General features: G+C 38.6%; 14 protein-coding genes across 25 annotated transcripts in view; 10 read left to right on the top strand and 4 right to left on the bottom strand.

The window, feature by feature from the left end:
- urm1 (ubiquitin related modifier 1) overlaps positions 1 to 4,995 on the top strand; it is a 10,644-nt gene extending 5,649 nt beyond the window's left edge. Inside the window, exons 3-5 of one of the 2 annotated variants that reach the window (XM_057321936.1) lie at positions 1,381 to 1,462; positions 2,684 to 2,732; positions 3,126 to 4,994. In XM_057321936.1, the coding sequence (XP_057177919.1) occupies positions 1,381 to 1,462; positions 2,684 to 2,732; positions 3,126 to 3,194 (200 nt within the window). In that variant the 3' untranslated portion in view covers positions 3,195 to 4,994. Of the gene's footprint in view, positions 1 to 1,380; positions 1,463 to 2,683; positions 2,733 to 3,125 lie in introns of both variants that reach the window. The other variant, XM_057321935.1, reaches the window with a different exon arrangement.
- A 13,587-nt stretch (positions 4,996 to 18,582) lies between these two features.
- Positions 18,583 to 32,130, top strand: cercam (cerebral endothelial cell adhesion molecule). Its single transcript, XM_057321856.1, has 12 exons — positions 18,583 to 19,014; positions 19,462 to 19,572; positions 20,932 to 21,049; positions 21,261 to 21,395; positions 24,275 to 24,479; positions 24,642 to 24,761; positions 24,993 to 25,069; positions 25,180 to 25,286; positions 25,593 to 25,725; positions 27,757 to 27,884; positions 28,597 to 28,800; positions 30,779 to 32,130. Exons 1-12 carry the CDS (start codon positions 18,812 to 18,814, stop codon positions 31,011 to 31,013), a joined length of 1,776 nt encoding a protein of 591 aa, XP_057177839.1. The 5' UTR covers positions 18,583 to 18,811; the 3' UTR covers positions 31,014 to 32,130.
- A 3,318-nt stretch (positions 32,131 to 35,448) lies between these two features.
- On the top strand, positions 35,449 to 92,448 carry sardh (sarcosine dehydrogenase). Its single transcript, XM_057321666.1, has 21 exons — positions 35,449 to 35,596; positions 36,205 to 36,531; positions 36,897 to 37,075; positions 38,248 to 38,427; positions 39,219 to 39,342; positions 40,007 to 40,107; positions 43,171 to 43,275; positions 47,748 to 47,877; positions 54,923 to 55,009; positions 62,671 to 62,761; positions 63,407 to 63,548; positions 68,404 to 68,487; positions 68,617 to 68,730; positions 68,816 to 68,954; positions 69,992 to 70,105; positions 70,650 to 70,797; positions 79,368 to 79,461; positions 86,226 to 86,388; positions 86,588 to 86,756; positions 87,565 to 87,700; positions 91,149 to 92,448. The coding sequence occupies exons 2-21, from the start codon at positions 36,210 to 36,212 to the stop codon at positions 91,314 to 91,316; spliced, it is 2,790 nt and encodes a 929-aa protein (XP_057177649.1). The 5' UTR covers positions 35,449 to 35,596; positions 36,205 to 36,209; the 3' UTR covers positions 91,317 to 92,448.
- Positions 92,449 to 92,529: 81 nt separating this feature from the next.
- dbh (dopamine beta-hydroxylase (dopamine beta-monooxygenase)) lies at positions 92,530 to 108,939 on the bottom strand. Its single transcript, XM_057321701.1, has 12 exons — positions 108,613 to 108,939; positions 107,204 to 107,350; positions 106,808 to 107,065; positions 101,697 to 101,873; positions 100,120 to 100,222; positions 98,533 to 98,699; positions 98,136 to 98,279; positions 96,552 to 96,590; positions 96,234 to 96,293; positions 94,787 to 94,914; positions 94,156 to 94,315; positions 92,530 to 92,884 (listed from the first exon to the last, which is right to left on the bottom strand). Exons 1-12 carry the CDS (start codon positions 108,937 to 108,939, stop codon positions 92,750 to 92,752), a joined length of 1,845 nt encoding a protein of 614 aa, XP_057177684.1. The 3' UTR covers positions 92,530 to 92,749.
- A 6,977-nt stretch (positions 108,940 to 115,916) lies between these two features.
- fam163ba (family with sequence similarity 163 member B, genome duplicate a) lies at positions 115,917 to 135,553 on the top strand. Of its 2 annotated transcripts, none has more exons than XM_057321967.1 (3): positions 115,917 to 116,700; positions 132,218 to 132,333; positions 133,080 to 135,553. In XM_057321967.1, exons 2-3 carry the CDS (start codon positions 132,241 to 132,243, stop codon positions 133,542 to 133,544), a joined length of 558 nt encoding a protein of 185 aa, XP_057177950.1. In that variant the 5' UTR covers positions 115,917 to 116,700; positions 132,218 to 132,240; the 3' UTR covers positions 133,545 to 135,553. The 2 variants fall into 2 exon arrangements, with proteins under 2 accessions (XP_057177950.1, XP_057177951.1); XM_057321968.1 differs by having other exon boundaries at positions 115,917 to 116,324.
- A 2,916-nt stretch (positions 135,554 to 138,469) lies between these two features.
- On the top strand, positions 138,470 to 142,633 carry swi5 (SWI5 homologous recombination repair protein). 5 transcript variants are annotated; one of them, XM_057321307.1, is made up of 6 exons: positions 138,479 to 138,814; positions 138,906 to 138,960; positions 140,654 to 140,763; positions 141,048 to 141,142; positions 141,997 to 142,049; positions 142,126 to 142,633. In XM_057321307.1, exons 1-6 carry the CDS (start codon positions 138,708 to 138,710, stop codon positions 142,213 to 142,215), a joined length of 510 nt encoding a protein of 169 aa, XP_057177290.1. In that variant the 5' UTR covers positions 138,479 to 138,707; the 3' UTR covers positions 142,216 to 142,633. The 5 variants fall into 5 exon arrangements, 4 of the variants coding, with proteins under 4 accessions (XP_057177290.1, XP_057177292.1, XP_057177291.1 ...); XM_057321309.1 differs by having other exon boundaries at positions 138,481 to 138,814; positions 142,271 to 142,633; XM_057321308.1 differs by having other exon boundaries at positions 138,481 to 138,814; positions 141,997 to 142,633.
- Positions 142,634 to 143,527: 894 nt separating this feature from the next.
- On the top strand, positions 143,528 to 165,799 carry slc27a4 (solute carrier family 27 member 4). Of its 3 annotated transcripts, none has more exons than XM_057321301.1 (13): positions 143,528 to 143,633; positions 146,290 to 146,451; positions 149,342 to 149,736; positions 150,535 to 150,693; positions 154,431 to 154,500; positions 154,892 to 154,983; positions 155,262 to 155,371; positions 157,135 to 157,344; positions 157,608 to 157,734; positions 158,005 to 158,142; positions 159,127 to 159,291; positions 160,188 to 160,334; positions 161,959 to 165,799. In XM_057321301.1, the coding sequence occupies exons 2-13, from the start codon at positions 146,291 to 146,293 to the stop codon at positions 162,114 to 162,116; spliced, it is 1,932 nt and encodes a 643-aa protein (XP_057177284.1). In that variant the 5' UTR covers positions 143,528 to 143,633; position 146,290; the 3' UTR covers positions 162,117 to 165,799. The 3 variants fall into 3 exon arrangements, with proteins under 3 accessions (XP_057177284.1, XP_057177282.1, XP_057177283.1); XM_057321299.1 differs by lacking the exon at positions 143,528 to 143,633 and adding an exon at positions 143,645 to 143,979; XM_057321300.1 differs by lacking the exon at positions 143,528 to 143,633 and adding an exon at positions 143,645 to 143,869.
- Positions 165,800 to 166,280: 481 nt separating this feature from the next.
- ptgdsa (prostaglandin D2 synthase a) lies at positions 166,281 to 171,168 on the top strand. 2 transcript variants are annotated; one of them, XM_057321305.1, is made up of 7 exons: positions 166,281 to 166,387; positions 167,420 to 167,559; positions 169,482 to 169,558; positions 169,696 to 169,806; positions 169,891 to 169,992; positions 170,435 to 170,460; positions 170,747 to 171,168. In XM_057321305.1, exons 1-6 carry the CDS (start codon positions 166,292 to 166,294, stop codon positions 170,458 to 170,460), a joined length of 552 nt encoding a protein of 183 aa, XP_057177288.1. In that variant the 5' UTR covers positions 166,281 to 166,291; the 3' UTR covers positions 170,747 to 171,168. The 2 variants fall into 2 exon arrangements, with proteins under 2 accessions (XP_057177288.1, XP_057177289.1); XM_057321306.1 differs by lacking the exon at positions 169,891 to 169,992.
- A 637-nt stretch (positions 171,169 to 171,805) lies between these two features.
- On the top strand, positions 171,806 to 177,647 carry ambp (alpha-1-microglobulin/bikunin precursor). Its single transcript, XM_057321303.1, has 10 exons — positions 171,806 to 172,033; positions 172,506 to 172,648; positions 173,610 to 173,686; positions 173,763 to 173,879; positions 174,265 to 174,366; positions 174,447 to 174,493; positions 174,647 to 174,722; positions 175,428 to 175,595; positions 176,846 to 177,022; positions 177,462 to 177,647. The coding sequence occupies exons 1-10, from the start codon at positions 171,839 to 171,841 to the stop codon at positions 177,488 to 177,490; spliced, it is 1,131 nt and encodes a 376-aa protein (XP_057177286.1). The 5' UTR covers positions 171,806 to 171,838; the 3' UTR covers positions 177,491 to 177,647.
- Positions 177,648 to 189,151: 11,504 nt separating this feature from the next.
- Positions 189,152 to 192,288, bottom strand: nrarpa (NOTCH regulated ankyrin repeat protein a). The gene has a single exon (XM_057321311.1). It carries the CDS (start codon positions 191,924 to 191,926, stop codon positions 191,588 to 191,590), a length of 339 nt encoding a protein of 112 aa, XP_057177294.1. The 5' UTR covers positions 191,927 to 192,288; the 3' UTR covers positions 189,152 to 191,587.
- Positions 192,289 to 192,380: 92 nt separating this feature from the next.
- Positions 192,381 to 251,311, bottom strand: exd3 (exonuclease 3'-5' domain containing 3). Of its 2 annotated transcripts, XM_057321298.1 has the most exons (20): positions 251,230 to 251,311; positions 249,229 to 249,296; positions 246,903 to 246,967; positions 243,388 to 243,732; positions 241,550 to 241,603; positions 241,314 to 241,453; positions 241,105 to 241,211; positions 240,922 to 240,995; positions 240,503 to 240,541; positions 232,995 to 233,161; positions 232,764 to 232,914; positions 232,461 to 232,659; positions 232,248 to 232,357; positions 231,827 to 232,004; positions 229,899 to 230,062; positions 229,606 to 229,809; positions 227,766 to 227,819; positions 227,528 to 227,659; positions 198,052 to 198,118; positions 192,381 to 197,869 (listed from the first exon to the last, which is right to left on the bottom strand). In XM_057321298.1, exons 2-20 carry the CDS (start codon positions 249,251 to 249,253, stop codon positions 197,535 to 197,537), a joined length of 2,610 nt encoding a protein of 869 aa, XP_057177281.1. In that variant the 5' UTR covers positions 249,254 to 249,296; positions 251,230 to 251,311; the 3' UTR covers positions 192,381 to 197,534. The 2 variants fall into 2 exon arrangements, with proteins under 2 accessions (XP_057177281.1, XP_057177280.1); XM_057321297.1 differs by lacking the exons at positions 240,503 to 240,541; positions 240,922 to 240,995; positions 241,105 to 241,211; ... (4 more) ...; positions 249,229 to 249,296; positions 251,230 to 251,311 and adding exons at positions 234,330 to 234,368; positions 234,749 to 234,822; positions 234,932 to 235,038; ... (1 more) ...; positions 235,377 to 235,430; positions 237,215 to 237,555.
- Positions 251,312 to 251,835: 524 nt separating this feature from the next.
- Positions 251,836 to 259,884, top strand: cdc37l1 (cell division cycle 37-like 1). 2 transcript variants are annotated; one of them, XM_057321304.1, is made up of 8 exons: positions 251,836 to 252,043; positions 254,045 to 254,314; positions 254,478 to 254,574; positions 254,667 to 254,782; positions 254,882 to 255,004; positions 256,898 to 257,071; positions 257,265 to 257,336; positions 258,811 to 259,884. In XM_057321304.1, the coding sequence occupies exons 1-8, from the start codon at positions 251,987 to 251,989 to the stop codon at positions 258,922 to 258,924; spliced, it is 1,023 nt and encodes a 340-aa protein (XP_057177287.1). In that variant the 5' UTR covers positions 251,836 to 251,986; the 3' UTR covers positions 258,925 to 259,884. The 2 variants fall into 2 exon arrangements, 1 of the variants encoding a protein (XP_057177287.1); XR_008961748.1 differs by lacking the exons at positions 257,265 to 257,336; positions 258,811 to 259,884 and having other exon boundaries at positions 254,882 to 256,670; positions 256,898 to 257,007.
- Positions 259,885 to 261,209: 1,325 nt separating this feature from the next.
- On the bottom strand, positions 261,210 to 268,452 carry ak3 (adenylate kinase 3). The gene is made up of 5 exons (XM_057321231.1): positions 268,113 to 268,452; positions 265,327 to 265,446; positions 264,885 to 265,057; positions 263,380 to 263,498; positions 261,210 to 262,415 (listed from the first exon to the last, which is right to left on the bottom strand). Exons 1-5 carry the CDS (start codon positions 268,258 to 268,260, stop codon positions 262,298 to 262,300), a joined length of 678 nt encoding a protein of 225 aa, XP_057177214.1. The 5' UTR covers positions 268,261 to 268,452; the 3' UTR covers positions 261,210 to 262,297.
- A 5,542-nt stretch (positions 268,453 to 273,994) lies between these two features.
- Positions 273,995 to 288,358, top strand: part of ugcg (UDP-glucose ceramide glucosyltransferase) — a 47,457-nt gene continuing 33,093 nt past the window's right edge. The window contains exon 1 of the mRNA XM_057320567.1: positions 273,995 to 274,225. Coding sequence (XP_057176550.1) covers positions 274,128 to 274,225 — 98 coding nt within the window. The 5' untranslated portion in view covers positions 273,995 to 274,127. The remainder of the gene's footprint in view (positions 274,226 to 288,358) is intronic.

Consider the following 288,358-nt stretch of genomic DNA (forward strand, 5'->3'; position numbering starts at 1 on the left):
TCTCTGTTAACCTCTTATGGGATTTACAGATATAGATTATGCTGACACATATTAAAACGTACACCTACGCACACATGGCCAGCTATTCTGTAATGCCCCTTCAGATGTTATAGGTCAATGTTAAATGAACGAGACGAAGTTTATATTGTTTGTTAATTTAGATGTTGAGCTGTTGTGAATGCCCTTTAAACCCTTAACTATAATTATATTTCAATCAAATTCTAGATAACAGGAATTCACACATTTTGCCCCATTTTATAAATATGTGGGTGATTTATCTCACTTTTGGCATTTTTTCCTGTTACCTGAGCCTGGCACAGGATTGTATTCCAGAACTGTAACCAGCAGCCGAATGAATGTTTTTGTTTGAGCAGATGAGCCTACAAACGTGTTTGGATCGGGTGGGATATGTGTTAGCTTTCCCGATGCATTATAGAGCTCAGTCTGTTACAAATTTCCACCGAGTGTGATAGTTTTCCATACGGACAATCTATCGATCTTCCAGAATTCAAAATACGGAAATTCACCCAGATTTATTGGAACAATATTAACCGCAGCAAACTCGCAAACAAATTCCAACTCCCCCCCCCCACCTCAAACAATAAGCTAGCTGTTTCTCTCTCGTATCTCTCTCTCGTTGCGTATTTCTGTCTCTTTCTCACTATGTCTCAGTGTTTGACTCCACCACCCCTTCGAGACGAAAACTGGTATATTCCAGACATGGACGCTTGATGATACAATGTTGATGTTGAACCAGAGACATACAGACTTCTCCGCCATGTTGGGCTGTGCTCGCACAGATACACACATATCATCGTTCGTCATCACATGCTACATTTTGGGGAGAACTTGCATGTTAAAATCTTCATTTTATCTGTTCTTATGTGGAATAATGACGAATAGCTATGATACAATACACATTACTAAAACGTAAAGCATTGGAGATGTTTATATTTGTTGGTTTTCCGTACGATTGCGAAGGTCAGTTTTCCATCACATATCCCTGGGGGTTGGGGACGCAGACACCCTAGATTTCATTTGAATTTCAGCATGGGTGTCTTGGGTTTATATCCATCAATCATCATCACCGTCCCCCTTTAATAGATATCTATGCGGTTCTTTGATATCGTAAAGCCTACCTACTGCAGTCACATTCACCTTGGTCAGTGTTTCGTGCGGCTACACATCTCTGTTTGCGACTCTAAATTTGCAGAATTTTCAGTGGTGGTCTTTGAATTGATGGTGGGTATGTCTATTCTTGATATTCCTCTTATTAACCCCCCCATCTTTCATTGGAGGCTCTGTCGCGTCACATCGACCGTGGGGCTGTCTCACTGCACTCCGACCTGTAACCTTTGACCCTCTGCGCTACTCTTACAGGGGACATGAAGCAGCTGCTGGCGTGGATTCGAGGGAACATGCTGAAGGAGCGCCCGGAGCTCTTTATACAGGGCGATACTGTGTAAGTACATGCTCACAGACGGCCAGTAAATACGTGACTAGGGCAGGACGATGCTCAGACAAACATACACGCGCGCCGTAGACGTACACTAAATGCAAATAAATGTAGCTCTGTTGTAGATTCTCTGTTAGATCCAGGATGTGGAATCTCTCAGCATTGCCTTGTGCAACATTTAGGTTTTGTCCTGTGTATTTTACATCAAGATAAAATACTTGCGGCTTAATAAATGTGTGATTTCTTTTCATGCGTGGGTTTAAGAAATTTTGTAAATGTATGTGGTTTGTGCTCAGTATGTTTAGTTATTTTAATAGCAACATTTATCAAACTTGTAATTTTGCATTTGATAAGTGGTTTAATGGAGACAATCGTAATAGGCTCTGATTTCTGCTTTATGCCCAACCTAACTGTCACTGGGACTGAAGAAAATCCAACCGCACCCTGGACTATTTAGCCATGAGGGACCAACTATTCATCTACATTAGCATTTTGTAATTCAAATTCAATAAAACTTAAAACATTTGAATAAAATATTCATTATGATTATTCTAAAATATTCTTCGCATTTCGGATGACTAATCTGATTAGACAGATATTTATAGTTGAACACACAAGGCCAATTTATGTAGATTTATTGTGCTGTTATTTGATAAGTATTGGCTTTTGACATTTTTTGGGGCTTATCCCTGTGCGTATTCTTCGTGTTACACGTGTGTAGGCATGGGCTGGTTACCGGTTCCAAGGTATACCGAGGTTTGAAAGAGTCAAAGTTTCAAAACCACTAACATTTTCTGTGATACCGTTTCTAAGGTATGGGCTTTGTTTACACAAAATTAATTAAATCATAAAATCGTGTAATTTATTTTTATCTGAAAGACAATGTTCTATGTTGCTTAAAAATAAAGTGTAACGTCTCCAGTTTAAAAGTTGTTGTTTGTATATGCAGATAATTGAAAAGAACAAATATTAGTGTTGTAATTGCAATACCGTTCAGTTTTTTCTGCTCAAGGTTATCATACCATCAAAACATCAAACCGGTCCATGCATACGTGTGTATTTGTATGAGAGTGGCTCATTTATGGAATGAACTGCAGATGTAAGGCTCTTCGAGAAAAACGCAACACTGGCGATTTTCATTGCGTATAAACAGGTTGCATTATATTATCAGAGTGCTGCTTTACTGTCGTGTTCTTACATGAGCTCTTCTTCTTTTTTTACACACAGTAGACCTGGTATTCTTGTATTGATTAACGACGCAGACTGGGAACTGATGGTAAGTGTGTGTGCGTGTATATGTGTGTGTGTGTGTGTACATAACATAAACAGTGTCTAGTGTCAACACGCCATTTATTTAATGTGCATAAAGGTTGTGTTGGGTTGTTCTATCAGGAAAACGTGTGATGGCATCAATCCGTAATTTAAAGAAACACAATCAATGGAAAAAAGTCAATGTCTCCACAACTGTCAATGACACCGAAAGCCTGCAAATCAAGTGTTGATTTAAAGTCGAGTGTCTTTTCAAATCAGTCTAGTCTCTGTGTGTGCTTTCTACAATAAATGTTAAATCTATACGGTTCATCAGGTGTATATTTTAATTTTCAGCTTGGAAATGTATAAAAGGCATCGTTCATGAACAAGTGTGTGTGTGCATCTATGCTCCTTTCAGGGAGAACTGGAGTATCAGCTTCAGGACCAGGATAATGTTGTCTTCATCTCCACGCTTCATGGAGGTTAGCTGACTCTTAAAGATGCACGACACCCGTACAGGAGCCTTGCCACTCTCAAAAGGTCAACATTCAAATGGCCTGTCAACAATGCCATCATTTGCTGATTTCAATCCTAACCCTGGACTTGTGACCAACCCAATGAACAGACGCTCTTTTATTTAGTTTTTTGGTCCATTGAAACATCAGACTGCGGACTCTTCGTTGGTCCTTGTACCGTTCAGGAGGGTGTTGGGGGTTAGGATGGGAGCACGGGCTCATTAAGAAGGTCATTCTGTCTAGCCAGTGTCCAGATGGACTCTCTTGAGAAATGATAAACCGGTTACCCCAAGTCAAATGGCTCCGATAAAATTTTCCCCCAGTTTTTTTTGTCTGATGCCTTCATACCCATCATTTCAGGGTTTTTTTTTTTTGCATATTTTATGCAAACTGTTTTTTATTTGTTATAAATAAATATGAAATGTAAACACATTGTGTCGACAAAAAATATTTTTTAAAGCTAAAATGCATTGGTACAAAATAAAAATGTTTTGTAAAAGATTTAATAGATTCATGCAATTTAGCTTGCAGTAATGTGTTATGTCACAAATGCAGCATGTATTTTGATATTTGGTTTATATTAATTTAAATTAAGTATATTCATGTGGTAATATCTTGCAATTTCCACAAGTGAATATACGTTAAGCCTGCTATAAAACAGAATATTTCGTACATCTATAAATGTATAATTTGTGGTGTTTGTGTGGTCAGTTTAGCATCTTTGAGAAACAATGTCACTTCTATAGTGAAATGCTGTAATGCCTCTTATTATGGACATTGATTTGGTTCTACTTCCGTGTCCCAGGGTTCACCTATAGAATATTCGTTAGAATAAACTGAAGCATGTCTGCGGGAAGTCGAGCACAAATCTCTCCTGCCTGCAACGGAAACCCGTATGATAATAGTAACACTAATACACATGCTAATGATCTTGAGGGGGGAAAACGTGATGTCACGAGTGGTGTGTGTGTGTGTGTGTGTGTGTGGCACGAACTGGGCTTTTATGTGTGTGTTTGGGGGGGTAAACATGAGTGAGTGGTCTAATTATTAAAAGCACGTTCTACTTCGTTTATAGTTATTTTTCTATGCAAACACTATATAGCAACTATAGCTATATTTGGGCATAAATTGACGAAATGCTTGTATTTTTACAGTTAGTTGCGAGAATTGTCTCTATAATTTACCCATATTTATACAATTCTTTAGATCCATTTCTAATAACTAGGCCCTAGGCTATATGTAAAGGGTACAATATGTCACGGGATTTATAGATATTTATATATGAACTATTGCTGAATGGCTGCGTAGATGTTTTTAAAATATATGGCTTTTAATATTAAGTATAAATTTCTTGCAAATGTTTCTTGCTATTTTTTGTACAGATTGTTTAACCCACATGGTTTGCGTTCGTTTGTCTACATTTAGATCTTTAAGTCTAGATATTTATTTAGCCTGTCATCCATACCCCATCATATTCTAATAAGATGCATATACCCTAAAAAGCAGGTAATGGCATTTACCAATAAAATCTCACATCAGACACCTGCCAACCACGAAAACTTCGATTTGTAAAAAGAACTGCTTGGCCTAAACGCGATTAAATCCAACGCTAATAATACAAAACTGCCTTTTTATGTTGCATTTTCAAATAAAATGGTTTTGAATAATATTTTGTTTTACTATGTATAAAATGGTTTGGAAAGTCTTCTCTTATAGCTTTATAATGTAAGACGGGCAAATTTATGAAAATATTAGAAATGGTCATTTTGAAATGCCTTATGTCAACTCACTATACCCACTTGTCAATTTTCGTAATTATTTCTATTACATTGGCTTATAGTCTATATTCTTTACATAATGTCATTTAGCAGAATGTAATGTATTGTTTTCTCTATTGTTTTAATACTCCAAAAGTTCGCTTTTATGTGATGCTTACGTAGTCCTGAAACAACAAGCTCGAACTCGAAGATGCTACGAAAAAAGCTTAGGCTACTGTGACTAAATGTTAAAAAACTAATTTCTGATGTCTATGGCCAAGACATGGATTATGACAGGTTTCAAGTGGATTTGGCACATTAAACGGTTTCTATGTTGTTTATGAAATGTCGTGCATCCACTAGAACTCGTTTGGTCGTCTGTGGATAAACGTTAGGAGTGCGCCATCGACAGGAAAGGCAAAAGCATTTACAAGCTTGTCATTTAACAGCCGTCAACACAGGTGTCAGAAAATTATTTTAAAACTGACTTACCAGACGTGTGTTGAATTTTGTTTTATATTTTATTTATCGTCAAACTTCTATCTTTTAGCCTGGGTTAGGCTATTAGCCTGTGGGGCAATAAAAGTGACATTCTTGAACTTAACTTTGAATGCAGATTATGAATTTGACTTGAAGAAACCATTTTTATGACGTAATTTTATACTAAATCCTTCAAGGGCCGCTCATTTTAAAATCGGTTTACCGATTGAGGCCTAATAGTTCTTTAATACTTACATTTCGTAAATGTGCATTTAAACGTTATTTTTTATTTGTTTATTATTACCTTACCAGTGGACCGATGGAGGCCTAATCGTTTTTTAATACTTACATTTCGTAAATGTGCATTTAAACGTTATTTTTTTAGTTGTTTATTATTACCTTACCAGTCTGTGTCAACAATCAGTGCTGTAGCTGACATTTTCCGATGTATGAGCTAATCCGTATTCAAAGATTTATTGAGATCCCAATTAATTTAATCTCAACGTCAAACAGCATCGTAAATGACATGTTGGTAATTATAGTTCTAAATCGTATTTTAAATGATTTATTTATGTATTTCAGCCCCACGTGTGCAGGTGCAGATGTTTAGTAGGCTAAGTGCACCAAACGAAATTCCCTCCAAAATTGAGGTTCTCTCCACAATTTCGTCTGGTGCTTTTCGCTGTCAAAAACGTCACTGAAACTACTTTGTAGTGTAATTAGCAATTTATTGATTCAGCAAGAGGAGTCACCAATACAATCAATCGACAGTCTGAAATAGAATATCAAATCAAGGCAAAACAACTACATTTAGCCTACCGATATGATCCACTGTTATTGCATTTGGCAAAATCCAGGATCACCAATTAATTACTTTTGAATGTTTTATTGGTTTTGGTCTTTATGAAACAGACAGATGCCAACACGTGCACTTTTTTTCTTTTTGCCTGCAGTACAGGCCTACACTGTGCGTTAAGACACGCGCAGCCCAGTCCTCAAATGCGCAATAAAGGCAGTGACTCGACCAAAACATTTTCTGCAGTGATGCAAGTAATAAATCAGGCTGATAAAATGTATGTAATAAATGGGGTTTTAGTTCAATCAGTTTCATGTCGTAGTAAAGTCCTTCACTGTGCAGCTTTGGGCAAAAGATGGCAGTCTCACTGAATGAAAAACTCAAGCATGCTCCAAGCATTTTCCCACCATGCTTTTATAATCAGCGTGACTTTATATTCATCAGACAGTAGCCTATTGAAAGCATAAATACTAAAAGCACAACATTTTGCATTAGGTTCTGCAGTCAAGCAGTCAACAAAAGTCGTTTGGGAAATGTAACTAGTATTTAAATTGCAACTCATAAACAACGACGTTTTTTTAAATAAAGCTATAAAAACACAATAATATTTCCCAAACGAATATTAGTATAGATGCAACTAGCCACAAGTAAACAGTTGTTTTATTTCATTGCATTTTATTCGATTTTAAATGTATATCATTTAAAAGCTAATGAGCTATCCGTAAAACAACCATATAATATAAAAGACATTTTACCTTCAGTGAAAATTAATATTTAGTATACAATGCTTTAGTGAAGAATGTGAATCTCCAGCAACAGATGTCCAGGCACAATTCTTGGATTTGAATTACATTTGACAAGAATTGCGTTTGGACAATCAATCTCTGGGACTCATTGAAAACGACAAAGCTCGATTTAACACAAAAAGTGAAATCACACAGAATGCTCTTTAAAATGTATTGCACGTATAAAGCAAAGTAGCTAACTAATGCGGTTCTAAACTGTCTTTGTGGCTACTGGGGCCTAGCAGATAATGTCATTTCTTTTATAACGTCTGTTTTTGTTTCTCATTTTCCTCCCTCTCCTTCTCAATCTGCGTGTCTCTGTATTTTGCATTTTATTGTAAAGGTACAGTTTTGGCGTTGAACGTTATATTTAAATTGACGTTAGTTTGCGGATCTATGACGTGCATTTTACATTAGGATTAAAATCTTCGTATTTTCTTGATTTAAAAGTTGCAATGTGTCTCTCGCCTCAAGAAATATGTAGGCTATTAAACAAAAACGAAATTGCTCTAAACGTGCGCTAATGAACAAAACTGTTTGAGTTTACAATTAGAATCTTATGCAAATATAACATTCTCATTGCACGCTTTTCTTAACCGTAGGGTTAAAAGTTTGATCCAATTTCAACGTGCCTTAAAAGAAACTGAATGAACCACACCAGAAAAATGCAAAACCACAGCTCACCACATCAGAACATGAAACACTTTTGAAAAGAAAAAAAAATCAGAGCGATTTTCTTTAAAGTCCCGAGTGTAAAAGATGCCAGCTCTTCGCCATTTCTGCACCTGTAAGGGCGCGCATCCTTGTAGTTCTACCTCTCGTCATCAGGCGAAGGGATTTCATCTTCTGATATAAAGGCAAAAGAAAAAACTACAAAAAAGCCGTTTCCAGGAGACCCATTCGATACTTTCGTTGCCAATAGTGCGATGATGTTAGAGGAAAAGGCTCTTCTTACAACGGTACGGTGATGAAAATGAACGCAAGACTCCGTTCTGTGCGCGTGTTCGGGCGAGCGCTGTATCCTTACTAATGCAAGCGGAGAAAATGGTCAAACGCAAGAAGGAGGGATGCTTGAATAACCAGCACGCCCTCAGTAATGCCTTGATGGGACGGCCCTTATGGCATGGCACGAACTATCACGTTCCTATGAAGCCTTTTCTCAGGCTTCCGTAACAATACCGGTGTTGCCACGACGAACGGCGAGAGGGAGTGGGGATGATCTTCGCTTGGTACTGAATTTGAATAACACCATGGGGTGATAAATGTCCATTGTGCTGTAGAAGTAATGAATCTCCACTGTCTTCTATTGCGCGCAAGCCAGCAGCTGCGAGCGACGGACCAGCAGCCTCTTAAAGCCACAACAGCCCTATTTTCTCCTCAAAAGTGATCACAATACATACACTGTTTATTCTGTCAACACACGCTGCGTGACGTTTGTTTTCTGGACACCTTTTCTTGGGTGAGGAAAGCTAGTACAAGGCTGTAACCGGGCACTTACGTGAAATATCCATTCGATCTTTTTAAGACTATAATAAAAAAAATGAAACGAGAGACTAGTCAAACTTTTTCGAGTTCTTTCTCGTCATTATTATTTTTGTGTCACTAGTTTTATTATTATTTGACGGTATTTTTTATTAAATAATGCACGTATAGGTTAATGTAGCCTATTTAAGAAAACTAGGACACGTATAAAATAATCTACATTTATTTTAGCTTTTGCATTACATGTAACGCAATATAATGTATATAACAAATGTACATACTTATATTAGCTATATGTTTACTTGAAAGGCGGTATCACTCCATATGGAAATAAGTTTTTGTACGAAATACAATTTTAGCTTGTTTTTGTGAAGAATATCCTCCAGGATTTTGTCACAAAACTGTCTTTAATGAAATAGTTATGTAGCCTACTTTTTACTATAAATGTTCTTATAATCCGTAAGGTGTCTGAGTTATGCTTGACTTAACACCCTCACCCGACACGTTTTTATGTCCGTGCTTCTAGACCTATTTTAATATATATTATCAAGAGAGATCATTTCACCCTGCAGCGCGAGAGCTCGTGTTGTGTCGTTCTGATGAGCAGGTGTTCCTGAGTGATATTTAAAATAGAAATATTGAAATATCAGAAGATGTTTTACTCCCGTGGATCTACAACCTATAATAATAAAGAAAAATGTTTAGTAAACATGTCCAAACCCCTAGCATCTAATTTTAGCCGTATTGTATCTCCCACTTCAGCGCGCATCCCATCAGCGTCACGAGGTCGAACTGAAGGATGAAGGATCCCCTAGCTTTCCTTTTTCTCCTAATAAATCATTGACTAAATCCCGCCTCCTGGGCACAGCTCCTCCCTCTTAAAGTGAAACTATTTTCTCCTTTCATCTGTCTGTCTGAAGTAAGCGAATTAACCTCCTCTTCAATTCGGCGGGGTGTCTTGCCCGCGCGCAATCCATTGCTCATTTGGCGCTAAAAGATTCTTTCCCGCTGCCGCCTCACAGGACGAGCGTCAATCCTGAGTACCTAAAGGGGTTAACCGGTGCCCATAATAGTACTCATTTAATGGAAGTATTAAAGGAACCCTGCACACCACGTTTAGACATAATTTATGTCAGATCTGTTATTGTATTTTAAAGAGCCAGGGAAACTCTACTCTTATAAGCAGAATGCTCCTGAAATAGGCTATAGACTGCCTTTTATTGGTGTGTATTGAAATGTGCTTCATTCTTACTATGCTCCATTTTCGTGTCCTTGCATTACAGATGTCGTAGTTTTTCTACATTCTAAGGAATCTAAAATATTTTGGTTCCACTAGATATTTTTGCATCTGTATTCGTTAACATTTTCATTCAAACGAAAAATGGAAATTTAGAAATCTAGAAACTTTTGACTAGAGAAAATGTTTGCCTTTCTCCAATGCTAAAGTTTTAACAAAACATTTCTCTTGGTGATTTTCTCCTTCCATCTTTGAAATCTCTTTATTTAGCCCAGGCATGCCAATTTTCAGTGACATCATCTTCCAAAAAGTGACATGTTTTTGGTAAAAACCCCAAAAGGTTAATATTTCATAAACAAGTATAAGCGATTTTTTTTAAATCATTGATGTTTTTGGCATTTTGCTGTTTGATATGAAAAATCTCCACAAATATTGGAAAAAAATATATAAAAAAATAAGTCAATAATTCATCCTGGTTTTTTGCCATTGCGTCAGTAATTAAGTTATAATAAAATATAGAAATTCTAAAATACATTAAGGGACCAAGCTCACACTTCAGACATTGCATACCCTTTTATAGAAATAATGGTACACTCTTTAACTGACATAGAAAATCTAAATTAAAAACCAAAAGGTGCCGAATAACATGAATGACCAACCTGTTGCTTTTAAAGATCTGTATGTAAGAATATGTTAAGGAATGTTTAAAGTTGTTATCCACTTTGTCGTACACTGCAAATGTGAAACTCCGATACAACAAACTTCTAGCAGGGTGTAAAATACACAAAACTCAAGTTGCCCAGTGGGCCAGCAGAGCAGGATATTGTCAAGTCATGCACATCAGGACAGTGGGAAACATTGATTTGTTTTGGCACTGTGCTTTCCCTATTCACAGATAAATGTTTAACCCAGGAGCTGAAAGGAGCAGTGGGGGAGAGGAGCCCAGATCCACGGGGTAGGCAATGAAACTGCCCCTCTGAGGAAAGGAGGAGGGAGGTAGAACAATGGACCAGGGAGAAATCTAAAAGTAAACCTCACCAGATGAAGGCATCTCAAACCGGCTGTACACTTTAAGCAGGATAGGGTGGATCAGTGCACCTCTGACCATCTGTGAAGATGCATATGGGGGATTATTAGCTATCAAAGGTTTTAAACGTTTGTTTATGCATCATGACCAGCTGTATATTATCATAATGAAACACTGTTGTCTTACAGATTTATTTGCTATCAATTTGTGTTTGTCATATATTGACATTATTTACCATTTGAAGACCTGCAGTAATTCAGTCAACAGGAACATCCAGAAGGGTTTCATAATACGGCATAATTCAAATCCGATCGTCTGTATCTTGTTTGTTTTCTCAACATTAGTTCTGTGATGGAAATTACAATGATTGACTTTGTGTATCTGCGTGCTTGCACGTTTTATCTGGGTGACTGAAATCTGTGTTGTCAGATTTAAGTTATGTGTGTCTAAAATGACTCAATCTTGTTTTCAATAAAACAATATTCTTCGTGCCACGATTATCACAGTTTATATTTCACTGCTCGCCATTGGCTTTATTCCGTCTGAATTATTGATTTTCGTCACATAAACGCAATCTGTAAATAGTATGGAGTATCTGCCTGCGCTGGATGTATTATAGAACAAAATAGTACAAACAGCCCCAGGATATCTCCTTGGCCATCTTTATGACATCAATTCCACAATGTATTTGCAGTTTTAATGAAAAGTTTTATTTTTGTATGCTATAATATCAGATTAGAAGGACAGCATTTCACTTATTGTTGCTAATTTTTAGCTGAGAATTTGAGATTGTGTTATTGATTTTATTCTGCTTGTTAAGACAAGTATCACTGTAACTGTTTCTCATACAGCTTTAAAAGTTTTACATTAAACTTATTTTAATAAGCTCACAGAGAGACAATATTATTCGACTTGTAAATTTAGAATATATTGCAATCCTCCATATGGGGGACATATTGAAGCGTTGAATGTTTAATGACATCATTAAAGAAAATGTAACAGCAAAAAAGTGTGGCACTGGATGTGCTCTTGTGTCTGGACACTACTTGCTAACTTCCGGTGTCCTATAGTTAGTTGGCAAACTAGGGATTGGAGGGGGAGAGGATGTTTTACACAGTCTTTTGCACTCTCACTTTCTCCTCGACCCTGTAGGCTACTCCCCATACCCCCACCCCTCTGAAAGAACACGCGAATTCTTTCACTTGGCTGGCTGGTTGCCAAGCAACACGGACAGTAAGAGAAGCAGTGGTGACTTAGGTTAAAGAGACTATAGGGAAATTCATTGGCTGCTGTAGCCACAGGGCCTTAAATACACACATCCACTTCAACAGTACTCTTAACAAAGCCGCAACACATTACACTGAAACAACAAGAGACGTTGAGGCTTTTGAATTGTATACTGATTAGTTTGTAAGTTAAGAGGAGATCATTCATACAAAGCCAAGAAATTACACGGCAAATAGAACTTCAAAAGAAAAGTTCTCGCTGAAGTACTTTTATTTTGAAATGGCACCTTTTGGACAGTTTATTTAGAGAGAGTTGGTTGCAACTCTTAAGAGGACTTGAGTGGGTCATGATACAATTTAAGATAGAGAGCAATGAGAACACTGTAAAAAAATGGTTATCTTTTTGCTTTGACTCATTATTATTTACTTAATCTTCTAAGGATTTTCAACTTGAAAAGTTCAGTTGACATAATTAAAAAATTGGCACAACAATTTTTTTCAAGTAATCTGGGGCCAGTTGCATAAACATAGCCGCTAAATTGACTGTGTCTTAACAACTATTATCACAGACTAGCAATTAGTTAGGACTAATCTGTCTTACTTTTCATATTTCAATTAGACCAATCTACCTTTGTATGTAACTGACTTGGAAGAAGTTAAGGCCAGACTTGAAGAAAAAAAATAGATGACTTGCTTGTAAGACCAGTCTAAGCAGTTTATGCAACCGGCCCCAGGACAAAGTTTAGTTGAAATATCGTGAACTTACTTTTTCAAGTTATCTGTACTCAAATTTAAGTTCATTCAACTTAACGTAGCTTGTTTTACTAACTAGCAAACTAACTAGCAAATTTAGCTAATTTAGTAAAAATACGCTTTTCCAATAAAAGGACTCAAGTGTTTCCCTTAAAATAAAAAAATGTAAAGGACAAAAAACATCAGACATTTTGTTATATAGCAAAACAAAAAAGCAGAAATTTCTTTGTGCTCAATAAAATGACATTGATGCATGGAAATTGTGTTAAAGTGGAAAAAACTGTAACTGTAAATACACATAACACATTTGACACATTTACATTCATGCATTTGGCAGACGCTTTTATCCGAAAGTGACTTACAGTGCATTAATTCTATATGTCTTATCTGTGCTCCCTGCGTTGGAACCCACAACCTATAGAACAGCAACACATTGACACATTTAATTTCTTTTAGAAGACATGCATATCTGTAATTCAGCATCTCATTTTTTGTGTACTTTGGGACTGCAGTTATCAGCTCCAATGTTCATTAACAGCCTCTGGGTGAAATTAAAAGTGGTTTTCAGCTGGTAAGTGCATCAAGCTATCCCATCAAGTTGACAAATACATTTGGTCCAATCAGACTTTGTAGAATGATGACTTCTTTCTACAGGAGGCATATCCCTACAGTCACTAGAAATAGGGTCCATTCTTGATTAACTCTTCTTCAGAATCTGTGTGCTGTAAAAGAAAAACAAACTTATATGGGACTATTTGAAGTCCTCGGCTGCTCTTGGTTTCAGCATTTGGAAAATTGCACCAGTGTCTGCAAATATGTTTTCCTTAATCCGTTATGCATAATTCCGTAGAATAAAAGTTGCATTTTAAAGAATAAAGTGTACCAACCCTCATGTCATTCCAAACTTTCTCCCACAATTGTATTAGTATTATGTGTTCTATAGTATATAATAATGCATTTGAGTTTGGAAAGCCTATTGATTGTAGCAGCGTGTCTCAAAATATTCAGACCTTCGGTGAGACATTACAAACTATTTAGAAAAATGAGAGAGAACCTAATTATTTTAATTGCAGAAAAGGCATGAATTATAAGAGTGTGTAAAACAGATCTAGAATTCTAGTCTTCTGATGGAACAACAGAAGTACTACAACAGCTATAGATTTACAGAGGCAATTTCGTGTCATCCTGCTTTATAGGCCAAAGGGGAACATATGACCTGCCAATGGCTGGACTGCCGGTCAATTTATCCATTCTGACTATCAATACATTCCCAATAGCTTTCCATCTCTTAGATGTATGTGTCTATCTACATTACCCACAACAAAGACAGATGTAAGAAATGTACAGACCACAGAACCCACTTTGAAAGTGAAGGCAATGGGCATGTTTAAAATAATACTGTTATTTATGCTGTGAATAGCGTGCATGAAAAGGTGACCAACATTTGCCAAAATGCAGCAATATAGCAGGTTAAAACTATAACACTGTGTGTACGGTATCCCATGATGCAATGCACTTGACTTAGCCTTTTATTTTAAGAGTGATATCTGTATTAGAAAAGTTGCATATCAGTGGCTGAACCAAAACCAAACTTAAAGGGATAGTTCACCCAAGAATGAAAATTATGTCATCATTTATTCACCCTCATGTAATTTCATGCCTCTATAAAAAAAAATTCTGATGAACACAGAGAAAGATATTTGGAAGAATGTTAGTCATTTTCAGTTCCGGGACATCATTGAATACATAGTAGGAAACATAAGATGGTAGTTAAATGTACCCCAGAACTGTTTGTTTTCCTACATTCTTTAAAATATCTTATTTCTGTCAGGACCACTGTCGTCAAATATTTAACAATAGTATATATTTAAGGTTGGCGGAATGAAACTGTTCTGGGCAAACTCTCCGCCTGTCCATGCAGCCTTGCATGGTCATAGCGGGAATGCAGCAATACATGTCTCCCCACCTGGGGAACCAGAACAGTTCCTGATGCATAACAGAATTGAATTAAATGATCCGACAGATACAGGCAGATAAGGAGGAGATGGGGATGGAGGTGGATTTTGAGTGCTGCACGATTAAGCAGCTGATAAGGAGCAGAGAAATGCACCTTAAATAGGACGCAGTCTAGTGTGTGTTGTATGACTCTTGGTTAACATTGATAAGCTGCACCTGATGTGATTGGCTGATGCAAGCTAGACTCACTATGGTATAGTGGATGATGTCCCAGAACTGAAAATTGCTAAAATTATTTCAAATATCTTCTTCTGTGTTCATCGGTACAAAGAAATGTATTCAGGTTTAAAACACTCTGAGGGTAAGTAAATGATGACAGAATTTTCATTTTTTGGGTGAACTATACTATTAAGAATAACTCTTATAAAAACTGTTTTAAGATGCCCTAGAAGAACCATTTTTTCATAAGAAACATTTAACGTTCTGTTTCACAAAAGGTTCTTTAGACTATAAAAAGGAAAGAAAGAAATAGTTCTTATAACAACCTTTGAGTAAAGGGTTCTTCACACTTAAAAATAAAGGCTCTTAAAAGGTTCTTCACAGCGATGCCATAGAAGAACCATTTTTGTTCTGGAACATGGATGTTTATGGAACCTTTATGGGTCTTCTATGGCATCAAAGAACCTTTTGAAGCACCTTTTTTAAGAGTGTACTTTTGTTTAAAATCTTTCTTGTTGCGTGGTGGGGTGTCACAATACACCAGTTTTGACAAAAAACGTGATATGAATAACAGTAAGGTTTGAAATAGTGGTAACACATGCAATATGATAAATAATTCAGCACCAATATCTGCACTCTTGAAAATAAAGATGCTTAAAAAGGTTCTTGCAGCAATGCCATAGAAAAAACATTTTTGGTTCCACAAAGAGCCATTCAGGGAAAGGTTCTCTATACAGAACCATCTTTTTCTTACCTTTCTATAATCTGAAGAACCTTTTTTCACCACAAAGAACATTTCTTCGGATGTTTAAGGTTCTTTATGAAACCATTTAGACAAAAAAGGTTCTTCTATGGGATCGTGAAGCACCTTTTTTTATTAAGAGTGGGTAAAACTTTGAACATTTTGCAACAATAGTTACAAATTCTCTCTCCATACATGTATTTGGAGTTGAAATATAATGAATTTACCAAAAGACATGCAGAAAACTAATTTAAAAATGAATTTGACTAATAACATTATTATTATTATTTTTAATTACCGATACAAATAGATCATGGTGATTTTTTGGCCATGGTGAAAATCTGATATTGTGACAGGCCCACACCATACATACAGTATATTACATTACACAGTATTCTATATGCAGAAATATGATAGAAAAAGGTAACGCTGCTGTCCTTCAGAAACCTTATATCTCTATATTTCATCATTTTTGTGCCATAAATGATTATTATTATTAGCCACCCTTTATTAAATAGCTAACCAATGAAATGTGTTAAAAAGTGGTTGTTAACCTTGACAACACAGTATTTAATCATTTTAAAGTACAGTGTTTTTATATCTCCTGAAAAACAACGAATTTGGCAATCCAAGGAAATATAATATATATATTCACATATGGATACATGAATACAAAAAATATTTTAGAATAGCAAAAAAACAAAAACTGTCAATAATATATGTTTTTGGAATCTCCTATATCAGTTATTGATACACGTTTTAATAGATACATATATATTTTTTGTACTTAACTGCATATATGTACTATTAATTCCACAATTTGTATCTACATATATTGCAATAAATCTGATTTAGTATGTGAGTAGTCTTCCATTCCAAGCATATTCATTGTTTTTTCCTGAGCTAAACCTCCCAAAACCGGTTCAGTAAAGCTTCAAAAAACTGTCCAAAAGATCATTCATCTAGTGTTGGGCTGTCATGTCATGACTGCTGAGTAAGTTTGCACGACCGTGGGACTGCCGGTGACAGTTATTGAGCTGATGAGCCATGAGACGTCTGTATGAGAACATGGTTATTGCCACGCTGGATGAAGTTCGAAGCTTTCCCAGAGTGTTGCAGCTGCCCTTTGAGGGATTTTAACTGACCCAGTAAAGAGTCTGCGGTGGTGCTGGGACCAATGGACGTGCCGGCCCCCATTCACTCTGTATGCCACATGGCTTCATATATCCATAAGCTTATGGCAGACCCCCCACTAGGCATAGAATAAAGTGGCTTAATCAAAGTTGACAGGGGCGAAATGGCCCCCACCATCTTTGTATACATATTTGGGCCAGTTAGATGTCTTGTGTGCCCTCGACCCTTGGCCACACCCTGCTGCCCTGCTCTTCAGACCTTTGACCTAGCAGTGAAAAGTTAGTTTGGGCGTTGGTGAACTCTCTCAGGGTTGGCTGCGCTGAAGGTGCTGGGAACTTGCCCTCCGAGGGCCAGGGGTTGGAGGGGTAGGTGTGGGTACCATGAAACGACACTCCCTTTGACCCAAGTCTCCGGACCAGGCCAGAGAATACTGCTAATTTAATTGTTAATGAAATCGGCACTGGCCAATGATAGAGGGCCACTTGAAAGCCTCTAAATTTAGTTTTCACCTTCATCTCTTTGTTTTGTGTCTTGCTGGCCACGCTGTTTTCTTTACTGATTACACCCTCTAAAGTTTGCCCCACTTGTGATGAGTGTCTCTGCATTCATAAAGGCAAGAACTCAATAGAGTGGACAGCCAGTGATCAATTTTCCTTTCCTTTGTAAGGAAGCGACCAGTAAAGGATCTAAGATGGAATCAATGTGGTTTTATGGAGCTTTGGTTAAATTTAATTCACAGAAACATGAGACACTGAAAGAAAGTATAGAGATAACACTTCATCACAGAGCAATATTTTACCATAGGAGTGTATTCTACTGTACTATCAGGTTGTCCACCTGAGGCTGCGATTTTTTTACCCTTTCAAACTTTCAAACGTAAAATATATGTAGGCCTATTATAAAAAGGCCAACAGTAAACATACACATTTTAAAGGGATAGTTCACCCCAAAATGAAAATTCTGTCATGAATTACTCACCCTCAAGTTGTTCCAAACCTGTTTACATTTCTTTGTTTGGTTGAACACAAAGAAAGATATTTGGAAGAATGTTATTAACTGAGTTTTCTGGGGCACCATTGACAACCATAGTAGAAAAAAATATTGTATATTTTTCTTTGCTCTGTTAAACACAAAAGTAGATATTTTGAAGAATTTCGGAATACAAACAGTTCCGGGACACTTTTGACTACCCCAGAAATCTCAGTTGCTAACATTGTTCTGAATATCTTTGTGTTCAACAAAACAAAGAAATGTATATTGGTTAGGAACTACTTAGTCTTGAGTAATTCATGACAGAGTTTTCATTTTTGGGTGGACTATCTCTTTAAAACTCTTATGGGTGTGTTATTTGTGAATCAAGCTCAACACATCCCTCTTGTGGCTGTTAATTGAACCGACGTAAATAAAGCAAACTATGACGTGTTGGAAAAGAATCAAATAATGTAGGCTAAAGCAATGTAAAATAAAGCAATAAAGCAAGTAATAAACATCATTGCAATTAAATAAATAACTTTAGATTTTTCTTTAAGACACAAGATCTGATTAGGAATTTGGTTAACATGCAGAAAAGTGCGCGTTCATTAAAGTATCATCCGACAGTTTATAGCAAAAAAGACAACATTTCATCCTTTCTTTCGCTGGCGACGAAAGACCCCCAAAAGAGCGTCAAATGCTTTCATCCAACATTCCTTCTGAAATGCTTTACGTTCAAGAAATGTACAAATTCCACGAAACAACCCCGATATGCTTTCTTGAAACATGGTAACTTTTCTAAACGTCATGTTACATTGTTCCACTGTACATTTCAAAATGTTACAGTCAGATCTCCGCATACGGAAGTAGTTGGAGAACAGAACACGTTGACTCCTTCAGGGAGAACGGAGAGTTTGGGGGGAGTGTGTGAAGTAAAGTTTAGGGAAGGACCCTCTTTCCTTCATCTGCTGACGCGGATGGGACCGTTTGTGCAACGACGCCGCTGACCGTCGAAATCCAGCCATGTTTTCTTGGATTATATCTATCTGGACCATTCTTTCGGTGGCACAATGTTACTTTTCAGAGGAGAATTACACCGAGGAGTCAAATATGCAGCCGCCCACGGTTGTTATAGCTGTGATCGCCCGAAACGCCGCTCATTCTTTACCGTACTACCTCGGAGCTCTCGAGAGATTAAACTATCCCAAAGAGCGCATATCTATTTGGTAGGTGACTTCCTCCCTGCGCTTTAAGCTTATTGATAGACAATTCTTATTATTTGTGGATGTCAAAGAGTCAATCTTATTTGTATTCCATCAACTCCTCCCCTTGACTTCTTAAGACTTTCTCCTAAAAGCAGCAAACCCCCTTCCCCCAACTAATAGTTTTCTGGGTTTATGTCGTTTTCATGCACATTATTGATGATTTGATCGCTTCTGCAGATATTAGTATAGACCAGGCTAAAAATTCTATACTGAATGCATGATTCAACTGTTCACCATCAAAAGTGAACGGTAGGAAAACTTTTTTTATATAGCATATAAAACGCATTTGAAATACGACATAAATTCACATAATATAGAAGAGTGTAGTGTGAATGTTCAAAAAGCATTTCTTTTAGTTGATATATTTATTGTTTTGCTGCTTATTATTATGATCTTTTTTTCATTTAGGGCTGCGACAGACCACAACATTGACAACACTACTGCAGTCCTTCGAGAATGGCTAACAGTCATGCAGACACAGTATCACCATGTGGAATGGAGACCAATGGATAAACCAACGTGAGATCATGACCATTACAAAACATGCACAGATACATACTGCTACTGCACTGTACAATTTAAATGCTTTATAATTGCATAATTTAAAATGCTTTAATTGGCTTTATATAAAGAAGTGTATGAAATTGTCATGGTTATGACGATGCATTAATCAGAATAATCCAAAGGACCTCACAAGATACTTTTCTAAGCGATCCGACTTAGTTTTGGCTCAAGGATGTAAGAATAGGCATATTTACATCGAAGGAAAGAAGCGACATTTACTATAGGCACCGGAATATTATAGAGCAGTGGACTCCCAACTAGAACACCATGGCAACACACCCTAGCAACTGCATAACAACTCCCTGGCAACCACCCACAACACCCTAGAGTCACTATAGACCATTTTGCATGAACACTGGTCCAGAAGCACTTAGCAAGTTAGTACAAAAAACAACCAACAGAACACATAGAACTGAAATGAAATCTTAAAAGACATCTTTGACTTAAAGGTGCTGTGATTTTTTTGGAATATCTATTGAAATAAATGCAATATATTATACATAACTATGTCTTCAGAGGTGTATAAAGTCCTTACATAATGAAGTGTTATGTTTTTATTACCTTAGAATGAGCTACTATCTACATACACCGCGGGTCCCCTTACATGGAATGCGCCATGTTGTTTCTACGGTAGCCCTAAATGGACAAACTGCTCTACATAGCGCGTTTTGTAAATACGTTTTCTCCTTCGGCAAAGAAGCGAAAACGTGACGACATCTTATTCCTGTGTCAGCCTCTCTATTGCTACGAAAGAGAGGGTGTAGGGGTGGAGTTAGCCGCTGGTTGCAATTCGCAACCTCACTGCTAGATGCTGCTAAATTTCATACACTTTACCTTTAGTTATATATTTGAAATGAAAAACTGAAACAGGAAGTGATTCTGGTCTGGATGTGGTACTGATGCTGTGTACTGTTTTTGGGTACATAGCTAATAAGTATGCAAGATCTAAACATACTAACACGTAACCGAAGTGAACGATTTACCTAGGCAAACATTGTGTCTTTAACATCAGTAACATCAAAATACTACACTTTGCAGCTTTTTAGCTATATCTGTCTGTCTGTCTGTCTGTCTGTCTATCTGTCTATATATATAGGCCTACAGTATATACTGTATATTATATACAATATAATATGATTTTCTCTGTAGGGTCAGGAAACTCCCTCTCGCAAGGAATTGTGGGCAATGTCAGAACTTTGAATTACAGTAAAATTGTAAAAACTCTTAACAGGCCAGACCCAGTCCCATCATAGGTGTCAGTCAGGGAAGGTTTAAAGTTTAGTGAAGCTTGGTTCCATTGTTGTGTCACCACAGGTCTTATGCGGGTGAGCTGGGACCCAAGCACTGGAGTAATGGACGCTATGAGTATGTAATGAAGCTCAAACAGGCAGCTCTGAACTTTGCCAAGAAACACTGGGCCGACTATATTCTGGTAGGACCCGGATTTAACATATACACATCACACACATTTACATCTTACAAAAATACTCAAATGTGTGCTGTTGCATAAAGTTTAAACATATTTTACGCAAATTTACACTGACACACAAATCACAGAACTGCTCCTAAGAAAATCATATCAACCAAATTCGTATTTGTTTCTTTATGTGCTGCTGTTAACTTATTTTCTCATTCTCATGCAGTATTCAGACACAGATAACATCCTGACCAACCCTAACACACTTCATCTCCTGATGGCAGAGAATAAGTCTGTTATTGCCCCCATGCTGGACTCTCAGTCAGCGTATTCCAACTATTGGTGCGGTATCACTCCACAGGTAAAACTCTAAAGTTTAAAGGTGTGAGATTTGTCTAAATGGATGTTTCCCACCCAAAAGTAAAAATGATCACAACTTTATTTTGTTCCGAACATGTATAGCTTTGTTTTTTATGTGTGACACAAAAGGATGTATGCAGCGTTTTTTGTTGCCACCTGGCAAATGAAGCACCTTTACAGTAAAGTACTCTACAGTACATCTACTTTGCTCCAAGTCTTTTAAAGGTCCAGTGTGTCATTTTTTGGAGGATCTATTAAGAGAAATGCAATATAATATAACTATTTCTATTGTCAAGGGCTGGCTTACCAATGACAGGTTCTGTATAAAGGGTGAGCCCATACCAACGGTCACGGAAAAGCCCATCAAAAGCCTTGGACGGTGGTACACCGCAGACCTTAAAGACACCGAACAGGTGTAACAACTCAGGCAAGAGACAGCCAGTGGACTCAAGAAAATCAATAATACAACTCTTCCTGGGAAGCTGAAACTCTGGTGCTTCTAATTTGGCTTGTTGCCATGCCTGATGTGGCCAATTTCAATATATGAGCTCATGGTGTCTCACGCCAATAACCTGGAGAGATTGGTAAGTACACAAGTGAGGAAATGGCTTGGGCTACCAAGATGCCTTATCAACATAGGGCTGTATGGGAATGGAGCTCTGTCTCTTCCCATTTCAAGCCCTATGGATGAATATAAATTCACCAAATCAAGGTTAGAGATGACGCTCAAAGAATTCTGTGATCCCTGTGTAAGAGATGCTGCTCCAACAGTAGCGACAGGAAGGAAATGGAACCCAACAACAGCTGTAGGAGATGCAAAGGCAGCCCTCAGACATAAGGACATTGTGGGACAATGTCAATATGGCAGAGGGGAACTTGGTTTGGCATCAACCACACCCATGTGGCGAAAAGCGACACCAAATGAATAGCGTCACATGGTAGTGGAGGAGGTGGATTATGAAAACAAACAGGCTAAGTTTTATCATAAAAGCTACATATGATGTGCTGCCCTCACCAACAAATCTGCATGTTTGTTGTGGATAGGATCCAACCTGCCACCTATGTTCATCTCCAGCAAACCTTAAACATATTATTGTGGGTTGTAAGAAGAGCTTGACACAGGGTAGATACACATGGCACCACAATCAAGTACTAAAGTGCTTTGCTGCAGCAGTAGAGACCAAGAGAGTGGCAGAAAATGCCATCCCCCAAAACGCCAAGGTTAACTCGCTAAAAAGGTAACCCTTTATTCGGGAGGGGCAGAAACTGCGGGCCAAGCCCTTAACCCCAGATTCAGGTCTGCTGAGTATAGCCAGGGATTGGGAAATGCGAGTGTATTTAAACCACATGGTTCTGTGGTCCAGCTCCAGTAGGAAAGTCCTCATAGTTGAGTTCACTGTATCTTGGGAAGAGGCCATTAACTAAGCATTTGAAAGAAAGAATCTCCGGTATGCCAACTTGGCAGAGGAGGCTGAAGATCAGGGATGGACAGCGAAAATGTTCCCGGTGGAAGTGGGCTGTAGGGGCTTTGTTTCCAATTCCACTACAATGCTGCTTAATGAAGTGGGGATCAGAGGACAGGCCCAACGGACGGTAGTCTGGGCTGCCAAGTGACCACGTAATAAAATGGTGTTGTGTTGTATTGTTATGCCATACGGGACCGGGGGCACTGAGCTTGCATTAATGGAGCCAGTGGGTCTATAACAGCCTTAGCCAACGGGTTGGCGCTTATGGTTGCGTTGATTTTGGTAATGTGTTTTAATGGTATGCCATACGGACCGGGGGCACTGAGCGCGTATTAAAGGTGTTGGTAGTCGTGGCCTAAATAGTGGCCTAATGGTTAGAGAGTCAGACTCGTGACCAGAAGGTTGCCGGTTCGTATCTCAGGGCCGGCGGGTAACGACTGAGGTGCCTTTGAGCTGCAGTGATACTGCCCACTGCTTCTTACTACTCACTGGACGGGTTAAATGCAGAGGTCACCATAGCTGACTATCCAGTGGAGGATAATCACCAGTGGTGCAGAAAGAAGAAGCCAATGGCTGTGGTTTAGGCAGATGAACACAACACGGGCCAGATGACCTTGTAACAATGCGACACACACCCATGGCTTGAGGGTGTCTTGTGATAAAGGGCCGAAACTCCCAATGAGGCTGAGGTGCACAACTGATGATGTGCGCATTGATGGGAACAATACAAAGGGCATTATCAGCACCTCACCAAAAGGCATCTTTCACCCACGATAATGGATGTGATGAAAGTGGGACCGGACACACAACTCATGAGATGTCTCTCTGATAATGGCAAGGAAAGGTAAGTATGCTATGTATTTCTAAAATCATTTATCCCCCAAACACAGAGGATGCCTACCCGACGAACCCAGTGAAACCTCAGACCTCCTTTCCTCTATTCATTTCTTGACTGCTTCCCCCTGTTATGCATAAGGCATGGGAAATGTCCTATTGGGCAATTCAACTGTGCTGAAATAGTGGGATTATAACACCTAGTCCTATTAAGCGAATCTGTTTTGAGAGATTACATACTGAAGCGTTGTGTTTTTATTACCTTAGATAAGCTATTTCTATCTACATACACATCGGGTCCCCTACATTAGCTCTTAGCGGACAAACAAAGCGTGATTCGTAAATACGTTATCTCTTTCGTCAAAGAAGCGAAAACGTGAAGACATCTTAGTGCTGTGTCAGTCACTGTATAGCTTCGAAAGGAAGGGTGTAGAGAGCCGTTGGTTGCAATTCGCAACCTCACCCCTAGATGCCGCTAAATTTCATACACTGGACCTTTAAAGCTGTGCAAGGGACCAAAATGTAGGATGTTATTCTCTGAAACTTTTCTCTAAAATGTCTGCGTTTTTGTCTATTGCAGGGCTACTACCGTCGCACTGCTGAATATTTTCCCACAAAGCAGCGTCAGAGACTGGGCTGCTACCCTGTGCCGATGGTCCACTCCACCGTTCTGCTGGATCTGCGTAAAGAAGGCACCAGGAAACTAGCTTTCCACCCTCCTCACAAAGACTACTCCTGGCCGTTTGATGACATTATAGTTTTTGCCTTCTCATGCAGAATGTCTGGTACGGTGCCCCCTTCTGGATGGCTCCAAACTATCTCTGTAATTTATGCAAGATAATGAATTTAATTTAGCTTGCACCAGTTGACTGTAAAGGTTGTAAAGTTGTAAATCAGACAGTTTTGGAGCTGAACAAATATATAAACATTTTCATTTGCTTTAACAGATGTTCAGATGTATCTGTGCAACAAGGAGCGCTATGGGTATACAAACATACCTGCAAAGCCTCATCAGACGGTGGAGGACGATCAGATCAATTTTATCCACGTGTACCTGGAATCATTGAGTAAGTAACACTGGCAAACCTTAAATAATTCAATAAATAATTTTCAATAATTAAAAAAAGCCTGAAGTAAATTGATATGGAGAGATTCAATGTCTTACAATAGATCCAAAAGGATCCAAAAGCTTATTAAAGCTTTTTTATTTTAAACTGTTTTTCAGTGTTTAGATCTTAAATCAAATTGAATCATTGTTAATCGTTGTGTTGTCTTAAATGAGTGGATCTCTCCTGCAGTTTTTGGGCCGCCCATGTACGTCTCCCACTATGTCCATGTTCCACCCAAACAGTTAGAGCTCATGGGCTTTGATGAGGTAAAGACAAGCCGATTCTGATATCTCACTTGTTAATTCCATAATCAAATGATATAACTATTTAGGTTACAATGATTATTACTTTTAGATTTTGTGTGTGTGCTCCTCAGATTTACTTGATAAACCTGCGCAGGCGTACAGACCGAAGGGAGAGGACGTTGTGGTCCCTGTATGAGCTTGAGATCGATGCTAAAGTAGTGGATGCCGTAGATGGGGCGTAAGTTATGTTTACTGTAGTTTGTGCTCATGCGTACTAAAGAAATGTTTATATATGGATAAAAAACTGCTGAAAATGCCCAAAAAATGCTGTGTGTGTGTAATCTGGGTTTCAAAGCACTATTTGAGATTTGGGGTGTAGATTTAAGATCTATTTGCCTGAAGAGCCCAAAAGCGAGGTTGCATTTTGTGTGACGCTGTTGTAATGGTTGTTTTTTATAGAAATGTTGTACTATGATTTTAGTCTTTGTTCTAGTGATGTTAAAGTAAGGTCAACAACAATAACGTTATGTTTTTAATCGTGCAGAGCTCTGAACAGCAGCGAAATTAAGATTCTAGGCGTTGATCTCTTACCTGGTTATTATGACCCCTTCTCTGGTCGAACACTGACGAAGGGAGAGGTGGGCTGTTTCCTTAGTCACTACTACATCTGGAAAGAGGTCAGTGACACACACACACACACACGCACGCACACACGCACACACACACACGCACACGCAGGCTTTGGTTGACTATCCCCGTGGGGACAGTCCATAGGCGTAATGTTTTTATACTGTACAAACTGTATATTCTATCCCCTATCCCTAACCCTATCCCTAAACCTAAAGATCATAGAACACTTTTTGCATTTTTAGATTTGTAAAAAATATTTTTCTGTACAATTTATTAGCTGTTTTGCCCCTGGGGACCTCAATTTTGGTCCCCACGGTGACACGAGTCCCCATGTGTTGGTGTGTATTCAGGTTTAGGTCCCCACCGGGATATACAAACATGAACACACACACACACGCACACACACAAACAAACAGACATATACACAAACAAACACAGACACACAAAAAGTGTTGGGAAACTTTAGAAAAACCTAAAAATGTATTGTCAAACTAAAAAACATTTGTTTAAAACATGAGATGCGCAAGCACACATTTAAGTAAAGGATAATGTACAGGCAGCCGGCACATTATGCGCTTCGCGTCGGGACCTGATCACACTGTCGGGGCTTATTTCTGCGATAACAGCCGGCTGCTTTATCCCGCTTATTCCACGGCTGCTTGCCACATGAGAAAAAAACTGGACATGAAATGTGAATTTGAAATATTTTATTAGCTTATTTTTACCGACTGCAGACCTTCCGCAAGGAAAAGCCGTTTACTTTCGGTTTTAAGGTAAGAAACGACATTCAAATGTCACGAACAGGCAATTTGGTTGAATCATTTGTAAATATAATGTCATATATGTTATTAATAGATAAATGTATATTATTTGTAAAAAAAAACTGTCAAAATGATTTGCTGCATCCGGGTTACCGTGTGTTATTAGTTTTGAGAGGTTGTTATCTGGGAATAACGAACCTGCAAATGTCGCGACTAGCCAATCAGAATCAAGCATTCCAACGAGCCGTGTAATAAAGCAAAACATTTCACTTGCTGTCAAGAAATAATGAAAAAAATATTCTGGTTGCCAATCATTAGTAGAACAATATTCTACAACTTTAACTGTTTATTCTTTAAGCTTCTATAGGTTTAACCCAGACTGGGATAAACTGTGTTGACATTATTCACTATTAAAGGGGTCATATGGCTCGAAAACGTGTTTTTCTTTGTCTTTGGTGTGTTATAAGTTTCCCATGCATGTATTAGACACGTAAAATTGCAAAGATTAAAGTGTCGGAAAATAAGATGCATTCTATCTAAAAGCGAATGCTCACCCAGACCTGCCTGAAACGCCTCGTGTAACCACACCCCCACAAATCTACGTCAGTCCATGGTATGATTTGACTAAGACCGCCCAAATGTATACGCAAGTAAGGTGGGCGTACCTGTCAGTACAATTGCTTTGGAACCTGATGTTCCAAATATGGTAAGAGGCGTACGCTTGCAGTATTCGACCAATCACTACGCACTGGTTAACTGACCAATCATAACACACCTCGCTTTTCAGAGCGATGAGCTTTGTTAAAAATCTGCTCATTTCAGAGAGGCGGGGCAAAGAGGAGATACAAACATGCACGTATATGGAAAATACAGCGTTTTAGAACCTTAAATCGTGTATACACATTACATTACATCTAAAACAATCGATAATTTTAGCCGTGTCTTATGACTCCTTTAATAAAAAAACACACATTTGTCATTTTAAGCCTTTCTCTATAGAAATCAGACTAAACAAATATGAATGACTCATGTTGCACTAGACAGATTTTTGTCCACTCAAATGCCTCCCCTTAATACTGCAACCAAATAGCAAGTTGCAAATCATGATTTATGTCTGTGATGTAACTAAAAACCAAACACATACAACCTATAATATACATATTAATTTAATTAAATAAATTATAAGTAAAAATGGAAAACAAAAATAGGTAGAGCCTTGTCCTGCTTAAACTTTCAGTAGTTTAAAAAAGTACGATTTTTGGCATTGTGCTAGTTTAAATAATAATTCAATTGTAGTTTGTCGTCTTTCACCCATAGATGGTAGACATGCAGCTAGACAAGGCGCTGATTTTTGAGGATGACGTTCGTTTCCAAGCTAACTTCAAGCGACGTCTGATGAGACTGATGGAGGAGGTGGAGCAGGTGCAGCTGGACTGGGACATAATGTGAGTTACACCTGTCTATCACACGGTGACTCAGATGACTTACATTTACATTTAGTCATTTAGCAGACGCTTTTATCCAACGCGACTTACAAATGAGGTAGACAATGGAAGCAATTGGAGCAACATAAGGACAACAAAAAGCATAAGCGTGACAGTCTGAAGTTTAACCGATAACACAACTCACTGTCAGCAGTACCTGCTTCTTATCTTCATACAGAAACAGCGCGAATACGGTGACAACAACGACATTTTCATCATATTTCTGTATTTATCACAGTCCCGAATAACGAAACGCATCCGGAGGAAGGCATTTAGCATTTGACGTGAATATATCAAAACGATATCCAGTAACGTACCTACTGTACCCGAGAGCATCTTTTTTACTGGGTATTATAGCATATAATTAGAACAATTAAAACTGCATGCAAACGGGAGTGAGAGGTTAACTCGTGTCATGTAAACATGTTACTGCGATTAAGTCCTTACTCTGATTATTGGAAATAATCGCATTATTGGTGCACATGTAAACGCAGTCAATGATAGGTGTTGTAGAGTGAATTTTCACGGGCATATCTGAATTTATAGCGCCTTCAAATCTAGGAAATGATTCAACAAATTGTAAAAACGCATGTAATTTCAAGTTTGCATCACACCTGTAGCTCCTCTTTTAGACTAGTTTAACGTTTTGTGTTTTAATATTTCTTTTTCGCAGATACCTGGGTAGAAAGCAGGTGAACCCTGGAGAGGAAGTTGCAGTTGAGAACGTGAGGAACCTGGTGCACGCCGACTACTCTTACTGGACCTTGTCTTATGCCGTCAGCCTGCAGGGAGCTCAGAAGCTTCTCAATGCTGAACCGCTATCCAAGATGCTTCCAGTGGACGAGTTTCTTCCCATCATGTATGACAAGCATCCCAAGTGAGTATTGCACTCATGTTTTCAAGTGTTCTTGCCAGGTTTTTGACATACTGAAGGGAAAAGTGCAAAACGTGATATGGGTAAATGTGGAAGTTTATGTCCTGATTTGACAAGATTTCCGAATCTAATTTGTTTGTCCAAGTTAACGGACAAATCTGAGTTCAGTCCTGGCATTCATAGCTATTTATTTTTGCCTGTAATCCTGATAAAGAGTTAGAGAAGTTGTCATGATAAAGATTATGAATAGAGTTCACAGTTGAATAGGGATGTGCCCACATATGAATACGTTACTTGGAGAGCCATAGATAATGGCTTCAAAACTAATAATTAATAAATAACAGAATTATATTATATTCAGCGCAAACATTGACATTTACAGTTGAGCTTGACATGCATTAGATGATGAGAGACATGCAGCCAAAATCAGAGCAAATTGTAAAAAGAAGTAAGACAGTAGATGATGTCGGGTGGATTGTTTGTTATAATTATTGTCCTAATTGTTTTTATTTGTTTAAACCTTTAGTCTTGAGTCGCAAGATACATTTAAAATACATTTCTGTGATAACAATATGTGAAAATAATAGTTATTTTTTTCATATATGGGTAGTTGACAAATAAAACCGTAAATGTATCCTATGTGACAGCAGAAATGTTGAAAAAATTCTAACAATGAAGATAAATCTCTCTTACGGTATTTTTATTATAAATACAAATAGGAATAATATAAAATGTTATATTATTAACAGTTTCTTTTTGAATTTTTTGGACACATGTACAGTATATTTGTCAACTGCAAAATATTCATTCCCCATGCGTTATGGAACTACGGCTTGAATGAGGTTTTTTGTTTTGTTTTGATTTGTTTTTGTTTATTAAAGAATCAACAGCTTCTTGTGGTTTCTGCAGGAACTTAATTCTGAGAACAAATGTTCAAATTAAATTAATGTTTTATTTTTTTGTCAGATATTAAGTAGGTAAAGTGTGAGTAAAAAGCAAATAACAATTTAAATGTATTAGTAATTTATCATGTATTAAAACATTTGTGGGGTCAATATAACCCCACATCATTGCTAACAGGAGGGTTTTCTTTGGATAATATAAATCATTTGTATTGTAAATATAAATATTATAAATATTAAATGAGATTTTATTATAAATATACAAATAATTTATGGATTATACCAGGCATATTTGTTTAATAAAAAAGTACTGCACACCGTGAATATAGCAACACAAATAAAAATGTCCTTCTTATATCGGCCTACTTCCATTAGCCATTTGTTTTTATGCTTATCATATATTTAGTTAATACGTGTTTTAGGTCTGTTTTGTTTTGGAACTGCATACTGTATTATCTAAATATGTAGTTTCTTCTGTGTAATTGTACGAGACAGTTCTTTTATAGAGTCACAAGCCAAAGAAAGAAACAGCGTGTGTGCACTTCAGGCTGGCTCGATGCCAACCGCCTTCCATTTCCACTTCATCTCTGGAAAATCTCTTTTGCTTGGCACGTCCAGCCCGAAGCTCTTCATCCCCACAGAGACAGATCAGAGCCGTATTCTCTGCACCTTATTCACTTTTCCTGCAATCCGCGGCTCTCTGACAGAAACCGGTGTGCTGCTCTCGCCTCACACACGGGGAACCCTTTAAACGCTCTGCCCGTTCCGCATTCCTGCGAAATTAGTAGCTACTTGTGCATGTATTTGCTGCTTTACTTTCCTTGCATGTCTGACACAGCCAACGGCTCTCTGCCAGCTGGGCCACTAGACACACTTACCCTGATTTCTTGAAGCACCTCTACCGCTCTTTACTGAGAGTCATTTATATTTTATTCAGTAATTGGGCCGTGATCGAACAGCACAAATCCTAAAGTGATACAGCATCAGATTTTAAATCCAAAAGAGCCATTAAGTAGATAAGTGGATGTGACCTTTTCCTGTGCTTACTGTAGCCAATGTTTTTTCTTCTCATTCACCAGTGAAGACTACAAATCCCATTTTGCCAATCGGAATCTGTTGGCATACTCCACACACCCCCTTCTGGTGCAACCCTGCCATTACGCCGGGGACAAAGAGTGGGTGAGCGACACCGAAACGTCCACACTGTGGGACGATGACAACGTACGTACGGATTGGAGGGGGTCGCATAAAACTCTGAAGGGTTCCCAGACACCCGCAGGTCTGCAGAGCGCCACCTACAAGGATGAGTTGTGAGGTACAGTCTTGGAGCCAGAATGACTGAGCGGCTCTTTATTCGGGGCTTATGTGACTCAATGTGCAGAATTCCCACAGTCATGGACAACCTGGAAAATATCAAGGCATTTTAGAATTGGGATCTGCAGTCTGGAAAAGTCCTGGAAATTAAAAATATTGGAATCGGACATTTCTATAGAGACTATACATTTTTGGCAACACTTTAAAATAAGGTTTTATACTTTTACATTTATGGACCAGGTGTCAATAATATTTTTTACAGCATTATTAATTTGAGTAAGTAATAATTAATAAATATATACCACGAGATGATATACTTTAACTGAGATTAGTGAACAAAAGTTGTTATTGTACTGGTTGTTGTGTTTAATGTTTAATGTATACAGCCTTATTGTAAGTGTTACCAGTTTTTATTTTTTGTTATTGCCAACAATTTTATTAGCTAAAAAGTTCTTATTTAAGAACAAAAGGATGATTCTTCGTCTAGAAAGCCCAGTGCTCTATTGGGCCCCATTCAAATCTCGGTTTTTCTTTTTTATTAGAGATATTTGCACAGTAAAACTTTAGAGGAACTTTAAAAAAAAATATTTTTCTCTTTTTACTATGAAATAAAAAATATATATATATATATTTTACACTTCAGTCAATGATAGTGCATTGGGAGTTTCCTTATTGTTTTACTATCTGATCATGCTCAGACAATCAAACAGATTTCTGTATATTTGCAATGATGTGTGTGTGGCAGGTGTATTTTGGGGCAGTCTTGCTTTTCATGTTAAATCCTTTATTATCATTTTATTTGTTATTTATTTGTCTATGTCTCATTCGTTTTCTGTGCCCCTCTAAAGTGAACAGCAAGACCAAATGATGTGGCATGATATGAGTGTGTATAGCAGTTGAATGTGTTTTTTGAAAATAAAAGGAAATGTTTGAATCTTTTATTTCTTAGTATATATAGTTTAGCTTGGTTTATAAAAAAAAGATCATTATGATTAGGGATGATATATACAAAAAAAAAATATATATTTTGGATTATATTATAACATTACATCATTAAATGTTACATAAATAGTCTTTATGTTTTTGTTTCTCAAACCTTGGTTAATTTATCTCTACTCGTTTTTAATAATTTCATATTTATTTTATATTTTGGCACAGTTGTTGCTACAATAAATGATGTCGTGTGAGAACCCTTCCTTAATACTTTATTTCCAGCAGGAGCCTTAAAAGCCTCCGGCTGATAATTCTGATGGATCTCTATCTCCCTCTATTGGTTAAAGTACAAAATGCACAACAACCATTAGATCGGTTGTCATGTTTCAACTGATATACATGAATAAAATGAACACATAATACGTTTATACATTTACATGATAAGTTTGTCCATTGACATGATAAATATTTTAAATATAATAAATAAATATATATAAATATAATAACCTTTTTTCAAGAAATTAGCACTATGAATAGAACAGTCTGACAATAAACATTATTTACATTATTAGTTTCTACAATGTAGACCACTTCGGAAAACGTAAACAAAGCTGGTCCAATGCTGGTGCAGAAGAACTTTCTGTTTCAGTTTTATAACACTACACAAGTGTTTAAACAAAATACAACCAACAGAACATTATAACAGAATCAATTTATTTATATACCACAGATTTAAAAACAACCTAATAAAAATGAAACAAAAGTGTTGCTGGACCAGTGTTTAACATCTTGCGAAATGGTCTCTACATATACCTTGTGTTCTAATGTCATGTATTAATGTTTTCTTTATTTTTCATAATCACATCTCTTTGCTTCTGTTACTACCATCAATATGTACAGTAGCTTGCTTTAATTGCAACAATGCAAAATTACAGAAAGTGCTATAAATTTGAATTTAATTTAATAAATCAAACAGTTACAAAATATGTGTACACATGTCAAACAAATTTCAAGATTTCAAGTTGCATTTCGTCGGTGTTGGACTGAAAGCTTGAATCTTCAATACTGCCACTTTATAGCAAATGCATTTTTTCAGTAACTAAACACTGTGTTGACAAACTTGACTGCTCTTTTCAGTACTTTTTATTGGTTAAATATGTATTTGCAAGACAAAAATGAAGGGTGACCTACTGTAATGATTTATAAAAAAAAAAAATGTAAATGTAGGTCAGGTACTATCTTTACTTATCAACCTTTACTCCTTAGGAAAAGGGTTTGGTCTCTGTCCAATCCTATAAAAAGCATCTTGTCCTGCCTGAAGGTTTATTCATGCAAGTGTGACACCTTTGACCCCTGTTTCTGCTAAAAATACTAATAAGCCTAGACGTGCATGTGAGGAGTCAACTCCTCAATTACACAGAATCAATAGCTGTGATTATTGCAAGCAAACAGCACTTTTCAGCACCTAATCAAATGTATTTGGTTTTTGGTCTGTGTGTATCTGATGTCACTGTTCACTTGTTGTGCAACAACTTTGCATTCACATAGATTTTCACATTCATATTTTTTTGTGAATGTATTGAATATATAAATATGTTTGCAAATATTGTGGCTGTTGTCATAGACGTCTTTGCTTGCTTCACTCAGTGGTTACATTTCTCATACTGGGGGTGAGGCACTCAAGTCCTTTTCTGATTGGCTGTTGCAGATAGGAAAGGTTCTGTAAGGTCAGCGACATTATGTTTGTGTGGGGCTTGGAGCAGAGTATTCCAAGTGTTTGTGTTATTTTTGTATCAGGGAAAAACAAACTAACCAATAATGGTCAAAGTACACTGTTTCTTTTCTTTCAAAAGCTGATATGATACAAGAACACATAATTGTCTGTGATATGGACACCTTGTAAACAAACCTGAAATCTAAACTGTATTAAACAATAAGGATTGATAAAAGCTGTGTTAGCTATATATGACCTTGCATTTTTTGTTGTTATGGTAACTAGAACCTTGTGCATTTAATCTTTCAGTGTATTTCCCCTCGATATTCCATGTTTTCGATATAATCTTGTAGCAAATAAGCCCATGGATAGCCATGTTAAACCGAGAGCAGATGTTTTTTTCTGCTCCAGTTATTCTCAGCATTGAGGGATCTTGACAATCTTCATGTGCTATTAACTACGTTAAAGTGTTAGTTCACCCCCCCCCCAAAATACAAATTCTGTCATCATTTACTCACCCTCTTGTCATTTCAAACCTGTGTGACTTTCATTCTTCCACAGAACACTAAAGAAGATATTTTGAAAAATGTAACTGGACCCCATTCATTTGCATTGGTTTTGTGTCCGTACAATAGAAGTGAATGGGGTCCAGTGCTGTTTTGGTTACCAACATTCTTTAAAATGTCTTCTTTGTGTTCTGCGGAAGAAAGAACGTCTTTTTGGGTGAACGATCACTTTAACTTACACTAGGAAATCGATTTTGTATTTGCATGTAAACAAATAAATAATAAAAAAAACATTAATATTTATTTAATTTTCACAGCATAGAATGGGTCCACCCTTAGTCTGATCTGTGCTCTTAGTGGGTGGAGAATTTACACTAGAGTTTGTCATCTTACAAGCATTGACTCTGCAGTGTGCACTAAACTGCACACAAGGTCCTGAAAAGCAGTGTGTATTTTCTTTCTAGGTGGATTTATTAATTTTACAGGTAAGCAACGCATGCGTTATTTAGAACGCTTTTGATTGTGTTTTAAACTTGATTTTTTGGGGCATATTTTTTTGCTGTCTGGACAAAAATGTATATGTATATTGCACTATTTACGCACCAAATGCGTAAATGTAAATGTAGACAGTACACATTGATTTGCAACACAGCTAATTTGACAGTTGTCAAATTATTGTTGACAATGTAAAGCCACTTAGAAGTTTCTTACTCATAAAATGTAATGTAATAGTTTTGAATTATGTTGCAGTGACGAATTTACAGTGCAACGTAACAAAAAGCGCGAATTGTTTACTAACTATAAGCCAATCATGAACCGCCGAAAGTTCTTACCTCATTAAATATTAATGACCTGTGTACTGCAGTTCACTTTCATTCAGTTTTTCAGAGTTTGTGTGACTCAAGCGTTGACGGCAAACTTTTTGGAAGTTTCATTGTAATCTAATACGTTTTAGAAAACTAAAAGCATAAAAACAACAACAAACAGACAAGCATAGCGATTACATGGGCGGCGAAAATGTCGTAGACGTCAGCAGTTATCATATGCTGTAGGATACTTAAACGATGAACGATTTAACGTTACCTGTGGCTATAATGCAAAAAAAAAAAAACGTTAACTTTAGATGGTTTAATATACAGTGAAATGTAATTCCTGATCCTGAGCTATAAAAAAGTAACACACATTGACAGTACAAAACGTGAAAGCACTTGTTTTGTTATATTTGCTCCTCGGTTACGTTGCAGCGCTCGTCTGTGTTCATTGAACGTGTGCACGCATCTGCAGTTCTGACGTTCACCGCAGCTGTTCGTCCACATGCTCACTCAGCAAACAGCTATATTCGAGCACGAATGCTTCATTTTTAATCACATTTCTCACTCTCGAGGAAGCGTTTAGTAAACTTATAGGACGTGCACACTCTCTCTCTCTCAGTAAGTAGGCTACTTTACTTGTACTATAACGTGAAAGTTTATTACTGAACCGCTGACCTACTTAACACCGCTTCACGGATTTGTTTGTTTGATGTTATGTAATGTTTTTTTAAGTGTTGCCAGCTGTTGCAAGATGCAAAATGCACATAATTGAATTATTGCTTGTTTTGCAGGTTTACTGTTCTTCACGTGGTTTAAAGTGCTTGATGTATTTTTGTTTGCATTGAATGTATATATTCCCACCCTTAGCAAAAGTAACAGCATAATGTTCTAGGTTAAAAGTAGATTAATATGAAATTTATCTTGGTTAATGTTATTGTCTACATATTTTAACATGCCAAATTCTATATATTGGGTAACTGAGAACTAACAATAACAACAGTATGTTTATAAACTGGCAAATGCTGCTAAAATAATTGTCAATTGCAGATTATGATTCCTCATGGGTTATTTTATATTGTTGAAGTGAATCTTATTGTAAAGCTTTACAAAAACAATAAACACCTCAACTTTAGTTTCAGCGTTATCGTCAAAATCTGCATTCTCAAAGGAAAGTACATTTTTTTGTTAGTGTTTATTGTAAACATTTTTTGAATGCTGTTTTTTAGGGGCCATGTCCTTTTTGGGAACTGCAGTGAGGAGGGCGATGGCATGCCGGTGGCCCGTCTCACCCCTCTGCCGTGTCACTGCCTGTTGCTATAGCACCCAGTCTACACACACCACAGAGAAGAGCGTCCCCTATGAGAAGACCCTCAAACAAGAGGACGACCTTAATGGGCCAACCAAACCCCTGCCAAAGTCTGCAGATGTTGTGGTGATCGGAGGCGGAAGCCTGGGTTGCCAGACCCTTTACCACCTGTGTAAAATGGGCATGACCAATGTGGTTCTGCTGGAGAGAGACCGATTGACCGCTGGCACCACCTGGCACACGGCAGGTATTCAGAAAAGACAAAAAATGATTTTGAATGTAGAGTTGGTCTGTACTTTGTTTACTTTGTGGTTAGAGTTAATATTCTTCCTGCGCTCAAACCATTTTTTCGTCAAGGCAAGACAAAAAGTGCTCTGAAAGCACAGAGAAGCTCTGAATCAGGATTTATATCCTACAATACTTGCAACCTTAGTTTAAGAGTTTACTGAAAAAATACTTTCAGAGCTGATTGTGAAGTCCTGAGTCAAAGTCCTTTGGGCTTAGCAGAAACACAAATGAGCTTCAACTAGTCTTAGCTTGTATATATGTTTTACATTTGTCCCAACCTGCATTTCATTCTTTTGAATAAGATACTCTTTCACCCTTTCACAGGACTTTTGTGGCAGTTAAGACCAAGCGATACTGAAGTCGAGCTGTTGGCTCACACTCGCAACGTGGTTAGCTCAGAGTTGGAGCTGGAGACGGGCCTTCAGACTGGCTGGATCCAAAATGGAGGACTGTTCATTGCTTCCAACAAGCAGCGTTTGGATGAATACAAGCGGCTCATGTCGGTATGACACAAACCCTCAAAAAACACACAATAAATATAACAAATTGTTTTTGTTTCCTACCTATAAAGTGCTTCTAAAAAAATAACATGCCATATTTATAGCATGCATTGTTGCGTTTGCTGTGGCTTCAATGTCTGATGGAAAGGCAGCAAGTGCAAAACCAAACTACAAAAGCTTGGCCATTGCATTGGCTTGCGTTAAAACTGAACCAAAATGTATTGCACTGTGCACTTGCACTCTGGTATACTTGATTCTGATTGGCCAGTCGCAACGTTGCAAAATATGTTATTCTCAAATTCTGCCATAAACTGGTAACATAGATCACCTTAAAAGTAATTTACTTACAATAAGATTAGATATAAATTATCAACATAAATGAGATTATATTATTTAATGAAAAAAACAAATTGAGTGTTCGTCTTGGTTGAATTTTAGTCATGTTTAAAGCCAAATGGAAGCGTTTTTTTCCTCGTGGAAGATTTGTTATAAATGAGCTAATAAAATATTTCAGATCAAGCCGTGTAATAAGCGGGATAATGTACATCCAGCAGGTTGTTATCGCAAAATAAATCCCGTCTAGGTTTATACTGTGATAATAACTCTCTAGCTGTGCATTTATCACTTATTAAATCTTGAAAGTCAGGGAATCAGGACCAGAACACACACAGAGGGGGTTACTTTGGAATAATGTCTGGGTGACTAGACGTTATCCTGCTTATTGGTGTACAGTCTTGCTACGTTCAAAATAATGAAAAATTGATTAGAATGTTATTTGGTGAGAAGAAAAACAACCATAGAGTAGCACAGTTGACAACTGTCAATTCATACAGTTTAGTGGGCTTTATAAAATAAATACTTGACTGCAGAATTTAGAGTCGACCAATCAGAAACAAGTATTCCTAAGGGCTTTGTTTTGATGAATGACATGCGACTCACCAGAAAACCCGGCAGATTTTCGTAGAATTCACAGAGCACCCATTGTTCAAAAAATATTTAGGATGTTATTACATATATAGAGAGTTGCATTGAAGGAATTTCCTTCAGTTTAAATCTGTTCTGAAGATTACTCCCCTAAAATCAATACGAAAACTAAAAAATAAGTCTTGAATTCAGTCTGATGTTAGGTCATCTATATTTATGTCTGGCGTGTACTCATAAGGTTTGTATTTCAGCTGGGTAAAGCATACGGCATCGAGTCATACGTTCTGTCACCAGCTGAGACCAAAGATCTGTATCCACTGATGAATGTCAAGGATCTTTATGGCACACTCTACGTACCTAAAGATGGCACCATGGACCCAGCGGGCACCTGCACAACCCTCTCCAGAGCGTCAACTGCACGGGGGGCCACTGTACGTCTCCATTCCTCTCTTTTTAATCACTGATTATTGAATTATTATTAAACTTCTTTTGTATAAAAATAAAAATTCCCAATGGTAAGCATAACGATGATTTTTAAATTGAGCTGTTGGCTCAGATTTTGTGGAAACGTCAGCTGTCACTCAACATTTAAAGAGAAGTACGCAAAGTAACCTGCAATTTTATGTTTCAAACAAATATGACGATACAGAGGCAAAGGTTACGGATTATAGTTTTTTAAACTATTTATTTTTTGCCTTTATCAATGCAGTAGGTGAGAGAGGACAGGAAGCAAAGTGAGTGAGAGTGGGGGTGGGGGTGGGTTCGGGAAAGGACCACAAGCCGGGACTCGAACTCTGGTCGTAACAGCGCATATGTCGAAGCACTAACCATAAGGCTATCGGCTCCGACATGGATTATACGTTTAATATGAGTTGTTATGAACATTTTACCATTTACAGCTGATTTCTTTAATTAAATTTAGGCAAAGTATTTGATTACCTAAAACATGAAGAGACCGATCTGAAAATAATCTCCCTCCTGTACATGCACAGTGTTACTTGCATTGCTTTTATTGTGCGTCATACACAATGCTTTAAAATGCTGTGTAGCCCTTTTGACAGTTTTCATTGCAACTGTTCTGAATATATTTTTGAATGCATTACTTTTAAAATCAGTTTGGGCTAAAAGTTCATACTGTATCTTTAAATTACTGGAGGTTGGTGGCGTGGTTTAAGTTCCAATTTTATTAAGTAAGATCTATGAATAACTCTATCATTTACAGGTGATTGAAAACTGTCCAGTGACTGGTATTCAAGTAAGAACTGATCATATGGGTGTTAAGAGAGTAAAGGCTGTAGAAACCGCTCACGGGACCATTCAAACCCCATGTGTGGTCAACTGTGCAGGTGAGAAACTGAGCTGTTTTCACCAGAAGGGGGCAGTCAATGATAGGAAAATTCCAATGGTTAAAGGGCTAGTTCACCCAAAAATTCTGTCATCATTTACTCACCTTCAGATTGTTCCAAACCTGCATAAATTTCTTTGTTCTGCTGAACACAAAGGGAGATATTTGGAAAAATGACAGTAACCAAACAGATCTCACCCCCCATTGACTCCCATAGTATTTATTTTCCCTACTATGGCAGTAAATGGGGATGAGATATATGAAGTATATGCTGCTATACAGGCAACGTAAAACTTATGTCATTATTTCTTTACCATCATGTCAACCTGTATGACCGTCTGTGGAAATGTCTCAGTGGTTTTGTGCCCATTCAATGGAAGGCAATGCGGGGGTCAATGTTGTTTGGTTACCGTTCCTCAATAGACGAGTAAAATACCAATGTGCTTCTTAATGTATTAAAATGTCTGATACACACTGGTAGGTAATATTGCTTTTTAATCATACATCTCATAGACCTTTACAGAGATGGTGATATCATTTGATATTTGCTGTATCTTTTAATAAAACTCGGAACAGTTAAACTGTTGCAGAGACCGTCACTGAGTTCGTGTTAATAATGTAAAAAACAACATGAAATGATCTTGAAATCTGTGTTTGTTTTTTAGGTGTATGGGCCACTAAACTGGGTAAAATGGCTGGCGTCAATGTTCCTTTGGTTGCTATGCACCACGCTTACGTTGTCACGGAAAGAATCGAGGGGATTCAGGTAACCATTCATTTCAAAATAGCACAAAACCACATGCATTCATAAGCTCTTTCAGGCATCTTTTAATGTGTAAAATAATACACTTAAATTGTCCCTACCATATGACAGACATCACTAAAATAGTTGTTGTGAGAAATCACACCTGTGCCCTTGACAGTCATAGTAAACAGTAAAAAATAGAGCGAGGGGAGTAATGCTCTCTTTTTTAGCCAATCAGAAATGCTCTCTGGTCTTAAATCATTCACCAGCTTTGCACTTTGTGCACCAGAGTTCAAGTTTACTGACAAAACCTGTGTTTTATTCACTTACCATACACATCTACTTTAACCAGGCTCTTATGCTCTCAAATAGTAGGCTACTGTGTTGTATTAAAATATAGTTACTGTCAGTGTTTTCAGCACACTCCTCCTCTATATTAAAGACAACCTTTGAAAGCTTTTTAAAGCAAAAAATACATTTTAATATAATTTTAAAGATGTTAGTATACTAGCATAGTATGCTGGATTGTGATATTCTGCTACACAACTGCAACTACAAAACTAGTGAAGCACCGAAATTTCAGCTGCCGAAAATGACATTATCGATTTCAGCCAAAAGAAAAAAATAGGCCGAAAAAAAAGCCGACATATCTGCCACCCACGCCTCTCCCTTCAGCGCTCGCGCTCACTCTAGCTGTTATCAAAGGAAGATCATGTAAGCGTGCCAAAGGCTGAAACTAATAAATGTAACGATTTTGTGGTTTTAGTGTGTTTAATTAAAACATTTTAATAAAAACTATTTCAATTTTTTAAAATAATTTTCCGTATCGTTTTTTTGGCCGAGTGCATCCTAACCTTTCGGTATCGGTTTCGGCCCACAATTTTCATTTCGGTGCATCACTACTCAAAACCCACCTGCGGGGGAAACTGTGCCGTGCTAATCGCATTTAGTGCTAATTTTGTGACTGCATTTGTGTTACCTGTTTTGCATAATCCTGTCGTTGTTTTAGTAAATTCTCGCTGCGTTGTGTCTGTCGTTCTTTTAGATTTTGTCTCTCTGCTCTTGGTTTGGTCTGTATTTGAACATTTTAAAGTCCCAGTGAAATTAAAAATATATATTTCTATTTTTTCAGGAAATATTGCAGCGTTTATTGTAAATGGCTTACCAATGTGGGTCATTTTCTTCTTAAAATTCGTGTGCCCTCATAATCTTCAGTTAAAATTCGAAAATGCACGTCCGTCCTGAAGTGATTATCCATCTTAAATGACGTAAGTTAGACGACTTGGCCGGAGCATCATTTAAGTCCTCCCCTTCAACTGTCAGTCTGCTCCCAGTTTCATTTCAAAATGCAACGGCTGTTTTTTACATACAATCAAATCTCAGTGAAAAAAACAAGCCACGCCCAACATTTTTTCTCATTTGAAATTCCGTTTCACTCAGAAATGCGTCAGAATACGGAAGTAAACACGATCGCAACTTCCGGTTGACGGGGACTTTAAAAGGAGCTTATTACACGGCTCATTTGAATGCTTGATTCTGATTGGCCAGTCGCGGCATTCCAAGGGTTGTTATTTTCAAATAACAACCGCTCAAAACTAATAACACCCTGTTATCCGGATGCTGCAAATCATTTTGAGAGGGGAAGTTTAATATTACACACAAATTAATTATAAATATGTCTTTTAATAATATATATGACATTATATTTACAAATGATTAAACCATTTTGCCTGTTTGTGACGTTTGAACGCCGTTTCTTACTTTAAAACCGAAACTAAACTGCTTTTCCTCGCGGAAGGTCTGCATTCGGTAAAAATGAGCTAAAAAAATATTTCAAATTCACATTTTATGTCCAGTTTTTTTTCTCATGTGGCAAGTAGCCGTGTAATAAGTATCCCTTTAACCTTGCTTTATAAGAACCCCACTGCTGTGAAATAAGCCCCTTCCGCTCAAAACTAATAACAAGATCTGCAAGTCGGGGCTTATTTCTGTGATAACAACCGGCTGCCTGTATATTATCCCTTACGTATTCTATCACAGCAGTGGCGTTCTTATAAAGCAAGGTTAAAGGGATAGTTCACCCAAACATGAAAATTCTGTCATCATTTACTCACCTTCAAGTTGTTCCAAATCTGTAAAATGTCTTTGTTCTGAGGAACACAGAGAGAGATATTTGGAAGAATGCTTATAACCAAACAGATTTCCCCCCCATTGACTCCCATAGTAGGAAAAAATACAATGGTAGTCAAAAGTGCCCAAACTGTTTGCTGTCCTACATTATAAATTTTTTGTTCTGTTGAACACAAAAGAAGACATTTTGAAGAATGTAGGACAGCAAACAGTTCTGGGGCACTTTTGACTACCATTGTTTTTTTTCCTACTGTGGGAGTCAATGGGCGGCAAAATCTGTTTAGTTATACATTCTTCCAAATATCTCTCTCTGTGTTCATTAGAACAAAAAATGTATACAGGTTTGGAAAAACTCGAAGGTGAGTAAATGATGACAGAATTTTCATTTTGGGGTGAAGTATCCCTTTAAGAAGCATGTCTCCCCGCTCTCTTACGCTTTCCTGTCTACATTACTGTCCTACGATTAAAACAGGAAGAGTGTGCTTCAAAATAATGCTATGAAGCTGGAAAGGGCACTTGTTTTATTGAATCACCCAGAGAATTTTTATACTGTATTAGCAAAACACAACAGTAGTTGTGAAATAACTTCACTTGTGGATTACGCAACAGTGTGTATGTGTGTAAGCTTTGGGTTGATGGAAGACTTCTTACTCCTCACAGAGACCAATGTGTCATCATTTAAACTGAAATTATGAAATATTTGTCAGGCAGTGAAACTGATGAACTGATTCATACCTGAGGGGATTTTTACAGCCCAATGCACTGAGATGATCACATTTTAAGCCCACAAACCAGAGTTAAACTACACCATATCACTACACTCGGTTATTATATCAGCAAGCAGTAAAACCTAAAAGCGGCTAGTTTATCTGTTCTTTTAATGTCATACATTAACATAATGAGAGATGATAATATGAATCAATCATGTTATTAAACAAGTTTTTTCCACGCTAGAATATGCCCAACGTCAGGGACCATGATGCATCAGTCTACCTCCGTCTCCAAGGTGACGCTCTTTCTGTGGGAGGCTACGAACACAACCCAATTTTCTGGGATGATGTAAGTAATAACAGATTTAATGTTTGACAGATAAATTATAGTTCTGTGTTTTGAAAGTTTTGCTAAAGTTGTTTGTGTGGTGCATGTTTGTTTGAATTTCAGTCCGTGTGTGCTTGTGTGTGCGTGTGTGTGTGCGTGTGTGTGCGTGCGTGCGTGTGTGTGTGCGTGCGTGTGCGTGTGTGTGTGCGTGTGTGTGTTGTCATGAGGTCCCTTTAGTTTTAGTTGATCATGGCAGCTCTTGATGTGTGTTTTGCAGTGCGTGTTGTACACCCAGAGTATCAGTTTCACCAGTCTCTTAATTAACTGTCATGGTCCTTGTGTGTTTGTGTGTATGTGTGTGCGTATTTAGGTGTTATCTCCTACGGTTCACTGAGTTCTGTTTTAATACATTCAAAGTTAAAGTGGGTGCAAGTCCCTTAATAATGTTTCTTAGTATTTGTGTATATGTGATATTTGTGTGCTTGTCATGTTTATTTTATATGTTTTTGCCCCGGAGACAATTTTCTACCCTTTCTTTAAACTTTAGAAAATTTTGCAAGTGCATCTTCAATACCTTCATACAGTATGTCATTTATCTTTGTGGAAGTTACAGTATGTCACCCTGGTGCTTATCCGGGCGATAAGGTTACGGTATAAATGCAGGTGGTCTTGTGTTAATGTGCTCATAGGTCATCAGTCTCATGATAATTACTGAAAGTTTCACAGCAACTAGATTTTTACATCTATGGCTATGATGCTTGGGTGATGAGTGGTTGCCAGGGCACTGTTGTGTGGTTGCCCGAGCCATTGAGAGAGAGAGTTGCGTCAACTCCGTTGACTCCAATGGAACAGTTTTTTCACAGCAATGGCGGTTCATGGAGGCTCTCGATAGTTTCTGGATGTTACTAGTAACGCGTGGAGCTGTGGCTAAACAGACCGATTGTGATGCGTCTTTAAACTGGTTAAAAGTTCAAGTCATTTAATGAATAAAAAAATGAAAGAATTAAAGCATTTAAAGTGAAAACATAACTTCCTGGAACTATCTGAAGGCTCCATGAATCATGTGACACGCGGAAATTTTGAACTTCTGTTGTCGCAACTCTTTCTCTCAACCGCTCTGGTGGTCGCTAAAGCATTAGGGTGTTTTTTTAGTTGCTAGGGCTGCACAATATTGAAGTATTGAAGAATGCGGGGCAATTCCATGCAAATGTCAACCTTAAAATGAAAAAGGTTTTACCAAATGTTTTTGCCATACTGATAAGTCAGATGTCAATATTTGGCGGTTTAAATACCCATGTGAAGTCTCTCTTAAAGATTTTTTTGTTTTGTTTTAGCGTAGTTTCCCAAAGTTGGGTTGGTGAATTGTCACATCCATAACAGAACTGTCACATTATTAACGGTCATGTTCATCATAAATGGACACATGAAAATAAAAATGTTTCTATTTTGTGGTCTGTGATGAGGCATCCGTCTCCATTTGTTGGGTATTATTGCTTTCGGTTTGCACATTTTATTTTACAGAAATCCTACAAAGTATGTATTTTTTTGTCACATCCCTAACGCACAAATTTCCCCTCTTTTAAAACAGAAAACTTGTGCATAAATGAATATTTTTCTAACATCTGGACTCTGTCATCAGAGGTTTAGTACAATATCAACAGATGATTCAATATATTGGCGTTAAAGGAGTAGTTCACTATAAAATTTTAATTTCATGATAATTCACTCACCCACATGTCAAACTGAAATTTGGACCTTAAAGGGGTCATATGGCGCGAACACATGTTTTTCTGTGTCTGTTGCCCATGCATGTATTAGACACGTAAAATTGCAAAAATGTAAGTGTCGGAACAAAAGATGCATTCTATCTAAAAGCGAATGCTCACCCAGACCTGCCTGAAATGCCTCGTGTAACCACACCCCCACAAATCTACGTCAGTTCGTGGTATGATTTGACTAAGAACGCCCAAATGTATAATCAAGTAAGGTGGGCGTACCTGTCAGTTCAATTGCTTTGGAACCTGATGTTCCAAATATGGTAAGAGGCGTTACATTTCCATCACACGTTGCAGTATTCGACCAATCACTACGCACTGGTTAACTGGCCAATCATAGCACACCTCGCTTCCAGAGCGATGAGCTTTGTAAAAAATCTGCGCGTTTCAGAGAGGCGGGGCAAAGAGGAGATACAAACATGCACGGTATGTGGAAAATACAGCGTTTTTGAACCTTAAATCGTGTATACACATTGCATTACATCTAAGACAAACGATAATATTCGTTTTAGCTGTGTCATATGACCCCTTTAACCAACAGCCCCCCGTTTAAGTGCATTATACGGACCCTGGAAAAGCTTTCTTGAAACGCCTCAATTTATTTTTGACAAAAGAAAAAAACACATGGACAGCTTTTTAATTTTACAGTGAACTACTCCTTTAAATAATTTCTCTGAGAATTTATCTTTCATGTTTTGACTGAAAATTTCACATCCATAACGCTGGAATTTCCCATATATGATAACTTGCTAAACAATGAAATATACAGTATGCGATATGATAATGCTTTAGGTCTTAAATCAATTTAAACTATATTCAAATATATTTAAACATATTCTAGGAGCTTATTGCTCTAAGTTGAAAGAGCCCACCCCCTCTGTGATATTCAGGGCATTACATATGGCTTGGGTCAATCTTTCAATATACGCCTGACAATAAATACAATAAAAGAGGAATATTTTTTCCATAATTCCCATGTTCAACTGTGAGAAACTCGACATAGTAAAGTTTCAGTGGATTCACATCGCCAGCAGTTTTGTCTTTGCCATCTCTGCACTTTGTGCACCCGACTGGAAATCGGGTCCAGAGCGAATGTGAGCTTGTTACCTTTTCCTCCCTCCCATATGACCAAATTTACATTCTGAACTTTCCTTACAATTATCTGTAGCCAGCAGTGCTGTATATGTGTGTGTGTGTGTGTCCTGCACACTCTCTGGAGCCGAACAAAACTTTCTCTCATTAAATTTTACTTCTGTCAGCTCTGGGATTCAGTACACAAAGGAGCAGTCACTAGGAAACAGCCAATCAATAACTTAGGAAAGTGTGAACATTTTGAGGAATGTGTTCTCAAGCTTGTAATGAGACAGCGTGACGGTTCGCCTGTCCGGCCTCTATGCTTTTTATTTTTAAACTGCGATCTAGTCCGCGCCGGCCACATATTCTCTCGCTTTCTGTGATCATCATGTCATTAGCTGTCAGATTGCTCACACCGTCTGCTGCTTCTTTCCAGCCCACCCTCATTCATTCACGGTCCCCTGTGGCGACGTGTGTGGACTGTGACAGGCCGAGTGGTCTTTAGTCCAACACAATTACAAATCTAACACTCTGATGATACTACAGTATCTGTTCAGATCTGACAGACATCTCAGCCTTAGTCTCAGCCTCAGACGTCACGCCCACGACCGTTGGCTAAACGTGTGATGCATAAGGTCGTGTTCACACTTAACTTCTTTTTTTAAAAGAAAAAGTTGACAATGGCGCTTTTTTAGTAAAAAAGAACCCTCGCAGCGTTGTGGTTACAAATAGCAGCCGGCAATGTTCAGAGATAGCATTTGTGCACGAAGGTAGCTTAGAGAGACAGGCTTCATAGGCAGCGTAACGGAAGTCCATTTGAATTACAAACAGAGAGCGTCTTTGCAATAACTAATCACATATTTAAAAGCTACAATACTAATTTCTCGCTACAAATGCCATCAAAAGTTGTTGAAAGTGAAAATTAAACTTACATTTATACAAAACTATGCTCCAACGGGCGTTTCGGCCGCCATTTTATTTTTTCGAGCTTGAGCCTTCTCGACCAATCACGTTCCTTGCACGTTGTCATGGAAACTACAGGTCTCTGTCATTGGTTAGCTGTGAAAAAGGTGCTTGACTTTTTTCAACCTCAAAATATACAGAAAAAGACACTGGCGCTGGTGTTAAAAAAGCACTTGGGTCTTTTTTTGAAAACACGGTTTACTCCATAGGATTATAATGTAAAACAGATGCTAGCAGCTTCAAAAAAGAAGTCAAGTGTGAACACGGCCTAAGGCATTCTTTTTTGGAAACACTTCAGCACGTTCTAAGTCATAATCTGATTGGTTGAATTTCACAGGATTTCCGCCCAGCAGTACATAACATCACTAGAATCACTAATATTAACCCCATCCGGGTCAGTCAGGGATTGGTGGTGTTCCTTTTCTTACGCAAAGCGCTTTTAAAGGGATAGTTCAACCAAAAATAATAATTCTGTCATCGTTTATTCACTCTAATGTGGGTCAAAACCTGTATAGGACTCTTTCTTCTGTGGAATAACACACTGCAGATGAGTTACATGTTTGTGGGTGGACCTTCATCAATGTGTGTTACAGAAGCTGCAGTAGATAACAAGTAAACCAATACTATAGAAATGTGCACTTGTTGGCAGAATGACACCTCTTTTTTGTTCTGTCCCCACAGGTGTCTGATAAATTTGCCTTCAGCTTGTTTGACCTGGACTGGGACGTCTTCATGCAGCACATTGAGGGCGCCGTTAACAGGGTACCTGCTCTGGAACAAACTGGGATCAAATCCACCGTCTGTGGACCAGGTACTAAGAGAGAGAAATGCATCAAACTTCCCATTTCATAACATCGATTAGACATGTAGCTGGACTTTTAACTTGGGCATGAAGTGTGGTCCACTTCTGTCCAAAAACAACCAATTTATCAGAACATCGTTTTAGTATGTATGTCCCATTTTGACATAAATAACTTTTCATAAATAATACATTTTAACTTATAGCAAAATACAGAAAAATTGCAGCAGCATTATTCAGCGACTATCTATACAGAAAACAAAGGAACAATTAATGAAATATGTTTAAATAAACATTCACATTTTTTTTCCACAAATATAAGCCAAAAAACGATTTACATTTTAACATGCAGCCTGATATTTCAGTTTAGCCATCATGCAGATTAAAAAAATTCTGTAAATAAAGAAATAATAATTTAATATTATTTGTAAATAATTCATAAACATTTTTTTGAACATACCGCTAATATACTCGTCTTCTTTAAAGACTGTGTTAAGTTCTCTGTGCTCTGCCAGTCAACCGATTAGTTATGATATTTCACTCTTACTGGCTGTTCTTTCTGTGCTCCGGCTCTTCCGAGAGATTCCGAGACAAAATTTCTACGAAATGCTATTGTTTAAGGCAGTTCAATATAATTTAAATTCATGTGACTTGTAAAGGCAAATTGATTTATTTTAAAGGGGTCATATGGCGCGAATACGTGTTTTTCTGTGTCTTTGGTGTGTAATAAGTTGCTCATGCATGTATTAGACATGTAAAATTGCAAAAATTAAAGTGTTGGAGCAAAAGATGCATTCTATCTAAAAGCGAACGCTCACCCAGACCTGCCTGAAACACCTCCTGTAACCACACCCCCACAAATCTACGTCAGTTCGTGGTATGACTTGACTAAGACCGCCCAATTCAGAATCCGAATCAGAAAGAGCTTTATTGCCAAGTGTGCTTGGACACACAAGGAATTTGTCTTAGTCACAGAAGCTTCCAGTGCACATACAGGTTAAAAAAAGTGACAAGGCACAGGTAACAAAACGTAAAAAATAAATATGTGAGAGACAATACACATTTGACAAAAGGACAATAGACAGTATATTGTATGTACAGATGTGCTATAAATTATACAGTGTTATATACAAGTTATGCAGGGGAATGTGGATAGTTGAATATTTTATCAACAACATATAAGTATAATAAATATAAGTATATAGTTGTGTATTGCACGTGTTTTTATTGCACAGTAGAACATTTAACTGTTCATGAGGTAGATGGCCCGAGGGAAGAAACTTTTCCTATGTCTGGCTGTTTTGGTGCTCAGTGCTCTGTAGCGCCGACCAGACGGCAGCAGTTCAAAGAGAAAGTGTGCGGGGTGTGAGTGGTCCAGAGTGATTTTGTGAGTTCTTTACTCGCTCTGGATGAGTACAGTTCTTGTAGATTGGGGAGGGTTGTGGCAGTGATTCGCTCTGCAGTCCGGACTATCCGTTGAAGTCTTTGGAGGTCAGTTTTTGCAGCTGAGCCGAACCAGACAGTTATGGAAGTGCAGAGGACGGATTCAATGACAGCTGAGTAGAACTGTAAGAGCAGCTCCTGTGACAGGTTGAACTTCCTCAGCTGGCAAAGGAAGTACATCCTTTGCTGGGCCTTTTTGACAATAGAGTCAATGTGAATGTCCCACTTTAGGTCCTGTGAGATGGACCTAAAAATCTATATGCAAGTAAGGTGGGCGTACTTGTAAATCTCATTGTATCGTTGCCGCCGCAGCCATCTCGTGGATACGCTGTGTGTTTCATTGCGAAAAGAAAGCCTCTTTGTTTGCCCTTCCAAAAGATGAGACAACTAAAAACGAATGGTTACATTTTATTTGCAATACTGTTCCAGAACAGTACAATCCAAATATTCAAGTGTGTGCAGCGCATTTCACAGATGATTACTTCATGAACCTGAGAGAGATCAAGGCCGGCTGTGCACGAAAGCTTTTGTTTAAAAGTGGGGCAATTCCAACCATTACAACTTCGCAAGGACAGTCTGGCGCTTCGCAGCCTGTAAGTATATTTTCATTGTAAAAGACTTTGTTACAGATAGGGATGCACCGATACCATTTTTTAAAGACCGAGTACGAGTACCGATACTTTTTTTCTGGTACTCGCCGATACCTATAACCGATGCCTTTTACTAGCACATTTACTTCAGTTTACTAAAGTAAACAATATACTCTGTGGTCAAATGATAAAAAATTTAAAGGGGGTGGTGTGGTAAAATGTGAGTGTATTATAACTTGTTCAAGTCAACCGGACTTTTATTTTGACGGGACGGCGCAAAGAGCATTTGTTTAAGTTAACTAGACTTTTATTTTGACGGATTGCCGCAAATGGTGTTTGTTTATGTGTTCGTGTCCTCGTGCAGTGAAACGCTGGCGCTGAAAGCTCCACAAGCATTATGAATTCAGTACACGCAACCGCACCACCTTTCACACACAGTCACGCAAAACAAGCAGAATACATATTTAAACAGCATCTGAATATTTCGTTAGCTGTTACGTTAGCTGTTAGCGGTTCAGCGCTAATTTCTTGTTAGGAAATAATACATTTGCCAGATTCCGTGTCGTACAGCAAATTCTGTTTTTATGCCTGGATTCCTCTATTCTGTTTGCGTTTTCCGCATTGCGGAAATCATAGGGCTCTATGTATGTCACGTGAGGTATCAGTCTTTGGTATCGGTGTGTCATTACGAGTATGAGTACATGAGCTTGGTATCGGGCCGATACCCGATACTGGTATCGGTGCATCCCTAGTTACGGACTAACGCAAGTTGAGTTTGTTGTGTGTTTGTGATCTGCAAATGCAGACACGCGCACAGCGTGAAAAAAGACAACATAAATCCTAATAATCTGTAATTATGTTCCAACTAGAGGCAACAAATGTCGTGTTTATAATGGGGATTATTGTCTTTGTTGAGTCGCGACGAGACATGGCGTAACACTGATTGATCACTAACAGCAAATCTTTATAACGTTGTATATAAAAGGTAAAACAGTTAGCTATAATTTTTAACTATTTAACATATCTTTTTTAAAAACATTACCAATCCTTTATATCTTGCTCAACCTGATGTGGTAAGAGGCGTTACATTTCCATCACACGCTTGCAGTATTCGACCAATCACTACGCACTGGTAAACTGGCCAATCATAGCACACCTCACTTTTCAGAGCCATGAGCTTTGTAAAAAATCTGCGCGTTTCAGAGAGGCGGGGCAAAGAAGAGATACAAACATGCACGGTATGTGGAAAATACAGCGTTTTTGAACCTTAAATTGTGTATACGCACATTACATCTAAAACTATCCATAATATTCGTTTTAGTCGTGTCATTTGACCCCTTTAATTTAAATTAAAACGGAATATGTGGATTTTTTTTACTTTTTTTTAAGAACGTTTTGCTAGCTTCAGGGCTCTAGAGTGCGACCAATTTGTTTGCGACCAATTGTTGCGACCTTATTTCTCAATGGTGCGACTAAGAAAAATCTGAGGTTGCACCGGTGCGACCAGCCGTTCGAGGGAGAAAAAAAGTCTCCGCGACTCTGAAAGTCTCCCTGTGATTCAACAACAGACACACATTAGGCCCATATCGTGGTCTAAACCAATCAGAGATAGTGAAGGGCGGACCCCCTCTGATTGGCCGTGGTCCAGATTTTCCTGTACGTGTGTGTACCAGAGGTCGCGTTAAATGAAAATTCTCTGTCATTGACAGATTTTTTTTACCAGTGACGGAAAAATCTGAAGGCCGTCCGTCCGTCCGTCATTTTGACGGATTACAATGAGGGCAATTTGTAACTCCCCATTTCCCTTCATTAGAGCGTGATATGCTCGCGAAGGGACGTGCGTGTTTTCACCCGTCATTGTTACCGACTAGACATATGTGATGCAATCTGGGAAAACCCGTCGGATGTCGCGCTGGGACACGGGAAAGACAGTTCACCTATCAAAGTAAACCACATAACATGAAGAATGAAGGAGTATCAATTCACATTTCCCGCCAGTCCTGTGTAAACTACGGCATGCAAAGTTTTTTATACAATGTTTTCGTGAGATGACAGAGCTCCCCGTCTGCAGCACCGGGAGTTATCCGATCGCAAAACATACAAGGGATGATCAAAAGTCCAGACACTATGCACATGATAAACAACGTAAAACTTGTTTCACTGCTTATTAGTTGTTATCCGTAATGTTTGCTAGTTTCCTTGTGTAGTGATAATGGCAGAGCTCTCGTTGTTTAAGTGTGCCCTGCACTATTTTCCTTACTTTCATTTTATTCAAACGGTTTTGTACAGTATTTTTATAGACTTCTACACTGGGAAATGTTTTTTTATTAAATTGTTATTAGAGTAAGTCTCTTACTCAGTTAAACAGTTAAACAGAGTGGATATAGCCGCAGATGATGAGAGAAGATGAAAAGAACGATTGACAACTTTTTCGTGAATAATGGCCTGATCCGTCCGAAAATCATAAGCAATGCTCTGACACGGAGCCATCAACCTCCCAGGTTATGTCAAGCCCTGGTCCATTTATCTTGAGATGTTTTAAGTTTAAGTTTAAGTTCAGTGAAGCACTTTAAGCACCAACACTTTTTCAGTAAGTTACCTTTCTTGTAGAATTGTGCTTCAAATAAAGAACTTTATGTTGACCAGATTGTTAGTTAATCATTTACAAGTTAATTTTGCCTATATGGACAGCGATTTAAAAAAAAAAAGTGAACTGGTAAAACTGCGGTGTTAAATGCGATGCGGTCGAAAATTTGGGTGCACCTAACTTTTGAGCTGGTGCACCTAAGAAAAAACGTTAGGCGCACCAGTGCAACCAGTGCAAAAAGTTAGTCTAGAACCCTGAGTTTACCCACGAACTTAAGAAAATTATATTCCTTAATTTTAAATGTTCCACTAATAATGTAAGAACGTTTTTACAATGCTTTCAGAACATATAATGTTGATAAAATGTGAATTTAAAAGCTGCTTTAAATTAATTTGTCTTTACAAGCAATTTTATAGTAAAATGTGGACATTTTTTACAGATTTTTTTTACAAAAATTGTTTTAAGAACGTTTTGCTAACTTACCCATGATGTTATAAAAGTTATATTTCAGAATTTTGTAATGTTCCACTAACAAAGTAAGAATAACGTTTTATATTAACGTTTTAATAATAATGCTTTCAGAACATATAATGTTGATAAAATGCTTTTTTGACGTTACTGCAAAAATGTTTAGATAACGTTGAGCGATTATTTATTAAAGTCTGACAATGGTCTGTGTTAGCCGGGATGAGGGCAAATAAATGCTATCTTTCGTTTTGGGTCAAGTATAAATTATTTGAACCTAATCCTGTATCTGGGATACAGCTCTAAAGGCTTTGATTTGCCTTTGGGTCCTCTGTTGAGTCATGTTGAGACTGAGGTTGACAAAACAAGGTGACCGGGCGTGCGGGCGTGTTCTGCTGAGGATGGCAGTCAGAGAGGTTTGGTCATTTGCTGTGAGGGAACAGCTGTCTGTGTGGAGTAACGTATGAATAAGGGCGATGAGGAGAGGAAGATGATAAATAAAACATAACTGCAGCCTCACCCTTTGCTTTTACTCTCTCTCCTTTCCACTCAGAAGCAAATCCAGAAAACACTTTCTCACATGCAGTAATGGAAAACGACTGTCTCTCGTCTTCGTTTGGCCTTCATTTATCTTTTCGTTTTATGCATTTCTTTTCCCCTTTTCCTGCCTTTCACACTCATTCATCTTTTCATTTATGTCTGACTTTGATGCTGTTGTGGCTCATCCTGAGCTATCTTACGACTGAAAGCTCTGACCATTACTGTAAGAACAGGCCATTAAGTGAGCACTCAGTTCTCTGATACATTTTTAAAGACACTTTCTGAAAGATCTGATCTGACCTACTGGATGCACAATAGGTCATTGCAGTCTCACCCTTTTATACCTTTTGCTCTTTAAAGGGGCCATTTTCTGCACGTTGGCAGCGATTTCTAAAAGTGCACTTACATTGTTTATTTTTGTAATATATTTATCTATGATCATTTTCACACTCTTGAGAGTCAACTTTGAAAATGAAGATCAGATTTTAGTGATCGCACAGAATCGCATGAGTGTGTGTAATTTTTTGGAGGATCTCTTGACAGAAATGCAATGTAATATACATAACTATGTCTTCAGAGGTGTATAAAGACCTTACATAATAAAGCGTTATGTTTTATTACCTTAGAATGAGCTATTTTTATCTACATACACCGCAGGTCCCCTTACATGGAATTCACCATGTTGTTTCAACAGTAGCCCTAAATGGACAAACTGCTCTAGCGTGTTTCGTGCAGACGTTATCTCCTTCGCCATAAAAGCGAAAACGTGATGACATCTTATTCCTGTGTGAGCCACCGTAGCGTTTCGAAAGGGAGGGGGGAGTGGTGTAGCGAGCAGTTTATTGCAATTCACAACCTCACCACTAGATGCCGCTAGATTTTACACACTGGTCCTTTAATGTTAGGGATGCACCGAATGTTCGGCAACCGGGATTATTTAGCCGATAATACCAAATAAGCATTTAGATCATTTCACTTCTTCGACAGAAAACGCGTTTTTGCTATTTTTGGCCGAATAAATGAAAAATGTTTGTTTTTGATGATGCAATCAAGTAGCCACCAGCGTAGAGTTAGAGGCGTGCTTGCTTTATAAATTCAGCAAACATTATTTATAATACATAAATAATTTATATACATATAAATTGACATTATTTTTATTTTGCTAGTTTACCTATTTTACGTTATACTGTGCTTTGTTGGTGTAATGTCTGCTAGAGTGTTAAATGTTCGGTTTTAAATCTTTCATGTTAATGTTTCGTGAAAAGTAAAACAAAATGTTAAAAAGCACATTTTGATTCAAAATAATTGTGAAAGAATGTGTTCGGTATTCTGTATTGGGCCTTCGGCCAAGTGTTTCACTACATTTGGTTTTGGCCAAGAATTTTCATCTTGGTTCATCCCTAGTTAATGTATGACTGTTTTTCAATCCTAGAATCCTTTACTGCAGACCATAAGCCCCTGATGGGTGAAGCCCCAGAAGTGAGAGGATTTTTCCTTGGTTGTGGTTTCAACAGTGCTGGTAAGTCGTGGCGCTCACACACACAAACACATTTTGGGTTTCCATGTTTTATGGTGACTTTCTGTAGACATAGTGATTTTTATACTGTACAGCAATATATTGTATGCCCTATTCATCACATTTCCCCTAAACCTGACCCTCATACAAACCTTACTGCGTTTTTACATTTTCATATCAACAAATGAACATAATTGATGAGACAAGTCCCCACATGGTCAAAAATCACACAAATATCTTCCAAAACTATAGGGTTTACCAGGAACACACATTACGCACTCAAAAATCACACAAATATCTTCCAAAACTATAGGGTTTACCAGGAACACACATTACGCACACACACACGCACACACACGCGCACACACACACACACACACACACACACACACAGCGTTTACATCTAAAGGTTCACCCCCACCCACTCTTCATATTGAAGGCACCTATTCTTGAACCAACTTGAACTCTGACCTCTGCATGTCTAGTACTAAAGAGATGCAGTGTAGACGCATTCCTTCCGCAAGATAAGCTCAGTTTATACAAAGATTTTTGAAAAAACATGTTTTAGGTTTTGGATTCTATCTAAACATGAGATAAAGATGAGAGGTCATATTTTTGGACATAGACATGATGTGATTTTGAAGGTCGGATGAAACTCAGTCCCGCTCTAGAGTTTCGCTGACTACACTCAGTTTGGGGCGGGTCACCTTGCAGGCTTCAGACATGCTGACGGATCACAGGTCGCGATCGCGCATACGGATCAGAATACATAGCTGTAGGAATCAAAATCAAATATTATATGCACGCATGCCCTTTTTTTACGACAACGATATTTGACCTCAGCATGCAAAACATATTTCCTGGAACTAAGAACAGTGTGAGAGGATGTGATGCATAGTGTTGTAGTCGAGACCACCGAGACCAAGACAAGACCGAGACCAAGACAAGACCAAGACTTTGAGGGGCCGAGACCAAGACCAGCACTCCCAAAATTCATTCAAAAGATCCACAAAACACTAAAAAGTCATAATAAAATAATAATAGAAGTAACTTAGGTGATTTATTGTGCAGAAATTGTTGTGTAGGATGTTTTATGTTTATGTTGTTTTATGTAACTTGTGTTTAATTGTGTCTAAAACTTAGGTCGCTTATTAAATCAAGGTTTATTGAATAATTATACAAAATCAATATCACATCAAATGTTATAAAATAAACAAGATCTCATACAAGTACCTTTTTTGCAATCACATATCGGATATTGTGGGCCTTTGTGTGCCCCCATTCTTCTCTTACCAGCAGTAAGAGTAACAAAAGTAACAGAAGAATCAAATAAGAAACAAGTGGTGAATGCTTTTAAAAGTTTTACATCCAATCACATGAGTGATGTTAACACACAAATCAGACAATGCACCAGCAATTTTTTGTAATTCCCACAGTTGTGGTCTTGACCGGTCTTGAAATAAAATCCCGAGACCACTAAGTCTAAGAAAACCAAGACAAGACCGAGACCAAAGACAGTCGAGACCGAGACATCAAAAGATGGTCTCGAGACCAAGACCGGTCTCGAGTACCACAACACTAGTGATGCAGTTATGTTATTTGATATACAGTGCGAGTTAAATACGAGTAAGATGTTGTCATGTTGTTGTCAATGTCATGTTGGCAGTGAGATTTGAATGTCAAAATGTGTCTTTGTTAGTGTGTTGTTGTGATTTTTTTTTTCAAATTTTATCGGCATGCAAAAACCCACTATAGTGATTGATGCATGTTAGTGATGAAATCAAAGACCCTCCGCTCGAAGTCTGATCCCAAGTGGTCACAGAATGTCAATGTGAATGTCAGATCCTCAATGAGAAGTGCTTGGAGTGGCTCTTATGTCATACGTGCGACACCAGATGTTAATCAGGGATTCTCCTTGTGTCTGTGGGATGGGTTCGCGTGTGTCCAACCAAAGGATTCCATCAGTATGCATGACCACGAAGAGAACGTCTTTCCCGCCATCCCCCCGTTTGTCGTCTGTTCATTTTTTCTCTCTCCTTGTCATGGTCTTCATTAGTACAACCATCACGCTGTGAGACAAGGCCATGAGAATAGAGATGTCGACATTGTCTGGAGAAGAGTTTGAGGAAGACTGGTTAAATGGGTCAAGTCTTGGTTGTGTGCGTGTCTGCGTTGGGAAACACTGCATGTTTACTTAAAGGAACAATTCAACCAAAAATATAAATTCTGTCATCATTTACTCAGCCTCGAGTTGTTCCAACTCTGTGTACATTTTTTTGTTCTGATGAACACAGAGAGAGATATTTGAAAGAATGCTTGTAACCAAACAGTTCTTGGACATTATTGACTACCATAATAGGAAACATTACAATGGTAGTCAAAAGTGCCCCAGAACTGTTTGCTTTGCTACATTCTTCAAAATATCTTCTTTTGTGTTCAACAGAACAAAGGAATTTATAAAGCAATTTTTCCTATATGGTAGTCAATGGTGGCCAAGAACTATTTGGTTATAAGCATTCTTCCAAATATCTTTCTCTGTGTTCGTCAGAACAAAGAAATTTTTACAGGTTTGGAACAACTCGAAGGTGAGTAGATTATTATTTTGGGATGAACTGTTCCTTTAATGAAAAATGCAATCCTAAAATGCATTTCAAGTGCTTAGCAAACACCATTATACAGCAACGGTTATGGGCCTGTCACACTAGGACGATATCTATATTATTGTCCACACCAACTGAAAGTAATTTTGGCCAGACCTAAATCATACCTTAGGCTTAGAGGTTTACATTTACATTTAGTTATTTAGTCATTTAGCAGACGCTTTTATCCAAAGTGACTTACAGATGAGGGAAACAATGGAAGCAATTGGAACAACATAAGGACATCAAAAAGCATAAGTGCAATAAAAGAAAACTAGTCTCATATAGCCTACCACAGTATACAGAGCTAAGTTTTTTTTTTTTTTTTGAAAGAGTAGAAAAGAGATATAAGTCAGAACTTCTCAGTCCTGTGTTGACGGAAGAGATGTGTTTTCAGACGGTTTTTAAAGATGGCTACAGAATCTGCTGATCTTGTAGCAGCGGGCAGATCGTTCCATAAATGTGGAACCAATCCCGAGAAGGTACGTGAGAGAGATTTTTTTTAACTTTTTGTGATGGCACCACAACACGTCTTTCGTTTGCAGAGCGTAGGGATCTGGCGGCTATATAAGTCTGCATTAGCGAGTGAAGATAAGGGGGTGCCAAATCAGTGGTGGTCTTGTAGGCCAGGAGCAGAGTCTTGAATTTGATTTGAGCGACTATAGGGAGCCAATGTAACTTAGTGAAGAGAGGAGTGACGTGCGCTTTCTTCGGTTCACTGAAGACCACTCTTGACGCTACATTCTGGATCATCTGTAGAGGTTTGGTTGTGCAAGCTGGAAGTCCAGCCAGTAGCGCATTGCAGTAGTCCAGTCTGGACAGAACAAGAGCCTGGACTAGGACATGTGTAGCATGCTCGGATAGGAAAGGTCTAATTTTCCTAATATTGTACAGGATGAATCTACAGGACCGGGTGGTGCTGGCAACCTGATCAGTGAAGTTAAGCTGATCATCGATCACCACTCCCAGGTTTCTGGCCGTTCTGGAAGATGTGAAGGTTGATGAGCCCAGTTGAATGGAGAAGTTGTAATGAATCTTTGTGTCGGCCGGGATTACAAGCAGTTCTGTTTTAGCAAGGTTCAGCTTCAGGTGATGGTCGTTCATCCAGAGCGAGATGTCGGCTAGGCATGCTGAAATGCGTGCAGAAACAGTCGGATCGTCATGTTGAAATGACAGGCGGAGTTGTGTATCATCCACACAGCAGTGATAGGAAAAGCCATGTTTCCGAATGACAGAGCCTAGGGATGTCATGTATATAGAAAATAGCAACGGACCAAGCACTGAGCCCTGAGGCACCCCTGTGTCGAGATGTTGGGACTCAGAGACCTCTCCTCTCCAGGATACTCTAAATGACCTACCTGTGAGGTAAGACCTGAACCTTTGTAGCACCACTCCAGAGAAACCCATAGCCTTGAGGGTCGACAGGTATGTGGTGGTTAACAGTGTCAAAGGCAGCAGACAGATCCAGTAGGATAAGTACAGATGACTTAGAGGTGGCTCTTGCCAGTCTCAGGGCTTCAGTGACAGAGAGCAGCGCAGTCTCAGTGGAATGACCGCTCTTGAATCCAGACTGGTTGCTGTCCAGGAGGTTGTTCTGGGTGAGAAAGGATGAGAGCTGGTTACATACCACACGTTCAAGAGTTTTAGCAATGAAGGGGAGAAGTGACACCGGTCTGTAGTTCTCTAACAGTGCAGGATTAAGAGTGGGTTTCTTCAGTAGCGGGGTAATACGGGCCTCTTTGAAGACTGTGGGAAATGTACCAGTGGTGAGAGACGAGTTGATAATGTGGGTCAGAGCGGGAACAACCGATGGAGAGATGGCCTGGAGGAGATGAGTGGGGATGGGATCTAGCGGGCAGGTAGTTGGGTGGTTAGAAGACATGACCTTGGAGACATCATCTTGAGATAGGAGAGAGAAAGAGGGGAACGAGCATGTGTCGGGGGTTTGGGCGTGATCAAGAGGCAGCGGCACAGAGAACTGACTGCTGATGGTGGTTGTTTTCTTTACGAAGAAAGACGCAAAATCATCAGCTGTTAAGTTGGATGGAGGTGAGGGGGCAGGCGGGCAAAAAGCAGAGAAGGTTTGTGTTTAGGATGTTTCCTTAACGGTACTACTTGAAAGTTTCTTTCTCAGCCTTATTTTTCTTATTTTTATAATATTGTATTTCCTCCCGTTATCTTTCTCATCGCCCCTGACATTTACACAAATACAGCTGCTGCTCTGCTGAAGGAACAGAATTGAGAGGAAAAGATTGAAGGGGGAAGTCTGTCCACATGACAGTATTCAGTCATGCAGCGTTTAACTCTCATTCAGGCCAGACCGCAACAGTTCACAGCAGCTGTAGCACAACACAGACCAAAGGCTGAAATGAATGAAAGCAGGTTCCTGTAGCACAGCTGGTAGATGTTACACTGACAAATATGAGGTCAAGGGTTCAAATTCCAGGGAACACAAAGTGATACATGCACTGTACGTTGCTTTGAATAAATTCTTATGCCCATAAATAAATGTATTAGCTTTAAACTACTGCAGTCTGCACCAATAACAGACTTATGAGATTCTTGCAGATTCCCCACAAGGTAACTTGTGGTTGAGGAACACCGTGGAGTCAGACAAGGGCCACTTGTATTTGGTCTTGAGAGACTAAAGAAACTGCTGACTGATTAAAATATCAACAGGTTAGAGTTAGTTAACCCTACACCTGCACATTGGAAAAAATACAGTAAAATAACCATTTTTGTCTTGTAAAATTACATGTTTCTAATGTGTTTCTTGAAAATGTGCCCTTTTTGCTTGTAATATGTCAGGTTTTAAATTGTAAAAAAAACTGTACAATTCTGTAAAATTACAGTTTTTACTGTAAATCTGTTTAAAAATTACAGTAAATTTTCGTAAATATACGGGTTGTTTATACTGTGGACATTACACTTTGTTTTCAGAGATCTGTCAATTTTCAGATTTACCTGCTTTAAAATGTCATACAGAAATCCAGAATGAGGTTGGTCACCTTACATACAATATATATTCGCTTCCTCTCCAAATGTGCCAGAATAAGCTGCAGTGTGGACCAGACTTGATCCCAACACTCTGGAACCTGGTTACGGGAGAGTAGGAGATCAGTTACAGTGCAATGTTCATGTGTAGTGAGGCACTTATGAATTAAATATAACTTGAAGCTTTGTGCATTTACCAGATCTATGATATAACACATTGTGGAAGCCGGATACAACTTAAAGAATGTATTATCCGGGTGACTGGTTTCCCGCCAGTGTAATGCAGTGATGATGATGAAGAAGAATGGATGGTGGAACATGAGGCATTGCCTATAATAATAACAGTTGCAGTTTGGGGGTGATGATTGGGTGTCATCGGAAATCATGAAGAATAGGTTTCTTAAGGAAATGTGAGTGACATTGCACAAAGAGTATAGTAATATCTGGGACAATAAGATCTGACACAGGACTAAGATGTCGTCACGTTTTCGCTTCTTTGCCGATGGAGATAACGTATTTACGAAACGCGTCGCTCACTAGAGCAGTTTGTCCGTTTAGGGCTACTGTAGAAACAACATGGTAGATAGAAATAGCTCATTCTAAAGCCGCATTCAGACATCTAGAAACTAGCAGTGGCAGAGCGACGCAATCTCATTCATTTCAATGGAGAGCTGGCGACACGAGCAACTGACCGTTGGCGACAGAAAGTGGGCGTGTCCAGCAACGGGAGTGAAGTGACAAAAGTTGAGAAAATGTCAACTTTATGCAAATGATGAGCGACTTTCGTGCGCGACTACCAATAGGAGTAAAGCAGTGGAGCTCACGTCATCCATCTCTCGTCAGTTACTGGAGGGTTTGTTAAAACTTTACTAGGATAAACAGAGCTAGGAACGCCTTCAAACAATCTCATAGCAAGAGACAAGCGACACACAGCGACAAAGTCTCTGGCTGTCTAAATGGGGTGTAAGGTAATAAAAACATAACGCTTCGTTATGTAAGGTCTTTATACACCTCTGAAGACATAGTTATGTATTGTATTGCGTTTCTGTCGAGAGATACTGCAAAAATTACATACTGGAACTTCATGTAGATCATAAATCTTAAAATAGGTTAGGAAACCAAATGTTGTTACTTTTAATCCAGAAAAACGCTGCTCCCAGTTCACTTAAATTTAGTTCACCCAAAAATGGTCCCCACTGACTTGACCATAGTCATTTTTATTCCTACTAGGGAAAGTCAATGGGGACCATTTTTGGATGAACTATTCCTTTAAATGTGTTTATTGTCCCAAATATGGAGGATTTGTTGATGTAACGCAGCAAAGAGCAAACACTGTCAATGTCAATATGGCTTCTTTGGATGTATGTTTATATGGTGTGTAAAGCGTTAGAAGCCGTATGATTCGATCATGTCTGGGATTATCCTAAAATTTCAATTTCCGTTCCTGAATTTTCCTGTTTCTGACTGTAATGTACGTATATATGCTCAGATAAATAAAAACAAAGGACTTGTTTTGTGGATTTTTACCTTAGTTTATCTCTGTGGTATTGTGGTAGACGTGTCAGCTAGGTGGAGTAGTGTGTAAAGCACTGTGCTTGTGTTAAAGGGATAGTTCACCCAAAAATGAAAATTCTGTCATGAGTTACTCACTCTCTAGTTGTTCCAAATCTGAAAGAATTTCTTTGTTTGGTTGAACACAGAGAAAATTATTTGGTGGAATGCTTGTAACCAAACAGTTGTTGGACCCCATTGACTACCATAGTAGAAAAAATGACCCTACTATGATTCCTACTATGGTAGACAATGGGGTCTAAAGACTATTTGGTTATAAGCATTCTACCAACCATATTTCTCTGTGTTCATCAGAACAAACAAATTTATACAGATTATATAGAACTCGAAGGTGAGTAAATTATCACAGAATTTTTATTTTTGGGTGAACTGTCCCTTTAAGAAACATCTTTTGGATGGATCTTTCCACTGTTCACAGTTCAATGATGTGATGGGTGTACTCTGTGGTTTGATTGGCAGGTATGATGCTGGGGGGAGGATGTGGCAGGGAGCTGGCTCATTGGATCATCCACGGACGTCCTGAGAAAGACATGTATGGATATGATATCAGGTACATTTATGTGTGCACCACATTTAACCCTTCGTGGATCTATATAGCAAATAACCACTGATTTGACCACAATTGATTTGATCTGTCTTCACAATCTGTATGATTGTTCCCAATAAATCAATAAGGGCAATGCAAAGGTTACTGACCTTTCTTATAAATGCATCTAATGCAAATTTCTAATCATGTTTTTTAATCTTGGATGAACTGCAAGTATCAGTTTTCACAGAGAATCGTAAAGATTTTGTGATTTTTTTTTAAAAAGGGGTGATTGTTGTAAATCATATTTTTTCTTTGGAGCTCCAGAACTGCTTTCTTCCGACTGCTTTTTTTCCACAATAACAACATCTTAAAATAAACTTAACTCTCGTGGGTTTTTGAAATAAAAGAAGCCGTTCTTGATTCCCAATCCTACCAACATCTAATCCCTTAGGGTGTTACAAACGCATCAGTTTTAATTTCTATCCCGGTAATGATTTTACCCAAAGCACATGTTTGTCAATGAAACAAAGAAAGTGATCGGTGGAACTGTCAAGGTCAGCCACACTCACAAAGCACAGAACACTCTGAACCCGCTGTCAACCTTCACCCTCAGCTTTCCATTAGTGCTGCCTGTGTGCTTATCATCTTCCTTTATCTCCATCTCAGGAGGTTCCACCATTCCCTGACCGCCAATAACCGCTGGATCAGAGAGAGAAGCCATGAGTCATACGCCAAAAACTATTCGGTCGTGTTCCCCTACGATGAACCTCTGGCCAGCCGCAACATGAGGAAAGACCCACTTCATCAGGTTCTTTTCTTCGCTTCCTCCTCCACCTGCAATGCAAACTTTAAAATATTTAATCACAATTTAACTGATAATTGCACTTTTAAAAACAAAGGTGCTTAAAAAGTTCTTCACAGCAATGCCATTGAATAACCATTTTTGGTTCCACAAAGAACCATTCAGTCAAGGAACCATCTCTTGCTTACCATTTTCTAATCTGAAGAACCTTTTTTCACCACAGAAAGCACTTTTATTTTTAAAAGTGTATTTGTAGTTAAAGAGGTCGTATGACACGGCTAAAACGAATATCATCGTTTGTTTTATAGATGTAATGCAATGTGTATACACGATTTAAAGGCAGAGTAGATCATTTGGAAAATGCTAACGTTTGCCTGTTAGCAGTGCAATCATACGATCCCTCCCTCTCGCGAATCAAAAATCCAATCCAAAGCCACGCCTCCTCCAAAATACATGAGCGCGTTTACAGACCAGAAGCTGTTGGATCGGTTCCAGTGAAGTCATGTCACATTCACCGGTGAGAAAACATTACAGTACAAAGTGAATTACATTACTACAATAACGAACGTCTCCAGGTACCTGCTCTCTGTCCGCCATTGTCCCGCTGCCTGCACATCACACATGAGCGCGCTGATGATGTATGATGTCTGCGTGAACAGGGTGCTCAGTGGGATGCAAAATACGCTGACTGAATATGTACACGACGTATCATTGCCCTCAGACCGAGGGCAGAAATTGGTCTAACGTTTTATGACCCTATGCCTTTCACAGACTATATATAATTATAAAAATACCAATGTTGTAGAAAATACAGCGTTTTTGAACCTTAAAGGCAGAGTAGGCAATCGTTTCCAGAAACGTTTTTTGTCATGCTGGTTGGAAGTCTCTTAACATCCTGATAGCAATCAATAAGTAAAGCAATTTTTCGCAACTTATTGATTGCTATCAGGATGTTAAGAGACTTCCAACCAGCATGACAAAAAATGTTTCTGGTAAGGATTGCCTACTCTGCCTTTAAGGTTCAAAAACGCTGTATTTTCTACATACGGTGCATGTTTGTATCTCCTCTTTGCCCCGCCTCTCTGAAACACTCAGATTTTAACAAAGCTCATCGCTCTGAAAAGCGAGGTGTGCTATGATTGGCCAGTTAACCAGTGCGTAGTGATTGGTCGAATACTGCAAGCGTGTGACGGAAATGTAACGCCTCTTACCGTATTTGGAACATCAGGTTCCAAAGCAATTGTACTGACAGGTACGCCCACCTTACTTGCGTATACATTTGGGCGGTCTTAGTCAAATCATACCACGAACTGACGTAGATTTGTGGGGGTGTGGTTACACGAGGCGTTTCAGGCAGGTCTGGGTGAGCATTCGCTTTTAGATAGAATGCATCTTTTGTTCCGACACTTTAATCTTTGCAATTTTACGTGTCTAATACATGCATGGGCAACTTATAACACACCAAAGACACAGAAAAACACGTGTTCGCGCCATATGACCCCTTTAACATATTTTTTTATTGTTTATGTTTGTTTTTATTCATATACTTTTTTTTATATTAATAATATTTATTATATTTTTCATCTGTTAATGAATTGCAAAATATATATGTTTTTACATTAAGCAAAATGTTTTATGAATTTCACACCACATCATCGCATTATTTTCGCATGTGAGACTTTCGTAAAGGTGTAAAGTGCATTTTTCCTAGTGAATTATATTATATTGCGCAATATTCCAAGTCTTCATTTTTTTTAAATTTCACATTTTTCTTTGTGTGATGACATTATGCTTTTTAAATGTTTACATACTTTTGTTGACTGTGCACAAGATTGCTTTATCAAGTAAATAATGCCGCTTAACTTGGTGTTTTTTACTCTTCTCTGTTCTCTTACTATCTTATATCCCACTTCACACCTTTCTTCCTGTGTGTTAAAAATGGCTTGTTTAGAGGCCGAAAGCGTTGCATAAGCCTGTTGTGAGAACAAATTGTGTTAATTACATCAAAAAAAGCTTTTGGTTTAAGTGCAAATCATTATTTTAGTCGGCAAACTTCGCAACTTGCCAATTTGTGTGAATCACGTGTGAATCCATTATGCAGTGTTTGCCTGCCAGCATCTGAACGAGCATGTGGCTGCTTTAAAAGACTTGTTGCTAAGCTACTGCTAAAAAGATGATGTTTAAGTGTTTCCAAAAATACCACTTTGTTCTGGCTGGCCTCCAGGCGTGAAGCCACACAAGAAGGCTTCATCTTAGTGAATAATAGCCTGCTGAAATATGGATAGCTAGCAATAATAACACTCTGCGTTCATTTAGCCTCACTAAGAAGACTATAAATTAGACATTCTGCTTGAATATTTCATTCCTTTCCAACTTGGAAATCTTCCTGAGTTAATCCTGCTAAGAGCTAGCAAGGGATGCACTACTGATATAGTCTCGCGTAGCCAGAACTTATCGCCGCTTTCTTTGGCCAAGACCCGCCCAAGAAGGCCATATGACTGACAGGTAAAGCAACTAATCACCTTTCGTTTTGTGCCGCGTCATGTTTAGATACATGGAAATGTCCCCACAGTAACAGACCGGTGTATATTCACTAACGTGTCAAAAGTTTACAGCAACAAAATGATTATAAGTTTATGCCGTGGACCTCGCATACTTTTAAGAATTAAGTGTTTAGTCGATCGTGATGAATTCTTATAGCAACCGTTTTAAACGTCTCCCGGAAATCCTGTGAAATTCAACCAATCAGATGATGACTTCGAACTTGCTGAATTGTTTCCAGAAAAGTGTGCCTTATGCATCAGACGTTTAGCCAACGGTCCGTGGGCGTGACGTCTGAGGCTGAGACTGATATAACGGGAATAAAAACACTTGCGTATAAAGTTATCTTAAAAGTTAACTTTGGTGTTTATAGTTAAGTGAATTGTTTTGAGTCAAACAATGAAACAAAGATGTCAGTTTGTCAAGAAACAGAATACGTATGTACATGATCCATGATGTCTCTGTTTTCACACATTTTCATTTTTGGAGTTCCAAAACGATAACAGCATTGTGCACTTGTCGTCAAACACTGTCGTCGTTTGCTTTACTAAAATTAAAACTTTGAACATTTGTCTGTTTATTGAAATCCATTAAATTATTGTCCTAAACATATTAGAAAAACTTAAACTAAATGAAAAATTGAATTGTTGCCTCAAAAATCAACGGAAATAAGTTTGAGGTGCTAAAATTATAATAATAAACAAAAACTAAATGAAATAAAAATAAATTGATCTTAGATACTGTAGGAACATAAAAAAACAAACAAATAAATAAAATGTCAAGGGCATATAACAAAATTGCTTAACGTTGAACTAAAATCAACCAAAAATCTAAAAAGCTAATTTAAAATATGAACAAAACTACAATAAAACTAAAAACAAAACTATTAAAACTCTGGAAAGAACAGCTAAGACTTGTAATAAGTTTTCAATTTTTAGTTGAAACCAGTGTTATGTAAAATGGCCCCTAAGACCTATTTTTAGAATCCTAAAAGATTTTTATGATCAAAATCGGAAGCTTTGAAGCGCAGTCCTGCATTGTTTTCACATTTGTATGTTTTTAGCAAACAGCCTAAGTACAGGCTGTTAAGCAACTATCTTAAGCAACTATTACAAATTGTACAGTGTGCAACCAGTTTAAAAGGAATTGATCTGCGGTAGCCAACCAATCACATCTCTTTTTTCATACTTTGGCAAAGCAAAGATGCGACTAAAGTGATCGTTCACCAAAAAATACAAATTCTGTCATCATTTACTCACCCTCGTGTCATTTTACACCTGTATGACTTTATTTTTTTTGGAATACAAAAGAAGATATTTTGAAGAATGTTGTTAACTGGCCCCGATTCACTTGCATTGGTTTTGTGTCAGCGCTGTTCGTTTACCAACTTTCTTCAAAATATCTTCTTTTGTGTTCTGCGGAAGACATAAAGTCTGAATTGTTGTCTGATTCGTTTTTTGCTTCTACAGTAGAAACTTTTGCCTCTCCTTTTCTTTTCAGTGCCCATCACCGCCCAAGTGTATATTTTGACACATGCATCTATAAATTCCTCTGTTAAGTAAGCATGGACCAAAAGTACCCTGGTGGCTTATTGGCATGGCAACAGCAGCCAAATTAATCATAGCAAATATTTTTAGCCCCGGAAAATTACAGAACGCTTCCATTATCATTATACCAAACAATAAATAATAGGATTTCATGCTGGATAAGACCAGCTGCTGCGTGACTCATGTTTCATACTTCAATCCTGGACACAAACGTATGGACTTCAGAAACCCAGAAGGCAAATTGCCTAGCAACCGGCTGTTTCTCAGGCCTGAGCAAGAGCACAAAAATCTGATGGTGTGCGGGGGATCGAGAAAGAGGGTGGACCCATTCCTCCTTTTTGTTTGGAACTCAGAAATAGTCAGAGAAATCGTGACAGGCTATTTTTTGAAGTGAGGAAACAGTGCTCCCAAATAAAAAGGGTGTTGCATTCATAAGTCCCTATTGTAAGAAATAAATTTAACTCATAACTTGTCGCATCTTTTAGACATGGACAATGATAATAGTTTCTGCAAGTTCTTGAATAAAGATGTACTGTTCTTTTTTATGTCATTTTATGAAAAAAAGAAATTTAGAAATGTATAAAATATTAAATTTCTAAAATGGAAAGGAAAGGAGATTTTCACCTGGCTGACAATAATGTGTAGAAATGTCATTTGTCAAATACTAATTTTTCATTTGAACTATCGTGGTTGTCAATGACAGAGAGTTTAGCATTAATTGTATAATTTTGGTTGCGATACCGTGTTTACTTGATGGTTTTGTTGTGTAACAGGTACTGCAGGATCAGAGTTGTGTGTTTCAAGAGAGGCACGGCTGGGAGAGACCAGGCTGGTTTAATCGAGACGGTTCTGCACCAGTAAGAAACACAACAACGCAAGCGCACGTACAAAAAGACACGCTGTTACATAAGCGGGACAGAAATAACTGTGCATTTATTGTAGCAGAAATAACCACTGAGGTCTGTTAATTTCTTCTATTATTTTAGGTTTTGGATTATGATTACTACGGTGCCTACGATGTGCCCAAAAACACTGCTTACAAATACAACAAGCTGCTCGGCAATGAGTACACCTTTGACTTTCCTCCACATCATGATGTGGTGAGCGAATAATTCTGTGTATGTGTGTAACTAGTTAAAGTTCTCATGCTGTATGTCTGAAGAGAGTGTTTGTGTTTCTTTTCAGATTCGGGCCGAGTGTGTCACCTGCCGGAATGCTGTGGCTGTCTTTGACATGTCTTATTTTGGGAAATTTTACCTGACTGGTCCGGATGCGAAGAAAGCAGCTGATTGGCTGTTTACAGCTGTTGTCAACAAAGCACCAGGTGAGAGTGGCCATGATAAATTGTAGAGATGCACTGATGCATTTCAATTTAGCCAATTATTCGCAATGATATCTGCCGATACAGATTCTGAAGATTAAATTAATATTTCTTAACTTTTTTAATGTTACTAATTCATATAATAACTATTCATATTGAACATAAAATGATGTTTCTTAACATTTTCTAGGTACAGGGCACAAATTTATTGTATTTTCCTGTCCTCTTTTAAATGGATATATCAGCCCTGATCATCAGCTGTTTTTTTAAAGGGGTCATATGACACGTTTAAAATTAATATTATCGTTTGTTTTAGATGTAATACAATGTTTATACACGATTTAAGGTTCAAAACGCTGTATTTTCCACATACCGTGCATGTTTGTATCTCCTCTTTGCCCCGCCTCTCTGAAACGCACAGATTTGTATCAAAGCTCATCGCTCTGAAAAGCGAGGTGTGCTATGATTGGCCAGTTAACCAGTGCGTAGTGATTGGTCGAATACTGCAAGCGTGTGACAGAAATGTAACGCCTCTTACCATATTTGGAACATCCCAAAGCAATTGTACTGACAGGTACACCCACCTTACTTGAGTATACATTTGGGCAATCTTAGTCAAATCATACTACGAACTGACGTAGATTTGTGGGGGTGTGGTTACACGAGGCGTTTCAGGCAGGTCTGGGTGAGCATTCACTTTTAGATAGAATGCATCTTTTGTTTAATTTTTGCAATTTTACGTGCACGGGCAACTTATAACACACCAAAGACACAGAAAAACACTTATTCGCATCATATGACCCCTTTAAACCATCGACCGATACCGATTATTGGCAGATATATATCAGTGCATCTCTATAAAGTAGCTGTCTGTCTGTGTTTTTTTTTTTGTCGGACAGAAAGTTTGTATCTGTATTTTGTATTTTGACTGGCTGTGTAATAGTTTAGTGGTTGTTGATGTATTATACAGTAGTCTCGTATTATTTTTTAAATCTCATTCTGATAGTCTAAGTTCATGAAGCTCATGTTTTGTCCTTCAGGCTCTACAGTGTACACCTGCATGTTAAACAAGAAAGGCGGAGTCGAATCTGACCTTACAGTCAGTCGTTTGGAGCCCGGAGCCGCCCACCTTCCTCTGACACCCGAATCTACCGGTAAACAGAACGGATAGGCTTTTATTCAGGATTATAGCGGAGGTAACACATGTTTCTGCCAATCTCATATTAATCTTGAGTACCTGTAGAGTAGTACTGCATACTATATCTTTGAAGAGTATTTAGCTTGATCGCATTTATAAAAACAGATACAGATACTGCTGTACGATTATTTCCGAAAACAGACGAGGTCCTGGAGGCGTGCAGGGTGGAACTAAAGCACGAGCACACAATACATCATCGCATTATCCCTGCATAACTGTTAATTCACTTTAAGTTTGTGTGGTGTACCTTATGCACGTATGCACCGATTGCCAACAAAACACAGACATATGATTCAGTTTCACTAACTACGTCATACGTCCATCTCGTTTTTTGACAAGTTGACCATGTTAAGCATGAGAAGCCAGCACGTTTAACAGTGTAAAGAAGTCAGAATGCATGAAATAGCATGTTAACCCCGCTTTAAAGAAACAGGACAGTACAATGTGTTATGAGGTATCTTAGGTTTATATTCACTTCATTGTGTATATGTGTCTTCAAGGTGATGCGTACTACCTGGCCATAGGAGGTGGTGTGGCCCAGCATAACTGGAGTCACATTCAGACAGCGCTGCAGGACCAGGGCTTCCGCTGCACACTGATAGACCACACTGAAGACATGGGCATGATCAGCATACAGGGACCCAAGAGGTTGGAAAGACATTCAATTCAGATTTATTTATAGACCCTTTCATCGGACGTGTGCGCGCCTGACCCCCACTTAACTTCTGGTTTGTGTTTGGCTAGTGACTAATAATATAACTATTTATATTTTATCTAATTTATGTTAATATTAATTTGTATTTAATAATTTTATTAAATAAACTATTTGTTGAAAACAAACTGTATGGTACATTGACATCTCGCGGTTGAGCTTGGTATCGGAGTCTAAATTCAAAATATTGGAGAGACGAGTTTAGCCAAGCAACTGTTCTTCTCGGTTTCTTTTGATTGTTATCAGAAATAATCTACAGGCATTTGGGAATGTGTACCTGAAGTTAAGTTGGGGTCACAAAAGTGCGCATGCGCAGTAATGTTTGTTTATGTTGTTAAGATGATGTTGTTGTTAATGTTTGTTTATGTTGTTTACGTCTATAAAGCACTCTTTCAGTGCACATGGAAGCAACATTACAATTGTGTCTGCAGAGTGAGCAAACTAAAGGAAGCTGTCAAAGAATTAAAAACTTATTTAAAAACGTTTATGTTTAGTACAAAAACTGCCATGATCAGATGTGACTAGTACTAGTTCTGTTGGAAACAAAACACACCAATATTAACTTAAAAGCGATTCACTTACTGTAATTAAAATAATAGTACCGTATATAAGGCAAGTTTTATTAAGCGGTTTATGCATTGAAGTAGGTGAACACTGAAGACGAATCTTTATTCTAGACTTGGTTCTAGACCTAAATAAGACAAAACATTTGTCTTTTTGGCCAACTTCTAGACATCCAAAAAAGGTAGAAAGTCAGATGTTTTTTTAGGAGATGAATTTAAATTGACTTTCGTTGTTATTAACATGTTACATTGTAATTACGTATGTATAAGCAGGTTGAATTTAATGCCTGTTGCGGATGTTTAGACCAAACCGTTTTTATAGCAATAATGACAGACCCCTGTCTTCAGCAGGGGGTCTATCATCCCTAGGGTGTCCATGGTGGTACTGCTGGGGGGTCCTCCGATTGTTGTTTGATATTAAAAATGTTATTCTGAAAAATGTTTGGAAATAAACAAAATTACAATAACAAGTTAACTAAAATAAAAGAATATTTAAATGAAAATGTACTGTGATGTAAACATCTTAACAAGGGATCCCTTCTGCATGTCCATCCGGGGGTCCTTGAAAAAAGGTCGAAACCCTCTGATATATTCAATAAATATGGAGACCCTTTAGGGACATGGTGGTGGAATAAATATAAAGAGAATAAAGGGAAGAGAAAATTATTTGTAAAGATTTTGCGTTATCTCGCAAATTTTTTGCGTTCTCTCGTAAAACTTTTGTGTTCTCTAGCAAAGATATTCGCGTTATCGAGAAACATTGCGTTTCCTCGCAAAACTTTTGTGATATCTCGCAAAACATTCTGGGAGTTCCGACAAACACTTTATGTTAAAAGTTTGAGACTAGCTCCGTACATAAACATTGGTCTATAGTCGCAGATTCCCGGACCAATGACTCGAGAGCTAAACGTTGTTATAACACAAATGACACTCATTCTATTTAATGTAAACCATGAGCTACAACTTCATTTTCCACAAATCGAGCCTTGTATTGATCTCAGGCGACAGCCGGCTGAGACAAAACCGGAGGTATCGCCTGCAAAGTGAAAAACCCAAAGATCATTAGGCTACTAAAAATAGTAATTAACTTCAGTGCTACATGCTGTAGTATAACTAAAACCAGTTTAAATTCAGCAAGAGAGCATCTATGTGTAAACTGAATTTGGTGACACTACAGTGTGTGACACTGAAGTTATAATGACGTGTAGTAATGTTTTTTGGGTTTACAGTCACTTTGCAGATGGTCCTTTCGGACTTGTCCATGTCGCCTGCTCATATAGAGATCAGTTTATATTATAAGACTCGTTTTCATGTAGACTAGGTTGTAGATCCTTGTCTAAGGAGTTATGTGTTATTTGTGTTATAACAACGTTTAGCTCATGAGTTATTGGTCTGGGAATCTACTATGAACCGCATTGTTAATGTACGGAGCGGGACAACAAGACGTGTTTGTCCGAAATCACAGAATGTTTTGCGAGAGAATGCAGATCACAACAGTAGAAAACAGCAGTGCTTCAAATGAGCAGTAGTTACTAACAGAGATCTGCATGTGTTGATCCAGCTCAGTGTGAAATGCTTGGGAATGATTCATGATAAATAAAGATGGAATGTCAGACTACTGTAAGTTTTATATCTGGCCTTTTCCACATGAGAGGCCTTTTTAAAGCAGTATATAGAAGGTTAATTTTGACTACATTTTGGCAAACTCTATCCATTTTGAAACGTAATAAGCATATTTATTATTGTTTCGTGATGTATTTACCAGTTGTATATTGATTGTTTTCATTTGTCAAGACAATTATTTCTGTCAACCAAAAAAGCTACCTATAATGTTAATAGAAGGACAGCGATTGGCCGATAAGAATGTTTTTTCCAGATTTACGAAGGATGTTAATCCAGGAACACATTCTGCTTGCGTAAATCACATTCAGCATATTCTGCCAGGTCATGTTAGTTTGTGCATGTGGAAACATTATTTGGGGTTTATGACTGTTCTGGGGTTTCATAAGATGCTGTGTATTGGGCTAAAATGTTATGAGCTGTAGGCTTGTGTGCATATTGAAATGATCCCAGTCGGGGCGGAAGTGAGATTTATGAGTTATGAGAGTAAATGACAGCTTGCTTACGTCAAAAATATTCCCACACTGATTATTAACGATAAACCATTACAACCATTTAAAGGTTGTGATTCAAATTCTCCTAAAAATGAAAATGTTGTCATCATTTACTCTCGCCCTCTTGTCATTTCTAACCTGCAGAACACAAAAGAATGCTGGTAACCAAACAACGGTGGTTGTCCCATTGACTTGCATTTGTTTTGTCTCCATACAATAGAAGTGAATGGGTACCACCGTTGTTCGATCACCAACATTCTTCTAAATATCTTCTTTTGTGTTCTGCGGGAGAAAGAAGGTCATAGAGGTTTGAAATGACAAGAGGGTGAAGAAATGATGACAGAATTTTCATTTTTGGGTGAACTATCTCTTCAAGTACATTTTCATGTGTATTCTCTTAGTGACAGTTCAAAGGTTAATCTGCATTTCTCGGGTTGTGACATTTTACTGTTATTACCGAAATTACTGTTGGTGTTTGCTTCAGTCATTTGTGTAGATCAGTGGTTCTCAAACTTTTTCGTTGTAAGGCCCCCTTTGTGTAGGGTGCATCGTTTTGCGGCCCCCAAATAAACATATAATCTCAAAATATACCTAAATAGATTTATAATCTTAAATTTAGAATTTTAATTAAACCAAAAACATATGCCGGTATACAGTGCTGGAAACTTAATTATTTTGTTTGGTGGTCTAATTTTTCTAATGTTTGATTCCATAAAATGAATGATACATTTCTATATTTAAATAAAATGCCACAAAATCTGTGGCCCCCCATGATCCATCTTGGGGCCCCCCCAGGAGGCTTCGGCCCCCAGTTTGAGAACCACTGGTATGGATAACACATTTCTAGAAATCCGTAGAAATAAGCCATGCAGTGGTGTTGGCAGCTCTTTACTTGTCTCCCTCAAATAGAAACCACATAAATACTAGTCAATGTAATTAGTGCGCAAAATGACATTTTTTAAATCAAACATTGTTTAGTCGACCCTATGACTACTCTGTTGAAAATACATTGTTTTGCACGGCCCTAAAAAATCAGAGAAAGCGTACAGTGTGCAAAAGGATCTATGCTTGGGATTCATGGGACGTATAATGATTCTTGTTCAGAGTCCTCCTGTCACTATCAGACTCAGTCAGGCTGCTGAACTCTCTCGCTTGGGTAAATAAGACTAATGGTGTTTGTCTGGTGTTCATTACTGATGCCGTAGCTGGTGTGGCCATTTAATCTCTTCCCGTCGTCTTCCTCTCACTGATAAAATATGAATAAAACGCTGACTGCATTTGCGGGAAGGCAATACACTTTAAACTCAACAGAAAAATGAGGAATGAGACTGAGGGTTAGATGACGAGTCCTCTAAACGTAACGCTACAGTCGTAAGTGGACAGAGTTTCTGCATGTGTGAGGGTTCCCGGTCATGTATGCATTAGAAGGCAGCTGTCTATGTAGGCAGCTCACTGGTCACTTAAGTGCATGTCTTATTTCTACGTATTTCTTTCAAAGAATATCAAGCAATGTTGAGTAAACGTTATGTGTGTGTTGGTTGAGCGCTTCGCTTGTGTTCAGATTGCTCATGGTAAACGGTGATTTCATTAGGACTTTATCTGATCCTCGTTTAGACTGACACCTCTAAAGGAAACGTAGAGCGGCTAATTAGATTCACACACACACGCGCACACGCGCACACACACACACACACACACACACACTCACACACACACACACACACACACACACACACACTGTATAATTACAATGGCTGTTTGTCTCTGAGGTTTCAGTGGGTGGAGAGCTGTAAACTTTTTTCTTTATTACCTCAAGTCCGTCCACACACACACACAGACACACAAATGATGCATGCTTTCAGAAACGTGTCATTCCACCTTCATCATTTCCCTCCTCTTCCATTACATTTCTCTACTATTACCTTTCCAATTTTTGTACCTGTCTTTCTCTCTTCGTCTGCTCTACCCACACGGACGTGTTTTTTCTGTGTGGCTGTTGCTGTAAGATAACTGTACTCTGTGTTACTCGTAAGCATGAGGCAGAACACACGTTTGTTCCTGAGCAAACATTCGTCAGGCCTACAGCTGCCTTTGGTCGCATCTTACACACACACACACACACACACACACACACACACACACACAAAACACACACACACACACACACACACACACACACACGGTAGTGCAAAACAGGGCAAGCTGTTCCTGTCATACTAAATGATGCTGATAGTGCATGTCCATCACACACACCTAGGAAGACAGGCGGTCAGGTGAGGGCTGCAGGTTTCCAAAAAAGATCTTGCATCAGAGTAAAAACATTACATTTACAATAGAAAAATATAGCATTTTTACATTGACATTAAGATATTGTGATTATAGTCACAGCTGAAGAGTATGCAAAGTGACTATGTTCACAATATAGCAGAGTCTCGTGTGCTTTAAAGGTCCACTGTATTAAATCTAGCGACATCTAGAGGTGAGGTTGCGAATTGCAACCAGCGGCTCACTCCCCCTCCCTTTTGAAGCACTACGGTGGCTGACACAGGGCTAAGATGTCATCACTTTTTCACTTCTTTGCCGAAGGAGATAACGTATTTACGAAACATGCTCTGTAGAGCAGTTTGTCCGTTTAGGGCTACTGTAGAAACAACATTGTGAACTTCATGTAAGGGGACCCGCTGTGTATGTAGATAGAAATAGCTCATTCTAAGGTAATAAAAACACAACGCATCATCATGTAAGGTCTTTATACACCTCTGAAGACATACAGTAGGTATGTATATTATATTGCATTTCTGTCAACACACTTGACCTTAAACGCTTTATTGGTGGGTTAACACATTAACATAGTGAGAACAAAAGCTACTATTAGAGGTTTTAATTATTCGGTTTATTATTCGTTCAGCACTACTCTTCTGGTGGAAGATTTATTTCCTGACACACTGTAAAAAAATCCCCAATTTCAGCTGCCTTAAATTTTGTAGTTAAATCAAATTAGCTTTATGAGTCAATTCAACTTAATTATACTGAACTGACTTAAAAATATAGTTGTATTTTAATTTTTTTAAGTCTGTTCAATATTATTTGTTTCATTGACTCAGAAAAATTTAATGAAGCTGTTTACATTTTTAAAGAGTAAATCATTTGTGATTTTGAAAGTCCTACTTTGGTTTATGGAGTGTCCAACAACAAGTTTACGTACATACACGGTGTAAAAACACTTGAATTTTCTAATAATAGGCAGTTATTGTTACCTTACTACTTGACTGACTCTCAAATGATTCGTTCGTTGATTCATCTGTCTAACACCCTCTTTTGTGTCAGCCTACTCTGATCTCTGGTCTACCCCGTGCAGTGTCGCAAACGGAATGTAGGCGGGCATTACACCGAGTGACGCAAATCTGACCCGGAACTGAAATTAAAACGACAGACGACTCATTCGCGTGATTCAGAGTCGACTCCTTGTTTCCCTCACCAATAACTTTGTTATTCGTTCACTTTCGGCTTTACAACTTGGCAGACTGCTAACATTCACACAAGGACATTGTAATATGTACTCTTTAAGTTGTTTTTTTACAGTGCATATAAACTGTAGAAAATAGAAAGAACTAGCGTAAAGGAACTGTGACGTAAAAACACAAAATTGTTGTCACAAAAAACTGTTGTCAGGGCTGTTGTGGCCTAATGGTTAGAGAGTCGGACTCGTGACAGGGCCGGCGGGTAACAACTGAGGTGCCCTTGAGCAAGGCACCTTACCCCTACTTGCTCCCCGGGCGCTGCAGTGATAGCTGCCCACTGCTCCGGGGGTACGTGTGTTCACTACTCTCTGGATGGGTTAAATGCAGAGGTCACATTTCGTTGCCTTGTACCTTCGTACATGTGCAATGACAATAAATTGAATCTAAAATCTAAATCTAAAAAAATCTAAAATGTACAACAAAAAATATGCAAAATCTACATATACATTTTTTTATAGATATTGTGAATATAGTCACAGCTGATGGGTGTGCAAAGTGACTATATTCACAGTATAGCACAGTCTCATGTGCCTTATTAATAGGTTGCCACATTAACATGTTGAGAACAGAGGTTATTATTGTTTTGAACAGTTTATTTATTCTTGTTTATTTAAACTGTATCAATCTGTTTGTTTGTTTATTTTATTTAATTGAAAATCTTTGTTCAGTTCTGTTCTTCTGCTGGAAGGTTTAGTCCCCTGACATGTAATGTTAAAATGCTACAGTAGGTGAAGATGTGCAATATTGTGTAAATAGTGTAGTACTACTAGTGTTGCTTTCGTCAACGAAAATTATGACGAAATATGGTCGTCAACGAACCTTTATCACGTGACGAAAACGAGATGAGACGCAACGTAAATGCTGGTCATGTGACGATGACTATAATTAAATGTATAATGCAATATTGTTGATGAATAAAAACGAGACTAAATGTGGTTTACAAAATAAAAACTAATGCGACTAAACGAAATGTTATAACGTTATTTCGTCTGATGCTTTAACCTAGATGCGGAGTGGAATCCTGTTATTTAAATGTCATCTGGCTGTTCTGCGTGTCTGAGTGAATTATGTGCACAGTTTAAAATACAACACGAGTGATGGTCGAGGATTTATCTGCGTCTGCTCTGTATGAGGACATGAACACATGAACTTCATCTCCAGAGTTTCTCTGAGGGTTTATTTTACGAGCGTTTACTGTTTGAGTGAAGCTATCGGCAAACACAAAAACTCAAGCGTCTTCCCAAAGACCCGTCAAAATAAAAGTCCCGTTAAATTGAACACTCCGACAAAAATACTTTAGTTAACTATAATAACTTTAAACCTCTCTAGCTCCAGTGCTATGTGCAAAATAGTCTGCATTAATTTACTGCATTCTGTATGCTACTACAGGGCACTGAGGGCAGTCACTCTTTTCCTGTTGGTTCTTTGCAATGCTGGCAAATGCAACCTTCCAGTTGACTTGCGAAATCACTTCCATTTGTTTTATTAATAAAGGATATTGGAAGTAAAATCGGTCTGGGTTATGACAAATACTTTGATTTTAATAGTCACACAGCAAGAAAAAGAAAATTTGTATAGGAAAAAAGATGCATCGAGAATCGTTTTATCGTCGCATCGCAGCCCTCTAAATCGTAATCGAATCGCATTGTAATGTGCCTAGAGATTCCCACCCCTACCGATGGCCTTAAATTCAAATCAGACGTCTTCCGTGCCTGGAATGGATGTATTCTGAGTCTATAAGGTAACAATAATATAATAAGATAACCTTGTTTGAAATAGGTTTGGCTAAAAGAAAATTTTTGGGTTAAATAGAATTGCATTACTAAAATAAGACTAAAATACATATTTCATTGACTAAAACTAGACTAAAATGTCATCAGTTTTCATCGACTAAAACTAGACGAAAATAGTCATGGATAATTCTGACTAAAATAAGACTAAAATGCTCAGACTTTTAGTCGACTGAAACTTGACTAGACTAAAAAGAGTATGAACGTGACTAAAACTATTAAAAACTAAAATGACAGCTTGACACAAAGACTAGACTAAAACTAAAATTAAAACAGGCCGCCAAAAACAACACTAAGTACTACCGACCAATCAGCATTCAGGACCAGAACTATCCATTTCATAATTATTTATAAATGTATTTATAAATATAATGATATTTTAATATATGAAGTATACTAAGGGAAATATGCCATTTTAGGTAGTTATGTTGTTATTCTTGTATGTGTAAATAATAATGAGAGACGAGACCGAATGCAACACTGGCAGTGAAGTCTAAATGTGCTTTGTGTGTTCACAGTCGAGAGCTCTTACATGAAGTGTTGGACACCGACCTCAGCAATGATGCGTTTCCCTTCTCTACACACAAGATCGTGAATGCTGCTGGACACAAGGTAAGGTCTCTCTCGCCTTTTCGTTCTGTGCCTAAAGGTTTTTCACTTGTGCTAAGGTTTAACAATGCTGCATGGAGTGAAGCATCATGTTGACATAACCCCTGACATTGTTTTCCATGCAGGTCAAATACGAAGTTTAAACGATTTTAACTTTGCTGTTGACTTTTGAAAGCATGCCAATAAATGCTGCACAGAATTGCAGGATGTACATTGTGCATTAAATGCTTTAATGCTTGGGTCGTCAAAGGATATGGCACGTGTAGAAAACGTTGTCTGTAGTGCATCATATTGTGCTACTGGAATACTTGATTCTGATTGGTCGATTCCTCTCATCCAGTAACTCAGGCTCAGAGCCATTGAGAGAGAGAGTTCTGCCAACGGAAGTCCAAAACGCTGGAGCGTCACGTGATTCATGTAGGCCTCAGATAGTTCCAGGAAGTTATGTTTTCTCTTTACACTGCGTTCCAAATTATTATGCAAATGATATCTTTGTCTGGTTTTCCTAATTTGTCGATGCAAATGACAGTCAGTATAATTTTCAAGTAATCAACAGTTAGGGTACATTTGGAATTTTATTGAACAAACCTCCCACTGACAACAGTATTTATTTAAAAAATGAAAAACTCAAAATGCACTGTTCCAAATTATTATGCACAACAGAGTTTGAAAACATTTCATAGGTTGTAAAAAACTGAAAATGGTCATTTGTTGAATTTGCAGCATTAGGAGGTCATATTTACTGAAATCAAAAGCTATTTCAATCAAAAACATCCTAACAGGGCAAGTTACATGTTAACATAGGACCCCTTCTTTGATATCACCTTCACAATTCTTGCATCCATTGAACTTGTGAGTTTTTGGATAGTTTCTGATTGAATTTCTTTGCAGGATGTCAGAATAGCCTCCCAGAGCTGCTGTTTTGATGCTAACTGCCTCCCACCATCATAGATCTTTCGCTTGAGGATGCTCCAAAGGTTCTCAATAGGGTTGAGGTCAGGGGAGGATGGTGGCCACACCATGAGTTTCTCTCCTTTTATGCCCATAGCAGCCAATGACACAGAGGTATTCTTTGCAGCATGAGATGGTGCATTGTCATGCATGAAGATGATTTTGCTACGGAAGGCATGGTTCTTCTTTTTGTACCATGGAAGAAAGTGCTCAGTCAGAAACTCTACATACCTTGCAGAGTTCATTTTCACACCTTCAGGGACCCTAAAGGGGCCCACCAGCTGTCTCCCCATGATTCCAGCCCAAAACATGACTCCGCCACCTCCTTGCTGACGTCGCAGCCTTGTTGGGACATGGTGGCCATCCACCAACCATCCACTACTCCATCCATCTGGACCATCCAGGGTTGCACGGCACTCATCAGTAAACAAGACTGTTTGAAAATTAGTCTTCATGTATGTGTGGGCCCACTGCAACCGTTTCTGCTTGTGAGCATTGGTTAGGGGTGGCCGAATAGTAGGTTTATGCACAACTGCAAGCATCTGGAGGATCCTACACCTTGAGGTTTTCGGGACTCCCGAGGCACCAGCAGCTTCAAATACCTGTTTGCTGCTTTGCAATGGCATTTTTGCAGCTGCTCTCTTAATCCGATGAATTTGTCTGGAAGAAACCTTCCTCATTCTGCCTTTATCTGCACGAACCCTTCTGTGCTCTGAATCAGCCACAAATCTCTTCACAGTACGATGATCTCGCTTAAGTTTTCGTGAAATATCTAATGTTTTCATACCTTGTCCAAGACATTGCACTATTTGACGCTTTTCGGCAGCAGACAGATCCTTTTTCTTTCCCATATTGCTTGAAACCTGTGGCCTGCTTAATAATGTGGAACGTCCTTCTTAAGTAGTTTTCCTTTAATTGGGCTCACCTGGCAAACTACTTATCACAGGTGTCTGAGATTGATTTCAGTGATCCAAAGAGCACTGAGACACAATACCATCCATAAGTTTAATTGAACAATATAAAATTAAATGTTTACGACATTAAAAACCAATTTGCATAATAATTTGGAACGCAGTGTATATGCTTTATTTCTTTCATTTTTTTATTCATTAAATTACTTTCGTCTTTAAATGGGTTAGAAGTTTACCTCAGTTGGTCTGTTTAGTCGCAGCTCCATGCGTTACTAGTAACTTCCGGGAACTATTGAGAGCCTCTATTGTATGGGATTACTTTTGTGTCAATAAAAATGAACGCAAACTTTAAAAAAACGATAAAAAAATATACAATGAGAAAGAAAAAAAACTCTTTGATAATGAAAACAATAAACTCAATTGCAAGAATGTGACATGATTTTGAAAATAAACTGCTATTTTTCTTAGTTTCGTTTTTGAAAATAATAGTTTTGAATTAGCTGCTAGAGTTTTCATTTACGCTTCTCACGTTTTCGTTCGCCTTTCTGGCACAAATCTCACATGTGGGCGGGACTTATGGCCACTTTACTCTCATTGGTTAGTGAGATTTGGATTGACAGCTCCCTGACCAGGAAGTCGATACTGAAGAGCAATCTGCTTGGGGTTTTCAGTATTGTATTGTTTTAGTGTTTGTACTTAATTACTTTCTTATTTTGTTAGTATATTAGCAGGGTTGCCAACTTTCACGCACTTAAAAGTAGGACACGCTTCCAGGCTCTATCACGCCATAACAACAAGCCAACGTCGAGCAAATACAGGATAGCTAGCCATATTCTTTACGTGGGTTTAGAGGCTGTCAAGACAGAAGTCTATAATTTATAATTACAATGATATCAGGAAAACAAGATGCCTAGTGAGTTTTGAGGAGATATACAATAATGTGTTATGTACATTCACCATGAGTTTAAAAAGAAAGATACAGTACTTCACTTATAAGTGGACTTAAAACTGTATGCAAAAGCGACATCGTCATCCTCCTCCTCAGCTGGACACAAGTCACCATCAGGTACATTTATGTAACCAAGATAATAAAATCGCTAAACGTTTCTCTGTACAGTAACTATGCAGCAATGTTTTCATTTAGCACATTCATTTCTCACAACCCAATAATCTGTAACTGACAAAAAAATATAAAGCACACAATGAACGCGCTTAGTAAAGACAGAATTGCTACTGTACAGGAATACAACTTTAAGCGATTTTCTTTATTATCTGAATTACATTAATTTACCTGAGGCTGAGGAGGACAATGATGAGGAAGATGCTTGGATCCACACCGCGCATGATTTACCAACTTCAAATATCAATTACTAATATACTAACTAAATAAGAAAGTAGTTTTAAGTACAAACAATAAAGATAACAGCATGCAGATCGTTCTCTAAAATTCGTTGCACTGTACTGTCTTCAGTATCGACTTCCTTGGCAGGGAGCTATCAATCAAAAACTCACTAGCCAATCAGCGTAAAGCCGCCATAAGTCCTGCCTACACGTGAGATTTGTGCCAGAAAAGCGAACGAAAACTTGAGAAGCGTAAACGAAAACTTGGAAAGCGCAAATGAAAAATCTAGCAGCGAATTCAAAACTATTATTTGCAAAAACGAAACTTAGAATATTGTTAAGAAAAATAGCAGTTTATTTGAAAATCATGTCACATTCTTGCAATTGAGTTTATTGTTTTCTATATCAAAGTGTTTATTTTCTTTCTCATTGTATGTTTTTGTTCGTTTTTCAAAGTTTGCGTTCATTTTTATTGACACAAAAGGAATCCCATACCATTGCTGTGAAAAAAACTGTTCCATTGGAGTCAACGGAGTTGACGCCACTCTCTCTCTCAATGGCTCTGCTCAGGCTCAAGTTACATCAGACTTCTCATCCAGACTAATTTATCAGTTACACAAAAATAAATCAACTAATTAAATATTTAATCTCCCATCGGTATTTTGTCAAATGACTTGGGTGGCAAGTAAATGTGTAATAAGAGGGATAATGTACAGTCAGCTGTGTGTTATCGACCAGCTAACTGTGCAATTATTCCTGATGTAATGGTTTTTGTTTTTTGTTAAGTCAAACAAAGCAAACAATAGAGTGATTTTCCATGTATTGATTTTTTTATCTCACAATCTGGCAAAAATGTATTACACACTTATTTAGCCTTTGTACAGTAAAAGTACTGATACTGTAGATACGCTGTTTCTCTCACTCACCCACTCACTCCTTATAATTTATAGCTTGAGCAACTGCATATCAAATGGATATACAGGACAATGGTTTAAATAGTTAATCACGCACCATTATACCTTTATTATTTATGCATAATGTTTGAGGTTACGTAAGGGATAATGTAAACCCAGCTGTTCATTATGACAAAATAAACCCTTAAAGGGACATTAGATCCTCAACCCAAGTTAGCAAACTGTGTGACATTGACTATGTCGTGAATAGCGAAAGCGAGAGCCAGCGGTTTTTGCAAGTTATATTAAAGGGATAGTTCACCCAAAAATGAAAATTCAGTCCTCATTTACTCACCCTCGGGTTGTTCCAAACCTGTATACATTTCTTTGTTCTGCAGAACACAGAGGAAGACATTTGAAAGAATGCTTTTAACCAGACAGATCTCATCCCCCATTTATTGCCATGGTAGGAAAATAAATACTATGGGAGTCAATGGGGGATGAGATCTGTTTGGTTACTGACATTCTTCCAAATATCTTCCTTTGTGTTCATCAGAAAAAAATTAATGTATACAGGTATGTAACAATCAGAGGGTGACTAAATGAAGATAGAATTGTCATTTTTGGGTGAACTAAACCTTTAATGAATCTGTTTTTGTAGCAGTCTCGTATCTTTGTTTCCCAGTGGAGTGAGTCTTGGCTGAAGTAAATTACATAAAGCCGGCCGATCGGGCTGTTGTTGGTATAGTACGCATTAAACGATACATGTTTGGTAGACAATCTAAGGATAACAAAAGAGCATTGTGGGTTGTAGAGTCTAATGAACACTGTGAGCTACACATAGCATACACTCACTGTATGTCCCTGTAGGTTACATTTGAGGTTGCAGTGTTTGTTTCTGGCTGATAATGATGTCCTTCACATGCTCTCAGCGCTGGCAGATTTATTTGGGTTCAAGCCCTCAGGCCTGGCATGATTAAACGCTTCTGCGCTCCACACACTTGCGCTAGTATACACACACTCGGGTGCGTCTGATATCGCCGCAGGTTCTGGACAGCAGCCAGGCTTTTATCTAAACAAACTGTTGTGTTGTTTAGGGCTCTTGATTCTTCTTGTTTGGCTGGCTGGCTGGCTGTTCTCGGGGTGGTGGTTGGAGAACTTTTAAAGGCACAGTTCAACCCAAAACTGAAAATTGTTTCATCATTTACTCTCCCTCATTCATTTCATGCCTGTATGACTTTTTTTCTGCAGAACACAAAAGAAGATATTGTTAAGAATCTTGTTAACTTTTAAAGGGGTAGTTCGTCCCCCAAAATAAAATTCTGTTATCGTTCATTTTTCCTCATGTTGTTCAAAGCCTGTGTGACTTTCTTTTGTGGAACAAAAGTATTTTAGTTACCAACGTTCTTTCAAAATATGATAATATATACACTGCCAGTCAAAAGTTTTAGTACACTTGAGTATAAAATGTTTCTCATTATTTTGAAGTTTTTCATGATTGTATATGCTTAAATGTATTTAATTAATTTTATAGACAAATGTATAATTTTTCAAAATGTCACCTTGGAATTATACGGTTCGATCTGCATTCTGAGCATTTTTAAGGTATTGAGCACCTATTTGACCCTTTTTGTTTTCTAAAAAAAAAAAGTTCCAAATATACACAACAAAGAAAAAAAATCATATATTGTAAATAACTTTATTCCATAAAAATGTCTTGATGTTCTGAAATTAGTAACATAGACAAAAACATAATTTGCAAAATAAATGTTTTTTCAGTACAAACTAAAACTTTTTTGAAATAGATGTCTTTAACTGAATAAAAAAAGGAAAAATAAGTAGCTAATATAAGAACAGAATAAATAGGAGCTCCTTAAATTAAAAAAAATAATAACTCTTAATTTTTTTAAATATTAAAAAAATATTAAAAGCATCTCAGGGTCCGACCACAAGAAGTTGCTTGATAAAATGGCAAAAGAACATTTCTGTAAATTCTAGGAAAAGGTGACACTGAAGATGCTAAAATATAACTAGTTTAGATTTTTTTAGTTGCAGTGTAATTCTCATAATGGCCTTTGTGTTATAATTTGACTATTTTTCTAAAATGTGGAAAAAATGAATGAATAAGTGTTCATAAAACAAAACATTATTTGGTTAAAAAAATTCCAAGAACTCGGTTGCCCTATTTGTCAAAGTTTCACCTCTTGTGTGCAACGGCTGAAACCGTCATACAGATTTGGAGACTTTTTGGCTTGAACTGCCCTTTTAATGTGTTTATAATGAGCTGAAGTAGTTGAGCCGAGTTTAATGAACCGATTCCTGCCGAGCTTCCTTAAGCGTGGAGGCAGCTGGACTTCGACATGACTGGACAGATGGTACTCCAGGACAAAAACATTTCTTAAAACTTGCTCATTTGTCACTTTATTTTTAAGCATGTGTGAGGTTCATGGCTTTGTGCCTTAATGAGATTTTTGCAAGAAGCACAAATGTCCTGCTTCGTGGCTTAAAATTTGCCAACGAATTTCCCAAGTAGTGTACAGTCTAACTTTTCAGAATTTCTGAAATATCCAATGCGTACTACATGAAGGAAAACTGAGCCAGGGGTCATTCTTTAAAACATTCAGAACATGGTGCTACCCGTGGTCAAGCTATCAATTCTTTCTTTTTGCAGGTGAGGGCCATGCGTCTGTCATTCGTGGGCGAGATGGGCTGGGAGCTTCACGTTCCTAAAGAGTCCTGTGTGCCCGTGTACCACGCCGTCATGGCCGCTGGTGCTAAACACGGTGTTTGTAATGCAGGCTACAGAGCCATTGACTCCCTGAGCATTGAGAAAGGTGAATATTCGGTAATGGGGTTTTTTGTTAGACAATTTTCGAAAACTGTAAAATATGAATCTAATGGATGTGCATCAATGTGGGTTGCCTTACATCAGAGGTTCAGAATGCTCCCAAGAATAAAGTTATAAACTTATAGTAATTTTCTATAGAAATGTTCCCACTTTAATCTGTTTTTACGATTGAAATTTTCCTATAGGTTACAGGCACTGGCACGCAGATCTGCGGCCTGATGACACTCCTCTAGAAGCGGGTCTTGCATTTACCTGTAAAATGAAGAGCTCCATTCCCTTCCTGGGTCGAGAGGTGCTGGAGGCACAAAAGGCGGAGGGCCTGCGCAGACGAATCGTATGCTTCACAATTGATGAGTGAGTAGCAGCACGCTAAACAACCATGTCATTGGTTGAACAATCGTTCCTTAACTTAAAGTGATAGTTCACCCAAAAATGAAAATTCTGTCATCATTTATTCATTATTTATAGGTAACTAAAGCTGATTGATGAAACTTGATGAACCTTTATTCATTAATCATTAACTTGATGATGAATGTTTATTCCTTGTGTTTATTTAGTGAGGAAAACATGTCTTGGTTGTTTTAAACTCAGTTTTTAACAACAAACAGTTGAGTCTACTCCGCATCAGTGGCTGTTTGGTTGAAATAGGGGTGCCTCAAGGGTTTGTAATGAGCCCTTGACTGAGTTTTAGCAAACTTGAATAATTTGTAACCATTTTATAGCTTGAGGGTTATGAGCTTGGCATTTACACATTTTTTACACCGTTATGCCGAGTGTCATGCTTGAATGAATTATTGCTGTATTGCTGAACTAATGCTATAATAATTCACCTTACGTTTGGCTAGTAGGGTTCATAAAGGCTCATGTACACTATAAAATATCTGAGTTTGCCCACCACTAATCATGATTGTCCCCTCAATACACAGTTTTATTCTGGGCTGTCATGAGCCTTAGTTAATAAAATGTCAGCAGTTAGTAATGCTTTACATATCACGCAAACAACTTTTTTTCACACCCTGTTGAATATGAATGCTTACTGGCATTAATGGAGTCCGGGTTTGGTTTTGGTGTTTAAGACTAAATATTATCTTAATAGACAAAAGTAAAATCGAAATATGTGGCCTGCAGGTGCTCAAATAAATGCTGTCTGTCTCTTCTGTAGAAAAGTGCCAATGTTTGGTCTGGAGGCTGTTTTCCGCAATGGCGTTCCTGTGGGCCACCTGCGACGCTCCGAGTTCGGATTTGCTATCGACAAGACCATTGGCTATGGTTATATTCGCAACCCAGATGGTGGAGTGGTAAGTAGCGTATAATACCTCTTTTGCAAAACCTACTTTCGTGGGCTGTGTTTTTAGACAACGTTTGAAGGAAAGGCTTATTTTCGACATGAAGGTAGAAAGATGGGTTACAACGTTATTGTGATGAATATTTTACTGTGCTATGTATTTATATTGCTTGTGCACTTTGTCGGTCCCTATGTAGTTTGTTCCAAATCATTCACTTATAGGGGGTTCATTTCAGGTAGAGTGCCTCCTTACAAGGCAGTAGACAGCAAGTAAGCTCACTAGATTGTGGAATATAGCTAAATAGTAGGTTTACCAGATATACCCCCAATCAGGTCAGATGTAAAATTGTGACAGTGTGTCAGTTCTTATCATATACAGTATATTTGAACTTGAGTGATTAGTTTTAGACTCTTAAGAGATAAGTGTTAAGCCCCCTATAGTTAGGCTATTAAGAGACGCGTCTCTGTTGCACATCCTCTCTTTCTCGATTATGATCCGGTGTGAGTCATGCGAGTTGGCCCTTGTATGGGATAATTTAACAGCTCTGTATGGAGTGATGATTAGATCAAGGATGCTTGCTCACGTACTGTTCTCAGCAGAACACCTACTTCCATTATTGTCGAGGGCTCATTTGCATTTCTTTAGTTTCCATACTTGTTGTTATGAAGGGGAAGATTGAGTAGGGGTGAGCAGTGTGATATCATGGTATCAGTATTTCTTATCAGATTATATAACAATTATAGTTAGAAATTCTACCATAACAAAACTGTTAAATAGGAAGCCTTCGCCCGGGGCCCAATTTTACACATTTTTGCACACGTCTCTTTTGTTTTTATTCGTTCTTATAGTTTTATTATGTATTATAAAATATTTTTCTGTTTATTTATTGTATTTTATAATGTCATTGTTATGCACCAGTACACCAAGACATATTCCTTATACATGTAAACCTGTAATACTTGCAAATAATTGTAATTTTGATTGAGAAATATCCATGTGGCAATGCAAATATTTTTATAGTCCAGTGAATACTTCACAAATAAAGGTATTTCATCTCATTTAATAATTTCTATCAGTACCAAAGCAGACAAAATTTTTGTAATAGTGAATAGTGATGGTGTCCCATTGACTTCCATTCACACGCATGCAAATGCGTCAGACCAGAAACACAAGCTAATGTGAAAAAATGTCACTCCATTTCCAAAAGTCAAGTTTGGTCATTTCGAAACTGCAAATTTGTATCACGTGATGACGTATGGTCAATACATGATCAATTCATGACAAATTCAGTTTTTCTGAATGTAATATTTATAGGAACTTGTTTGGGTAAAATTATTATTTTTGTTTCTTTTTGTGAACTACTAACAATATTTCTATAAAAATATACTTGCATTTATTTGCAGAAAATAAAAACTGGAGAAACAGGTCAAAATAACAAAAGATGCTCTGGATTTTTTCAGACCTCAAATTCTGCAAAGCAGAATACAACAGTAATATTTGTACATGTGTATAGGAAAGGTTAAACTATTTTTTAAGTGATAACCTCACATTTTGTCTTGTCTTGTGTCAGTCTTTCAAATTGCTGTTGGATGACTTTGTGACTCCTCAGGTTTGATTTTGTCGAAATTCAACAGACCGGAATGGCCACAATACATCTAGAAATGCTGATTCAATGAAAATTTGGAATGTTTTTTTTTCACTGATCTATGTGTTTAAAAAACTAAACTAGCATTATAAAATGGTTCTTGTTGAACGGTGGCTTATCCAGTCGGATTTTAAAAAGATTACAAATGTTTCCCCTAACCCTACCAGTTAAGGATGTGTTCATTTCATCCAAAAGTCAATATTTGTCAAATATTTCTCATTGATAATTCAAAATCAAGACAAAAAAAATAAGAGTTATTAATATTATAAAAAAAAGAGTGTATTGCACAGTTTTATAAAGAAAGTGTGTGTTAGAATGCTTGGACACAGTGGAGACTCTGAAGCCTATGTACCGCAAGTATGACATGATACAGCAGGATGTGTACTTAATGCTAACTGACAGAGAACTATATGAGGAAGGACAGAGAGCGAGTAAGAACTGATACTCTTTCATTCCACCGCAGCCTGCAGTAGTGTTGAAGAGAGATGGAGAGTGATCTGATCAGACCTGTATTCTGCTCACTGCATTACACACACTCACACACACACACACGAGATGCAAGAAAAGAGGAGGACAGACACAACATTGGACTAAGGGGCTTGATAAAGAAAATAAAAAGCTGGAGAAGCATTAGTCTTGGTAGTTGAACTTGGGGACATACTGTACATACTGTAAAACTCTTTGGATTTTCTATTTTCTGGTCATATATAACATGATGTATAAGAAGCTTTGGAACATTAAAGGGATAGTTCACCCAAAAACTAAAAAAAATCTGTCATTATTTATTCACCTTCATGTTGTTTAAAACCTGTATGTGATTCTTTGTGGAACACAAAGTTGAGATAGTTTGAGAAATGTCTTAGTGGGTTTGTGACCATACAATGGAAGTCAATGGGGGGTCAGTGTTGTTTGATTGCAACATTCTTCAAAATATCTTCTTTTGTGTTCTGCAGAAGAAAGAAAGTCAAACAGGTTTGGAATGACATCAGGGCGAATAAATGATGAAAGCATTTTCACTTTTGGGTGAACTGCCCCTTAAAAAGACATTAAAGACAGTATATAAGGCTTGATGCCAATTATCATTGTAAAATGATATATAGTACTTCTCTATTAAATACATGACATACTTTGTAATCCATACATACAATAGCAGAGTCATTGGTTTTTGATTTAGATATTGCAGCCACAGTCTCCTGCTCATTTCTTCATTCTCGGTATCAATTCAGTGGTTATCCATGAGTGTAGCCATTATATCTGCAATGTTCCCACTTAAAGAGGTCAGGCCAGCTTTCCAGTGACTGCGTCTTGATGTGTACTCCGCAGCATAATGCCTGCAGTCTGTTCAGATTTCATTAAAACAAGATGCAACCCCTGACAGAGAGAGCATGATGTGCAAAGACAGAAGAGGTGGTGAAGGGCAATGCTCATTTGAATAACCCCAAGATTCTGCAGTTGGTGTCATTATTTGCAACCGAGTAACAGAATTTGGGGCAGATGTGGATACATTTTGACCGTCGTTATGACAATTGGTGCATGTTTTGTCTTGGCATCGTAGCACAATATGCTCATATTCATGAAACGCGTGCAGAACTCATTTGTGTTTTTATGTAAATCATTCACGATAAAAATATGCGAGTTAAATGGAATACAGCGATTTACATTAGAACGGTTTTAGAAATGTAAATGCACAAATTACTATTTATTGTGCCATTTCCCATTTGTCCAACACTATTTTCTCAGTTTTTAGCGTTCTCCGTCTGAAGTAAAAATATGTTCAAAATAGCTAGTTTAAACAACTGTTTCTATTTTTCCCAGGTGAGTCCTGATTTTATCCGCAGCGGAGAATTCACGCTGGAGAGGATGGGCGTCACATATAAGGCTACAGCCCACTTGAAATCTCCCTTCGACCCGGAGAACAAGCGTGTTAAAGGATTTTACAGTTCTTTGCAGGATAAGACTGGACTGCACACAGCCAGAATGTAATAGATCTAGAATAAGTTCTGGAAAAATGTTTACAGGCCTTTATCCAACACATACTGTAATGACCATCAGCATTCCAGGTATTATTATGTCTTTTCTGTATTTATATTCAGTGTCTTAAATCAGTCATCTGCTGTATTGGATTGTAGAAGAATACAGAACTGTGAATATTAGAAATAACCTGGTGGCAGTGTTATAACAATCTGTGCCTTGAAGGAAAAGTTCAGCTACAAAGTTAAACAGTCATTATTTACATGCTCTTATGCCGTTTCAAAAAAACATGTTTAGCACAATGTCCATGCTAGACTTTCTATACAATAAAAGTGAATGGATGTCACTTTTTAGCACTGACATTGTGCATGTTGTGTTTCTAAGAAAAGCACGATATTTAAATGATGCAATTGATGACATTTCATAAGTGAACAATTCCTTTCGTTTTTACAGTATTTTTCACATTTTTTCCCCATCACATTTTATTTCATCGTGCACCTCTTGGATAGGTCTTAACCTCTTTGTAAATTTTGTGTAACTGCCAATTACTTTTTTGTGAGTGTTTTCATAGAATAGCTTTATATTAAAGATGTGAATCAAAGGTTGAAAAAGTTAAAATATAAAATAATATAGTGATGTAATAGACGATCATCTCTGTTCAATAAACTATCAGATACACATATATATGTAACAAATATGTAAATGCTTAATATAAAAGTCTGTTTACTTGTTAAATATGATCTTGTGTGATGTATTTTCTAGAATTTTATTCTAGACAGAAGCTTAAAATGAATTATGCATGTTGGGCTGTGAACTCATTCTCTCCCTCATGTACTGCGACTGTGAAATTACCATTTTACAGAATTTTAAACTTGCTTGCTCATTGGCCATTATAGTATTTTTTCTGAAGTTCGGCTCTAAGCTGTCGGCTGTTGAATTCCATCTGTTGTTCAAATGGACGGTGAATTTGCTTCTGTGTAAATAAATGACTGTCTTGTTCTGGTAGAAAACTCTGTGTGTAAAATTACTAATAAATAACATATTTAAATAACATACACATGCATATTGCATATATTTCTGCAGTACAAAACTGTAGTATGCATGTTGTGCATGTTACAACCAGGTCAACCACAGTTGGACAAAATTGAATAAAAAAGGCTAAATAACCAAAAAGCGATAACGTGCATTTAATTAAACATGAAATCATGATTTGTTATTTTTAAATATACACATTAACTCCTCCATCCAAAAATTAGCCATGCTCATATTTAGTACAAGAGCGCTGTTGGCTGTAGTCTAAACGCTAAGGAATACTTTAGTCATTTATTTGCATTTGATAGTTACAGCACATACAGTATCCTTCATATTGTACCGGCTGCAATGTAAATGTGTTGCTAAGCCACTAAAGGTTGAGGTCAGCGGGAGGCAGACACATGTCTGGGGCATCAGCCGCTGCTGTTAGGTTTGACCTCTGTAGGGTTGTCTTTCTGAGAGGATGACCTGTGGTTTAGTTCACATGGGTAAGGGGCTCTCTCGAGCTCTGTCTTGACCACTGGGATTTCCTGCTTCTCCCATTCTCCCTAAATCAAAAATAGAATAGACAGTTATTGAGTGTAACAAATAAGACATTTACAAATATTTTAAAAAAAATTTGTTCTGTTTTAGTAACTTCTGACAGATATGTCATCGTTCGGCTCTTAAATGAATTGACGTTCAGTCCAGTTCTAACATCTGTTCACTGTTTCCACAGAATTGCACGTATTACAAAAAATAAGTATACTTCATTCTATTAAGTATGCTTAAGTTGAAGTGTATTTTGAAAATAATATCAGTGCACTAGTAGTATACTAGTGTCCTTTTAGTGTCCTATTTCAATACTATTTGTTACGAAATTGGCCCATATTTTAGGTTTATACAGTAATTGTATAGCTTTAAGTATAACAATACATTTTGAGTACACACAACTGATTGTGTACTCGGTTCAATACTTGTAGCATATCTTCAGTTCATGAAAGTACACTTAATAAACTAGGTTCTTAGTGTTTATACTGCAAGTAGACTGTAAGTGAACTTAAAACAATAACATAAATAGTAAACAACAAGTGTCATGTTGTTTCTACAGTATATATTCTTGAACATGTTATATTGTAAGACACAACTAAAGCCAAGTGTACTACTTAGAATACTTCATTATACTTTTTAAAAGTGTATCTTTATCGAAATATTAGAAATGCTAGAATATGCAAACTCTACTTAGTCATCATTTACTCACCCCCAAGTTGTTCCAGATCTGAATAAATGTATTTGTTCTGATAAACACAGAGAAAGATATTGGGACGAATGCTTGTAACCAAACAGTTTTTGGCCACCATGAGTAGGAAAAATTACAATGGTGGTCAAAAGTGCCCCAGAACTGTTTGCTTTCCTTTATTCTTCAAAATATCTTATTTTGTGTTCAACAGAACAGAGAAATTGTTCCTAGTCAATGGTGGCCAAGAACGGTTTGGTTACAAGCATTCTTCCAAATATCTTTCTCCGTGTTCATCAGAACAAAGACATTTATACACATTTGGAACAACTCGAGGGCAGGATTTTCATTTTTAGGCGAACTGTTCCTTTAAGTTCTTAACACTTTGACTAAAAGTTTATTGTTCTTGTTTTTAGTTTACAAGATGTATACTAATAGCACGCTTGAATAGACTTCATTTGTGAGAAACACCACCTTAAATGTTGACTATAAGTACAGTCATTGATTTTTTTTTATTTTTAATATTTCCTCTATCTTTCAAAATAAGCTGTAGGTGAGGTATAGTGACTGAATATAAGGTCTTGGATATGCAGATGTACCCACAGGGAAGAGCTCAGCTGTGGATTGGTTGCAGTGCATGGAGATGGGGGAGGAGGTGTAGAGAGAGTTCAGCACCTCCCCGCTGAAGGAGTCCCAGGTTATTGAGGAGAACTGGTCTTCCACACTCGTCTGGGGACAGCTACAGCTCTCGCGGGCCTGAAACCTACATATGGGACAATAAGCCACAATAAATTCGCCATGATTGAGAACGACTTTCCGCTGTCATGATTCTTTTGATTCCGCAGCAGTGTTTGCTTTATTAGGCACGGAAACGCAATTTGCAAGTACAAAGTACAAAATGGATGAAAAATGGATGCATTGTTGAGTAAAAGCCTGTTTTTTTTTTCATTCCTTGATTTCATATACCGGAATTGAATGCGTTCTATGTCCCGGCCTCAGGCAGTTAGTCTCAAAGTCCAGACATCAGTTTCATAAACCCTGTTTATTGTAGCCTGGGTCAAGATACAATATGACTTTTTCCTCTGTAATGTTGTTATTTTTAGGGTTTTCATTCAAATGCCTGCCAGAGAGGTGAGTGTGATATCATTTCATGGTAAATGGGTTACAGAGTGTCATATCTAATGTTTTGGTGTCAAATTAGTCTCGCCAAAGGTTCCTTGAACGTCTAGTGTACCTGTTAATGAGGCTGAAGTATTTCTGCAGGTAATCTAAGTCCACGTGACTCTTGCACAGCTCCAGCTGTGTGCGCGGGTAATAATGCACATAATTGACACACATCTCTTCCATGATCCCAAAGCCGCCCTGCAGAAGGAAGCAGAACCTTGTTTGGATAATACTGTACCTTTAGTTTGGGTCTTAAAATGACAATACCTGTAATACACCTGTACTCTTTTATGTAATATTTTATATTACTGTGTTAGGTTGCTTGGAAACAGTGAACATCCTAGACTAATGTACTACTAGTTTATTTTTTCTTTCTATTTTTAACTATTTATTGAACATTGGTCTTTGCTAGCGTAAGTCCAGGTTAAATGCTGCTGAATGTTCTTTGGCACGATAAAAGCAGAGTGCTTGAAAACTATTTTTCACTCATAATGTGCCAAAGAACAGCACTTAGCCGTGGTAAAGAAACTGCAGCACCTTTGGTCAGATGTCTTTTTTTTTTAGAAGTGACAGATTTTTCTTTTAGGGAAGGAATTTCCAAAAATGAAAATTCTGTTATCATTTGCTCACCCTCGAGTTGTTGCAAATCTGTATATATTTCGAAAGGTATTTGGACGAATGCTTATATATAGCATTCTTGGAAAAATAGCATTTTTGAAGAATGTATAAAAGCTCTGGGGCACTTTTGACTACCATTGTCATTGTTCCTACTATGGTAGTCAATGGGGTCCAAGAACTGTTTGGTTACAAGCATTCGTCCAAATATCTTTCTCTGCGTTGATCAGAACAAAGAAATTGAAACAGATTTGGAACAACTCGAGGGTGAATAAATGATGACAGAATTTGACATTTTGAGTAAACTATCCCTTTAAGCATGACACACAAGACCAAAAATCCAACACAATGTCAATCTCATGGGAATTTGCAACAATTTTACAAGGTGGCTAATGTGTATGAATTTGTGCGGTCTTATTCGTATGTGTTAGTACGATTATCTTTCAGTGTTGCTTTTTGTCAAATAATCATTCATTTTTGTACGATTCACATCTTCATACAAATTAGGCACCTTGTAAAAAAGTTACAAATTCCAACAAGATCAGGTTGAAATATGTTTATCTATGTTTGTGGTTCCTTTTTGCCTGCATTTGTGTGTGAATGCAAGTGAATGAGAGACGGAACGTAGCGTAACCACCTCTTCAGCCTCCACGGGCTGTTTTATTTGTTTTTGTTGACGTTCACTGCATCCTTGACCTTGTTCCCATTTTTATAGCAAAAAATCATTTTTTTATAAAGTCAGTGCAGACTTTGTGTTTTTATATATCATAGCACATAGAAACAGTTGAGAGACGGTTGAGTTTTTTTTTTTTTTTACAATCGATCAAGGTTCAATATCGAATGCAGTGGTCATGATTTCTTCAACTCAGTGTTGTACTGATTCATTGTCTGCTTTCACTTACCACAGTAACTTTGTTCCTATCTTCGGTATCGTATGTACACTTGGTTATGAGAACATCGCCCTATGGGACAGACACAGGCACACATGTTCAGATCAGGTTTAGCACTCGGTTATTTGTGGAACATGTTCGAAAATTTTCAGTTTCAGACACTTGGCAGATTAGCATTAAATTGGCAGCTGCAGCAGTGTGTGGGTGCGCCGGTATTGACAGTCTAAATGCAGGAGATCTGCGCTTTTGTTGGTCACACGCTGGCTCCAGGCGTTTCCTGTCTCTCTTTCTCTCATCTGAATGTCTCAGTTTTCAAACATATGAACTTACTGGCAATACAGTCACCATCTTCTTCAGTACACGGATGATCTGTTAGGTTACAAAAGATTACAAATGTTACATTAATACTTATCATTTAGAATGTTTTAATGAAATCTGAAAACTATTTTTTACAGAATAGTTGGGCACACACATGAGGTCCCTTAAAGGGGTCATATGGCGCGAACACGTGTTTTTCTGTGTCTTTGGTGTGTTATAAGTTGCCCATTCATGTATTAGACACGTAAAATTGCAACAATGAAAGTGTCGTAACAAAAGATGCCTTCTGTCTAAAAGCGAACGCTCACCCAGACCTGCCTGAAACACCTCGTGTAACCACACCCCCACAAATCTACGTCAGTTCGTGGTATGATTTGACTAAGACCACCCAAATGTAAACGCAAGTAAGGTGGGTGTACCTGTCAGTACAATTGCTTTGGAACCTGATGTTCCAAATAGGGTAATTCGTATTCGACCAATCACTGCGCACTGGTGAACTGGCCAATCATAGCACACCTCGCTTTTCAGAGCGATGAGCTTTGTTAAAAATCTGCGCGTTTCAGAGAGGCGAGGCAAAGAGGAGATACAAACATGCACGGTAAATTAAATCGTGTATACACATTGCATTACATCTAAAACAGTCGATAATATTCGGTTTAGCCGTGTCATATCACCCCTTTAAAGGTACCTTTAAAGGTAATATTGCTACTGTGCATTTTTCTTTTATTTAAATATGCTTATTGTCGCTGTCCTTCTGAAACCTCAGATGTCCAAATTCACTGTTGTTCGGGACTGTACTTTTTAAACAATTAATTTAAAAGTCAACAAGCGCTTTTTAATAATTTATACTGGTTACATATTTTCAAAACCCAGTGCCAAACATAAAGGGTGACTAATAATAATGATTTACGAAATATGGAGATACAAGGTTTCAGAAGGACAACAGCGATATGTAAACCAGTTTTAAATTCTACAGCGTAAATTTGCAAAATCAATAAACATGCCTACCATTAAATCATGATGTCATATGGTATTACTATAGTATTCGATACTCGTCATTCTAAATAGTTACCATATTTCCACATAAACACAACAGTATTATCATGATAAATTGTCGTAAGCGTTTGTCAGTGATTTTAAGTTAGAAAATATTTCTGTGTGACTGCATAAATTAGACGCCCAAATACAAACTGCATAGGACTGTACTGCAGCAAGCAGAAAGTGTGGGCAGCTGACATGACATGGCAATCAGATTATAATAATTAAAAATTACTAATAGAAATATATAATTGTAGACATTTTGTGTTTAATTATAAATGCCAATTATTTGTTCATTTAAAGTGGATATGAAGCAATATTGGCCTCCCGTTCTACTACTGTAATGTATTTCCCAGTACTATCTCATCAATCCGGAGTCGATTGGATAATAAAATTAGATGTTTTTAGCAGAAAAGTTGCACCTGGCTGGGTGTGGTCACTACAGGTGGTTGGAAGGGAAAACACAAAAGGGTCTATGTGATGTCAACCATAAGAAGTTGTTTTTGTTAACCTGAAATGATCTTCATGTTGAAATGATGTGGTCTACAATGAACACACCTGATAATGTGTGCTGAAGTGTTTGTCCTCCTGTACCACCGCAACCTCTTTGTCTCCTCGTACCAGGACAGTTCTCACCCCGAGTCCGGCCAGGTGTGTGTGCAATTGGGATGCAAAGATGCGTATACCCCCTGCAGGAAGAGCCTGATGGAGATAAACATATTCATTTTTATTCAGCCTGTGTTTTAATGAAAGCATTAATACTGCAACATGTAAATATGCATAAATAAGTTTTATGCTTGATGATTGACTAGATCTCTTAAATGATATCAGTGTTCCATCATGAATCTGCCTTGAACTGTCTCACATTTGCACACGTCAGGTGCGTCTCATGTGTAATTCACTGAAGTCAGTATTTAGGAATGTTTGTTCTTATGGCAAGTGAAAAGGTTCGAACCGTCCGTGTGCACTTGGCAGTACAGTAGCCACTCAGCTGGAAAAAGTGCTGGTGGGGGGGAATGGCCATGACGGGGGTGTAGACAAGCCCGAGCTCCATGATGCCCGCGTCAAACCTCCTCAGAGACGGAGTGTACCATAAACGAATGCCTGAGGAGTCTCTCCGTCCTGTCACAATGTGGCAAGATGAAATCAGAAAGGATAGAGAAAATTATAATGAAATAAAATTAATAAATAATTAAGTACACTGTACCAGCGTTGGGTGTATTTAGTTTCTGTAGTTTAATTACTTTTCCCTTGAAAAAGTAAAGTAAGGGATTACTCAGTTACTTCTGATGTAATTAAACTAAATACTGTGTGTACGTTTGTGTCCAATAGTGGAATTGACATCAAAATTTCAAGTCTAACTTTAAAATCTGTGCTTTAATGTATAATTCTCACATTTGTAATACTTTGGTCAGTTAATATTACTACTTTATGTAGTTTTACATTATTTGAATGAATTAAAAGAGCCGTTTCATGTCTATCCTTGAATCACTTAACTAATCAAGGTCGATGTAGGATATAGAAAGTAATTAGTAATAAGTAATTAAATAATTTTTGGAGAGAGTAATTTGTACAGTAATCTAATTGCACTATTGAATATGTAATTAGTAACTAGTTATGAATTACTTTTTCAGAGTAACTTACCCAACACTGCACTGTACATATTAAGTATATATAGTAAAGTTCAAGTAAATGTTAACTGTAAAAAAAATACTGTAAGTATTTATTCTAATATCAATGTTTAATTAAAAAGAAGCTCAATTGGCCCTCTTATTAGTTTATAAACGTGTAATTTTAAGTATAGGCTACTTTATGTGTAACAGTTGTAAACTAGTTGTGTACTCAAAGTTAAACACTATGTTTTTCGTTGGTACTGCAACCACTTACAGTATGTGTATACTGGTACTAGTTCGTAATTATACTCGTTTACTAGTTGTACAATACAATACAATACAGTAGTTGTAGTACATTTTTAGTTTAGATTATTTTTCAGTATACACTAAGTGTACTCTTATGCCCGGTTTCACAGACAAGGCGTAAAGCTAAAATTAATGTTTGAGCAGTCTTAACTGAAAATAACTCAACTTCAAGTATGTCAGCGCCATTGCTTTGTCTCAAGATGCACACCAGATATGTTTTTTACTAGGGCATTTTTACAGAAGTAGTTTAAATATCCTAATTTCACTAAGGGTTAGTCCGGGCTTAAGCTAAACCCTGTCTGTGAAACCGGGCCTTAGTAAACTACTTTTTAGTAGTTTTTATATACTGCAAGTATACGTGCAAGTGAACAGTACTGTATGCCAATAGAATAGTATTACAGTGTTTTAGTGTAATTTTATATATATCTGAGAAATACATACAGACAAAGTATACTTTCATATAGTTTAAAAGGGGTATACTAACAGCACACTTGAATAAACGTCTTTTTAGTTTAAACAATATCAATAAGGATACTTTCCTATAGTAAACAGCTCTAAGCTTTTGGGCTCAAGTACCTACAACATGTCTATCATGGAGTGATTTTGTGTCTTTGTGTGTATACCTGATATAAGGAGAGGATTATGGTAATGAACTTCAAGACGAAGAAATCTAGAGGATCCATCTCCTCCCAGAGGCAAGCCAGCATCAGGAGGGTAGTAAAATGGCTGTGCATACAATATACACCAACATAAACACATGGCTTTTTATTAACTTTGTAACACTTTGAGCTCAACCCTGTTACCACAGACACATAGGTGACATCATTTTAATACTTTAATCCATCATAGAAATAATAATTTATGAATTTTAAATATGAATTGTAGTTGTAATTACATTCATTAAGCTCAACACGTCAACCCTGTTACGCAAGTTATTTTTAAAAAGTTAAGTTTTTAAAGCCCGAGCACCCTTGTTTCCCATGTTGAAGAAGAAAAAACAATATAAATCTTAATATAAATCCATATTTTCAAGCATGTCCATGGAAAGTGCCTGCAGTAGCTTCTAATATATCCACTGCCGGCTAACAAAGACGTCTGAGCCAATGACAATGCACGATTCTGCCAAATCTGATTTAGTCTAAGCCAGAAAAGTCCTGCAGATCCATGACAAAGCGTGTCTATTAATTCAGACTTATGAAACATGTATACAGCAAATGCGAAACTCAAACCCTTATGTGTTTACTTTAAAAAGATCGCTTTACATAACCATCCTCCTGCCACCTTCAGTTTCTCACCCCATCCCCACATCCTTCTATCACACCCTCTAGGTCTCTCGCTCACTCCCCCTCTTCCCCACACCAGGCATTAACGGCTTTAAAAAATGAAATGATGAAAAAATAAAATAGAAAACTGGAATCAACTGAAGAAAAACCTCTATATTTTCCTGCATAATCTCATCTCTTCAGCTTGACATTGGCAGCTAGCAGAACACGTGATTTGTGTTTGTTTAACTCCCGCGTAATCTCTTTGGAGACCTCGCTCTCTTTCTCTCTATCTCGCGAGTGCGGCATCAGTCCTTGGCTCCAGAGCTGATTTATCAAGACGCCTCTGCTTTCAGATTGGCTCACAGCTCACCTCCAAATCATGACTGGCACCTACCTGGAGTGGGTGGACTGGCGCTGATCTGTATGTTTGCTACCAAAAATGGACTTCTAAAGATGTTCCTAATCATATGATCTATTTTTAGCTTGCTCAATTTAGAGACGGAACTGATTTGAAAAGTGACTTCTATGGATTTGTTTCATTGGGAAACAATAAAAGCATACAGTTAAGTCTGTACAACCCATGCATTTTAAATGGATGGATGGATGGATAGACGGATAGACAGCTAGATATAGATGGATGGATGGATGGATGGATGGACGGACGGACGGACGGACGGACAGACAGACAGACAGACAGACAGACAGACAGACAGACAGACAGACAGACAGTGAGATAGATGGATGGATGGACGGACGGACGGACGATAGATAGATAGATAGATAGATAGATAGATAGATAGATAGATAGATAGATAGATAGATAGATAGATAGATAGATAGATAGATAGATAGATAGATAGATAGATAGATAGATAGACATGCATCATTCAACTATACATGTTAGGAATGTGTCCGCTCAACAGTAGATTTCGTACCTCGGCTCCCATGGCCCAGGCAGCCAGAACGTGGCGACAGTAATTGAGTTTACGAGGTTTCATCTTAGAATCGCAGGAACCGCTGAATTGAGGCACTGTGTCCATTTGCGGGGAGCATTCAAACACTTCCATATGATGAACAATGGCTTCATTTCCAGGAGTAATGACAGACTCGTACTAAAAACAAAACAGGAAGTTAGCAAACAAAAAAGTCAAGACACACAGGTGTTGTATTAACAAAATGTGGTTCACTTCAAAATTAAATCTGGTTTACTTTACAGATTTTTTGATAATAGACAAAAACAGACTATACATTTGCATGTTTAATGTACAAATAACTTAAAAAATATGCAACTGTAAATAACCATGAAATTACCCTTTTTTTTAAAGAATTTCTTCAAAAAAATACTGTTGAACACAAAAAATTATGACAAATTAATATCATTTTAAATATTTATAATGAATAATTGACTTTTTATAGTAGGGTTGTCACAGTACAATAAACATATCTTACAATACTATACTAACTGAAGTATCACGATACCATCATGATGCTGTGCGATGTTCATAATTTAAATCTACAAAATAAACTAAATTTCTTTGTAAATTTGTAATGTAAACATTTTGTATTTACTATAGTAAACTGTATTATACTGTACACAACAATATTTTGTAGTATTAACTATGGTAATTGGATAACTTGTAGCAAATACTGTAGTTCCCCTTCAGTCGGTCTCTCAACGTTGTGTTGAGAGACAGACTGGGGATTGATCTTGATAACCTATCATCTCTGAGAGGAATTTTAAAATGCCAATGGGGTTAACGAATGGCACGCGCACACCAGTCCCTGCCCCGTGCATACGGGTATAAAAGGGAAATGGCAGCGGTCATTCACTCATCCTTTGTTCTTCGGAACCTGCGTGGCATAGGATTATCTCTTCGAGACTCTTCACTGCTGGATTTACGACGCAGAGCAGCGGACTTCTCTCTCCTGATAGCGGACTTCCCCTGGGCGTCTCGGCAGCAAGCTACAGACCTAAAAGAGCAAAATTCCCACAGTTGTGAGCATGTCTCCTTGGGTGTGTCCCAGCTGTGTCCTTGGGTGTGACAGACTCATCCCTGAGTCAGACGGGCAAGACACCTGCGTCACATGCTTGGGGCTCAAGCATGCTGAGGCAGGATTTGTCGATCCGGCATGTTCTGTTTGTGAGAACATGGCGATAAAGGTGTTCACGGCTGGTTACGTTCTTCATGAGTGTTGCCGCCACCCCGTCTGCTTCCCAGGCAAGTTTGACTGCCGCTTCAGCGAAGTCGACCACTTCGGCGAGCAGCGGGGGTGATTTGGGGGTTCCTATGGATGTCGCTCTGTCAGCATCGGCTTCGTGGACCACCCATACCCCAGCACGCTCACCTGGCTCGTCCCCGATGAGCGGCAGTGGATCGTCCCATAGCAGGCAGACTAAACAGAGGGATGAGGACAAACTCTCTGTCACAGCATCGGACAGCTACCTCCTGACATCGGATGAGGTCGACGCTGAGATGTCAGCCATGCTTGCCCGGGCAGCCATTCATGGTTTCTCAGGGCGGAGCGGGGTCAAAAGCCACGCGCTGCCCCGGTGCCATTCTTCCCGGAAATACATAAGGAGCTCAATAAGTCCTGGAATGCGCTGTTCTCGGGTGCTGTTACTTCCCTGGATGGTGGGGCAGCCAAAGGCTATGTCGACATCCCCCAGGTGGAGCATACAGTCGCGGTGCACCTGTGCCCGCAGACAGCTGCGACCTGGAGGGGTCGGCCTAGACTTCCTTCGAAAGCTTGTAAGCTCTCTTCGACACTAGTGCGATCGAACCCGTCCCTATAACTGCGATGTCTTCCAGGTTTTACAGCCCGTACTTCATAGTGCCCAAACAAGGTGGGGGGCTGCGCCTCCTGAACAGGCACCTACACAAGCTGCCATTCAGGATGCTGACGTAGAGACGCATCTTGGGTTCAGTTTGTCACCAAGATTGGTTCGTGGCAATCGACCTGAAGGACACGTACTTTCACGTTTCCATCCTCCCTCGACACCGGCCGTTCCTGCGGTTCCGTAGAGCATATCAGTACAAGGTCCTGCCCTTCGGTCTGGCCCTGTCTCCTCAGGTTTTTACCAAACTCGTAGAGGCTGCCATAGCTCCCCTCAGGGAGCAAGGCGTGCGGATACTCAACTATCTCGATGACTGGCTTATCTTGGCACACTCGCGAGATGTGTTGTGTATGCACAGGGACCTCGTGCTCCGGCACCTAGACCATCTGGGCCTTCAACCGAGAGAAGAGCAAGCTCTCCCCAGCACAGAGCTCCTCTTATCTCGGTATGGAACTAGACTCTGTCCATATGTCAGCGCGTCTCACCAACGAGCGTGCGCAGTCGGTAATGAACTGTCGGAAACTTGTCAGGCGGTCTCCAGCAGTCCCGCTGAAACATTTTCAGAGGCTCCTGGGGCACATGGCATCCTCGACAGGGGTAATCCCTCTCGGGTTGATGCACATGCGACCGCTTCAGCACTGGCTTCAGAGTCGTGTTCCTTGGACGGCGTGGCACACCGGCACCAGGTGCATTATGGTAAAGCCTCAGTGCCTTTGCACCCTCACCCCTTGGTCAGACCTGGCCTTTCTCCAACTGGGGGTTCCACTCGGACAGGTTTCGAGGCGCGTCGTGGTCACGACAGACGCCTCCCTGCAGGGGAGTGCCGTGTGCAACGGGCATGCAGTATCGGGGTGGTGGACGGGTTCCCAGCTGCGGTAACACATCAACTGCCTAGAGTTGTTGGCTGTCCTTATGGCACCGAGGAGGTTCCAACTCCTCGTGCAGGACAAACACGTGCTGGTCCAGTCGGACAGCACGGCTGCCGCTCACCTCATCCCGGGCGACCTGAACAAGACTGCCGATGCGCTCCCTTGTCAAGGGATGCTCCACGGAGAATGGCGACTCCATCCCCGCGCAGTCCGGCTCATATGGGAGTGGTTCGGCCAGGCGCAGGTGGACCTGTTTGCCTCCCCGGACTCCCCATTGCCCCCATACCCATTGCCCGCTTTGGTACTCCCTGACCGAGGGTCCCCTCGGCACGGATGCCTTAACACACAGCTGGCCGCAGGACAAGCGGAAGTGCGCCTTCCCCCCAGTGAGCCTCCTTGCACAGGTCCTGTGTAAGGTCAGGGAAGAGGGACATCAAGTACTGCTAGTTGCGCCTTACTGGCCCAACCAGACTTGGTTCTCAGACCTGGTGGCTCTGAGGACAGTTCCCCCCTGGCCGATTCCTCTGACGAAGGACTTTCTGTCGCAGGGGAAGGGCACGGTGTGGCACCCCAAGCCAGGCCTCTGGAATCTCCATGTCTGGCCCCTGGACGGGACGAGGAGACCTTGAGTGGCTTGCCTCCGGCGGTCAGAGAGACCGTCCTGCAGGCTAGAGCCCCCGCCACTAGGCATTTATATGCTTATAAGTGGCGTCTCTTCTCGTCTTGGTGTTCTTCCCATGGGAGAACCCACGGAGTTGCCCGATCGGGTCAGCGTTGTCCTTCCTACAAGAGAGACTCGAAAGCAACTTCTCCCCATCAACGTTGAAAGTGTATGTAGCTGCTATTGCAGCTCATCACAATCTCGTGGAGGGTAAGTCTCTCGGCCAACATGACCTGGTCACCAGGTTCCTTAGGGGCATGAGAAGGGTGAATCCACCTTGACTGCGCTCCGTACCCCCTTGGGACCTTAACGTGGTCTTACAGGGCCTTGGTACGGCCCCTTTCGAGCCCCTCAGAGACGCCAGTCTTTCTCATCTAACAATGAAGATGGCACTCTTGCTGGCACTCGCTTCTATCAAGAGGGTGGGGGACCTCCAGGCATTCTCTGTGTCCCATGGGTGCCTAGAATTCGGGCCTGGTGGTTCTCACGTTATCCTGAAGGGGAATGTCTCAGTTACGACTGTAACCTCCGTTCCCTGATGGAGGGAACGAGACGTTGTGTCTTCATGCCACAACGCTTCGCCGACCCGCTGCAGCAACCGGGAGATGTCTCTCAGGTTCCTCAGCCCAAAGGGTGAGTGAATGACCGCCGCCATTTCCCTTTTATACCCGTATGCACAGGGCGGGGACTGGCGTGTGAGTGCCATTCGCCAACCCTAAAATTCCTCTCGGAGATGATAGGTTCTCAAGAACAAACCCCAGTCTGTTTCTTGAATATTTACTGTGGTAAGACTCAAAAACACTAGTGTCTAGGAATTTTAGTAAAGTTTACTTTAGTAAATACTACACCGCAAAAAGGCAGATTTAGATGTTCAAATGAACGTTAATGCCCATATGCAACATTACTTACGGTACTACAATACTACTGATTAAAATTTTTTAGAGCGGTATCGGCAGTATTTTGAAGCTTTAGCATCGCAATGCTATACCGTAGCACCTTGCAATATAGCCCTTTGTACGGGGGTACTTTAAAATATCAAATGCATAATGATATGGGACCTTCGTAAGATCTACTGTTTTCAAAAATGTTTTATGCAATTTAAAGGTTCAATGTGGTTTAGGTTCAAATCCAAAAGATATGAGCAATAGTTATTATTGTCTTCTAACATCTTAGATAGTTTTATGTAAGTGCCACATTCGACGGATCTTAGATTGGTCAACATTTCAGTTGATGTCGTCACTCTTAGTAAAAATCAAAGAGTTTCCCAAGAAGCCAACACTGCGCAGCATCTGGTTGTTAAAAACGCAGATATTTCAATTCTCAAAGAAAATGGATTACACAGGCGAGAATGTGTTGTTTTTGGGGTTTTACATGAAATCAATTAAATCAAAATATTGCATAAATATTACAGATCGTCTAACTAAAAAAAATGTATGTTAATGTCTTTGTTATATTGTGTTTGGCAGTCAGAGATGAGCAAGTATAATCTAGCATATAGAGGTGCCGGCCCATAGAAACTAATGAGGCATCTTTGTACAGTTAAATTTCCTTTTGATTTAGTTTACATTGCAAAACTGCAAATAATGAGCTAAAACAATATGCTTCCATTATTGATTGTGATTCTGAAAGTTCATCTAGAAAGGTCAACGTTTATGGCATAATTTGTGAGTTTTATGTTACCATGACAATGTGGTTCTTGGGCATATTGGGGGGAAGCTGAAAGATGTGACACCAATAGGTGGTCTCCTGGGTGGGGATGATGACATCAGGGGCCAGGACCTCTAGGGTGCGCACATCTCTCGGTAGAGGAGGAGATGGAGTGTCTGGACGTAGGAGGAGGACTCGCTGGACACCAGGCTGGAGGCGGGACACGTTGAGCTCGTGCAAAGACAGGACTGGATGCTCCAGAACGGCATAAATTATATGAACGGTGCCTTCCTGAAAACCAGATTACATCAATCCTTGTGTACAAATACTAATTTTATATAAAAAATATTTACAGACACAACTCTAACCCTAAGACTCAGACCTCTATCTTCTTTTTCTGTTTTTACTTTGATGTATGTTGTAATGTACCTCTATGATGTAGTCGTGAGGGTCACAGGTGCTGAAGGGTCTTTTGAAGAGCAGGTAAAAACCTTCAGGGGAGTGATGGGTCTCCAGCAGCTGATAGTCCTGCTGCGTGTCCAACATCACCCGACCTTCACCGTCACTCCAGGCATCCTATAAATATTAAATACATCCACAAAAAATGCAAAAAACGTATATTTGCATGTACACATTCACACACAGACACTTAAATAAAACTAAATATTTTTCTTTTATTTATTTATTTTACTCTTCTACTAAAACAAAATATTTTTATTTTATTTATTCATTTTACTCTTCTACTCAGATTATTCCTCAACAAACAACTGGAAATCACTAGACTTTTGTCTCCAAATACATTATATGTGTCAGGGAATCTTGTTAGCTATATCAGGCTGCAAATTAAAACTTGTACATTTGTCTCAAACACACACACAGATTGTAATACTGAACTGTAACCTGTGATTCAAGTGTCAGTCTTTCTTGTGCAAAGCGCCAGTGTTCTGAATTGACCTAAATGTAAATCTGCTGTTTGACAGATGCTGAAGGAAGATTGTACCTGTCTGTCTGAATGAATTCATATAACAGACGTTTTTAAGACAGTGGAATGAGGGTGTAGCACATGAAGAATATACACAGAGGACAACCCATTTGTCTTAAAGAGAAGATTCACCCAAATATGATTTTTTTTATCATTTTCTTCATTTCGAACCTGTATGACCATTTCTCAAAATATCTTCTTTGGTGTAACACAGAAGGAAGAGTCATAACATTTAATTTACGGTATTCACTGTATCAAGTCTGACTTATTTATGTTCTACATTTAATTGACATTATTATTTATATCAAAGAAGCAACTATTTATAACGGTAGGCTCAAAGTTTTCCAAATAATTGAGCAAAAATCATAACAGTTATCCACTGTAAAAATTGAGGGATAAATTTACCAGTTCATTTTTGAGATTTTGAGATACTGATTTAAAGATTAAACGCACTGTAAGTCCCTTTGGATAGAAGTGTCTGTCAAATGCATAAATAAAATAAAATATAAAGTAAAATATAAAAGAATAAGTAAAAATGTATATTAAATGTTTTTTTTTTTTCATTTTTAACTGTGCCCCTCTTTTTTATTAGACTACAAATAAAGTGTGTGGGTGTGTACAATAGCTGAATAATCATAACAAAATCCATAAGAACTTCCAAAAAAGCACTGAAACCTTCAATACAGTCTCACAAGGTTATAGAAATAACAAGGACTCCTAAGATTTAACATTACATTGCTTTGCTTATCTATAGACAAATACAAACATAATCCTGCACCATCTCTAGATCTAACAAACATCACAACACTAACCATGTATAAATAACTATAAGAAGGTGATCCTAAGCTGTTCTTACCCCAAAATACGATTTCTGTCCATCATCCCACAGAAGAACCAGGTCGGTATTTGTGGGCTCGCCTCGATCAGACATGCCCAGCAGAACGCCATGGTGAAGCTCCTTCACTCTCAGCTGTAGATACACCTCCTGAGTGGGATAACTGATGTTCCAGGACAGCTCCAGATCACCAGATGGATCTAAGAGGATATGATAGGCCAGGGAAGGTCTGGAGTAAGCCGAAGGAGCTTGGTAAGATGCCACCAGGAGCACCACCACGGTGGCCATGACGGTGAGGTACATGAGAGTCACGTCTTGTAATCGCAGGTCTTTGTTGAGAAGACGCATTTCTTTTGTCTTCTGTTTCTTAACTTGTTCGGATTTACAGTTGTATGATCAGGTTCATTCAAACCGTTCAAGTATTCCTTCAAGGAATGTTTTGTACAGCAAACAATTTTGACGAGCCTTGTAGATGTCCACTTCTTGTTTTTTTCAAGGTTTTTTCACTCTTTGGGTTGTTTTGAAGATTTCGTCCACCCTGTGTGCTCAAATCAAGACTTGTTGAAGATCAAACTTCGTATCTCTGGTCTTCGATTTGCATTCCGTCTCTTGATTACGCTCTTGTCAATGTTTCTCCCAAAAAAATTTAATCTTCTCAGATCCTGTTTCTTGTTTTATTTCTCAGATCTCACTTCAGTCTTCAGTGTGTTGACCAATGTGTTGGGTGACTCCTGTTAGCTGTGGTTTTGGTCCGTTCAGACACTCACTGGCTTTTAAGAGCACGACCCTTAGACAGCCTCTACTTTATCCTGCCTAATTGTATTAGCTTGGTTAGCAAAATTCAATTGTTTATTTTGCCCTCTGGACAAACTTTTCTCTTCCAACATCTGCTTGTCGTAAACAAGAGGGGTGCACCAATGGCGGATTTATGCCATGGTAATGCTTCTATCTTGTTTAAATCTTGCATTGCAATAAGAGTTTGGGATATTGATTGTACAATGAGAAACATATTTTAATTTGTTAGAGAATCTGGTAATCTTCTGATAATTGATTGTAGACAACATTTCAACTTGTTAACAAATGTCCTCTTTGAATACGAAAAGAAATAAATCAAATCTGGCCGCATATAACAAAGTTTGAACAATCTGTGTAAAGAATATAAACAATGTGCCAATGTGTTTTGACAGGTTCAAACTGACCCCAAGCAAAAACAGTATGTGAGTGGACACATGCTTTGGAATTGTAAGGTTCTATCTTGTCAAAACTGAGTTATTCACATAATAAAGGGAATAACAGAATTGTTATTCCCTTTATTCTGTGACAACATATTTACATTTTGTGGTGTTTTTCTTTACGTTGTGTACATTTTGGGACTGTTTTAAAAAACAAAAAGTCAAAATAAATGCCAAAACTTTGAAGCTCAATATCTCAAAACTGTTCAGAATGCAGATGAAACCTTATAATTCCAAAGAAGGTGGCAAGATTTTATCATTTAGTCATATTTTTCACATATAGCATATATGCAACATTGTAAAAAGCGCTATATGAATAAAATTGAATTGAATTGATCAATATTAGGTTAATAGGTTAAATAATAGCCATAATTCATCTGTTCAAGGTCATAAATAAGCAGTAGGCCTTTTGTATTAAAAAAATAAAACTCTGCACATTACAGAGCATCACAAATTAAATTAATTATTTAAATAATAGTAAATATGTCTTATATCAGTCATCTTCTTTGGCCTGAATTGGTCAAATATTTGTACTTTGTGTAGTAGCCAAATTAAGCCCACAAATTAAGGTTTGGATCTTCTCAAAAGAAAAATTACAGGTTAACAAATTAAAGCACTCACATTTCAGCAGGCGCAAAGTTTCATTACCAGTTAGAATGCACTAAATACTGTAGAACAAAAGATGCATTCGCTTGACGAGGTAACCATAGCAACTTTAAGATTCTTGATAATTTCCTATTAGGATTATCCGATGGTCTATAAGGCATATATAAAGTCATTATGTATTACTAATTGTCAGATGGGAAACATACCAAATATCAAACAATTAGCCAACTGTGCAAGAAGTACAACTAAACTTTGTTTCATCTTCAACCAGTTGTGTCCCAAAGTTTTGCATTCTATGCATAATTTAGTTCACATACAGTACATTGTGTGTGTGTGTGTGTGTGTGTGTGTGTGCGTGCGTGTGTGCGTGCGTGCGTGCGTGCGTGCGTGCGTGCGTGCGTGCGTGTGTGTGTGTGTGTGTGTGTGTGTGTGTTGCTGTTTACTTGTGGAACAATTACTTCAGTAGTAGTAGGCAGTACATCTGGAGAGGAACACCTTTTACCGGCTATCAAAAAATTAAAAGACATTGAGATGAAACACTTGCACAGTGGTCAATGCCCAGAAGCCACATGGAAACAGACCAGTTGCTGCCAATTGTGTTGCCCCAATCATGAAACATGGATACTGCATTTGAGGAATAAAATGTTATTTCGGTCCCCGTGGCAACGGCAAGATGGTAAGAGAGGAACAGATGCTGATCTGTGCCGTTAATGAAATGATGTTTTAGGGCCAGAGGGGTTTTTGGTGCTCCGGAGACGTGACTGTTCTGTGGGCTGAGAAACAGACCACCGGGCCTATGACACACTAAACCTGGCCTGTTGTTTGACTTACTGTATGTGTCACAACAACAGATGTAACCAGGTTTTTGAATTTTATGATGAAAACGGGAGTTATGTTCATCCATGCAAAATTCACAGTGTTGTTTTGTTACAGTGTATGTTTTGTAAGGAGTTCTGGGTGGTTGTTCACTAGCCACATTTTAAGAAACAAAGCAAGACTCAAGACTTTCATGCATATAGAGTTATACAGCAAGGTTTTCACAGATTTGGAAGTCTGAGTGATAGTAATAAAGGAGCATGAAAGAAGTAAACACAAAACAAATGCTGGAGAAGAGAAAGGAAATTGTCTGGAGAACAAACAAATGGTAGTGAAGATAAATTAAAACAGACAAGAGAAAACAAATTTCCCCAACAGGGATTAGGTTAAACCTGAACTAGGCCTAAATTAAAATGGGATGTTTAAGTCGTTTTTGAAAAAACAAACTTCACAAAAAAAAAACATTACTGTGTGCAGACAAAACAATCGCACTGACATGTTTATGATATGTCAGTGCAAGTTGTTTTCGGTAAACCTAAATGGCTAAAATGTGTTTACCTTGAGTTAAAACATTTCTCAGAATGGCTAAAAAGCAGAAAATAAGGAGAATTAAAATAAGACGATACAAGATTTTACACGTAAACATTTACAATCTATATGTCAATTGTTTGTTGTTAGTAGATCTGCACTCCACTGTTACTGTTTTGAGTGTGTGTTGGTGTTCCTAAATGTTCCTAAATAAAAGAAAAAAATGTTCCTAAATAAAAGTAAAATGTTCCTAAATAAATATTATATTAAGTTTATATATGTTTTATGTATTTATTTATATTTTATATATGTGTCGTATATTTTAAATATATATACTTTTTGGTGGAAATGACCATAGACCGATGAGGAACCATAAGGTAACTTCATTGACCTTGATTTTCAACATGGAAATGTTTTTTTTTCTTTTCAGTCACAAAAGTTCAAAAGTCTTGTAAGAACCTCCAATAACACTCCAGGGTTTAAATTTTGAATTTCAGGTATTTCAATGAGTGCCCTATAAAGGGTTAAACCCATGTCATACAATCTACCAGTGGTGTAAAGTATTGGAGTAAATGTACTTAGTTACTTTACTTAAGTATCTTTTTGGCTACTTTGTAGTTGTACTGAGTATTAAAGATATTAGCAACTTTTACTCTCTACTTAACTACATTTTTGAACAAGTATATGTACTCTTTACTCCACTACATTTGTAATGACTAATGCAATTACGCATTACATTTTGCATGGCACCTATCTTTTTTTTGCAGCAGTTTATTTTTTGCTACAGAATCATTCATATAAGGGCATTGAAGGTACTTCTTGTTAATTTTGCCCTTACTTCTTTATGTGAATACGAGTGCATTATCAGGTAGTTGACAATCGCTGGCATTGACTTTTTAATTTTACCTAACATTATTTTATTTATCCGTTATATTGAAGAGACCTTTTTGAAGAATGTTGGCTTACTTATGAGCACTTGAGCTTAAATGAGACTTGGGTGTTTGTAATAGATGTAGGTTATGGTGTCGACCATGATTTGTTGCAATTTTGAGGTGTTCAGTCTTATTATGATTTAAGAAAATAAATGCGATTGCTCTCCTCACGAATCGACTGTTTCTTGTTTTTCACTGACGTGTCTCTTAAGTGTTGAGGACTAGTGCTGCTTTGAGCCTACATTCAGTATGAGTAAAATACTCAAATACTGTTAAAATCAGATACTCGAAGACTTTTACTGAAGTCGTTTTGGAATTGGTGACTTGTAACTTGTAATGGAGTAATTTTCACTGCAAGGTATCTGTACTTTTACTTAAGTATGGTTTTCAGGTACTCTTTACACCTCTGCAATCTACCCATGTTTTTGTCAAGCTATCTTCTATGAAGTCACAGATGAATTTGTGCCAAAATATTTTACTGTTAGATTTTTTCATACTGTCCGCCATAAAACTTTGATCCAGTTGCACACAAATTCAAAACTGCCGCCGGACAGCATTCGATTGAGAAATGGCTTTGGCTCATGTGTGTATTGTGACTGGTTGCGTCATTACGTCATCACTTATAAACCTTCATTGGCTGTCCTGCTCCGATTGCGTCACACACTAACCTTGAGCTATACGCTCAACGTGCGCTCAAACTTGACTGCGTGCATAACTGGAGCGCGATCGTCAGTGATTTAAACATACAACGATACCGTACGGCTTTAGAAAACTCGAAACGCAACGCAACCTGTTTGTTATGCTTTTAAACTGATTTTGGTCAGCGTTTGCAATAAATACCCATGTCTGACTATTTTCTTGTTGTGTGTTTATGTGGTTGGAGAGTTGGTAGGTTTAGGTTTAGGGTAGGGGTGGGGTTAGGTGCTCTAAAATATTCATTTTGTAAATAATAAACATTTATAAAATCGTTTCAGAGGAAAATCGTGACACTGACACGCATCAAAACTGTTGCAATATGTACCTGACATATTTTGTAGCGCTCCAAAAAGTCTACAGAGGTACGTACTGTATTTCCAGGCTCAATAAAAGATATATACAAAGCAAAGTTGACAAGCATATTTATTGCACCGTCCTAACTGTACAATGCTTAGTTGCCTTTATTTTTTCAATAAAAGACACACACACGCAGAGCTGTCTGTCCACATCACAAGAGAGATGTATTAGACACAAGGTGAAGAAGGGGTAAAATACCAAAACCACCCCAGGTTTTGTATAATACACAGGCTTTTCATAACACATATAGCTCAATTCTCACCATAGGATCAATAATGAATTTTAAAAACTTTCCATTTATCATTTCATAAAGAAAAAGAGACAAAAAGAAAGTGACATGCTGTGGAAATATATTTTTATTAGATACAGCAGAATGTAATTGTGGCTGGTTTAGGGGGAATTATTCATTTTCAGACTGTAAATGAAACATGTCTTTCATTGGGGAGAAATTAATGTTCTTAATTTTCTTCGATTCAATTACACTGAATTACAATCAAGACGCCGTCTAAGCAGAATACATTAACCACCATTAGACCGCAGTCAATGCACCATCTTTTCTGTGGCCATAGAGATGGAGAACAGGAGCACATTATAGACGGGCACTCGCTGTGTGTATCCTACCAGTCATTATCATGTTGGCCAAAATCAATGAGCAAGACTTACAGAAGGGCTCCTGCTTATCTTGGCCTTTATCTTTTTTTTTTTCATCAACACAACAATTTCAGTCCCAGATATCAACAGATAATGACTTGACTGAAATGTCTGAAGCTGACATGATCATCTGCGGAAGAACCTCAACCTACATCAACATTTTGTGTGTGAGAGAGAGGGAGACTGTAAGGGTGGGAGGAATTCTCAACGCTCATCGCTCCAAAGAAGAATTATATGTCCTGTTGACCGTAAACAGCTGCTGGTTCCATCAAATTGCAAATCGGGAAACAGCAATCAATGAAGAATAGAAATATGGCTTACATACTTGTTTTATCGCATTTCACAAACAGCCTACTGGATTTCTTTGAAGTGCCTGAGAAAACGGTTGATGTGAAATACTTTGGCACCTGTAAATGTGGCTAATATTACAGTAATAGATGTAAGTGTTCTGTAAAATAGGATATTTATGATCGTCAAAACAGTTTCTGAGCTTTAATAAGAAATTACATTTAGGATAACTAGGCTTATATTGACTTTGAAGCTTTAAATAGATCGCTGGAATTGTGGAGTACAATAAAACAAGAGGTTTTACATCAGTATAAGAAAGAAAACATGATTTGAAATTGTTGGAAATATATACATACATGTCACATATTGAAAAAATATAATATAATATATAATAATAAGGGATACTACTTTATGTAGTTTTGTATTATTTATTTGAATGTATTAAAAGAGCCGTTTCATGTCTATCCTTGAATCACTTAACTAATCAAGGTTGATGTAGGATATAGAAAGTAATTAGTAATAAGTAATTAAATACTTTTCGGAGAGAGTAATTTGTACAGTAATCTAATTACACTGTTGAATATGTAATTAGTATCTAGTTAATTACTTTTTCAGAGTAACTTGCCCAACACTGATAATAATATAATATACATAAATATTTGGCAAATATATTAAATCCCAAAGCGTACTTAGATGTACTAAGTAGGCCTATAAAGTGTTTTGTCTGTAGTAATACAGTAAAACTATGGTAATTAAAATCTACAAACAATAAAAATTATGGTTATTCCAGTTTTACTATAATAAAACCATGGTTAATTTGGTGGTTCAATGTTTAATCACACTTCGCAAACTGTGCTTTTATGTTTTGTGCTCTTTAAAGTTATTCACGAGTTCGGTCTGTGACGTGTAGATGTTTGATTGGTTTAAAGCGAATTGGCATGATTTTCAGTCAGAATGTATTTTATGAAGTTTTACACTACAGTTCCCATGTATACGTTGTACATTATTATTATTTGGGTTAATATTATTCATGTGTAAAATTTAGATATGCATTTGGCAGATTAATAAGTATGCTTCAGTTATACTCAGTATCTATTCCTGTAGCTAAACCCACAGCAACGTGAACACTGTTGTAAAGTTCAACCCACACATTTATACAAATATTTTAGCGACTTAATAAATCTATCCTAACGTCCTCAGAAAGCTGTGATGAATTTACGATGCTTCTCTGGATTCGTTGAAATCACATCACAGTTCCTGATAGCCGCATATCGTCAGTCAGTGCCGGAACTGTAAAAACGTCTCATCCCACTCCGTGTGCGCTGGCAGATTTACGTCGGACTTCAGCTGCACGAGACAAACAGCGGCAATTATCTGGAGGAAAAGATCGCGCGACACCAAACACATGAGAGCTCGGGGAACACGAGCGGAGATTGTCACGGTCCACAGTCATTTCTCGCACGAGGAGACGAAGGATATCGAGAAAGCACTCACATCTCTAGTATACATGAAGCCTGAGGCGCATTGTGATATGGAGCTGCGAAGGTTTTCGCGTTGCAGTTGAGGACGTTTAAAGACCTCACGGGAGGAATACGGCACGGTTACCGACCACTTCTTCGTATCGCAGGTAACGCAAATTAACGACGGTGTTTCGTGTAAAGGACCACCTGTACAATTCGGTTACCGCTGCAAGTTTTTCTACCCAAAATTAATGTGTATGCAGAACTCAGGATATTGACAATGTTGAAAACTCCACAAAAACGGAAATGAAATACGGAACATTTTGAAGAAATATTTACATCTTAATCGCCTGCGACTGGCAGTACGACTAATTTATTGCCTTTTCTATCCCGTTTTGGACACCAAAAGTGAACGAAAGGCGTCAATCACGTGGATTCCTTTACAGTTCAACTGGTTAAAACTACAATTAATAGATGCTATTTCTCGTCCGAGCCTCGTCACTTGTGCAAATGTGCTCTGGTTCATTTCTAACCTTTCTGTAGGTAAGTTACTGCCTTGCTGGCTACCACACGACACAGTTACAATTTTACGCGATTTATGTGTTTATAATACTGGTTTGGTACTACAAATGTTATTTTACCCCTCTTTTAGTCCGTGAATAGAAATCGTTGCCACGTACGTTACGTTTAATGCGTTCACGTGCTATATTAGGAAACTGTTCTCTGTCCATGGTGCTGAAGTTATGGAAAGTTGAACTGCTAATTTAACTGGACGTAAAATCTGTAGATGCTACACACAATGAATGTATCGTACATAGGTGACTGCTTCATGCTAGAATGCGAGTTAAGTTGAACTTAACTTTGTAATTTTACACAATTTACTGTACATAAAACCTTTGGCAGAAGTAAATAACACTTTATCAAGTTCAGTGAAGTGCAATCTCCTCATTAACGTAACATTAACGTTAAACTTCCATTTGGTCATACTTAGACACATCCAAAAAGACAACCCTTGGTTGCTTTGGTGGGTTCTTAAAACAAAAGTTTACGCTTGATATGAGATTTTGCTGACATTTATTTAATGTACCCATCTTTGCATACACCTCAACTCATGCTCATTTTAAAGCATGGAAAATCATGTCACAAACATCAAAAGCCCTTGAACCCGTATGTCCCGACTCACGTGTGTGTCCAATACTGTAGCTCCACAATCTACCCTCCTTCTGATTGGTTGATGTGATTTCCCATAACCTCTTGAAAGGTGAAAGGGGACTCAGTGATGAAATGAAACATATAGGGGGATGGGCATTTTCTCAATAATAATGTTAAAGAATTCTCTCCACCCCCAGCCATGACCGTTTCTCCATCCTTTACCCCCTCCCCCGTGACATCTCTTTCTTCCTGTCACACACATTAATTGCAAGATGCCCCATTGCAATGAATAACGGAGACAAAGCATGTCTATTTCACAGTGTCAGCTTCAGAGGAACTTTATGTCCGTGTCGGACACTGTATGCGGTTTTTTGTCTGAAGGCAACCACCCATTTCTCCAAGACTATAAACTGCTTTATACACTGTAAAATGTGCAACTGCGCCCGTAAGGAGTTATTTTTGACTGTAAATAACTTTTGTTCGTGTAACCAAATATAGCCAGGATGATTCGATCATTTTTAACTTGAATTAAACATAATGTTACACTTGAAGCAAACTTTTAGAGTACAAGCATTTCATTTAGACTGTAAGGATTTTATTTTGCTCGCAGGCTGATTTATGAATAATTATAGGCAGTCTGTAATAATGACTTCCTATTGCATCATGTGTAAGATTTGTAATATCTTAAAGTCATGCTTTTTAAATTATAGCAGTGTTGTAAAGTGTTTGCAATGGACTACACTTTATTTCAACCATATGGCCTCTCTCTTTTTCTAAGCGTAGGTCTGTTCTCGGAACCACAGCGTCATGCTTTTCCAAGGAACTCAATGTCTTATCTGTCTTTCATAAGTCTGGTCGTACCTCAACACTCCAGAACTGATCTACCTCCCACAACATCTCTCTACGTTCATTTATGTCTTATACTGTTCACCCTCCCCCAAACCCCCTCCCCCACACTGTCTCCTGCCACAAGTCCGTGTCACTTCCTGTGACCGCAGACACAAGCATGAGGTTTCGTTGCACCTGCTGCCCTGAGGATAAACACAATAACCAAAGCATTTTAAAATATAAACATTCTAGATATTGCGTTCTCTATGGCAATACGAAGCAAAGACTCTTTTCAACCAACACGGTCTCACGGGAATTCGTGACATGGTCACGAACTGTAATCTATTCATTCGTGTTCGCGGACACAAATTTCCCCCTTTTTTCGTGTCAGTCAGCACGACTTTCAGTCTAATGTGTTTTAATACGTGGTTTTTTTTTATGTATAAATATATATATCAAGGCAATCTGATGGGAATTCATACCTATTTTACAAGGTGGCTCATTCGTGTGAATTACTATTTCCTACGATCTTATTCATACGTTTTGTAATGATTTCACTTTGCCCCTGTGACGTTAGGTTTAGGGGCGGGGTTAGGGTAGCCATTTATCGTTGCTTTGCCACCTCGTGAAACTTGCGTTTTTAGCAAAATTAGCCTTTGCGGCTGTGATTTTAGGGTTTGGGGTGAGGGTGTTGGTTAGCCACCTCCTAAAATGTGTACGACTTCTTTTGATATCAGGTTATAAATATATTATTGTACATACACACGCGGTCTGTGTATTAAAAATCGTGCTGAGTGACACGAAAAAAGGTCGTGCTGACTGACACGAAAAAAATGGGACATTCGTGTCAATGAACACGAATCAATAGATTCCAAATTTCGTGCCTACGCCACGAACTGCCTTGAGACTGGGTTGTTTCAACATTACGGCTGATGTTATCACCTCCCCCAAACTGTTTAAACAGAATTGGGAAACAATAAAGGTGGTCCCAGAGCAATAACAAAATGGATTATTTCTCACAGCTTTTGGTGTGGAGGAGGTTTCAAAGCAGGAAACACATCTTCTCCACAGAGGAGACTAGACTCCACAGACGCTAGACGTAAATATGTACTGATGGTAGAGTAGATGAGAAACAGCAGCAGAATCCCTTCCGAAACACCGGAATGATTCTGGATGGGAAGTGGCCGCTTTCCATCCGAACAGGCAGAGATATAAAAAGATAGGGGAGGAAAGAAGATATGCTCAGCTGCTCTACAGGATTCAGTCTAAACACACAGACTGTGTTATCTCACAAAAGAGTGTTTTTATGTAACTCCTGTAAACACTTTTATCCATTTCATGGTGATGGAGGAAGGCTGGAGGTTACGTACATGGCAGCAGCAAAAATGGTTTTGCCTTATAGTATATCGACTAGGGATGGGCGATATGGCCCTAAAACTCTATCACGATACTTCCTGGTATTTGTTGCGATAACGATAAAAATGACGATATATCCATAACGCCATCCACCGCTGTTTTTTGCGTCAAGTGATAGTAGCTGCATGTAGTCTAGACCCTCAGAAAAACAAATATTATCAAAAAGTAAAACTTACCCCAAATCAAACAGCTCCTAAAATATACCTACAGTATTTTTGTAAATATAAAATATAATAGTGAGATTCGACTTCAAAAGGTTGTAGTAAAGAAAAGTTAAATGAACTAAAGCTCAATAAACACATCATGTCATACCTAAAACTGTATATATTCTATTGTTGGGTGGAAACGATCGATCGCATCACGCTGTCAATCACTCTCTCTTGAACTGTGTGAACCTTCTCTTCTCACAGCAACATACACTGAATCTGTCTATGACTCGGGCTACAGAAAGAGAACAGAAAAATGTGGATAAAAGAAATCTAATTAGATAATCCATGCTTTTATACGCTCATAAACGTATTTAAAATAACGTAATACAAACTCGCATTGTACTGTATGTAAACAGGCAGCAGTGCTGTGTCGCTATGAAAGCACATGTGGGCGCGAGCTGCGCACGAGACGCTCCGTTCATCCTGTATGTAACAGGCAAGAAATCAGATTAAACCATTTGCGCACGCGCGCATAACATCTAACGAATGTTTAAATAAATACTTTTAGCCAAACTAAATGTTGTGGTGTAACGTATTATGGCTATCAACGAATACTTAACAAACGAATTAAATAAAACGAAAGTGAAACTAAACATTAACTCGGATTCATCTACAGTGCCAACCTAAACGAAATGTAGAGCTTTTAGTGCAAACTCTTTCTCAGCTTCACGTCCGCCCTCCGCTATACCCGTTTTCGCTTCACATAATGAGCTGTGAATGGGTCTCACAAAGAAATACGTCATCAACTAGAATTTATCGTTTATATCGCGGGAAGACTAATTCCTATCGTGTGGGGAATTTCTACCGGTATATCGCAAACGATATAATATCGCCCATCCCTAATATCCACCTCAATCTTTCTCTCTCAAGCACACAGAGACGGCACAAAATCAAGCTTACAACAAAGAGTTGAAACAATCGCCTACAGTACAGTTTCAGGCAAATCCTTCAGAAATGTGGTGTGCAGAAATTTATTCGGAAGCATGTTCTGCATAAATGAATACATGGCAATTTGGTAACACTTATTAACCTTAGTTAATGTTAGTTTCATTATTTACTAAAACATTTTTAACATTAAAAGTTGTACCTGTTAACATCAGTTAATGCACCATGAACTAGCATAAACAACTGTATTGAAATCAACTAACATTAACAAGGATCAATTCATGCTGAAAAACGATACACATACAACATACGATACACATACACGATGGCACACACAACATTTATTTGGGATGTTACAGGAATTAGAATCCATTCTTTTGCATTCATAGAGTGTCAATGAGAAGTAGTTCACACATTATCTTGTTGTTCTTGTATTTACTGTACCAAACGTCACAGGTAGAATACATTTTGAATTGAATATACAAAGTATTTGCAAACATTCAATTCACAGCAGGACAACAATTTAACAACAACAAAAACAGTAAGCGCTTTTCCACCGTTCTAAGCACGGTCTGAAACGGTTACAGTTTGACACAGCACGATGACAAACTGTTCTCGGCTCTGAAAAATCGTGCTAATAGAATGCATGCAGAGACGTTATAGCTCAGTCTCTTGTGTTACCAAGACACCGTGTGACGCATTTGTGTTTACATTCTAAAGATTTCCGTTATCAGCCCTGCGGTGGAAGATAAAACCATTTACGTACCGGCTGACATGGATCGTGCCGTGGAACGATTAAGCGGCGCGATAAGTCATGTGAAATAATTAAACATGACAAAAACTGTATCATAACTTTGGTTTGCTAAGATTAAATTGCGCTAAAAATCTGTGCATGCGCACAGGCTGGCAAGCGCCTCACGAGAGCCCGCCCCAGAGAATCGCCAGTCTTTCTTGATTGACGATTGGCTCGTTTTACTGGAAGGCGGCACTTCCTTCGCTAGAGCGGCCATATTGAGCATTGCATTCCTTGCCATTCATTGTAACGGCAGTGCCACATCTTGTTAATATTAATATCTTTGATATCTTATATATGGACAAAGATTGAACTAACTAAACTAAATTAAAACAACTTGAGGCAACTTAAATAAAAAATCTCAAAATATCTTTAAAAAATCTCAACCAACTCAAAAGATACGTAAATCACATAACATAAATCACATAACAGACTATAGACAGACGAAAACATTGGTCAAGCAATCTTTTTAATAAAGTTAATTTTAATTAACCTCTAAATTGAACATGCATGCTAGGAACTTTGGCAGGTTGGGAAAACTTTTTGACATATTTTGTGCAAACACTCAGATATCTATTGTGTATATCAGGTAGGCCTATCTTATTGTGTATACACAAAACAATATATTGTTGAATCTTTACAGTGTATGGATTTGCTTCTGTGTGGTCAAAATAACATTCAGATTCAAAATAAAGTGACATCACATGGGTGTTCAACGTGCACATTTAAAGTCATGCCCTACACCCTTCAGAGTACTCACTTTAAGTGCTCTGCCCTTTAGAGTGTTCAAGGCACAGTCTTTCTAGTAATATATAGTAGTTATAAATAGACAGTTATACATTTGGGATGGTAAGCGCTGTTCAGCAAATGCAGAAAAGACAAGATGACTCAGGCACCCAGAGGTACACAGTATAACAAGGTTGGAGTGTTGGCAGGTAAATCATGCAGTCCACATTTAGCTTATAAAAATTGGTTGGTGGTTGCTAAAAAGTTGAGAAAAGAGCCCACGCTAATGATATTTTGGTCAGCAGACATGATCGTTTGTCAGGTAAACGTCCAGTTGCTTGGAAAAGTAACAACATACCTCCACGACAAGCTACAGGATTTGAGGTGTGCTTGTCCAGTGTGTGAAGAAACGTGAACCAAAGTTGAATACTTCGGGTTAGGGGTTTGTTTAAATCCATAGCAGGCCAATTCAGTGATGTTTCTTATTAAAAACACTTTAACAAGGGTGTAATCTTGTTTAACAAGGGTGTAATCTCATAACAGTTTGTAGTATTGGGACTAACCTTTAGTTCATGAGCCAGGCTAAACTTGAAACATGAAAATAAGAAAGGTTCTGGACTGGTTGAATTTAGTAAAGACAGATGATGTGTTTGTGTAAAAAGAGTTTCATACTTTAAATCTAATACAAAAGTTTGTTTTTGTGGTGTAGGGAATTAGTAGTGTCTAATTAATCTACGCCGCACATACTTTAATGATACGACACAATAATTAAGCACTAAATGGATAAAACGCTAGAACACCTGTAATTTACAGCCATTTTTAAGCATTATGGAGATTGACTGTGTGTGGGTGGGAAGCACTTAGACAGCATACCTGTTTGCCGTTTCCATGGTGATAAGATGCCACTTTAAGAGTCCTCGCAGGATTTCGCTTTTTATAGAAAGAGGGCGTAAAGACTAGAACCAACAGACTATTTGTGCCAAAGTGATGTTATGTAACACTATTCTAATGTCATTTATCAAATCTGATTGAACAGGAGTTCCAAAAGCGTTGATTTAGGATCAGATGAGTATCTAAATTAGATCTTGAAAAATTATTTTTACATTTTCTGAAGAAAAGTGTTTTTGCAAAACTCTTTGTCATAGGATGTTGTGGGTGGTTGCCAGGGCATTGCTGTTTGATGCTAAGGTTTTATTATTGCTTTTAATGTATTGTACTGTTGTTTTTATGGTGTGCTGGTTGTTAAAGCGATAGTTTACTCAAAAATAAAAATGATTTTATCATTTATTTACTCTCATGTCGTTCCAAGCCTGTATGACTTTCTTTCTTATGAAGAACACAAAAGACATTATTTTGAAGAACTTTGGCAACCAACCTTTGGCCCCATTGACCTCCATTGTATGGTGCAAAACCACTGAGACATTCCTCAAAATAATCTCATATGGTTTTGATTGACACAAGGGTGAATAAATGATGACAGAATTTTCATGTATTAATTATTGACCTACTGTAAGTAAAAATAAATCCATGCAGTGTCTATGATATTATGGCCCCATACAGTCATGTATGGATCCGGTCCCACCGTCAGCGTAAGTCTATGGGATTTTTTATCCCATTTAATATATCATAAATCTATATAAAATCATATATTACCACTTAGCAAAATTAAGCACACCCCTTCAACAAACCTCACGATTTAAGGTATTATTCAGTCAGTCATATCACAAAGGTGCGGAACTAGTTACGCCTGTGTGTTATTCCACGTCTCCTCAGTTCGTTTCCTTAACTTTGTTATACTGTGTCCAATTGCATGAGCAAACCAATATATAAAACATTGCATCAGTACACAGAGGCATTGAATCGTGCTTTGGTTTATTTACATGAGATATGCATTACTGCACATTTTGTGTAATCCACTCTTTCCGCTGTTGTGTGGATGTGTTTGTGATATTATTCCTTACATTAGGAAAAATCTGCGTTGGTTATGGGAATACAAGTCCCTGCTGCCATACGTTTGGATCGATGATGGTTTAACATCAGGTCGTTATAGACTCAAGAGAAGGCGTGAGGAGATATGTATGTCTTTATTAGTGTGGGAATGTATTATATAATGGCATACCTGCAGGCCCCATCCTTCAGCGCACATGCACTCACGACGGACTCGTCAAATAGGCCTGTGCAGTAGCCGTGGGGTTGCCAAGGGTAACGCTTTATTTCTCACGAACCACAAATAGAAAGATTATGTATGGAGCATATGGCACTACAGTTATTCATGGCAGTGTGCTTTTACTGAGTTTGAGGCATGAGTCAGAAATGAAAATAGATTTCTTGTATAAAGTCATGGATTTGTTTTGTAATTAATGTGGTAACGTCTCTTCAGCATGATTATGTATGTTAGACCAGCACTTACTAGCATGAAAACTACGCAAGGTGGCACATACATATTTAAACCTCATTGTGCATGCAAGGTGCATTACGCTTTTTAGTGCATTGCTCTCTTGAAGTGTACTTGATTCTGTGTTGAGTCACAATGGATTGAATCACAGTCTTATCGCTTATGCAGACACGAACGACCTTTGTTACAGGTTTATGTTTCCGTATTCATGTCTCCTGTCAGATTGTGGTATTATTTTGTAACGTGAATGGACTTGCCATACATTATGGAAATGCCTTCTCATTTCTTTACACAGCAAAGCACACACAGGGAAATGTGACATGCTCTATTAGAGTGCTGGAAGGCGCAATGGGCTATTTAAAAAAAAAGCATTTTAGGAGGACAAATAAATATGTAGAAAATCATAACACAATTTACAACAAAACAAACCTGTGGTCTCATTAAACGTACACATAGGGTCTAAAAAAATCTAAACATAAAAAATAAACATAAAAAGCTTAAAAAATGGCAGATGTGCTTTTCTGTTGCTAGGAGGTTCTTTCATTTTTACAGTTGAGTTAGTTACCTTACATTATTATGTTTGTCAGGTATGCACAGGTGCTGTACAATATGGCTATTTAAAGGGATAGTTCATCCAAAAAATCATCACTTCCTCACCTCATTCAGAACCTGTATATGACTCATAAAGGTGCACAAAAGAAGATATTTTGCGAAATGTCTAAGTGATTTTGTGTCCATATAGGCTACCTGCCACAGGTGACTTTTAACCGCTTCTGTCAGGTTGGCGGGTTGGAATTTCAATCCCTTGGGGATATATACATCTACCCAGTTGTCATAAAATAATCCACAACAGCGTGATCAGGAATAACTGACTTGAGAATGACCGATCAGAATAAAGCGATTCAGAGAGCATTTTAATAAATTTCATGATAAAATGTGTGCATATATTACATGTAAAGGAGCAATGTTGAGATTTTAGAGGCATCTAGTGGTGAGGTTGCGAATTGCAAGCAACGGCTCACTCAACCGCTCCCCCCTCCCTTTCGAAGCACTACTGCAGTTCTCACAGGCAGGGGCGTAGCTACATGGTGGCCATGGGTGGCCATGGCTACCCCTGAATGATGGATGGCCACCTATCTGGCCACCTCTGTTGTGCGAAGCAGTTTTGAGATGCGTGTAGGAGTTTACAGAGTGCTGCGCAGATCATTTAGCGAATGCACTGAAAGTAACGCGAGAACATTACTCTCGCGTTAATATGATGTCATACGCTGACGCACTGACGCAAACAGTCTGAGTGCTATTAGCTGAACAGCTGCTAACCTCTTCGCTTCGTGACAGTGTACTGTCTGTGTACCATGGAAGTTCATCGCGAGCAGAAGGATCAGGGTAGGGTTGCACCAGCCATTCCTAAGATCTTTCTTAAACATGAACGTATAGTCCACACTAGAGGCTTAGTAACTACTACTAGCTAGTTTGTAACTAAATCTGTATGTTATTCGGTTGCACCATTTGGTCTTAAGGCAGAACGTAGCTAGTTCGTAAGCTCTCCGTAAAGTAATGCGTAGTCGCATAATATGACGTTTACCTTCAACAGTCCAATAGATTAAATTCGTGAGAAAAAGTTGTGTTGAAATGTTGTGAATTTCAAAACATTCTTGATTTAAACTTATTTTACCTCACATAATAACGGTAAAAACGGTATATATGTAACGGAGGCCAGCTAGTGAAGAGCTGTGCAGTGTGTAAAACCTCACTCTCCGACCAACAGTGACGCTCTAGCGACAGACGCTAGAGACTGCGGTCTTTAGCCTCCTCGTTAGAGCGCCCGTCTCCCATTCGGACCGACGCCGGTTCGAGGCCCGCGCAGAGCGGGGCGAGTACGACCGGTTACATATAGAATACTACCTTTCATGAATAACATATTTAAAAGTAGATTAATAAACAAATGCTGTTTAAAACAATACAGCCTACTTAATGCAATAATAAATGACATGCAATATGGGTGATTTCATTTTACTGCCAACCGCCAATTAAATAAAAAGATTATTTCATTTTGACGTGCACAACACAGGCAGATATACACACACGGAGGCGCGCTAGGACGGTTTCAAGCCGATTCCAAGCCGATCTTCTGTTGCCCGTGAGGCGGGCAAGAACGTCACAGCCGTCAGTACACTCAAAGCCGCAAGTAAACATGTAAACGTGCGCGCGCACAGCTTGTCTTTCACGGCTCGTTTATACTCGCATGTGGGTCCACCGGACCGCGAGTCTCTGCTGACTGACACGCATCTCTCATGTCCGCTGACTGCACGCGCGTGCACACGCTTCATGTACTGTACAGACAAAAAGGTGCACTGTAGTTCATCTCGCTGCTCCGTCTACATGGGGTATGTATGCTAACAGTGATGCTATTAGCATCATGCTAAACTCTGACACATGCTAAACTCATGTTGAAGTCGTTCACTCTGTGTAAAACAAACGTAAATTCCATTCAACCTGATTGCTTGTCTTATGTTAAAACTGTGGTTATTTCACTTAGGTAAAACGACATTCAACACGACTTCTGCTTGTTTTTAAAAATCCAAAATATAAAAAAATGAATAAATCAACCAATATATGTGATATATATCTGATTGAGTTCTTTACTAACACAAAAAACTGCAAATACATATACATCTTTAGAGTAGAATTCACTCATAAGATTTTTAACTTTTTTATTGAAGTTGCAGCAAAAATCAACCCACTTCTTTTAATACTACAGACACAAGATAAAGACAATTTATTTTACATTTCAGAAAAAATGAAATAAAGCAATGTTAGTTTCATAAACAGAAACAGACGAGAATAAAGTTGAAGTATTTTATTGTTATCTTAGACTTTTGTGAGAGGAGTACAAAAATGAAAAAGGTAAATTAAGTGACATGTTTAGTTATATTTTATTATTTGTACTTCTTTTCAGTCACAGAGTTCTTCAATTTAAGAGTTTAGTGTTTAAGAGAAGATTCTGTAATTTAATGCAGCTTGGAGAACTGCATTTGGGGAAATTAGGGGAAATTGTAATGTTTAATCATTTATTCAATGAAAAAAAAAAAGTGTATTGAAGAAAAGTTAATATGGTTTTATATACAGTATACTGTCAATTATAGTTTGTGGATAGAAAATCGGAATCGGCAAAAATCGGAATCGGCAGGTTTCACTTGTAATAAAATCGGAAATCGGAATCGGCAAAGAAAATTGCAATAGGTGCATCTCTAGTATTTACAAAACGCGCTCTGTATGCAGTTTGTCCGTTTAGGGCTACTGTAAATTCCATGTAAGGGGACCTGCGGTGTATGTAGATAAAAATAGCTCATTCTAAGGTAATAAAAACATAACGCTTCATTATGTAAGGTTTTTATACACCTCTGAAGGCATAGTTATGTATATTATATTGCATTTCTGTCAATAGATCTTCCAAAAAATTACGAATTGGACCTTTACAGTACATGCATGGGCAATTTATAACACACCAAAGACACAGAAAAACAAGTATTTACGCCATACGACCCCTTTAAAGCCGAATAAGAGCGTGTGTGAACAAGCCATTCGACTTTGTTTAAAAACAGTTGCAAAGAAAAGAGCAATACAACTCGTAACTTAAAAAGGCTTCTAAAACATAACCATCCCACACAAGTTTGCTTTTGGTACTTTTGTATTATGACGTCATATTTTTGCTTTGTGCTTGTATGCTGCACAGTTCACCGTACAGCAAAGCTGTGTTGTGTTTTTACATGAATATTTCAATTTAAAGACCTTTTTCCTTACATAGTTCACTCAAAAATTTCATAATTTATGTTAATTCAAATATAATTTATTCGACCATCATTTATTTACCCTTATGTTGTCGTAAACCTGCATGACTCTTTCTCTGCTGTGAACACAAAAGACGATATTTTGAGAAATATGGTTTTGTGTCCATACAATGGAAGTCAATAGTGTTTAACATTGTTTGGTTACCAGCGTTGTTATAAATATCTTTCTCTAAGTCTCTAAGCAGAAGTAAGAAAGTCATACAGGTTTAAAATGACATGAGGGTGAATAAATGATTTTGATGAATTTGATGAGCGAATCTTTACAAATCTATTGTTTCCATTAATAATATCAACAATCAATCTTCACTGTGTGTGCGTAAGCATGTGTGTTGTAAATAATTAAAGCTACATGTGATATGGCAGCATATTCTTCATGCGGTTATCAAATTAAGCCGCTCCCCTGAGAGGTGTATGAGACAGACTGCACCGCACTAATGCATAACCTGTTTGCCTTCATTGAATTACGGCTACATGTGTTCATGTGAGCTCTGTCTGTAAATACAGCATTGTTCATAGTGTTTACACCTCACTCTTTGCCTATTAAAAAATCTAAGAATTCATTCGTCCCTTTTCAATCCCGGACTCACATTATTACAGATCTTTACAGGTCAGCGGTCATAAACAAGGCCGTCAATGGTGCGCCAACGTCATTAGCGACTGATTTCTAGCTTCTGTTAAGCCCAGTATCAAACATTAGCCCCGACGTGCGATTGATGCGTCTCCTGACTGCCTTTTTCGCAAATCAAATGAAAACCACCAGTCCTGTTTCATTTCCTACCCGGATCGATCGATTGCGTTCGGCCACTGGTGGAATCAGATTAGAAAGGCCTAATTCGATTTTTGAGAGCAGGTACAAACTACTTGAGGACAGCTCTGCTGATTGGCTGAGACAGATGCCTGTCAAGGCAGTCAGATATTCGTTTAAATGAGGCCGAGAGTTAAAGAGCAAATGCGACCGGTGTGCATCCATGTGCTCAAATCCCAGTGGACTCCAGAGATTTATACCCCGTTATTAGTGAAAAGTACAGGAATTAGCGTTTTGTGTGTCCACCCCTCAGGACTCCCGCATGCACGTGCATTACGCTTCCTGGTTTATTCTCAACGGGGTTCAATTCATCTAGGAGCTTGATGGAGGTTCGTGTCTAAAGAGCAACCAATAGAGGGAATAAGATAGATGAAGCTCATTACGCTTTTATTGCCATTACATGAGATTACTTGGCTTGTGCTTCTCGCAACCTGAACAAGGCTGACTTAAGGTTGTTTCACTTGGAGCGTGGCGGGCTTCAAAATCGGCCCACGGCTCGAATTTGGTTAGCAAGGATGTTTTTGGCTTTTTATTTTGGTACACTACCTGGTAAACTTCTGAGGGATCATTTTGTTAAATGTATGACACAAGCATTTTTTAATATAGATTTCTTTATATTCTTTACAGCTCGTGTGAAATGACAAAATTGGTCTACCATGAGCTCTGGCTGCTTCGTTACATACAGCTAAACCTTTTAACTCTTTTCTACATCCCTCTTTAAGATTATTTCAACATGTGAATGTGTTCAACTTGTGTCATTTCACATGGTTCAGTAGGTAAATGTGTTCATTTCTCAAAGGACGGTGACATTTGAATAAGGCTTAAGGGTCAGTTGACCTTGCTTTGTCTCACTGAGGGTTGTTAGGTATTAATACTCATTTTACCTCACTACCTTCTACCATTTATTTCATAATCTGTCAACTCCAGCGGCGGTTTCTTTTCTTTCATGTCTAATCCCAGTGTGCAGTTGTAAGAGCACTGTAATTAAACAGAGACCGTTGACCAGCAGCACAATGTCGCTTGTTCTGGTACTTTGGCAGGAAGGGTACTGCACATGTGACGTTGATAAAACCACAGTTTGTTTACTTCAGGTGATATTTAGAGGCAGATGGATATGAAATCATTGAGGCTACAATGTATCGTTTCAGGTGGTACATCATGCAAATAGCATACATTCTAAAAATAACCACCTACACTCTAAAAAATGCTGTTTCAACTAGGGATGCACGATAAATTATCGTCCATATCGGTATCGGCCGATAAATGGTCATTTTTAATGTTATCGGTATCGTCTGATAATAAAATTTAGGCCGATATATTATAGCCGATAAATTATATATCATTTCCTCTGGTTGAACCACTTCAGCTGCACGCAGCAGTTAACAGTTAAAATCCAGTACAGTACTGTCTTTCTGACGTGATCATTCACTTACTGTTATTAGCAAAACATTGTTGATGTAGTATGTAGATATTTATGAATGTGTAAGGAACAAAAGCATAATGTTTGAAGCTGACTGCTGTCTGAATGCTTTCTGTCTTGAGACCTGTTAGACTTGTGGCTAATGAGAACACCTTTCTGGGTTGCTCTGGAAGAACATCTTTAATTAGTTTATGAAATAAACATTATACCAGAAAAGTTTAAAAGTTAAAGAATCTTTAATTAGTGTAAAGTGGGCTTGGTACATTATTTTCAGGGGGGAAAAATAATTTTCAGTCTCGGAAAATGCTATATTAATATTTAGATACTGTATATCGGGAAATATATCGGATATCGGCTTACAATGTTCAAGAATGATCGGTTATCGTTATCGGCCAAAATTTGCATGTCGGTGCATCCCTAGTTTCAACTCAAGGTTGGGTAATCCATTTTTTAATTCTAGATGACGGTTTCATCGGACGTACGTGCCTGGCCCGAAGTTAACTTCGGGTGTTTGGTTATAAACCTATATTTAGTTCATATTAATATTAGTTAATATTAGTGAAAAACTAATATATTAAATATTAAATAACTAAATATTTCTAGTAACAAAGCAGAATGAAGATCTTGTAAATATTTCGTACATTTTCTAATTAGTTTATCAAAGATTTCATTAGACGTCATTACAGAATGGTGCATTTATCCCAAGCGTTCCACAAAAGTATCTGCTCAATGTCAATAAGATCTTTAATTAAAAATGATTTAGTTCTCTTTTCATCATCCACATTTTGACTGACTGACCTTCTTTGATAGTATCTATGTCCTCATTTATATCAGTCATCTTGGTCAGTGGGGATCTTTGACCTTATCGCCACATTTGTTCTGTTTCTCTCTCTCTCTTTTACCATTTGTTCTGCCCATTCACATTCATCACACCGTCTATGAGGATTTTAAACACAGGTGCAGGGAAACATTTATCACGCCAAAATGACCATAACAATCTTCTGAAACATTTATTTGAACCTATTGGAATTCAATAGCACACATAGTGATATTGAGGGTTACCTTTGATCAAGACAAAAATGACCTCATCTGTCATTCCAAATCTGCATGATTTTCCTCCTGGAAAACACAAAAAGGATGTTTTCTACACAATTGAAGTGAATGGGTTGTCAAACTTCAAAAATAACAACAACCAAATAAATAAATAAGTTTGAGAGTAGTTTATATGCTGTATTCAGTCTTCAGAAATCATATCTTCAAGTCATATCTCCCCCCTTCTAACTCTAAAATCTCTGCATTTAGAAAAGGAAATATGGCACAACAGGAATGCAATCACATGAGAAGCAAAATGCAATATTAGCAATATTTGCGTCACTCCTTCTGTGAGACCCCTTTCATTTCAATAATACATGGGAGCTTTGCTATAGGGGTGTGGTCTTTCACTGAATGTAAAAAAGCACCTTGATGTATTTTCACTAGAACTAAGAAAAGCAAATGTTTTTTTGGGGGGGGGTGAACTGTCCTTTTAAATCTGCCCCAATGTCTAACTCTATAATACATTGTATTTTTCTCTTTCACAGGGTGTTGATGGAGAGCCTTTCGAATGACAGCCGGGACAGTGGTAATCACAGGTGGAATTCTAGCTACAGTAATCTTACTGTGCATTATTGCTGTACTGTGCTACTGTAGACTGCAGGTGAGACCTCGAGGGCAGCACAACACTGCTCACAGATATCATTTCTTGCCATTGTTTTGCTCTTTTGTATGTTTTTCTCATCTGCAGCACTGCCACTCTCGCTTTTGTAGGTGTAATGCTGCGATTTGCTGCCTTTTCTTTTCTTAGAAAGGAGTGACATGGCCTCTTTCTTTAGCTCTCAAAGGGTTTCACCATGTACCCTTTGAAGCCAATAGCTGCACAAACACTAACACTAAAGTTACATCTAGTAATATGAGAAATACATTTTTTTTAATTCAGTTCACCTTTTGGTAGGAGACTAAAATGTGACAAACACAAATACACCTGTAATGATTTGTGCATATCTGTAACATCACGTACGGTATATCATGGTATAAAATGTCATCTTTTATATCTAAGGGGCTGGGAAAGCATTGGCGTTTTGTTGCCAATTAAACGAATAATTTGTTACAATAATGTCGCTGCTGTTCTTCTGAAACCTCGTATCTCCATTATTTGTGATTTTTTTTGCAATAAATCGTTATTATTAGTCACCCTTTGTGTTTGTCACTGGGTTTTGCAAATATCTAACCGATAAAAAGTGTTCAAAAGTGCTTGTCAACTTCGACAACACGGTATTTAAACATTTTAAAAGTTTTTTCCATCTCCTGTAAAACAGCAAATTTGGACATCCGAGGTTTTGAAACGACAGTGACCATATATTAAATCATCTTTAAACCAACACTTTCCCAAACTCCATGTTTTAGTACTATTGCTGTAAGAAGGAGGAGTCGGAGTCAGAGGAGGAGGAGCCTGACTTCGCGGTTACGTCTCGCTTGCCGCCGGTCCACTCCAACCACAACATCCTGGCGGCGACCGTCCCCGTGGCAACCGCCCTCAATGGGCCCGCCCTCTTCACCCCTCCACCGGCTCGAAAACTGACACGCTCGCAGACCTTCTGCCCATCCTGCACGCATTACGAGCTGCCGTTTTACCTGCAGCAGCCGGAGGGTCTGAGGAATGGCGGCGAACGCATTAGCTACCGCAGCGTGCATCAACAAGATTTGGGGCTACCCGCTCGGATACCCACCCCCCTGCCCACACAGTTTCCCACTCAGTTACCCACCCAGCTGCCGACACCCCTAGCCAGTTACCACAAACTAAACCTCAGCCGCTCGGTTACCATGAGGGAAATGTTCACCCGGAGCTGCAGCATTAGCACGGACGTGTAGCCACTTTTGTGACGTCCAAATGGTTTATGCTTGCAGAGGCAACAGAAAGTCAAACATTGTTAATCAATGATTTGTAAAGCTCTACTTTTTGCCTGCGTAAAGACAATGGCGTCTGGCAAGTTAGTGTCGAGTATTTAGGATGAAATCTCAGTGCATTTGTTTGTAACGGGCAGCTGATGCCCATGCTGCTAAAGAACTAGAGGACGATGGGGTGAGACCAGCAATGCTGGCGTCCTCGCCCTTCCTCAAACCTTATACTTCAGTTCTCGTTCCTTTGTGTTGTGGTTTTGATCGTCGACACGAAGTCAAGCAGATGATCATTTTTATGCTCACAATTTTCAAAGGAGATGCAGCAGTACAATGAAAATGCTGACGTGTCATTTTTGAATATAGAGTCTTGATCGAAACTTTTCTAATGTTCATGTAGCGTACGTATTGAATGGAATTTTAGCAGAATTATAGTTCGAAATAAACGACAGACTTGATTTTAACAAACCAAACGATTGCAATAAATCTGCTGAATTAAAACACGATCTCAGTAGACATGCCGTGTTTCGATTATACAGTAACATGATGGGATGAGAGGCATTATTTTTTACAGACTCTGCTCTGCGTGCTGTTATAAATATTAATAGATGTTTAAATCGCAAACGATTTGTTTTTGGATGTTTTCTGCTTTGGTCACATTTGATACCTGAATGGGTCAAAATGTTGCTTCACTTGCATTTATACGACATAACTATAGGTGATTTACACGTTTCTTAATTATTTTACAAATCCGGATGTGAAATCAATGCACGGGCCGGGGAGCTGGAATCTGAATTTCAAGGGCTGCATTTGATCATTCTAAACGCTGCTTGTTGGACTATGAACAGAACATCTTCTGCCAGAAGGCTTTCTTTCCTCTAATGTTCATGCGTACAGAGGCTTTCATTAGCCTATTTCCTGCCTTGATGTGCAGATCAGTGGGACGAAAAACAACTTTCCACTTTTAAATAACGACAGTGATTATTATTGGTTTTATTCTTCTGTTGTTTCTGGAATCCTTTGGTTTGACAGTGATGTTTTATGGCAGTGTGGAGCTCCACACTACAGTCCTACAGGTGATTTTTGACTTCTGTGGTCACCGTGTGATTGTGTTGTGATTTCTAGCCTTGTTCTTCTCTATCACGCATCATGCGTGGCTTTCCTCCACGCTCTCTCATGTGCACACACGTTACAGTGCCTGTATTATTATGATTTGTTGCATTGCTAGTTTATCACAGTATTTTTGTTTCAGCCACCAGTAGATAATATTGTTTTCATGTTCTATAGTGATGCCGAAATGTTACTGTATTGGATAAATACAATTAAGAACACAATGTGGATAATAAATTGGATGAAATGAATAATAATGAACAGTGGCTTATGGGATTTAAATTCAATTGCTTACTGGACAAGCTTTGCTGGTTCTTATCTTGGATATTTGTCAATACGTTTTGCAGACACGTCAATGATTAAAAGCTTCAGGAGAAGTTTAGTGTCCACCCAAAAATGGAAATTCTGTCTTCATTTACTCACCCTCAAGTTGTTCCAATTGCAAATCTGTATAGATTTCTTTGTTCTGATGAAGATATTTGGAAGAATGCTTGAAACCAAACCATTCTTGGCCACCATTGACTACCATAGTATAGGAAAAATTGCTTTATACATTTCGTTTTCTGTTGAACACAAAAGAAGATATTTTGAAGAGTGTAGGACAGCAAACAGTACTGGGGCACTTTTGACTACCATTGTCATTTTTCCTACTATGGTAGTCAATGGTGGCCAAGAACTGTTTCGTTACAAGCATTCTTCCAGAAATCTGTCTTTGTGTTCGTCAGAACAAAGAAATGTTTACAGATTCGGAACAACTCGGGGGTGAGTAAAAAATGACAGAATTTATATTTTTGGGTGAACTGTCCATTGTCTGAAAACTTCACAAAATTCTGTAACCTTTTGTGGGTCAATGACAATAAAGTCTTCTTAATAATAAATTATCTTCTTTTCTGTCTCGTGATGTATATCCAAGTGCAGCGGCTTCTGAAATGAGGGAAAAAATAGGGCGGGACTTGATTTTGTTGCAGTGAAATTAAAAATGTATCAACCACATGACACAACAAAACTGAAACAAAAATGTTTAGAGGTTTTGTTAACCACAGACCTTATTTCAGGCATTTAACCAAAAAATCATTAAAAATGGCCATTGACTTTGGGGCGATGGAACTGGATGTGCTAAAATGCTAACCCGCTTCTGGGTGTTGCATACAAAAATAAGTCATCCCTGGGGCACTAGAGGCATGAATACTGAAGACAACCGCAACTTAATATTTTACATTTATTTCTTAATACTTATTTAGCGACAAGAAATTGGGACAGATGCATCAATTTTACGTATAAAAATATTAAATAAATAAATATTGCATTTAAGATTATTTTTAAATGATTAACAGTCACTTAGCAATGAATAATAACACATGTTAAAACACACACAAAACAAAAAAATAAACAGGTCTAAATAACAGTAAGTCACTGGAGGCTATATTAATTAAAAAGAAATATATATAAACTGTTTTTTTATTTATTTTCACTAAAATAAATTTTCTCCCTGTGCTAAACTATATGACACCATAATATACTCCATCATTTGGCTGGCATGGCCGGGCCACAGGAGGAGAAGTGATGTTTCATGACATGCCTGGAATTATCCATCCTGAGACGAATCTCTTTCTCCCTGTCAATGATCTCTCGCCCTGTCTGCATTCGCTCACCGTCTGTACCGAGGCTGTGCTAAAAGAGTGCGTGTCGGCTTGTGTGTTGACAGTGACAGGTGTTAGGTTCGCTGCCATATGAATTACAAACATGATGAAATGCAAATAAGATGCGGTTTGCACTGTGCACACAGCTATACACTGTCCTGTAAGACTGGGCACTGGATTCTGTACTACAGCGCTGTTGGCGTACGCTGTTCTTAGATCAGCACTTTGGTCTAAGATTGTGGCAGACCCTTTCAAAGATAAAGGAAATGGAGGTCAGTTTCTCTGCATTAGCTTGCTTTCCTTTCCAGCCATGCCTCAGACACAGCCAACTAAATACCACTTAGGTCTTCCGGTGACTACAGCAAGAGATGGAGATTAAAATATGACACAACAGGATCTCACAATGTCTACTTTTGAGAGAGAGCCCACCACAGGTATGTACTGTGTAGGCTGAACCCAGAAGAAGATAAGGGAGCGACTCAAGAGAATAAATGAAAGGGTCTGGCCAAATAAACTAATTTGTTTTTTCCTTTTGTTTATTTTTTCTCTGAGCCAAAACCCTTTGACACTGCCCAGTCAAGCCAAACAGCTCTCTATACATTTACTGCAGAAATTGCCACAAAGCAGAAGGGTAGGACTGTGGCCTTGAACAGATATCACATACAGGAAATACTGAGTCAGCGTGTCTTAATGTCTACAGTAAGATTAATCTGCAGCAAAGGGAGGTATTTTGCTTTGTTACCTATGGTTACATCAGAAACCAAACGTCATAGGTGCATTGTTGTGAAAAATCACCTCATATGTCATTAAATAACATCATTAACTTATACTTCTTTAACAATAACTAAATCTATGACCTTTAAAGGAGAGATGTGGCAGAGAAAAGAGGAATTGCTCTTTTTTTTTCTTTGAAACCCAGACTTTATTGAATAGTCCGTTGTTGTTTCATTAATAGATTTTGAGGTCAGTTTATTATCATTTAAACTCAAGTAATGTGTGAAGCCAATTTGATTGAACTAAAACCAACGTTTTTAAGTTGAATGGGCTCGTCTCAAAGAACCATGTGAAACCCCAAGACAAACAGTTTCATCAAGGAATACCTAATGATCGTATGGGCTCTTTTGAAACAATCATCCACAAAAAATAATAGCAATTTAATTGATCAATTCAATAGCATCTTTGATATTAGTTGTCAATCTCGGTACATTTTTTAAAAGGTTCCACCTCTACACTTTGATTTAATCAAATGAAATGACATTTTAATTGTGTAGTGCAGCCAATGCCAGTTTTATTAGGGGTGTGGAGATCGTGGCCTCAGCAGTATCTAAGCATTGTTAAACTGACTGCACTATTAATTTTATATACTTATAAACATGTAGATGTAGCTGGTAAATTGAATTTCCAAGACCAGACATCTACACACATACAAGCAAAAAAATGCAGTTAAATTTTACATGTAGTTTCACTGTCCTGAAAACTACAAGTCATATTTGTAGCAACGGTAAAGTTTGCATATGGGATGAAATATTGATCAAACTGATAAAACACTAAATGTCCAAGTTTCCAATGTCTTGTAAATGTCCTGTGTTGTGACACGATTGATAAATCCTAAAGCAGATGGTGCTTTAAAAAGCTTTTACAAATGGTTTTTAATGTATAGACGTGGCATTTTCCATGCACATTTCATGTCATCTGCTGTGAAATGCTGCCATCTATCGAACGTAAACTGTAACTGCCCCTTGCTCTGGTGCGGTCATATTTTCACCGCTTCTGAACAACATATGTAAAAAAATTAAACCTTAGATCAGATGTTAAATTGTGTTTAGTGAGCTGGCTTCGCTCTAAAGGACACCTTTATCCATGCTGCTATAGCTACTGCGCAAACATCGTCCAACCCTCCGCACAGGAAGCCCCTCCTCCCTTACGGAGTCGTTAGCCTTTACGAATGACGATTGGCTCTTTTTTCTAGAAGGCGGGACTTCCTTCGCTAGAGCAGCGCATTTTCCCACCCAGTTATAGCAATACCGTTCCAGCGTCTTGTTAGTATCGATATATGTTAATGTTTTTGGCGAATAATAATCTACCATATCTGAACGTTCAATATTATTGACCTATTTTTACGTTGCACTAACCTGTAAGTGTAAAATGTCCACTGATTTATGCCGGAAGTGCAGCGATGCACCAATCAGAGCGGGCTTATCAGAGCGTGAGAACCAATGAGATCGCTCATTTGTGTTGAGGCAACAAGGCGGGAATTTATATTCCACTCGACAGCTCAAGAGTAAGCCACGGGAACAGTATAGAAAGCCTATTATTAAAGTATTCCAGCTGTTCACATATTCAAATTGCCTCAGGTGTAGTCGATGAACAAAGCGATTACAATTAAATGGAAGCGTCCGCAGAACTTGACATGAACGCTGACGTTACGCCTCCAGTTGATGACTGCCGCTTCAAACGTACGCCACAACAAAGGGGCGTGTCTTCCAGAAGAAGGTAAACAAGATACTGAGCGCTCGTGCAGACTTTTCAGACTCAATGTTGGTCTATTTAAACATGTTTAACAATGTTTGCTTATTCCACAAAGACTCTCAGATTCTGGATGTAGATCCACGAGGTTAAATTCGGGTTTCAAATCTCCAGTAAGTAAACTTGATTCATATAATTAAAATGATTTGAGATCTGTTGTATTTATATAGGTAAGTGTCAGAATTGGTTGATTGGGGGAATCAAACAGGCTCTTTCAGCTTAATATACAGGTGCTGGTCATATAATTAGAATATCATCAAAAAGTTGATTTATTTCACTAATTCCATTCAAAAAGTGAAACTTGTATATTATATTCATTCATTACACACAGACTGATATATTTCAAATGTTTATTTCTTTTAATTTGATGATTATAACTGACAACTAATGAAAATCCCAAATTCAGTATCTCTGAAAATTAGAATATTACTTAAGACCAATACAAAGAAAGGATTTTTAGAAATCTTGGCCAACTGAAAAGTATGAACATGAAAAGTATGAGCATGTACAGCACTCAATACTTGGTTGGGGCTCCTTTTGCCTGAATTACTGCAGCAATGCGGCGTGGCATGGAGTGGATCAGTCTGTGGCACTGCTCAGGTGTTATGAGAGCCCAGGTTGCTCTGATAGTGGCCTTCAGCTCTTCTGCATTGTTGGGTCTGGCATATCGCATCTTCCTCTTCACAATACCCCATAGATTTTCTATGGGGTTAAGGTCAGGCGAGTTTGCTGGCCAATTAAGAACAGGGATACCATGGTCCTTAAACCAGGTACTGGTAGCTTTGGCACTGTGTGCAGGTGCCAAGTCCTGTTGGAAAATGAAATCTGCATCTCCATAAAGTTGGTCAGCAGCAGGAAGCATGAACTGCTCTAAAACTTCCTGGTATACGGCTGCGTTGACCTTGGACCTCAGAAAACACAGTGGACCAACACCAGCAGATGACATGGCACCCCAAACCATCACTGACTGTGGAAACTTTACACTGGACCTCAAGCAACGTGGATTCTGTGCCTCTCCTCTCTTCCTCCAGACTCTGGGACCCTGATTTCCAAAGGAAATGCAAAATTTACTTTCATCAGTGAACATAACTTTGGACCGCTCAGCAGCAGTCCAGTCCTTTTTGTCTTTAGCCCAGGCGAGACGCTTCTGATGCTTCCTGCTGCTGACCAACTTTATGGAGATGCAGATTTCATTTTCCAACAGGACTTGACACCTGCACACAGTGCCAAAGCTACCAGTACCTGGTTTACGGACCATGGTATCCCTGTTCTTAATTAGCCAGCAAACTCGCCTGACCTTAACCCCATAGAAAATCTATGGGGTATTGTGAAGAGGAAGATGCGATACGCCAGACCCAACAATGCAGAAGAGCTGAAGGCCACTATCAGAGCAACCTGGGCTCTCATAACACCTGAGCAGTGCCACAGACTGATCCACTCCATGCCACGCCGCATTGCTGCAGTAATTCAGGCAAAAGGAGCCCCAACTAAGTATTGAGTGCTGTACATGCTCATACTTTTCATGTTCATACTTTTCATTTGGCCAAGATTTCTAAAAATCCTTTCTTTGTATTGGTCTTAAGTAATATTCTAATTTTCTGAGATACTGAATTTGGGATTTTCATTAGTTGTCAGTTATAATCATCAAATTAAAAGAAATAAACATTTGAAATATATCAGTCTGTGTGTAATGAATAAATATAATATACACGTTTCACTTTTTGAATGGAATTAGTGAAATAAATCAACTTTTTGATGATATTCTAATTATATGACCAGCACCTGTACGTCTATGGTGTGTAACAGGTTCAGAAGAGCAGCACAGTTAAATCTGCAGTCCACCCAGAGGAAGAGGCCAAAGAACTCAGACAAACACTCGATCGACTTGATTCAGAAATCGCTGTGCTGGATAAAGAGTATGTGGGGAAAGGGAGCATTGTATGATGTTGTTGGGTAATCTTATTATGGAGAATATAGATTATATATGGGTACAATTGAAAAATTTGGCTCAGTTTACAGTAAATTGTGGGTTATGTCACCTTTTGGCCTAGTTAAACGCATGATTTTTAAAATACAGGTTTCGGACATCTATAAAATAATTAAACCATGTTATCTCATAAGAAAGCCTACAAGTACTAACTATTTAAAGTAAGTGATTAAGTGTAAATAATGGTTTTATTGTTCTGTTTTTGTTTTGTAGTGGATGTGTTGAAGAGGAGTTGGATAAGCACATAGATTTGCTGCATGAATACAATGATATTAAAGACATTGCACAAACTCTGCTGGGCAGATTGGGTGAGATACATTATTTAGACACTTAAGCCACACTTTAAAGGGGTCATATGGCGCGAATGCGTGTTTTTCTGTGTCTTTGGTGTGTTATAAGTTGCCCATGCATGTATTAGACACGTTAAATTGCAAAAATTTAAGTGTCGGAACAAAGAATTCATTCTATCTAAAAGCGAATGCTCACCCAGACCTGCCTGATAAAACCTTGTGTAACCACACCCAGTTCATGATATGATTTGACTAAGACCGCCCAAATGTATACGCAAGTAAGGTGGGCGTAGTCAGTACAATTGCTTTGGAACCTGATGTTACAAATATGGTAAGATATGGGATGGTACATTTCCGTCACACACTTGCAGTATTCGACCAATCACTACACACTGGTTAACTGGCCAATTATAGCACACCTCGCTTTTCAGAGTGATGAACTTCGTAAAAAATCAGCGCGTTTCAGAGAGGCGGGGCAAAGAGGAGATACAAACATGCACGGTATATGGAAAATACAGCGTTTTTGAACCTTAAATCGTATACACATTACATTACATCTAAAACAAACGATAATATTCGTTTCAGCCGTGTCATATGACCCGTTTAAAATATATGAATGGCACTGCATTTGATTTTGAAGCAGAATTCATTTGAAAAAGTACAATAGTTTAAATAATTGATAAACAAATGAGAATAGAAGATATATTTGGACCATGTATACAGTGAAATACACCTGTGATAATTCTTATAGGATTGGAACTGACTTTATATACCTAATAAACAACTTATAAACTCACATATTTGTGGTTCTAAAAAATCTAAAAATACAAATTTCACATTTCACACTGTGTTAATTGTTCATCTCCATAAAGTGGTCTCCATAAATGCTTATGGCCTACACTCTTCTACCCTCCCACTCATATTGGTGAGTTACAGCTTCCATGTGCTTGGCATTTGTCTTTAGTGTAAAGATTATGATAATGACATCCTCCGATATTCAGGCTGCATTCTGCTATAATGGGCTCCTTTCAGGCTGTCTGCTGTGGCCTCATGGTGACTTCAGCTGGTCTGAGGGCCAGAGGGGCCCGTAACACGTCATCCACCCCCATGTGACCACTGACACAACTGTCTCTTTCTTTCTCTTAGCCGGCCTGCGTGGAGTGACCACACGAGACTTGTACAATGACTTCGACCTCGAATTAGACGATTGAGTTGCATGTCAAGTTGGAAGCATGCATCTTTAAATACTGTTAAGAGTACCATTTATGTCATTGATTGTAGGGAATATTCAGTGTTCCATAATGGTCTTTGTGTGCAATAGTCATATTTATAACAAATAAACAAGTTGATGTTCTCGATGTTTCACTATTGTTGTGTCTTTGCTTTAAAGTAAGCCGTTTCGGTGACGTGAACATGCTCAGAAATGTCGAACCAATACCTGTTACACGAATCTACAAGAAATGGAAAAGCCCTGTGTCAACATTGGGAAAAGAAATGGCTTTTATCTCAGCTCCCGCACTGCACATGGCCTTCCTTACATTGTTTACGCAACAGGGAGGTGGTCTTGACCAGGAGAGATTGTGTATGAAAATAACTTACTATAAAGATCAATCTAACTAATCAATCTTACAATCTATCTGTTGTTTTAGCCAAATGTTAACCTGATGATCGGATCTGGTGAATAAGGTATAGTACTGCATTTTTTTTACCTTTATGTCATTACAAACCTGGTAAAACCTGTGCACATATTTTATGGTGCTCAGTTAGGAAGCTTAATAGTCCCGGTGCAGTAAGCAAACTTGTTTCGTGTTCTGCAGAGGAAAGCAAGTCATACAGGTTTGAGATGACAATGCATTGGTACTGCTTTTGTTATAATAAATGTCTTGAATTGAACATAGGCAACGTGCAACATCTATTTTTGGTCTTTTATTTTCAAAGTCTTAAACTGCATTTTGCATCCAATTATACTTGTGTTTTCTAATTTATTTTTTGAATGATCTACAATTAGGAAAAATCTGAATAGATTTAATGCTAATTGAAAAATAAACAGGCAATATATCAGTCCTTCTCAGAATCAGTAATGTGTGTTAAGAAAGTCAACTTTGATTGTAAACAATTTGTTATAAAATCAAAGATCATCTAACTCAAACACCAAGCTAGACCCATTTTGCCAATGAGAGAATAATGATGGTCTTTGGAAAAAGAAATAAAATAGAGATGAGGCCGTTGATTTCAATGGAAACCTCCATTGAGCTAACTCTGAAATGAAATAAAAAGCCTTTCTCACAACACACACACGTCTCACATAAACAGCTGTTTTTGCCAGCAGACAGAAAGATATCTGAAAATACCCCTCTCTTTCCTCCATCATGCCTCATGGTCCTGCAGAGCAACTACCGGGTGGAAACTGCCCGCGGTGATTCGCTGGCTGGCCACATTTCCTTGACAGGCCTTTAAGCCCCGCCCTCCCCGAGTGAAACGACAACGCCATTGGTCCGGAGAGCTGTCCGTGAGTGATTACATGCAACACCGGCGAATAGAGAGAGGGCGGGCTCAAGGAAGAAAATTATAAGGTCATTGGAATTACCAGGGCAACAATCCATCGTTACAATGAGACTATACCAGATAAGAATGAAATTATGAATTAAACGGGAGCAAAGTCTACCGAAGAAGCTGCGTTTATAGATTCAAAGACAGGAGTGCGGTCATCACACACCGGCGCGGCGCGTGGATATATCAGCGCAGGTAAACGCGGTGGAGGTTTCGCTTAAGCCGATCAAGGTGGGATTGAACGAAACAGGTTCCCTTTCTGCCGTAATACACACGTTGTCGTGACCACGGAGACAGAAACCGAGGTATTTTACGGACTACAGACTCTTATTTTTTTAAATATGTTGACTAACGTCCATTTCCGGAATCTCCTGTATCATGAATCGTCATTATAGCTGTCAACTGCCCGCTAAAGATGCATTTACGGGTTTTTACAAAAGTGTGTAAATACCAGATGTGCTGTTAGATTCATTATTGGGTACTGGATTATATGTTACAGTTTAAAAGACCATAAATCAGTTAAAGGGAAAGAGGATGCTGACTTCCGCACATGCCTGTCTATTCAATATAAATCACCCAGAACATCCTTATATACTGTAGGACATGCTTTTAACGGCGTCAGTTTATAACTCGATTTTTACATCGCATCGTTTATAGACTCGTTGTATGTAACCACGTAATATAATGCATCGTCTGATTAGGCGATGGCATGATTCAGTGTGTCTTGTGATAGTAAAAGGGTCTGTGTACTGCAGCACTGTACGGCCAATGTGCTCGCGCGAATTTCCGGGCCGGATCAGGCTATGCAGTAACCCTGATGGCCGACGACTCTTCTGCATTGATATAATGTGTGAATCCGCACCCATTACAGGCCTTTCATAACTATGTCTTGCGTCGACACGCGGAACAGCTATATTAATATGCGGGGTGGGTGGATTTTCCTCGAGCATCCTTCAGGATAGAGAGTGAGACATTGCAGGATTCCCTGCGCTGCAGACCAGACGTACAATGATGGAGACGACATGTGACCATCATTTATGTCGATGTGAAAGTGCGAAAAGGCGTTTTATGTTTACTTTTATCCGACTTAAAAAAAAACGTTTCTGCAAGAAAATGGTTTGTTGACGCCTTTTACTCGAGTAAATAGTGTAGGTTTTTATTTTTAAAAAGTCAGTTTCTTTATAGACACGCAAGTCGTGACGTTGCATATGCTATAGCCACTGTTTATTGCGTTTACTGGGAGTACGTCGCTTTAAATGGGGCATGTTGTCACAAGGGCAGCCTTGCATGTCTGCGAAATTGTAACATTAAAGCAACAACAAAAAAACCCGGATAGCAGTTCTGGACAACGGATATTGTAAGCAATAACTAAAGGTTAATGTTACATTAAATAAACTTACAAACCTGACATTTTATGGAAAAATATCCTTGCGTAGTATAACAATTAAATTCAAATTTACAGTATATAATTTAAAGTATATAGTTGACCCTTGCCTGAATAAAACACACCATGTAGTTTTATTACATACTTGTTTACCCAAGAGCTATTACAAAAGTATGCACAAAAGCAGTTGTGTGCTTTAACTTTATAGCTCATGAGATATAGCCCTTGACAACTTACCTAGTTTCCCCTTGTTTATATATGTGCTATTAGATAGCATGTGGTGATGCTGTGATCATTTAGCAGGTGTAAGCTTCTGCATTCAGATGTGCTGTGTACAGATCAGGTAGCTCTGTTGTCTTTCGTCATTGAAATTCAACCCTCCGCAGTTTCTTACAGTACCTAGTTACAGGTTTTAAGGGATGAAAGCAATTGAGCAACCACTAAGAACATTGACAAAAGGAACATTTTTGATGTGGCAACTTTATTTACCTTATTGGCTGATATGCAAATCACGAATGAGAATTATCCTTCATCATCGCTTTGTATGTGATCGGCAGATTTAACAGTGACCTTGAAAACAATCTAGTCTGGTATTAAACATACATTGCGTTTTTTTTACCTACAGATGTATAAAATAAGTAATTATTCAAGCTTACTTGAAAAAAGCAATGCATGCTTCTTCGTACTAAGCAATATGTAAAACACATAGGTTCACATAAGTTTTCTGCTGTCCAGCGTCAGGTAACCTTATTTGTAGTTGCCTAACATACAAGCTTCTCATATAAGGATCTATTTTATGCAACATCCTATAGTTAAAATATTTTAATACAAACAAGACAATCAACTTCTCAATGTTCTCAATGCTGTATTTTCCACATAGGTTAAAGTCAATCTGACTGACTTTTAGCACAAATCAGATGGTTACTCTAAACTGGCACGCCTTTAACTTTACAATGTCAAATATCGGGTTTTATCTACATGTCTTATTTTGATATGATAAAGTGACCTGTTTTAATCTTTTAATCTGTCTTTTCGCAAGGCAATGAGGTTTATATCTTTAAAATTATCAGTCATACAATGCGTATTATGACTCTTACCATTAAGCACGATCTGTCATTTATAACGTCATGAAATGGTGCTAAAGTGGCCATGCGATAATCTTGATGTTGAAATGATCCAGTAAGAGACGGTACGGTTGTCCTGACAAATGTTTCTTCTGTGTGTTTGTTAGGATGTTGCGGTTGGCTTGCTCCACGGCCCTGTTCCTCGTTCTCAGGCTCTTCGCGGGTCTGCCCTGGTTCCAGGTTCTGCCGTCCCTTTTTATTTTCTACGTGGGTTCTGGAGGATGGAAGTTCCTACGTGTGTTTGCAAAGACAATATACCGTGACTTACAGTAAGTTTATGTGTTATAGTATGTTTTAACGACTGTCAATGGAATGAAGTGACGGTTGTATATACAAAGATAAACTCGTGTTAATGTGTGACATTGATCTGAATTTATTTTGGTGGTTTTGATCAAGCGTAACAGTTACTTCGAACATGTATTCCCCTCAAATAAAACCCCACGTTCCTGTATTACGAGCTGCATGTTTGTTAAAAAAGGAGCTTGTTGTGGGTTTCTGGGCGGCTTCCTGGCAGGTTCGACTTGTTTTTCTTCAATGAATGGCTTTTAAAATGTTCATTGAGCAATCTAATGCAACGAGTGTTTTAGGATTCCAACGAGTTTCCCCTAAATCTGAACTTTCTTGTTCAGTGTTTGCTGTCGAACATCAAATATGGAAAATCCCTGCCAGCAACTGCAATTTTTTCACAATTGTATTTGTTTTGTACTGGAGTTAACCAATTGTCTTTTTGTCCTAGAGGTGTGGCTGATTCATTTTAACAGTAAAGATTACTCCTTAAGTATCCACATTGAAAGACAGAGGCTTTTAGTATAGTTAGCCTGTTAATGGACGTTAGAAGTCTCCTCTGGGTCAGAGCTGCTTTTAGCAATGGGACGTCAAGAATCTACTTCCAGGCACTTAAAGATTTGCCATTCTGTCACTAAAACAAGAAGTTGATTAGGCAAGAATCCACGTTGTAAATCAGTTGATTATTAGTCATTTACTGAGCCACACATTTTTCTAACCCGTATGACATTTGATGAAATATGAACAGAGGTGTTTTTAAAGGGGTCATATGGCGCGAATGCGTGTTTTTATGTGTCTTTGGTGTATTATAAGTTGCCCATGCATGTATTAGACAGGTTACATTTCAAAAATGAAAGTGTCGTAACAAAGGATTCATTCTATCTAAAAGTGAATGCTCACCCAGACCTGCCTGAAACGCCTCGTGTAACCACACCCCCACAAATCTACGTCAGTTCGTGGTATGATTTGACTAAGACCGCCCAAATGTATACACAAGTAAGGTGGGCGTACCTGTCAGTACAATTGCTTTGGAACCTGATGTTCCAAAAATGGTCACACGCTTGTAGTATTTGACCAATCACTACGCACTGGTTAACTGGCCAATCATAGCACACCTCGCTTTTCAGAGCGATGAACTTTGATAAAAATCTGCGCTTTTCAGAGAGGCGGGGCAAAGAGGAGATACAAACATGCACGGTATGTGGAAAATACAGCGTTTTTGAACCTTAAATCGTGTATACACTTTGCATTACATCTAAAACAAACGGTAATATTCGTTTTAGCCGTGTCATATTACTTTTCATTCAATAAAAGCATACCGTGTCTGTCAAGAACTGTGAAGTCTTCTCTATATTTTAGGTCTTCTGAAGTGTCGCACCAGGTTTGACATCAATAAAAACAAAGTGACATTGGTTAGGCTGGGCGATATATATTGCGATTCATGCTAATTATATATGTCGAAATCGATTCTGTGTTTTATGCACAGCTCTTCCGTGAACTACGGCTCTTTGATCAGTAGGAAGTACTGCTCGATCTAAAATCACTACGAGATTGAGTCGTTTATAACGTGCATTTGAAAAAGCAACACTCGTCAAACATCATCACTATAAATATACTTTATTATCATGAAAATACCAGGTTTGAGGAACAGCGACAGAATAGGACCACAGGCATTTCCTGGAACTAATCGTTTTTTTTCTTCTGTTTTTCATATTCGGAGTTTCTGCGCAAGAGCCCCCTTTGGCTTTCGGATGTGGCGGCATTTAACCGTAATTCATTGAGAAACTGAGAGTAGAGCCCTGCGCGGGACTAATTTTTTAATCCCGCTCCTGGTGAATTTCTGACCAAACCCGCCCGCACCCGCAATTTGTGCGCTCGCTTCCACCCGCACCCGTGAACAATTCAATTTGTGTCTGTTGTATATTAACACTTTTGCACATTTATTGCAACTTACGAATTCTAATTCTTTATCACTTTTGTCAGTATCAATAGAGAAATTTGTTCAAATGTCGGACTTGCCTTGCTTCTGTTTTGTGCAGTAAATCCCCGCTTTAATCTTCCTCTATACTTTGTTTATCGGCTCCATCCTTGCTGGCGGCTACGCACTATTTGTTTTACCTGCCCAGTCCTGCCCGCTGCAATGGTAAACCCGCTCCCGTGAGATTTGCGTTGGGTCCCGCGGGATCCCAATCCCAATGCAGTCCTCTAACTGAGAGCATAAGAATCGCACGATATATCGCCCAGCCACAGAAAACAACCAGTAAATTGAGATTTGAGAGCTAACAGAATGTTCATATTATCATAAGGCTTCCAAAGACTTGAAATATTGCACACAAGTCATATACTTTATGCTTCTTTTTTATTTTATAGTTGTTTGTCTTTATCCCTGTATGTACTGTATGCTGATGATACATTTAAATTTATATGGAACTATTTATTTAACCCTTTAAAGGTCCAGTGTGTAATTTTTTTCGAAGGATCTGTTGACAGAAATGTAAGATCATAAACATAACTATGTGTTCAGAGGTGTATAAGGACCTTACATAATGAAGCGTTAGGTTTTTATTTCTATCTACATACACCGCGGGTCCCCTTACTTGGTATTCTCCATGTTTCTACAATAGCCCTAAACAGACAAACTGCTCTACAGAGCGTGTTTCATAAATACGTTATCTCCTTTGGCAAAGAAGCGAAAACGTCACACCGTCTTAGTTCTGTGTCGGCCTCCGTGGTGCTTTAAAGGGGAGGGGAGCTGTTGGGTGCAGTTCACAACCTCACCACTAGATGCCACTAAATTTTATACACTAGGCCTTTAATTTATTCTTTCAGACATTCTTGACCCCATTGATTTATTGCTCTTTCATTTATTTACAGTGCAGCCAGCGTGTTGCTGAGAGTAAAACTGAACGTCAAAAAGAACGTACGCGAGCGAAACACGGTCCCCAAACTTTTTGCCAAGTCTGTCAAAAAATATGGTGACAAGACGGCTCTGATTTTCGAAGGAACGGGAGAGAAATGGAGCTTCAAGGAGCTGGATGACTACTCCAACCGCGTGGCTAACCTCTTCCTGCAGAGGGGCTTTAAGGAGGGCGATGTGATCGCTCTGTTCATGGAGAACCGCTCCCAGTACGTGGGGCTTTGGCTGGGCATGGCAAAGATCGGAGTGGAGGCGGCGCTCATCAACTTCAATCTGAGACTGGAGGCTCTGGTTCACTGCGTCAACATCTCCAATGCCAAAGCCGTGGTGTTCGGCATTGAACTTACAGACGGTGAGACTTGATGATAGCCTTTATGTTGGTGGAATTGTATTGCAACTTTAAAATCTGCTTCCCAAGCTACAAACTACTCATAATTTAAATCATTTAACGTTTGTTATAGGGATGGTTTTGTGTCTTTTAATCACACTCATGTCATTCCAAATCTACAGAACAACCAAACTAAACTGGCATTTCTCAAAAAACAGGTTTTGAACCACACGAGGGCAAATCAATGTTTTTTGGACTATCCTGGTTTGTGACCTAAAGCATATTTTATTTAAAGTTACTTTCACCACACAACTTTGAGCACATTTTTGTTTTATAAATAAGGCCTTGTGCCTCAATATAGTTTTGGTTCATGTGACGAAAGTGACATTTAGAGGTGATGCAAGTCAAAATGTTACATGCCCCAGGAAACAGGAAGTGGCAAAGCATGTGTACTCTATGGAACAAAGTATGTGTAGTATCGTAAAGCACAGATTTATAATAGTCAAAGGTATCCGAGCATGACTTGAGGTGAAAGAACAGTGTTGAGATGAAAGTTGAAGGCGTGTGGCTTAGTAGGACAAAGGGAATTGGTAGCAGGGGTCACGATAAGGGAGTACATCTTGACGAAATGATTTCCTAGTTGTGTCTTAAGTAATTGACTCATAGAGCATGTCATGTTGAGTCAGCTTTGTTTGTAATTGTAATTGACGTCGCACTGCAGGTTGTTTGTCTTGGCTTGGATTTTTTTACACATGTTTTTTCCTTGATTTCTTTTGAGCATGCAGCATCTTTTTAACAGTTCTCTCACTATTTATGTCTCAGCGTTGTGTGAGGTGCACAGCTCTATGGGAAAGACAGTGAAGCTCTTCTGCTCGGGAGAATGGGATTCCAAACGGGTTCCCGAGGGGACGGAGTGTCTGGAGACACTGCTGGAGGCAGCACCTTCAAACCAGCCCAAACAACCAGATCGGAGCTTCACAGGTAAGGAAACCATAAGCAGATTTAGATGGAAAATGTGCATGACAGGGTTTTTAAATATAACAGTGCATCAATTAGGGCTGTACCCGAATATTCAAATATTCGTTCGGTGGGTTGGCATTTGATGTTCAATTTTGAGATTTGAATATTCTTTTTTTCCTAACACCTGGCATCCGTCGCGAAGCGGTTCGCATTCGCGCTTGAATATGAATCGCCCATAAGTGAACGTCATGATTTAGTTAATCTGACTGAGAAGACAAAAATGCAGAAGACCTCAGGTGTGTGGGAACACTTTAAATTCAGTGAGGACATGACAAAGGCAGTGTGCCAAATATGCGGTTTAAAACTGGCCTACCACAACAGCACATCATGTGTGAAAAATCACATGAGTTCTGTAAGTAGTACGCCTATAAAAATGCTAGTTTGTGATTTATTATGTGTTCAACTTTGTGCGTGTTTCTCAGATCTGCTTATGTTATCAAAACAACACGAGAGCAATTAATGAAAGATGCTTTGCGCTGTTCGGTCTGTGCAGCGCTGCATGATGTCCGACAAACCTAATATTTGGAGCAGTTTGGGAGCCGGTAAGGAGGACTGGTTGTCGCAGGTATCCAAAGTTTTTTTTCTTAAGGTGACAGAATGAGGAATTTAAGTCTCATGCCCGTCATGCGTTTATACCCAGCTAACCATATCACGTGATTGTTACGTAACTGAAACGTAATCTGACGACCAAACTTTCGTTGTGGTAACGTAACCAGTTACGTTGTGACAACTGGAAAAGTGAAATTCCTGGATTTGTTGCCACAACGTAACTTCGTGACGTTGTCAGTAAGTTACCGCAACGTTGTGACAATGTACCAATCAGGACCCTCAATGCTATGGGTGTCTCTGCAGTGATGCTACAATGGTTCAGGTCTTACCTCAAAGGTTGGTCATTTAGAGAATCCTGGAGAGGTCTCTGAGTCCCAACATCTCGACACAGGGGTGCCTCAGGGCTCAGTGCTTGGTCCGTTGCTATTTTCTATATACATGACATCCCTAGGCTCTGTCATTCGGAAACATGGCTTTTCCTATCACTGCTATGCAGATGATTCACAACTCCACCTGTCATTTCAACCTGACGATCCGACTGGTTCTGCAAGCATTTCAGCATGCCTAGCCGACATCTCGCTCTGGATGAACGACCATCACCTGCAACTGAACCTTGCTAAAACAGAACTGCTTGTAATCCCGGCCGACACAAAGATTCATCACAACTTCTCCATTCAACTGGGCTCATCAACCATCACATCTTCCAGAATGGCCAGAAACCTGGGAGTGGTGATCGACGATCAGCTTATCTTCACTGATCAGGTTGCCAGCACCACCCTGTCCTGTAGATTCATCCTCTACAATATTAGGAAAATTAGACCTTTCCTATCCGAGCATGCTACGCAAGTCCTAGTTCTTCCTAGCTCTTGTTCTGTCCAGACTGGACTACTGCAATGCGCTACTGGTTGGACTTCCAGCTTGCACAACCAAACTTCTACATATGATCCAGAATGCAGCGGCAAGAGTGGTCTTCAATGAACCGCAGAGAGCGCACGTCACTCCTCTCTTCATTAAGTTACATTGGCTCCCTATAGTCGCTCGAATCAAATTCAAGACTCTGCTCCTGGCCTACAAGACCACCACTGATTTGGCGCCCCCTTACCTTCACTCGCTAATGCAGACTTGTATACCTGCCAGATCCCTACGCTCTGCAAACGAACGACGTCTTGTGGTGCCATCCCAAAAAGGTAAAAAATCTCTCTCACGTACCTTCTCGGGATTGGTTCCACATTTATGGAATGAACTGGCCGCTGCTACAAGATCAGCAGATTCTGTATCCATCTTTAAGAACCGTCTGAAAACACATCTCTTCCGTCAACACCTGACTGATCAGTTCTGACTTCTATCTCTTTTCTACTCTTTCAACAACAATAAAAAACTTAGCTCTGTATACTGTGATAGGCTATATGAGACCCGTTTTCTTTTATTGCACTTATGCTTTTTGTTGTCCTTATGTTGTTCCAATTGCTTCCATTGTTTCCCTCACCTGTAAGTCACTTTGGATAAAAGCGTCTGCTAAATGACTAAATCTAAATGTAACGTCACTGTTACTTACTGACAATGTCATGAAGCAACGAATCCAGGAATTTCACTTTTCCAGTTGTCACAACGTTACTAGATTACGTTAAAGTGAAGTCATGTGACAACGTCAGATAGTTATTAATATATCCATATATAAATGACAAATTCATACTCAAAATTCAGTTCATTTATTGTACAACAGCACACAATAATATTTTATTATTTCGCTTCAACAACTGTCAAAATAATAAAATAATAAAAGCTTCAAGAAATGTGGAACAGATTTATATCAATTAACAGTAATTTGTATAACACCTATTTAAATACATAATAGCTATATAATAGTTATAAAACAGCATAAAGACAGTGTACATAACATATGATTTAAGCATGCTACAAAATAATTTACAGATAAATATTAACAAAAACACTTTGAAATTTGTGTTACTTAATGTGATGTTGTTGGTCTTTTGTCATTATTTTGCTGTTTTCAGTCTTCAGTGCATATTCCGGTTGCCATGGTCACTGTGCTCTTAACAGCCACCAGTGCTAAATAATATAAAAATAAAACCCAATAATTACCTAAAGAGCATTTTATACATTTCATACAAACCACGTAGGCTATATGTCTTACCTGCAAGATACTTGCAACGTTGGGAGACCGTAATGGCGACGTTATGAATTGGTCATTTAATGGTAATGAAATAACATGCCTCAGACGTGCCAGTTACGTTGACAGCTGGTAAATAATGAAATTACCAAAAAGTACCAATACATTACGTAACTGGAATGTCATGTGTTACCTGGGTATCCGCGTCTCTGGCGCAGTTGGCAATCAAACTGCGTTCTGTTTCTGAGCAGCAAACAAGAAATACTCAAAACATTAAACTAACGTAAGAAAGGAAACAAAATATATCTTAATTTACCATTGAAAACAAAACAAAACAAAACAATTTTAATGCCTGCAACAGTTTAAACAGTTTCCATGTTATGCATTTAAATCCGCACTCCAGTGCAGTTGGCAACGAAGCTATGCTAGCACCTGAACCACACACAAAAAATACTCCAAACAGTTTTCTAAATGAACTTAATACAGAAACAAAAGGAAATATAATTTGCCATTAAAAATAAAACGGAACTATTTTAATGTGAGGCGCGCCGCTTCCGGCTCGTGCTGTTCTGTAGTTTATTAAAAGTTTATTAATTCTGAACGTGTCACGTGTCCATATTGCACCAAAATGTGACACTCCACTCCCTTGGGTCCGCAGCAACACACCCGCCACACATGAAGTCGATTGGATGAACGGTTCTCGACATAATAAAAATGCAAACAGACAGACAGACACAGAGATTTCTGCCTTTATTAGAGAGAAGAATATGTTCAGCCCTCTCCCTCCGAAGCTTCGAATATTCGATGTTGATTACTACCAAAGCGTCGAAGCTCAAAAAATGGTATTCGGTACAGCCCTAGCATCAATGCAATGCATTTAGTATGTTGCTTTTTAAGAAAAGTATGTCAGATTAGCAATGAATGAAATACCATAATGCATTGCGACAAGCTTAATGAACATACTATTCATTTGTTCGCTACAGGTAATGTTATATGGTCTTTCTCATTATGTCCGCAGATCGCCTTTTTTACATTTACACTTCGGGAACCACTGGAATGCCAAAAGCTGCTATTGTTGTGCACAGCAGGTAAGCAAATGGTGAAGTTCAAGTGATCGTTCACCCACAAATGAAAATTCTGTCATCATTGATTTACCTTCATGTTGTACAAAACCTATACAGTATATGACTTTTTCTTCTGTGGAACACAAAAGAAGATATTTTGAGGAATGTCTCAGTGGTTTTGTGTCCATACAATGGAAGTCAATGGGGTTCATGTTTTTACCAACTTTCCTCAAAATAACTTATTCTGTGTTCTGCAGAAGAAAGAAAGTCACACAGGTTCGGAAAGACAAGAGGATGATTTAATAATAAAAGGGCTTTCATTTTTTGGTGAACTAAAGCCTTTCAGCCCTGTCTTGCCTACCTTTTCCCATTTTTTCCATGTTTTCACCCTTTATCTCCTACATTCCTCCCTCAGATATTACCGCATGGCTGCCCTGGTGTACTATGGTTTCAGAATGAAGTCTGAGGACGTGCTTTATGACTGCTTACCGCTTTACCACTCAGCAGGTACATCACTCAACACGTTCGCAGCATTTCCTGTGGACAGAATCAAGTGCAGTCTATTTCCTGTGTGTCTTCCATGCTTGTTTTTATAAATGCTTGCATAAGATTGCTATTGAAAGCAGCTCCATTAACACACTAAGGGTTAGTTTGTTAGATATTAAGTTAGATATTACGTTTATTACACTTTGCATCAACATTTTATCGTACATGCAAACTGATTTGTGAGCCTGAAAGTTTTCAGTCGCTTCATTCTGAGTCCAGATATTTGTTCTCTGTGGCAGGTAATATAGTGGGAATTGGACAGTGTCTGATTCATGGAATGACTGTGGTGATCAGAAAGAAATTCAGCGCGTCTAAATTCTGGGATGACTGTATCAAATACAACTGCACAGTGAGTAACTATTTCGCCAAACAGTAGGGCTGCACTGCATATTACAATTATTAAAATAACACAAATGTGCATATCTCAGTGTCTCAATGGCTTGAATGGTTTGAATAATTTTATTACTTCATTTTAAGTTATGAATAGTCAAAATTTTATGCTGATCAGAGAGAGACGGGCATGTGAATGTCAGTGCTTGTGCATGCATGTATGGATAATCAAAAACTTGTTTAAATCTAAAAAAAGTCATTTATTTATGGAGCGATTTTAGTCTCATTAACTTGCTTAGCCACGTGCACAAAGTATATACTGTATATATATATACGTTCACAAAAAAAACAATTCACATGTGTAAAATAAAATAAAATTCTCATAAAATATGTTTCACAAATGCTAAATACAATTCACAGACGTACAACTGTGCACAAATATCACGAAGAATTACATTAGACAAGTTTATCATGGAATTTGGATGTGCAAATCGTCACTCGCGTATGAATCGCCTTGGATTTGTGTGACTTTTCAGGACCTGTTAAGCGAGTTTTTCCAGAAAGTGCCTGGCTACAAATCTAGCGACTATCTCTGTTCAGTGAAGGGCACTTTTTAAAATAAGAATAAGAGCTGATTTATTGTGTATTTGGCCGTATTGTGTTTTAATACAGCATCACAGCTCAAGAGAGTAGAGAAGCGAAGCTGAAATTTTAAAAACGGAGTTATCTCATTTTGGAACCAAACTCTTCATATATACTTTGTGCACATGAATTAGGTTTTGTGCATGTGAAACTGGCTATGCAAGTGTAAATTGTGTTTTATGCGTGAATAATTAATGAGACCAAAATAGCTCCATATTTATTAGGCAAACAGCGAAATGAATCAACGAAAATATTCTTTATTTTCGTTTTTATACCTAAATTTGAGCTGGCACATTCATCACCTCTCAAATGCAATAACTAGACATATCTAAACATATTTATTTTTATTTTTTAAGGACCGCAAGTAAATAACTTAATTTGGCATTTAAATAAAAATGAAAGTGCTTCACAATTTTTTCTGCCTTTCTTGTATAACATCCTATTAATTGAAAGAGTTCATTCGCAAAAACATATAACTCTTTAAAATGTAAAAAAAAAGATATATGTATATATAAATGTATAATAAAAACTTGAATAAAATGGTCAAAAATAATGTTTTTATTGTGCATTCCAAGTAATAAACTGCAAACTGCAGTTGGGTTGTTGTTTTGATTAAGTAATTAACTAACACAATAAAAACATGACAACATAATAAAAAACATAAATTTTCAATTCATTATTTTTTTTATTCTTTTTCATAATTTTTTTTTATTCTTACATTTTAAAGTTTTCAATATCGTGCAGCCCTAGTAAAAAGCACATGTGTTAATAATACTAAAAGTACTAAATGTAAATGAATGAGCGAGATGTAGAATATAGTAAAAATGTTTAGTAAATGAATTCAAGAACGAAATTTAACTATTTTCATTTACTTCATTGTTTAATTGTATCAAAATGAAAAAAAATATTTACACCTGCTTTTTTTTATTATTCTAAAACATCGAAAATGACAATAAAAAAAGCTTGTACATAAAAATATTTGCTTCAATATAAAAATATTTTGAATTTTTAAAGTATTCAGCCTTGTCTAGATTATAGCTCTGTAAAAAACTGTTGCGTTTTTTTCAACCAACAACAAGATGTTCTCTCTGTAATGTGCAGGAATATAGTTTTAATATGATTTTCTGTCTCATATCTCAGATCATCCAGTACATTGGTGAGATCTGTCGATATCTGCTGAATCAGCCAAAGAAGGACGTGGAGCGCCAGCACAAGGTCCGCATGGCCCTCGGTAACGGCCTCCGTCTGTCCATCTGGGAGGAATTCACCAACCGCTTCAACGTGCAGCAAATCGCAGAGTTCTATGGAGCCACAGAGTGCAACTGCAGCCTGGGCAACTTCGACAATAAGGTGAACCCAAATACAGTAAAAGTGCACATGTAAGCATCTCTGAAGAGCCTTTAAACCCTCTAGGACCCTCTAAGCATAATGCAGATCTTAATTTTACGAGGCTATCCACCAGACGTTTAGGGATCGAGCACAGCTGGTTATGAGATAATGGAAAATGCACTCAGATGAGATCGCTTTTGTTTTGCTTTGTAGCTGTAATTGAGTTTAAAATGAGGAGTTGGATATAATGATTGTAAAGGGAATTTGTGGTGCTTTACCTGCAGACGGGCGCTTGTGGATTCAACAGTCGGATCTTGCCCTACGTCTACCCCATCCGCTTGGTCAAAGTGGACGAGGAGACCATGGAGCTCATCAGAGGACCTGATGGTGTCTGTATACCGTGTGGTCCAGGTACAGTATAAATACCTCGATTCATGCAGTTTTCTTTGAGAGGTATGCTATTACTTTTTAAAGGAACCGTTCACCCAAATATAAAAAAATTATATTACAATTTACTCACCGTAATGATGTAACTTTGTTTCTTCAGCTAAACACAAACAAATCATTTTATATTAAAATGCTCATCGACTTATTTGGGACTCAACATGGCAAAGCTCCAAAGAGGACATACATCGATCATTAAAGTAATCCATATTTATATCTCCTTATTCCATCCCTCAGGAGAACCCGGTCAGTTGGTCGGCAGAATCATTCAGAACGACCCCCTAAGACGATTCGACGGCTACGTCAACCAATCGGCCACTAACAAGAAGATCGCCCACAGTGTCTTCAAACAGGGAGATAGTGCTTACCTCTCAGGTAATGTTTATTGGTTGGGATGTAACGATTCACTTGGCTCATGATGCGATACAATTCATGATACTGATCTCACGATATGATTTTTTTCACAATTTGAGACCACTTAGAAATGAACCAGTGCCCTTTTATTATTTCTCAAATGCTGTACATTTCTTTGCAGAATAAAAATATATTTTATCTCAAATAACAAAACTAAATTGCAGTTGCAAATCAAATAAAAAACTAATAATGCAAAAGTCTCTTTAATATAAACAAACTAATAATGCAAAAGTCTCTTTAATATAAACAAACTAATAATAGAAAAGTGTCTTTATTATAAACAAACTAATAACGCAAAAGTCTCTTTAATATAAACAAACTAATAATGCAAAAGTCTCTTTAATATAAACAAACTAATAATGCAAAAGTGTCTTTAATATAAACAAACTAATAATACAAAAGTGTCTTTAATATAAACAAACTAATAATACAAAAGTGTCTTTAATATAAACAAACTAATAATGCAAAAGTGTCTTTAATATAAACAAACTAATAATGCAAAAGTCTCTTTAATATAAACAAACTAATAATGCAAAAGTCTCTTTAATATAAACAAACTAATAATACAAAAGTCTCTTTAATATAAACAAACTAATAATGCAAAAGTCTCTTTAATATAAACAAACTAAGACTTTGTCTGTACTTTTCCTTGTATTTTTTTACTTTTTTCAAAGCCAAATCAGCATATCCACCTTTTCCAAGTTTGCAGTAAACACAGCGCCCCCTGTTGCTCAAAATCAATAAATGAATCACGTATCGCGATTCATTTAACATCTCATCCGGCCTGAATCGTCGTCACATATTATAATCGATTTTCCACCGGCTCACGGTGACTCGTTACATTCCTATTTATTGGTTCTCAAGCTCTGGAAGATCTCATAAGTATGTGTCTCTAGGCAATCAAATAAGTAGCTAACAGATGTTTGTTTATCTGGTCTCTCTCAGGGGACGTCCTGGTGATGGACGAGTGTGGCTACATGTATTTCAGAGACCGTACTGGAGACACGTTCCGCTGGAAGGGAGAGAACGTGTCCACCACTGAGGTGGAGGGGACGCTCAGTCGCCTGCTGGACATGAAGGATGTGGTGGTGTATGGCGTGGAGGTGCCAGGTAGTAATTAATCCTTCTCTCTAGAAATTGTTTGGCTTTTATCTACTCGACTATTTCGCATGAAGGGAACAGAATTTTATTGTGGTGTTAGGGAGTAAGTAACATTACCGACGCGTAACGCTACATTTTTCAGTACCAGAAGAGCAGCTCAACTGCTTTACAAGTAGTCTTCAGTATACATTTATTTACTTTCTTACAAATTCTTAGGGGATATTTCTAAAGGTATCTCGCGGTCACCTCATGGTTTTAAATCATTAAGTGTTATATTCATGAAGGTTGCGTAGTAACTTGAATGATTGGGTGGTCGTGTTGTTTGGAGCAGGAAGTGATTTATGTGAACAGAGCTGACTGCTGCATCTTCTGAAGGATGCTAACGCTGCACGGCCAAACACAGTCTTCCCTTGGCCGGCCTCCAGTTTTGCTTATTACACCGGATCTATAGCGAAGCAGCGGCAGAGTGCTGAAGATAGCACTGAACATTCCAGTCCGCTGGATGCAAGACACACGTTCACCTTCAGAACAAAGTCATCAGCAATTCTGAATTATTACGAGTGCAGGAAATACACCTTTATGACCAGACCCACATGCATTCTGCGTGTGGAGATATAAGGGCGTTCCTATTCTGAAGAGCTTTCTACACACAATTTGCCCCTGTGCCCCCTTGTGTTTAGGACCCCCTTCTGTGTTTCGTGCATCCTTTTTTGGTCTACAACCAGCGTTTCGGTTCCAAAATCTTGAAACCCTGCACCTCCACCCACATAACCGAATTAAGATATACGCTAGGCTAGGCTAGGCTAGGCTTAAAATATATGATGTATGGTACTATTTTATGAGACCTCACGCAACACCTTCAACATCTCTAGGAACCCTGTGTGTTAATGTGTGGTTTTTCTCAGGTGCGGAAGGCAAGGCAGGGATGGCGGCCATAGCAGACCCAGAGCATAACACAGACCTGCAGAAGTTCAGCAGAGAGCTGGAAAAAGCTCTGCCACCCTACGCTCGACCTGTGTTCCTACGCTTCCTACCAGAAGTGAATAAAACAGGTGAGGTACCCGCTCATGTAATCTCAGCCTCGGTCATTCACTTAGACAAAATACACTAGATATGGGAAATAATGTTAACAGTCAGAACTTTTGATTTAGAAAAATGTATTGGTGTCAATAGTCAGCAACGTTTCGACCGTCAGGTCTTCGTGAGGCACAAATAAATTGACGGTCGAAACGTTGCTGGTTCTTTATTAAACTTGTGGAGCAGTGTGTGTGCGGACATTTTGTTTATTCTGCTTTCATTTAATGTTTTTGTTCTGCACCTGAGCCCTTGTGGTTGGTGGATGTGCACTAGGGTTGGGCCGATAGACGTGATTGTAACAAATGTTTTGCTTTCGTCACGTGACTATGCTGCGTGCTGCAAATCGCGTTGTAAACAAATAGGAACAAGCCTAAGGGGAATATAAGCTTGCACACACTGTACAGATCAGACTGGCCTGACCTTATAACTGGAGCGTCCTCTTTAGCTGTATAAAGAGGACGCGCAGTTTGTGCAGATCCGCCTGACTTTATAACTGTATATAGACGCGTATCTGCGCAGCCCGCGTTGTTTAAAGAAGACGCGACTTACTTCATAACTGCAAAGCTCGCGCTGTACAGATGACGAGAGGTGAAATCAGATGTCAATCAACATAAGTAGCGAATCAAATTTTGGGGTGTCTCTGCGCAGCTGGTGCCTATATGTGCCGATGTCCATCGCAATGTTTTACTGTAGACATCGTGCAATGCCCATTTGGCCCAACTCTAATCTGCACACCTTTTTTAAACTTTTGTTTTTTAGTGTCAGTAGTAACATGAACTAAGATTCATTAGTGCTATAGACCATTTCATCGGGCGCACGCGCCAGGACTGCTATTAACTTCTGGTCTGTGTTTGTTTTTCGGTCTGGCAAGTGTGTAATAAATAACTTTTTATTTATTTATATTAATATTAATTTACATTATTATTTTATTGTATAATAATTGTATTAAATAAATGATTTGTTGAATTTTGTTGTATGCTTATTTTATTATATAAACAATTTGTTGAATGGGTCCTGTAGTTTTGCCGCATTTAAAGAAACCTTATGGTACATTGACATCTAGGGGTTAAGCTTGGTATCGCAGTCTAAATTCTAAATATTGGAGAGACAGGTTTAGCCAAGTAACGGTTCTCCTCGGTTTCTTTTGCTTGTTAGCAGAAATAATCTACAGGCACTCTATTATTTGCGAATGTGTACCGGAAGTTAAGGGCAGTCCATGAAGGCGCAGTAGCAGAGCCAAAGGGGGTCCAAGGTGGCACTGACACCCCTGACATCCAATTGGCCACCCAATTGGATGTCACACACCCCTGTGCACCCCCTGAAGTAGCCTTGGCCACCCCATATATAGAACTCTAACTCCGCCACTTTGAAGGCGTGCATACACAGTAACATTTGTTTATGTTGTCACTTTGAAACCGTCTATAGAGGTTTGATTTGATCTCTAGTTCATTCCTCAAAATATTGTCTTTATTCTTTTGCAAAAGTAAGTGATATGAGGTTTAAACATGAAATGCCAAACACTAGATAAAGTTCTGTACCGTTAATTGTTTGATGCATGTTTCCTCTGAGGAGTATTACTTTGTATCCTTTTTATTTCAGGGACTTTTAAATTCCAGAAGACAGACATGCGGCACGAGGGATTTGACCCCAACGTTGTCTCTGATAAACTCTGCTTCCTGGACTGCACTAAGGGACAGTATGTGGAGCTGAATGCAGAACTCCATCGAAACATCGTCGCAGGAAAGCAGAAATTATGAGACTACCGTCTGTCTCTGCCCATTCCCTCACTGGCCCCGCCCCCTCATCGCCCCGCCCCTCGTTACCTCAGCAACCACAGTGAGGGGCTGCAGGAACACATTCTGGCTACATATTCAAGCTGATTCCTATATACACCACAGCGTCCCGCTCCGGACCCACCACAAGAAGGCACACAGCGATTCAAAAAGCAAAAATGTAAAAAAATCAAGCAATTTAGCAGAAAAACACAAAAAAACAAACAAAAACGGCACAAAGCTCAAACACACCATCCGTCAAACGGTAAAGCTCTCCCTCACCTCAGATGCACAATGCTTCGCTACGTGTTTCAGGACTGACATGCGTCCATCGAGATGGATTTAATAAGCGACTGCCATTGCCCCCTCAAGCCCTGACCAAACCATATGGATCGAAGTGCAATACGAACCCAATGCCGGCTATGTGCTTGTCAGCCGTCATGACTTGATCGATGGTATTTATTATAACATGCACCAAATATATTTAAGTTGAATAGCCTGTCATCTATTTAGTCATGAATCTACAATCACACAACCATTGTATCTATACAACGGCTTCTGAAATCTGGTGGGTGCCGTCAGCATGAAAGCTTAGTTATCCATTTCTGCCGAAAACCAAACAACAGCATCATCAGCTCGACGCAGACATTATGATCATTCTGCATCCGACGAGGATTTTCTGCACTAGGGGGACATTCATAGTGAACTTTGCATTGAGGCAAATGGAAGCAGTGTGAAACTTTGGTGCTGTACAGCATGTTTTCTCCCCATCTGTGTAGTGATGGTTGAAATCGCTTCCTGATGGGAAATGAATGAAGGCAGAGGGGAACGAAGTAAAGGCTATTGACATCCGTACCATCCGAGTTTTGGTTTTACTTTTAGCGGCATGAATGGTAGATGCAAACAGAGCACTGTGCCTTACTGTCAGGTCACCATGTAGTGTAACTGCCCTCGTCCTGTGTCATTACACCTCACCGGCCCTCATCTCCTCCCATCATGCCTAGTGTCCGTTATTACATATATGGGCATCCTTTTCCATTCCATGCGATACTCTCTTGCAAACTTTCCTGTTCTCCGTAGTCTACGAAGGGTTGATTTATTTATATCGTAGCAAGTATTCAAGTGTGTGTGTGTGCACGTGTAAGATGACTGTGGGATTTGAATTTCTTCAGTCAATGTTTTGTCGGCCACCTATGCATTACCATACATTGCAGTCAAGGGAAATTATTCAACTGTGTTATGTTGAAGTGAATCTCACAACGAAAAGTTTGAGTCATATTTTACCCTGAAAAAACATTTTTATGACAAATAGTCATATAAGCCCAAATTTGTATTACTGTCATGTAAAAAAATCACTGTAATGGCATAGAAGGGCTTATTTATATTAACGTAGTTACAAAAAAGATCATTCTCATTATCTTAATGTGGAAAAAACTCATTACGACTGTCACTGTAATGACAGCAAAATCTCAGTCTTATTACCGGAATGATAAAACCTCATTTTCGTTACCGTAATGACAACAAAATCTCATTCTCATTACCCTAATAATTATTTTTTTTCTGTTACAAGAAAATCTTGTTCTTGGTACTGTAATAACAGCAACATTTCATTTTTCTTACTGTAATAAGAAAATCTCAGTCTCATTACCGTAATTACAGCAAAATCTCATTGTCATTACCCTAATAATAATATTTCATTTTTTATTCTTGTAATAAGAAAATCGAATTCTCATTACGATAATGACAGCAGAAAAAAAATCACCACCTCATTACCGTAATAACAGCAAAATTTCTTTTTCTTTATCATAATAATAAAATCTCGTTTTCATAATGAAAGCAAAATTTAATTACTGTAATAACTCTAATTTAAAAAATATATATAAAAAATGTCTTGATGTTGTTAGTTTTCTTATTTTAAAATCAGCGTATATTAAAGTCAGATCAGAAGTACTACCGCAACCTACATTTGCAATTGTCCGTAAAATTTATTATTATTAAAGCACGATTTTTATTTGATAAAGGTGGGGTGAAAATGACATTTCTTGGCATTTCTGTGAAAATCAGCCGCGCAGCTGCACTGGAGATTCACATATTTAGGGCACAGCAGTGGTGTCATGGGTTAGTCAGCCAATCAGATGCAGTTGTCTCCATCAATATTCTTTTCTTGTTTTGTCTTTTTGTGGCTTATGTTTTTAATATCACTTGGATTCTGCGAAACAAAAAGGTTCTGAACTATTGTGGGTTGAGCTTTATTTTTACCGCTTTGCTTGACTATGTTTTTCAGTTCTGGGTGTGTGAAAGAGAGAGAGTGAAACGGCATCTAACAACACTTCAAGTGTCTCATTATGAAGTCTGAATGCTGCTTGACAAGCATTTCTTTCATGATAGTGTGTGTTAGTGTTTGTGTCCTATGACAGCAAGTCTCTCTACCAGTCAACTTGCTGAGGCCTCTCTGTTATTTTTTTCCCAGTTAAAGGAACAGTTCACCCAAATCTGAATTTACTCGCCTTCAGCGTGTTCCAAACCTGTATGCTTTTGTATCTAGGACTTTTAAAAATCATAACCTACCTATAAATGTATTCATATGACATTCATATGAATGTCTCCATATTTCAAGTCTTCTGAAGCCATACAACAGTGTTGTGTGAGATCTTAATATGCACCGAAAATCTCTGAAAACCATCTTTTGCGGTCATTCAGGTTTGGCAGGACTTGAGTAAATAATGACAGAATTATCATCTTTGGTGAACAGCTCCTTTTAAGAAAAATGACACTTGTGCACACACAAAACGTCCTTCGCTTTTAAAGGTTTTGTCATAATTTTATATGATCCCTTTGAGAAGGAATGCTGCATATTAGGTTTTGACTCCATTTTTTATGTTTGTAAAAGCATCACCGATGTGAAAGAATGGTGTTCTGTGAATTGTTTTCAATAGCCTATACTTTAAGAGTCGAGTTTGTGAGGAGTTTCTTTTTTTGTTTGCTGTACTCCACTCCTAAAACATGCTTTATAAGTTATGATGTTCATATATGATGTTTTTGTTCATTTTATGTTCTTTAATTAGCGATGAAAGATGCAATTCCCGTGTCTGTTCACTAGGTGGAGGTGTTTGCTCATTGAGTGGACCTCAAATTTATTCCATACATTTTCCTTCCTCTTGTTCAAAATTGCTTGTTTTTATCAAAATACACCATGTTAAATTATTTAATGAGGGATGTACGTTTTTTATTTAACTTGGTATACTGTGGATTTTTGTTTTGAAATCGTAACTTGATTATTGAGGACGTTTTTCAGATGACACAAGATTTGTTGTGGTGTATTATTGAGCACCAAAGCCAGTGCAGATTTTGTATTTTGTTAGTTGTAAGGGCGGAGAAATTATTTGTATTTGTCACACTTGTCAAAAGATTGCTCATAATTGCTCTGTTTTGTTTAGTCATTTTTTTCTGTTGGGTACTCAGGAACAACATTGCAGGCATTTGAGAGAAGGGGGATTGTGTGCGTGCGTGCGTGCGTGTGTGTTCGTGCGCGTGTGTTTATGTCGCGGAGGTGTGTGAGGTGTGCAATGTCACACTGAAGTCCTCTCGTCCTAAAGACTGGCTGTAAATCGTGCTCTTTCAAAACAATGGCATCCAAGAATCAATATTAATAAAAAATGAAATATTAAATCTCCGTGGTTGATGCATTTTGTTTGTGTAACAAGAAATGTTGTGTAAAATAATATTGAATATAAGCATTATCACGATTTTTATTACGAATTATTTGAATTTCAACAATAATTGACAACCGGTTTTAAGTTCCAGAAAGCTGTTCGTGTATACCAACAGTATGTGAACATTTTGGATTCAACAATTATCGATACTCTTTCAACAAATACCACCAGATTCTCCTGTAATTGTAGATCAGATCTTGATTTCCGTGCTGTTCCTCTTTAAAAATCTGCTACAGCAATACACTTCAGATGTCTGGTGTAAATATTTTTCCACAACTGCATTTCTCTCCGTCATGCATTCAATGAATGGCACCTCTGTTAGATGTGTTCTTGCATACGATTGGCTGGGTTGCCCTGTGGGAGTGGCTAATTTGGTTGGCATCCCCTTTGGCGGACCCTCAACAGTTCACAATCAGTTCCCTGGCTCGCGGTCCTCTCAACGCAACCATGAAAATTGCCTTGGTGACCGCTTTTTTGGAGATGCTCTTCGTGATGGGAACCGGCGCCAGTGTCCAACCACAGAAAAACTTTGACCTCCAAAGGGTGAGACTTATTTTACCTCCAGTAAAGCCTGTTTTTTTTCCGGTTATTTTAATGGGGTGGTTTATCTGTTTTTAGAGTGTCATTTTATGCTACAGCATTTAAGAAAGCCATTGCAGATTTAGACATCTGAAAGATGTCTGTATTGAAACTAGTGTGTTTTCTTAAGGTGAAAATGCAGACAAGTAAAAGCTGTTTTTGCTTGTTTAGATCTAGTACTGTAGGGTAATGCTCCACAAGGTCGTTTCAGGGGTCTAGGACAACGGATTGCATTAACAGTAGGGACAGTGTAGACAAACAGACCACAGGTCAAAGGTCTCAGTGTTGCAATAAGGACTGTGTGGTTTATGACCAGATCTCATGGCCTTCGCAAAGACTGTGAGAAGTTTAAGAAGTTGGAACAGCTTTGTTTACGTTGGTTTATATTTATGTTGGGTTTATACATGGATGCCGCTTGAAGACAAAATATATTTCGAACAGTACAAATTAAGATGAATGGTTTTTGGCCTAACATCAAATTGGCTGTGATGTTTCAAACCTGTATAACTTATTTCTCTTTGAAACAGAAAACGGCTCATTCATATCCGTTCTTAAAGGGATAGTTGAATACCAAAATGAATATTATTTGATCATTTACTCACCATCATGTCATTCCAAACCTGCAACACATAAGATGTTTTTTAAGTATTTTGGTAACCAAACAACACTGGACCCCATTGGCTTCCATTGTATGGACACAAAACCACTGAGACATTATTAAAATATCTTCTTTTGCGTTACACACATATACAGTTTTTAATGAGTAAATGATGAGAGACTTTTTATTTTTGGGTGATCTATCCCTTTAATGATGAGAGACACAAAAGGATAAGTTGCATCATTTACGTCACTGACATCAAACATTTCTCAAGATCATTTGTATCATTTTAACAACTTTAGGCGGTTAAATGTTAAATCTGTTTTTGACATCTTATAAATTTGATATTTTGATTGAATATCTATATGACTTGCATAAGGTGTGTTGTGTATGTGCAGTTTGCAGGGAAGTGGTATCGGGTCGGGCTCGCCTATGACTCTCCAGGCTTTATTCCATATAGAAGCAGACTCACCATCTCTATGGGCATCGTGGAACCAAAGGAAAACGGCGATGTGAACATGACAATGTGGACTTCAAAGTAAAAACATGAATATATTTTGTATATTGTGTAATATTGTATATTATTTATCATTTTATAATATATAATTATAATACATTTTATAATATGTGACCCTTGACAGGAAAACCATTCTGAAGTAGCACGGGAATATTTGTGGCAAAAGCCAACAAAACATTGCATGGGTCAAAATAATCGATTTTTTATGCCAAAAATTATTAGGATATTAAGTAAAAATCATGTTCTATGAGGATATTTTGTATATTTCCTAAAAAAAGGAGTTGAGCAGTGTTGGGTAAGTTACTCTGAAAAAGTAATTAATAACTAGTTACTCATTACATATTCAATAGTGTAATTAGATTACTGTACAAATTACTCTCTCCAAAAAGTATTTAGTTACTTATTACTAATTACTTTCTATATCAACCTTGATTAGTTAAGTGATTCAAGGATAGACATGAAACGACTCCTAATTCATTCAAATAAATCATATAAAACTACATAAAGTACTCTTATTAACTGACCAAAGTATTACAAATGTGAGAAATATACATTAAGGCATGCATTTTAAAGTTAGACTTTGAATTTGAATGTCAATTCCAGTATTGTATAAATTACACAGTATTTAGTTCAATTACAAACAAATTAATTGATTACAGAAAAAATAAGAGTTATCCTTTACTTTACTTTTTTTAAAGGAAAAGTCATTCAATTTCAGTAACTAATTTCTTAGTAACTAGTTACACCCAACACTGGAGTTGACTCAACTTAAAATAATAAGGCAACCTATCACAAGCACGTTTTTGAGTTAATTCAACAAACAGAGACTGAAGTCCACCTAACTTAAACAATTATGTTTAAGTCATTAGTTTTCACAACATAGTCAAGTTTACCTAATGAACAACAGAACAAAATATTTTTTGTTGGCTGTTTTCTCCCTCAGAAAGATCAAAAGTTTGATCAAATAACTGTTTAACAGTTTGTGTTGAGTGCACTTATTCCAGCTGCGCCGTTGTGTCATGCACACACACCTCAACATTGATCACACAAACCTCAACCAAGGTAACGATCAAAAACCATCATTCATTAAAAAACTGAAACACAACATATAACTAACAGTAACAACGATATTAAAGCATACATTAAGCCAGCAAGAACTAAAACACTAATCTTTAAAAGAAAAACAAATAAGAAACTCAGAATTGAACATGCTGCAATGCAACTTTCAAACTCTTGCAATATTGCTGTTCAGAATACTCGGTTTTGTAAGTCGGGCAAACTTTCTGACACATTTTGGCCAATCATTTTAGAATCTAATCCAGTAAACGGAATAATCTTTGTTAGAAACATGTTAAAAACTGTTTGTTTATAATATGCAAAACAATAATTTGACTCCTTTAACTAAAAATTCTATGTTCAATTTACTTATTTATCTTTGTAGGGAGAACATTTTGCAAGTTGGATTTTTTTACTGTGTATTTATATTAAAACTTTATCTTTTTGTGAGTGGATGCAGCAAAATCGCTAATAAAAATGGCCGGAAATACGCCTACAATCATCGCTCGCTGCTGCCCGCTCTTTGGTAATACCCTCAAGTTTGGTATCTATGTAAAGCTTAGAATTTCAGCCTTCGGGTTCATCTACTCTCCACGATGTCATTACAGCGGTAAGTCAATAGAGAGCTTTAAAACAAACCAGCTACAGCGCCTCTGATTAACAACTTCAAATGCGATTTTCTCAATATTTTGATTTCTCTGCACCCTCAGAATCCTCTGGTTTATATAGTTGTATCTCGGCCAAATTTTGTCCTGTCCTAACCACACATCATGAAAAGATTTATTCAGCTTTCGGATGATGTATGAATCTCAATTTCGCCCTATAAGACTGGTTTTGTTGTCCAGACTCCAGGGTCACATATATCCTATATCTCTCTTGTGCATTAGGCCTTCTGGTTGTCAGCGTAAGGTCTACATTTATGAGAAGACATCTGTGCCTGGTGTATTCGACTACTACAGTACTCGTGAGTCAGAGCAGATTTAATACTAAATGCCATGTAGAATATGTATTATATTATATTATGTTTTATGTATATACAGTATATAGAATTTTTGACCGATAGTAAGGAAACCCCATCAGTTCTGTTTACGTTATTTCAAGGTCATAAAAGGGTAAAGGATGTTACAGTGGTGGAGACAAACTACACAGAGTATGCAATGGTCTTCAAACACAAGAAGTTTAACAAGGAGTATACACAAGTGGCTCTTTATGGTAAGAAATGTTCAAAATAACACATTTAGGATCAATGTCGTTTGCCTTTGGAAGCTATGATGACTGAATCCAATGAAACTGTAGGTCGTACTAAGAGGTTAAGTGCCAATCTGATGGAGAAGTTCAGAGCGTACGCCATAGCACGAGGCTTCTCCAGAGAATCCATCCTGACTCCACCACCTGCTGGTAAACTTACTTACGCTGCTGACAAACTGAGAAATATTCAGATTATAAGACTGGAATACTAGATTCTCAACGGTCATTCATGATTTGTGGTCAAACAGTTATGATGATCGCTTTGTGTAATGGACTTCTGTCAGATTTCTTCCAACGCTATATACTGTATCAATTTGGTCCTTCGATCATTCTGCCGTGGTTAAATCTGTGATCATAACTGCTTGATTGTGCATTGTACAATCAACCAAATCATTTCATTTTAATATTAAAAAATGTAAGTCGCTTTGGATAAAAGCGTCTGCTAAATGACTACATGTAAATATTACAAGTGTGTAGTTCAGTAGACTTTTTAAACACAAAACAGTCGTTTAGGCGTTGATTTCTCTTCCTACACAATCTCTCATTTTTGTGGTTTTGTTTCTCTCTCTCTCTTTTTTTGTTGTTGTTGTAGAAAACTGTCCTTCATCAGGAAAATAGGTAAGCTCTTATTATGAGCGTACAGCATTTATTGTACATACATGCCTCGAACACTATCCTTTGAGGTTTTGAGGATCGTGCTTTAATTGTTAAAAGACTTCAATAACAGCAAAAATAACATATTTTAGAATACACTTTAAATTCCAAAAGATGAGGTTTTAAGTAAAGAATTTGAAAGAAAGTGAATTAGGCCTACAACAATATAAATCTACTGCTCATGCACACTTAAATCATTGGATCAATGTTGTATTTATTGTTTTGTAATCACGTTTTTATTTTATTTCAGTTCCTGATTCTCTTACCTGCTGCACACAGCCCGAGCTTCACAACAATGCATCACATAATATCCAAATATTTCTCTTCTGCTGCAATTTCTATGCTGTTCTGTATATCCCTGCTTACCTTTTATTGCCTTATTTTATATACTAAAAGGAACGTGTTTTTTATTTGATTTTTTTTCTCTTATGGCATAGATCCTTTCATTTAAGGGGGTTTGTCTAAAGTTTCTTAGTTTGCATAAACATGTCTTTTCTATTTATGTGTTATGTACTGTACAGTAAAGACCAAATGTCTGAAATCACTAGTAAGCTTCTATTTAGTGTGTTTAGATTTCAATGTCACAAATCAGGCTTATATTTGGTTTGTGACCTTGTAGTGCAAAATTGTACTTTTTTTACTTTTTTGTTTGGTTTAACGTGTAAACACAAATCCTGGTCACAAATAAAAAATATATATTTCAAGTGTGGTTTTATAGTTTTAGACTCTACTGTGGAATTAAAGTTCTAGCATTCATGAGCTAATGTGAAATGCATGAGGTCTGTCGTGCGTTCATTGTCTCTTGTGTGTTGATGAAAGAACAGTGTTCTGCTATAGTAACTGCACTGAAGGACTGCAATACCTGCAAACAACACAATGCAGTGTCGGTGTGAGCGAGTGGCACACACACAAACATATTAGAAAGATAAAGAAATGGAGAAACTGACAAACATGTAGCCAAATGTGTGGAAATGACTGTATATGACTTTTTATATTATATGGAAAATCACAATGAGGTTACAATATCTGTTTAAGAGCAGATTCGTGAAGCAAGTTTTCAACTGTGTATGAAATATGCTGAAAACGTAACATTTTTTACCCCTCACATACTGAATAGCAGCAAAACGGTTTTGTGTTGCGTGCGGCTGAACATCAGGAATTTCTTTAAATGTCTGTGATTTATCCATTAGCATTCAACTGTTTCATTTGTTCTGTATTCCAGCTTTTAACTTTCTTTCCTACTAAATAAAAGCAAGGCACAAAGAGGTTGGAATCAATAGACCGATAAGAAGAACTTTGTTCTGTTTGTTTTGTTGGGCTGTTTGTGGGGGTGGTGTTGTACATGGCCAGGGGGTCGATGTTCTGTGGAGGAAGAGGACAGTCCTGGTGCTCATCTGGCTTACAGATCAGAACTTTAACTGGATCACAGACGGACAGAATGATGCGTGTGCTCCTGGGGTTTCTGCTAGCCTTCATGGGCTTGCTTCATGCTGGACACTCTGAACCTCAGACCCAAGAGAACTTTGATGTAAACCGGGTAGGTTTGATTTATATAATAGGCCTTCATATAACTTTTTCTTCAAATGAAACGTGTTTTTAAGTTTAAGAATCTGCTAGTCTATAGTGATTATTTTGTTTTTATTCTATATAGACACACATCCTATCTTAAAACCTATTGTTTGTAATCTTTGTGACAACATGCCCCAATAGCGTTTGTAATGTATTTTACAAAAAGGCATCATGCTAAATTTGTTGGCATACCTTTTTTTATTTTGTGCCCATAGCAGTTCTTTGATTCATTGTAATTTTTACCATAATTATTACTATTGTGGTGAATTGGGTTAAAGTAGGGCACTTCCCATAATTTAATTTACAAAAATTTTCCGCCTAAATAATCCTGTTTATCACTTGAATTATTGATGTTATTTGGCTAGAGACATAATCAATAGAACCAATTTCTCCTAATCTGATCTTCTCCCTTGACCTTCACCATCTCTTTCCTCTTAAAGTTTATGGGGAAATGGTATGATATAGCAGTGGCGTCTACCTGCCCTTGGCTCAAGCGTCATAAGGGTGAAGCAGCCATCGGCTCTTTGGAGCTGAAGTCCTCTGGATCATCAGAGCTGATCAGCATGACCCGCACATCTTTCAGGTAGGATGGGTGACTTTTCTTCAAAACACGTGCTTCATGTGCCGCTCATTTACATGTTTACGGAAGGACACTCACAATGTGCATTTGCAAAAGATTCATCAACAAAATCCAGCAAAAGACTGTAAATATGTTTTTGCTGTACAATTAAGTTTAAGTCGTTTTTGAGTCATTTTAACTTATTATTTTGAGTATTGAAATGTTTTTACATTACTTCAACTCATCAAAATAAGTTGCGATTCACGGCAACTCAACACTGCCCAAAATAGCAAATTGACAATGACTTCTAAAGTCAATTTGACTGTAAATTACAGTGTGCCAGCAAGTATTGATTTACAAAATAAATGAAAACTATTGTTTTGCCAATTAAATGATTTTTTTCTTTCAAAACATTTGAAACACACGTCATTCATGCAAAATCTGTCGTTGGATATACAAAGTCTTCTTTTTTGTCATTTTATATTTTGTTAGATTTGACCATCATAAATTGTCAACCCTGTTAAAACCAGAGGTAATTGAACTCGTGTAAACAAATAAGTAAAATCATTTTGAAATAGTTTTGCCCTTGTTTGTAGAATGACTCAATGTAAAATACTGAGTCAATATAAACAATCCTGTGTTCCTGTTGCTCAGTGGTAAAACATTGCGTCAGCAACGCAAAAGGTCATGGTCCCCTGGGGGGCCCCAAGATTAATCCATGGGGGCACATATTTTGTGGCATTTTATGAAATGTACTGTAGAAATTTATCATAGATTTTATGCAATCAAACATCAGAAAAATAAGACCACCAACCCAATGAATTGATGTTCCAGGATTGTATAACTGAATATGTTTTTGGTTCAATTCAAATTCTAAGTTTAACATTATAAGTCTTTATTTAGGGGGCCGCAAAGCAATGCACTCTACACAAAAAAATGGAAAAGTTTAAGAACCAGTGTATTAATCCATGCTTTTGGTTTGCAGGCATGGCACCTGCAAGTCCATCAGTGGAGAATATCAGATGACCACAACACCTGGAAAATTCAAATATCATGTTTCCAGTGAGTAAACCCTTACAGTCGACTGTACAGTGTTCTTGTGTAAACCACTGACTGTTTGTGTGTCTCTCCCCTGTAGAGTGGAACGCTGATGTTGATGCCTATGTGGTTCACACAAACTATGATGAGTATGCACTGGTGGTGATGTATAAACAGAAGTCGGGAGGTGAAAAAACGACATCTGTGAAACTCTATGGTAAGTAATAAATGCTTAGATCAATATAAAATGCAATATAAGAATCAACGTTACCTACTCTTCATCCTATTTAGTATGCAAAATGTATATGCATGCCAAAGGTGCCCAGCTTGGTATCAACCATTTGACAACATGCAAACAACACTGTTCCTGTTTCAGTTTTTCCCCCACACACACGCACACGTCTTTCAGATGTTTGTTTAACATTTTAATTCAGCTCTAAAGGTTATGTTGGTTGTATTTTGTTCTAACGTTTGAGTTGTGTTAAAATGTTAGCTTTTTTGGGGTTTCTATTACCCACAATTACTTTTCTTCACACTTTCGACTACCAGTTAACAGCTCCTAATTGTTTTTTAAATATTTTCGATTATACTGCCCCCTGTAGGTCGTACTATGGAGCTGCGACCCACTCTCATCGAAGACTTCAAGGCTCTGGTGGCTGAACAGGGAATGAGTGAAGATACCATAGTTATGAAGAAAAACAAAGGTACTGAGACACACAAACTAACACAAAGCACCCCATTCGTCTTTATTTCTGTCACTGTTGCTCTTCTTTTGTGCCATCAGGTGAATGTGTTCCAGGTGAGCAGGTCATGCCAGAGCCACAGATCCAGGTAGAAAGCTCATTGTCACTGCATACAGACATTTATAGAGATTGTATATCAAAAACAAAACAAAACATGATTTCATAACAGGTGAAAGTAGTGAAACAGTTGTATTGCATAGATAAGCTTTGTTAATCTTGTTATGTCATCCAATCACAATAGAGGGCGAGGAGGAATGTGGTTGTGCCGCCCCCTGAAGAGGGATCGGGTGATGACACGCCCATGTTCAGAGGACCTGGTGAGTTTTATACTACAAATGATCTTTTATCATTTATAAATAATGATATAATACACACTTATAATGTGTGTACATGACAAATTACATTTTGTACATTTTTCAGCAATATTTCACTATTTAACTGGTCACAGTTACTGTGAATTTTTCATTTTAAAAGTAGGATTGTCTTGCAATGTGTTAAATAAAGTTAATGTGTACAGTATTAAGTTGCAATATAACATATATAGTATAGTATAGTACCTATAGGCCTAATATATAATTCACATAACTCTGTTTAATAAAATCACAAATATTTTTTTATTGTTCATTCCAAGTAATGTCGATCAAACTGCAGTTGGGTTGTTTTGATTAGGTAATAATAACTTAAAAAATACAGCTAACTGCCATAAAAACATGATAACATAATTTTAAAAAACATGCTTTTTAAAAATATTTAAAAACGGAGTCATTTGTTTTTGCAAATTAACTCGTCACATATAACAATTATAAAAGATTTCTAAAAAAAATCTGTTTAAAATACATTCATAAAATGTAACCAGTGTTGCCAGATTGGGTGGTTTTGTGCCCAGTTGGACCGGTTTCCATGCATCAATCATGCTGGGCAAAAATGTGCTTCAGCGAGTACTTTAAACAGGGATAGTTATATCAATTCGATGAGTATCATCCTTTATTTTGATCACAGTGTGTTTATGTGTGTCTCCGTAGAAGCCTGTAAGGCCCCGGTCGATTCCGGTCCGTGTTTTGGAATGTTACAACGCTACTTTTACAACTCGTCCATCATGACCTGTCAGATGTTCACCTATGGAGGCTGTATGGGGAACCAGAATAACTTCGTGACAGAGAAGGAGTGTCTGCAGAGCTGTCGCACTGAGGGTGTGTGTGTTTCAATGACACTCTGTACGGTGCGATTGCCTTGCATTGGGAATCACTCAGTCTTAAAGGAAAAGTTTCAAAACCTTCATTACGTTCATTCTTATGTGGAACAAAAACGGGATATGAGATCTTTTTAACTCATTGAGAGTTCATAGTGACCTCATCTGTTTAGCTGTTAATGTAGGGATAAACCTTTTGGGGGGGGTTTCAGGCCTTAAAGTCCCCGTGAACTGGAAGTCATTTTACTTACACATTTCCGAGGGAAAACAAATTTCAAAGGAGAAAATGAGTGGGCGTGGCTTGCGTTTTTCACTGCGAATTGATTGGATGTGTAAAAACAGCGGTTGCATTGATTTTGAAATGAAACTGGCAGCAAACTGACAGTTGAAGGGGAGGAGTTAACGGACGCTAATTTACGTCATTTGAGATGGATAGTCATTTCAGGGCGGAAGTGCATATTCAGATTTTAACTGAAGATTATGAGGGTACATGAATTTTAAAAAGAAAATGATCCACATTGATATGCTATTTACAATAAACGCTACAATATTCCATGAAAAAATAAGAATTGTCATTTTTTATTTTACTGGGACTTTAAAGTCGACATGAAATTAAAAATGATCATTCTAATTGTTTTAAGTATTTTTTGTAAATTATTTATCCGTGCACATCTTTTTTTTATTATTCATTTGCACTTGTAATGTTCAATCAAAAACGTCAACCTCCCCCTCTCGAAACGACCTCTCTTTGCTTCTGGTCGGCGCGTGGGCGGGGCTGCAATGACTGACAGATTGCAAACTGGTGTTCAAATCTTTCACCTTTTAGCGATCTAATCAGTTGTCGGTCGATGAAATCAAGTCCCGCCCTACATTTTTGAATTCTGGAATTTACTTGAAAAAAGACAATCGCTACTTCCGTTTCATGCCGACTTTAATGGTCTCTGGACCTAATTATAACCTTCCAGCGGAAAAGATTATCTGTAAATAACGCACAAGTCATATAGACGACCCAGAGAGCAAAGATAATTGATTTACTATTGAATCAACATTAAATCAACATTGATTCAACATAAATCAGATATCATTGCTTGTCTGGGTACTTATACTGTATGTTGTTGAATGGTTTCAAGGATTAACAGACTGTATAAAGATTTGTAAAAAAAAGTATTTTACTGTATAAATAACAGCACACAGATTTGCAACAACAGTGTTTCTGTGTTAAGTCCTAATATGTAATATCTGTCTCTCTAGCTACCTGTAGACTCCCCATTGACTCTGGTCCCTGTAAAGCTTCCCTAGACCTGTGGGCCTTTGATTCATCTGTTGGAAAGTGCGTGTCCTTCAAATATGGAGGCTGCAAGGGCAACGGAAACCGATTCTACAGCCAGAAAGAGTGTAATGAATACTGCGGTGTTATGATGAGTGACGGTAAGACCTGTTTCTGGAAGACCTTCAACTGGATGTGTTTTTCATCTTACAAATCCCCTTCAACAGTCAATGTGTTAAAAGGATAGTTCACCCCAAAATAAAAACTCTGTCATCATTTATTCACCATCAGGTCATTCCAAACCTGTATACGACTCGTTGTTCTGTAGAACACAGAAGAAGATATTTTGTGAAATGTTGTTTGGTTACCACCGTTCTTCAAAATATCTTCTTTTGTGTTCTGCAATAGAAATATTGCAGGTTTGGAATGACATCAGGGTGAATAAATGATGCAAGGATATCATTTTCAGTTGAACTAAACCTATCCAGTAATAGGATTAAGAACCGCTGATTTATATCATTATTGAATAGAAACTTTATGGCTGAGAAATATCTCAGTGTAGTTAACTCAAAGTTTAATTTTGTATTTTTGTTTTTGCAGAGGATGACGAGTTTCTCAAGGCGAATTAAGTGAAATGGTTTGAAGAAAAATGAATTTTGTTTAAACTCAAAGCAAAACATGGATCAGTTTCCAAATGGCATTTACGTGAGCATTAACACAACATATAAAAACATATTCAGGCTAATAAAGACACATTAAGTACGAGATTCATCTGGTCACGCTCTTCATTTACAACACTGAGACATTTCTAAAAATGTGTTCCACAGAAGAAAGAGTCATATACGCGTTTTGAATGACATGAAGCTACTGCGTTGCATTAGGAGATACTGAAGCAAACTGTGCTATTCTTTATATTTTCATTCACACTTATTTTTCAAAGAGGAACTCTAGAAAATGTATCATTAGCTCTCATCTTCTGACAGTAGCCACCAGAGGTCAGTGTTTTCCTTCCGTATAGGGGCTCTTTTTACCAGCTGTAGTGTTTGTGACATTGTGAGAACTTGCCCTTTCAACTGATCTGTGACCAGTTTTAGAAGTCGTACGCTAATACTGGATCAATATACCCAGTCAGATAAGGCTGATCCTGCATCCGGGCAAAAATAGTCCAATCTGAGCGACGCTCCCAGCAGCCCAGCCAGGCTTCCTGCCCCCTGTTTCCCAGAATTCACGGCTGGTGAGGTTGCTGGGAGAATGCTGGGAATATCCGGAGAGGAAAAGGGAACTGACGGCTTTCAGTGACCTTCCGGCCAGAACCACATCACCTGCTCGCACACCCTCACACAAACAGTCTAAAGCTGTAGATAACGAAGTGGCCCCTGAGAAGTGTTTCAATACAAGGCATAGATTGTTTTATCATTCACTCACCCTCTTGTCATTTCAAACCTGTATGACTTTCTTTCTTCTGCAGAACACAAAAGAAGATATTTTGAAGAACGTTGGCAAACAAATAACGATCGACCCCATTGACTTTCATTGAATGGACACAAAACCACTGAGACATTTCTCAAAATGTCTTCTTTTGTGTTCCGCAGAAGAAACAGCCGTATAGGTTGTGAACAAAATAAAGATTAAATCATGACATCCTTCTTATTTTGGGGTGAATGATCTCCTTAAGACAAACTTAATGAATGTTGTCGCTTTAGATGATTAAATATTAAACCTGAGCTCATTGAATCATTTGGGAAGTTAGTCCCCGTTTTTCGATATTTGACAATCAGCAAACAAAAGGTTGTATGCTTTGTTTTCAATTTTACATTTAACAATTTTCAAATTGTGTTTTTTTGGGCGGGGGCACTATACAAGATGCATACCCATAATAAACATGCCTAAACATCCACATTTGCAAACACAAACCCACAGACACCCTTTCTCACAGGCACACATTCTCAGTGTAACCAAAGCATCCTTAACTCTGAATACTAGCAACTTTGTCTTGCACCTAACATGAAACAGTTGTTGTGCAAATCTACATGTTTCTACAATATATCATTATATATACTATATGACATCATTTTTAGCTGGCAAACAGTACAATATGTGAAAAACCGTACAGACTTCGAAACCCAAGTCACATCTAGGGACAAGAATATCACAGACACTGAAGTATTTTAACTTGGGTCTCCAAGCGACCACCTGGTAAGGGTATAGAGTAGCAAGACTTTACCCATAACACACCAAAATCATGACGCTCACATTATATTCTGAATTTAGTTTACTGCTTATGCCGGATGAGTAAAGCACCTTGGCACAGCTGAAAGGTGTTTGCACATAATTGAGCTTTCTTACTATACGTGTTGAGTCATGAACCGAGATGAGTCTCCCAGCTGTGGAGTTCCAGTAAACCTTTGATGTACATGTTTCCCACAGCGGTCTGCGTAAATGAAGGATACATTGAGTATAATATGTGTGCTACTGCGGCCGGTTTGCGGTGATTCTTCGTGGGAAGACGTCTGGTGTGTCAATATGAATAGATGCGGTGTGTGTGTGTCTGTTTGTGCATGTGTCGTGTCTGTTGGCAGCTCAGGAAAACGGTTTCAGACCACTGAACAGGATCAAAGTGAGTCAGCTCAGGCACGAAGGTTCACTTCTCCTTCACCGTATACAGATGGTTACACACATATACATTTTCAAACATGCATCCAATCGCACCCAGACTTTCCCACAGAAAGAGACGATGAATGTACACCCTTGAGCCAGTTCCTCTGTGTCCATGCAGACCATGTCATTACAGGCTCATTCTACGGGCCATTAGTATACCATATACGTATGTATACAAAATAACTTTAACAATGAAGTGATGATGGCAACTTTTACCATGTGTTACTCTGAGTTAATATAGACGTTACTCTAATCAACAAAAGTCCAGCAAGTTTGTGCAAATGAAAACATTTCGATGAACACACAGTAGGCTATGTTGTGTATAACGCAAGCATGTTATTATTATTCTTTCAATATAGTTCATGTGATTTTATTTGGCATAATGTATACTTAAAAACACCATTAAGTCTGTATATTGTGTGTCAACCCTGTTACTGTTATATTTTCCTCTTTAAAATGAAAAAATCTAATCCATAATTTAGACTAATGTTATCATAATGATGACGTTATAATTCTTTAGGAAGCAAACTGTTGTTTTATGATGTAAAAATGTCAACCCTGTTATGTTTTTTTTATATAGTAAACAAGTGGTCATTGAAAGGCAGATATTCATAGAAAAAAGTATTTAAGTTGTACATTTAAGCAGCTCACAATTTTAAGCACAGCATTTTAATGCCAGGTCTGTTTTAGTCAACCCTGTTGTTTTTCTTAATGTAAAGTATAATTGTATCTTAATCTTCACTGAAACACAGTGCAAGTTGTTATTCAAGTCAGGTGTCTCATAAAATGTTTTAAATAAAAAATGCTTTCATACCCTATAAAGCAGGAAAAGGAAAAACATTTAATGTTTTCATGATCTAGTCAAGACTATAAGAATGACCAGAGATAAATCACACCTTCTGTCTTTTGCAAAGTGAAACCAAGAAAATAACGAGTGCTTTGATTGCTTTTATGTCTCTTTCCTGACTGTGACCACAGGAAAAGCACAGAAACCGATTGATCATTTGTCAGCTTGACTGTGTATACGTAATAAAGAACTCAGGAAAAGTTGGGATTAACTTTGTTAAACACGTCCCTCAAATATCATCAAAGCATTGCCTTCTTTACTCGCTTCCTGTCTGGGTTTGCCCTTCCTGTCATTTGAGACTGTTTCTTTTATTAAACAATAACTTGCAATGTATGGACACTATCAGACATGCATCTGAACATGGGAGGAGTTTCACATAGAATTCTTTCAGTTTTCTTGTTATCTATTTAATTTGGAAGTATTGTCTGTAAGTGTTTAATGGTGATTGTCTATTATCAAGCTCAATGTGGATTTGTTTCTCTGAATAGTTTGTATTATGTAAAATATGAAAAAAGTCAAAGTGTTCAATTTGTGGCTGACAAATGACAAACATATTTAATCTATACAGTGATAAAACTTTTATAAGCGCACTGTTGCACCTATTTCACATTGCCAAGATGAGTGGGACATATTCATTCTGGCACACAAATTAACAGAGCACTCGCTCAGAAATGTGACATTGTATAATATTGTGTAGCGTAGGCAGTGAGAAACAGGTGTAAGGCCAGAAAATTTCAGTTAAGTGTGCAAACACGTTGTTGCCACTGTACATACTGCATCCTGCATTACCGTGGCAGTAAAACGTAAGTACTTAAGTCTGGGCCATTAAACCAAATGTGTTAATGTTGAGGTACCTGCAAGTGTAAACATGATGATAAGATCAGACTTAAGACTCTGCCAAATGTCTCTGCCAAGCTGTTCCTCCATGAATACAATACTTGTAAAAAATAGACTAGAAGATGAGAACTAGCACAGACGCTCACTACAGCACTGTATTTTTAAAAAATCATTCTTTTAAATGAATAGTATATTTTTTATAAAGTAAGTTAAACCAATTTGAAATAAATAAATCAATAAATACAACTGGACAAGAAATTTAACTAGTAACATATCATGTATTAGCATCATCAAATATCATGCTAATTCATTCAATGTTTCATTGTCTCTTATATAATTATACCTCTTCACTGTCTAAATGTATGTAAAGCTGTTTTGCAACAATGCAAATCGTAAATCGTAAGAAGCACTGAATAAAATTCAATTGAAAAGTCCCTAAGACATACACCTGGGGGGCACCTTTCACAGCAGTGAAAGTTTGTGGTCTTCAGATGGGGCATCACAGATTTCTGCTGTTTTTTACCCTTTTTGTCCCTGTTTGGTTTTTCCTCGTTCACCCCAACCCCCACTTCTCACTTCCACCCAGACATCTCTTTCTCCTCTGTATGGGGCTGTATGGGGCAGGAGGGAGAAGAGGGGATGACAATGGAGAGAAAAGAGGGTTGCAGTTTGGGGGTTTGCTGAATAGTCCCATTCAGCCTGCCCAGTCAAACATAAACGCATCTCCCCACTCACTTACAACCCATAGTTTCACTGCAAACAACCAGGGCTTTATTCCCCACCATCACTCTCCGGCGCACACTCACAGTTGTGTATGCCGAAAGGAGTGACAGCATAGCCAGACATACGTACATACAGGCACTTACACACAAACAAGAGCCGGAGTGTTGAGGTTGACACACATAGCGTGCACTCAACAAGCAGAAGTGGAACTGGTGAACACGATCAAGTGTGTTGACATGTACTTGGTTACATCGAATGATCTTAAAGTCAATAGAATACATGAATGTGATGACACTGTGGTCAAGAGGTTTGTTGCCCAGTTGTTTCCAGATGTCCTGATTACAGTTGGAAGGAGAACTGGTGCAACAAAAGATAGTTTATTGTCAGCAGTAAAAGACAATGACGTTTAGATTGCTGGCAACAAGTTGCTCAAGCATTGGGCAAAAAAACAGATCCTTTGTTGCTTTTAGATAGTTTAAGCAGTGTTTATTGCACTCATTTGTAGTAGGTGGCTGTTTGGGCATTGCAAGCAAATTCTGAATTGTTGCTTACTTGTCAGTCAAAAGATAAGATCCTTAAGTTAAGAAATCTGTTGTTCTATTTGTAACAGACTTATTACTAAAAGTGCCTCATTCAATGTTAATTTGAGGTTTCTGCCTCTTTTGTTTTCCACTAGGCGAATATAACAATCGCTTAGTTAAAAAGTAATAGCACACCTTTTCTCAACAAGCCGGGCGGTTTGCAATCTCATTCACAGTTCACAGCGCAAAGAGCGGAAATACCAGACAAAGTTTACGCAGCGTGTTTACTAGATTCTGTAAGTTCATTGATAGTGTTTACGGCGAAATACTTCATCTGTCAAACTGCTTACGTCATCCTCTTGAAGACAAACCCAGACACGGGCGACACTCCCATCAGAGTGTCCAGCTGGGTGACATCAACGCCCTCTGGTTACACAGACCTGAACATGTGTAGAAAAGAGAAAGTCTGACCCCACTGCTCTGCTACCCTGCACCTTAACCTCAGCTCTGTGTATATGTGTGCACGCCTGCCCTCGCAGCCTGCTGAATGTGTACGTCGCTGACCAGACTGTCCCTCCTCAACACACACACACACACCCTCCCTCTTTATGGTCTGTGCAGGAATGAGGCAAACATGGGTGAGTGAGATGCACAATAGCGGAACAAAAGGTTCAGACAGCAGGAGTGTACAGCGATGTGACAAGGCCAGGGCCGCGTATATGTATGCATACGCGCGTGTGCGTTAATGCCCGTTTGCTCCATATGGGTGCTCCATTGCGCAAAAAGGCAGATGTCACATGGGTGGCCCCGCCCTGCAGGCCATTGGGTCACGCCGCTCAGGGACACGTCTAAATAGCTGAGCAGGAGCGAGGAGAACAGGGGCCTCTCCCCAGCTGCCTGCTCCATATACACATAACCATATTCATCCTCTATCGTCCACCAAAGCGCTTGTGCTCCCCTCCCATTTTTGTTCGCCTTTGTTTACATGTTGGTTTACTTCTCTGTGCTATTTCCTGCCTGATTGTTCTTCTTCTTGCATGTTTGTCTATTCAATGATATCACAACCCTTATGAAGATCTTACCAGATGTTTGTGCCTTTTAGTCAAATTTGGTCTATTGTCATTGCAGATGTATAGACCTACAATTGCTTAGAAAAGTAACAGTTGCCAAAACACATGATGTGAGGTATTACTTATGCTCATCGCACAAAGGATGCAAAACGAGATATGTCAAAATGTACTATTTAAGATTGGGAGTCATTTCTGAGATTGACGCTTGCTTCAACAAAAGGCACTAATGATAATGTGGTGCAAAAGTAGTGCAACAGTACAGTGCATTCTTTGCACTTCATACTCAATGCAGCAGTTAGGGTTAAGGTAATACAATTATTGCTCGAATCTGATTATACAAACTGGATCTGCATAAACTGTTTCCTGTTGTAAAGCTGATGTGCTTGATGAAGTAATTGCAGATTACAAACAGATTACTGATTTATTTCAATTTAGGTTCATTTAATGCATCCTGACAACTCTGCAACACTGTGCAATGTACAGCTGACATTTTATTTTATTTATATACCACTTTTCACAATTTTGCATTGTTGCAAATCAGCTTTACATACACTTAAACATAGTTAAGTAAAAAAGGGAGAAAAAGACAGAATACATGGTTAGAGATTTGTTTCTAGTGTGAGAATTACACTAACACAAGGCCAAGTAAAGTTTTGCCTTCCCGACTGTACAGCTGGTGTTATCAATGCTTTTCAAAAATGCCTTTTATTGACTATTTGTACAATATGTGTTTTCAATATGCCCTCAGGAATATGATGTGTATGGTGCAACATAAACCAAACCTTTAAGGTATTTATTGTATACATTTATTTGGCTAAATGGCAAACTACAGCATAGAAAAACAAAAAGCTTACAGGAAATAATGCAAACATTGACTAGTTTTATTTGTTATGTTTGTTGATTCTCTCTTGTGGTCATATTCCCTGATAGCACATGTACATCTGGCAGACATCTATTTGATGTCTGCATTTTCATCTGCAAGACATCTGGCAGATGCTGTTTGCTCATCTGCTCTACATCTCTAAGAAATCTGCTGTCAGATGTCATATAGACATCTAGAAGATGTCTGTAAGATGTGTATGATTTGGAATGGATGTACAACAGCGCTTTCTAAGATGTTTAGCAGATGTTTTTACACAGCAGATGTTTTCCAGACCTCCAGATCTTTAGCAGACATCTTACAGATGTACCTGTGCTATCTGGGTTAGGCCCGATTCACATTTCGCGTCTTGTCCGCGCGCATTATTCGTTATTTTAAATGTAGACGCGCGGCAGGCTCGCGAAAATAGGTTGCGACGCGCATGCGGTGCCGCGCGTACATTTTTCTAGGCGCGTCGGCGCCGCATCGAGATGGAAAAGTTCTACTTTTCGGAGTGCTGCGCGCGGCATTTGATGAGAGAAAGAGGCGCGGCTCGTTTTCCGCGCGGTTTTAGACGCGAAATGTGAATCGGGCCTTATGCTGGGTTCACACCAAACGCGAACAATCGCGTTCCACGCTCTTTATTACTCCCGGGAAACGTTCGTTATTTTCGCGTGAGTGACGCGATCTGACAAATATTTTCAACCTTCGCGGAAGACGTGATTGACGCGCGTTCGCGGCAATCGCGCCGCCCGATTCGCGTCATTCGCATCCCCTGCCGCGAGTTCGCGTCTTTATGCGTCTTTGCATTGACTTTGTATGTTATTTACTCGCGCAAAACGCTTAATTCGCGTTGAACCCAGTGTTATGCAGTCATTCTCCTGGGCTATTTGTAATTTCTTTACCAAGCCTCCTTAAATTTTTCTCATAGATGATATTTAGTTTATTATAGGCCTACATCAATGTAACATGCAACATTTTTAGAGCATCCTTAATACAATTTTTGAACAAAGATGTCAACTGTCTAAACTAAGTCGAACACAAGTTTTGGCCACTACTGTATGTTTGTCTAATATCTCTCCGCCTTGCATTGCTCTGACATCTCTGCGCTGTTGGCTATGAAGATGCACTATTATGATTCGGTTCTATGAATCTCTCATTCTGCCATCTCTTGTCATCTCTCTATTGCTGAGCTTCATTAGCATAGCAGCTGCGGAGTGCAGAGTGTGTGAGGTGGAGATGGTGGGTGTGTGTGTGTCAGTATGTTTTAGAGGGGTGCTGTTGGGGTGGGGTGGAGGTCTCTAATCAATGGTGGTCCGTCTGGGAGCTGAATAGCGATGAAGCAGAATCCAGCAGGCTGGACAAAAAAAGAGGAGAGCGAAAGAATAGAGCGAGAAAATGAACGCGTTTGTGACTGCGTGCTTGAAAAACCCCCAGAGGAGAGCAAAAGAATGAAAGAGAGTTCAAACAGGAGAGGAGGATAAGACAGGACTAGCCACCTGTCTCGCTCTCTTTCTGTATTTCCTCTCACTTTTCATGGCTTAAGAACATGCATAGAGAGGGCATCTCTTATGAATGACACTGTTAAAGACCACACGTTTTTGACAGAAAACTGCTTCGAAAAAAACATTATTTTGTAATTCTGGCTTAGATCATGTTTTAAACACTTTGTAGACGACACAATTTGGACAACAAGTGTCAACATTTGTTGACAACATGTTGCTGAATTTACATTCCTCGGTATGTTTTTGCCATTTTCATGCACCTTGTTTGATAGATAAAGAGATAGTTCAACCAAAAAAGTGATCATTTTGTTGTTGTTCCTACCCAGTGTAAATTGTGTTGTTCTCCGAAATACAAAGAAAGATATTGGGACGAATGTTTGTAAACAAACAGTTCTTCGACACTATTGACAGCGATATTAGGAGAATATAGGTACTGCTATGGTGCCCTAGACCTGTTTGGTTCCCCACATTCTTCAAAATATATTTTTTTGTGTTGAACAGAATAAAGACATTTATACAGATTTAAAAAAAACCTGAGGATGAGTAAATAATAACAGAATTGTCATTTTTGGCTAAATAAAAAGAAAACATTTAATAGAGTTATGTAAATACAGTATGTTTCAGGGATTGTCTTTCTTTGTTTCTCAATTAAATGAGTAGTTTAACCCAAAATAAAAATGTATTCATCATTTATTCACCCTCATGTCATTCCAAACCTCTTTGACAGAAATGGTGACAGACAAATGATGACAGAACTTTTATTTTTGGGTGAACGGTCTACATAAGTAAAATTATTGCTACAAAACCAAATACAAGGCTTGCATAAATAGCCAACCCCTTATGAAAGTTAAACTTCTAAACTATTATACTATACTATACTGTATTATATTATATTATATTAATTATATTTTATAAATGGGTAGTTGACAGACTAATATGCAAATTTGTCATATGGTGTGAAAGCAAAAATGTAGAAATAAATAGCAATGAAGATAAATCTCTCATGCTTTTTTTATATAATAATCATAAATATTAATAACATAAACAATGCTATATTAAGATTAAGTTTGTTTTCTAAATTTTGCTGTCACACCGTTGGACACATGTATCAACTACCCATATATGAATATATTATATACTATAATATGCCATATACAGTATACTATGGCAAAAATCATGGTAACAATACTTTTGCTATAAAAAACTGTGAATTTTCCTAAGGGACATATATAATGCAAATATTCACAAAAAAATCATATTATCACATATGTTATTGACTGCAACTCATTTCCTACCAATGATGCGTGCATTTATTAGTCTTTACTGTGTCAGAATGCAACTTTCCCATTGTAATATTTGTGGTCATTACAAAGCCAGTGGAACAGCCATTTATCTTCATTCCCGTCCAGCAGCTCTTCGCCACATTTTTAGGTTAACACGGCCGCAATGTTTTTCCATACATGTGTATACTTGTGCTGGCACAAACAATGTTGTAGGCTTTGAGAATGCCAAAGTATGTGAAGCCGCTGACAAGAATCTGTCCGTGCAGGAAAGCGAGTTTTTGATCTGTGGAACACTTGATGACTTTCCAAAGCTCTAAAGGTACGGGAAAACTAAAGACTCCTGCGCACCCGACTACAAACAAAACGGATCCAACTCAAAGGCTCCACTTCAAATTCTCAGCACTAGTAGAGGAGCATGTTTCCTTCTCTCTCTGAAGTACATTCACAAAATTCTTTTTCACATTGTTGGGTTCACGCCGTCCCTCCCTCCCTCTGTAGATGGTAGTGGGGGAAGGTTACACGCAGCGCGACGGGACTCTGCTAAAATCATTTCCAAATTCCTGCAATGATGTGTGTCGGGACTGAGGCACATGAAGAATCTATTAGGGGGCCTCTCTATTGCACTCTGGGACGGTGGCCAACTCAGCCGCCGGACAATGGAAATCCAGCTCAACAATAACATCCTGCCCGGGGGATGGAGGGGGGCATAGAGGGGGGTGGAAAGAGAGAAGGATGCCATTGAGGTCAGTCTTCTAGTGAGGGTTGTCTTCAAAAACACGCAGTAAGCTCTGTCTACCTGTAGACAACAGCGATCGTGCAAAACACTTTCCTCGTGTTGTGGCTTGTGTTACCAATGCAATCTTCGGATGTTGAAAATGCGGCTTTTGAATTATTGCAGAATATCAGAAGAATGGGATCTCATTTGTGCCAGTACTGAAATGTCTTCAATGCAACAGAGAAATCGTACAGGTGGTCTTGATTTACAGGCACCATTATAACATGTATATTCTGGAAGCCCAGAAGAAAATTTACTGGCTAAGAGGTTCATTTTTCATAGGTCTTAATGGAGTTGTCTGCTTGAAAAAATTAATTGTCTGATGTCTTTAAAACTTACACCACTGTTCAAAAGGAGTTGGACACTTGGGTGAAATGTGTCTCCTTATTTTTAAAAACCTTTGATCTGAAAGTGTTTGCTTAAATGTCTGAAATTAGTTTAGTAGACAAAAAAAATAAATTTGCAAACAAACATGTTTTTTTTCATGACAAAACTCACATTTTATTTAATAAAAAATGCTTTTGAAATGGACGACTTTGACTGAATAATGAAGAAAGAGCAGCCAATAAGAGCACAGAATAGATAGGATATCCTTTAATATTGTTTAAAAGGTGAGACCTCAAGAAGCTGCTTGATAAAATAACATTTCTGAAAATTCTAGTCAAAACGTGACACCTAAGATGATCAAATATTACACATTTTAATTTATTTAAACATAATTCCCATAGTTCCCTTGTTTAATTTAACAATTTTGATGAGTTGATTATTATTTTAAAACATGGAAAGAATTTGAACACATAAGTGTCCAAAAACGTTTGATCGATAGTGTATGTGTGTTTTTAAAGGATTTCATGAGACATGTTTGATTCTCCTCTATTGCAGACTTAAACGTTGCTCTCCATTTTAACTCACTGCTGAGAAATGAGGAAACACTATCAGCCCTCTGCAGAACAGAAGGGCAGAGAGCTGCTCCATGCACATAGTTGTAACATAAAACCCACACAAACACTCAGGGAGGGGATCTGTCTTTAAAACAAAATTACCCACAACCCCCTGCACTCTTTTATCCAGCATATGAAAGGACCTGGCCAAATGAATGACAAAAAAGGAGAGAATGGAAACTGGGGTCAGGTTGGCCCAGAGAAGAGAGGAGGCCTAAACTAAACCGAGAGAGAATGAGAGGAAGAGAAACTTTCACAACCACACATTGAAGAAGGTTTAATGATTTCTTTACTGGCATGAACACACGCACATACAAAAAAATTACAGCACTCGTTTTCTCACCACATGAATCACAGTGTTACAAAAAACAACACACAAACATAAGACGCACAAACAAAAATAAAGAAGAGCACAAAAGGGCATTCGCAACACACGAGACACAAGATGACTTGGTCCACAAAAAAAAAGAAACAAAAAAACCTATACATCCAAACTTTTGCTCATTCATTTACACCTATCCAGTCATTTAACCCCCGTGTCATAAATGTTATGACAAAAAGGGGGCTAAAACAACTATACATCGTGCAATTTATTTCGTTACAATGATCTTACCATCACAAGTATTATTCCCCTTTATTAAAATCAGGAGGAGAGCACTTCGAATAAGAAAGTGCTCTGAGATATCAGCATCTATACATATCCATATATTTATATATGTATACACATACACCCGATCACAGAGATAAAAAAAATCTTTGCAAACGTAATGTTATACAATGTAACGCACAAACAAGAGACAAAATAACCTGGAGCTTTTTTATACAATAGTATTTTGTTGTGTTCCTTTTTTCTATTTAGAAAAAATAAAATGTCGACGGGAAGTCAACGAATGAACAACAGTCATCAGTGCAATATTTTCAACAAGAGTAAAAATATCAAGTTTAAGACAAGCGATGCATATTTGTTTTGCCTATACCAATCTATTAGCTCATCGTGAGAATCACATCTGCCGTATCTCCAGGTGTACGAGGAGTTCCTAGTTACATTGTTTGCCAGTTTAAATGTGGCATTTGTGCGAAAGTACAATCACACACACATGCATATACATTTACGACCAGACTCTCACAGGGCTTCTCACAATAAGACTGAATCTAATTTATACTTGCCCTCATTCACTCACCGTTGGCCATTGTATCAAAAAAAAGAGAAAAACTTACATAAAAGCAGCATTGAAATAAACATCAGGTGCCATGACTCTTAAAGGCAGCAGGCAGTCTTTTGAACGAATCTGTGGTTGTCTCCTGCAACAGTCATGCAATAGAAGTCATAGTCTTCTTTATAATAATGTTCATATAGTCCTGCTCAGTAGTAACTATTGGTAAGCCTCAGCTCCTGCAGTTACCCAATCAGGCACTAGGGGGCGTGAAAGGCTCCACGTTTATGTGCAACAAAACTCCCTGCATTTAATAGTCATGCGATGCATTCCGCTTTTTGTAACCAACATCGGCAACAAAAGCAGAAATGCACAATTTATAATGTCATTTATAACGTCTCGACTATGCTTGGCAAGTGAAAAAGAAATTCACCATGTTTCGAATAACCAATTGATCTCATTTTGGTTCTTGGAGATTGACCAATAAGCTTCTGAGCACTGAAAAAAGAGAAGGCTTCAGGAAGAGAGCATCTGAAAATGTTGAATACTTTCAAGTCGAGGTAGCTGGTGCAGAGAACCAGAAATAAAAGTTGCAGAGGACGCCTTTCCCGGGAAAAAGAGGCTTTAGTATACACGTGGGTGGGGTGGGGGGGGGTGCGGGGGAGCCGTGGCGCGGAATCTCCACACGGGACAGTTTAGCCTGTAACGAGTCCGAAGCAGCTTTAGGTCACCCTACATACTTTTACACATAGGCTATATTCTTAAAAATAACCACAACATAATTTAAATGCATCTCACTGTACCTTCATAAATAAAAAACAAACCCAGCCTGTATTCACAGTGATAACCAGGGTGTTAATACAAATACTGAAGAAGATTATAAAGTGTGTCCCAAATGCGACTTTCCTGACGTTTTGATACAAAAAAGCGAAAGCAGCGAGTTTTAGTAACACGTTAACCATAGACATGGGTCGCACTGGCCTGAAAGCTGTGTAAAAGCCATCTGCTAGGTGAAGGCAGAGCGCAATGGACTACTTTTACGGAAAGACACAGTAAAGCTATGTGTACAGTACATACGAATAAGTCATTGTTACGTCGTTGACGCGTTTCAGCGCTGATCGCAAACGCCGCCACGTGAAGCGTGATTTGATTGATGGAACGACTTAAGGTTCGTATTAAAAGACAGTGTTTAGCCAAAACAGAGGATGGCCCTTATTCTAGAGTTCACCGCTTTCCCTTTCAAATATTCCAGCATTCGGCCACAGCATCAAGTGCCATCTCGAAACATCTCCAGCGGCGGTAAAGCCACGCAGTCCGCATCCGATGACTTAAACATTCAAGAAAAGCTATAGTACCAACGCGCGTTTCAGTTCCACTGAGCCACGGTTGACCACATAGGCTACTCACGGGAAAGAACACGGCGACATCGCAACGACCCCCTCATTTGGTTTAAGGTACAAGGGAACTCGTCTGCCAGCTTGGCAAATCAACGACAGGAACGAAACGAGCCCGATGTTTCCTCGAGTCTTTACCCGTCAGCGGATCGGATCGGATCACCGCGCGCCGGACGAGTACTTAGCCTTGGTGATGAGGTATAACACGATGTCTTGATGTCCCCCGAAAGCGGCGATGTGTAACGCGCTCCATCCCTCCCGGTTCGCCAGCCGAATGTCAGCTCCGAATTTCACCAGCAGTTTCACCAGCTCCAGGTTCCCGTCGATGACCGACTGATGCAGCGCCGTCTGTCCCTCGGGCCCGAAGGAGTTGACGTTAAACTCGCAGTTGGTCATGTTCTGCAGCAGTGAATGGAGCTCTTTCGTGTTGCCTTGCTTCACCGCCTCCTGGAAGACTCTCTGAGGAGCCGAGCACGTCGATATATCCCCCTGGCTCATGATGCTTTGCACAGCCTTCAGTTTTACGAAACTAAAACCAATTTGAGCGCTTTAGGCACTAGACTCCAAAAAGGACAAGTAAACGACACACTCGGCGTGTAAATGACTAGTATATCCAAAGACCTAACGAGAAATGTTTAAGCGATCCACAAGTTGTACGTCTCCCGTGTCGTTCTCTCTCTCTCGGTAGCAGCACCGGGTTATGGCAGAATGAAGTTATTTTACTGTGAGAGAGGAGGCGTGTGAACGGCCGTATCTCCGGTTGAGCGCATTGGGGGGCCGTTAGATTTGAAGACGTCTGAGGTAAGTTACCTCTGGAAATGCGTCTCTCGCGTCCCGCTGAACTTTACTTGGCAAGGGTGACTGAAACAAACACAGGCGCTGTTTACAGGACGGTTACATGATAAAGCTATCGAACATATTGACGTTAAACAAGAACAGATTTGGTACTTGCCTCTTGACGTTCGGACGGCTAGACGAGACTCAAACAAAAACTGCCCGCTAGTGTGTGTCCGTCGAGCGGTCGCGGTGATTCTCTGCCCAGGACTGCGTTGCCAGGGGGATATTTTAGACGAACTATTTTGCATAACAATGCGTCTCTATAGAATCACGAACTGTGAAATGGGAGGGGTTGGGCGAAACTGATAGGCTGCGGGGTTGGCTTGGGGGCGTATTCAAACGGTAAAAGAGAGAACGGGGCGTGGTTAACTGGCCAAACATGCTACTTGCGTTAACATGCTCTTTAAAATAGCAAGTGCTGCACGTTTACAATAACAGTTACGTGACAAATGTGTATAAAGTTACACAGACACATGTAGTAGTTTAAAAAGGTATGTTTTACTGATAAACATAATAATTCGGATATGCTCAAAATTCTAAAAAGTACACTGTTCAACAAAAACACCAACATAGACTCAACACGTTGTTGTAGGTTTACTCAAAACACCAATAAAAAAGAAAATTATATTCACTATTTTGCTATCATTAATGCAAGCAACGGTCAATTTTGGGGTCTTATTTGTACATATTAAACCCTGTTCATAATGATGATGGAAAAACACTCGTTTATAATAAAACATTGATGAGAGAGATCAATGTTGATGTTTTCTTCAGACTTATATGGCTTAAAAGGCAGTGGTGTAAGGTATTGGAGTAAATGTAATTAGTTACTGTACTTAAGTATCTTTTTGGCTACTTTGTAGTTGTACTGAGTATTAAAGATATTAGCAACTTTTACTCTCTACTTGACTACATTTTTGAACAAGTATATGTACTCTTTACTCCACTACATTTGTAATGACTATTGCAATTACACATTACATTTTGCATGGCACCTATCTTTTTTTGCAGCATTTTATTTTTGCTACAGAATTATTTATATTGCCATTTACAGGGCATTGAAGGTACTATAATCTTGTGGATTTTGCCCTAACTTACTAAAACTGGTCAACATGGCTTCTTTATGTGAATACGAGTGCAGTATAGATGTCAATCGCTGGCGGTTTACATGTGAAATGAGGACATGACTGCAGCTGGCAATGAGGCCAAAACCAGCATGTTCAGTGCAAAAAGGCTTTGACTTTTTAATTCTACTTAACATTATTTTATTAATCCGTTATATTGAAGAGACCTTTTTGAAGAATTTTTGCTTACTTATAAGCACTTGAGCTTAAATGAGACTTGGGTGTTTGTAATAGACGTAGGTTACGGTGTCGACCATGATTTGTTGCAATTTTGAGGTGTTCAGTGTTATTTTGATTTAAGAAAATAAATGCGAATCAGCTGTTTATGTTTTTCACTGACATGTCTCTTAAGTGTTGAGGACTAGTGCTTCTAGCCTACATTCAGTATGAGTAAAATACTCAAGTACTGTTAAAATCAGATACTCTAAGACTTTTACTGAAGTCGTTTTGGAATGGGTGACTTTTAACTTGTAATGGAGTTATATTCGCTGCAAGGTATGTGTACTTTTACTTAAGTATGGTTTTCAGGTACTCTTTACACCTCTGTTAAAAGGTCACATTGGCCCTTTTTATCCTTTAATCAACTGGGATTTAAGCATTTTTATAGTTCACCGTACTACATGTCTGCAGTAAATGGCAGTGAGCTCTCTTTATTGTTTTGTACAGGAAAACGAAACACATTTCTCCTTTTTGATGACATTTTAGGACTTGAGAAGAAACCATTACAGCTGTTTTAGGTGATAAGCAATAAGACGTGATGAAAAGCCAGTACGACTTCCTGTGCGCGTCTACAGAGGTGTGCGTCGGGCTCAAGTGTACCAAATTCTCTGCGTCACGCATGCGCGCTAAAGTCAAACGAACGTTTCAGACTGGTCTGCACATGCGCAAAGCTGGAACTTGAGTGACAAGCAAAGCAGCTGTACCGTGGGAACCGGACGAATGCAAATTCTGCGCAGCGCTCTCGCCTTTCCTCACACGCCGCGGTTTGGCGTGGAAAGCCACACACGCAGAAAACTGTGCAACCGTTTGCTCCGTTTGTACATAGGCTTGAACTATTAGATCTACCCAACTTTTACTTTATAACTGCCGACAGTAAAGGCACTTTTGCAAATGGCTCAGACTGCTGGAGACAAGAAAACGCGTTTTACAGATCACACATTGAAGCCAAATATACGAATCAAAATATACGTTTTTAACCTTCCACATATTTTTTCCAGTCATGGAAATGGTTAATTTTAAGACGTAAATTCTTAACATGGTTCGAGTTAAATCTCTGCAATTACAGTAATTTTACGACTCATTGCGCGTTGAACTAAGTGAACTAGTATTACATATTGACGTCACTGTAAAATAAATCATAACAGTGCATAACTTAAAAAAAAAGCTGTGCCAAGCATCAGGATTATTGAAAAGGCTTACTGTATTTCAAAGTCACATAATGTGATGTGAAATTCCTATTACTCAAATCATGTGATCTATTAAACATTAACCAAATATACCAACTTACAGTATTATTATAACCTGTATAATGTATAGTTATTGCGGATTTATTTATATTTCAACTTTTAATCATTTTTTCTTCACCATAGGCTATGGAGCCCATAGAACTCATGTTAACATACCTTTTGTACATGGAACATTTCACATTATAAATAAACATACATGGAGATGAAGTGCACGTACACAAATACTGGGTTAACATGTGGAGATAACCCATCCGCATTCTTAATTATTTGTAGTAACTTATCCTAACAAGTGTCTTCCCTTCAAACATGCATGAAGAGTTTGGTTCCAAAATGAGATAACTCTGTTTTTAAAAAAATTCAAAATTCATGTTTTATATTATGTTATCATGTTTTTATTGTGTTTTATTGCGTTAGTTAGCTGTATTTTTTTAGTTATTATGGGTTAAATCAAAACAAACCAACTGCAGTTTAATTGATATTAATTGGAACGCACAATAAAAAAACCACGATTTTTGAACATTTTTTAAAACGGAGTCATCTCATTTTGGAACCAAACTCTTCATATCCTTCTTTAATATCTCTTGGAGGTCAAGTGTGAATAATACATTTCAAGGACGTGTTTCAAAATGTACCAGATTTCAATAACGCTCTGAAGTTATTTTTCAAAGTAATTTAATTCCGAGAGTTAAATCCCATCATTTGAAAGAAAAGTGTTGGTGGTCAGCCATGTGTGAAACAGAAGTGTTCTTTAAGACCTGCCAGTGTAGAGCTAAAATATGTCTGCACATCTGTTGGCTAATCAGAAAGATGTGTCCATGCACTGGCCTTTTGGAAAATATTTGTTGAGAAAACGAAGAGCCTCTCCCAGTGGGAGGTTAAGCAGGTTATTTGCACAATTTTTAGTACTTCATATGTTTTGTAAAATACACTTACAAGTAAAAAAGATGCACGATATGCTTAAGGTTGGAATGTTTTGCTATTAAGACACGGATTTATCATTCTAAACTTTTCAATTAAAACATTGTACAAAGAAGTTTGTCGGGTTGTAACGATAAAACTATACAAAAGATAAAGTACTTGAGACAAAATTGAGACATTCTGGTTGTCAAATGTTAATAGAACATCCATAGATTGTTATAAGTAACCAACTTCGTCCATGCACTAACAATTGCTTTTGGAGCAGTTGACTATTAACTGCAAAAGTTAGTTCCGAGACTAAATGTAGTAGATTCCCCCCCCCAAAAAAAGTACATTTAAAATGTCAATTTCATATTTTAAAATTATAATATAATATGCTTATATTTAAATAAATGCAGTATTATTTTCCAATTAAAAATTCCCCTAAAAATGTATCAAACAATTGTGTTTACCACATAAATGATGCCTAAAGAACCATTATATACAACAGTTGGTCAAGTTGACATCAAAGCCAGTCATAATGAGACCTCAGACAGGTGCTAATTGAGACAAATCTGAGAATAGCCTGCAGGGTGTTTGCTCAATGTCAAATGTACAGTATTAAACAGGAATGTATCACTCCGCCCGGGTTCAAGCCACCAGGTCACATTTATCAGAAACCTTACCCAGTGAGAGCGAGCGAAAGTAATGCAGAGGCGAAGTAAAAACTCCTCCCAATGTCAGCGAGTGCACGTGTTATTAAAGATTAATACGTGTCATAAACAACACAGAGTTTGCAAGTCGTTCTCTGGGACCTAACACCCTTTGGTATGTTCACACCTACAGAATGTGCTAAAGATAAAAATATTTGGTGTTTCATAGCTGTGCACGATGTGAAGGCATTTTTACTCGATTGGGCCATGAAGGGGGAGCTCTTCTCAGATCAGCCAGCCCCTCCACAAGGTTTTTGGCGCCTGAGCCAGACAGTTGAGTCGAGGGGGGAGAGAGCGGGCTGAGGCCCCTGAGTCACGGGCCGGGGCTTCTGTAGGGCTAGCATGACGTCTCAATAGAGGGAGGGCCTTCTGAGTCCAATTCAGCCCCAGTACCACGTGTTCAAGGAGCGTGGGAAAGAGGCGAGCTTTTCTTCCCAGCAAAGAAAGAGCTAGTATCGAATAACAGAACTGCAGAAGAGTCGGGGCAGCCCGAGCAGAGTTAGGTAGAGCTCCTACTGCAAGCGGACCGGATTATCTCCGGCAAATGCAAACACCAAGAGCTACAGTTACACTGAACACTTTGATATTTATATTTTTAAAAGGACACAGGTGTAGGTTGCTCTGTTTGAGAATGTTTTATTGGACTTGGAAAAGCTGCGGGGCAGATCATCCTTTTATGAACTTGCAAATCGTCCTTAAAAACGAAGAAGGAAAACAGGAGATTTTTTGTTGTTTTGACATTTACAAATCAATGACATGAAGACTAAACAAACAATATCAGCAAACACGTTTTTGGATTAAGACAACTGGAAGAGATTAAATAAACTAGATCGATTTGAACAAGTTTTCTGAAACTGTATTGGATTTTTAGTGAAAATGAACAAGGTTGTTTGCATAAAATATTTAAATAGAAGCCATTTTATGGCCCGTGTACCACTGAGAAATGAAGAATTGCATATAAAAATGACCTTGTAAAAAGCATAAAAATAACCAAAATCTGAGGTTCTTTACTGAAAATTGAACTTCAACATTTAGAGCATTACACACTTGAAATTTCTCCCAGTCGATCTCATGCATTTGTGGCCCCGTCTTCAATATGCAAGACCTCTTGGAACTGCGACAGCACTCGGTCAAAGTGGGTGCCTTCCCAGAACACCTTTCCACAGCCGGTGCAGATGAAGTAAACTGGAATCCGTGGAAGGAGCCCCGGGGGCACCGTCTCAAACTGAACTTCAGCCCCGCTGGGGAATTTGAGGGTCTGGGGGTCCAGGGCAGTATGTGGGGCCCAGCGGCAATGAGGGGTGAACTGGGGGCCCTCTGGGGGTCTCCAGCTATTATAATCTGCTTGTGTCTCAGCCTGTGGCATGCAACCATCTCGTTTGGGTACAATGTCTTGAAGAAGACCTTTTTAAGAGGAAGTATAAGTAAATAGAGATTAAGGCATGGGGGAGAAAGGCTTTAAGATACCATCTGATGGCAAAGATTACATTCTGTTGTGAAGTCTGTAGATTGTAGTAAGTCAGTTTTAAATAGTGTGCATTCAGCCGTCATACTGAAACTGAAACAAATGGGAAACAAATACCCACCTCTTTCTTTCATTATACGCGTCATATCCTCTCTAGGCAGCTTCAGGTACTCGTTACAATTACAGGCCTTAAACAGGTGTCGGAAAAAAACACATTTCTATGTAATCAAGTGTTATGACAGCGTGTAAATAGATTCATCAACAAGATTAAAATCAGGACAAAAACTAAAAGTGGCAGCATATTAGAAATTATATAAAACATAAATAGTAAAGTACATATATAATTTAAACGTTTAGGGTCACATCGCTAAAATGTTTCTGGCAATTTGACTAATTTTTTAATCTGAAGGTGTATTGTTAAATGTTTCAAAATATTTTGGTATACAAAAATATAATTGTGCCAACATATTCATTTATTACAAAACAACAATCTGGTGTAAATAAATGTTTTGACCATGTGTTGTATTAAATAATAATGAAACAAAAATGCTAACTCCAGCCAAGAAAAGAAGGATGATTATACTGTGGATACTAAAATATAACATTTCATATTACAAATGTTATTTATTTTTGATTTTTCAGTCAACATAATTGTATCTCAAAATTCTGTAACTTTAATTTTGTCATAAATTATTACTATTTCTATTTCCACACACGCACATACAAACACACACACACACGCGCGCGCATGCACACACACACGAAGAGTTCCAAAATGAGATAACGCAGTTTTTTAAACTGAGTCATGTTTTTATCGCGTTAGTTAGTTGTATTTTTTAGTTATTATGTTTTAAATCAAAACAAACCAACTGCAGTTTTATTGATATTAATTGGAATGCACAATAAAAAACATGATTTTTGAATTTTTTTTTAAATGGAGTGGTCTCATTTTGGAACCAAACTTTTCATATATACATATTTATAAACACAACACTACTTATATAATGTAATACTGTCTGGGAACTCCATTAACACACACGTGAACACAGATTTAAGGAACTTGGCTCCAGTGACACAGGCAAGGTGTGAAGTTAAAAGTCTGCGTCGCTTCTCTTGAATTCGCACCTCAGTGTGGTATCCGTCTCTTCCTTTTTGTGATTCCTTTCACATGGGCGCTAAAAGCCTTGTCACTAAACTCAATCTCCACCTCAGCAACACCTCCCACAGTGGGACACTGACCATTTAGTCATTTCATTGGTATTCGAAATTCCCTTCTCAGGGAAATGCAGTGGAAACCATGTAAAGAAACAGCTTTTCTTCTATAATAAAAAATTAATTAAAAAAACAAAATTTGTCCTTTGGTGAGCAAACAAAAGTAATAATTCAATATATATAAATAAATTATTTTAAAGTCCACTGCTTTAGATGTTTTGAACATTATTATAATTCTTAATAACATGCCAGGAATTTATACAAATTCTTATTCAAAGTTTAGTATTTTAAACATGTTGAAACGTTAAGGTTTGAAGTTCACACACCCAGAAGGTTCTGTGAAAAGTGAGGTGTGTGTGTGTGCGTGTAAGATAGACTGACACAGGTGCCCTTTGCAACCCCAGACTGTTCTCTCTCACGCTCTCTCCCTTCCTACACACCGCACAAATACACCGGCAACTATCTACTCGGCTCTTCAGTTTCCCATGCACAAGCAAGTCAAAACCTGCTCCACCGTCGCTGCAGACCGACTGTACTCTGCACGGCATTCTCTACATCTGTGTTTGCCTCCAAAACCGCATACACAAGCTTTCCCTCGTGTGTAAACACATGAGCGAGATGGAGAGCGTGATGAGACCAAACCCTATGGTAAATATGTTGGTGCCATATGTAGGAGCCAGGTGCTGTTGTTGTTACAGGTCCAGCTATGATTTTACTATTAACTGCCAGATACAAAGTCAACAACATACACTTTTGAAGAGTGTTGGCACATCAGGACGAGCTTGTCTTTGGTTTTAAGTCACTTTTGCTAGATTACAAGGTTGTGATGCTTAACATTTTTCTGTCATAATCACATGAAAGTTTGAAAAACTTTTTTCCTAACGTTTCCCTAATGTTGTGAATTGGCTGTAAGGCAATGCTGCGCACAAGCACATCTTACTTTTGTAAGCAATGGCACAGATATATATACACAGATGCGACTGTATCTATAGGTTGCTGCATGCAAGTCGCCCACCATATTTGCATGGTCTGTGAACACTAGAGAGTGACCTGTAAAATTGAGTTAATAAAAACACAGACCAACACATTCTCACCTGTGGTTATCTCTTTTTTTGGGAACTTAAATCTTGCCGTCTTTAATAACTAGAAGCTGTGCTGGAAAACTCGTTGATATTTACAGTGAGTGACATCAATCAATATTTAGACCATTCCAAAATGGTAGACACATCTACGCGTCTAAGCAGTCAACCAGGCATCTATGTAACTAAATATCTATGAGCAATCAGATCATAAAAGTTATCAGATGATGGACAAAAAAAACTACCCGACAATTAAAGGGGACCCAAACCACATCTATGGGCTCCCCCTTAAAAAACCTTGGGAACCAGAAAGTAACTATCAAGTAACCACCCAGAACACACTAGCAACCACCTGGCAACACACCAGCAAGCCACTACTTTGGCAACCACCCATCCCTGAGCACTGTGCTTATGGGTTTTGCACATACAAGTACCACTCGCATGTTTTTAGAAATGTAGCTACTGGTGAGCTTAGCTATAATAACTTAGCATTGTTTTGCCTTAGATAAAGACTGCACATGAGCTGACAAGCTACTGTACGTACAGGACAAAAGCACAGGGTTGGAGATAAGTACCCCAGACACCACCTCTACAGGAGGCCAATGTGAGCCTCCAACAAGCTAAAAACATTTCCAATTAGCAAGATGGGCTGGAGAAAAGGCAGACTCGAGATATAGAGAGGTGGGGGAAGGGAGTGGAGGGGAAATTTTCATTTCGACTCGCACTCTGTTCTCTCACTCTCACCGCCGCTCCCATGGGAAAATCTGGAAACCGGACTGCATACAGGCAGCGGACTTGTGTTGTGGCTGGGTCACATGACAGCTGGCTGACCAATAAGGGGAAAGTGCTATGATTCAAACTGAGAGAGAGGCAGGTAAGCGTGGGAACAGAAGAGAATGGTTGGCAATTCAAACCTCTTGACACATTTATAGCAAGCTTGGGAAGCCAACAACATTATCATGTAGACAGTATTTTATACATGTGGAGACAAAAAAATTGGCTGGCATTAGTTTAACCTCACTCTTAAACTATGCAGACATAACTCCAAATAAAAGTTTATTACAGTTTCAAAACAATTTTTGTATCATTAGCATTTTCAAATGTATTTATTTTGGTTTAATTTTAGTTGCAAAAACAAAAACAACCCAGTTAAAAACAACCCAGCAATTTTTTAGTGTATTGATTCAAAATAAAATCGTTTACTAGTTTTACCAATGTTTTAATAAAAACGTTTCATCGTAATTTAATTCAGTCCACTCAAGTGTTGCCAATTTGGCGACTTTGTTGCTAGATTAAGCGACTTTTCAGACCTCTGTAGCGACATATTTTTCAAAAAGCGACTAGCGACAATTCTAGCGACTTTCTGAATAAACTTTAGCGTTTTAGCGATACTTTACTTCTACTGCCCCGAGAGAGCATTTTTTTGCCTTCCCAGCACAGCTTCTGTGTCTACTCTGTTCAGTGAGTAGCAGGGAGAAGCAGCACATTCAGTTCAGACCACACTAACGTGTGAATGACATTTGCATGTTTCCAAGAATTAATCACTTATTGACCTTGTTTGAGCATTTATGATTCAAAACGTGATGACTGTATGGACGCATAAATATGAACACAGACTAATTTTAGCTGTTCAACAAAAGTGACTGCTGGTGGGTAGTGCAAGTGGTCGATTTCACTCACTATTACCAAGGTTTTTGTTGTCTGCCAACAAGCAGAAACAGAAAAATAAATAAGAACCTACCTATTGTGCATTTGGGTGTATTGTATTAACATTATACTGTATACGGCAGCTCAGAGAGTGGAGACATGAAGCAGACCTGAAGCTCTTAGGCTTGTTATGTACTACGTGATGACGTCACTGATATGCAAATTAGTGCGTGACGTCATCTGGTGACATTTAGCGACTTTTCAGGCATGCTTTAGCTACTTTCCATTGAAAATAGTTCGCAACACTGAGTCCACTTGGAACCGCAGACAACTTTGGATTTTAAAAATGTATTAGTTAATGCTGAAATTAACGATAACTACATGAAATAACAAATAAATTCTGTAAAAGTACTGTTTAGCGTTAGTTACTTAACTATCGTTAGTATATACTTAACTAATGTTAACAAATGAAACCTTTTTGTAATTTAGACAGGGTACATTACTAAAACTAGTTACTAGTAACACAGCTACATTGTTTAATACCTCAGCTGTTTTTAAAACAGTAAAACTTGCACTGGCAGTTTTATATGCCGTTTTTTTACATTCTACAAATACTGGAATCTGAATTAATAAAAATTAAACAATAACATCAACTGATATTCATATAATTAAAAAGATGAGACCGCAAGTAAATTCACAGATAAGATTTTTTTAATATCTCTATTTTTCCTACACTTAAATGGGATAAAATTGAAATGTTTGCTTGTGTCTCCTGTGTGCAGATATTTAAAACACTTTAACAACAAAAGAGCCAAAATCTTGCAAATCAGAAGAGATCTCAACAATGTCAAAAACTCAGCGAGGAGTTGCACAATTTGCAAAAGTCTATATTATTACAGATTTCAATATGAAATCAAAAATTTCTAATAAAGTTTACCCAAATCCATACAGGCAAAAACTGTAAAAAATGATATTCCGGCAAAAGGACGCCAGAAAAATACTGTAATTTTTCATGTTATTTTACACCTGATTTGTACATTTGCAGTCCATTTCTGTAATTTCACTTTTTAAACCATTTAAAGAAATATGTGAAAATTGTGTAGAACAAAGCAGTAAAATTCCGTAAAATATATTTTAATAATTGAATACAACACAAAACAACACTGACAACATATAGCATAACACAGATGAACACAACTGTGACGTCTAGCAAATCTGGTGAGCTGCCAGTAACACAACAATAAAACAATAAACAATAAAAGTTTCCTTTGGCCAGCTTCGACGTTATGTTAAGATCTTGCAGTGTAGTCAACTATTTTATAAAACAATGATTAGCTTTGGAAACTACATTCTCAAAGTCGCTTCCCCAACACTTCTATAACGTCAAAAGAAACTGAGAACAACAGCCAAAGTTGAGTTCTCTTGGAGGTAATGCATGCGAGACTGCTCGTTTACTTGAGGCATTAGCGGAAAGCTCATCAGTCCTGACCCCTCTCTCTCTAGAATGACCCCGCCTCGAGGTGTTTTAGATTAGCGTTATTGTCAGCGCTAATGGTCCGTTCAGTGCCCCGAGAGATGAACCAGACGGACAGGACACAGTCAACGCACACATTCTCGATTTCTTGTGACATACATGTGTGCGGGAAATTTTCTCTGTTGGTCTTGGAACAACTCGGCACACCCAGAGAGCTTCTTGGCAGCACTGGACGAGGGGGGGGGGGGGGGGGGGGGGGGGGGGGTGTAGCTGTAGAGAGTTCTGCAGAGAACCACAGGACCTGGAGAATAACGGCCAGTGAGAAGACTCTTTGTGTGGGCTTTAGCTGCAGGGCTCAGGGGGGCACTGGGGGTTTTGTGTGGTACCTTGGCCTCTGTAAAGCTAGCCTTTCCACCCACCCTATTGATACTTGCTCCCGTCACAGTGCTGAGCTCTTTAGCACTGCCCAAATAGGGGGATAATAGTCCCACTACGAGCCCTGAAAACAAGAATGGTTCATAGCTTTTTTCTTATAGCTCATTCTTCATTCTTTCATGTCAGGCGGTCAGATCGACGACTCTTACATACTCCAAGAGGCAAATACCATTGACTATGTTGCAGGGGAACTTGCTGGTTTTTCACAAATAGATGTATAGAAAGCGAGCTTATACTTCGATGTGTAAAACATATCGTGTATTTAACATTATTGTGTTGAGGTGTAAATGAACACATATTGCAGCCAGTGATGTTATGTGTTTTTCTATTTGTCTATAACCTTTCCTGTATTCATTTGTCTGGTCCATGTGTCACACCTTGTGAGTAAAGAGCTAAGACAACAATATTTTGATTGTAAATCCCCCGATTTAAAATCTAACTTTAAGGTAGAGTTGGTAAGTTTAATTTCTTTTCTTGAACTCTTCAAGTTCTTTTCTGCGAATCGATTCTTTTGTACCGTCAGATTCAATGGCCTTTATTAAATTAGCTTGCGTCATCACTCAAAATGTTCCCAAAAGTTCTTACGAGTAAATTGTTTTACCACAACAATTTTTTATACGTAGTTAAATAGGTTTTTAAGCCAATTTCATTTATTAATTTCATTTAATTGAACTACTTTAATAAATTTTCATTTGCTTTTAACTTGGTGTCTACTTTGTAACAATTCAAAAAAAAACATTTGATATTCAATGATGTTTAGTTAAATAATATTGATTTACCCAATAAATAATTAGTTATTAAAAATAAACTATCTTTTTATAGTCTTTATTAATATCTGTTCATGTAAGTTAATACAACTACAGATGTTTATGGTTCATTAATTGTGGAAGATGCAACTTTGGATTTTTGTATTAGGCTAATTTTGTAACTGCATGAGCATTAAAGTGATAGTTCACCCAAAAATTAAAATTCTGTCATCATTTACTCACTCTCGTCATTTCAAACGTGTATGACTTTCTTTTTTCTACAGAGCACAAAAAATATATTTTGAAGAAAGTTGGTAACCAAACAGCGCAGCACCCATTTCCTTCTTTTGTAAGGACACAAAACCAATGCAAGTGAATGGGGGCCAGTTAACAACATTCTTTAAAATATCTTCTTCTGTGTTCTGCGGAAGAAAGAAAATCATACAGGTTTGAAATGACAAGAGAGTGTATAAATGATGACAGAATTATATGTTAACTACTGTAGTTAATTAATGTTCACAAATGGAAACCTATTGTACAGTGTTTCTGCTTTTATTTGTATTAATATATTAATTAATCAATTGGGTCGATTTTATAATTTAGTAATATTATGTTTTTCTTTGCATGTATTTGGCTTCTCATTTTATTTGTACATTAACTAATGAATTACGACAAGCTCTTGTAAGGGGCAAGTACTAACAAAGCCAAACTAGAGCAGATATACAGACCATATGTACACTTATAAGATAAATATCACTCTGCCCGAGTTGGAACAAAAAAAACCATTGAGATATTAGTTACAGTTAGCTGTCAGTTTGAGCTAGAAAACTCTCCCATTAGTGGATAACACAAACCCTGACAAATATAGAGCGCCTTCTGAGCACAGATGAACTCATGGATATAAAAGGAGTAAAAAGAATTCGAAAGAGAGAAAAACCATGAGCAATGTTGTCATGTCGCGCAGTCTTCCCACCACACCCACTGTAACTCACTGTGGTATTTGTCCTGTCCTGTTTCCTGATGTCTTGTCATGGGAGCGCCACCAGATTCTGTTGCGCAAACCTCATGCTACGTTTCACACCTCTCTTTATTTTCTCACTCGCTGTCTTTAACCGACACACTTAAGCATGTTTGGAATGCTATTGTGAAGTCTTTGTGATTCATTCCCAACTGTAAATATTGACTATGGCAGCCCTAAAGGGGGGGACGAGCCTGAGAAAGATGTGGGTTGACTGGTGCCCGGCCCGCTCCACTGGGCACCACCATTGGGTCTCCGCAGACTGACGAAAAAAAGTTTCCAGACGACATGGTGGGTCAACCGCTTAAAAACCGAAGGTTCTGAAACCCAGGCTATCCCGGAATATATATCTTCCAGTACTTATATACAATATTAAAAACTCTACCCTGTAAGGCCCAACGTCAGAAAGGAACACAAAAAATAAATGCCACATCCTTCTGTCACAGGCAGGGTGGCGGTGCTGAAAAAATTGGTTAAGACCCAGATAAACAGCACCATTTCAGTGATAAAGGGGTATCAGGTAGCAACGTCAAAGGGACCCAAAGGTGACGACAGTATCAAAGTCCGGAAAACAGTTTTCCGAACATGAAAGGCTCATTGTGCTGTGGAATTAGAGTGCAAATGAGACCCAATGAGCTTGATCTTCTCACAAAGATAATCGTGCGCACACACGCACAGTGAGGGGGAGATAAAGTGAAATGAAAGTGCGTGAGGGGACAGAGGTCAAGTGCTAATGATGCTGGATAAGACATGAGAGCGTGAGAGGAGAAAGCCGACTTCAAAGCGTCCATCTCTGAGTGTTGGTGTCCACAAGAAAAGGACAAAACCAGGGGGCTTTGAGATGGCAGCAGGGGTGGACAAAAAGTAGTGTGAGAGAGAAAGAAGAACAAGGGAGGAAATGGGACAAGATGGTGAACAAAAGCCCGGGACAGAAGAAGGGGGGAGATGAAGTGGAAACGCTGGGGTAAAGGAGCACTGGGGGTTGGGATCGGTGTTCACCTCGGGTGTGAAAGCGAAGAGGTGAAGCCTAAAAAGTCCTGAGAGTGTTCCTATGTCACGGACCCTATCGGAAGCCCTCGCCGCCCCTCCCGCTCTTGCGTTCTGATCGGTCCTGCTAAATTCCCCAGGGCCAGAGGCTGTCCCTTTTCAGTCTCCTGTGACACAGTCATTATGAGTGTGGGAACTCACTTTGTGCCCCCGCAACTCTATTGCTCCGCCCCACCTCAGTCCACCATCACCCCCACCAACTCCAGCTCTATTTGCCCCCTGCTCTCCACTGATATCTGAGAGCTAGACCCCAGTAACCCAGCTAGATTTCCTGACTCCCCCTCTCACCCTCCATGAAACAGAACTGCTATCTCCCAGTTGCAGAGCTGTCTTTCCCGGTCTCTGTCAAACAACCCAACCCCCCCAGTCCCAATCATCCTCCATCCCTGACGCTATCTCATCGCCGATAACCATGGGAACCACTCTGTGGGAACCGGCTGGACCGGCCCGGCTCACCAAAATAGACAGCGAAGAAAAGACTTGGTGAGAAAGAAAACGAGAAATACCTCCCATGGGGAGGGTTTAAACAGACGGATGCAGACAGGTACAAAACCTGACCAATCTGGAACTTGCAGGGGTAGGTTAGAGGGATTTAGAAAATAAGAAAAAAAAGAGTTTGTCGCTTTGATTCAGGCTCTTTGGGCCACTGCTCTTACACCGTAGCTTGGGGGCCGTCTGTGTCCCCGTTCTTTGTAATGGAGATCTTCAAAGAGGGCCAAAATCTAGAGATCAAACGTGGTAGTGTATTACATAGGAAGTCCAGGCAGGTAATGAACATATCCCAGCATACTTCAGATGATATGACTGGGGAATCCCTTTTATCCATTAAAGGTGAAACAGATGAGGTTAACCTAGGCACCTCCTCCTCTTCCTTATACACAAGCACCACGGATGCAGTAAAGTGTTTCCTGTGAGAAAACCAACTTTCCTTGTTCAAATCTAAAGGAGGGGAGGGAAAGAGAGAAGGGACGAGCGTGCATCTCTTGTCTGAATTTGGCAATTTTTCCGTTCCATTTTTATTCTATGTCTTACAGTAGCCCTAGCTCTCCTGGCCCTTTCCCAAGCCAGAGAGGCTGACCTCAGTGTCCGTATACCTCGACTGTCCCACGGGGGGGCTGCTCCTCGACCCTTCCCACCCCTAACTGCCCAGCACTCCCAAAGCAAACAGACTTCCAACCCTTGATAACATCAACCGAATCAGACACAGAGGAAGCACTGCCAGCCTCTGTTGACCCCCATTCCCAAGCCTGACTCGGAGAGGGGTGCAATGGCCCCGAATAGTAAATAGACACTTTCGGATGCTTTAAATATATGAACATCAAATTCATTAGATTGCAAAATCAAACAAAGTCGCATATGTAAATAAATGATGTCACTTCTGAGGAATTCTTGAAGTTACTTTAAAAAATCCCAGTAAAAAACAGGTTTGACAGTACGAAACCTTATATTTGGCATGTAAAGTGCGATTCTATAAAAACACTTTATTTGATATTTTGTTAGTTACCACATGGCGAGATGCATAACAAAATACATTCATACATTCTTAAAGTGTGACTTTAGTTTCCAAATATGTTTAAGAGCAAAAAACTGAATGCATGTGTGCATTTTTCATACATTCAAATATAAAATATTTTCAACATCAAGTTCGCACACACTAAGCCAACACAAACACATTATGCATCACCCGTCCTTCCCTCATTAACACACACAGAAACAAACATGCACTAGCAGTGGGGTTCCGGGGCTGTTATAGCTCTCATGCTGAAGTGACAGGCTTCGACGGGGGTCCGGTTTTCACTGTCTTAACAGTGTCTGCAAGTGCACAGACTAGACATGCAAACATAATCCATCACAGGAGCAACAACATTCCCATGTACTCTGAATGGCATGCCACTAGATGCAACAGACATACACCATATACAACACCTATTCACCTGAGAAACTCTTCTTTGGGCAAAGAATGATAAGCTGGGTTTCCATCCAAAGTTGCGAATTTAGCTTATGCGCAAAATTGGAATATCTCATTTTCCATCCAACTAGTCAACTGTCGCTTCCTAATAAACTGGCACTAAATATCAGTAAGAAAAGTTAGAGAAGCCACCCAGGTTATTTTAGTTTACTAAACTAACGTTCCCGTTCATTGAAATCAAATAAAATATAGACCTAAAAATTATTGGAAAATCTTAACTCAAGGAAAAAATGAAACGTTGCCTCAAAAATAAACTGAAGTAAGTTTAAAGCAGTAAAATTATAATAATAAACAAAAACTAAAATCTTGTATAACAACATTAAAAATAAACCAATAAATGATAAAATGACAAAAGCATATACCAAAATTGCTAAAACTAACTAAAATTAACAAAAAGCTAAAAATAAAAGCTAATTTAAAATATTAATAAAACTAAATAAAACTAAAATCAAAACTATAATAAGCCAATGAATATAATTATTTTCATATATAATAATTACCTGCGCAAGCAGACGACACACAATAAATGCGGTGCTTTTGTGGATGCCTGCTCTTTGGGAAACGCAGTCGTGATAGTTCTGGGAGGCAATTACAGAAATACTTTGACGACTTTGCTCAGGCATTTAAGAATGACCATAACAACATTTCAGATGCTGTGTAACAAGATCAGTACTCTGGTTAGTCAGGTTACATCGTCTAATAGTGCAGTTACATGACTTTTAGGAGGAATTTATTCGGCAAATGTGTTTCCGTCTCCCATTATTCACATTAACTCTTTTTCGCAAAAAAGAAAAAACACCTCAAGCCAGCATAAAATGTGAAACTTCAAAATGTGCATAAACCCAGCTATAGTCTTGACAGAGGACATTTGCTTTACTCAAGTATGCAATGCAACCAAGTAATGTCAGACTTTGTTCTAGAGCGCTAGTAATTTTTTGTATGGTGACTCATTTCGAACCTGTATGACTTTCTTACTTCTGCAGAACACAAAAGAAGTAATTTGAAGAAGTCTGGTAACCGAACAACACTGAACCCCAATGACTTCTATTGTATGGACAGAAAACCACCGAGACATTTCTCAAAATATCACCTTTTGCTTCCTACAGATGAAAGAGTCGTATACTGGTTTTAAAAACATGAGGGGGCATAAATGATGACAAAATGCTTATTTTCGGATAAACTTTTCCTGTCATTTCTATTCATTTACACACAGAAGGTTTAATTAAACCCTATCACTCATTATAAAACGGTCAGTTCGGGTCCTTGATTCTGATTCACTGAGCGGAGTTCTAAACTGTTATAAAATACCCCAGTAACCCACTGCTTCTTGGGGCTTATTGCTTTATTCTATGTATGTAAGATGTATGTACAGAACAGTTGTTAAAAGTTTATTAATTGTGGGTCAAGTTCGAATACTTTCCCTCTATTCCTTTCAGTTTTTTGCTTTTTTTTCATTTCTAAGGTACAATTACATGAAATCTACTTGTTCAGGATAAGAGAACCAGTAGGATAACCACTGCCTAATCTAAATGACCAACTAAGCTCCATTCAGCTGCTTGACCAAAGCACAGAAGTACTGCAGTAAAACTGGCAACAGCAACTCAGTCTGCAGAGCTACAGGGAACACGGCATGTAGCCTTGAACTTTCGAGGCATGCTGTGTCATTTTCAGAATGTTAGCTCATGAAAGACAACAAAGAAAAAAAAACAAGTTTGAATGACAGCCTGTAAAAAAACATAACTCTCTACAGTCTGCAATAACATGGAAACTTGAAGATAAATTCTGGGAAAAGCTGACAGAAATACACACATGGTGAGAGTCAGTCTCCATTTCACAGTAAATCATAGACACACATGATGCATTCCTCCACTGCGCACACACACACACATACACACACACACACACCCCATTCATAAGAATGACTGCATTGAGCAACCCTCCAAGTACAACTTGTAAAAATGCCCATCAAAACACATTCACACATGTAACTATTAGAGTATAACAGTGTCTTGCCAAATACAGAGAATTACCATGGTTTTGGTAAAATCAGTATCATCCTTAAAGGTCATATGACACGGCTAAAACGAATATTACCATTTGTTTTAGATGTAATACAAGGTGTATACACGATTTAAGGTTCAAAACGCTGTATTTTCCACATACCGTGCATGTTTGTATCTCCTCTTTGCGTTTCAGAGAGGCGGGCTCCCTGAAACGTGCAGATTTTTAACAAAGCTCATCGCTCTGAAAAGCGAGGTGTGCTATGATTGGCCAGTTAACCAGTGCGTAGTGTTTGGTCGAATACTGCAAGCATGTGACGGAAATGTAACGCCTCTTACCATATTTGGAACATCAGGTTCCAAAGCAATTGTACTGACAGGTACGCCCCCCCTTACTTGTGTATACATTTGGGCGGTCTTAGGGTGAGCATTCGCTTTTAGATAGAATGCATCTTTTGTTCTGACACTTACATTTTTGCAACTTTACGTGTCTAATACATGCATGAGCAACTTATAACACACCAAAGACACAGAAAAACACGTATTCGTGCCATATGACCCCTTTAAATTATATATATATATATATATATATGCAGAACAACAGGTGCAATTACAACAAAGTGTTTCCTTTATGCAAAAATAAAATAGGGTTCAACGCCGTTTCATGCATTTTGACTTCTTCACAATATTAAACGTGCTGGCTTCTCATGCTTAACAATCAACTTTTAAAAAAACGAGTTGGACGTATGACGTAGTATTTCTGTGCTTGATACACTCCCCCAGCACTCAAACTTGTTTTGGAAAGTTTTTTATAAGTCTGGATAGAGGTGAACAATAATTCAATAACAATAGTGATATAATTAATTTCGATAAAGATGATATGGTTTTTAAACACACTCTGATCCCTCGCTCTGCTCCGCGGCAGTGGCTACTGGTGTTATGGAGTCCCCAGTATAAGTCTCTAGTTTAAGCCCGTGTTCACACTTAACTTCTTTTTTGAGAAGAAAAAGTTGACCAAGGTGCTTTTTTAGTAAAAAAAAATAAACGCTGGCAGCGTTTGGTTACAAACAGCAGCCGAACGCCAAGACTTTGTCGTCAGCGTCTGTGCACGAAGGCAGCCCAGAGAAACAGATAGGCAGCGTAACGGAAGTCTATTTGAATTACAAACAGAGAGCGTCTTTGCAATAACTAATCACATATTTAAAATCTACAGTACTAATTTCTCGATAGAAATGCAATCAGAAGTTGTTGAAAGTGAAAACTAAACTTACATTTATACAAAACTATGCTCCAACAGGCGTTTCGGCCTCCATTTTATTTTTTCGAGCTGGAGCCTTCTTGACCAATCACGTTCCTCGCATGTTGTTATTGAAACGACAGGTCTCTGTCATTGGTTAGCTGGGGAAAAGTAGATTGACGTGGGCGTTTTTTTTCTCAGAAAAGTTGAACTTTTTTCAACCTCAAAAGACGCTCTGAGCTGCAGAAATAGACGCTGGAGCTGGCGTTTAAAAAAGCGCTCAGGACGTTTTTGAAAACAGGGTTTACTCCATAGGATTATAATGTAAAACAGACGCTAGCAGCTTCAGAAAAGAAGTCAAGTGTAAACATGGGCTAAGTGTAATATTGATCATTTTTGTCTGTATATTCATTTACAAAAGGATCTGCAACTTACTAATGCTTGCTTTCGGAAAATAAATACGAACAAGTTTAAACTGTTCTCAATGTCAATTTCGAGGACAGAATGGCAAATTTCGTAGTTTTTTATAGCTAACTGAAGCACACTGTAGGGCCTTTGAAAGACACTGAAATTAATGAAAACAGTTCTTAATGTCAGCTTGCAGGAGAGCATGGCAGATCTTGTATAAAGTTTTGGCAAAAAAAAAAACTGTAAATACAATCACACGTTAACAGCACCACATCAACATGTCACAAGTCTAATAACCAGTGTTGGGTAGGTTACTCTGAAAAAGTTATTAATAACTAGCTACTCATTACATATTCAATAGTGTAATTAGATTACTGTACAAATTACTCTCTCCAAAAAGTATTTAGTTACTTATTACAAAATTACTTTCTATATTCTACATCAACCTTGATTAGTTAAGTGATTCAAGGATAGACATGAAAGGGCTTATTTAATTCATTCAATCAAATAATATTAAACTACATAAAGTTCTCTTATTAACTGACCAAAGTATTACTGAGAATTATACATTAAAGCAAGGATTTTAAAGTTAGACTTTAAATTTTGATGTCAATTCCACTATTGCACACACATATTACACAAAGTATTTAGTTTAATTACACCATAAGTAACTAATTAAATTAGAGTAATCCCTCACTTTACTTTTTCAAGGGAAAAGTAATTATATTACAGTAACTAATTACTTAGTAACTAGTTACACCCAACACTGCTAATAACACATTACATTTCAGGCAATTTGGAGAATTCCTGCCGGCCACACACTCGCACAGACTGTGTTTGTGTCTGGATCCGAGCTTCTTTCCCAACGCACATATTTGTGCGCTGTATGGTAGTGATATATGGTTTTCTCTTTCCGTGAGGTGAGAGAGTGCAGCCCCTCCTCTTTGAGGAACATAAGCAGGCCTGTCTGCCCGGGGCCAGTTCTCATGACATCATCGCTGCTCAGGAATGCTCTCAACCAGAAAGCAGTGAGAGGAAGAGCTCATTTCATCTGGCTCTCACTCTTTCCCTCTCTCATTCCATTCCTATCTCTTTCTGAAAAGATCTGTCAATCATTTACCCTCTCGTACTCACCCGGGAAGAATTTTCACACTTTCTTTGTGTCTTTTATGTTCACCTTATCCCCTTTCTTTTGTTTTTTTCTCTCTCACAGATATTCACCAGCATTGACATGTTGTTAGTGGTACTTGCTAAGGCAAGCATTGATATTACTTTTACTCATGCTTAGGATTAGTCATTGAATAAACCTGTCCTGTACCATTTGTCATATAGTAAACATTTGCCATATGCTTTTATCCAAAGTGACTTGCAGTGCATTCGATCTACACCGTCTTTTTTTATCAGCGCTGCTTTTGCAATGCTCGACCAATTAAGCAAGCTTGGTGCATGCGGCTTGTTAAGGTGAAGCATGCAAGTACTTTCTATTTAGATTATGCTTTTCAACTGGCAAAAAAATGAAAAAGGGCACATATTTGTGGAAGATTTATATATATTAGACTTGCTAACTGGCCTAGAACTCCCTGATTTAGCAATTCCTTAGCAACCAGATAGCAACATGCTAAAAGCCCCTCAGTATAAATTAATTACCACAGGGCATCATCTTTGTTTGTTTTTCAGTTTATTATCAATTATTTATGTTTTGAGAATTATAAAATTGTTATTTATTCTTATTTTGTTTCATTGAAAAGCTTTGGGGGGACAAAGCATCCCCCAACATCCACCCTCGCATGGGCAACACCACTTACATTTGTATAAGAAAATGTAAAAATGTAGTTTATTCTAAACAAAACACATTCACAACTAACAATGGAAGAGAATTTATCATCACTCTCCTTCTGAAAACCTTGGATGTCCAAATTCACTGTTTCAGGAAATGGAAAAACACTGTAGTTTTTTAAATGCTTACTGTAACTCAGTTCGTAGAAGCAGGAAGGAAGAAAGGAGGCGGAGGCGGAGTCGGCGTTGGCTGGGAGACGACAATTCTTTATTTTTCTTAATCACAAACAAACTATACTCGCATTCATTGCTAGGCATTCCTTTTCAATGGTGCTGTACATCGTCTCTCTTCTGGAGAGCTTACGACTGATGTACAGCACCGGCCTCTCCTCAACCTCTATCTCCTGGGACAAAACCGCCCCCACGCCCCGATCTGACGCGTTGGTCTGCAATCTAAAGGGAAGAGAGAAATCAGGAGAGTGCAATAACGGCCCGCCACACAGAGCAGCCTTCACCTGGGTAAAAGCCTGCTGGCATGGCTCTGTCCACTGGATGGTATCCGGTGCCTCCTTTTTAGTGAGGTCCACATGCGACCTAATTTCTCAATGGTGCAACTAAAAAAAATCTGAGGTTGCACCGTTGCGACCAGCCGTTCGAGGGAAAAAAAGTCTCCGCGACTCTTAAAGTCTCCCTGTGGTTCAACAACAGCGGGCTGGTGAGGTCCGAATAATTAGGTACAAATCTCCTATAATATCCCGCCAGCCCCAGGAATTGCCTCACCTCCTTTTTGGTCTTGGGTCTCGGTGAGGTCGCAATCGCTGCAGTCTTATCAATTTGGGGACGCACCTGTCCGTGACCCAAGTGGAAGCCCAGATACCTTCCTTCCACACGCCAATCGCACACTTCTTCGGGTTAGCCGTCAGCCCCACTCCTCTCAGCGACCTCAGAACCGCCCGCAGATGCTGCATATGCTGCTCCCAGTCATTACTGTAGATGATGATGTCATCTAGGTACACGGCGGCATATGTAGCGTGCGGTCAAAGCAGGCGGTCCATGAGACGCTGGAAGGTGGCCGGGGCTCTGAATAAGCCAAACGGAAGTGTGACAAACTGGTGTAATTCGAACAGCGTGGTGATAGCTATTTTTTCCTTGGATAATGGAGATAAGGGGATCTGCCAATATACTTTAGTCAAATCCAGTGTCGAGTAAAAACGAGCTGCGCCTAGCCGATCCAGCAACTCGTCAATCCGTGGCATCGGATATGCATCGAACTTCGACACAGCATTTACCTCGCGGTAGTCCACGCAGAATTGAACTGAGCCGTCCTTTTTGGGTACCAAAACTATCGGGCTCGCCCAATCACTACTGGACTCCTCTATTACCCCCATCTTAAGCATTGCTTTTAATTCTTCCTGAACCACCTTCTTTTTGTGTTCCGGTAACCTATATGGCCGGCTGCGAACTACCGCTCCCGGCTTGGTCTCAATGTGGTGCTCGATGAGGTTAGTGCGGCCGGGCAGGGGCGAGAACACATCTGCGAAACCCGCTTGCAACCTGGTAACATCGGTGAGCTGGGAGGGTGAGAGGTGATCCCCGGGCCAGAGCGAGAGATTGTACTTTGCTGCTCACTTCTGGTCCGAGATCCTCCTCTTTACTCACTACCGTCACCAGTATCACAGTGTTCGCCTCACTCCATTTTTTCAGGAGGTTGAGGTGATAAATTTGATGTGCCCTGCTCCTGTCCGATTGCACCACTTCATAATTGAGATCGCCTATTCGCCTTGTGACCTCAAAGGGTCCTTGCCACTTTGCGAGTTATTTGGAGCTTGAGGTGGGGAGTAATACAAGAACTTTGTCTCGGCGTAAATTTGCGTAATCTGCTACCCCTGTCATACTGTCGGCTTTGTCTGTCCTGGGCCTGTAACAAAATTCTCCATGGAGAGCCACCCCAAGGTGTGAAGTTTTGCTCGCAGGTCCAGGACATACTGAATTAGATTTTTGCTGTCCGAATGTCTGTCCTCCCAAGCCTCCCTTAGGACGTCTAGCACCCCACAGGGCTGACGTCCGTAGAGAAGCTCGAAGGGGGAAAACCCTGTGGAGGCTTGCGGGACCTCCTGCACAGCAAATAACAGGGGTTCCAGCCACCGATCCCAATTCTTGGCATCTTCGTGTACGAATCTACGGATCATTGTTTTCAACATGCTATTAAAGCGTTCGACCAGCCCATCCGTTTGTGGGTGATAGACGCTGATCCGAATCGCTTCAATGCCCAATAGCCCGTATAATTCGTGGAGGGTCCATGACATGAACGCCGTGCCTTGATCCTTGAGAACCTCCTTCGGGATTCCCACGCGGGAAACGATTCGAAATAGGGCATCCGCAACACTTTTTGCGGAAATACTGCGGAGCGCTATCGCCTCGGGGTATCGCGTCGCTTAATCTACGATGACTAATGCGAAGCGATGCCCTCGTGCTGACCATTCTAATGGCCCGATCAGGTCCATGCCAATTCATTCGAAGGGGACCTGAACCAGTGGAAGAGGGCACAATGGTGCCTTTGGGGTGGCCGGTGGGTTTACCAGCTGACATTCAGGACAAGACGCGCACCACCTGCGCACGTTCTCATGAATGCCCGGCCAAAAGAATCGGCCATTAGACGGTTTACCGTTGCCGTTTGACCCAAGTGTCCGGCCATTGGATTACAGTGAGCCGCCTGGAAAAACATTTCCCGACGGCTCTTTGGTACCACCAACTGGGTTGCATCTTTTTTTGTTTGAGTGTCTTAGGTCACTCAATACAACCAGTCCTTTAAAATGGCAAAATAGGGATAGGTGAGCGGCTGCGCTGGGTGGAGGAGCTGCCCGTCGATGGAACGGACCTGCTCAAATGCATGCACTGGACCCACTGGGCAGTCTTCGTTGGCAGCCGCGCCACGAACTGCTCCAGTGTCACCTTATCGATGATTCCCTCGGCGTCGCTTTTGTTGGTCATCAGCCATTTGCAGCATGCGTCCCGGAGCTGTTGGGCCATCACGAAGGGCTGACCGCACTCCCCAAGCTCGAGTGAGCGGAACCGCTGGCGGTGTTGCTCGGGGCTCAGGCCGAACCACTGGAGGATAGCTTTCTTGAGGTCCGCGTAGACTAAGAGATTCGGGACTGGCAACTGCTAGGCAGCCAGCTGGGCCTCCCCCATTAATAGGAGGATAAGCCGCGCCGACCAGACATCCAGCGGCCAGCCCACAATCTCCACGGACCTCTCAAACAGCTCGAGGAAAGCCTCCGGGTCGTCCTGAGCTCCCATCTTGTGAAGGGGGAGACCAGCGGCTGGGGGTGCGGCCGATGGCTCCCTCGTGGCTCCTTCCCGATTTAGCCAGCTCCGGAACGCCTCGCGGTCTTCCTGCTGAGCCTGGACGAGGGCCTGGAACCATCATCTTGATCATCCCGGAGACTCAGCAGCCCCTGATGTTGTTCACTGTGAAGACCGGCGAGCGACTGGATCACGTCCGCAAACGGCGTGGTTGGCGGGGACTGCATGATGGCAGCAACTCACTCCTTTCTTCCCAGGTTACGGCACCAGTGTAACTCAGTTCGTAGAAGCAGGAAGAAAGGAGGCGGGGTCGGCGTTGGCTGGGAGACGACAATTCTTTATTTTTCTTAATCACAAACAAACTTTACTCTTACAATCGTACAACTTTAAATATGTGTTGCATATGAATCCGGTTGCTTCGTAACGGCTTTTTCGTCCTGCAGACGGTAAGATTCGTCTTCCCAGCCAGTCTCTCTCTCTGTCTTCTCGTTCACTCGAGCCTCTTAAGCGTCTCCTCACCAATCACTGTAACGAGACACAGGTGATCTTAATGTGAACTTGACCTTCTTACGCGCCGTCTTTCTCGCGCCTCCCCCCTTCGGCGCAGACCTCGCTAAACCACGCCCCCCTTGCCACACTTACTTTCTGATACTTTTCCTTGGTTAGATATTTGTAAAAACCCAGTGACAAACATAAAGGGTAAACTTAAAATAATGATTTATAGAAGAAAATAAAAAGGAAAAAAAGGAGATACGAAGTTTCAGAAGGACAGCAGCGACAATAAATGACCTTTAGTCTACGTTGTGCGTCGAGAGCGCTGCAGAAAATACAGAAATTACGCACTATATAATTATAAATTTAGGAAAATCCCATGTAAGGGTCACTCTTTCGCTCAGCAGTAGCAGGAAGCGGCCTGGCTCCGACACAATGGCTCACATCAAACACTGCCTTACAGTCCCACACACATACACACCAATGCCAGCCAGGTCAATCAAAACACAGAACCATGAAAGCACAAACACAACTAGACAAACAGGACATTCCAGCTGCTGGGTGCTACGGATTCCTCACTGCAGCTAATCACGGACCCAGAGAGTGAGAACAACCAGGGGTGCCAACAGGAAATGTGCTTCTATTATACACACTCGATACCATACATGCGCGCACACAGATGACCCCGCGAAACTGCGCTTTGACTTCTTGCCACTGAAATGTTGCAAAAATTTTACTTATGAGAGCAAATTGATATTTTTATGCTAATAAATTACTTTTTTATTACGTGTCTTTCACTTGTACAGGATGTTATAATATCATATCGCCAGGTTCCCACTGATTCCCACCTATAACGGACCACCAAGTTTGCATTCTCTGCACCGCAGAGAAGCTAAAATACTCAGGTTAGTGGCATTAAAACTGGTAGAATTAACTAGGTAAGTATTACATTACCTAGATATACGTGACAAATGTTTTTTTTTTAACTTCATTCAATCTTTATTCAAGTCATTCATGAGATCGACATGCTGTGATATTCATTTTTTTCCATGCTGGTCTATTCCTATCACAATTCATTTCAGATAAACCTGCATTGAAATTACATAAAAAACTGTGGGTGTCCGCTGTATATGTTAGTCAGATGGTCACTTCCTGTTTAAGTGGGCTGTTCATTGCCTGAGGCTATGCCTACATTAATCCGAATACATTTCAAAATGATGTTTTCATTTATAATCACTCTTCATTCACATTTGCGTTTTCCAATAGATTCTCATTCACACTGAAACATCTAAAAAAGTTAACATCCATGTACTGCAGGATTCAACGAGGCTTCAACATGCATTTATTTTCTTCTGCCACTGTTGGATCAGTGTGAAAACTCTGTGGCAGTTTTTTTGTGTTGGAGTTTGATGGAGATTTTTGTGGTTGGAGTTTGATGGAGTTTTTGAGGGTGGGGTTTGTTGGAGTTTTTTGGGGTTGGAGTTTGTTGTGTTGGTGTTTGATGGAGTTTATTGGGGTTGGAGTTTGTTGAAGTTTTTTGGTGACCTCTATGCATGAAAGGTTTAACCTGCAAACTTATGCCATTAGTCATAAAAACGTAGCAACGCAGGAAAGAAATGCAGGAATCGCCAGGATCCTGCTCTTTAAAAGTAAGATGGAAAAGAAAACAAAAATCGAACAAGATTCCTGTGGATTTTAAAAGAAGCACTTAATGTGACCTTTTCCGCACCTCCTCTGCTTTCAGTCATTCCAACATGTACAGATTCAATTATTCTCACATTGACTTTCTCACTTGCACTTTCCCACACACACTTCAGGCTGTTCTCCGGTGCAGACAGCTTGTCAGTCAGTATGTCAAAGTGGCCTCAGAAACAGGAGTCATAGCACACACGCACACACACGCACACGGAAATATTTGAGATGGTTTCCCTCAGAATGTCTTGGCATGTCTGAGGAATGCCTGCTCTCGACTTTTCAAACTCTCTCTGGCTCTTCCCTTCTTTTCACTTTCCTTCTTACACTACAGGCAAGGGTCAGGATACAGCAACAGGACAACAGCCAAGTCAACATGCCTGTTTTTGCACTCCTTGACCTGAACCGTTTTCTTCTCTATTAGTCAAAACGAAAATGCATTTGCAACCCATTTTACATACATTTGAATGAAACAGTACTTTTACAGAGTGAAAGACATTGAAAACAGGAAATAGGGAATAGTTAACCCAAAAATTAAATTTTCATTCAAATAATTTATTTCCCCTCATGTCATTCCAAACTTGTGTGACTTTCTTCTGCAGAACACAAAAGAAGATATTTTGAAGTATCTTGGTAACCCGAACAACACTGACCTCCATTGACTTCCATTATTGACACAAAACCACTGAGACATTTCTCAAAATATATTTTGTGTTTTACAGAAGAAAGGGTCATATACAGGTTTTGAAGCAAATGATGGTGAGGAAAGATGCAAGAAGTTTTATTTTTGGGTGACGTATCCCTTCGAATTTATTGCTGATAAAGAAATATTTATCAGAACGTTCAAGCTGCTTTTTTCCCATACAATGGAAGTGGATGGGGCCCAGAGACAACACTGGTCAACATCTGCTTTCATGAAATGAAAATTGGTAGCCAAAACTAGGTTAAATATTTTCCTTTGGTTTCATGCATGAGAGTATGTTGTATGGGTTTAAATCACCCGAGGGTGAACAAATGACAGAACTTTCATTTTTAAGTGAACTATCCCAATCAAACACATTCAAGTTCTGCTTTTGGTTTCAGGCCGCAAACAACGCAATCGAAATGTGTCAAGAGAAAAGGGAACAGAGGAACGGAAAAATGATCAATCGGCCAAGAGTTTTCTGCACATTTGCTCCACTGCAACCTCAAAATTCTCCTGCCGTTTCACATTCTTCCCTTTTTCTCAGCATTTTGCAGATCAAAGACGCCTAAACTCTCCTTTCACACTCGCTCTCTCATCCTCTCTGTCCTTCTATCTTCTCACGTTATTATGGTTCCTGTTCACCCCCCAAAGCCGCACCTCCCCCCACGGCCACGTGGGAAATCCTGCAGTAGGGCCACTGCTGCGTCTGCGATGCCAGTCTCACATCTATAAAGGGGTTGGCAGAAAAACGCAGAAATTCAGCCTCCGTATGTTGGATGCCATCTGTGGAGCAACATTAGCGAGAGTTTTTCAGAGTGAAATCAGAGCACTTAAGCCCCGCCAAAAACTGGCTCTGCAGGTCCAAATGGATGTCACATGGATTGGTGTGAGAGAAAATTATACCAGTAACGCGGTAATATGCATAACCGGATACCAGTTAAAGGAGTGGTGTTCTTCAAAGTACATGGTGTTGGATTGCTGTTTCCGGGTGTCAGAGAAGAAACCTTAAACCCCTTGTTACACATATTTAGTGGTGCTTGGCAAGACGAAAAAAGATTTTTTTAAAGATACAGTAAAGTAAATGGTAATGAAATCCCAAAAGCATGCATACTGGCATACACAGTACACCTGAGGAATTTTGTGTTGAGAGAGTAAAGGGACAGTTCACCCCCCCCAAAATTCTGGCATCATTTATTCACCCTCATGTCGTTCAAAACCTGTATATGACTCGTTGTTCTGTGGAACACAAAAGAAGATATTTTGAGAAATGTGTCAGTGGTTTTGTGTCCATACAATGAAAGTCAATGGGGGTCAAAGTTGTTTGTAAGGGGTGTGACGAGACACTGCTTAATGTTTTGTCACAAACTCAACTGACAGGCAGTAACTACACAAAAAATATGCTTTGTTTTCTTAACAGGTGCAGCTTTTAGTAAAGAGCTGTGGTTGTTTTCTTTATATGCTTTTTGCATAGTGCTCGACTGCTTGTGATAGCAGAGGTGGCGATCATATCACACTGTCAATCCTCCTTCCTCCACTGACTGAACCCTCATAGCCTTCTGAGAAACAGTTAATACTACATAAACACAGTGTTTTATGCCAACATTGCACATGTGTAAGAGACAGATGATCCATTTTTGACGAGGTTTGCATGTGAATGTATTTAAAATAACGTAATGTGAACTTGCAATTGCTATACCCAACTTGTGGTACAGTCCGCTGCAGTTCAACAGCGTGCTGCGCACTCTCAAAGCGCTGCTCGCAGCGTGTACCGACGCAATTAATCGCAATTTCGAGCCCAGCACTCCATCAAATTCCAGTTGCGTGAGGATATTGTGTTCCACGAGATCTCGTCGCACCCCTAGTTGTTTGGTTACCAACTTTCTTCAAAATATCTTTTGTATTCTGCAGAAGCAAGAAAGTCTTACAGGTTAAGAATGACATGAGGGTGAATAAATGATGAAAGAATTAATATTTTCAGGCAAACTATTTCTTTATAGAGGAAATTTTACTGTGCAAATGTTAGCTAAAGAGATGTGATGTAGATCTCCATTGTGTTTCACTTAGGTATCAACTTCGCCTCTGATGTTTCGTCTAAAACTGTTTAGGAGAAATATAAACCGAAACAAATGAAACAACTGTTAAAATATACAGGTGCTGGTCATATAATTAGAATATCATCAAAAAGTTGATTTATTTCACTAATTCCATTCAAAAAGTGAAACTTGTATATTATATTCATTCATTACACACAGACTGATATATTTCAAATGTTTATTTCTTTTAATTTGATGATTATAACTGACAACTAATGAAAATCCCAAATTCAGTATCTCAGAAAATTAGAATATTACTTAAGACCAATACAAAGAAAGGATTTTTAGAAATCTTGGCCAACTGAAAAGTATGAACATGAAAAGTATGAGCATGTACAGCACTCAATACTTAGTTGGGGCTCCTTTTGCCTGAATTACTGCAGCAATGCGGCGTGGCATGGAGTCGATCAGTCTGTGGCACTGCTCAGGTGTTATGAGAGCCCAGGTTGCTCTGATAGTGGCCTTCAGCTCTTCTGCATTGTTGGGTCTGGCATATCGCATCTTCCTCTTCACAATACCCCATAGATTTTCTATGGGGTTAAGGTCAGGCGAGTTTGCTGGCCAATTAAGAACAGGGATACCATGGTCCTTAAACCAGGTACTGGTAGCTTTGGCACTGTGTGCAGGTGCCAAGTCCTGTTGGAAAATGAAATCTGCATCTCCATAAAGTTGGTCAGCAACAGGCAGCATCAGAAGCGTCTCGCCTGGGCTAAAGACAAAAAGGACTGGACTGCTGCTGAGTGGTCCAAAGTTATGTTCTCTGATGAAAGTAAATTTTGCATTTCCTTTGGAAATCAGGGTCCCAGAGTCTGGAGGAAGAGAGGAGAGGCACAGAATCCACGTTGCTTGAGGTCCAGTGTAAAGTTTCCACAGTCAGTGATGGTTTGGGGTGCCATGTCATCTGCTGGTGTTGGTCCACTGTGTTTTCTGAGGTCCAAGGTCAACGCAGCCGTATACCAGGAAGTTTTAGAGCACTTCATGCTTCCTGCTGCTGACCAACTTTATGGAGATGCAGATTTCATTTTCCAACAGGACTTGGCACCTGCACACAGTGCCAAAGCTACCAGTACCTGGTTTAAGGACCATGGTATCCCTGTTCTTAATTGGCCAGCAAACTCGCCTGACCTTAACCCCATAGAAAATCTATGGGGTATTGTGAAGAGGAAGATGCGATATGCCAGACCCAACAATGCAGAAGAGCTGAAGGCCACTATCAGAGCAACCTGGGCTCTCATAACACCTGAGCAGTGCCACAGACTGATCGACTCCATGCCACGCCGCATTGCTGCAGTAATTCAGGCAAAAGGAGCCCCAACTAAGTATTGAGTGCTGTACATGCTCATACTTTTCATGTTCATACTTTTCAGTTGGCCAAGATTTCTAAAAATCCTTTCTTTGTATTGGTCTTAAGTAATATTCTAATTTTCTGAGATACTGAATTTGGGATTTTCATTAGTTGTCAGTTATAATCATCAAATTAAAAGAAATAAACATTTGAAATATATCAGTCTGTGTGTAATGAATGAATATAATATACAAGTTTCACTTTTTGAATGGAATTAGTGAAATAAATCAACTTTTTGATGATATTCTAATTACATGACCAGCACCTGTATATGCAGGTATAAAATGAATGCAATAAGAAATCTAGATTTGGGTAAATCTGATAAGAAATATTTGAGTTTATATTGAAATCGTCAAAAATATTGAACTTTGATTGCAGACTTGGCAAATCTGAGCTCAGCTTGTGACATTGTCGAGATCTCTTCTGAAACTGCAATGGAAACTGAGAAATTTGTGAGATTTCGGTCTCTTCAGTTTTCTCAGGAACAATATGTTAGACTTGTGCAAAAGTTTCCATTCGCGCTTCATTTAAAGGAGAGGTCTGATGGAATTTCACTTCCTTAAATTTAGTTAGTGAGTTGTATAGCTGTTTGAGCATAAACAACATCTGCCGAGTCCCAATGCTTAAAGTTTACAGAAAAGAAAGATATTTTCTTTAACAAAAATCACTTTTTTTCCCACTTTCAGTGATAAAAAAATTTTTTTGGACCCGATTCACACCTTTACTATCACTGTCCTGATGCGACCAGACAGCCCAAAATGGACGTTAATACCAGTTGTAAATTGGTTCAATCTTCCCGACAGAAAACATCTGGATCCAAGCGCTAATCCATTTAGCAGTCTAGTCAATGCGGTGACACTGATTTGAACTCAATTTAACACTGAGCCTGGCTTAAACCTGGTGCAGACAGAGAGGAATTCACTGGAAAAGGCATTGATGAAGCAGTGTGGAAAAAAGAGAGACAGATATATTGAAGGCCAGAGAGAGAGAGAGGATTATGGTAGGACGAGCAGGGGAGACGTTAATGATTGGCAATGAGTATCAATGGGCCACACAGGGGGCTCAGAGGGGCTTCAGGAATGCCTCTCAAAAGAGCCAGGGGGGCGAGTCGGCCAGCCACTGTTAATCAAAGGACTTTACAATCAGATAACAAAAGGGTTAACTTAGCATGGGTGGGCTTCCACATACCAGCCCTGGGGTGCACCTTGAAAACTGCCTTTTCAACCCTCCCCACCCTCTTCCTGCTATCACACATTCCTTCATTCAACCTCACCTTCATATTTCAACATTTCTCTTCGATTCCAAGCTTCAAACCCCTGCTGCGCTGTACCGGCGCATTATGCCGTATTTTTCAAAAGGAATTGTTTTGGGTCATTTTTCAGTGCCTGATGGAGTCTTTATCATGCAAATACATCAATTCTTGGTTTTTAAAATGATATATTACATGAAATACAACAGTCCGTTCCAGTACTCCAATTTGACTCATCAGCATTTCAAGAGTGCTGATATAAACGTTAGTGTTGTGTCTATGGTTTAGTTTGTTTGTTCAGACCATTTCAAAATTATTTTCAGTTTTTCTAAATTTACTATAGGTATGTGCTTAGGTAAAATGATCATTTTTGTTTCATTCGGTGAACGACTAACAATATTTCTCCCCCGAAATTTCAAGTAAAAATATCGCTTCTATTTGCATTTATTTGCATAAAATAAAAACTGGAGAAACAGGTCAAAATAACATTGCAGTATTTGAAATCTGAAAACATACAGATAAGAAAACAAGATCATATTCACTTTTAATCAATACAACAATATTTCTACATGTATTTAGGAAAAGCTCAAAAATGATTTTTATGTGATAATTTTTATCTCCGTTTTTGTATGAGTGTGTGTTTAGGTAAAATTACCATTTTCGTTTCATTCTGTAAACCTCTAAACTAGGTTATTATTCTGATAATATTATTGTGTGCAATAACGTTGCAATATTTTTTTAATAAAAAAATGATGCTATCAGTCGAATTCATCTTTTTTTTTCCTGTCGGTTTATTTTGCGTTTTCTCTTTTGATTAATTAATGTATTATTATACTCAAAATATGAGTTTAGGAGAGAGTTTGTAACCTTTGTGGCTCTTAGGGCAAAATTATAAACAGGTACTACATTATTTATACTAATAACACAATATCAATAATCGTGGATTTTAATACCATGACTCGTTCACGTTAACAGACACTTTAGTTACATAACCGGGCTGTCTGAGCTAGGGTCCGAATGGTGGTACTGGATTCTGTGGGGGACTGAATCTTGCTCGGCACCAGTACATTTTGCTCAGAGGTGCACAAGAGACTGTGAACACGTGGAGGTGGTTGAGACCTCGGGCAACAAATGGTGGAATGCAACAGAGCAGGACAGGAGCCGGTGCCCACCCACTCAGGAAAAGTGGGTGGCCACTAAATTGTCACATTTGGAGAAGAGCAGCTCCCTTGTTTAGTTGAAACGACGCTTGTTTGACATTCTTTATTGGCAGCGTTCTCCTTTCGCAGTGACACCCCCACAAATCTACGTCAGTTCGTGGTATGATTTGACTAAGACCGCCTAAATGTATACGCAAGTAAGGTGGGCGTACCAGTCAGTACAATTGCTTTGGAACCTGATGTTCCAAATAGGGTAAGAGGCGTTACATTTCTGTCACATGCTTGCAGTATTCGACCAATCACTACGTACTGGTTAACTGACCAATCATAGCACACCTCGCTTTTCAGAGCCATGAGCTTTGCAAAAAATCTGCGCGTTTCAGAGAGGCGGGGCAAAGAGGAGATACAAACATGCACTGTATGTGGAAAATACAGCGTTTTTGAACCTTAAATCGTGTATACACATTACATTACATTAAAACAAACTATAATATTAGTTTTAGCAGTGTCATATGACCCCATTAAGGTGTGGTAGAAACTCTTATGACTGGTATGAGGTGTGTTGTATATGATGCTGTGCAATTCTCCACAGTCACTGAAAGCTGTTATAATGCACTGTTTATGGCTTAACAGTAATTATATAAAGCTATAATTCACCAAAGAATAAACTTTTTGTCATCACTTATCCTTTCAAACCCATATGGCGTTGTTTAAGCATACAGTAAAGTTTTCAGAGGACTTACAAAAGCGTTTGTGAGGCAAAAGTATCTTTCTCAAGGAAAATCTTCGTCACTGTTTCTCAAGTCTTATTTACAATCTGGCATGTTTGAAATTTCAATATTTTATATGGTTACGAGACCCAACGAAAGAACCAACGGGGTTGACATTACCCTTATGTTTGAGAAAACTCACATATGGAAATGTGACAACAGAAAAAAGGCTATACTTTTGTTGTATAGGAAAAATGTGATTCTTCAAACATTCTTCCAAACCTTCTCTTTTGTTCCACGACACAAAAGAACGTTATAACCCTCAATATCTTTATTTTAGCCAATATATTATTTTAGGTATGTTTTAATGCTCAATTTTGCAAACACATTCTCTTAAATATAGGTAATAAAGTAGCCGTGGACCTGTGATGGAGCCGGAGGTGCAGCTTTAATGGAGATCAGGTATTACAGTAGGAATGAGCCAGGCAACTATCAGCCTGCATCTCTCTATGTGTCACACCCTAGTCTGTTTCTCTCTTTTGTTTTTCTTCATGTTATCTCTCTTTGCATCTCTCTACCTGCCCTTTCTTGCACTGTTCTTTCTCTTTCCATCAGTCTTGTTTCCCATCCACCCATTTGAACATTCTATTCGGTCTAAACTCTTAACTAATAGCATATAACTATTGCTCATAGTTATATGCTATAAGTGTCTTGGATTTAAACAAAGATTACAGACAATTAAATTGCCCATGATACGTTTCTTATGATAAATCATAAGAAACACATATACACCTATTTACAGAGACACAGCACTGACCTGGCACCGACTGAAGATGTCCGCAGGGGTAAGGTAGACGTGGAAGTGCCTGAGAACACGCACGGCCTGGTCACGTGCTTTTTCTGAGCAGTCAAGTGTCAGACAGCGGCCCTCTGCAACCTGTGACCTGAGCTACACAAAAACATACTTATACATTTAGTCATTTAGTCATACGTTACAAGAATAAATAAAAAGATTTGTTTAGCTCTGGGTATATCTGTCTTCAACACAGACTTACAGATTGATAGGGTTGACCTGCCGTGAGGATGACACGACCATCGGCACGGGCCATCTGCAACATGCAACAAAACACAGTGATTTACGATAAATAATAAAATAATTCAATTATTTGTCAAGTATGGTGACCCATACCCGAAATGTGACTCTGCATTTAACCCATCCAGAGAGTAGTGAACACACGCACAGCAAGTGGTGAACACACGTACACCCGGAGCAGTGGGCAGCTATCACTGCAGCGCCCGGGGAGCAAGTAGGGGTAAGGTGCCTAACTATGCAATGATAACCTTAAAGGACTCATTAAATGAGCACTTTCAACAAGTTGGTATGATTTATTAGGGTCTTCATGAAATGTCCGGAACATATTTTGCTTAAAAACACTCAATGGCTGTGTAAACAAAAGTCAAAAACATCTATGCTCAGTTTTGGTGCATGTCTCTTTAAGTGATAATACGTTACAGCGTACCCCACCCCCCTTCAGTCCGGCGTGTCAACACAACATGTGTAGTACTGCCATGGCAATGGTTTAGCTAAATTATGTTTCCTGAACTCCTCTGCGGTTAGTTCAGGAAACATACCATAAAACGAACACTGTGCGTAGTTTCGTTTTAAACGTCTCAAATCATTCGTCCTTAGGCTGAAAAGTCTGTCACAGCATACTAGTTATGCTCTCACGTTGTGTGTGTAACGTTATAACTTGTCAATGACAAGAGCTAAAATCCATGTAATTCCGCTGAGATCTGCAGGTGCGCATTCTGTGGATTTTATGCAAGCATACATGCACAACGTGAGTTTGCTGTGACAGATTTCTTAGTCTCCGGACGAATGATTTGAGATGTTTAAATCGAAACTAAGCGCAGTGTTCACCCCTGTTCACTAGCAAAACCGCAGCTGAACATATTAACGCACATAATGTATTAACATACATACAGCTAAACTCCAAGTGCCCATTTGCCAAATAACATATAAATATAGAGTAAGTTTAATACTGGCTTTGAATGTTCTATTTAGCCCGTGACTGGCTTAGCCCCCTTCGCTATCATATGCTAACGTTATCCTCCTATACTGTATATACACGGTACATGTACGTCAATTCAGAGTGTTGATAAATATTACTTAAATCGGCAGCTTTGTCTCATTCAGTTGGTCTCGATCCCTCTTGAGGAACAACTTTGAAGCTAATCCTGCTTGTACTGTCCCAGGTTGATAAAGCACTCCGGCTTGAAGTGATTCGCGCAAACAAGCAGGTTTTTACTTATGGTTTCTGAGGGATTTCCACTAAAAATAAAATAAATCCACTCCTGTCTCTTCCGAGGTTAGGACTCTGTGCAGCGACTACATTGCATGTTGTCCACGAACTTTAGCCATGGCGTCACGTACACCGCTGTCGCTTGTGAAAACAACAATGGCGGCAGCGCCGTGGGTGGAATTTTGTAGATTAAGGGGCGGTAATATTATAATAAGAGCCTGCGTCTACGTCACATCAGGAGCGAAATCTGAACGGCTCGATTTCTCACATGCTTGCAGAGAAAGGCTTACCAAAACAAAGTTACTGAGATCTTGTTTTTCACGTTTTCTGGGTTGCTAGATGCACCGGGGACCCAATTATAGCACTTAAACACAGAAAAAATTTGACATTCATCCAATTGGTGGAGGCCTTAGAACCGAGCTTTGGGGGACGCTACATGTCTTGGAGGTCCACAGAGATTCATAGCCAACAATTCCTTTTAAATATGATCTGAATCACCTGAGGACTATCTCTAAGTCTCATCTAATGTAAATATTTTGCGTATCCCTGATGGGGCTCACTGACATAAGCAGCAAGTGTCTAGTTTTATCACCTCTGCTGCTACTTTATGATCATCTGTGTTTTCCAGCATCTTAACGTCCACCCCCAGACAGCGCAGGTAACGGCCCAGACCCTGTAGCATGTTATCGCAGACCACCCGTAGCTCCTGTGGGGTAATGGTGGGCCCCTGGTATTCTGAATTCACCTTGAAGCCTTCATCCTCCACAAAGTGAGGCTCATTCTCCTTTTGCCGAGCCTGATGATTGGACAAAACACTTCAACATCATTTATGAAGATTAAATTTGATATTTTTCTAATCAGAGGTGAATAGGCAGGCAGACATACCTCTCTTCTCTTAGCTTTATTGCTCTTGTCTTTGGGTTTCTTTTCTTTACGACTCTTGGACGTTTGGATGGAGGGGATGGTGCGGAGGTCCTCTTGTAATCCATAGCCTTTCGGGTCCTTTGAGAGGGTAAGGTAGACGTCCAGTAGACAGTATGCATCAGTGGCTAAAGAGACAGACAGACAGAGAATGTTAAAGGCGATTAAATAATTTAAACAACCGATTTTAATCAAATTAAGAGCATCATATTTCAATGAATAATTCAGTCAATCTAAATTATATATTTTTTTCTCCATTCGGCTTTGTACAGCCTGACCTGCTGCAGTCCTCTTAAAGTTGTATGTAATTTTTTTAATAGCACAGTGTCTTAGCAAAGGTTTGTAAGACGTTGGAATGATGCCTCCACTTGTGGCATAATAGGCTACAGTGTGTAATTGCAATGATACGATAATTTATGGCTATAGTTTGGCCCTAAACTGACTTAAAAGTGTCCTGAACTGGCTGTTTTTATTATTTTATACTGTTGTCTGAGGTCTACTTATGACGTTCGTGTGGTTTTTACATTCGAAAACATCAAAATCAATAAGTAATAGGCTATTTTCTACCCAGGTTTTAATGGGCGGGCCGCATTGAAGACTTGGAAGTAAACGCCCACTACTATGATTGGACAGCAGTTTGCGTAGTAAACTTAGTTGGAGCCTTCTGTGAATTTGGTTAGACACATAACATTAGGTTACACATTATCAGGACATATCAAGCAATCTCTAACAAAGCAATAGTGACGCATAGTAGAAATATGTTTTACTCGTATAATATTGCTGCGCCATTCCTGTCGGATCCAATATTGACTGCACAGCTTTTTAATTTTAGTCTCTCCGCAAATCCAGCACCTTGTTCACAAAGGAATCCATGGTGAAATGACGCGAACAAATGCTCAATGTTTCACCCACGTGAGCAGGAACGTACTTAAAAATAAACTTCAACCACGCATTCCTAATATCAGAATCCAAAGGAAGCGACTGTGTTCTTCCACAACCAGGCGCTGCACAATGTTGCATGTTTTTTGCTTGGTCGCTCTAAATAAAAATAACAGTGAAAGAAGTCCTCACTGTTGCGCATATGACACGGGGCTAGCCGCTCTTGAGAGTCCTTCGCTAAAGTGACAGGGTTGCCAGATCTTCACAGAAAAAATATGCAAATAAAGACAAGACAAAAACAAACCTTAAAATGCAGATTGTTTATATATTTTATAAAAACAAAAAAAATCTTAAAATCTGCAACAGACCATTTATTAAGACCTAAATGCCGAGGCTTTTTGATCCAAGACCATATAACAAGCATAAAAGCGCTTATAATAACAAACATGGCAACACAGCAAAAGAGCGCTGTGTGATGTAGCCTTCCTAGCATAAACACAGCATATCAGCAGTTTAGTTTAAACTGACGGACAAAACAAATTTTTAGACAAAAGAAAATTATATGTCGCTATGGTTAACAGTTTGTCAATCATCACAAATAGGGGAGTGTGTACTATGTTTGGCTAAAGTCATTCGTGAACCAGTGGGCGGGGCTAGAGAAGTAGTCGTTGATATTTTTCTGTGGAGGCGGTGTTCACCCTATCTATCATAGATAGGTGCATTCCAGGACCTGGCGTTCGCTGAGCCTGGTGTCAATAACAGTTGTTAATTTTAGTAACAAGGGCGCTTTCATTTCTGACACTTACTGGATGTTCGCTTGAATATGATTCCCTCTTATACAACAAAAGCTCGGGTTAAAATTGTGGTCTTAATTCATCGCCCCTTTAAGAGACAAAAATAATGATGCATGAAACATTTTTCAACAAGCGTAAAAAAAGCAAAGACAAGTTAGGAAAAAATCTTTCTGAACATAAGCCCAGTCCAAGTGCCACCTCCGAATTAATTGTGATCACCTGCATAACGGAGTTGGCTGGTCCGGAGTGGTCGACGTTCCCAGTTGGAAAGCTGTTCCATTTTATTCAATGGTTTTCCCAGCACCTGCTGCACCAGCAGACTCAGACCCTTCTCTGCCGGACCCTCACTCACCTCCACTGAGCGACGCCCTCTGCGGCCCAACCAACAGCGCTGAAGCTGAGGAGTTAGCCATCATAAAACAATATTAACCGATAACAGCACGGTGTATTATTGAAACTTTAACCTGATGACAGTGCAAGTTAAGCCTCAGTGAATATTCTCACTCCAAAACATCACGTTTTGTCAAACAAAAGCAGAATGCATTGCAGAGGGCATATTATATTTTCTGTAAGCTAAACAGATAGGACCATTAGCTATGCTACATGTGTTTAGCTGTTGTTGGACATTTATTGGCAGCACCTCCTGATGGATGTGGAGAAGATCCAGAACTCCCTCAATCTTTAAAGGTTCCTCCTTTAGCTCAGGCCACGTGCTGACCAGACTTCTCAAGTCTCCACACATCCCATAACCTACACACAAAAATATAAACATGCTAGCAAATTAGCAAAACACCATTTTATTTTATTTTATATGCAAATCTACAAATAGAAAAAGACCCTTAGGGCTGCTCACCCAGTTTGAGGATGTTCTTGTGTAAAAGCAGCGCTCTGATAAAGCCCACTGTGGCACTATGCTGACTGATGTCATGAGCACACAGGTCCAACAGAAACACATGTCCCTGCATGGCCAGCTGGATCAGAGCCACATGCTGAGAGGGTATGGTGCCAAAACAAGCTCTCCATTCCATGTCCACTCCCACCACAAAGCCATCCTGAAGAGGAATAAGCAGGAAAAAACGTTACTTGAACTTAAAATAAAAAAGATTTTGACCAAATGACTTGAGGTATTTATAATTCAAACACAGGTCATGTTTACCTTTAAGACCGCCTCTTTGCACCGCTCAAGTTCATCTAATGTCTTTACAAAGTGGATGTTTTCTCTGGCCAGGGGGAACTGGTAGTATTTTTGCTGATCAGAATGAGGGGGCATCCAGGACTCAGATGGGGCGCTCACAGAATTAATTTCTCTGTGACAGAAATACACAAATATTTGTGAGAGTGAGGGTCACTGTATATCAGTGTACGAAGCATTCAATTTAATACTTACAGCTGCTTGGGGGAGAGGCTTTGAATCTTGTCCCACACCCCGATGGGAAGCCTGTTTCTGGGTATGGCGTAATGCGCGGACCACTGGGCAGCGGTCTGGAGGCTGCAATGTTTAACCAACAGCTGCAACAACTGAACCTGCAGCTCTGTGTGACCTTCAACCATTGCCTAAGATCAAACACACCCACATTCAATTCAAAATCAACACAATTTTATTCGAGGGAACGGTACTAGGGCAGGGACGCTAACTTGCCACCTTTTGGCGAAATTCGCCGTTTTGGATCCAAAATGGGTCATTATTGTGATTCGTCTAGATCCGATGAGTTTTTGAAAATGAGGGGTGTCTGTGAGTCTTTGGACGGGGTCACAGTGAATGAAATTATGAGAATCATGTGCAGATGTTGTGGTAATGATGTCAAATCACTAGCCAATTTGTGGGTTTTGTTTTGAATGCTGTGCAGAATGAGCGCACATACTCAACTCATGAATCAATATAAGTTGTGGTCGAATTGCGCAGCACCTGTGCATTTCTGACTTACTTCAACACAACTGTCACTAAGCAACAGGTAAAGGTGCGCTGGTTTGTTTGCCTTGAAAGAAATGGAGCAGACCCAAGAAACATAATATGGGGTAAGTGCGTTAAAACACCTTGACAACTGCTATCCCTGCATTTACGGAGACGCTCTGATGTGTAAAAGGAATTGTACTGGACAACTAGTTGTCTGTCACATCACCCGTCACTCCCTGTAATGTTAAATGTGCTAATAAGTGCACGGAGTTGGCGGTAAACTGCTTCTTAATGTTTTGCTCTGTCGATCTATCTACACATTAGCTGCGCTACAGTATGTGCTAGTCTACAAGCGTTCATAGACGCCACAATGCAATGCCAGATTTCTAAATGCATTGGAGGTCTCGCATCATTGTCACCTTTTTTCACCACGATGAGTTTGCCTCCCTGCTAGGGGCGTTGCTTGGAAGTTGCGGATGGTTGCCAAACAAGTTGTATGCCAAACTTTGGTATTTAGGGGTAGGGTTTAAGCCTTAAGCATGAACAACGTGTATCTTTTTTTTTCTGTTGAACATTTAGGAAAGCAAACAGTTCTGGTGCACTTTTGACTACCATTTACATTTTTCCTACTATGGTAGTCAATGATGCCCCAGAAATGTCAGTTGCTAACATTTTTCCAAATATCTTTCTTTGTGTCCAACAAACAAAGACATTTTTATATGTTTGGAACAACTAGATGGTGAGCAATTCATGACAGAATATTCATTTTTGGGTGAACTGTCCCTTGAACATGTTGAAATGTTAAGTCAACCCAAAAATAGTAACTACCTGAACATGATCTCTCCAGTTGTCTTCAGACATTGATTTCTGTCAGATCAAGAGAAAGACACATCACAAAAAGACATTGAAATGATAGAATAAGCCAACATCACAATAAAGTGTGCACCATGGTCATAATATAACACTTACAGAAAGAGAACATGTCATAGCATCCACAAAGAAAATCAGATTGAACGACAAGGACTAACTTTTATCTTTTAAAGTTATCATCTTATAAAGACAATATTCGCCTGCATTTATAATGTATTTTACCTTAGTAATGTTACATATTTCACAAGAAAACAGGAAGTAATGTCGAGTGATAATACCAAGTACAATGAAAGCGGTTACATAAGACAAGTTTTTAAAAACAGAAATGTGTCACGCTGTGAAATACACAAAAAAAAATCAGAAACTGGAGTTCTCACCTCTCCGAATGTCTTGTACATAAGAAATCTCAGTGAGTCCAGCTTTCTCTTGTAGACCGAATTCAGGCACATACCTTCAGTTAAATGAGACATGTTTGTAAGGTAAAATTCCATTTGCAGATATTTACCACGCACCACATGAATGATGAAAAACATGGAGCTACGGCACACAATGTGACTTACTAGGGTCGATGCAGAATTTTTCCATCAGCCTGAAGACGTGTTTGCTGAGGAGTTTGGGCTGAATCTGATCCGTCTGATGCTTGGAGAGAACCAGCTGTGGGTACTGACTGCAACCAAACAACATTCACTTAAAACCATTAGGGATAAAACAATACACAGTATAGGGTCCCTGGAAACATCATCATTTTAGAGAGAATACACCCGTTCACCTGAGCAGAGTCTGAATGTTAAAGTCTGGATCACACCAGGAATCCAGCAGTGTGACCAGCCGATGCTGAAGGTTCGAGTGGCCGCGTACATACATCTCTGCTAGAGGTAGTTTGTCCAGGAGAATGAGAGGCACACACATCTATAAGGATGAACAGACAACAGGGAAACTGAGTTGAACGGTGTTCTTAAAAGAATTAAGGTTATTTATTAATCATATTGTGAGGGCTGATCTCACCTTTTCCATGTCAAGATCTTTCTGAAGATCAACTTTGACACTGAACACCAGCGCCTGTTATAAAACACACACACACTGTGTACTTGTACTTACACTGGTATTGTTAAATATTGACAATTTCATAACTTAATTTAAATAATGCTTCTATATACTTCTTTAGTTCCTATGTACGTATAATGCAAAATTTGATATAATAATTATATATTATTGATATAATAACGCATAAATCATATTTGGATGATTCTGCGGAATCTTGCTTTCAAGATGTCAAACATGATTCTCTTAAAAACACAAATTTCCTTTATATTCATTTAAAGCAAGGTATGACACGTTTAAAGGCATTCATTTCTAAACTTTTACTGACAGTTTAACACAATTTGTAAAAAAAATATTTTCTCATTACCGTAACCTTTTAAAACCGTCAATCTCGTAGCATGTTTTGCTAAAAACAAGCGAAGCCATAATGCCCAAGCAGGTTTTTATTAATCACACATAATAAGACATTACTGAATTACATCTTAATAGAATGTGAAATTTCTTTAAATGTGAAAAAGCTACCTGTATCGGTAATGAGAAGGGGAAAAGTTGTGTACACAGCGTGATAAGAGAATATTACGTTTTTAACAAGAAAAATATAAATGAATTTGTTAACTTGTTAGCTATTTAAAAGGTACTAGTAGATGTGTTTCTTCACATAAAATTAAACTTGATGTAAATATATTTGTGTGCGTTGTGTGCGTCATTTAAAAATGTTACCGAGGATGATATTTATTCATTTTTATTATACATGAATAATCTGTCAATGATTTTTTTGTCATTTTAGAACGTCTCGTAGAACATCCAATTGTTTTTACTCGGTTTAAATTACAACATATGATGCACACAAACAAATAGGGATGCGTTACGGTTATGAGAATTTCATCAGAAAAAGTAATAAAATACATAAATAATTAATTCCTTCGTCAAAATTATGTTTTGTCCAAGGTAGAGAACACAATTATCTTTATTATGATAATTTATTGTGTTATCAAATTTTGTGTTTTATAATTCAAATCTTTACTGCCATGATGTTTCAGCGGTTTCGTGAGAATGACCCATTTAAGAATATACATATCATGGTTTTGTTGTAGTGCTTGTAATCTGTGCTAATGTATTTTTTTAACAATATACAGTAAATAAACGTATTGACGGTTTCAGCGGCAATAACATAAACAAACGTTATGTGGCCCAAACTTAACTTCCTGTAGACCTCCGCAAAGACTGTTGAGTAGTTTTAATTTAATGTAATACAATTAATATACAATAAAATATTAATATAAATGAATATAAGTAAATATAAAATTGATTGTTATACTATAACCAAACAGGCCAGAAGTTAACTTCGTGCCAGGCGCGTGTTCGTTGAAACCATCTCACATAAGTGATAATCATCAATAATATAACTAATTTAATAAAAATGTACTTAAGTATTTTAGGATGTCCCTAATTCTCAAGAAAACAATATCTGCGATACAAAAAAAGCTTTTTTTTCCCAAGCAAATATTTCTTTGGGGTAAAATGTGACCATGACATTACGCCACATTACATACATGTTAAATGTATTCAATGAAATGAACATTCATTTTGTCAAACAATTTTTCGATTGATTAAAAAATACAGACAATCGGAAGCTCGTGTATCAGAAAATGCCAATAATCTTAAATGTCAAATATTGGCTATTTTACTGGCAAGGCCAATACAACATCTACATCTCTCTCTATATATATATATCATCGAATTATGTTTCCAAAGCAAAAACTGTGAATCCGCTTGTAATAACTGAAGATGACCCCACGCACCTCTTTGTAACAGCAGCAGTCGTGTAGGAAGGACACATGCTCGATCAACAGCGGTTTCTCCAGTGAGCTCAGCTGGTAGATGGTCAGCAGGGGTTCCATATACCCCGGCTGCGAGTCCATCAGGAGCCCTAAGGCCTGCTGCTGTAAACGCAGCCTCGCTTCATCCCCAAGACCTTTTAAACTGGCCTTGGGATTTGTCTTCCAGCGCGTGAACTCTGCGAGGATAAACTGGGGCAGGGTGGTAGATTTGTTCTTCTGGGTGGTAAAACAGTTCTCCAGCACATCCAGCAGCCCAGCTAGAGGTTCCTTCATCTGAGAGAAGCTTTCTGCTAACACCTGCCGCAGCTGAGGGAAGAGGAGAAGGGGCTTTTCAGATGGGCCATCACTCAATATTTATATAGTCAAGTTTGGAAACGCTTGACTAAAACAAAATGTTGAATGATCTTAATATCAAGGTGTACGCTGAAATGTTTGACATTGCATTAGCAGACATGAAATTATATTGTGCCAACATATCAAATACTTTCATTACAGAACACAAAAATAAAAAACATTTTTGAAATGGATGACGTGGAACAAATAAGGATAAAAAAAACCCCAGCAAATAAGAGCTCGTGTCATTTCATACCTGTATAAATGACTTTGTTCTGATGAACACAGAGAAAGATATTTGGAAGAATGTTAGCAATTTTCAATTCTGTGACATCATTGACTGCCATAGTAGAAGAAATGAAATGGTAGTCAAAGGTTCCCCAGAACTGTTTGTGTTCCTAAATTCTTCAAAATATCTCCCTTTGTGTTTTTAAATATAAAAAAAATAAAATCCTACTATGGTAGTGGATGTTGTCACAAAACTGAAAATTGCTTACATTCTTACAAATATCTTTCTTTGTGTTTAACAGAACAAATACATTTATATACATATGAAACAACCTGAGGGTGAGTAAATGATGACAGAATTTTTATTTTTGGGTGAACTATCCCTTTAAGACACTGACTTGTATGCCCGGTTTCACAGACAAGGCTTAAGACTAGTCCCAGACTAAAATGAAAGTTTGAGCTGTCTTAACTGAAAATAAATTTCCCTGGCATATGTTAAAACATCAATGCCATCCAAGAGCAAGAAGCTCACTTCTTGAAATTTGTTCGCTATGTCTCCAAAAAAGGATTACAGGCCGAGATATTAGCAATCATCTTTATTCAAAAGCTGCTAAATAAAGTGCTCAGTGCATGTTTAAAATCAACAAACGTTTCGGTCACGTATGACCTTCTTTCGGTGTTTCACATTCTCTCGAACCGTACGATATGACTAGGGCTGAACATTAATCGAAATCGAATCGCAATCGCGATGTGAGACGTTGCGATTTGCTAATCGCAAGAGGCTGCGATGTGAAACGATGTGAAATATAGGAAACGCGTCTGTTCCAAGCCCGCTTTGAGTGGCATTCTTGCTAACCAACGAGTGAGCGCACCTCCATCCTATGCACTAATCAACAAAAACAAACAAACAGAAAGCGGGAGAGAGAGAGAGTGTGTGTGTTATTATGGCATCTGCAGAGTCAGATCGATCATATTAGGCAAATAAATACTAAAAACCATCCAATTCAGAAGACCGCACACACGCCTGTTATACTCGCGCCTCTTCCCCGCGTTGCGCGTCTGCGGATGAGCCGTTTAAACTTGACGCGCACACATAGCCGTTTCATACTCGCTCGTCTCGAGACGAGCCTTTAAACTTGAAGCGCACACACAGCCTGTTGCCTTGACGCACGCGCGCACCCTGTGTAACTCACGCCTAGCTCCGGTTTCAAACAAATGTAAATTCTATCTAACTGTTTTGCTAATTTCACTTGGATGAAATTAAACATTCAGCACATTTTCTACTTGTTTTAAAAAATCCCACATACTTAAAAAATAATAAATCAGCCTATGTAACGAACTATTTTAATAATTCACTAACACAATAGAAAATGTTATGGATTTAAGGGTTACAATGGGAGTTGTATTTGTTTTAATGGAAACTATAATAGTGTACACTGGTATTTGGATTCTATTGGTGTGATGTAATCTTGAAGCTGGGAACCAATTGAACAACAGTAAGCCCTATTTGAATAATGCCCAAAACACACTACAAAAATGAATTTTGTAATGGTTTTAATGGAAACAATTGAATTTCTGTAATGTTTTTTTGTTGTTGTTTTCTTTCAGCAGGGTAATTATACCCATACTGTGCTCCACACAACAATATTGAGCTGAAGCTTGAATTAGAAAAGTTAAAATCGCAAATCAAATCGCAATCGCAATGTCTGTCAAAAAAATCCAATTAGATATTTTCCCCAAATCGCACAGCCTACGTATGACCTTCTTTCGGTGTTTCACATTCTCTCGAAACTCTTCACATTTATATCACTTACATATCAACACACCCGTGTCCAATCAACTATTCAATTAATGATAAATCAGCACTTTCATTAGCAATAGACAATTATATCCGGAGGAGAAACGGTCAATCAGACAACCTTAATAAACCATCATTTGGTTGTACAGTGTTAAGACGAAAAATCCATTTAATTTCAGTTTGTNTAAGTGCGTTAAAACACCTTGACAACTGCTATCCCTGCATTTACGGAGACGCTCTGATGTGTAAAAGGAATTGTACTGGACAACTAGTTGTCTGTCACATCACCCGTCACTCCCTGTAATGTTAAATGTGCTAATAAGTGCACGGAGTTGGCGGTAAACTGCTTCTTAATGTTTTGCTCTGTCGATCTATCTACACATTAGCTGCGCTACAGTATGTGCTAGTCTACAAGCGTTCATAGACGCCACAATGCAATGCCAGATTTCTAAATGCATTGGAGGTCTCGCATCATTGTCACCTTTTTTCACCACGATGAGTTTGCCTCCCTGCTAGGGGCGTTGCTTGGAAGTTGCGGATGGTTGCCAAACAAGTTGTATGCCAAACTTTGGTATTTAGGGGTAGGGTTTAAGCCTTAAGCATGAACAACGTGTATCTTTTTTTTTCTGTTGAACATTTAGGAAAGCAAACAGTTCTGGTGCACTTTTGACTACCATTTACATTTTTCCTACTATGGTAGTCAATGATGCCCCAGAAATGTCAGTTGCTAACATTTTTCCAAATATCTTTCTTTGTGTCCAACAAACAAAGACATTTTTATATGTTTGGAACAACTAGATGGTGAGCAATTCATGACAGAATATTCATTTTTGGGTGAACTGTCCCTTGAACATGTTGAAATGTTAAGTCAACCCAAAAATAGTAACTACCTGAACATGATCTCTCCAGTTGTCTTCAGACATTGATTTCTGTCAGATCAAGAGAAAGACACATCACAAAAAGACATTGAAATGATAGAATAAGCCAACATCACAATAAAGTGTGCTCCATGGTCATAATATAACACTTACAGAAAGAGAACATGTCATAGCATCCACAAAGAAAATCAGATTGAACGACAAGGACTAACTTTTATCTTTTAAAGTTATCATCTTATAAAGACAATATTCGCCTGCATTTATAATGTATTTTACCTTAGTAATGTTACATATTTCACAAGAAAACAGGAAGTAATGTCGAGTGATAATACCAAGTACAATGAAAGCGGTTACATAAGACAAGTTTTTAAAAACAGAAATGTGTCACGCTGTGAAATACACAAAAAAAAATCAGAAACTGGAGTTCTCACCTCTCCGAATGTCTTGTACATAAGAAATCTCAGTGAGTCCAGCTTTCTCTTGTAGACCGAATTCAGGCACATACCTTCAGTTAAATGAGACATGTTTGTAAGGTAAAATTCCATTTGCAGATATTTACCACGCACCACATGAATGATGAAAAACATGGAGCTACGGCACACAATGTGACTTACTAGGGTCGATGCAGAATTTTTCCATCAGCCTGAAGACGTGTTTGCTGAGGAGTTTGGGCTGAATCTGATCCGTCTGATGCTTGGAGAGAACCAGCTGTGGGTACTGACTGCAACCAAACAACATTCACTTAAAACCATTAGGGATAAAACAATACACAGTATAGGGTCCCTGGAAACATCATCATTTTAGAGAGAATACACCCGTTCACCTGAGCAGAGTCTGAATGTTAAAGTCTGGATCACACCAGGAATCCAGCAGTGTGACCAGCCGATGCTGAAGGTTCGAGTGGCCGCGTACATACATCTCTGCTAGAGGTAGTTTGTCCAGGAGAATGAGAGGCACACACATCTATAAGGATGAACAGACAACAGGGAAACTGAGTTGAACGGTGTTCTTAAAAGAATTAAGGTTATTTATTAATCATATTGTGAGGGCTGATCTCACCTTTTCCATGTCAAGATCTTTCTGAAGATCAACTTTGACACTAAACACCAGCGCCTGTTATAAAACACACACACACTGTGTACTTGTACTTACACTGGTATTGTTAAATATTGACAATTTCATAACTTAATTTAAATAATGCTTCTATATACTTCTTTAGTTCCTATGTACGTATAATGCAAAATTTGATATAATAATTATATATTATTGATATAATAACGCATAAATCATATTTGGATGATTCTGCGGAATCTTGCTTTCAAGATGTCAAACATGATTCTCTTAAAAACACAAATTTCCTTTATATTCATTTAAAGCAAGGTATGACACGTTTAAAGGCATTCATTTCTAAACTTTTACTGACAGTTTAACACAATTTGTAAAAAAAATATTTTCTCATTACCGTAACCTTTTAAAACCGTCAATCTCGTAGCATGTTTTGCTAAAAACAAGCGAAGCCATAATGCCCAAGCAGGTTTTTATTAATCACACATAATAAGACATTACTGAATTACATCTTAATAGAATGTGAAATTTCTTTAAATGTGAAAAAGCTACCTGTATCGGTAATGAGAAGGGGAAAAGTTGTGTACACAGCGTGATAAGAGAATATTACGTTTTTAACAAGAAAAATATAAATGAATTTGTTAACTTGTTAGCTATTTAAAAGGTACTAGTAGATGTGTTTCTTCACATAAAATTAAACTTGATGTAAATATATTTGTGTGCGTTGTGTGCGTCATTTAAAAATGTTACCGAGGATGATATTTATTCATTTTTATTATACATGAATAATCTGTCAATGATTTTTTTGTCATTTTAGAACGTCTCGTAGAACATCCAATTGTTTTTACTCGGTTTAAATTACAACATATGATGCACACAAACAAATAGGGATGCGTTACGGTTATGAGAATTTCATCAGAAAAAGTAATAAAATACATAAATAATTAATTCCTTCGTCAAAATTATGTTTTGTCCAAGGTAGAGAACACAATTATCTTTATTATGATAATTTATTGTGTTATCAAATTTTGTGTTTTATAATTCAAATCTTTACTGCCATGATGTTTCAGCGGTTTCGTGAGAATGACCCATTTAAGAATATACATATCATGGTTTTGTTGTAGTGCTTGTAATCTGTGCTAATGTATTTTTTTAACAATATACAGTAAATAAACGTATTGACGGTTTCAGCGGCAATAACATAAACAAACGTTATGTGGCCCAAACTTAACTTCCTGTAGACCTCCGCAAAGACTGTTGAGTAGTTTTAATTTAATGTAATACAATTAATATACAATAAAATATTAATATAAATGAATATAAGTAAATATAAAATTGATTGTTATACTATAACCAAACAGGCCAGAAGTTAACTTCGTGCCAGGCGCGTGTTCGTTGAAACCATCTCACATAAGTGATAATCATCAATAATATAACTAATTTAATAAAAATGTACTTAAGTATTTTAGGATGTCCCTAATTCTCAAGAAAACAATATCTGCGATACAAAAAAAGCTTTTTTTTCCCAAGCAAATATTTCTTTGGGGTAAAATGTGACCATGACATTACGCCACATTACATACATGTTAAATGTATTCAATGAAATGAACATTCATTTTGTCAAACAATTTTTCGATTGATTAAAAAATACAGACAATCGGAAGCTCGTGTATCAGAAAATGCCAATAATCTTAAATGTCAAATATTGGCTATTTTACTGGCAAGGCCAATACAACATCTACATCTCTCTCTATATATATATATCATCGAATTATGTTTCCAAAGCAAAAACTGTGAATCCGCTTGTAATAACTGAAGATGACCCCACGCACCTCTTTGTAACAGCAGCAGTCGTGTAGGAAGGACACATGCTCGATCAACAGCGGTTTCTCCAGTGAGCTCAGCTGGTAGATGGTCAGCAGGGGTTCCATATACCCCGGCTGCGAGTCCATCAGGAGCCCTAAGGCCTGCTGCTGTAAACGCAGCCTCGCTTCATCCCCAAGACCTTTTAAACTGGCCTTGGGATTTGTCTTCCAGCGCGTGAACTCTGCGAGGATAAACTGGGGCAGGGTGGTAGATTTGTTCTTCTGGGTGGTAAAACAGTTCTCCAGCACATCCAGCAGCCCAGCTAGAGGTTCCTTCATCTGAGAGAAGCTTTCTGCTAACACCTGCCGCAGCTGAGGGAAGAGGAGAAGGGGCTTTTCAGATGGGCCATCACTCAATATTTATATAGTCAAGTTTGGAAACGCTTGACTAAAACAAAATGTTGAATGATCTTAATATCAAGGTGTACGCTGAAATGTTTGACATTGCATTAGCAGACATGAAATTATATTGTGCCAACATATCAAATACTTTCATTACAGAACACAAAAATAAAAAACATTTTTGAAATGGATGACGTGGAACAAATAAGGATAAAAAAACCCAGCAAATAAGAGCTCGTGTAATTTCATACCTGTATAAATGACTTTGTTCTGATGAACACAGAGAAAGATATTTGGAAGAATGTTAGCAATTTTCAATTCTGTGACATCATTGACTGCCATAGTAGAAGAAATGAAATGGTAGTCAAAGGTTCCCCAGAACTGTTTGTGTTCCTAAATTCTTCAAAATATCTCTCTTTGTGTTTTTAAATATAAAAAAAATAAAATCCTACTATGGTAGTGGATGTTGTCACAAAACTGAAAATTGCTTACATTCTTACAAATATCTTTATTTGTGTTTAACAGAACAAATACATTTATATACAGTACATATGAAACAACCTGAGGGTGAGTAAATGATGACAGAATTTTTATTTTTGGGTGAACTATCCCTTTAAGACACTGACTTGTATGCCCGGTTTCACAGACAAGGCTTAAGACTAGTCCCAGACTAAAATGAAAGTTTGAGCTGTCTTAACTGAAAATAAATTACCCTGGCATATGTTAAAACATCAATGCCATCCAAGAGCAAGAAGCTCACTTCTTGAAATTTGTTCGCTATGTCTCCAAAAAAGGATTACAGGCCGAGATATTAGCAATCATCTTTATTCAAAAGCTGCTAAATAAAGTGCTCAGTGCATGTTTAAAATCAACAAACGTTTCGGTCACGTATGACCTTCTTTCGGTGTTTCACATTCTCTCGAAACTCTTCACATTTATATCACTTACATATCAACACACCCGTGTCCAATCAACTATTCAATTAATGATAAATCAGCACTTTCATTAGCAATAGACAATTATATCCGGAGGAGAAACGGTCAATCAGACAATCTTAATAAACCATCATTTGGTTGTACAGTGTTAAGACGAAAAATCCATTTAATTTCAGTTTGTAATAGTTTCGGTTCTAGGTCTGTATAGGTCTATTCCACAAAAAGACAATTCATTAACTGAATGCTTTAATTCTGTGAAATGTCGAGCTACATGTGATTTACTGTCAGCTCTATTTATGGAAACCACATGGACAAGAAAGCAGATGTATTACATTGGTTGAACGACAAGATATAAAATCATGTCTGTTTTCAAATTCCTGATTTTTTTTACCTTATTTACTTTTTAAGATGGTGACAAGCTAAACAGTGTCTGCATGTAAAAATCCCATTGGCCCTTTGATCGTTCTTGAATACATTTCTGAAGTGTCTGCGTCAGCATGCACCAAATAATCTCATAAATTTCTTCCCCTAGAATACACAAACAATGGCCCATTTTTAAACAAATCTTTGGCATATCTTAAGTACAGATGCAAAATGTAGTGTTTTTTGACAATATTTTTGAGATCCTTACCAATTGGTGCATATGTGGTCCAGCATAAAACCAAAGATTTTGTCTTTTTTCCAGAAATCTTAATTGAAAAATCCTTTAAATCGTTTACTTTTTTCAAGGTCAAATCGAGCCTTTGTTTTTTTATATCCACGTGCCAGAAATTGATCGGGCAGTTTTTTGACTCGATATCAAAGTCTGTTCTATTAGAACAAATACGTCTTTATATTACGACCCTGTTTCAATGGTCGCACATGACAGCTTGAAGCATGTCACACACTGTTTCTGTCGGTTTGCAATATATTGTTGTGGATAAGGTTTGATTCATTTTCAAGACTTGGTGTCAAGAAATGGAAGCTCCTTATCATCATATTCCATATTGAATTTAATCGAATCACAAAAACTGTTCCTACATTCATAAAAAAGTTGTTATTCCTCTTCTGAGCCGTTGAAAAGTATCAAAATGTCGTCAAGTTCTTCAATAAAATACAAGTTCATCAAAGAAGAGGTTATCGAAAAACAGAAACCTTTCTTCCAAAAACCCCATTGTTATCTTAAATATTTTGTTTTGTCTCAAGATGCACACCAGTAATATTTTTATCTATAAGGCATTTTAATAGAAGCGACTTAAATATCCTAATTTTACCAAGGAATAGACCTGGCTTAGGCTAAACCTTGTCTGTGAAACAGGGCCTTAAAATGCCAAGAGAACCATTTTGCTAATTCTTGCCAAGGTGGTAACTTGGAAGATGCTAAAATATAACCGTTTTGATTTATTCTGGATGCACAACATAAGTTAAAATTGTGCTACTCTATAGTTTCGAAAAGTTCACTATTACCCTAAACGGATAAAGGTTATGCTAGTGTTTCCAAACTTTTGACTGGTGCTGTATATAAATACATATCAATCTGAAAATGTAATATGAATACGACTATTTTTTTAAATTTAGCCTCACTTCCTCATTCTTCATTAGAATTTTTTGACATTTTTGAATAACAGCAAACTCAACAAATCTATGAAATAACTACTTGCTGAAATAACTACTGAACAACTGGAACTATAGAACTGTTGCATGACTAAACACATGCAAATAAGTAAAAACTATGTTAATAGTCACCTTTAACCTGAATTAAAAAAGTGAAATAGAAAAATGTGGCATTTTATCAGTCAGCTTTTTAAAGATTTACCCAAGGAGGCGTTTGCATCTATTTTAAGCTTTTTTATCATTTGCTCCAAATCAACAGTTTCGAAAAAAATTTTGCAACTTTCCATTATAAAAGAAATAAATCTAAAATTGAATTTAGAAGGTTAATGAAAAAATGACATCATATAACATCTGAACAGTAATGTAAGTGATAATTTAAACATGTTTTATTGTTATTGTCAACACATTTCTACCACATTTCTAGCGAGATTTTGAACGTCCATATATTTAACAAAAATTATTATGACCAATTATGGTCAATTGTGTATTGAATCAACCCATTCTAAAACCTGAGTCAAGTTCTTCTCTCAACAGCAAGTATGCTCTACATTCTCTCAATGTCGCACACAACATGCTGCTTTTAAAGAGATTTTAATGACATGAGTTTCTTACCTCCTCCTGCTCTTTCCTGTTCCACAGGCCACAGAGGTGCTCCTGCAGACCAACCAGGTCAAAACCTGCAGCACAAACACACTTCCTGTTTGTCAAATCAATGCGTTTTTATCTGCGTTCTCATTTTTGGCCTTTTCTCCTTTTTATTAAATTAGAGTTATGGAAAGTGACTCAAGCGGTAGTTGAACTTTGCTTATCAAGTCCAACTTCAGCAATCTTACCATTTTTAACATAAGAAGTTTATTTTTCGGAAATTTTCCATATCCCTGTTTGTGTCATTTCTGTGCTAATAGAAGCATCAAACGAAATTGTGATCACAGACAGAGGGGAATTTAAAACTTGTCTGACAAACTCCACCTTTTCAGTCAACTTCCGTAACATGCCATGCTTCCGTGAGAAACAGGATAAGGTGCCTTTAAAGACCAGACGCTGTTTTAAAGGGATACTTCACCCAAAAATGAAAATTCTGTCATCATTCACTCACCTTCGAGTTGTTCCAATTCTGTATTAATGTCTTTGTTCTGATTAACAAAGAGATGGATATTTGAAGAATGCTTGTAACCAAACAGTTCTTGCACCCCATTGACTCCCATAGCAGGAGAAATTACTTTTATGATTTCTTTTGTTCTGTTGAACACAAAAGAAGGTATTTTGAAGAATGTAGGACAGCAAACAGTCCTGGTGCACTTTTGACTACCATTGTAATTTTCCTACTATGGGAGTCAATGGGGGGCAAAATCTGTCTTGTTATAAGCATTCTTCCAAATATCTTTCTCTGTGTTCATCAGAACAAAGAAATTTAGACCGATTTGGAACAATTCGAAGGTGAGTAAATGATGACAGAATTTTCATTTTTGGGTGAACTATCCCTTTAACTGGCTTTCCCGCCACCCTGAGACCTAAAGAGCAACCTTTTCTTTCAAATACAGTATACAGGTTTAACTCTTATTTCCTTTGTAATGCACTCCTTGACTCTTTCTCTCAGCCATTGATGCATGTGGATACTTCACACCGCATTTGAATTGAGCAAAACGGGTCAGAAAATTAACATTTAATACGCGTAACGGGGAGCCCTATTGTTGCTCAAGAGGTGTTGGGGCTTTGTGTTTTGGGGGGTGATTTCAGTCGACAAAACTGCGAGAAGACGAGCCTGAAGAGGAAGGTGGGGGTGAGTTAGGGGAGGCCGATGACAATAGAGAAATGGCGGGGGAGGTATACGGTGCTTTAAGCAGCCCTGAAAGCAACAGACTCTCTCTCATGCTGTGTGGCCAACACCTTGCTTTTCCCTCCCTCTCCTTCTTCCCAGGGCAGGTTTTCCTGTCCCCCCCACCTCCCCCGTCACCCCCCGTGTTTGTCTCGGATTTCCCCCGGAAAGGGCAACACGGTGGTCACGGTGTAAAAAATCCAGCCTTCCCGACCTACAGCCTGGGAAAGTGGTGCAAAGGGCTTTTCTCCGTCCACTCTCGGTGTAAACCCCCTCCTGCCGCCACGCACGTCAGCCGAGCTGCGGGGCTGCATATTCCTGCACGGAGCTCATCGCATTTAGACACAATAGCTCAGTGAAAGCTTAACAGGCCGTTCAAACATCATTTAGGCTGATCTTTTCTCATCAGTTGACTTTCCGAGATGGTGTGACAGCACCGTGTGAACATACCAGAGAAATGGCACGCGCACACACATAAATGTATATTTTCTCATCTGCGTGTCTACCCCACCCTAACCTCATTCTTTAACACAAACACACACATAAGAGGAAAATGAGGCGGAAGGACATTAAGGAATGTGGACTATGCAGCTAGTCAATGGGAAGTGAGAAAAGTGAAAGAGTTATTAAAGGGGACAGGTATGTACTTACAGAAGTTCATAGAGAGTATGACTTTCACTTCCAAGAAGCTTAAACCGTACTAAAGATCTAGATTTGTGCATTTATACTACAGAGAATGTAAGTTGCTCACTTACTAGGTCAGTGGTTCTCAAACTTTTTCTCAAACTTTTTCCCGCTTTTTGTAGGGTGCACCGCTCTGCGCCCCCCCCCCAATAAAGAAAGACTTCTTAAATTTAGAATTTTAATTAAACCAAAATATTCAGTTATACAATGCTGGAACATCAATTATTTTGGTTGGTGGGCTTATTATTCTGATTGAATAAAATGTATGATAAATTTCTGTATTTCATGAATTGACACAAAATCTGTGGCCCCCCCGGATCCATCTTGGGGCCCCCAGTTTGAGAACCACTGTACTAGGTGACATAATATGCCCAAATAACATATTCTGAGCTCTATTTAAAAGGCATCTTTCAAATGTGATTTCTATTTCGAACGTACCTTGTAATGGTCTTTCAAGGTTCATTCTTGCTCACCTGGTGGCGCTCTTAGTTCAATGCGTCCACACCCTGTTCAAAAGAATGAAGTTCATTGTTGTGGACGATTGTACAACACATGAACAAACAGATGGAAAGAAGTGTCTAGACATGACTGACATTGTATAATTCGTTTTCGTTTATATTTTATTAACATAACTAACCACAACTTATTCCCAAATCCCAACTAAGAAACACTTTTCATGCAGTTAAAAATGTTAAATGCCTTGTTCCAGACGATCAAGCCTGAAAGTTATTATTTCTGGTGGTTTTTATGTAGCAATCCTCAAAAATATGCAGCTTTGCTAGCTGGTCTTTATGTTCTTTATAATGTGTAGGACATATGAATCATTTAAATTGCTTCTCACACGTTGTAATGCCGTTTTCTCAAGTCAGCAACTGTTTTACTAACAAAAACAAGTAACGTGGTTCCCTTTTTGTCTTTTCAATGCTTCAGGGGAAACATGCAAGTTGCAAAAAATGATAAAGATTTATCTTCAGATTAAAACGGGAAATAGTTTTTTATATCTTGTTTGTCGGCTTAACAGTTAAAGTGACTCGTGTTGTGCAACATGTGAACAAGTGCCGCAGGTGTTGAGGCTTAAAAATCACAATCCAGTATCCACATGTACACATTTCAGTTGCACACAAACAGTTTTCCTCCCTGTGGGAACAGCAGCCTAATACAAGGCAGTCTGCCAGCTGGCTATGAGATGTGATTTTGAGGTTGAGTATGTTTTTTTTGGTCTGGAGTCTGGTCTGTTTCTCCCACCGGTCTCAAGGGAAGCTCCTGGCACCAAAGCCCAAACCTCCTGAACATGTCGCTCAAATCTGCTCTGGTCTTTACTGACATCTAGTGGGCACAGATGGATTACACCGTATGTATTGCAGCAGTCTGCTGCTATTTAGCTTAATTTTGTGGCTATATTTGTATTTTAAAAGATGTGTATTACACTGGAAACAAACTACCTAATGTGTAATGCACATAGTTGATTTTACTATTGTAACCATAGTTATTACAAATAAATATCATAGTTTCCACAATATTACAATCGTCTCAGTACAGTAACTGTAGTTTAATTGTGATATTTGTAGTTGAACTATTATGATACAAATGTTAATCCATTTGCAAACACACACACACAACAAAAAATGGTTACCACTATTATAAAAATGTGTTGGCACAGGTCTGTGGATGTGATTTTAACAGCTGCCTGTGTACATGTTATGGTTTCGGGTCTCTATGTTTATTGGCGTTGTGGGAGTTGCGCTTTTGTTACTCAAACGGCGTATGGGTGACGCAAACAATAGAGGCACGCGCCCAGCCGCATCAGGACGCGATAAACTAAACCGATCAAGCGTGATATCACGCTTCGCAGCCGTCATTATTGTTCTTTGATCACATACATGGGTACTATTACTTTAAATACATTTGTTGTACTTTGTGCAACTTTAATTCAACGGATTGATTCACTATTACATAATGTATATGGCTTTTTTTGTCATTAAAGTTTAGAATAGAAAAAGCACAAATCTCTCTCAAGAAAGGAAATGAATCTCCCCCAAGTAGTGACCATTTAAAGGGTTAAGTAAAATATGTCCAATGAACTCCAAATTCATTTGCAAGTTAAACTGGCGTTTAAAATCATCATTGGGAAATTTTACTGAATAGCCTAAGCTATTAATCAACCGCATTCTCAGTTAATACAAATGTTACATGTTGTTTATTTTTTCCCAACAAATAGTGATTATCTTGCATATTAGTTCAGCTTTTACCTGATAACTTCAATTCAGAACAGGAGGTTTAACTCAGCGTCTCAAAACAGGATTTTCACTGGAGAGGCTAATGCTAATTTGTCATGAAAACATTGGCCGTCAACACATTTCAAAGTACTGATGTAAAAACAAAACTATGTCGTTTAAATGATACTACATTGTGATATTTAATTTATGTTAGAAAACTTACTCAGAAAACGTGGATGTCAAGCGAGGCGATGGTACGTTGTATAAATCTTTACACATATCCGGTCGGAACCATTTCTTGCCTGACTTGTTTATTATGGTCATTTAATGATGTGACACGCGAATACTCTCGCGAATTTGCTGGGATTATTTACAACCGTAGTGCAGATTCCAGACCTCCTGGCAAAAATATTAAGAAAATATATTAAAAATAAAAAGTTAGTCTTTAATAAAAGTTTAACATAAATAATATTTTGATCACTGAGGAAAATAGAGGATTAAGGACGCCATCTATTGACCATTTCTAGGACGACGAGAAGTAATAATTATTAAGCAACACAACAAAATAATGTTGAAACGAACAGCAATAATAATTTTAGAATAATTAGAAGTTAGATTCTAATATTACGTTACATAAGCTTTTGTGAACATAACGTGACTTTAGAATATTTTCTACAAAAATCTTTATAGTTAGAAAATATTTAAAACAGATACACTTTAAAAATTCCCAAAAAATACTAGGGTAATTAAATTAAATATTGAATTTCGTTTAATTTGTGTCGTGTGTTTTGCGTCCGGGGTCACGTGATGTGCGTCAGTGTACGTACGCTTGTTGTCATGAGGAGCTAAAAGGAGCTGTTTGGAGGACTGCTGATGTTATAACCTGAAAATAACCCTCTCTGTTCGCTTCGACCTCAACTAATAGCTACATAAACACTAGAACGCGAACGGAGGCTTCAGGACGGACTTAAAACAGCAACATGGAGTGGTTTGCTGAACAGGATCGAAAGGAGATGTCCCGCACACACCCACAAGAGGTAACTGTACACGAGAAAGTTGGCCAGCGCTTTATTTTACATCCTCGTACAATCTGCCGTTCTTTAAATCAGTATAATAGTGCGATCTCTTGCGTTTTAACCTTTAAGAAGTCATTTAAAGCCACTATTGCTTTGTCGGGAGGACACGTTAGCCTGCTAAACTAGCTGCTACAGTAAAACTTCCCTGCAAGACATGGGCGGTGTTTTACAAAACCGTGAACCGTGTAACGGTTACATGAACAACACTGAGACATCAAATCCGAACGTGTGAAGGCCAAAATGTGTTAGTAGTGTAAAACATCCAAGACACCGTTAAACGGCCTGACTGTCCACTCGTCCTTAGTGGTTTAAATGCCTCTTATTTTAAAGACAGCTTCCATTGTGTGTTTATCCTGTGTACTGTTATTTACAGTCAATGTGACGATATATGGGTTGCTATGCCTATGTTTATAATATCTAGGCTATTAAAAGTAGAGATGCACCTATTGCAATTTTCTTTGCCGATTCCGGTTTCCGATTTTATTATAAGTGAAACCTGCCGATTCCGATTTTTGCCGATTCCGATTTTCTATCCACAAACTATAATTGACAGTATACTGTATATAAAACCATATTAACTTTTCTTCAATGCACTTTTTTTTCATTATATAATTGATTTAACGTTACAATTTCCCTAAACGCAGTTCTCCAAGCTGCATTAAATTGCAGAATCTTCTCTTTCCCAAACAACTCTTAAATTGAAGAACTCTGTGACTGAAAAGTTACTTAATTTACCTTTTTCATTTTTGTACTCTTCTCACAAAAGTCTAAGATAACAATAAAATACTTCAACTTTATTCTCGTCTGTTTCCGTTTATGAAACTAACATTGCTTTATTTCATTTTTTTCTGAAATGTAAACTAAATTGTCTTTATCTTGTGTCTGTAGTATTAAAAGAAGTGGGTTGATTTTTGCTGCAACTTCAATAAAAAAGTTAAAAATCTTATGAGTGAATTCTACTCTAAAGATGTATATGTATTTGCAGTTTTTTGTGTTAGTAAAGAACTCAATCAGATATATATCACATATATTGGTTGATTTATTCATTTTTTTATATTTTGGATTTTAAAAACAAGCAGAAGTCGTGTTGAATGTCATTTTACCTAAGTGAAATAACCACAGTTTTAACGTAAGACAAGTAATCAGGTTGAGTGGAATTTACGTTTGTTTTACACAGAGTGAACGACTTCAACATGAGTTTAGCATGTGTCAGAGTTTAGCATGATGCTAATAGCATCACTGTTAGCATACATACCCCATGTAGACGGAGCAGCGAGAGATGAACTACAGTGCACCTTTTTGTCTGTTTACTACATGATGCGTGTGCACGCGCGTGCAGTCAGCGGACATGAGAGATGCGCGTCAGTCAGCAGAGACTCGCGGTCCGGTGGACACACATGCGAGTATAAACGAGCCGTGAAAGACAAGCTGTGCGCGCGCACGTTTACATGTTTACTTGCGGCTTTGAGTGTACTGACGGCTGTGACGTATCAGAAGATCGGCTTGGAATCGGCGAGACGTGAGACTGACCGGCCGGTCACCGGTCCGGCCGATCATACGAAAAACCGGCCGATGCCGGTCAATCGGTGCACCTCTAATTAAAAGTTTATCTGGATCTTTGATATGAGGTCATGAGCCTTACTTTTCATCCTTCAATTGGTTTGTTGACAGCTGAAGCTAATGAGTGTTTTGGTATTATTAGATCCAATGAGATGGTTATGCATCACAGAACAACATGGTAAAAGACATCTCTTTCGCCCTCTCGAGATTTGACGTGTTTATTTAGTAAACCTTTTTCTAGAGCAAAAACAAAAATATCAACATATATATTCTGTTCTATTGATTATAGTCTACACTTGGAAAGAGTGTGATTACATCTTTGGGATATATCAGCCCTCAGCCAAGAAATTGTGGCTAACGTTATCTCTCTCTCTCTGTTTCTTGTGATGCGTCTCTATCCAGCCCAGTGTGGACAGCATGGTGTCCCTGTGTCAGAGTCAGAAGCGCTGTTTAAAGGCCTCCGTTGCGTGTCAGTGGCAGCTGGCGGAAGCGCAGGACCAGCTGTGTGGTCTGGAGCTTCACGGCTCCGAGTCTGTGGAACAGGAGCACGCTCGAGCTCTGGCTTCTTCCACTGAGCTCTCGCAGATCGAACAGGAGTGGAAGCATAAAGAGAGAATGCTGGGAAGGAGTCCCACGCTGTGTCCGGAGGCCAGTCGAGACGTGTTTGACAAGGTAGTCCTTCAAGAACTGTTCGGCCTAAGGTCGGGTCCCCATTGCGGTTTATTCTGGTCATAACATGAAGAGACAATCTGTAACTTTTGTTGGAACTGTTTTGTCTGAACAGAAAGTGTTTTCAAGTCTATAAAATCACTAACCCCCTTCTCTTCGTTTTTAGAGTATCATAAACAGTTCACAGTCTTGGCCTAGTGAAAGCGATCATGACAAAAGCCAAAGTTTCGTCCAACGTTATGAAGAGCTGTTAAAACATTTTGGTAAGTTGTGGCGTTGGTGGTTGTTTTATGCCATTTTTAAGCTCAGAATTACTGTTTGCTGGCTTGTTATGCCCATTGTTGTGATCGGACAGGTATGTTGAGAAGGTGGGACGACAGCCAGCGCTTTCTATCAGAGCACCACCCTCTCATCTGTGAAGAAACAGCCAATTACTTGATTCTGTGGTGCTTTCGGTTACAAGCGGAGCAAGTGAGTCAACAACACGTGCGCCGTATCAAATGCATTTTGTCATGCACGTGTTTTCGGGTGATACTGATGTGTGTCATGTATCTTCTGGATGCTCTTCAGAAAGAGGCTTTAATGGAGCAGGTTGCTCATCAGGCGGTCGTCATGCAGTTTATTCTGGAGATGGCCAGAAACGCCCAGCAGGACCCGCGAGGCTGCTTCCGTCAGTTCTTTCAGAAAGCCAAAGTGAGCGTTCATTCAGATTCACCCGCTGCAATGCTACAGAAATGCTCCTGCAACCTTTTCTATGCATTTCCTTGTGCGGTACACACATGGCTTTTAATGCACAATGCAGATGCTGGCATTACCCAGAATGCATCTGTGTTTAACAGATATACTGTCTTTATGTCAGTTGTCATTCAGTCTGCTTTCTGGATACAGCCATCTGCATTGGCTATTAAAAATATTAAAACATTATGTATATTGTTGAATGTATATATGCATCCAAAGTCAGACGTTTGGATACATGTTGTCATTCTTTAATGTTTGTCTTTATCGCGCTTTACTGTATGGCTTAAAAGCACTTTCCCCTTAATAGGAACCACAATAAGTACTTTCATTGTTTTCATTTGGTTAGATTTCAGAAATTGTATCACAGTTTCATCATCCTTTTGTAATGAAAACACCTTACAGCGACCTACATAAGTTATTATGCTGTACGAAAACCCTCATTATGTGTCAAGGCTCTTGTTTACTAAAAATAGTCAATTCGAGTGTTGTGCATTAATATCAGTGGCCACTAGAGAGAATCATGGCATAAGTGACAGCCTGCGATGAGGAACAACAATGCAACCTGCTGAAATGCTGCTGCTGGATGTTTGACACATTTGCTGTGGTGTCATTTTGGACAGCCCAGTTTAAAAATATGTTTTCATTGAATTAAATAATACATTTTATTGTTTTTATTTTACTGGAGGTTGTATGTTCTGGTAATTTGTTAAATCGTATTTTAATTTATTCTAATACCTAATATTTTACTAACGTAGGACCAGTGTTGGGTAAGTTACTCTGAAAAAGTAAATCATTACTAGTTACTAAATACATATTCAATAGTGTAATTAGATTACTGTACAAATTACTCTCTCCAAAAAGTATTTAGTTACTTATTACTAAGTACTTTCTATATCCTACATCAACCTTGATTAGTTAAGTGATTTAAGGATAGACATGAAAGGCCTTATTTAATTCATTCAATCAAATAATATTAAACTACATAAAGTACACTTATTAACTGACCAAAGTATTACAAATGTGAGAATTATACATTAAAGCACGGATTTTAAAGTTAGACTTTGAATTTTGATGTCAATTCCACTATTGCACACACATATTACACAAAGTATTTAGTTTAATTACATCAGAAGTAACTGTAATTAAATTACAGAAAAATAAGAGTAATCCCTTACTTTACTTTTTCAAGGGGAAAGTAATTAAATTACAGTAACTAATTACTTAGTAACTAGTTACACCCAACACTGCGTATGACTATTCATTTTACATTTAGGTATCCATTTATTACACAGTGTAACGAATTTTTGTTTTGCCCAACGTTTTTATAGTTCTTGTGTAATTCTGTGGTTTTATTTCTTTTCATGTAGCATCAATGTGTTATTGTATATTTAGCTCGAGTAAATTTTGAGCTTGTATCATTAATTACGACATATTGGTATATTGCAAATAAACAAAAACTGTACAAATTTTCACAGATTTTAAAATCTATTTTCCAATTCTCACTATCAGAAAATTCTCGAAATGTCTGTAGCACAGGAAGGATGAAGCGATGATGGGTGACTACGTCTGGAACTTGGTTCATGAGGACAATATTAGTCATAAAAGACAAAAACAATCAAATGTACACTGAAGTTTTGGATGACTTGTTTTTGTAACTGTCATGTTAAACTGTTGTTTTGAGCTCAGTTTTTTTGTGAGTACAGTCGATGGTAAAAAATAAATTATGTGATTTTCATATTCAGCATGTTAAACCTCATAAAGGTACAGTAAAAATTGAAACAAAACAAAAAATGTGTTACATTGTGTTATTAGTCGTTGTTTGATTTTATGTTTGCTTATGTTCCAAAGGCGGGACAGGAAGGATACTTGGACGTTTTCCACAAAGAACTCGAGGCCTTTAAGCAGAGAGTAATGGAGTATACAACGAAATCAAAAGGAGAAACCCCAAAGCAGACGGCACACCAGAACACAGTGCCAGGCTGTCGCCTCGACCCCAAAGACGTCCTGGAGTCTCTGCCTCCGGTAGGACTCTACTGCATGACGAAATAGAAAGAAACTGGACTTCTATCATAAGTTACACTTGGAAAAATCTCTTATTTCAAATCTTAATGATCATGAACGTGTTGATGTTTGGTCATCAACATGTTCTATTGAACTACACGTGTATTAAAGCATTAAATGCATGAAATAAATCCTATAAATGTTGATTTTGCAGGATCTAAAAACGTGTATCCAGATGCAAGATATGCACATCCTTCAAAACGTGCTGAGCACCATGAACCCGCAGGTAACACGGATGTATTATTTTTTAACAGGCTCTCGTGTATACATACAGTACACATAAGGTGTAATGTTACAAATTCAGCACTGCATTGTAAAGTGTATCCCACGTATTATGACATGCTTTAAAACTGGATTTGTTTTTCAACCATTTTGGAGGGACATATACAGCCGTGGAAAAAAATTAAGAGATCATTCCAAATTTTCATGTAATCAGCATTTCTAGATGTATTTGTGGCCATTCCAGTCCAGTGTCTGTTGAATTTCAACAAAATCAAACCTCAGGAGTGACAGAAAGTCATCCAACAGCAACGTGAAAGACACAGCATGACAAGACGCATGAAAAACCGAGGTTATTGCATAAAAAATCATCTTTGAACTTTTTCTAAATACATGTACAAATATTACTGTTGTTTTTCTTAAAAGTGAATATGAACTTGTTTTCTTTGCAGTATTTAAGGTCTGACCTGTTTCTCCAGTTTTCATTTTCTGCAAATAAATAAAAATAGAACAGAGACATGCCTATAAATATTACATTTAGAAAAACTTGGTCTTTTAATTTTGTCCGTGGCTGTAGAGTTAAAGTGCTGAGACTATAAACCGATTTATTCAATTCACATTTATTTCAAGAGCACTTTCGCAGACAGTTTTGCTTTTGCACCTTTTGCTGTAAATGCATATTAGTATAGTCCGTAGAGACGTAAGGATAAACAGAAATAAGGAATAGAAATCTAAGCAAACAGGACATTTGTGACATATAGAATAGATGATAATATTGCAATTTTTTCATAAGATGTCCATTGATTGTGTAGTTATCAACACAAGGCATTCATGAGGAAGGTTAGTTGCGCATAAAACGCACGTCTGTTGGGCATGATCAAGTACAACACGTTGTGACAAAAACATAAGTCATTTAGATTTAGTAAAATGATCTTTCATACTCTAAATGATGCTTTTAGATTATGAAAGCTTTCAGGTTTGTAATGATTTTAAATGGCCAACTTCCAAATAAAAAGATGTACTTGTTGTATGTGGTTGGTCAGAAATCGTGTTTTCAGTACAGAACTAGCCTTCTGAACAGTAACACTACAGCTTGTGCATGCAGTGTGAAACAGGCCTTACTACTCTAAACCCGACCTCCAAAAACATGTCATCTAACCACAGACGTGCTGCTAATCCAATGAGAGCCAAAGGACACGGGCAGAAAGGATTACATAACAGCCATAATCTGCAAGAGCGGCACTTTAATCGGAATGAAGCCTGATCTGTAATCCCTCTTCTTGTCCCTTCACCGCTCCATGTGAATATATGGGCAGATTTCAGTGGATCCAGAAATTAAGAATAAATTGTTTACAACAACATAAAGTAAAAGATTTTTCTATTTCAACAAAATCTAAAAAAAATCCACAGGGTGAGCTGCTTCTCATCTCTGCCGTGCCGCATCTCAATTTCTCCTTTTTTCTGTATCTCGCTCATGGCAGGTGGCAGAATATCACCTAAAGCGTTGTTTGGAAGCAGGACTTTGGACAAATATCCCCAGAGCCTCTAAAGAGGAGAGTTCAGAACCGGACGAATGGAGAATGATGGAGACCTAGCAGACTCGCCGTGGAGAAACATCAGTAGGAAATACGCTTTGGTTCGAGAGACAGGAAGATAAAGGGCTGCGCTTAAAGACGTTTGTTTCCTATCCGTGCCTGAACGTGTGCTGCACTTTATATTCGTTTAAAAGAGGAACGTATTTCAATCAAAGAGGGAACTGCATTTTGAGGCTCTTGTGTTTTCATGCACATTTTTTTACAGTTCGGTTGCTAACTTTGTTTTAGAAGCTTGGAAACGTAGAGGCGCACAAGAGGAACCTTCAAGACTTTCTGTATAGTTGAATTCTTTTGTTGTTGTTGTGTATGTTGGTTTGCGAAGTCAGTGATCTTATAAACGTTTTGTTAAACAGCCGTTTTCAAATTTCACATTTGGATTTTGCAACTTCCACTGAACGTTGAACCCTCGCTGCTATCTGTCAGATGTTTGGATCAACTTCATTTGCAACACCACTGACCAACAACACATGAAAACCAGCAATAATTTGCTATTTTTAAGTGAGATAGAAATTTCACTCACCATATACACCAAAACGGTAACTGAATCATCATGGCCATGTTAATATCATGAATGCGACTGTGAGATGCCATTTTTGCCAATATATATCATAGATCACTAGCAAATTGTAACGATTACAATGTGCAGATTGCTTGCATTGCCTGTTACTGTACACAGCGCATATACAGCAAACCCAGGAACTGTGTAATATTGATTCGTGAAGTATTGATAACTGTGCAAGCTTTACAATTGGATGAATATCATAAATAACATTTTTAAGACTTCAGTATTGCAGATTGAACTTCATGAAATGCTTTATTTTAGAGTATGTGTTGAGGTTTCACCGTTATTGTACGCTTGTTTGGCAAGCAACAACAAACGTTTTGCAACAGTTAGTTCTAGTCCTCATTTAATTTAAACTGTTTTCATTGCCAGAGAAAAAAATAAACAAATTAGCAGGTCTTGTGTCTGAATGGTTGCCAAATGTAACACTTACTGCTTTATTTCTGGGTAAAAATGTGATGTGCTTTGATTTCATAGACAGGAGTTGCGAAAAAATGCTTTATCTGCGGTTAAAGGGATAGTTCACCCAAAAATGAAAATTCCGTCATGAATTACTCACTCTCTAGTTGTTCCAAACATGTTTATATTTTTGTTTGGTCGAACACAAAGATATTTGGAAGAATGTTAGCAACTGACAATTCTGGGGCATCATTGACTACCACAGTAGAAAAAAATAACTGGATACATTTAGGAAAGCAGACTGTTCTTCTAATTTTGTGTTCAACAGAACAAAATAAGGTGCAATATTTTTTTCTGCTAGTCAATGGTGCCTTAGAACTGTCGGTTGCTTACATTCTCCCAAATAACTTTAATCAGAACAAAGAAATTTATACAGGTTTGGAACATAGATTGCATAAAATAATATGGACGTAGTGTCTGTGACGACACCCGTAGGTTTGTGATGAGTAAAAATGAAGCATAAAGTAGGCGGAGCCGGTCTTCGCCATCACGCGACACTCCCAGATAATCGTAAATGGGCAAAGAGGCGGGACGTGGTTGGAGCTGAGGCGCCCGGTTTGTCCGAAACCACTTGTCACTCAAGTGGCCACGCAACTATTTTGCAGAATTTTAAGGTTTAATATAAGTTAAATTGGTGAGTTATAAAAAAAATCACCATCCTCACAGTTGTCATGAAGGGTAAAATTACCTATATAGACCTATATCATTTTTTGTACCAGGCTGTAAACATGTTTTTTTCTGCTGTAAAGTTGGCCATTTTAACATGGGTCTCAATGAGATTCTGCTGTTTTGGAGCCAGCCTCTAGCGGTCAGTCAATGAATTGCAGTTTTAGTCACTTCTGTGTTGGTTTGACGAGAGAGACCGGAAGATTGCCCCTTGGTTTGGAACAACTTGAGGGTGAGATGTTCATGACAGAATTTTCATTTTTGGGTGGAGTATCCCTTTAAAAGCAAGGTTTAGAAAGAAGATAACCCAGGGTTAACTGCAGTGTGGCAGGTTAGCACGGATGCCTTTTATAGCACGTTCACCTAGTGAAGTCACGAGGCGTGCATCATAAAATGTATAAGTTAATATATATGAAGGTGTCCTACACACACACACACACACACAAAAGTACAAGATAACTTCTGCATAAAACTGCAGTGTTGTTACAGATACGGCTGCAAAAAACTCACTGCACAAGGTTTTTATAACCTTGCTATTTGATAAATTGTGGAAAATAATAATACAGAATAAGTACTGTGTCAACGTTTAACTTGTATACACACTACAAACATTTAGACAGACTAAACGAATATACAGTATTCATAAAGTATCAATATGATACATTTGGTTGTGTTTTTATGACTCACTAAAAGCAAACCAGGATAGAATAACTTTGACACTTAGTTTGCATTTGTGTCATAGAACTTGTACAAAAAACTGGTGCAAAGTCACTACCTCTGATCTTTCTTATACAAAACCCCCTAAAATGTTGTTTGCAAAAGCAGCAGCAAAAAACACAAATGCACAAATTTGTGTCCAGCAGGTCTCTATAACTACAGAACAGTGAACAAAAAGGCTTATAAAACATAAATGAGGAAAAACACAGTTTGTCCCTTTAATCATTTTTAATGTCTTCAGATTGGACATTCTGATGTCTCTTAATTCAAAATACTTATCTGTAATATTACTTCTAACACTTTTTATTCTATTTATCACCTTGTAATCTGTGCAAAATTGGTTTCATATTGAAAATAACGAATGGTCAGACAATATAAAATCTCACGTACAATCGTCAGGCTTTAAGTCTGCATTACAGTGATGCAGTTAATGTACAAGACGTTACAAGACCATTTTGTGTAAAACTACAGTACAGTGAATCACATTAAAATAGTAGTCCGATTGAAAAAAACAAACATTTCAAGTCTGATTATATTTCTTTCATTCTTCAACAATTATTAAGACCTTATTAAGTAGGATAATACGAACAGGAATGTTATAAAGCTGTTGTGTTTTGCAGCCACTTCAACTGGAAAACAAGCTTTTCCAAAGAAATGCTTTTCTGATGGGTTGGTCTCCTAAGGAAACTTGGAAATGATTCGTTTTGAAGTATAAATATTATTACGACAACATCTACTCCAATAACAACAAGCTAAACAGCTCAAAGTGGCAGTGCACAGAAGCCTCATTTAGCCATTCGCTTTGTGTTGTGTGATATCCTCTCGTAGTTTGGCACCGGATGTTGATACCAAAGGTTCACTCAACAAAGGAGTGTTTTATCTCTCTTTACTGTAGTCTGGTTAAGGCCATGGGAGTGCATTGAACTCCTCAGTGTGTTTCAGTAGCTGTGAATGTTGTCCGAAATGTTGTCATGCTTTTCCCCTTGCCTGCTGGTTCCCTGGGATTTTTCTGCTCAGGAAGGCATGAACGTGAGGCCATATCTTGTTGGTTTCGGTTCCTGTGAAGGTCTTCAGCACTCCTTTACTCCTGGTATGACAGTAGGACGTTTATCAGATTTAAGGACTTGAACAGATCATTATATTGTACGTAAAGAAATAGTTGACCCTTTGTGTCGTTAAAACCATTTGGCTTTATTGTGCTTGCAGAGACACAGAACCAATGAGGTCTGATGATACTGATGTTAATGCATTTTGACGCTCCATATTTGAATATGTACATAAACGTGAATGAGATTTAGGATTGTAAAGAATTTCAGCAGAATTTTCTTTTTCAGGTGAACTAATGTTATAATGTTTGCTGAGTGTACTATTTTGTGAATTGTTTTAATCCGTGTGAATCAAGGTTATTATAGTTTACTAAAACTATTCAAACATTTCTGTGTATTCAATTGAAATCAGATATTGGCCTAAATATTAGTTGAAAAACTTGAACTTAATGAAAAATAGAAATGTTGCATTAGCAATAAACTGAAATAATTTTAAGGTCCAAAAATAATTGATTTAAAAATCTAAACTAAATTAAACCTGAAATAAATTAAACTTACTGTATATAGCAATATAAAAAATAAACAAATAAATAGAATGATCGAAGCACATAACAAATTACAAAATTATTCAAAATTAAAGCCAAAGTAATCATAAAACCACTATAAATCTGAAAATAAAAATGAAGATAAACATATTATTTTTAATTAAACAAAACTATTGTATAGTAAATGGCATAAATGTGATACGCTAAGTAACTACAAAATAAGAGTCTGTCTAAAAATGAGTGAAACTGAATTATGTGCTTGTGTATAGTATAAAGTGTACGGAGCTGTCCTCATATCAGATTTTCACAACACGATTACTGTGACCTCAAGAATTCGTAATAACAATATCCATACAAAAAACAAATGCATCTTCGTTTTGTTTATTTTGTTTTTGCTCTTTTCTGGCCAGTGAATTGCCAGCGACATCCCAATATTAAATAATGCAATAATATACAGTACCTGTAATACTCCAGAACTGGTTGTGTTTGTCTCTCGTAGTCCTTCAGCCTCCTGGTGACAGTTTCAGGACTGTCATCATCTCTCTGAACCAATGGCTCTCCTGTGACATCATCAAGACCCTGTAGACAACACAGACCATTGATTATGCTCCATTACAACGTGACATCACAGCAGCGATTAAAGACTCATGTGCTATTAGTACTATTAAAGAGAACAGTTCGCCTTAATATGAACTGTACGTCCTACAGAAGAAACAACATTATGAGGATCAGTAAATAATGACAAGATGTAAATCTGTGGATGAACAACTTTAAAACTACTATTCTTCAAGAATGAGGATGTTGAAACTGTCAGCAGACGTTGGCTTTTTGTAGCAAAATCGGGGTGACCTTCAGCTGAACTGTTTTGTGTTGACATAAGCTATTTGAGTAAAAGGCAAACAGTGTTTCACACGCGGCTAGGTCAGTATTTGATTTAAAAACACTGGATTGGTGTCTTGTGGTTTGTATGTGAAAATAATCCCAAATTTAAATTCAGCTGGAAAAGCAGGTAATAAAAAACTGTAAAAAAACAACAAACAGACTGTTATGAATTTAAGGGCTTTGTAAATGAAATGTACAATAGAAAAGACGGACAGCAGATGTAACTGTAGTTGTTATCCGGCATAGAAAGATGTATTTGAATTTAAAAAAAATTGTTTGAACAATAAGAAATAAGTTCTTGTAAGAATACAGTTGTTTGTAAGTCCAGCAGTATTATTAGTATAAGCAACACAAAATAAGTGAACTGTCAGAAGTGATATTTTTAGTGTTTAATAGACAGGGAATGCATGATTTCCTCAGCCTGCTGCTGTTGTATTACAAGAATGAGAGCAAAGTCCCCTTAACAAATTCCTTAGTAAACATAAGTCGTCTTATCTCTCTTCCTGTTCTGCAGGTCTGTGATTGGACCAGAATTCCTTTTGAACTACACGTTTTAAACAAAAGTGTCACATGGAATGAATGATCCAATGCTTCATTTATACTCATTTTTTGTTTGTGTTATATTTAAAAAATAACAAAATACTTAGCATGCAAAATATTAATAAAGTCTTTCATTTTACTTAACTAAAACTCTCCGCTAAATCTCTGTTATTGAGGGAATGTTTTTAGTGAACATTTCCAAACAATACTATTTTCATCATAATAGCAAAATTGAAAGATTAATAAGATATAAAAAAAGTCTATCTTGCATTTAAGTGTATTTTGTCATGTTCCACTGAATGATACTTTTGACTCGTTTTAAACGTAAACCTCAATGTCCTTCCTTACTTTCTCTTTGTAGTTAAAACTGGTACGTGTTCATGTACACGCTGTGCATTTTCCACATGAGCGGGGATGGTCAACATGCTCTCGTTTAATCATCAACCGTTCTCTCACGCAGTGTTAAACAGGACAGCGGTGAACAGTTTTAAATATCGCTGCTTTCAACAAGAGAGTGATGGGGGAAAAGATTAGAGGACTCACCGGCTTCTTTGGTGGGTTGAAGTCTATGTTATAGACCCTGCCGCTGGGAAGGTGCACCCAGCGCGATGTCAGCCGCTCCCTGATCGTCTGGAAGGGCACGTCCAGGTTGATAACGCTATCAACATCACACATGCTGTCCAAAGCTTCAGCCTGAGCCACAGTTCGGGGAAACCCTGCCAGGAGAGAGAGACCTTTTTTTTACATTTAATGAAAGTGAATGGGGACTGGGGCTATCGAGATGTAAAAGTATCATAAAAGATTCATGTATTACATTCCAGGTATTTTAAAATGATATGTTTGTGTTACACATTATTCACTTTTTTCACTCTCATTATATTAAAAAGGGTTGCCAAAATATTCTTTCAAAGAATATAAATGTATTCATTTATAAATGCATAAGGTGAGTGAATTGATGACAGAATGATGTTTAGTAATATTTTACCATCCAATAGCCAGCTGCTTTGGTTCATGCTTCTCAGGCTGGACAGAATAAGACGAGAGATGACATCATCAGGAACCAGCTGACCCTGATCAATACATGACTTCATCAAAAGACCTAAATCTGCATACAATAGATCAACATTTCAGTTAGTGAATAAAAACAGACAATTTAATATTCATTAATATAATTCAAATATTGCTAAATGTGTGATTATAACAAGAAAAACGATCAACAGTGACATTAACCTTCTGCCATTCATCATAGAAGAACACGTTTGTTATTTTAATGTCTGACAACTATAGTGAACCTAAAATACTCATTTCTAACTTCAAGTGGTCAAATTATTTTTCGGCAATCACTGTTTATTTTGTGTTTATTATTTTAACACATATTATTACATGCCTATACAGTGTGTAAATCAACATCAATATTATTTACATTATAGGTCAAATCTATTTATAAATGTCTGTAAATAAAAAAATATTTGATATCAGTGACACAATTAATTTATACTACATAACTAGAAAAATGTTGTTTAGAATTAGGGCTGTCAAACAATTAATCGTGATTAATCGCATCTAGAATAAAAGTTTGTGTTTATGTAATTTATGTCGGTATACTGTGCTAATTAATTATGTATTTATGAACACATACACATAAATGCATTTATTTTAGAAAAATATAAAATATAACAATTAATAAACGTTTATTTAGAATTTAAATGATTGGTAAATATAAATTAATACATTTAAATATTTCCTAAATATATAGACAAGTATGTGTATGTTTTGTGTTTATAAATACAAAATGAATATGCACTGTACACAGATATATATTATGTAAACACAAACTTTTATTCTGGATGCGATTAATCGCGATTAATCGTTTGACAGCCCTATTTAGAATATATTACATTGAGTAATACGTGCAGGACACTGCAGTGAATGCTTGAAATGTGAACTATTTGAATGCCTTTTGTGGGCTTATATCTTAAGTCCCCGGTGACACTGACAACACAAACATCTGGCATCTATTTGGGATGTGTGCTTACCTCATCACACAGCACGAGTTTACATTAGTTTTTTCTTTGTGCTTTAAAGTTTTTAAAGTAAAGTTTTAAACTTTGATTTTTTTTAAAGAGGTTTATTACTGAAATGTTTATTTGAGTTTATAGTCAGCCTATGTTTTGATGTGTTTTGCAGCCTGTTGAGGCTGTCTGCAGTAACTAACCGTGTCTGACATGTTTCATATGCAGAGCACATACACTTTAAAAAATGACACAGCTATTTACTTTAAAAAATTAAGGTAACAGTATTACACAAAATATTTTTAAGTACTTTAAAGCATATTTTTAACGCAATATTCCACGAATAAATCAAGTAAAATTACCTAAAATATTTAAGCATGTCACATGATAAACTTTAAAAAATCAAGAAGAAATACTATTTTGAGCATTGGAGATAACTTCTTGATCTTTTTTAACTTCAGTTTAACATTTATTATTGTTTATAACATATATGCTGCACAAGTAAGCTGAGGGTTGACTCAGTACTGACATTAGCAGCATGACTGTTCACTGAGTGAAAAAACAAACAGCTTGAGCCCTCCCACAACCTGAGCACAAGCGCCACTCTTCTGAAAGATGGTAACCACGAAACTCAGAAATACAAACATAATATCTTCTAAATCTTAAAGACAACTGAACAATAAACACTATCAAGTCTTTCATTTTATTCTAAAGCACATAAAATAGCACTTTTTCACAAAAATGACTCTCCTAATGCTGTCGCAAGCAGAGCATGCTGGGAACTCTAAATTCACTGCTCAGTTAGGGAAATTAACTTAAATAATTCATGTAGTTCCACCACAAAATAATTAAATAAAGATCCTTTATACAATTTTAAGTGGGTTGAACATGATACAATTAAGTTGAATTCACTCAATTATTTGTGCATTTAGAATCCAGGATATTTCAATCATTTATCTTAAATTTTGGTTAAAAAAACAAGAACACAATTGTATTAAGTCAAGTTTACTCAATTAATTTCATGAAATCTACTATGACACAGAATCATTTTTACAGTGTAGGTCTAGGAGAACCCATTAAGTAAATGCCTTATTAAAGTACAACAGGTTTTATAATACACATCAAATGATAAATGTTATAACAGTGCATTCCTAAAAGTCAGACTTAGACTAGATTTAAGGGCTTTGCCAAAAAGCTATTCAGTGTTTACAACAAAGAAAGTGTCGTCTCCAACTAAGGAGGCGTCCACAGACATCGGAGTGTTTTGCTCTTAACTCTTTCCATGCACTTCCAATGAAGAAATGCGCACCATGAAGGAAAAATAGCGACTGAATGTCTTAGAATACATTGAATATTATGCTAAATATTAAAATATTAAGTCATTGAGGACTAAAGTAAATTCATGTTAATTTGTAACTTTTCATAGTTTATCATAAAACAGTTTGTAGTGACGGTTGTGACTTAAAACCACAGACAGCCGCTTATACAACGTCATACGCCGTGCAAAATGCACGCGCATTTGACGCCCCAAACTGCTGTCAACTCGCTACATGAATGCAAAATTCAGTTTTGACCCTGATTATAAAAAGACTTTTACAGTATATCCTGCACCAAAGTTATCCTTTAGCTTTCTTACGTTCGCAGCCATTTTCTGCGTTTTAAAGGCGAGGAAACGACGATGCCGAACTATGTGCAATGCGAACGAATTTTATAATCGTTTACAGTCGTGGGCGGTTATCGTGCTGCTTGAATGCGTTACCTGTCTTCGCCTCGATGTTGGCCCGCAGCATGTCACCGCTCGAGAGATGCTTGAGTCCGAAACTCTGCGATATCCGACTAGATACGGTTCCTTTCCCCGAGCCCGGGGCTCCCATTATCACCGCCCGAAAAACACCCTTCAGACCCATGGCTCTAACTTCACTGAAAATAATGCAACGTTTAGTAAACTGACGTAAAAAATCTCAAAGAAACATACTTCTCCTGCTTACAACATTCCTAGCTGCGATTCTAAAAAAACACGTGAAAAGTAATGTCGGGATGCGCGATCCTGTATGTGTGGACGAAGCCAGATAACTCAACTTTTATTCCTTGAATTGAGCCCTCCTTTTCTCACGCACGCGCATTTCTCGGCGACGAGTCTGAAACGCGCTCACACAACAGGAAGTGCACAGGGTTAGTGAGGACACAAGTGCGTTTGATGGCGATTAAAATGTGTCATTTCCAGAATGTAAATGTTAAAATAGTTACATTAGTAACCAAGGGGATACAAATGAACGTTGTATTATATGTAGCCTAATTCTTGTAAAATATAGCTACTAAATATATCTTTTTAGTAATACTTATCATATTTATTACTAATATTTTAGTAAAACTGAGTTATACATGGGTACTACAAGTAAAAGTGTTACCCAATTTGGCTGGGAAAGACAATAATATATATCGATTTCTTCTCATATTATGATTATGCAATGTGATTATGTAACTTAGGATCAAACAGGCTTGGCAATGTTATCTCATTTGATTATATCATCTACAGTGTGGTTTGGTGGGCTCTGATGCGATTGCCATTCATGTTGATCGTTGTGCATGAAGCGCCTATTCATGCCCCCTTTAGACATGAGTGAATACACATCATTCATCATTTGACAAATGATTGACGGGAGGGGTTATTTTGGTAGGAGAAAGAAGACGAGGACGAAGATTTGTTCTCCTCAAATGATAGCCTTTATTTTTAAAACAATAGTTCCTTTAAGACAATAGGACAAAGTCTGGATTTGGAAAAGCCCATGTTGATGTTAATTATCACAGTGTTAAAGGACGATGCTGGTTTCCAGATGTTATGAAGGATGACGTTATAATAATACAAGAAAACAGGCATAAAACGTCTATTCAATATTTTTGTAGGTGTGAAATCAGACCTTTTATGCTACAGATGAGACATTTTTTAAACAGGCCATCAAAATGTTTGGCAGTGTTATGCTGTGTTAATGGCGCCCTCTTTTGACCGAAACGCACAACGCATTAAAAACTTTAAAATACAGAGGAACCGTAATAAGCGAAAACAATCGAATTTGCCATCTTTACCAACTTAAATTTACCTTGACATTACGGTGTGTCAATTATGAATCGAATTCCAAAAATCTACCAAAAAAAATCATTTTAATTTTAGGGTTATTTCATTTTTATTTATTCACATTTTAGATTAATTGTAAACTCTTAAAGGTCCGATGTGTAGTTTTTTGGATGATCTATTGACAGAATAGACTGGGGTGGAAAGAGGTTGTAATTCACAATCTCACCGCTAGATTTCGCTAAATTTCATACAACTATGGAAAATGTGTTGTGACAAAAAGATCCCAAATAAACGAACTGTGTATAATACAAATTATTATATTTTAGCATCTGTAATGTAGCCATCCTTTTGCCTTGAATGTTCTCTTGGCAACCTGAGGTATCACCGTATATGCTTTATTAACAGTATTGAAGGATTGAATTAGTTTCCAGTAATTCTTGGCTCTTAAACTGTGTTATTGATTTTCTTCATTATTGTTTGTTTTTGCACTATTGGCATTGTTTTGCATTATAATTTTCTCCACACAACTTGTATCAAACATTCAAACATGCCTTCAGATCAAGTTGTTTTTAAGATGAAAAGCAAGTCAAGTGACCCTTATTGGAACTTTTTTTAAATGTTTTCTTTCTTTAAAGGGTAGATAGGCTACTTTTCTATACAAAAACAATCGTGTTTTTATTTTTAATCACAATTTTAGTTTTGTAAATGTAAACTAGGTAATAAAACAAAGGGTTTACCAAACCTCAAGTACTCTCTTAAAAATAAAGGTGCTACACGGTTCCATAAAGAACCTGTTTCACAAAAAGTCTTTATAGTGGAAAAAGGTTCTTAATACCATAAAAAGTTCTTTCTTTTTAAGAACCTTTAATTGTATGGTTCTTTGGGGAACCTAAAATGGTTTTTCTATGGTATCTGTTTGTAGCGTCTATCCCCTGGGTACACATATCCCTGGTTGAAAATCACCAGATATTTATGAAACTGTGTTATTGTGTTGTAATTGCCTGACCCTTAGAACCTGTTGTATTATCATACAATGACTGTCAGTTGATAATCATAACTTTTGAAGTTTGGGCTATTCATAGTGTGCAATATATTCAGCTGATTATCAAAGAAAAGTTAACCGTTAACTTATTAATTGTCTGTTAAAGGTGTTTTGTGTGTGTGGAATGTCAATTGACTTTAAGAGCTATAGATCAACTTTAGTTTTTCCTTTGGTTTGTTTGCTCTTGAAGTGAATTCACAGAATGGATGGATGTTTGCTCTTGAAATGGCACCCCCTTTTGACTAACATAAACATACTGCTTAATGGTGTTGCAATACAGAAATCACTCACGGACATTCTGAACTCCATGTTGCCCAGAGGAACACTGCATCACAGAAGTGCATCAATTCAGGTGGCAGAAGATATAAACTGCTCTGACTCATCATTGAGGCAACTAGGTTAACCATGTCCACCATTGATTTTCCTTACAGCTTATATTTGTTTGTGGGCAGTGCTAGTCATACCCATCAGTAAGTCACAGGTGTTTTTGCCTGATATAAAAATTTTACTTTTGAAAATTTACCAAGGTTTAAGAGGCTAGCATTCAGCTTTATGTTTCATTATCCATCCCATATTGAAATTGTTATGTTAAATAAAATTAAATATTATATTATCAAACAAACGGACTTTACACACCAATTATTTCAATATCTCTTGTAATGTAAGAATCAAAACGAAGTATGTAAAGGCATTCAAAGGATTCTATGGTTCATGTGGTTTTGTGGGACAGACTTAAAAGGATAGTCCACCCAAAAATGAAAATTCTGTTATGAATTACTCACCCTCGGGTTGTTCCAAACCTTTGTGACTTTCTTTGTTAAACACAAGGAAAGATATTTGGAAGAATGTTAGCAACTGAGATTTCTGGGGCCCATTGACATAGTAAAAACATATATGTATTGTATGTTCTGTTGAACACAGAAGAATATTTTTTTAAGAATTTAGGATAACAAACAGTTCTGGGCCACCTCTAACTATAATTTTTGACAACCCCAGAAATCTCTGCTGCTAACATTCTTCTAGATATCTTTCTTTGTTTGTGTTCAATAGAACAAAGCAATTTATACAGGTTTGGAACAACTTGAGGGTGAGTAGTTGACAGAAATTTTGACAGGTAGTTCTCTAAAGTTGTCAGAATAGTTGACATAAGTAGTTTAAATCATTTTTGGGTGGAGTATCCCTTAAAGTGCTCAATTTTTCAAATCTCAGCCTGAAAATGTTATATTTCGCCTCTTCATTTATTCATCCACAAGGTGGCGCGCTTAAACTTACATTTAAGGCAACACTAAACCTGAAAAAACCTCCTTATCATGATTTTTACTTACCATCATGACTGCCAGCTATCAGTGTTTATTAGACTAATAGTTAACTCATAAGGTTTATTAATAGAAGTTTTATATTCATCAGATACTTTACGAGCATCATGTATCCTAAAACTTTTCCACAGTTAGCCAAACATAAAAAGATTGTGTACCATTTCAAATTCCCGTTAAAAGAATGTGAGAAGCAACCGTAATTAAAATTACACTTTGAACACTTTTATGTGCCATAATTTTAATCATCTCCTCGTTTAAAATAATGCCATCAATTAAAAACAAAAGTGGAAGCTGAGTCCGGGTCGAAGCTGGTCTCCCATGGTTTGGTGGGAGAAAGACTAAAACTAGACCAATTTAGCCAAAATAGAAGACCAGCTTATATCGTCTTAAAACGAGTAAATTGTCTTTAGCTGTTCTGTTATGATATTCCAAAACGTTCTTCCATCTGAAAAGACTAAAGGACACAAAAGCACCATTCATAAAATTAGTCACAGTTTACTTATTTATTATTTTTTCAATTAGTTTATTCATTCGTTGTAATTTGAATAGCTATATTTAAAGATGACATCATCATTAACAGAAACTATTTTGTGACATTGCCGGTTTTGGTTTTTCATATCATTGTTTTCAAGAGCCAGCCAAGCTCTCATGTTCTCGTAGTGATGTCATCACAACCCTTATCCATTTACAAGGAGTGTCCGTGACAGCATATTTCCACTGACTCAGCCTGCTGAGGTCAATCTCAGCTATTGGTTATCAACTCTGCACCTGATGTTGTGTGAGGGTAAGGAAGAAAGAAATAATTGCATGTGCAGAATACCAGCACAAAATGTTCTTCCTGTTCAGGTTACATGGAATTCTTTTGTTTTGCTAATGCTTTTAGTTTTTATAATCTGAAGCGCCAATGAGATAAAACAGTAGGCAACATATGGGAAGTCCCATTACTCAGCACAGAGCACGAGTTAGCCAGCACTGACCGCTTGTAGTGGGTGTCTTCTCTTCACTCATCTGCACGTCGTTCCAATGGATGATCATTTTAATGGATGTTTGTTGGAAATTTGTTCTCAATCACTATGTGTGTGTGTATTACTAGTAGAAATACCAGTAGATTTTGACAGTGCGGGGACATTTTTAGGCCCCCATGAAGGAAAACATCTTATAAATCATACAGAATATTATTTATTGAAAATAAAAAATTGCAGAAAGGTTTGTGTGATTATTAGGTTTAGGGGTTGGGGTGGGGTTAGGGGATGGGATATATCATAAGCCTGATATAAAATCAATGGAAGTCAATGTGTGCGTGTGCCCGCGTGCCCGCGTGCGTGCGTGCGTGCGGGTGAGTGAGTGAGTGTGTTGGTCACATATAAATGGCTTTTGCAATAAAAGCATAAACACTAGGCAACCGGGGCTTAATATTGCATAGAGTTTAAGCATTGGTTGTCAGGGTATTGTTCATATTTACTGTTTACATGTTTGTATTATCTTATACTTATGTAACTTATGCTAGACTGATAATTATGTTAACATTTAATTTCCACTAGGAGTCTATCACACTTAAATGCAGATATACACAGGAGACAGTGTATAAGAAAGCGTGCATGCGTGTGTGTAGGGGAAAAATCTCTTCTGGGAGTGTTAGCAGACTGTGGTGTTTTGGAGAAAGTTTGATATGTTTATCAGTACCCTTTAGTAGAAACAATCTCTCTCCTTTTTTCACGTCCTTACTTTTTTATGAAGCATGTTTATTTTTTAGCTTTTTTAAGACGAAATGTAAAGTCCAAAGCCATAAAAAAGACGTCATTGTTGAATGCCTTATACCTTAAGTGTTTGTTTTGTGTACACCCGGCTGGCACATTTGCGTTTTTTCTTAATACATTAAATCCCAAATCCAGGGTTGACGGAAACGGGCACTCACTTAATCCTTGGTGTTTCGAGTCAGATCCGTGGGCGTGGCTTGTTGGTTTCGACTAAATCTTTGGTGTTTCAAGTCTTACGAAACCTTTACCCTAACCTACACCCTAACCCTAACCATCTAAACTACCTATGATTGTTCAAATTGACGAAAAAACACTTTTGGGTGATCACGTCTGACTCGAAACACCAAAGATTTAGTGAGTGCCGACGGAAACGCGCCCGGGTTTTGCTAGTGCCACCCAGCAGACTCCGCCCACCGCGGCCGCAGTAATGCACCCCAAGCTCCACCCACTTCTGCTATGCGCTGATTCCCTGCAGACCCGCCCGCAGCGCAGCTTAGCTATCTGAATGAGTGTAGAAGAGTGTGTGAGCTTTTTAGCTTTAAGGGCCGAACACTGAGGTGTCAGCCCATCCGGACACAGGACAGCCATGGCCCTGCTCGATCTAGCTCTGCAAGGCTTTTCCATCTTCGGATTTGTGTTGTTTATCGTCCTCTGGCTCATGCATTTCGTGTCCATCATCTACGTGTAAGTGATTTTTTTCTTGTTAATGTGGCATCACTGATTCGGGAGTGAAAGAAAGACCATTTAAATGCGGCATATCTAAGAAGAGCTATAATATAAACCGAGCTAATTTGGAGTGAAGCCAGCCAGCATCGCGTGCGTTGTGGATTGTCGCGTCGCTCGCTCGTTCGAGGTGCAGATGGGGTGTAACGTTATGGGTCTGTGTAACAGGAACACGGGTTTCCTCGCCGCTCGCTGCTGCTGATGTATGTAGCGTGAAAATCACACGTAATTATATACTAGAATGTCAATTTTATAAATGTCAAACTCATTTAAAGGACCGGTGTTATTTATACCTGAATTATAGACACATTACACCCAAGCTGGTTCCACATCGCTAGCGCTGGTCGTTAGCATAGCAACTGCGCAGTATCCCTGTTACGGTATTTTATTCTGTAAGTTAGTTGACCAAACCCCCAAAAAGCAAAGATGTTTAATGTTTTTTTGTCATTATTATTAATTTCATATTTTTATTATTATTTGTGGTGGGTTTGATGATTCGGGGGTTACAACATTGTCAGTGTTCACTCAGTCAGTTATAGTTTACTGTAGCTTTAGTAGACGGACAGATACACCCGGCTTTGAGGGAATACTTGTAAGCAGAGGTGGACGAAGTACACAACTTCCTTACTTGAGTGAAAGTACAGATACTACTGGTCAAATATTACTCCACTACAAGTAAAAGTTGTAAAGACAGATTCTTACTTGAGTAAAAGTACAGAAGTACGTGCTTTTAAAAGTACTCAAGTATTAAAAGTAAATTTACTTTATGTCAGTTGTGCATTGTTTTATTGTCATATACCTTATGCTTCTGAAGCAACCTACTGAATACACTGAGTAGCTCACAGTATCAGTTGTATTAAAGGAGTAGTTCACTTCAAAATTTGCCCCCATTGACTTTCCATAGTCATTTTTATTCCTACTATGGAAAGTCAATGGGGGTAAATTTTGCAGTGAGGAACTCCTTTAAGAGCTTTATATGTTTAGCACATATATGTTTAGTTTAGATATAATCCTGTATTATCATTTAGCCTAATTATCCTCATTAGCCCCCTAGGCCTATATGTATTCATGAGCAGTGTTTGTTTATTTTGTATATTCCCTTTACCAGTTTTAGCAGCAATTTACCAGTAAGTAGTAAGGTTCTTGTAAATAGTCAAGTGTAGAAGCCATGTGTTTGTTGGATTTATTACCATTTGTATTACCATAATTTAACTACAAACATAAACTATAGCTAGTATAATGAAACTATGGTATGTTTAGTTGCTGTGGTTTTACTAAAGATTATTAATTGGAGTATGGTTCCTATATATAGAAAATGGTAAATTTGTGGATACTGTGGTTTTACTGCAAATACCATCCCTGCTGAAAAAAAACAATGAATTTTTGAAGTAGAATGAGATTTTTAAATTAAATTCCTCTTTGTAGTGTGTTTGGGTTTTATTCCAATAGGATTTACCATCCCATCAATAGAATCCATCACATAGCCTACAAGTAGACAACATGTATCCATATTACAATTCCCATTAAATCCATTACATTTTATATTGTATTTTGGGCTGGGTTCTATTGTTTTTATTTCAACAGGAATACTTCAACTATAGTTACTTCAGTAAAAACATCATACATTTTCCAAATCGCTTTAAATGATATAGCAGCAGATCAGAAGTTAACACGCACGCGTAGCTCAAGGTGTATGTGATGCTTATTTACCGTTTAGCCGTTATGCCGATCATTTTCATGACAATGTTTCTACGATCTTTGACTGATCGTAACCCACAGATGATTACAGCACACTTTATCATGTGCCTTTTTCCTCTTTTATTGTTCTATTTGCCTTTTCAGAGCGCTATCAACGGTGTAGCAGCACCTACGTTTACATTAGTTTAGCGGGGAAGATCCCAGAGTTGCCAGATTTGCGTAATTTTTTTGCTAAATGGCCATTCAAAGCTTGCTGGAAAACCGCGAGCTTAGAAAAACTGAAATACTTGGCAACATTAAAAGGTCCTGGAAGATCGCAAGCAAGATAAATGACGCACACCGGAAAACCCGCTGCATAGAAACCATTTTCTACTTTTGGACCTTTTTATAAATGTAGTGGAGTAAAAAGTATGATATTTGTCTTTCAAATGTAGTGAAGTTAAAGTACAAGTACTCAGAAAAAATAATACTCAAGTAAAGTACAGATACTTAAAAAGTGTACTTAAGTACAGTTCTCTGGTAAATTTACTTCGTTACTGTCCACCTCTGCTTGTAAGTTACATTTATATTTCTTGTGTCACTTAATTTACCCTGTGCTGTTTGAATGTCTGTATTTAAAGTTAAACCACTCATTGTCATACGTTATCTGCATTTATTATATGTATTTATGATCTAGTATCATGTAAAACCACCCATCCCGTCAGGTTGGTGTACATGTTTTATACATTACACACCGTGTGTCAGAAGTTTGGACACACCTACTCAATCTTTTTTACTTTCTCTACTTTTTGTAATCATTTTGATTGTGTGGAACACAAATGAGATATGAGAGTGGTGTAGTGGCAAAGAAATGTCAAATAAGCCAAGGCAAAATTCTGTTTTATTTTAGCTTCTTGAAAGTAGACAGGCTTTGTGTACATTACAATCTTGGGCATTTTCCCAGCCAGCTTTATGAGGTGCCACCCTAAACGCTTTTCAGATTGTTAACCGATGGACATCTGTTCACTGATTTTGCTTTGTTTTCGGTTCAACTCTTACTTTAAAAAGCTCGAATTAACTTTGTTGGCACTGTTCATTTTTGTCTACAAAACCATGTCTTTCAATTTAAATGTTTTGTGATATACATTCCGATGAGTGGGTCTTTTGTCAAGGGATGGTATGTCATATGACTCTATGGGTAGGCTGACTGAACTTTGGTTATAGGGGAGGTTGGGTTGGGAGGTTCCCCCACTTGCAACAGTGTCATGTGAGTTGACTTGTGTTGAATCACAATCCGATTCAAAAGAATACACGAGAGTAAACCAGAGTAACCTCCTGATCAGAGTTAGGCTGGTTATATGGCCTGTCTTGGTTCACATCCGCCTCTCACGATTGTTTTTAGACATTTGCAAACTCCCAAATGATGTGTGCTTGTCCACCTGCTGATGCAAAAATGTCCAGGCTTAGGGACAATGTGATCACAGTTCATTTGATTCACGTCGGTCTCAAGACATTGTCTCTTTTTGTAGACGTGTTATCATGTGTTATGTAATTTTACAATCAACAGTTATATTTTAATTTTACCGCACAGTCAAAGATGGGAAGATAAACACACACTTGCTGGAAAATGATAAGATAAGATGCAAAAACATTACCAGTCATTGTATTTCAGATTATCGCAGTTTATCCTTGCCTTTTTGACAAAACTGATCTGTACAATAGATAAGGTTATTCTGGTATATATAATATATATCACGTGATTTATGCACAACTTGTGAGGGAAGTATGGTAAAATGCTGCTGCATCCGAAAGCCAGAGGGCGCTTTCATGCAGAAACTCCAAATACGCACTGCAGAAGAAGACCATAACACACGTAGTAGTAGGAAATGCCTAAAGACATGTTTTTATCACTGATCCTCAAGCCTCCTTGGGTATTTTTATGATAATAAAGTATATTTGTATATATGTTTGACGGGTGTTGCTTTTTCAAATGCACATTATAAGCAACTCAAACTCGCACTGCTTTTAGATCGAGCAGCATTTCTACTGATCCCAGAGCCGTGCTTCACGGACAAGCAACGCATCAATAAAATAAACGATACCTTGCATTATCGCAGCCAGCTCGGTTTCAGCAGGATTTGGTGGTAACCGCGGTTAACTGGGCACATGCCTATTCTGGTCATATGTATACGTCAGTAGAATTTGCAAGAAGAATGCTCAATACGCCACTCAAAACCATAACCACCATAACCACATAAAACCACTCCTGCGTGGGGGACAAATGTAAGATGATCTAGTGTCCTGTCCAGATTGAATGCACTGGTCCGGGCATCTGTCTGTATTGTTGATCCCTGGTTGCTTATGACCAGTAGTAAAAATTTTCAGGCAGATGATGTGTTTGCCGGACGGCTTCGCATTCTGTTTTAAAGCTTTTGTGAGCCCTCCATTGTTTCATGTGAACAACATTTGAGCTCAGTGGCTTTGAGGTTTGCTTTTGAAAAGGTAAACAAGATCGGTGCTTGGAATTGTTGTTGTTGTTTTTTGTCGTAAATTTACTACAAATTAGAGCTTGGTTTGATAAAGTGCTTTGGAGACGGGAGTTCATATAAGAGTCAAAAAGATAACCTTTGGCCCGAGTGGAGAGAGATAACTGCACTGTGTTTTTATGGACTACTCTTCATTTTGGTATGCCTTTGACCCCATAACATCTGGTCATGCTACTGGTTCTTTCCACCACCATTAGAGTCATTCGTATTGATCTGTAGTCGGGCTGGTATGAAAGGACTCAGTTCAATTGATCAGGGTGTGCATTGACGGTGACGGTGGTCCACCTGATGAATGCAGTTGGTCATCAGTGATCTGTTGGTATATTCATTTTAGTTGAAATGGGATAGCTCACCCAAAAATAAAAAGTTCTTTCATCATTTATTTACCATGTTGTTTAAAACGTATGTATGACTCTTTTTCTTCTGTGGAACACAAAAAAAGATATTTTGAGAAATGTCACGGTGGTTTTGTGTTCATACAGTGGAAGTCAATGGGGGCAATTGTGTTCAGCAGCCAACGTTCTTCAAAATATCTTCTTTTGTGTTCTGCAAGTCATACAGGTTTGGAACGACATAAGAGTGAATAAATGAAAAAAGAGGTTTCATTTTTGGGCGAACTGCCGCATTAATACTTGTAATGTGTATACTTGGTCAACTAGAAATGGCTTTCACAATCCATTTTACTTTCAGTAAATGACATTTTTGTGAGTGAACCAGGATATTCAATGAAAATGTAGGTTGGTACTTGCTGTCTGTCCATCGGGAATTAAAAGGTGGTCTCCAGCTGGTTGGAAGGGAGGGTCTGATATGTAAGAGTGCTTGATGATGTCAGCTGATGAGGAAAGTGGTTTCAGAGGCAAAAGACCACAAGGACAATTGTTTTTTTTGAAAAACCAAAAATAAGATGCTAAATAATGTAATTTGTATGTGTGTATAAATACAACAACACTGGACGATGGCGGATGCAACTGCTTTTCTCATTAATCTTTATTACTAATCTGTGTTTTGTAATCTGCACCGAAACACAGGAAATGTGTGTGACACACTGGCTCTGTTGTATTAACTCACTTCTGATCTGATCATGTCAGTTTTCAAATGTAATCTAATCCATTTAAAGTCACATTAAACGCATTAGTAGCATAAAATAAAATGAACACAATCATCGTATATGTTCACAGGCAATGCATGTGTCTTAACTGTTAACAGAACAAGTTCAAGGTGTGGTTTTGCCATAACAGGATGAATAATTTGAGTATTTATTGTGTGTACCATACCTACTATACATCTTCACGCATTGTCTGAAAGAGAGAATCGGGTGTTGGATGAAGGAAAGAATTAATCAACGATCATAGCTTGGCACAGCCCTGCCATACAGTACATAGCATCTGCATGAGTTATTGTTCAGTGGTGTAAGAGAGAGGAACGTAACATTAGTGATGTAACCGAGAGTTTCATTCATTCTCTCTAACGCCTAGTTTCATTATTTCATATCAGGTTTGGGGAGCGTGTGCATCATGCCTCAGGGAACCTCACCTAAGTGGAGTTCACTTCCTCGTGGGCTGCTATTCCTGGTTCTCCAGCTTCGTTGGTGCTCATGTCATGCCTATTGTCAGGCCGTAGGATCTTTTTAGTAAAATTTATCTTGTGTAATAATTTCTTCTTTGCATACATTCGGGAAGTTGTGCGCTGTCATGTGTTGCGAAGGGTTGAACGGAAAAGCAAAAGGAAAGCTGACAGTCCTGTAAATGATTTTGGTGTGATTCTCGAGTATCATTTAGATACTGCTATAATGACTAGATGGGTGGTTGCATGGTCACGAGCCAAGCCTCTGGTCTGTTATGATGCACATAATAAAGGGATAGTTGACCCAAAAATAAAAATTCTGTCATCATTTACTTACCCTTTTGTCATTTCGAACCTGTATGACTTTCTTTCATTTTGAAGAATGTTGTTAACTATTCACTTGCATTGGTTTTGTGTTCATACAATGGAAGTAAATGGGGGCCAGTCAACAACATTTTTCAAAATATCTTCTTTTGTGTTCTGCAGTAGAAAGAAAATCATACAGGTTTGAAATGACAAGAGGGTGAGTAAATGATTGTACTGTCACTTTAATGGTGAAATTGTGAATTTCATTGCTTAAAAAAGGGGTGTAACCCCATTGCTGGTTTGCCTTGGCAAACGCCATTGTGAAACCATAAAATTGACACATAATATTTATAGGGCATGTTCGAAACATAAGATTTAAAAAATGATTCACTTTTTATTTTTGGAAGTCACTTGAAATGCAGAAATCACCAATTGGTACGGCATGCGTTTAAAACATGCCTCCCGCATACAAATCTCATTCTTCACAGAACAAAAGTAATGCTTTATTTAGCTTGCGTAGCTCGAGGGCATTAGTGTAGTCAGCGTTTATTCCAGGAACGTCTTTGCCGGGGTTAGAGCACAGGGATTGAGGTGGACTCAGTAGGGTCGAGGTGATTTCAGTAAGGGAGGTTGGGCTGTGTCACATATTTATTAAAGCGTAAGAGAGAAGAAATTCCCTTATGGAAACTTGTGCAGAGTTTTGGAATCGTGGAATCTAGTTTTGCCTTTAATACGTATTTCTGCATGTATTGTGGCAATTCTATTCCAGTGTCTGTCTGTTGAATTTCAACAGAAACAAACCAAAGAAATGACCAAAGTTACCCAACTGCAATGTGAAAGACTGAGAGGATGGAAAAAAATAGGTATATTTCACCATATCTGGGTAGTTGACAAATATACCCGTACATGTGTAGGGCTGTGATGGTGGCAGCTTTTTACCACCGCGGTGGTTGGGAAATATATATTATTTTTTTTAATAATATTTATATTATTATTTGCGTGTAGCAAGCACATGACGATCTCTTCTATCTCTTTTCTATCTCTAACTTGTATAAAGCTCTGTATACTGTGGTAGGCTATATGAGACAGCATATAAATCGTCTTGGTTACGGATGTAACCTCAGTTCCCTGATGGAGGGAACGTGACGTTGTGTCGAACCGACAGATGGGGTTCGTCCTTGAGAACCAATCGCTTCCGACTACTTAGAAAAGGCCAATGAAAATTGGCGAATGAAATTTGCATGCCGGACTCCGCCCCCGGATATCCGGGTATAAAAAAAAGACGGCGTGCCTCATTCATTCACCTTTGTTCTGAGGAGCCTGAGACCTCTCACGACTGCTGCAGTGGGCAGCACGTGTTTGTGGCAAGAAGGACACAACGTCTCGTTCCCTCCATCAGGGAACTGAGGTTACATCCGTAACCAAGAAGTTCCCTTTCTGTATGTCTCTCGACGTTGTGTCGAACCGACATATGGGGTTCCTATGGAAAACGCCACAACACTGTGCCCTGTCACAATCTCTAGCGACGCGACGGTGACTGGCCTGGGCGTGTCAGCCGTGAGCGCTACCGCGAAATTGGGTTGGTAGGGGGTTGGTAGGGGGTCCCAGAGCTTTACATGAAAGGTGGGAAGGCCCCTGGTACGTAAGGCCACTGGGTAAGCACTACTTCCTCAAGTGGGGGATGCGCTACAGAGACCACTTCCTACCTTAGGGAGGAGATTAGTGGAGATACCAACATGGTCTCACCGTTAGGGGAGAGCTCATGGGAAGAATGTGCGGACTGAAGGAGTTAACCGCGAGGTGGAGGTCCACCTAGGGAAGGTCATGGGTTACCAAGGTGGGAACCAGCATGAGGATACATCAGACGGAACCGCCCCGTTGGGAGGTTGCAACGTCTGGTTGCACTAGGTCCGGTTAGAGCTATGTAGCGAATAACTCAGGTGGTACCCGGCCTAAGGGGCAGGGCTGCTCTGCCCAGCCCGCCTGCAGGAGGTGCTTGCTTAGTGATGGATGGAGTGCCTGTTCTTCGCCCAGTGGGGAAAGAATGGAGGCTGAATTAGTACGCTGACCCACTCGAGAGAGGGGGGAAGGTATCATCATAGGCGTACACCCTACTGGTTGCCGGTCCTACATGTTGCCATGCAGGGCGCGGGCTGACACCGGTTCTACGCGGAGGTTGTAGAACCTCGCGAAGGTGTTGGGTGTAGCCCAACCCGCAGCTCTGCATATGTGTGTGAGAGAGGCGCCGCGTGCCAGTGCCCACGAGGAGGCTATACCCCGGGTGTCGCCTAGTGGCTGGTGCCCTTGCCTGAGATATGTTCTCTACCACGGCCGGGGGTAGACCGCTCAGGATCTCCTCATCCCGTCCAGGGGCCAGACATGGATGTTCCAGAGGTCTGGCCTGGGGTGCCATAACGTGCCCTTCCCCTGGGAAAGCAGGTCCTTTGTCAGGGGAATCGGCCAGGGGGGAGCTGTCGTCAAGAGCATTAGCTCCGAGAACCAAGTCCGGTTGGGCCAGTGTGGCGCAACGAGTAACACTTGATGCTCCTCTTCCCTGACCTTGCACAGGGTCTGTGCAATGATGCTCACTGGGGGGAAGGCGTACTTCCGCTTGTCCCGCGGCCAGCTCTGCACTAGGGCATCCGTGCCGAGGGGTCCCTCGGTCAGGGAGTACCAAAGCGGGCAATGGGTGGTTTCCAGGGAGGCGAACAGGTCTACCTGAGCCTGCCCGAACTGCACCCAAATGAGCTGGACTGCGCGGGTGTGGAGTCGCCACTCTCCGCGAGGCATCGACTGATGAGTGCGTCGGCTGTCTGGGTCAGGTCGCCTGGGATATACGTGACACGCAGGGAGCGGGTCACCTGCTGACTCCACAGGAGGAGGCGTCGGGCGAGTCGTGTTTACTGCAGTGAGCGAACGCCACCCTGGCGGTTGATATACGCTACTGCTGTAGTGCTGTCCATCCGGACCAGCACGTGCTTGCCCTGCACGAGAGGCTGCAGCCGCTTCAGTGCGAGTAGCACGGTCTAGAGGTCTGCACGGGCTTTAAACAAAAGCCCGGCCCGTACCCGAGACCTCTCGCTGCTGCTGCTAACGTCACTTGCAGGGATGCCGAGGATACTACGGGCCAGTCTTGACAGTAATGACAAGATCATAATTCTTCCAGAGTGCAGCTTTCCCTGCATCATTTGGAACTTTAATACGTTTTCCATCGCTAATATTTTGCTTTATCGCACTCATCTTACCATCACCTGCTGTGTTGTGACAACGAGGACAAGAGCGGGAGCACGTGCGCAGAACAGTTTATGCGAAAATTGTGTTTTCTCTCGTGTTTTTTTTTTGTGGTCACAACGCAGCAAACACGCAAGCACACGCCACGGCACGCAAACTTGTTTATATATGGCCTATATTTTTTTTTAGTTACGAACCCGACCCGAGCCCGAGGCTATTCATTAAACAATAACCCATACCCGACCCGAAGCCCGCAAGTTTTTCGGGCCCCTTCTGGCTCGGGTCGGGTTGCAGACCTCTAGCACGGTCCACAACTCTAGGCAATTGATATGCCATCGCAGGCGGGGGCCCATTGCACACTGCACCCCAGCCCTGCAGGGAGGTGTCCGTCATTGCCACGACATGCCTCGTAACCTGCCCCAGGGGGACCCCTATTCGAAGGAAGGTCATGGAAGACCAAGGGGTTAGGGTGCGTCGGCAGAGAGGCGATATCACCATCCGCTTGCTGCTGGTGTGCCACGCTCTCCAGGGAACTCGACTCTGTAGCCAGTGTTGGAGCAGTCTCATGTGCATCAACCCGAGGGGTATCACCGCCGCCGAGGATGCCATGTGTCCCAGGAGCCTCTGAAATTGTTTCAGGGGGACCGCTGACTGCTTGAAATGTTTCAGGCAGTTCAACACTGACTGGGCGCGTTCTGTAGTCAGACGCGCTGTCATGGTGAAAGAGTTGAGTTCCATACCAAGATAGAGGATGCTCTGCACCGGGGAGAGCTTGCTCTTCTCTCGGTTGACCTGTAGTCCCAGTCGATCTAGGTGCCGGAGCACTAGGTTCCTGTGTGTACATAACAGATCTCGCGAGTGTGCCAAGATAAGCCAGTTGTCGAGATGGTTCAGTACCTGCACACCTCTCTCCCTGAGGGGAGAGAGGGCGGCTTCCACGATCTTCGTAAAGACTCGTGGGGACAGGGACAGACCGAAAGGGAGGACTCTGTACTGGTATGCCTGACCCTCGAAAGCGAACCGTAGGAACGGGCGATGACGAGGGAGAATCGAGACATGAAAGTAAGCGTCCTTCAGGTCGATTGCCATGAACCAGGATGCGCTTCTGCGTGAGCATCCTGAACGGCAGCTTGTGTAGGTGCCTGTTCAAGGTACGCAGATCTAGGATGGGGCGCATCCCCCCGCCCTTTTTGGGGACGATGAAGTACGGGCTGTAGAACCCGTTGGACATCTTGGCTAGAGGGACGGGCTCAATCGCTCCCTTCGCCAGAAGGGTGGCGACCTCGGCCCGTAGTACGGTAGCATCCTGACTGAGATAGAGAGGATGCCCCGAAACTTGGGCGGGTTTCTGGCGAATTGGATCGCATAGCCGAGACGGATCGTTTCCCTCAGCCACCGTGACGGTATGGGTAGCTCGAGCCAAGCTCCCAGGGACCGTGACAGGGGGACTTAGGGTACAATCTGCTTCATCGACCCTCCGGGGGGGGTTCGATGGCTGGCAGCGCGGGTCTCTCACCGGGGACGGACCCCCGGGGAGGAGACTGGCTATGCTGGTTTGCCTGCCTGGCGATGCAGCTCCACGCACCGTCGAGTTGAGAGTGCTGAGGGCTGCAATGTACATTCGATGTTGCGCCTCGCCAAGACGCAATGACGAGTTGCCGAACACCGTCGTATAGAGGGTGAGAGCGGCTGTGAGAAACACCCAGGGAGATTGGAAACTCTTTTTGAGAGAAAGTGGGCGCTAGGCCCCCGAAGGGTTGCTGACGGGGTGGCGGTCTCCTCTTCGATGTCCTCTTCTGGGGTGCCGCCTGGGTAGGGAGCGCCGGGGCCGGAGCTGGTGTCGAAGAGGGCCGGGTGGCTGCTGGGGAGCAGGTGCCGCACGGGATCTCGAAGGTCTGTGGGCGGCTGAGTCACGGCGGGGCAGGATGTGGCTGATCGCCTCCGTCTGCTTCTTCACTGCCGAGAACTGCTGAGCGAAGTCCTTGACAGTGTCACCAAACAGCCCACCCTGCGCAATGGGCGTGTCGAGAAAGCGGCCAGAGGTTAATCCATTCTCGTCACGGCCCGGGAAGCATGCGAAGTGGTTCTCGAGAGAAGACAGCCACCCGTGATCACAACGTCTCAATGACCATCCGCCCGCAGTGTGGGCAAGATGAGTCAACGAAGGCTGCCTCAGTGTGCTGGAGACCCAAACACTTGAGGCAGACATCGTGTCTGTCCCCCTCCTCGATGAGGACACCGCACCCACGAGAACAGCGGGACATGCCACGCTGGAGAAATTTGCTCTTTTAGAATGCTCGAACATCTCTGGAAATGCCGAGACGCCCAAGGGAAGTCGCCGCAGGAAGGGACAGTCCGCTGCACCACTTCGTAGAACCGGCAGTCTGTAGTTGCTAAGTAGTAGCGAGTCTTTGTACCTCATAAGCGAAGGCTCCGAAGAACAAAAGGGGAATGAATGAGGCACGCCGTCTCCATTTTATACCCGGATATCCGGGGGCGGAGTCCGGCATGCAAATTTCATTCACCAATTTTCATTGGCCTTTTCTAAGTAGTCAGAAGTGATTGGTTCTCAAGGACGAACCCCATCTGTCGGTTTGACACAACGTCGAGAGACCGACAGAAAGGGAACATTTAAATAAACATCAGTAAATAACGAAAACTTAAATAATGTAAGAAAGTTAAACATGAAATAAAAAAGCTCTTGTTACAGTGACAACTTCAATCAGTCGCGTATAACCCTTACAGTCCTTAACAATTCCATTTGAAACAAAACTGATTAAACCTACCTTGGCTTTTCTATTCAGATTGCCATAAAAACGTTACTTTTTCCTACTCGTTGACGGAAAACTAACATGTTGACATTGGGCAGATTAAAATGTGTACATCTGCACTAAATGCGCGTTCAGAAGACGTGCACAAGAGCGCAAATGAATAGGTGTCTCTTTCTCAACTACCCATATTCGTTTTTGAACTCATCCTAACATACATGTAAAACGTGTATTGTGTTGTTCAAACATGAATATGAACTTGTTTTTTTGTAGTAAGATCTGGTAACATTGCATCTTTTTTGTTGTTTTTTACTAGTTTGTCCCCTTTCAGTTTTCTGCAAATAAATGTCACTAGTTTACAGAATGAAACAAAAATGATCATTTTACTTGAACACTTATCTATACTTAGTAAATTCAGAAAAACTGAAAATAACTTTAGAGTGGTCTCTTATTTTCTCTGCGGCTATACATTTATATTTACAGATCTCAGAATGAATTACAAATCTCAGAATTATAGAGCTCAGAATGGCCAATGTACTGTATAAACCAATGTTTGATGCTGAAACTTATGTGCACAAAAGTTGCTAAAAAGATCAGAAAACTGTCGGCAGACTTTGGATCACACCTACGGAACGATAATTATCGTTAACATTTAAAAAACAATGATTAATGTAGGAGAATTGGACATCCGCACCATAACAATACAGACGAACATTATCATTGGGATCATAAAACATTGTCAGGCATTTGAGCATTAAAAATGCTGCACACGAGCTTAAAATAAATATAATCTTAACGTCTGTTAAAGTGATAGTTCACCCAAAAATGAAATTTCTGTCATCATTTACTCACCCTCTTGTCATTTTCAACCTGTATGACTTTCTTCCGCAGAACACAAAATAAGATATTTTGAAGAATGTTGTTAACTCGCCCCCATTCGCTTGAATTGGTTTTGTGTCCGTATGTGAATGGGGTCCAGTGCTGTTCGGTTACCAACTTTCTTCAAAATATCTTCTTTTGTGTTCTGCGCAAGAAAGTCATACAGGTTTGAAATGACAAGAGGGTGAGTAAATGATGACAGAATTTTGATTTTTGGGTGTGCGCTAATATAGTTAAAGTGGTAGTTATCTTTTTGGTGTAAAGGGCTTTTAGTATAGCGAGCATTTATGCTGATGTTAACCGGATGACAAAATATCAGTTTTGCGTTCAACCTGACTAAAATGTTGTTTAAAACTAATGTTCTTTGTTTTTTATATCACAGTCTAGCTTAAGCGTTCTAGCTTAAAATAAATGTTTAACAATACATAGAGCCGAAGGCAACATCAGCACTGATGTTTTGGCAGTCGACACAAACTATACAAAAAATAGCCGGGTTGCCAGATCCTCTTGATTTTCACAGCTGTGGATGCACTGCACTGCTTTCATCCGGTACAACCAAATCTGCGCGTGTGCTGTTTTTTGTCTGGCTTTTAAAAGCTGTTGCTGTTGCGAAAGCTGCTCTGCTTGTTCAGTGAAGCGCTGGCAAGTGTGTGAAGAACGGTCACACAGTTACAGAGAGACAGAAATGCTGCCTGGAGGATGCTGGAATTGTTGTGCGGTTTCCCCAAGATTACAAAACTGCCATAAACACTGAGATGGTTAACTCGATATTACTCGCATCTCTGCACCAGTAACAAAAACAAGACGGAAAACTATCATGTTGACATTGGCCAGATTCAAATGTGTACATCTGCACTAAATGCGCGTTCAGAAGACGTGCACAAGAGCGCAAATGAATAGATGTCTCTTTGTCAACTACCCATATTCGTTTTTGAATTCATCCTAAAATACATGTAAAACATGTAAAAGGCAGCGCTTTCTTGGCCACATCCAGATCCATTTATAGCCACAAGATAATAAATCTAAAGCACTGTGACTGGAAAAAATACAGTTCCTTCTACCAGCCTAGACTTGAATCTCTGTCAGACTTCCTTGCTCAGTCGAATGAGAGCATGAAAAATATC

This window comes from Triplophysa rosa, linkage group LG22 (assembly GCF_024868665.1).
Source record: "Triplophysa rosa linkage group LG22, Trosa_1v2, whole genome shotgun sequence".
NCBI lineage: Eukaryota > Metazoa > Chordata > Actinopteri > Cypriniformes > Nemacheilidae > Triplophysa > Triplophysa rosa.

Excerpts from the sequence above, each read along its gene's own strand:
- cercam (XM_057321856.1), top strand. The coding sequence starts at position 18,812 with ATGTTTTCTTGGATTATATCTATCTGGACCATTCTTTCGGTGGCACAA. Across the intron at positions 24,762-24,992 it reads CGTGTACCTGGAATCATTGA|TTTTTGGGCCGCCCATGTAC; the intron begins GTAAGTAACACT and ends TCTCTCCTGCAG. Across the intron at positions 25,070-25,179 it reads AGCTCATGGGCTTTGATGAG|ATTTACTTGATAAACCTGCG; the intron begins GTAAAGACAAGC and ends TGTGCTCCTCAG.
- sardh (XM_057321666.1), top strand. The coding sequence starts at position 36,210 with ATGTCCTTTTTGGGAACTGCAGTGAGGAGGGCGATGGCATGCCGGTGG. Across the intron at positions 62,762-63,406 it reads ATGTATGGATATGATATCAG|GAGGTTCCACCATTCCCTGA; the intron begins GTACATTTATGT and ends TCTCCATCTCAG. Across the intron at positions 86,757-87,564 it reads GTATGCTTCACAATTGATGA|AAAAGTGCCAATGTTTGGTC; the intron begins GTGAGTAGCAGC and ends TCTCTTCTGTAG.
- dbh (XM_057321701.1), bottom strand. The coding sequence starts at position 108,939 with ATGCGTCTTCTCAACAAAGACCTGCGATTACAAGACGTGACTCTCATG. Across the intron at positions 107,351-108,612 it reads GACAGAAATCGTATTTTGGG|GATGCCTGGAGTGACGGTGA; the intron begins GTAAGAACAGCT and ends TAATATTTATAG. Across the intron at positions 98,280-98,532 it reads CTGCCAAGTGCACACGGACG|GCTCTTCCTGCAGGGGGTAT; the intron begins GTTCGAACCTTT and ends TATCTCCATCAG.
- fam163ba (XM_057321967.1), top strand. The coding sequence starts at position 132,241 with ATGACAGCCGGGACAGTGGTAATCACAGGTGGAATTCTAGCTACAGTA. Across the intron at positions 132,334-133,079 it reads TGTGCTACTGTAGACTGCAG|TACTATTGCTGTAAGAAGGA; the intron begins GTGAGACCTCGA and ends TCCATGTTTTAG.
- swi5 (XM_057321307.1), top strand. The coding sequence starts at position 138,708 with ATGGAAGCGTCCGCAGAACTTGACATGAACGCTGACGTTACGCCTCCA. Across the intron at positions 141,143-141,996 it reads AACTCTGCTGGGCAGATTGG|TGGTCTCCATAAATGCTTAT; the intron begins GTGAGATACATT and ends ATCTCCATAAAG. Across the intron at positions 142,050-142,125 it reads CTACCCTCCCACTCATATTG|GCTGCATTCTGCTATAATGG; the intron begins GTGAGTTACAGC and ends TCCGATATTCAG.
- slc27a4 (XM_057321301.1), top strand. The coding sequence starts at position 146,291 with ATGTTGCGGTTGGCTTGCTCCACGGCCCTGTTCCTCGTTCTCAGGCTC. Across the intron at positions 155,372-157,134 it reads GTATCAAATACAACTGCACA|ATCATCCAGTACATTGGTGA; the intron begins GTGAGTAACTAT and ends CTCATATCTCAG. Across the intron at positions 157,735-158,004 it reads CTGTATACCGTGTGGTCCAG|GAGAACCCGGTCAGTTGGTC; the intron begins GTACAGTATAAA and ends TCCATCCCTCAG.
- ptgdsa (XM_057321305.1), top strand. The coding sequence starts at position 166,292 with ATGAAAATTGCCTTGGTGACCGCTTTTTTGGAGATGCTCTTCGTGATG. Across the intron at positions 166,388-167,419 it reads AAAACTTTGACCTCCAAAGG|TTTGCAGGGAAGTGGTATCG; the intron begins GTGAGACTTATT and ends GTGTATGTGCAG. Across the intron at positions 169,559-169,695 it reads ATTCGACTACTACAGTACTC|GTCATAAAAGGGTAAAGGAT; the intron begins GTGAGTCAGAGC and ends CGTTATTTCAAG.
- ambp (XM_057321303.1), top strand. The coding sequence starts at position 171,839 with ATGGCCAGGGGGTCGATGTTCTGTGGAGGAAGAGGACAGTCCTGGTGC. Across the intron at positions 172,034-172,505 it reads AGAACTTTGATGTAAACCGG|TTTATGGGGAAATGGTATGA; the intron begins GTAGGTTTGATT and ends TTCCTCTTAAAG. Across the intron at positions 177,023-177,461 it reads CGGTGTTATGATGAGTGACG|AGGATGACGAGTTTCTCAAG; the intron begins GTAAGACCTGTT and ends TTGTTTTTGCAG.
- nrarpa (XM_057321311.1), bottom strand. The coding sequence starts at position 191,926 with ATGAGCCAGGGGGATATATCGACGTGCTCGGCTCCTCAGAGAGTCTTC.
- exd3 (XM_057321298.1), bottom strand. The coding sequence starts at position 249,253 with ATGAACCTTGAAAGACCATTACAAG. Across the intron at positions 232,005-232,247 it reads TTCTCCACATCCATCAGGAG|CTTCAGCGCTGTTGGTTGGG; the intron begins GTGCTGCCAATA and ends CTAACTCCTCAG. Across the intron at positions 227,660-227,765 it reads CAGGTCAACCCTATCAATCT|CTCAGGTCACAGGTTGCAGA; the intron begins GTAAGTCTGTGT and ends GTTTTTGTGTAG.
- cdc37l1 (XM_057321304.1), top strand. The coding sequence starts at position 251,987 with ATGGAGTGGTTTGCTGAACAGGATCGAAAGGAGATGTCCCGCACACAC. Across the intron at positions 252,044-254,044 it reads CCCGCACACACCCACAAGAG|CCCAGTGTGGACAGCATGGT; the intron begins GTAACTGTACAC and ends GTCTCTATCCAG. Across the intron at positions 254,783-254,881 it reads TTCGGTTACAAGCGGAGCAA|AAAGAGGCTTTAATGGAGCA; the intron begins GTGAGTCAACAA and ends GATGCTCTTCAG.
- ak3 (XM_057321231.1), bottom strand. The coding sequence starts at position 268,260 with ATGGGTCTGAAGGGTGTTTTTCGGGCGGTGATAATGGGAGCCCCGGGC. Across the intron at positions 265,447-268,112 it reads CAACATCGAGGCGAAGACAG|ATTTAGGTCTTTTGATGAAG; the intron begins GTAACGCATTCA and ends TATTGTATGCAG. Across the intron at positions 262,416-263,379 it reads CCAGTTCTGGAGTATTACAG|GAGTAAAGGAGTGCTGAAGA; the intron begins GTACTGTATATT and ends CTGTCATACCAG.